General features: G+C 37.6%; 14 protein-coding genes, 4 long non-coding RNA genes and 1 pseudogene across 50 annotated transcripts in view; 15 read left to right on the top strand and 4 right to left on the bottom strand.

The window, feature by feature from the left end:
• ncor1 (nuclear receptor corepressor 1) overlaps positions 1 to 1,114 on the top strand; it is an 87,946-nt gene extending 86,832 nt beyond the window's left edge. For all 15 annotated transcript variants that reach the window (XM_046839154.1, XM_046839168.1, XM_046839169.1 and 12 more), the window contains one exon: positions 1 to 1,114. This exon is cut by the window's left edge and continues 1,231 nt beyond it. The gene's annotated coding sequence lies outside the window, so the exon portion shown is untranslated.
• A 14,502-nt stretch (positions 1,115 to 15,616) lies between these two features.
• On the top strand, positions 15,617 to 17,318 carry LOC124378805 (annotated as a pseudogene).
• Positions 17,319 to 22,780: 5,462 nt separating this feature from the next.
• LOC124379535 lies at positions 22,781 to 26,323 on the top strand. The gene is made up of 7 exons (XM_046839934.1): positions 22,781 to 22,906; positions 23,008 to 23,370; positions 23,901 to 24,005; positions 24,097 to 24,153; positions 24,285 to 24,356; positions 24,481 to 24,560; positions 25,296 to 26,323. The coding sequence occupies exons 1-6, from the start codon at positions 22,837 to 22,839 to the stop codon at positions 24,516 to 24,518; spliced, it is 705 nt and encodes a 234-aa protein (XP_046695890.1). The 5' UTR covers positions 22,781 to 22,836; the 3' UTR covers positions 24,519 to 24,560; positions 25,296 to 26,323.
• Positions 26,324 to 32,354: 6,031 nt separating this feature from the next.
• On the top strand, positions 32,355 to 37,511 carry LOC124379534. The gene is made up of 7 exons (XM_046839933.1): positions 32,355 to 32,455; positions 32,711 to 33,091; positions 33,191 to 33,280; positions 33,845 to 33,880; positions 33,977 to 34,009; positions 35,047 to 35,124; positions 35,233 to 37,511. Exons 1-7 carry the CDS (start codon positions 32,404 to 32,406, stop codon positions 35,295 to 35,297), a joined length of 735 nt encoding a protein of 244 aa, XP_046695889.1. The 5' UTR covers positions 32,355 to 32,403; the 3' UTR covers positions 35,298 to 37,511.
• Positions 37,512 to 37,587: 76 nt separating this feature from the next.
• On the top strand, positions 37,588 to 43,972 carry LOC124378787. Its single transcript, XM_046838556.1, has 6 exons — positions 37,588 to 40,416; positions 40,884 to 41,246; positions 41,360 to 41,479; positions 41,565 to 41,609; positions 41,928 to 41,975; positions 42,140 to 43,972. The coding sequence occupies exons 1-6, from the start codon at positions 40,353 to 40,355 to the stop codon at positions 42,247 to 42,249; spliced, it is 750 nt and encodes a 249-aa protein (XP_046694512.1). The 5' UTR covers positions 37,588 to 40,352; the 3' UTR covers positions 42,250 to 43,972.
• Positions 43,973 to 44,597: 625 nt separating this feature from the next.
• Positions 44,598 to 58,717, top strand: LOC124379469 (flocculation protein FLO11-like). The gene is made up of 23 exons (XM_046839837.1): positions 44,598 to 45,138; positions 47,571 to 47,594; positions 47,713 to 47,755; positions 47,821 to 47,940; positions 48,024 to 48,197; positions 48,344 to 48,586; positions 48,717 to 48,836; positions 48,924 to 49,184; positions 49,290 to 49,601; positions 49,685 to 49,870; positions 50,290 to 50,517; positions 50,619 to 50,858; positions 50,954 to 51,049; positions 51,174 to 51,329; positions 52,479 to 52,586; positions 52,674 to 52,931; positions 54,311 to 54,547; positions 54,632 to 54,694; positions 54,791 to 54,845; positions 54,923 to 55,042; positions 56,442 to 56,559; positions 56,971 to 57,122; positions 57,238 to 58,717. Exons 1-23 carry the CDS (start codon positions 44,638 to 44,640, stop codon positions 57,362 to 57,364), a joined length of 3,942 nt encoding a protein of 1,313 aa, XP_046695793.1. The 5' UTR covers positions 44,598 to 44,637; the 3' UTR covers positions 57,365 to 58,717.
• A 3,322-nt stretch (positions 58,718 to 62,039) lies between these two features.
• sebox (SEBOX homeobox) lies at positions 62,040 to 64,344 on the top strand. Of its 2 annotated transcripts, none has more exons than XM_046839390.1 (3): positions 62,040 to 62,273; positions 62,701 to 62,912; positions 63,497 to 64,344. In XM_046839390.1, the coding sequence occupies exons 1-3, from the start codon at positions 62,090 to 62,092 to the stop codon at positions 64,133 to 64,135; spliced, it is 1,035 nt and encodes a 344-aa protein (XP_046695346.1). In that variant the 5' UTR covers positions 62,040 to 62,089; the 3' UTR covers positions 64,136 to 64,344. The 2 variants fall into 2 exon arrangements, with proteins under 2 accessions (XP_046695346.1, XP_046695347.1); XM_046839391.1 differs by having other exon boundaries at positions 62,041 to 62,273; positions 62,710 to 62,912.
• Positions 64,345 to 65,610: 1,266 nt separating this feature from the next.
• Positions 65,611 to 68,349, bottom strand: LOC124379173. The gene is made up of 3 exons (XR_006924382.1): positions 68,215 to 68,349; positions 66,471 to 66,565; positions 65,611 to 65,656 (listed from the first exon to the last, which is right to left on the bottom strand). It is a non-coding gene; the product is annotated as an uncharacterized LOC124379173 (long non-coding RNA).
• Positions 68,130 to 82,963, top strand: poldip2 (polymerase (DNA-directed), delta interacting protein 2). 3 transcript variants are annotated; one of them, XM_046839319.1, is made up of 11 exons: positions 68,130 to 68,349; positions 69,509 to 69,587; positions 70,321 to 70,418; positions 73,385 to 73,484; positions 73,630 to 73,705; positions 74,261 to 74,368; positions 74,851 to 74,987; positions 75,492 to 75,518; positions 75,634 to 75,759; positions 76,553 to 76,632; positions 81,569 to 82,963. In XM_046839319.1, exons 1-11 carry the CDS (start codon positions 68,168 to 68,170, stop codon positions 81,681 to 81,683), a joined length of 1,128 nt encoding a protein of 375 aa, XP_046695275.1. In that variant the 5' UTR covers positions 68,130 to 68,167; the 3' UTR covers positions 81,684 to 82,963. The 3 variants fall into 3 exon arrangements, with proteins under 3 accessions (XP_046695275.1, XP_046695273.1, XP_046695274.1); XM_046839317.1 differs by lacking the exon at positions 81,569 to 82,963 and adding an exon at positions 77,913 to 79,468 and having other exon boundaries at positions 68,132 to 68,349; XM_046839318.1 differs by lacking the exon at positions 81,569 to 82,963 and adding an exon at positions 77,913 to 79,468 and having other exon boundaries at positions 68,134 to 68,349; positions 69,512 to 69,587.
• Positions 82,964 to 86,238: 3,275 nt separating this feature from the next.
• Positions 86,239 to 107,940, top strand: LOC124379544 (leucine-rich repeat-containing protein 75A-like). Its single transcript, XM_046839953.1, has 4 exons — positions 86,239 to 88,128; positions 91,663 to 91,791; positions 95,499 to 95,611; positions 107,335 to 107,940. The coding sequence occupies exons 1-4, from the start codon at positions 87,898 to 87,900 to the stop codon at positions 107,819 to 107,821; spliced, it is 960 nt and encodes a 319-aa protein (XP_046695909.1). The 5' UTR covers positions 86,239 to 87,897; the 3' UTR covers positions 107,822 to 107,940.
• Positions 107,941 to 113,516: 5,576 nt separating this feature from the next.
• LOC124379546 (adapter molecule crk-like) lies at positions 113,517 to 123,341 on the top strand. Its single transcript, XM_046839954.1, has 3 exons — positions 113,517 to 115,351; positions 118,424 to 118,992; positions 119,179 to 123,341. The coding sequence occupies exons 1-3, from the start codon at positions 115,132 to 115,134 to the stop codon at positions 119,311 to 119,313; spliced, it is 924 nt and encodes a 307-aa protein (XP_046695910.1). The 5' UTR covers positions 113,517 to 115,131; the 3' UTR covers positions 119,314 to 123,341.
• Positions 123,342 to 123,908: 567 nt separating this feature from the next.
• Positions 123,909 to 139,612, top strand: ywhae2 (tyrosine 3-monooxygenase/tryptophan 5-monooxygenase activation protein, epsilon polypeptide 2). Of its 2 annotated transcripts, none has more exons than XM_046839955.1 (6): positions 123,909 to 124,119; positions 132,278 to 132,477; positions 133,433 to 133,539; positions 133,741 to 133,947; positions 137,168 to 137,304; positions 138,521 to 139,612. In XM_046839955.1, exons 1-6 carry the CDS (start codon positions 124,059 to 124,061, stop codon positions 138,571 to 138,573), a joined length of 765 nt encoding a protein of 254 aa, XP_046695911.1. In that variant the 5' UTR covers positions 123,909 to 124,058; the 3' UTR covers positions 138,574 to 139,612. The 2 variants fall into 2 exon arrangements, with proteins under 2 accessions (XP_046695911.1, XP_046695912.1); XM_046839956.1 differs by lacking the exon at positions 138,521 to 139,612 and adding an exon at positions 137,853 to 137,876.
• A 5,397-nt stretch (positions 139,613 to 145,009) lies between these two features.
• LOC124379391 (sodium/potassium/calcium exchanger 3) lies at positions 145,010 to 187,944 on the bottom strand. 2 transcript variants are annotated; one of them, XR_006924415.1, is made up of 18 exons: positions 187,436 to 187,944; positions 178,995 to 179,105; positions 161,727 to 161,803; positions 160,257 to 160,331; positions 159,751 to 159,835; positions 159,173 to 159,276; positions 155,207 to 155,281; positions 154,960 to 154,985; positions 154,639 to 154,692; positions 152,836 to 152,978; positions 151,567 to 151,736; positions 150,779 to 150,983; positions 150,500 to 150,666; positions 150,049 to 150,163; positions 148,805 to 148,917; positions 147,477 to 147,542; positions 145,842 to 146,657; positions 145,010 to 145,714 (listed from the first exon to the last, which is right to left on the bottom strand). XR_006924415.1 is itself a non-coding variant. In XM_046839721.1 (17 exons), the coding sequence occupies exons 1-17, from the start codon at positions 187,545 to 187,547 to the stop codon at positions 146,547 to 146,549; spliced, it is 1,809 nt and encodes a 602-aa protein (XP_046695677.1). In that variant the 5' UTR covers positions 187,548 to 187,944; the 3' UTR covers positions 145,010 to 146,546. The 2 variants fall into 2 exon arrangements, 1 of the variants encoding a protein (XP_046695677.1); XM_046839721.1 differs by having other exon boundaries at positions 145,010 to 146,657.
• Positions 181,712 to 185,398, top strand: LOC124379392. Its single transcript, XR_006924416.1, has 3 exons — positions 181,712 to 181,834; positions 182,004 to 182,145; positions 184,817 to 185,398. It is a non-coding gene; the product is annotated as an uncharacterized LOC124379392 (long non-coding RNA).
• A 1,587-nt stretch (positions 187,945 to 189,531) lies between the features above and the next one.
• On the top strand, positions 189,532 to 195,954 carry LOC124378790. Its single transcript, XR_006924304.1, has 2 exons — positions 189,532 to 189,662; positions 192,607 to 195,954. It is a non-coding gene; the product is annotated as an uncharacterized LOC124378790 (long non-coding RNA).
• Positions 195,955 to 197,802: 1,848 nt separating this feature from the next.
• On the bottom strand, positions 197,803 to 262,087 carry zmp:0000001168 (signal-induced proliferation-associated 1-like protein 2). 7 transcript variants are annotated; one of them, XR_006924301.1, is made up of 17 exons: positions 233,439 to 233,914; positions 228,290 to 229,860; positions 225,631 to 225,755; positions 224,152 to 224,340; positions 221,262 to 221,436; positions 220,967 to 221,070; positions 220,112 to 220,269; positions 217,873 to 218,470; positions 216,871 to 217,145; positions 213,039 to 213,416; positions 212,077 to 212,206; positions 209,783 to 209,897; positions 207,018 to 207,116; positions 206,249 to 206,330; positions 205,300 to 205,378; positions 204,970 to 205,130; positions 199,967 to 200,099 (listed from the first exon to the last, which is right to left on the bottom strand). XR_006924301.1 is itself a non-coding variant. In XM_046838558.1 (16 exons), exons 2-16 carry the CDS (start codon positions 229,368 to 229,370, stop codon positions 199,956 to 199,958), a joined length of 3,732 nt encoding a protein of 1,243 aa, XP_046694514.1. In that variant the 5' UTR covers positions 229,371 to 229,860; positions 261,829 to 262,087; the 3' UTR covers positions 197,803 to 199,955. The 7 variants fall into 7 exon arrangements, 3 of the variants coding, with proteins under 3 accessions (XP_046694514.1, XP_046694513.1, XP_046694515.1); XR_006924303.1 differs by having other exon boundaries at positions 204,970 to 205,046; positions 233,439 to 233,913; XR_006924300.1 differs by lacking the exon at positions 199,967 to 200,099 and adding an exon at positions 202,815 to 203,099.
• Positions 262,088 to 269,109: 7,022 nt separating this feature from the next.
• Positions 269,110 to 278,873, bottom strand: LOC124379049. The gene is made up of 2 exons (XR_006924362.1): positions 278,740 to 278,873; positions 269,110 to 271,129 (listed from the first exon to the last, which is right to left on the bottom strand). It is a non-coding gene; the product is annotated as an uncharacterized LOC124379049 (long non-coding RNA).
• On the top strand, positions 273,566 to 277,331 carry LOC124379048 (insulinoma-associated protein 1-like). Its single transcript, XM_046839076.1, has one exon. The coding sequence runs from the start codon at positions 275,366 to 275,368 to the stop codon at positions 276,509 to 276,511; it is 1,146 nt and encodes a 381-aa protein (XP_046695032.1). The 5' UTR covers positions 273,566 to 275,365; the 3' UTR covers positions 276,512 to 277,331.
• Positions 278,874 to 279,067: 194 nt separating the features above from the next.
• Positions 279,068 to 287,646, top strand: kat5b (K(lysine) acetyltransferase 5b). Of its 8 annotated transcripts, none has more exons than XM_046839071.1 (15): positions 279,068 to 279,201; positions 279,314 to 279,380; positions 280,603 to 280,671; positions 280,905 to 281,041; positions 281,321 to 281,389; positions 282,121 to 282,291; positions 282,494 to 282,562; positions 283,308 to 283,370; positions 283,784 to 284,032; positions 284,240 to 284,329; positions 284,556 to 284,696; positions 284,988 to 285,081; positions 285,396 to 285,555; positions 285,688 to 285,769; positions 286,402 to 287,646. In XM_046839071.1, the coding sequence occupies exons 1-15, from the start codon at positions 279,187 to 279,189 to the stop codon at positions 286,534 to 286,536; spliced, it is 1,611 nt and encodes a 536-aa protein (XP_046695027.1). In that variant the 5' UTR covers positions 279,068 to 279,186; the 3' UTR covers positions 286,537 to 287,646. The 8 variants fall into 8 exon arrangements, with proteins under 8 accessions (XP_046695027.1, XP_046695025.1, XP_046695026.1 ...); XM_046839069.1 differs by having other exon boundaries at positions 282,494 to 282,574; XM_046839070.1 differs by having other exon boundaries at positions 282,491 to 282,562.
• Positions 287,647 to 288,358: the final 712 nt, after the last annotated feature.

The following is a 288,358-nucleotide window of genomic DNA, read 5'->3' as shown; positions in this document are numbered from 1 at the left end:
CTAACAAGTGCTCTGCTGTTCTTTTTTTTTTCTCCTTCATCTCTCGCTCAAAGGAACGCCAAAGGAAGCTGTTTCGCTTTCGAGAGGTTTTTGGTTCCCTTCACAAGGAGGAGAAATCAAACTGTGATCTTCCTCTTTGCTTTTTTTTTTTTTTTTTTTTTTTGTTCTTTAAAACACGAAGTACATGCTGATCTGTCTACGTGGCGAGACGGGAAAAAAAATAGAAATATATATATACAAGCTTTTGTTTGTCACCTCTGCACCACTGTTGCACTTTTTTTGTTGTTTTCGCTTACTGATTTTTGACGAGCGTGTACTACCTGTAATCTAAGTTATTGGAGCTTTTGCAGAGGTCTGGACTCTTCAGCTTCATTCACACTTTTTGCAATAATCCTCTTATAACAGATTTTTTTTTTTTCGCCACCGTTTTTTTTCCAGCTTTACGCCACCTGCTCTTCGCTCTAGTCTATGGTACAATACAGCTGTTCAAGTTGCTGCTTTGTAGTGGTGGCTTTCACTTCTAAATCATGATGTAACAGACAATAAGCTCAAATTTCAGTTATCACTATAGCTGTATTCTCTATGGCAAGAACGTTTCGATCCGTAGTGCAATTTGTTTTGTTTTCTTTCCTTTGCTTTGCTCAAGTTAACTAAAACCTGTCTTTTTTTTTTTTTTTTTTGTTATATTTAATTCATTTCACTTCTGAAATATGAAAAAAAAAAAAAGCCCTGGAGCTCATGTTGAGATTTTTTTTTTTTCCATCATTCTCAGCATTGTTGTTCATCCTTTTGATGGGATGCAAAGTGTTTACAATGGCATTGACAAAACAAAAAAAAAAAAAAAAAAAAGTGGTGAAACTTGAATCTTAAGAAAAAGAAAGTCGGTCATTGCATCAGTTAGTCTATTTTTTTTTTTTTTTTCAGTCCAACGCCATGCAGTGGTAACTTTTTTTTTTCTTTTGTCCTTTTTGGAATTGAGACTTGAAATAACTCATGTATCCCATGTTTGTTGGAAAGCAATGTTTGTATCGCACAATGTCTCTTAAGTAGCCAATTACAAAATTTTCAGACCAATCAATAAAGTGGATTAGCGCTCCACCTTTCTGAAAGTTGACCTTCTGCCTCCTTTGACCTTTATTTTGGTGGTTTGAAACGTTTCAAGACTAGTTTTTTAAGACACCAGCAGATGGCAGCACCAGGCTACACGCATAGTCACAGGGAGCACCGACCTTGAGTCAGTGTGCCAAGGCAATCGTGCTGTGTGCATCGGAGGCTGTGCGTCTGACCGTGTTCGTTACCACATCTGCTATTTTGACCGCGTACGCACCCTGTCACAGAGCTCTCAAGCAAGCTTCGTTCCACACACAAGCTAATCAGCAGATTTGGCTTCTGCGGACTTCGCCCGTTTCCCAAAGACAGGGCTCCGGCTCAGCAGTCGCAGTTTTGACACGATGGCGGAAATCCAGCGCGAATCGCAGAAGTTACTTAAGACTTAAAAAAGTAGAACACATTTCAGAAGTTGCAGGAACGCTGGGAGCGCTGTATCGCTGTGCAAGAGGACTATTTTGAAGGTGATCGTGTGTAAACATAAATAAAGAAAATACTTTCTTGAAAACCGAGCTTTTCCCGAAAACCAGCTCGTATGTGATTCAAATGTCAGTTAATCTAAATGTATGCCTTAACTTTAACTTTAAAAGTATTAATAATCTTTCAAGCAAACCACTTATTTTTGTGACTAGTTTAATGTATGTAATGATTCAAAATCATATCTTGTACATTGTCGCATTTGCACAGGAACTCGGATTCTACTATCGGATTATCACACAAAAACACCTCAAAACAGCAGTTTTCTTTTATCCTATAATCAAAATGACCCTTGAGCCAATAAGATGTGATAAAGGATTTGATTGACAGGTGGTTTGAAGTATTATTGACACCCCACAGAAGCCCCACCCTTTCTCTTCTTTTTTTTTTTTTTATATAAATCTAATGATCTAGACTGTGCTTCTATTTGTCTCTTGAAAGATACAGCCTCACATTTGTAAAGGGTTTATAATTATTAGGCCTGTTTCTTTCTTGCCTTTTTTTTTTTGTTTACAATTGGGAAATTTGTCTTTGGGTTTGCAGCTTTTTACAGGAAGTGAAGTGTAAAACTCTCATCATAACTGTTCGTAGTTTGGAGTGTTCAGAGGAACCGCAGCTTCATGTTTGTACGATGGCACTTTTCACGCTGAGATGTTTTGTGGTGTTGATGGTTTATTGGTGCTGGTTGGTGTTTGGAAACGGTAAGTTCAAAATAATTATAAACAGTTAATAGATTGCCTTCACTGTCGCCAGGATTAATAATGAAAGTATTAATAAAACTGAAGATAAGTTTAAAGATGCTGTTTCTGAGAATTTTACTCATTGTACTGTTTCTGAATCATAATTACAGGAAAAATTCTGTGCAATAGTAAACTTCTAATACACAGTAACATTACTGCTGAGCTCCAGTCTGACGTCCTGCTGCCGTGTAACTTTCATCCAACTCTCCTCGGATCGGATAAGACTGCAGATATAGCAGTAGTGTGGACTCAGAAGAACACAACAACACACAGTCTACTGGAGATCTTTCTACGGGGAGAAGTGAGGTTCTGGGATCACAAAGGTGAACGCATCAAGACGTTTCCTAAACTCTCTCCTTCAGACCATCCTCCTTCAGAAAGTGCAGCTGTATGATCTGAGTCTGTACCGCTGTGAGCTGTTTAATGGGTTCAACTGCAGCATTGCGTATCAGGAGATACAGCTTGGTTTGTGATTACACTTTTAAACACACAAAAATCTGCCCATACTGTACAAATACCTCGTTTAGACCCATATAAAGACACTTATCTCCCAGAAGGTCTTACAACCTTTTCCCAGCCTTGTGAATCCTTCATCGCAACAGCAGCAGTACTTCTGTGTTTATCCTTAACGTGTCTCTGCAGCATGAGCGATAAAGGTGAGTATTCGCCTATAAATAAGTATGCGTGCAAAATCTATCTTCTCTGAGTGAAACACGATTTGTCGCAGGTGAAGATGAACCTTGTGGTTGTTTTGCATGTTGCAGGAAATCAGCAGCCGCAGCCGGAGAGCAGGCGTGAAAAATGTTACACAGAAGTGTGAGTACATTGTGTTGATCTGTTTTCACACACAGGTGTGTAGGATGTAGACGCGTCTTAAAAAAAAAAAAAAAAAAATCTGAATTAACACACAATCTTCACTCTAGCGTAACTAACTTGGGTTGCCAGTTTACAACAATACCCACAATTCCATTCAACCACCTGCTGATTAGCACTCGGTTCATCTATGCAGCAGAGCTTCAGTCCCTCGTGCAGTTGGGCTTTGATCCCGAGATTATTGTACACTGTTGTAACTGCACCAGAAAAACATTTCTTTATAAAATAAAATATATTATTAATAAATTTTCTGTTTCACCAGGATGTACACTTTCTACAGTACAGAACAGGGAGCAGGGAGGGGAAATGTCTGCAACTGATCATTCAATGTTTTTGCTGTTTATTGATGTATAAATGCTGTTTCTTTCATTGTTTTTATTTCAGTTTATAGCATTATCTCAGATATTCATCATTCTTAATAAATGATCATTTTTTTCTGCTCTTACCTTCAAGACCTTCACTCTGTTACTGTTACTATCTATGTTAATTAGGGGTGTAACGGTACACATGTTTGTACCGAACTTTCTTCGGTGCAGGGCTTTTGGTTCAGAGCTCACGTGTACCGAATGCAATCCTTTTTACGTGCGGAACGTTGTTATAATCTCCGTTTCCTCATGAACGTATAACGTGGCGGACTGCAAGTTTGTTTAGTCTTTACATCGAACTTTGCATTTTTTTTCTTTTATTATTCAACTTAAAAAACATACACAACAATCCCATGAGTATAAAAAAGAAACTAGAGTTAGTGCAGTGTCACTGTGGCTGCTCACGCCGTACCGGAAATACAATTTGTTTTGTGCATGAAAATGAAGAACGGTAGGAACGAAGACATTTGTTAAATTCTGCAGAAAATAAGAACACTTAAGTAGATCCTACTTTAGAACATTTTATGCTAAATGCAAAACACACACACACTTACATACACATCTGTATTACCCAAATGAAGTCTAACAAATGTAAATTATTTCATTTCATTTTTGACTTTAATTTCCGGTCATGTACCGATTTAAACAATATAATAAAAACGTGTATTGCATTAATTCGATTTATTCGATTTTATTTTTAGAGTAGATTTTTGTAAATATTTAATCATTTTATATATATATTTAACCAAGCATGCATTTTAAATTTAATTGTTTTAGAAATGTAAACTGTTTTTTACGAATTTTAATAATAATACACTGCGTTAATAAAAAAATAAAATTAAAAAAGCAATATTGTGTTTTGCATTTTTTCCTCCTAACTGTCCGGAAACCCTAATATATACGGTGTGTGTGTGTGTGCGTGCGTGTGTGTGTGTGCGCGTATGTGTATGTATATGTGTATATGCATATATATTAAGCAAAGGCAATGGCAGACAGCCAATCAGAAATCATTTCTCGAAAAATTGCTAGCTAATGATATTTAAGGTTACAGTGAAGCCAGTTAGTCCCACCCACATCTGACAAAAAACTATACGCACAAGCAGAAGCAATAATAAAAAAAAAAAAAAGACTACACTCCTGAGTCATCTAGTTTCGATAAAGTGTGCAGCTTTATTACTCAGATATTCAAAACAGCCAAAGCAGAAGTGGAATGAGAAAATGTGACGTGCTTGTAGGACCGCCAACGTTAAGGAATTGCATGAATTGTTTAGCATAATGATTTCAGTCTTCGCTTAAAATAAAGATCCTGCTGATTCATAGCTGTGTGATGTGTGTATGTGTAGTTACACAGTGTGATATTGGGTGGCGTATCACGACTGACTCTGCGCTCTGACTCCAGATTTCTAACATCGCTGGGAGATGCGATGAAAGATTTGAACTCTAAATGTCCATATGATACATGAAAAAGCCACTTTATTAGAAAGGCGGAAGTCAGTGGTTAAGACATTTAGGCTTCTGATCAGAAGGTTGTGAGTTCAAATCCCTGCACCACCAAGCTGCCACTCCTGGTCCCCTGAGAAAGGCCCTTAACCCCCCAACTGCTCAGTTGTACAAAAAAATTTATAACTGTAAATGATGTGTGTTCAGAAATGTAAGATCAATGCAATGCATTTACTTCGAGACTCTTCTCTGTTCTGGCACCGAGGTGGTGGAATGAACCGCCTAAATTCTACAGAGTCACTGGCTATTTTCAAGTGACTGGTGAAGACCCACCATATCACGAAACATTAAACTAGCACTCTTTCCAGTTTGTTTTGTCTTTGTATATCTTTTTTTTTTTTATCCTCTCAACAGAGTTGTAGGCTGATGGTATATTGTTATATTATATATGAATTTAGTGCCGTAAATGTAAATGCAATGCTGTTGAGAGTCAGAGGTCCACAGTCAGATGATGCGAGATGCAATCATCTTCCCGTTCCTCCCATGAACAAACTTGCAAATATACATATTTTATCAACACTACATTCTGCATGGGAGCATCATCAGAGTTGTGTAGCCAAATCAGAAGACCCGAAAAGCTAGAGATAAAATACCGAATACAGCATCATGCTCATCTTTTGCGGGACTTTTAGCCAAATACAAAATTTTCAATTCAAGTGGAAAAGCCCTTCTTCTTTCTAAACTTCTGCCTCCTTTGATCTTTATTTTTGGGATATCTAATGGGTTTGTTTATACAGGGTATGTTACTAATGTCTGTTACTTTAAAACCATGCTAGAATGGAACATTTTATAACAATTCAAGATGAAGCATATGTTTAATTAATGTATGAAATGATGCAAAATCGACTCTTATACATTTTCAGATTTTCAAGCAAACTCTGCCTTTTAAATAGAAAATATGCTGTTTTCAAATTTGACTATTAATAGACATTCACTGGAAGCTCAGCCCCCTTCTTCTGCTTTATAACACTATACAACTCAGTTTATTCATATTTAGACAATGCTCTTATTTCTTGCTTGAAAGATGCATCCTCTCTTGCCTAACAGTTCTGTAATGGGTTAGTGAGTACCAAGCATTTTTTTTTTTATTGTCTTAGGTTTTGTTCCTTTTTTCAAACACACATTTACCTTTACATTTGTGGCATTTAGCAGACGCCCTTATCCAGAGCGACGTACAAAAGTGCTTTGAGTCTCTAGTAATGAATAAATCTACACTGGTACGCCAGATTACAAACTTAATATAAATATAACCCTAGAACTCTTCAAACTTGGAAAGTGCTAACTTAAGTGTTTCAGGAAGAGGTAGGTCTTCAGTCGTCGCTGAACACCTAGTCGTCATTCACACACCATTTGTGTCAATTTAGAAATTTGTCTTGGGGAGTGCGGCTTTTTTACAGGAAGTGAAGTGTAAAACTCTCATCATAACTGTTCGGAGTTTGGAGTGTTCAGATGAACAACAGCTTCGTGTTTGTACGATCTCACTTTTCACACTGAGATGTTTCGGGGTGTTGATGGTTTATTGGTGCTGGTTGGTGTTTGGAAACGGTAAGTTCAAAATAAATATGAACAGTTAATAGACTAGTTTAAAGAGGAGACTTTTACTCATTGTACTGTTTCTGAATCATAATTACAGGAGAAAATCTGTGCCATAGTGAACTTCTAATACACAGTAACATTACTGCTGAGCTCCAGTCTGACGTCCTGCTGCCGTGTAACTTTCATCCAACTCTCCTCGGATCGGATAAGACTGCAGATATAGCAGTAGTGTGGACTCAGAGGAACACAACAACACACAGTCTACTGGAGATCTCTCTACAGGGAGACGTGAGGTTCTGGGATTACAAAGGTGGACGTATCAAGACGTTTCCTAAACTCTCTGAATCAGGAAACTTCTCCATCCTCCTTCAGAAAGTGCAGCTGTATGATCTGAGTCTGTACCACTGTGAGCTGTTTAATGGATTTAACTGCACCGTTGCGTATCAGGAGATACAGCTTGGTTTGTAATTACACTTTTAAAACCACAAACCTCCTGCTAAGAAAAATCTGCCCGTACTGTACAAATACCTCGTTTAGACCCAGATAAAGACATTCTTATCTTCCACAGGTCTTACAACCTTCTTCCAGCCTCATGAATCCTTCATCGTAGCAGCAGCAATTGCAGCAGTACTTCTGTGTTTATCAATAACGTGTCTCTGCGGCACGAGCGATAAACGTGAGTCTTTGCATACTTTATGTATAAATATACATGCTGCTAAATCAGACAGACGGACGGATGAACCTTGTGGTTGTTTTGCATGTTGCAGGAAATCAGCAGCCAGAAAGCAGTCATGAAAACTGTTACACAGAAGTGTGAGTACATTGTGTTTTCACACACAGCTGTGTAGGATGTAGACACGTCTTCAAAATGAAAATCCACCCTGAGTGAATTTAGAATTAGCACATAACACATCACTCTAGACTACTAGATTTATTGCCTGATATGTTTGGTACCTTTGGTTACCAGTTTACTACATTACCCATAATTCCATTTGACTAGCCACTGATTAGCACGCAGTTCTTCAATGCAGCAGTGCTCTAGTCCCTCTTGCACCTCATGAAATGCCGAGATCATTCATATTTTTTTCTTATTAAACTCTGTTGTAACTGCACTAGCAAAAGCTTTTTTTTTTTTATGAAATAGTAAGAAATAAAATATATTTTGTTTCTCCAGGATGTACACACTCCACAGTACAGAACAGCCATAGCAGGAATGGGGAAATGTCACTAACTAATCATTTACTGTTTTTGCTGTTTATTGATGAATGAATGCTGCTTCTTTGTTTACTTTATTCTTCCTAACAAGCTGGGATAGGCGAAGAAAAGAATCCCACTGTGTAGTAATGTATATGTGACAGATGAAGGCTATTCTATAATATTTCTGATAATAAGAGACGTCCACTGGAAAATCTGCACCATTCTGGTATATTTTAATACTATGCAAATGCCTGTATTATTATTTTTTTGCTCATATTTTGTTGCTTTTTTTTTTTTTTTTTTTTTTTTTTTATATAAATAAACGTTTCTATGAATTAACAAGTGTATCTTGGGATGTGCAGCTTTTTAAAGGAAGTGAAGTATTGAAATCTCTGGCTGGTTGAAGTCTGGTGTGTTTAGATGAGCCGCAGTACTTTTCTCAGTATTGCTTGAATTATAAATCATGTGACTTGATCTTAAGGTGAATGATTTTATTCGTAACTGTGAATTACTAATGTGTGGAGTCTTAATACATGGAACCTTGAAAAATACATTTTGCTGATTTATACCTTAGAAGTGTGTGTAGCCATGGCTGAAGTAGTGTGGACTGAGAGGAACACAACAACACACAGTCTACTGGAGATCTCTCTACAGGGAGACGTGAGGTTCTGGGATTACAAAGGTGAACGTATCAAGACGTTTCCTAAACTCTCTGAATCAGGAAACTTCTCCATCCTCGTTCAGAAAGTGCAGCTGTATGATCTGAGTCTGTACCGCTGTGAGCTGTTTAATGGGTTCAACTGCAGCATTGCGTATCAGGAGATACAGCTTGGTTTGTGATACACTTTTAAACTTACACACAAACATACATCCTTTTCAGAGAAAACTGGCCGTACTGTACAAATACCTCATTTAGACCCATATAAAGATATTTCTTATCTTCCACAGGTCTTACAACCTTTTCCCAGCCTCATGGATCCTTCATCACAGCAGCAGTAGCAGTAGTAGCATTATTGCTTCTGTGTTTATTCATAACGTGTTTTTGCTGCACAAGCAATAAACGTGAGTGTTTGCATTGAGAAAGAGGTGGTCGGGGGGGTTGGGGGGTTGTCACTGTGCAAACGTTTTAGGCATGTCTTTTATTATAATTTTTATTTGTATTTTTTTTTTTTTATCAATTAGCAAAATGCTAAGTAAGCGAACAGATGAAAAATCTAAATCATATCAATATTTGATGTCACCAACCATTTTTTTAACCTGACAACCTGATCAGAATCAGGTATATGATCAACCAATTATACCAAACAGATGCTAATTATCATCAATTTCATATTTATATAAATATACATACTTCTAAAGTTGCATTGAAACAGTTCAATGTTGGTGTCATCAGACCATATAATCTTGTCCACACAGTCCTTCAGGTGCCCGTTGGCAAATCTCTGGAGTTCTGTCAGAGTGAATATAGATCTGTGCCTTATACCAATCCTGTCTCTGAGCTCCATTTTCAGCTGTGAGGCCTTCTGTAGAGAGGTGTGTGCCTTTCCTGATGTCCAATCAATAAACTTCTGTGTGTAGATTGATGAGAAAAAAATGCTTGTAGTGTCCGACTACAACATAACAGAATTATACTGCCTGGAGTGCAGTCAGCGTTTACATTCATCCCAAAGATGTTCAATAGCATTGAGGTCAGAGACTTATAGCAGGAGATCTTCTACTCCATCCCATGCAAAGCATATCTTCATGTAGTTTGATTTGTTTACAGTGGCATTGTCATGCTGGAACAGGTTTCCAGGATCCAATGCTAAGTTTACCCCCTTACAAAGTAATGAACAGTCTAGAATTTTTATTGTGGGTTTATTTGAACAAATAGAGACAGAATATTAAAAACGTTTATAAATAAAAGGTTATAAGGTTATAGATTAATTTGTATTTAATCGAGTGAAATAAGTATTTGATCCCATAACAAATAAGCAAGAATTTTGACTTTCACAGAACCAAATTAGTCCTGTCCCTTAGGAAAGAACTCCTAATATCAACTTATGTGTATAAAAGACACCCATCACAAAATCAACCTCTTCCATTTAAACCTCTCCACCACCATGGGCAAGACCAAAGAGCTGTCAAGTTGTTAGGGACAAGATTTGTAGAACCTGCAAAAAGGCTATAATGGGCTACAAGACCATCAGATTCTGGACTTGGCCGTATGTTTTCGGTCATTGTCATGCTGGAAGAAACCATCCACCAACCATCTTCAGTGTTCTGGATGAGCCCAGGACGTTCTCATCCTTCTTCTAAAGGGATTTCCTTTGCCCTTAGCAGAGAAACAGCTCCAAAGCAGTTTCATTCTTCATGTTTGACAGTAGGGATGATGTTCTTGGGGTCATATTCAGCATTTCTCTGCCTCCAAACACGACGAGTCAAGTTTATGCCAAAGAGCTCAATTTTTATTTCATCAGACCACATCACCTTCTCTAAAGCCTTTCTGAATCATTCGTCTGTTCGCTGGCAAACTTCAGACGGGTCTGTTCATCTGCAGAGGAACCTTGTTGTGTTACGAATGATTTTCTTGGCGACTGTGGTCCCAGCTCCCTTGAGATCATTAACAAGCTCCTCCCGTGTAATTCTGGGTTGATCTCTTACTTTTTTCAGAATCATCTTTACCCCATGAGGTCAGATTTTGCATGCAGCTCCAAAACGAGGGCGATTGACTTTTCTTGTACTGTAGTTGTATTTCTTCCATTTTCTTCCAAAATATCACGCCAACAGTGGTCTCTCTCTCTCGCCAAGCTTCTTGCTGATGGTCTTGTAGCCCATTCCAGACCTCTGCAGGTCTACAATCTTGTCCCTGGTATCCTTTGACAGCTTTTTGGTCTTGCCCATGGTTTTGGAGAGGTTTGAATGGAAGAGGTTGATTCTGTGACAGGTGTCTTTTTTTTTTTTTTTTTTTTTTTTTTTAATACATAATGAGTTGATATTAGGAGTTCTTTCTTAAAGAGACAGGACTAATTCGGGTGTGTGGGAGTCAGAACTCTTGCTGGTTGGTAGAGGATCAAATACAAAATAATTTGTCTAATAAAAATGTTTTCCTGGAATTCTTGGAATATTTTACATTCTTCCTCTTTCTGTTAAAAGAAACCTGTAATGTGTGTCTTTAATCAATTTGTGGCAAGTAAAGATAAACCTTGTGGTTGTTTTGCATGATGCAGGAAATCAGCAGCCAGAGAGCAGTAGTGAAAACTGTTACACAGAAGTGTGAGTACATTGTGTTAGTTTCTTTTCACACACAGCTGTGTAGGGTGTTGACACGTCTTTAAAAGAAAAATCCACCCTGAGTGATGTTAATCTAAGCACATAACAAATCAGAATTATTGCGTGATATGTTACATTCCTTTCACTTTGTTAACCAATTTCCTACATTACCCATAATTCCCTTTTATCATTTTCCTATTTTCATCAGATCCACTAAACACAACAACATATTCAACATGTTTCAGGGTGGTCTTCAACTCTAGCATTAATTAACCTGAAAATGACAGTTCAGATCTTTCTTTGTAAAATACTATAAAATAAAATATATTTTCTCTTCCTCCAGGATTTACACCCTTCACAGTACAGAACAGCCATAGAAAGGAGGGTAAATGTCTGTAACTGATCGTTTACTGTTTTTGCTGTTTACTAATATATAAATGTTTCTTTATTTGTTTTTATTACAGTTTATGGTTTATATCAAACACATTTTTTTTTAGCATTTTTAATAAACTATTTTTCTGTTCTTAGATACAAGAGATCACTCAGTAACTGTTACTACTCTGTCGGACTGAACAATACTGAAGAAAATGCACACATTGGTAACAAGTTTGTCACTTTCTAAATAAAGATATAGCGTATTTACTAAAAATTATATATAAATAAATTTTTTACTAATGCAAATATGTTCAAAATGATTAATTGTTATACAAATGGCAACAAATGCCGTATCTGATGCACACTTTTTTAAATCGATGTATCACATCGTTAACTTTTATGCAGCTGCACCTATTTGCCAATCTTACCATCCCTATTACATGCTTTTTTACAATTTTTTTTTTTTTTTTGTTTCAACCCTGTAAGACTTTTGCTTGATCCTGACCAAAGGTCGCCCCCGAGAACACAGCATGGATGCCCGAGAGGGGTGTGGGCCAGGATGTGGGCCCTAACACGTTTTCCTCCAGGACTCACGGCAGGGGACTAAAGACCCCGCAACCCCCCTTTCGAGAACCAGAACGTTTCCTGGAATACAGTAGGCTCCCCGGAGAGCTACCCTTGGTCTTGACCACCACATCTCCATACAAATGGTGGATCTGCAGACAAGTGTCTGACCCCTCTTCCCCTACTTTTCCTGTTACATCCTCAACACAGAACATTCTACAGCACACCGGATGATTATGTGTAAGAAAGGTCATATCACATGTAAATAACGACAGAAAATGTTCATGTTTCATTTCTTTACAAAGGTTTATCGCGACTGGTACACAGGTCCCATTCCCACAGCAATAGAACAAATAATAAAAAAAGGTTTTAATAAAGTTAAAGAAAACATAACTCTATACAAGGGGCGTGCCCCACTACAGATGTATACAGGAGAGGTGCCTCCCACAGGTCTGTAAGAACCAATCAATGCAAACTTCCATGGCTAAATAATGTTTACATAATGCTTACTCTATCTGGGTATTTAAGGAGAACTGACCAACAATTCAGGGAATCTGTAAACAGATATCCCACGATTACTGTGTGTCGTCTTTACCAGGTATGAAAGGTTTTATATTTCCTGTTTAAATGTAAATACTATTGGTTTGTATTTATGTTATATTTTAATTGAACTATAAATTGGCTTTGAATTGTGATTTTCTTACCTGGTTAATAAATTGTTATGTTTGATTTTATTCTGTGTTGCTCGGTAAATGTTGACACTGCAAGTAATAACGTTGCATCCGCAGTTACCGTAAGGACTGGAAATCAGGCTAGGATCGGCCTAAATCCCAGTTAGATAGTGAATAATACATCAACTGAGGATTTTAGAGATACGACTAGCACTTGGCGTTAGTTTAAGTGTACTTAGAAGCGTGGAGGCTAACAATATGTATTTCCGTTTAGAGTAACATTTCTAATCACTCTAAATAGGGTCAGCCTCAACCTCTGATTATTTCAATATTATTCTATTCATTATCTGTGGTTAGAAATAATTATTGTAATAATTAAGTGTCACCTCTAAGGGGACTAAATAAAGTATGTTTAAAGTTGAGCACGCAGAGAGCGGCCGCAAGCATATAGTCCAACCTCTGGCAGCGACCAATACTGATTCGCTTATGACCGTTGACCAGTATGTTAATTATAGGGCCCATACTAGGATCTTGTGCGACTGTGTGAACCGAATGAACGAGTGTAATGCCAGAGCTTAATCAGAATAACTAGACAAACATCCATCAAAATTATACTATTAGTAAAATAACAACCTATGCAAATATTTATTGTTTTATCTAAATGGAGTCAGATAAAGGTCAATAACAAAATGAAATAATACATTAATCCAAATCTTATTATCTAATGTGAAAGGAAAGATTAGAACGCGAGAATCCTTCGCCACGCCTCTGAAACCGTCGTTGGACCAGTGGGTGGTTCCCGCCTTACAAAGTTGGTGACCCGACGTGATCTCTCTACCTGCACAGGCGAGTGACATCTTTCCGACGCGACTACTCAGTTTGGATTCCCACAGAAGATATGAGGTTTGATCTTCTCCTTCTCTGCCTACAGCTGCTATGGTAAGTTCGTTCCTTTTTGCCTATTACAAGTGTTGAGGGAAAGTTTTGCACACCCAATATAGACACATAAATTAGAACGGGCCGGTATGCCCATTGTTAGACCGGAGACCGTAGAAGTCCGGTGGGGCATAAGAATTTAGAGGAAACATGGATTCTCAGGGACATTATAGAAGCAGTATAGAGGAGAAACTCATAGAAACAGCCGCGTTAAAGCTAAAAAACACCCTTGTTCTGTTAAAAGAATAGGGACTAAATCTCACATAGAGCAATAATTAAAACGTATCCTGGTATTTTGCCACGGGCCATAAACTGGAAACAAAATCAAAATATAAACTCAGAGATGGGAAATACATCATTCTAGAGGCCCTTCAGAAACCAGTGATTAAATTATACCATGATTATGCGCATGTATCAGCTCCCAAAACACAACAGCTGATACAGAAAAACTTCTGGTGGCCAAATATGGCATCAGACATTGAGAGATGGTGCGACACATGTCTCATATGTGCCACCATCAACCAGGGTAGAACTGGACGTACAAACTTGTGTCGCCCAGAACCACCCAAAGGACCATGGGAATTCTTACAGCTAGATTTTATTGGTCCATTACCCACTGCCAAGGGGGGATATCGCTATTGTCTCATCATAATTGATAAATTCTCTAAATGGGTAGACGCAATTCCAACTCGCGACAACAGCGCACGCACCGTGGCACGAGTAATGGCAAATCAAATCCTGCCAATCTGGGGAACACCAACTCAGATCGAGTCTGACCAAGGAACACACTTCACAGGTCAGATAATGAAACACATATGTGAAATGCTACATATCAAACAAAGATTTTACGTTCCATACAGGCCGCAAAGCTCAGGTATGGTGGAACGGGCAAATCGTTCGATAAAAGAAAGCATCTCCAAACAAATAATGCAACATCAAAACAGGTGGACTGATGCACTGCCAACAGTTCTGACAGTCTTGCCAGCAACCCCATCCAAAGCCACAGGCATCAGCCCGTTTGAACTCATGACAGGCAGAGTCATGAAACTACCCATAGACCCAGAAATCACCCCAGCAGATCTGGGACCCCTTGTGCTTGCAAAACAACAGACTGTACTAACACAATTACAACAAAGACTGGCAGTGTTACAAACACAAACCACCTTAAAACAGCAACAGTCTGACCTAATGAATGATGCACAATTTAACCCAACTTCTGAGATCAAATTTACCGAGGGTGACATGATCATGATTCGGGTGTTTATAAAACAGGGTCCATTCACACCCAGATGGCATGGACCACATGAGATAAAAGCTTTATGCAATAGCTGTGTGGCCATAAGTGTCAAGGGGAAGTTGAAATGGTACCACATGTCCCAGTGCAAAATCTTCAAAGGTTCTGCTAATCAATAATTATTAAAGTTTCTCTCTGTTTCATCTCCTAGGTTGACTGCAGCAATTCCATGGAGACCGGACGAGAGGAAAGTTTCTGGACCCACTTGCATCAAGCTGGGTCAAAGGGTTTCACTCACACACACACTGGAATGTGGGAGATGGGTATGGAAATACACTAAGAGGTCATCCACATTTTTCAGTACACTTTCAACCAGAGAACTAGTCACGTGGCCTCCCGGAGTAGTACCGAACCAAATTGCGCAACTAAAATTTGCTGTAAAGTAGGCTCCGACCATCTCCCTATAGTAAACATTTCAGGTGACACACCGCACGCACATCTTTTCACAACATAACGGCCTGGTATCAACTTAAAGCAGAACCAGGAGCAAAAATTGGGAGTATGCGCACTCTCTATGAAAAAATCAACAATGGATTAGATCCTAAAATCTGTTATTTAACCAAAAATTTAGAACCCGCAATATATAGGTGTACACACACTGAAACAATCAACACTACGCATATGAGTTATACCGAATATAAATTTGATATAACTTCATATGTACCTCATAACAATCAACCTGAAGCCTTTGTCTGGACTAGCCGGAGAGAAGGCATGTATTATGGGAAAATGTGTCAATGACCCAGATAATTACACCGGGCCACAGAATTGCTCATGGATAATGAAACATTGTTTTAATTTAACCACTTGTGGATATAGCAAACCAAAGGAATGTCCAAAACTATATCCTATTCCTCCTGGTGGACTGATTAAAGGGAATATTAACAAGACATTATTTCATGATGTGAATCTAGTGATGACACATGTATCATACAATATTTCCAACATCCTATCTGCTTATATCAATCACTGTGATTACAATGATAAGACCTATGCATGGCTACAGTCACGAATCGATGATTTAATTTATGACTACAAAACAGACTTGCCGTGCAAATCTCACCTGCACGCTCAAAACGAGACCTGCTCGGAAACATAGCAGGTCTCTTCGGCTCAGTTAATTCCATTGCTAACAACTACAAAATTACCAAACAATCACAATTCTCAACATGGTTTGCGAACCAGGTGGCCACTGGTTTTCAACATATCACAAATAGCAATGAAAATATCATAAAAGCGGTTCGATCCAAGCGCAGGCGCTTCTGCGATCAGCCACACATTATTCAATCAAACCCGTACCATTGAACGTGACTTAGCCTGTAGGACATATGCACAAGATCTATTCACTGCTGCTAGACAAGAAATCCTAGATCTTCGCCTGTACAAAACGCCTAGACATGTTTTGAATGACCTCATAGACATCTTAGATCTACATAGGTGGTATGAATCAGGAAAATGAAAATGTAAGATATTCTGAGTTACTATCCACCATAATGATGTTTACAGGAAATGAATGTAATGGATGTATTGGATTTTTCGTCAGTTTTCCTTTGATACACCCAGATCAGGTTTTCCAAATTCCACTACCATACGCTCGATTGGCGTGGTAGTGAAGGATCAGGTAATTAAATGGGATCACCTCACTGGATACATGACACAAAAGGGTACTGAGACCTTGTTTACCAGTCGCACATGTTGCCATGAAACACACAATTATGTTATCTGTACATGTAACACTTTGCAACCTTTCTCTCCCAACAACACCAAACTTATTAATGTTCAGTCACTGCATGGTTATTCTGATGTTGTCCAGGTGTCTCACACACAGTGGTGCGTTGTCAGTGAAATGAATTCCTTTACCTACGGAGGACTGACCTGCTCTGCTAATCACTGCTCTGTTTGGAAGTGACAGAGGACTTTCAATGGGCCAAGTCAACATTTTAGGAAGAATGCCACTGGACACAGAGACCTCACCATGGTGGGATGACACTTTCTATGAGCAAGGCACCCAAGCTGTGGTTGACGCGATGGACCTGACACAAAGACTGATCCTGCAAACTGAATACCACCTAAACCAAGCACAGGTTGAAACCAACCTGGCACGACAGACGGCACAACTTTTATCCAGTTCATCCACTCGGTCAGCACAGTACACCTACACCTGGTGGGACTGGATGTTCCGGGGATGTGCCATTGGCAGTGCCCTGATCTTCACCTTCACCATGCTCCAGTGCTGTTACTTCAGACACCTCATACGATCTACACAAGAATCCACACACGCTGCCCTTGCCCTCAGCCCACTGCAGATACCCGTGTTCCAAAGACTCTAAAAAATAAATAAATAAATAAAAAAATTGCTTTGTCTGACCCCGCAGGTACCCTATTCAAATTCGCCCACGGGGCCAAGTGGGGAATCTGTAAGACTTTTGCTTGATCCTGACCAAAGGTCGGCCCCGAGAACACAGCATGGATGCCCGAGAGGGGTGTGGGCCAGGATGTGGGCCCTAACACGTTTTCCTCCAGGACTCACGGCAGGGGACTAAAGATCCCGCAACCCCCCTTTCGAGAACCAGAACGTTTCCTGGAATACAGTAGGCTCCCCGGAGAGCTACCCTTGGTCTTGACCACCACATCTCCATACAAATGGTGGATCTGCAGACAAGTGTCTGACCCTCTTCCCCTCCTTTTCCTGTTACATCCTCAACACAGAACATTCTACAGCACACGGATGATTATGTGTAAGAAAGGTCATATCACATGTAAATAACGACAGAAAATGTTCATGTTTCATTTCTTTACAAAGGTTTATCGCGACTGGTACACAGGTCCCATTCCCACAGCAATAGAACAAATAATAAAAAAAGGTTTTAATAAAGTTAAAGAAAACATAACTCTATACAAGGGGCGTGCCCCACTACAGATGTATACAGGAGAGGTGCCTCCCACAGGTCTGTAAGAACCAATCAATGCAAACTTCCATGGCTAAATAATGTTTACATAATGCTTACTCTATCTGGGTATTTAAGGAGAACTGACCAACAATTCAGGGAATCTGTAAACAGATATCCCGCACGATTACTGTGTGTCGTCTTTACCAGGTATGAAAGGTTTTATATTTCCTGTTTAAATGTAAATACTATTGGTTTGTATTTATGTTATATTTTAATTGAACTATAAATTGGCTTTGAATTGTGATTTTCTTACCTGGTTAATAAATTGTTATGTTTGATTTTATTCTGTGTTGCTCGGTAAATGTTGACACTGCAAGTAATAACGTTGCATCCGCAGTTACCGTAAGGACTGGAAATCAGGCTAGGATCGGCCTAAATCCCAGTTAGATAGTGAATAATACATCAGCTGAGGATTTTAGAGATACGACTAGCACTTGGCGTTAGTTTAAGTGTACTTAGAAGCGTGGAGGCTAACAATATGTATTTCCGTTTAGAGTAACATTTCTAATCACTCTAAATAGGGTCAGCCTCAACCTCTGATTATTTCAATATTATTCTATTCATTATCTGTGGTTAGAAATAATTATTGTAATAATTAAGTGTCACCTCTAAGGGGACTAAATAAAGTATGTTTAAAGTTGAGCACACAGAGAGCGGCCGCAAGCATATAGTCCAACCTCTGGCAGCGACCAATACTGATTCGCTTATGACCGTTGACCAGTATGTTAATTATAGGGCCCATACTAGGATCTTGTGCGACTGTGTGAACCGAATGAACGAGTGTAATGCCAGAGCTTAATCAGAATAACTAGACAAACATCCATCAAAATTATACTATTAGTAAAATAACAACCTATGCAAATATTTATTGTTTTATCTAAATGGAGTCAGATAAAAGGTCAATAACAAAAATGAAATAATACATTAATCCAAATCTTATTATCTAATGTGAAAGGAAAGATTAGAACGCGAGAATCCTTCGCCACGCCTCTGGAAACCGTCGTTGGACCAGTGGGTGGTTCCCCGCCTTACAACCCTATGCAATGTTAATCTTTTTCCCTTTGTCCTATAAGAATTAAAATGTGCCACCTTTCTGAAAATTAATTTTCTGTAATTTATTTTTTAACTCATCTTCAGTTAAAAAAAAATGCTTTACCAGCAAAGTTTTAAAGTGATGTAATCTATGTCCTAATAAACCAGTATAAAAATATATATGGTCTGGCAAATACCATAATTGTAAATGTTCTCTTTAAATGTTTTAATGGGTTCCTCGTGTGATTGGTACCTCAGTGGAAAAGATGCCAGACTCCTGATCAAAAGGACATTGGTTCAAATCCCAGCAAGGATGATCCCTTGCCACTGTTGGGCCCTTGAGCAAGACCTTTAACCCTCAATTGCTCAGCTGTAAAACTGTAAGTCGCTCTGGATAATACCATCAATATAAATATGTTACTCAGGATAAGTTCTTTATTAATGCACCACAGTAATAGTTATTATCCAATAGATTGTTTTACACTGTGCTGTAAATCAGCCATCGCCCATGGTGTAATCTCTCTGAGTTTATTTTATAAATGAAATCTAATTTCATACAGTCTCAGATTCCATGTTTGTAAATGTCTTCTTTTATCTCTTAATATAAATGTTAGCTGAGCCAATAAAACACGTTATCTAGAATGAGTGACAGGTCTAGTGTTTGTTCCGCCCTCTTCTTATAATACCAGAAAAATGTGTTTTATTTTATTGCTGTTTACTGATATATAAATGTTGTTTCTTTATTTGTTTTTATTACAGTTTACGGTTTTTATAAAATCATTTTTTTTAATAAATCATTTTTAATATATGTTTTTCTGGTCTTAGATACAAGAGATCACTCAGTAACTGTTACTACTCTGTCGTGCTGCACAATACTGAAGAAAATGCAATCAAACCCTTTTTCCCCCCTTTCCTACACTCTGTACATTCAGTAAAAACAAAATGGTTCTTGAGGAAAAGTTACACTTCGGTAATGACCTATTTGAAACAGTGAAACATGTGGGCGACTTGGGGTACAGAATTCTGCCTCATTCTCCCCTTCTCCCCCGACCTCACACCCAATGACTTCTTCCTCTTTCATCACTTCAAGAAACCACTTCGTGGCAAGATGAGGTGATTACCAATGTGGAACTTTTCCTCAAGAGCCAAAAAGAAGTTTTCTTCAAAGACTGATTCCACCAGCTCATCCATATGAGGAGGATATGTGGAGAAAGGACTAACTCACGACCAACTTTCGTTTTCATTACATTCTTTTTTTTTTGTGACAATAGCAATTTTATAAACGCCCCCCTGTACATGTTTCATGTTCTTTTGAGCAAAAGAAAGTGACCCAAATAACCAAAAATACACATACATATAGATATAGATATATATGCAAAATGCAGTGGCAGACAGCCAATCAGGAATAATTCCCTAAAAATGTTTGTCAATGATCATTTCGGTTACAGTCAAGCCAGTTGGTCCCACAAATGCTGACAAAAAAACAAACAAAGTATAAGCACAAGTATAGATTTAGATTTCTACAGACTTTCCCACCAGCTTTTATCGCATGTAATGTAGATCATTTGCATGTGTGAACGTTTAAAATGAACATCTATGCATCCATTTTTGATTATTTGTACAGCCCTATTACAGAGATCTTCAAAATAACCAAAGCAGAAGTGAAGAGAGAAACATCACATGCTTGTATGACCTCAGATGTTGATTTGCTTAAATTGTAAATGTGTTTTTGGTGTGTGTAGCATGACTATTTCAGTCTTAACTGATGCAGGGCGTCTTCATAAATAGAATGAACAGCATTGAATTTTTTGTATTTCAAAATAAAAATAGCCTAAGGATAATCCAGAACACAAAACCAGGAAACACAGTAAGATATTGACAAGGCTTCACAATGACTTGAACGTATAGAAACTGCTTGTATGGTGATAAACGAAAATGTAACCCATGCTTGAACTCTGGGGAATGTAAAGTATCCATCTTATAATATTAAACCATTACAAATTTAGTCACAAAATCTTTTGTATACTTTTTCTGATCTGCTCATTTTAGGACCATGTTTACCAATGTGTTGAAACTATCTCATTTCTTGTACATGGAAAATAAAAACTATAATAATAATAGGTCATAAAATAATAATTAAAAAAAACAAACAAAAATGGTCACATTTCACTGTGTATTGTTGAAATGACAATAAAAGCTTCATTACTAAACCTGACATTCCACCACCCAAGTAATAAATTCTGCACTGTACTACACTTACGATCTTCTAGGAATCCTCGATCTTCTAAGAATCCTCGACTGATACCATCATTTCTCAGGGTGCCAGGAAGGCATGGATCAAGGTTCTTCTCTGTTCTGGTACTCAGGCAATCCCTTTAAAATGATTCAAACTATACTATTTAATGAAATAATTACATTAGCCTTTTTTATTTATAAAACTCTGTTGTCTGTATGCTTTTCTTACTGTACTACTTCCCCTACAGATTCTTTTTGTACTTTAAGTCTATGACCTAGTGAACCAGATTAAGGGGGTATTTATTAGAGATTTCATAGCACTGGATAAAAGGCAATTCTCATAAATGTAAATGAGTGTTAGTCAGAAATAGTCTTTTTTTGTATTTTTATCCTGCTACAGAGTCTGACTTGATCAACACCAACTAATAGTACTCTCAAAAATTCCTAGTGTAGGCACACTTTTATGCTGTTTCCAGCTTTTTTTAGTTCTTGGTGTGCAACTGTATAAAAGGTGTAGACATTTCAATTGCTGTAAGTTGTAATAAAAAGCCAAGTAACTTCCTTTTCCTGCTACATTTCCTCTCTATGGGCAGTCATATTGATTTTTGACACCTTGTATTCAGTGTTTTTGTTATACAGTTTGTTCATTTCTCTATTGGATTAAATCTTTTACTGTAGAGATCCTGTAGTTTAAACGGCATGACTGTGCGGTTAATCATTATATGATGACCCACTTATTGCATGGGTGTTTCGCTGGAAACTATTTGTATTATTTGGTTATCTGCACCATTTGACATTTGGATGGTTCTCACCCCCATGCATGCTCTGGGCTTATGATAACATCTGCATCACCTATGACTTGTGCTGACAGCTCGATTTGTTTCTGTCTTATGTTGTGCTCTTGCATTGACCTTGCACATTTATGCAATTAAACAACAGCCTAATGAGGTGGCAGCAGAACAGAAACTCCTGCAGAAACAGATCATGGTTCAGCTGATGTTCTCTAGGCAATGTGAAGGTCAGACCAAATGACTTCGGCCACAAGTTTGGTTTCAGAAACTGTTGATTTTCTGAGGTTCACATGCTCAACAGTGTCAATAGTTCAGACAGGATGGAGCACAAACCAAAAATATCCAGCAAGTGTTTGGCTTGGGTTCACATGCTGTGAAACATTTTTAACAACAGATCTGTGACATTACATGGAATTAATAAATATAAAGGGTAAAAAAGATTCTAGAATATAAATGTAAAATATCAATATAAAAATGTCATGTTGATCGATTTTTAGATGGAACTCAGCTTATTTATTATCTATTTACATCATTTATTTGCCTAAAATATGATTCATATTTCATATTTAAGTTATTCCACATCAAATCTCAAAAACTGAAATATTGAAAAAGTTTGGCTTTATGAACGATTGTGTGGCTTTTTTTTTTTTTATTATTCACAACGGTGGGTTTTGTTACTTTATACCATGCATTTTTCTGTTAGACCCATAAAATTATCATTCTGTGCACTGGGAAATACCTATGCTCATGCACTTTTTTTTTTTTTTTTTTTATGAGGTGTGTTTTCAAGTCTCGCAACTGGCACTTCAGGTCTGTGTTTTTTTTTAGTTTTGTAGCCATTTCAGGAAGTGATGTTGAATTGATGGTCTCATCGTCACTGCTCAGAAAGTCACTGCTCTGAAAGTCACATTACCACAAGCTGCAGTTTCATGATTGTACAATGGAGCTGCGTTTTATCATGATGCGTTTAAGTGTGTGGATGCCTTGGTGCTGCTTGATGTACGTCCAGGGTGAGTTACACTATGATTAGGAGTGTGTGCACACTTTTCCACTGTAGTAGCTGCTAGTGGATTTGATGTTTGTTTGACAGCATGTTGATTTTTAATTTCAGGAGAAATTCTGTGCAATAGTGAACTTCTAATACACAGTAACATTACTGCTGAGCTCCAGTCTGACGTCCTGCTGCCGTGTAACCTTCATCCAACTCTTCTCGGATCGGATAAGACTGCAGATATAGCAGTAGTGTGGACTCAGAGGAACACAACAACACACAGTCTACTGGAGATCTCTCTACAGGGCGACGTGAGGTTCTGGGATCACAAAGGTGGACGTATCAAGACGTTTCCTAAACTCTCTGAATCAGGAAACTTCTCCATCCTCCTTCAGAAAGTGCAGTTGTATGATCTGAGTCTGTACCGCTGTGAGCTGTTTAATGGATTTAACTGCAGCCTTGCGTATCAGGAGATACAGCTTGGTTAGTAATTCAACTTTTAGACATACACAAGTCATTATACATTTTTTATACCACCGTGCTTCATTCTGACTGGTTGTTGAGATGTTCTTTAACAGCACGCTTCTAACAGGTTAAAATATAAAGGTTTTTTAGACTTGTCACACGTACATTAAAGCTCTTTATCCCAGTATGAGGATGCAGAGCACAGGGTCAGCCATGATACACCACCCCTAGAGCACAAAGGTTTAAAGGACTTGCTCAAGTTCCCAAGAGTGGCAGATTTAAACTACTGACCTGCCAAGTAACCACTGAGATACCACTTCCCTCTTCCCCCAAATGCATTATCAATTCTATAGTAATGTTACACTGAGACTTCTATGGTAGGAATGCTAAATAAAAAAAATATTTAATAATTTTTAAATGAAGAAACATTTGTAATTGTTGGAAAAGAGAAATAAAATAAAACAGAATTACAGCACACTGGATTGTCTTGACTCTCATGATGACAGATTTGTAGTTTGTTATTTTGCTGACTGTATTATCTTCCACAGATCTTGCTGCTGGTTTACATCAGGCGATAATTATCATTGGAGCTTCAACAGGAGCAGTTCTTCTGTTCTTATTTACAGCATGTGTCTTCTACTTACGCAAAAAACGTAAGTATTATATATGGATGCTTTATTACGTGACTCTTTGACAATGTTGTTTATAATGACAGATGTTGATAAGGATTTATTACACATTCAGCTAAACAGAAAAAAATGGATGTTGCAGGAAAGCAACCACACCCAGAGAGCACTGGCGGTAAGTGTTTATCAAAGGTGTGAATTCTCACAAGTTGTAAAGCAATGAGAACTGCTGTAGCTTTATTTGAAATAATCTCTAATACTAGATTGTAGTTCTAATCAAATAAAATGGTGGTCTCTATTGTTTAGGGTCTGTAGAGTGTCCATTTGATAACCCAATCTATGACATATACAGAGTACAGCCTGGCCCTGAGACGGATGGTAAATATCTGCACTCGAGACACGTATTGTTTTATTATTTCACAAATATCAAATATCTGCATTCCATTTTTAACATCAGTTACTAAGTTTGATCCTAAATGAACTCTGTTTCACATGACTTTAGAAGCTCTTGTGGGTGAAAACCCAATCTATGAGAATTAGAAGAGAGGAGACAACATGAGATGATACCCGTACCTTCATCAGGTGGGGAGAATTTTTTATACCTACGAAAAATATTCTGTTGAGTTAAATTGTGTAACCAACATAAAGAAAAATATGAAAAAATCAATTACAAGTTTATACGACAAAATTGTAATATGATAAAAATAAATTTGAAATATTCTATGATATATGTCAAATAAATTGTCTGAAATGACGTTATAGTTTAGACAGTTTTGAACATGAGATAATGGAACATACTTACATTTATATTTACATTTACACTCATTCATTTGACAAGTGCTTTTGTCCAAAGCGACTTGCAATAGAGGAAACAAGAAGTGATTTTTAATAAGACGGCATACAAGGTTTCAGTCATAAAAAAATATATTAGATATATATTTTTTATATAAAAATATAAAAAATGCTAGGACAATAAGGGTTCAAGGAAAAAAGCTGTTAAATGTTTACAGAAAAGATGACTTTTCAGTTGTTTCTTGAGGATTCTGAGGGGTTCCTATGATATATATATATATATATATATATATATATATATATATATATATATATATATATATATATATATATATATATATATTTTTTTTTTTTTTACAATATCTTTTACAATATCTCTACACAACTCCCCTTTAGCCAATGCTCATAAACTCGTAACCGTGGACAATCATCTGTCCTTTTCCTCTCATGTTGCTCATATGACACGTTCTTGTTGGCTTCTTCTCTACAACATCAGAAGGATTTGATCATTTTTTATCCACACAGGCTGCTCAGGTGCTTGTTCAGTCTGGACTACTGCAACTCTCTGCTGGCAGGCCTCCATCTGAATGTTTTTCGTCCTCTGCATACTAGCCAAATGCAGCTTTGCAATCTGCCTAAATTCTCCCACACCATCCCACTGGCTCCCAAAAGCTACACGCAACAGATTCAAAACACTGGTGCTTGAACTGATGCTTGAGCCAAAAATCGACTAGCACTTTCTTACATCAAAGGTCTAATCAACCCTCACTGGACCACGCTTCCTCACGCTCACGCTATTGCTTGATTGGTCCCACGTTCTCTCAGGGTAAGAGATATACATACATCTAGACTCTTCTTTGTTCTTGCACCGAGGTGGTGTATTGAACTTCCCCTGAATGTCTAAACAGTTGACTCACTGGCAATCTTCAAATGACGGGTGACGAATTACCTCTTCCGAAACACTTAAGTAGCACTTATTTTCCCTTTTTGTTGTATGTCTTTTATGTAAAAACAGTGTGCTATAATTCCTCCTAACAGAGTTTAGCCTGATAGTATCAAGTTTGCAACGTGGTGAACCAGTGTTGATTTATTCATTGATCGAGTCTCAATGCACTTTTGTACTGCTAAACGGCGTAAATGTAAATGGATTTGGCTGTCCAGATGGAGTTAGGTAGGCCATTCTACCAACAGAGAGTGGTGAAAAAAAACATGCTTTTGAGTGATTTTGTGCCTCTCTGCAATAGAGCCACAAGTCGCTGCTCATTTACCAACCACTGGTTTCTGAACGGGATGTAGACGCATTTGAGAAATAGAAGGTAGGAGGGTGTGGAGCTTGTGGTTATTCTGTAGGCAAGCATCAATGTCTTGAACTGTATGCAAGCCACAAGGAAGCAAGTACAAACAGATGAGAAGTAGTGTGACTCTTGGGCTTATTGAAAACAAGATGTGCTGCTACATTTAAAATTCAAGTCAAGTCTTATTTCTATAGCGCTTTTCACAACAGGCATTGTCTCAAAGCAGCATTACAGAAATCAACAGTCAAGGTGAATGATGTGCATTTATCCTCTGATAAACAAGCCGTGGCAACTGTGGCAAGGAAAAACTCCCTTAGATGTAATGAGGAAGAAACCTTTAGAGGAGCCAGATTTAAAAGGGGAACCCATCCTCATTTGGGTGACATCAAGAGTTTGATCATAAATCTTTCAACAATACAGAACACTGGAGAGTGAGAACTAACATGAGCACTGGAGTATAAGATTATAAGTAATGTTCTTTCTACAGTCTTATACAGTCTTTATGGTTATAAAACTAGGAGCTACTGAGCTCAACATTTGTGGTCATCACAGATCCAGCATCAGCTTCTCTATGCCAGAGCCTTTAAACACTCCAGGAGGTCCAATGTCAAAACTCCACACATGTAGCGGCATCCAATTGGCACTGGTACGTCTCTAGATGGTTGGGGATGTTTGTGAGTATGGCATCTACTTCAAAGGTCCATAATCTTCATGAGGTGGGACGTGACTGGAGCTGGCCAAACCTCAGGATGCTTTAGGATGGGGAGAGAAAGAGAAGCAGTGGAGAGAAATTAGCATAGCTGCTGTTCATGATATTAACAGCACAAGTTGATAATGTGCATGTGATCAGATGTACTGGAGCACAAGGTTATGATGTGATGTGTGTTATGTGTAGGCTTTGCTAAAAAGATATGTTTTTAATCTGCACTTAAACTGGGAGAGTGTGTCTGAGCCCCGAACACTGTCAGGAAGACTGTTCCAGAATTTAGGAGCTAAATGTGAGAATGATCTACCACCTTTAGTGGACTTTGCTCTTCTAGGAACTACTAGAAGCCCAGAGTTTTGAGATCTCAGGGAGCGTGATGGATTGTAGCATGTTAAAAGACTGGAGAAATACATGGGAGCCAAACCATTTAGTGCTTTATAAGTTTGTTAAGGTCTGAATACACATTTTGGAGATCCAGGCTATTAATGGCAAGGGCCAGGATAAGAAGCTGTTCTTCCTGGGTTCAATCATTATTTAAAATTTTTTTTTTTTTTTAAGTAAAGCATTGTTTTGTTTTGTTTTTTTATACCAGAAACTATGTATTTTTTTATGACCAAGATTATTAATTTAAGATTAAACATGGCACATACTATAAACATGTTTGGCCTACTTTTTTCTTCAGATACTGAAACAATTAAAATGTCTCTTTTGTATGTTTCATGTCTATTGAACCCTTTATTTGCTTTTGTAGAATGCTCCTTGTCATGGGTCAAGTCTAACCCTGTGCTCTGTACGTGGATTGCTCAAGTAACTGGATTTTACTGTTGATTTGACATGATCTAGGCTTGTTTTGCTCTTTGAAGCTCATCCTGGAGCTTGCTGTCATAACAGCAGGTCTATAAGCTCAAACCTGCTCAGAAACACGCTTATCATGTAATCAGGATCAGACCATGACATTATAAGCGCAGGTGATATAGGAAGTCTGTTGCAGCCATGTCCTCTCCATTCTTTTGAGAACAAGCGGTTGCAGAAGGTAAAACAATAATAATACGAAGAGCTTGCTGAATTTTACATGGCTTTACATGTTGTGTTATAAGGAGCAGATCCTTTTGGAAAAAAATATTTTTTGTGAAAACCATTTAACTTATTCATTTGTTATATTAAAAGTTTGACTCATTAAATACATCATTAAAAAAAAATTGTTTTGTAAAATGTTCTTGTATTTATTTATGTGAAGCTGCTTTGGGACAATGGTCATTGTTAAAGAACCATACAAAAAACCCGAATTGAATTAAATTGAATTGAATATTTCATGTTCAATTATTCCCAAATTCTATTCGGTCCAACTCTGACTTTAAAAAGTAAAAAAAAAAAATGTTTAAACCACGGGGAACATCCAAAATTAAAACTTGTTGAATTGTAAAACTCAAAATAATAATAAGTATGCAAGAAAATGTGTGACTGAAAAGTCAAAGTCAAATTTACTGCACTCAAATATTTACATAGTTATTGAGTTATTGATTTAATTGCATTGTGTACACTTTTTTTTGTTCTACATTCCATTATTTATTCAGTAATAATTATTATTACCTCTTTATTTTTGAAAATAATTTACAAACAGTTTTTAACGTGCAACTCTGTCAGTGACTGGGCCACAAGCCCCAGGGCCTGTTTATGGTGCAGATATTGTTATTTTTCACTTTGAGCAGCAGGTAAGGGTTTGCCATACCCGCTGAGTAAGACAAGTGTGAGCGTTTGCTAATGTAGCTTTGCTGATCTCAGTTACATGTTAGCAGAATTAGCATGAAAATTCTGGTAGCAAAATACTAACTGGAATGTGTTTGCTTCTGTCGAAACTGGGTGAAAAAATTGTTTCTCGTCATTTGGCGCCATCTAACGAAACAAGTAACTCATTGCAGGTGTGAAGTTTAAACTCTGTGCTTTAATGTGTAATACAGCAGTCATTCGTTTACTTTTGATCACAGTTATTTATATTTTTATTTAGAGTGTTAATTATATTATTATGTTATGGCTTGGTTTTTTTTAGCATCATTTAGAGCAGATCAGACCCTTATCCAGAGCAACTTACTATTATCTCATTCATACACTGAGCAGGTTAAGGGCCTTGTTCAAGGGCCCAGAAGTTTTAGTTTGGTATTGCTTGAATTTGAACTCACCCTCCAATCAGAAGTCCAACATCTTAATCACTACAGCTACAACTTTCCAACTCCAGTTTATTGATTAAAAGTTTTTATTCAAACTTTAAAAGCTGATGGTTTAACTTTAAACCTTAAAAAAAATGTTTTAAAGGGGTCAAATATTGCAAGATAATAATGAATCCTTGTCAAAAACTAACAAAGAAATTACTGCAAGAGATTTTGCCCAGCAAGCCTGAGAGACTGTCTGCACCAGTTGATGCAAAAGGTGTGACAAATGATGTTGAAGGTGTCACTTTTTTGTAAGTGTGAATTTGAGACTTCTTTGACCTAATTTCTGCTTTTCTTCTGTTCACATGTCTCCATAAAATGTGTAAAATACTGTTTTAGATGACAGAGCTTGTTTTACTATTTAAAAAAAACCCAGTAAAACAAATAAATAATATGCCAGGCTGCATAATATGTGAAACAATAAAAAACATGGAAGCCAAAAGATAGAAACAAACATCTTTCCAAAATCTTTGGCCTTTATATACAAAAGATTGTAAAGATATATCATGTTTATTGGATAGAGGTGTGGGCAAGGCATCACATAGTGATTTGCCAAAGCGGCTTAAAAAGTGAACTGCTAATAAGCAGTAACATTACTGTTGATTTCCAGTCTGACGTCCTGCTGCCGTATAACTTTAATCCAACTCACCGTGTATCAGATAAGACTGCAGATATGGAGGAATATTGAAACAGATTAACACAACAGCACACAGTCTATTGGAGATCACACTACAGGGAGATGTGGGGTTCTGGGATACAAAGATGGATGTATTAAGATGTTTTTGAAACTCTCTAAATCAGGAAACTTCTCCATCCTGCTTCAGAAGGTACAGCTGTATGATCTGAGTCTGTTTAATTGGTTTATCTGCATCACTGGGTATCAGGAGATACAGCTTTGTGGTTAGGTTTGACCCTCATACTTATTTCTCAACCATGAGCCATGGTCTGTCACCTAGAGTTAATATTAGCAAAGATTGTCATGACATTAACACTATATAACACCATAAACTGATACCCTGCACCTCATTATGATGATGGTCACAGCTGCAGTTTCTGTACCCTTCTCTTTTTATGAGCACTGTTTTAGCTGTATTAGCATGTTATCAGAATGAGTAGTGAAGGGATGTGAGAGAGGCTATATTAAATGATGTAGTACTTTTCTGACTAGGCCATGGTTTAAACCTTCTATTTTTTCTCCATCTTATTCATATTTTCAGTAAGGGGAAAAAATCCACTCCTGCACCTCTAAAAGTGGGCCATACATACATATAAGTTGAGATGCGTGAGGAAAAAAACCTTCAGTGTGAGGAATTTTGCCTAGGATTGATCTTATATTGTAAATATCTGCCCATAAATATAACTATAGCCCACATATATAAATATATAAAACAAATATATATAACTACAACCACTTTCTTGTTTTCACAAAAGAAAATAATAAAAATGACATTTATGTCTTCTTATTGGTTCAGAAGATAAGGATTTACTCATCACGAGTTTGCTAATGCAGTTTTGCTGTTTAGTTACATACTATCAAAGTTAGCATGAACATTTTGGTATAAAAATTGACAGAAAAGGTGTTGGTTTCCGGCGACCTTGGTGAAAAAGTAATTTTCTCTCCTCAAGATCTGGCGACATCTAACGACACAAATAACTCATTGCAGGTATTAAGTTTAAACTCAGAGCTGTAAGGTGTAATCTAGCAGTCAATCATTTACTTCTGATCACATTATTTATTTTTGAGATTTTGCTAAGTAGATTTAAGAGATTTCCAGAGATTTCAGTATGTACAGCAGGGCATTAGTGAGCCTGGGTCCTTGGTGAGCCTTGGTGGGAAGTAACGAAGTACAAATTACTTCACTATTGATTATTTGAACAACTTTGTAGTTTTATTTTATTTATTTTTTTTTTAAACACATATATATAATTTATACTTCTTACATTTTCAAACCGGTCTCATTACTTTAGTTTAAATCTATTTGGTGATGTGATACATTTCTTCTTTTTGCGTCCTGTTTTGAGCCCTTTAACCTATTTAATGCCATTGTGTGGCTTTTTCAATTTACCACTGTTGTAACATTTCCTGATGATCACACACCACAGACATGGGCTAGTTTATAAAGCTAACAATGTGCAAGACAGAAGGCAACAAGAAGTATGGGGCTTACATGGATGAGACAGAGGAAGTCAGCGATGAATCATGAATGAGAACAGAGACATTCCTGATCACCTGCTCATCATCATCTTTTCTCTGCTTGTGTTCTATAAGGTTGATGTTCAACCTGGATACATTCATTAGATAACAACATTTTAAATTCTTTTGTATTGATATGATGTGTGGTCCAGTTACCAGCGTGATGCTAAAGCAGGTCGTAATAATGGCTACTTTTTACTTAAGTTCATGTCAGAGCCCAAACTTTGTTAACTTTAGTTAGAAAGTGTAATCAGTAAACCAACTTTTACCAGAGTCATTTAAAACATGAATATCTGTACTTCTACTTGAATGAAGGATGCATGTGTGTGTGTGTGTTCATCTCTGGGATCCAGGGACCATGACAAGCCAATATAAAGATTGGAAGCTTGGAAGTGTTTGTAGTGTGTACATGACTCTTTAAAATGTATTAAACACGATCACTTCCACGACTGTTATATAAAAAGACTAATAAAGTTAAATCAGCAGATATAAGCTGTAATGTGGTATGTGCATCTAAAATTGCACTAATATTGCATAATAGCTAAATTCCTGTTAGACTGCTGACTCTGGTTTGTCTTACGTAGTTTTATGTTGTTTAGCTAGCTAGATCATGGAATGATTAGCATCACTGTAAAGCGATAGCTCATTTTGTAGAAGTTGTTACAGAAACCTTTAAAGCGTCTACATTTATATGATAATGTGAGATAATAATGCATACTAACATTTAATCGATTGTTATGCAAGAGTCTGTGCAGCATGTGCACTTGTGGTGTACCATTCGGTGCAGAAGGTGTGATCATATATGTGTGACTGTTTGTGTGAGTCTCTTCTTTGACCTTGTATCTGTTATTCTTCTGTTCAACTTTCTCCATTTAATTTGCTTAATGTAATGCATGGCTTTACATTACAAATTTTGTTCCACTATGACATTTAAGCATTAAAAAAAAGCAAAAGCAAAGAAAATATGGATTGTGTGAATAAATAACGAACCATGAAAGCCAAATCAGAAAAACGGTATACATCTTTACATGTCTATATACAAGAGAAGGAAAAAGTAGTAACATCGAAGTCTGTAATCGGTTGTGTCCGCCATATAGATTGTGTATTATTGCTGTGGGCAAGACATCAAATATAGTGATATGTCATAGCCACTTCAGATAATTTCAGGAAGTGAGAGCCAAAGAAACGCATCACATAGCATTTGTCTTAGTGTGGAAGTGACAGACGCACAATGTTTGTGTTTCAAGCTGTCTGGATTTTTCTGTTTTTACCAACATACAGTGGTAAGTTCATGGCAGGTGCTGTTTTAATGAATATTTTTGGATTTCTAAAAAAAAACCACAGAATCAAAATCTAAATAGAAATTAAAATAGATTATGTAATATGTTGGCTTCAGTGTATTTTCAGCACTTCCTGAAAAAGGAACAAATTATAACAAAAAAACAAATGATTAAACAATTAACAAACTTGTGTAGTGAAGGACTGTGAGTTATAGAAGTCAACATTTGTAATTATAATACTTTACTTTTTAATTTCAGGAGAAAATCTGTGCCATAGTGAACTTCTAATACACAGTAACATTACTGCTGAGCTCCAATCTGACATCCTGCTGCCGTGTAACTTTCATCCAACTCTCCTCGGATCGGATAAGACTGCAGATATAGCAGTAGTGTGGACTCAGAAGAACACAACAACACACAGTCTACTGGAGATCTTTCTATGGGGAGAAGTGAGGTTCTGGGATTACAAAAGTGGACGTATCAAGACGTTTCCTAAACTCTCTGAATCAGGAAACTTCTCCATCGTCCTTCAGAAAGTGCAGCTGTATGATCTGAGTCTGTACCGCTGTGAGCTGTTTAATGGGTTCAACTGCAGCATTGCGTATCAGGAGATAAATCTGTATCAATGCAGCACACAATGTAAAGTACATCTTGTATTCTACTGCATGACTACCAAAACAAACACACACAAATGTTTGGATTAATATCCTATAAGCTATATCATACTCTATATTCCAGCCCACCAGTCAATATGGATCATAGTAGGAGCTTTCACAGGAGGAATTGTGCTGCTTGTTGTGTTAGCAACCTGTTGGTTTCATGCAAAACGTAAGTCATTTCTACAAGCTCATCTCCACATTCTCTTCATTTTCCATTCTTTTTTTATTTATGTATTTTTCCCCATGTATTGGAATTTTGGTTTGTATACTACTTTATACTAAAAAACACCAATTTCTTTCCTGAGTGTTTGAGTTACCCAAACTGAACTGTATTTTTTAACAAAATAGCTTGTGGTTTTCACCATGGAGGCAAAAGCAAGTCACGTAGCGTACAGTCTATTTTAAGATATTTTCACTTTCTACATGCTTTTACATGTGTGAAAATGTGTGTTGCATCTGTACCAAACTCTGAACAGTTAATGCTCTGCTACACTGTTTTATCTAAGGTGAATTAAGCATATGAATGTTATTACTGGCATTATTCGTTATACAGATGATCTTGTTTGTGAAGTTGTTCAAAGGGCGACCTTTCTGTGAAACTTTTGTTCACACATGCGGCTCTGTTCTGTATGTATTGTTCAGTACACCGTATGTGTGTGTCTCAGACAAGTCCAGGTTCTGAACAGAAACCTTTTTTGTATTCTTTGATTTTTCTTTTGATATTACATGGCAGGGCGACAAAAAATCACTCCTGTTGAGATCGACTATGGTAAGTTCATATATCGATTTATGTACATTAGATGCTGTTTTTGATTTTAATAGTTTTGTTGCACACACCCCCCAATGCTTTTCTTTGTCTCTGCAGAAAACGTTGCGGGTGCACATTCAGACAGAGGAAGTAAGCAGTCTGTGGTATTTGGCAACCAAACTCTGATCTGTTTTAAAACACAAAGTTTCCATCAGTGATTCGGATATATTTGTTAATAACTGCAGACAAAAAAAAAACATAGTAATAAAAGCTCAAGAGCTTCTGAATTCATAGGAAATTTTGACTTTTCTAAATGTATTGTTCATATTTAATAGAATTGTCTAATGCATTTAGTTAAAGGTACACAATTCAGATGTGTCTGTACTTGTATTCTAATTGCGTTGTATTTCCTTTCGGAGAAATGCATTTTCATGTTAGGACCATCAGTGGTAGACATCAGTGGAATATCAGACAAATAAATAATAGTTCATCATAAATTCTGTTGGAACACTGCTTTTTAAGTAACCAACAAGTTTGGATTCTTACAACGTGTGCCATTTGACAGATCTAGACCAATGTTTTATTGGTTCCTTCAACTTTCTACATGGTGAAATATGGTCACTGCCACTTTACACTTCATTAGGTTTTTAATGCACTTAGTGGTCACAACTGCAGCATTAACTAACAGAGGCCCACTGATGCAGGAAGTGGATGAGTAGCAGCAGACAAGGCAATGTAAATGCTAAATAGGCTAATTTTTAAAATGCTCAGTGGATGCAAGATTTTGTTTTACAACAAATTGAATACATTTTCATAAAGACAGTGTGAATGCATACATTTATACACTGCATCTATGATTTCTATTGTAAGGTGCTGTATATTGCAAATATTGGAATAGAAATATGGGGGATTGTGAATTGGATAATTAGATTTTTTCCCGTTGCATTGTTTTTGTCTAGTTGTTTTTAAACTCAAAATGGAGCTAATGCAGCACACACAATGCAAAACAAAATGTACTTAAGTAAAATGTAAAATTTTACGGTAGATTATAAAAACTACATTAAGAAGTAAACATACACACAAAAAACTACTCAATTACAGCAATGTGAGTAAATGTAATTCATTACTTTTTAACTCTTTTTAAGAAACTTTCCTTGACATATTTTCCTATTTTTCTATCTAAACAGGAGCATCAATTGAGAATCCAATTTATGACACTTCCTCTCAGTCGAAATCAAATGCCTGTGTAAGACAGTCAGAGGAAGGTAAGTGTGTTTAAAATAATCTAACAGTATATGTTTTGCTATTTAGGCATTGAAACTTACCTAATGACATTTTTTCTTTTTTTTTGCTTGCCAATTTCTTCCCCTAAGGACTTTCATCTGATATTCCAGTGTACGCCACTGTCAAGAAAGTAAAAAAAGTTAATAGAACCTGATGGAAGCCAAACACATAGTCATGATAACAAAAAAAACTTATCCTTAATAATTCCTGATCACTAACAAATGACAAGCTATCCCAGACAATATATATTTCATATTTGTGCTTTTGCCTCTAAATCAACGATCCATGCTTCTTTCTCCATGGCAACAGACTACAACTACTTTCCTTTTTAATATGTTCCTTTGCGTAACTGGAAACTTTGAACTGCTTCTCAGCTCTTATGGTTCTAAACAAATAAGTTTCATATTACATTTCATTTGGATTGTATTGGTATGGGACTGGCTTAAAAAAAAAATTCTATACAACACTGTGGTAAGGTTTTTTTCTTTCTTTTTTTTTTTTTTTTCCTCAGCCTCTTTATTATTAAAAGATTGTTAAAGATTTTGTATTACCACAACTTCATAAGCCACATTTATTTTTGTTTTCTGTTTTCTTCTTTTCTGTCTTTCTTTCTTTTTTTGCATATGTATGCATTATATGTTGATGTAAATAAGAATCCAGGGAAAGCAAACAGGTTTTCTATAATTACCCCCCACCCCCTAATGCTCACAGCCTCCACTTACCTCCCACACACTGCCTGTATACATGTGCACACACACACACGCAAATTTAGAACAAATTAATAACTCTGTCAAGCAGCTTTTCTATCTACATTCATATGTCAGTAGGTTTCACATTCAAACTCTTGAATAGCAGGCAGAATAGAAGATATAACACTCAAGCGCTAGTGGGAGTGATTTTGCAGTGATTACGAAAGTGCTTTCGAAAACAATATGGGGTAATGATTGTGTAATATCATAAAAAAAACATAGTTCCTTTACATCATCAAATACACCAACCTACTGGTGCTGCACACTGGAGCTCATTTCCTGTGCCTCAGTGGCTCAATGCAAAACATGAGTACTGATTTTAACAATTTGTATTGACACATCCACTTATATGACGTAAAGAAAGATCTTTGTATTGTGACTGGATCTTCTAAGAACACCTTAATGCTGAAAATGAATCATTGTAAGGAAACTGCAAAATTTCAAAAACAGGTCACCCAGTTGGCCTGAAAGAGGTTTTTTCCTGTTTGCTGGAAATCAGCTTCTGTTAAGATCTCACTTTCTCTATCTCTCTCTCTCCCTACCCTATCTCTCTTCGTTGGAAACTACTATTCATAACTTAACCTCGAACCTGGTGATCAGACTATACCCAATCTGATCAGACTAAATCCATTTGCATATCCGTTGGTTAATGCGTCCCTTTTTATTTCTGCACCCAAGATGGCGCTTTTCTGCCTAAAGTAACATCACAGTTACTTTATAACATCTCCTAAATACGACGCATTTTTAAAGAATCAGTTCAGGATGTTAATAGCACATCACAAAACGTCTCATAACTCATCCATTTATGTTGCAGGAGTATGATGCATAGAATCATAGTAGAATTAGGTTAGATGTTTCAAATAATCTTCAAGTGAAACATCAGAACTATGGAGGAAAATGTGATCTCTTGTGTGATTTATAATGTGACAGAGCTGTTGGTATCAGATAGGCTGGTTGGAATATTTTAAAAATCCCCTCGGGATTTTTATGTTAGTAGTTTACATAAAATGCACAAAAAATTGTAATGCAACCAGTAAACAGATAAAAATGACCAAACTTAATAAAGTTGACAGGAAGTCTGTTATAAATCAAACAAACTGTGGTTGTGGTGAAAACAGATCTATAGAGCATTTAAGCAGTAAGAAATGAAACAGTTTGGTGTGAAAAGACTAAATAGTTTTCCAACATATTTAAAAATAAAAATACGAATATGTATGTAAACATGGGCTGATGGCAACCTTATGGAATAAGTAGCTATTATATGATTGTGGAGAACTGACCAGTGAGTTGGAATTGATACATGACCAAATTTGGGGGGAGATTAAACAAAAGAAAAAGAATAAGAAGGACAATTCATGAACCTAAGTTCAAAAACAGTATTACAAAACCAGATCGGAAAAATAGTAATAGAACACAAACGGTAATCATCATTATTGAGTGCTATTGGTGGATGTAGTACACAAACCATGTACTTATGGTAAAATAGAAATTACACTCTGTTAAATATGTGTGAAAAAAAAATGCTCCCTTTAAACGTTCACTTGAGTAAAAGTAAAAAAAATGGGGGGGTAGTAGCTCCAGCGGTTAAGGCGCTGGGTTACTGATAGGAAGGTCAGGGGTTTAAGCCTCGGTATCACCAAGCTGCCACTCTTGGGCCCTTGAGCAAGGCCCTTAACCCTCTATGCTCCAGAGGCGCCGTATCATGGCCGACCCTGCGCTCTGACCCCAGCTTCTAAGCAAGCTGCGAATAACAAAATTTCACTGTGCTGTGATGTATATGTGACAAATAAAGGCTATTCTATTCTTCTACTCTAAAAAGGTATTTACTTTCAAATGTACTTAAGTATCCAAAGTATTATAATTTCTTATGGCTATAATGTTCCTATAATCCTTTCTGTCACAAGACTCTTTGTTGATCAACTCAGTTTATGTGAAAATACTCTGTTACTCTCAGCACAATGATCTATCAATAGAATGAGATTACTTATTTAAACACTGATTGATATCTATTACAATGATCATGAGCATGGGTGTTGTGGCATGTTAGGGTGACGAGTTTCTGTTATCATTTATTCCTCTCAAAATGTTCTGCTTGAAGCTGAACTGTATGTGGTGATAAGGAGATACCACCAAGCGCCAATCAAAACAAGTTCAAAACAAAGCATGTGCTCTACACTCGCTGCTTGTTTGACCAGTGAAGATTTTATCCTCTCATAAATAAAAAAAAAAAAGACTGATTTTGCAAAATGTTGTTGAGTAAAATATTTGACTTTAAATTATAGTAAAGTAAAAATCTCCCCAAATAGAAATACTTCAGTAAAGTACAGGCCCGCAAAAACGCTACGTTTTTCGCTAGAAGATGTGTTCTGAAGAGAATCTAAGGAGACATCCTGTTTAAGATTCTTCCCAGAACAGAAAATGACCAATTACCGTCCGTGGTCGTGTAAACATGCATGTTTTCTCTGCTTTCTCTTTCTCTTCTTCCGTGCAGCCATGTCCTGTTTCAGTCAATCGCTTTGTGGTTAAGCCATAAAATGTTATTAGGCAAATTTAAAGTTGTCAATACAAATGAACGTAAGTAAATTATGATTTTTATAATATAATAATATGACATTTTATAATAAGTCCCTTATTGGAACCTATAGATGTGATTAAGTTACATTACATTCAACTTTATTGTGAAAGAGCAGCGTTTAAATACATACGAGTCTGTAATCCTTTTGCTTGGTTTTAATCTTAATCTTACCACAAAAGACTGTAAGTATGACATCGTATCTACACCTATCAACATCAGCTTTCTAGTTAAGGTAGTGCAAATGTTTTAATAATGGCATTTCTATTCAGAATTGCATTTAAAATCATGCTACAGTGAATCGATCGCTTTGAGCTTTTGAGTATGAAGCAAATAGAAAGGGATTATAAGACACTAAACTATTTGTGCCAAAATGAGAAAAGCTCACACTGGTCACATTAACATCACACCCAGGTTCTTCAGGAAGTGGTTGTGGTGAAAACACTTCTAGAGTCCATCTGAGCATCGTGAAATGAAACAAAAAGGTTGATGGGAAAAGTTGAAATAGTTTCAAATGTATATAGAAATAAAAACACAAAACATTCTGATTGCATAAGTATTCGAATTTTTTTTTTTTTTGTGTGTGTAGATCTTTTTCTAGTGTTAAATGTTAAGCTTACTAATAAAGACTTACCCATCGTTTTGTCTTGAGCTGAGTTTATGTCCCTGGTCTCCATGATGATCTCCCTAGGGCAACAGATTTGATCTAATCTTTCAATTTAATCACGTTACACAAAATAATTTTATTGTAGATCACAGATGAATTTGTTTAGAGGTTTGGTATTCACACTCTCTCTCACCTATCATCTAAAGTGCACAGTGAGAATAAGCAGACTTCACAACTGTGGTTGTGGTGAAAAGATAATGCATGTGAGCATTATTTCAAAATAAAAACATGAAAAAATGTCATCTAAAGTGACACTGAGTAATCATGACTAAAATTTCTGTGAGCTCATGTATGCAAAAGAGGGCTGATAGCACCACTATGAAATAAATAGCTACCATAGAGTTGGGCAGAGATGGAAAATGGGTTATATTTTCAATTTGCATGACCAAATTAGGGGAAATTAAATATTAAAAAAAGACAAAATAAGAAGGGCAATTTGTGAACAAGAGTTTACAAATTGTATAACAAAATCAGATCCAAACACTACAAAAGAACAAGAATGGCAATCAGCATAATTAAGTGCAAAGTGTTTTCATAGAAGATGTGGACACCCTGTTCTCAGAATTGACCAATTCAGCATCTAAGGTCATATGAAAGTGTACACTTTCTCTGGTTTTCTCTTTTCCTTCATCTCTACACTCATGTCCAGTATCAGTCAATTGCCATATGTTTTATCTATAAACTATTCTTTGGCAAAGAAAAGTGAATTTAAGTAAATTATATATTTTTGTTAATTTTATAATTAACCTAGAGACCCACATTAGACACTATAGATGAGATGAGATTAGATTATATTATATTATATTAAACTATGTTGGCATCATAAACGTAATAAGTCACTAAATTTCGTGTGTTCCACCAATAACCGAAAGCATGAGAAAATATCTATATTTGTCTAAATCTTTTTTGTATTTCAGCTAAGATAAATGTTTTAATAATGATGTTTCTTTGATAATTATGTTTCTATAATAATTACTTTTTTTAATAATAATGATTACTATTTACAGTTTGACATTAAACAGATCAGAGTTTTTCAGTATAAAACAAACGGTGAATAAACGATTACAAAGAATAGACCATTTGTGGAAACTTTCTTTGGCTGCCATTAGAAAAAATGCATGCAGGTTTTTCAGGAAGTGGTTGTGATGAATATGTAGTCCATCTGAGCAAGTGAGAAATGAAGCAAAAGCTCTCTGCTATTACAACTGAGTAACAACAGAGATGTTCTATGGGATGAAGCATTGGATTCTGTGGCTGTCTATATGTCACATTTCATACATGAGTGGTGAGTAAAAGATTTTAACTTGTTTATTTTTTCATCTTCAACCTGTTAAGGAATCACATGCTTGCTAAATCATTATATCTTTGGTTCATTTTTCTGTTTCAAAAAACGAACGCTGATTTTAAATTCTTCCTCCTTTTAGTTCTTTTGTTTCCATTTTAGGTTTATATGATAAATAGAAAGACAAAATTGATGTTGATGTAAATACGTGTTTAAACATGTTTTGCTTGTGCAAAACGGAAACCAGGGCAAATGTGCCACGGTTCAAATTCAAGGCTGACTTCTGTAAGATTAAATGTTATTACAGTTCCTGGCAGTTTTTTTTTATATAATTCACAACATCCAACATCATATATGTAAAGAAATTCACTGTTGAACTCCAATGTTTGTGTTTTATATTATAGCACTGTTGAATGTTTATTGTACTGTATTGCAATTTTAACTCATAAAACTTTTCTTTTTAATTACAGGAGAAATGTTGTGCAGTAGTGAACTTCTAATACACAGTAACATTACTGCTGAGCTCCAGTCTGACGTCCTGCTGCCGTGTAACTTTCATCCAACTCTCCTCGGATCGGATAAGACTGCAGATATAGCAGTAGTGTGGACTCAGAAGAACACAACAACACACAGTCTACTGGAGATCTCTCTACAGGGAGACGTGAGGTTCTGGGATTACAAAGGTGGACGTATCAAGACGTTTCCTAAACTCTCTGAATCAGGAAACTTCTCCATCCTCGTTCAGAAAGTGCAGCTGTATGATCTGAGTCTGTACCGCTGTGAGCTGTTTAATGGGTTCAACTGCAGCATTGCGTATCAGGAGATACACCTAAGTAAGTTTCACACTATGAAACATACATATGTGTGTTGTATGCCAGTGATTCATGTTGTTCTGGATGCTATAAACATTAATTTCTGTTCACGTTGTTGTTTGTATTTGTTTTAGTTAGACAGACTGGTGTGAATATTTTGGAAGAAAAATGGCTTTTCATAGCAGTAGGAGGAGGAGCTGGTGTACTCGCCCTTCTTGCGGCAGTAGTTTGTTTCGTAAAGCGTACTCGCTTCAGTGAGTGATGCTTCAACTGCATAATTTAACTGATTTTCGAATCAGAGCATTATTTTAACACATTATTCGTTTTTCTTTATTTCAGATGCATCAAATGAACGCATCTATGCAAACTCAAGATTTGAAAGAAGTAGGATTTGTGTATTTGTTTTTCTTTCTTTCTTTCTTTCTTTCTTTCTTTCTTTCTTTCTTTCTTTCTTTCTTTCTTTCTTTCTTTCATCCATTTGCTCCAATGCCCATTTTTAAATCTAAAATAAAATTAAATAAACATTCCACAAAAATAATTTTAAATTGTTGACCCCATTGGCAGTGTTTTAAAATACATGGACTCTGTTAGCTTAGGTTTTTGGGTTGATTAAGGCTAAAAATCAAACAAATTAGTAAGACATTACACACTGTGACATTGGTAAGGCATGTTAGAAATCATAAATACTCTATTTGACTACAGGAAATGACAAACAGCACAGTGAAGAGAAACACAGCAGTAATCAGCATGGTGAGTATAATAGAACAAATATTATTAGAAATATAACAATAAATCTCTGATTCTACAAATAACTGCTTCAGTCATATAGAGAACATTGCAGTGTTTTATTGCTTGGATTATATATTATAAATTGGACTATGAATTTAATTTCTTCTTCTTTTCTTTAACTTAAGCACCTAAGGCTAAAATGAAGGTCCATGCCAGCAAACCTCGAAATCACAGTAACATCTACGCCAACAACCAAGTGGAAGCTGTAGAGATTTACGCCAACCAGACACACTGAAAACGGACTATGAGGCGGTTTAACCTATTTATACACAATTGATTGTTCATGCTGTTGCACCTTCCCAGTTTCTATGCAGACATTCTTGTATTATTTAAGGGAACTCCATAATGATACTCAGTATGTGGTCAGATGTAAAGTAAACATCTGACACCACACTATTATATAATTGACTTTCCATAAATCATTGGCATATACCTGTATTTGGAGTCATGGAATATAAGATTTTTTTTTATATCTGTAGCATTCAAATATTCTAAATCTAGAAATAAGGAGCCCTAAACCTGTTCCAGCATGACACTGTCCTTGTTTACAAAGTGAAGATTGGATTAGAAGAACGTCTGTGTTCTGCACAGAGCACTAACCTCAACCTGTGGTCTAGAACATTGACAACAGGGCCTTTGTTCAATAATACTCCTTTGCAATGATGTTTAAACATGCAGTTGTTAATGTGCTGGTCAGGCGTCTACATACATTTTGCTCAGATAATATATATAAACATTGTTTACATTTGCAGATGAGAATCATTTTCTAGTTCATTTATATTAAGGATGTAAACCAGTGAGTAAATGTTTTCTGTATGAGTTAATATGCTCAATTCTAATTGAATAGAATGCAGCGTTATCATGGTGGGTTTGGTTATATGGTTCAATTGAGTCTCATATTGAAATTCAGTATGCATGTCTTTTCATTGCATATATCTATCTGTCTGTCAAACTCTAAAATACAGTGATTATTATCATAAAAGTCAAACAATTTTAGGTTGAAGTTACACTTGGCTTTTTACACTCTCTACATTGGAATTATTTGTGAAGTAAAAATAGGTCGAAAAGCAGGCTCTGGCATGGAGAAACTGGTGCTGGATCTGTGATGATCACAAATGTTGCTTGCTCATCAGGGATAAATGCACACCGTTCACCTTGACTGTTGATTTCTGTAAAGCTGCTTTGAGACACTGTCTGTTGTGAAAAGCGCTATAGAAATAAACTTGACTTAACTTGACTTAACTTGACGTGACTTGAAGACAGAGACAAATCAGCAGGCAAATTTAAAAACAGTAAACAAGCAAAATGTCAGACAATCAACAGACAGGATTTTCTAGGTCGAAACAGAAATCTAGAAACTAGAACAAAGCCGGTTAAGAACAAATTATCAAAGCACAAAATCAATTCTCGGTAACGATAGACACAATAAATGAAACTGGTCATGTACTTTGCAGTAAGTTGAACATATGAAAGTCTTCTTATATTTGAGCTTTGTGTGTGTAAGTGTAACTGGAAACAGGTGCCGTATCAGTATGATGGTGCATGTGAATGTTGTAGTGCATGGGAGTTGGAGTCTAAAGCAACCATGTTTGAAGACCGTGGTGGCTCCTGGGAAAGGCAGTGACCTGACAAGGTCTCCTGAGATTTTAAACAGAACGTCAAATATTAATCACAGCAAGACCCCTAGTATCATAAAATATGAAATCATCTTCTTATGAATTAAAATTGTATCACATGATATCATGTGGAAGCTTGTGGGTTAAACGCCTACTATCTTTTCATCTCCAATAACTGGAAAGATTCAAAGTCCCAATAATTCCATTCTTATTGCTTTAATTGAAACATAATTGTAGTACAGGGGTGTACTGAACTTTGAATTCTATTAAAACAGTTTCATTAAACCTTCTCACCTAAAGCAGTTGATACAATATGCAGGTTTTAATATGTTAAAGCTTTTATTTGCCCGTTTTCTTTTACAAATAAAGTGAAATTTCTGATATTATTTGGTAAGCGTTTGCTGCTTGCGTTTTTTCCTTTGTATTTATCTTCAACCCATTTACTTTCTGTTTAAGATTTCAGCATTATGACCTCCTACTGTAACCATGCACCTGCTAAAGAGTCAATACCCTTTGACATCTGACCCAAGAGTTACAGGTCTCCCCCATGTGGTAAACTCACTTGTTTGAGATGGGCTGTTACACCAAAATGAAGGCAAGATCACGTTTGAAGCAATTTTAATATTGTATATTGTTTAATGGTGGGAGTGTTGGGATTGGCTGCATACGTTTAGCATAACTGTAAAGTACTTGGAGATACCAAGTATAAAGGTTCTAGTCTGTGTTTCTTTGCAGCCTGCTTGCACCCATTATACCCTGCCCTGATAAAACATCTAGGCTAGCGGCAGGCTGCCAGACAGCAAATACGTTCCAAAATTAGACCCCTTACTTGGGGATCCAAGCTCATGTCTATTACCCCCCACCCCCTTCTCTGTCAAATGACCTGGGGGCCAAGAAGGCAAAGAAAGGGCTTGATCTTAGCCCTCTCTGTTCACATACCCGCTGGCGGGTCAAGGAAAGACACAAACACCATCTACACACACACAGTTCATTGAGCTTGCATTGTGATGGAATCTAATCTGGCAAGTGGTTCCTGTGAGAATGGCACTGCCATGCTGGCACAGTTCGAGCGAGCTCTGCGCCTGGTCATGCGCGAGATCCACGTCGACGTTGCAACTTTCAAGCGAAACGTGGAGCAACGCCTGGAGGAGGCTTGTAAAGGCGCCAAACCCCTAGAGAACATGGTTTCAAGGCTCCAGGAGGAAAATCAGCAGCTAAAAGAGAAGCTTGAAGCACTTTCCCATCCCACATTACCTTGGATAGCGAGCCAGTCAAGTTCTCAGGGAAAGCATGATCTCCATGAAGTCCAGGCCCAAATCCAAGCAGAGAGATGTAGCCCTGGAAATGCATCTTCTATTGAGGATGAAGAAACCAGTGATCCAGCTGAATCATACTTACTTGGTGGATCTTTGTGTGTGGATTCCGAATCTTCTTCCTCCAGCACCCCCTCCTCCCCCATTGCTTCTGTGACCAGCACCATTAACCTGGATGCAAGTTATAAGTCTAACGTAAGCTTCTTAATTAATCAGAATAAAACATTATTTAAATGTTAGGGTTGCTGTTAGTATCTTAGGGTAATTGTTTTTTTGTTTTTGTTTTTTTAACTATAACAGCACATTCTGGTGATATTTTTATTAATTGTTAACCACAATTTTGTAATTTAATCAATTTAAAATTATATTTAATGCTCAGGATTACAAGTCCCTGTTGTTTCCTCAATAGTTCTCTTTAAATAAATACACGTCAGTTTGTTACACTTCTGAGAAACCATTAATCATAAAGTCCTATTTTTCAAAGATTCTTCTGCGGACCGACTTGTTAGAAAGCACTGACACTGGAGACTCCTTCCATAAATGTTAAGTGTCTCCTTACAGTAAGCTTCACCATATCAATGATTCTAAAATGTATTAATATATATAGCAACATATATTTAAAGTTTACTAAAAACTTTAGATCACATGAAGAGTCCACCATACAAGGCACAGTGAATGAGCAGTTACTTTAAAAGCAAGTACAGAATATAAGAATGAATGCAATAAATTAACCTTTAATATGGATTGCAGCTGCACTTCTGTCAGTGCCACTGGTATAGGAAATATATAAACTCTGAGTGCTGATTACTACACAGATCTGTTAGTTATATTAATTTTCTATGTCATATTCATAAGCATGAATTATTGATCAGTTTATTCTGAAGCTCAATAACTCAAAAACAAGTCACTGTAATTTTCGTAAAATGTTTTTTAAATGATGTCAGTTGTATTTTACAAAGTACATTATACTTAATTCTGGAACGTTATATAACTTATAAGTTACATATGTGTTTTGATTATGATCCAGGAGTCCCATGGAGTGTTTGTGTGTGTGTGTGTGTGTGTGTGTGTGTGTGTGTGTGTGTGTGTGTGTGTGGGTATATGCCCCTTAGGTCTCTTTGAAAAACACCTTAGGGAAAATTATCAGAAAATAAATAGCATTAAATACTCACCTTTAACATTTTACATTCTCCTGATTCACATAAGAATTTAATCTAGTGTACTTTTACATACATTACATATATGTACACACACACACACATACACACACACACACACACACACACACACACACACACACACACACACACAGTATTTCAGTATTTATATTCATTTTAATGACTCTTGCCAAACCCTGTCTTGTCTGAGATATGACTAGAAAATATTCAGATCATCCTAGGGCACAATCACAAACTAGCAAACCCATTCACCAAGTTTCTCATTGTTGATCATAGATAGTGTTGGCACCCATTTTCTGTAACACTCACGCCATTTCTAATTCTTGCACACATATACAGCATGTGGTTTAGGTGCCAGATTCAGCAGCATGTGGTTTCAGTGCCACGTGTTTATCACTCAGATCACAGATGTCCCTCTCACTTTCTCTCTCTGTCTGTAGGTGGCCCTAAAAAGCTTGGTGTATTTTTAGCTGATTGATGTCTTGTTTCCACTAAGAATTTGAACACTCCTTAGCACAGTCAGATTAGATTCAGTGTCCTTTGGAATCACCTTATAAACAACAGGATGGATCATGAAAATGTTCTTGATTTTAATGACAGTTGAACAACATGAACATTCTGATAAATTATTTTACATCAGGAAAATTTTAGTCCCTGAGCATCCAGGTTGATGATATGTAGCATGAGCTCCCTGTCTCATGTTTGAGTGAAAAAATGCCTTCCTCTACATTCCTGTAACCTCTTTATACTTGATATTGTTGTTAGATTTTGGCAAGAGTGCAGTTTTAGAAATGCAGATGTTACACATAAGAGGAAGTAATTGTTTGTTATGTCTTATGAGTCTTTTCACCTAGAGGAAGTACATCATAGATTATTAGCAGACTATGAGGTCATGAGGTCAAGTCGATTCAAATTGCAAGGCTATGCAAATATAGTCACGAACGCATAATGTGTGTAAACATTTTCACAAATGTATGTGGAATGTAAACAATTTATAACTCACAAACATGAGGACTTATAAAGCACTCAACACACAGACACACATACACCCTCACACATTGACACCCAAATCTGATACATAAGAATATTTAGACTAGGTTTAGTGTTTTCAACAAAACATATAGTGAAGAGTAATGATTGAATTAATAACCATTAAATAAAATTTTAATCAAGCCGAATAAATAAATAATAGTGCACCAAGATGTATCTTATTGTAAGGAAATTGTGAATTCGAATCCCAGTCATGCCACTTCTATCCATCATCAAGAGCCAAAGGAGCAAAACTGGCGAGACTCTTGAGTAGAATAATGTCTATCACATGTCTCTCATAAAGACATTAGCCAGTTGTGGACATCAGTGAGATAATGTATGTGGAGGAAGGTAGATAGCACTTTCATCCAGTGTTTCATTGCAGGTATTATACATACTTATAATCTTACTGCTTGACAGGGGATAAACAGAGAGAAGAAGGATGTAAAAAAAGAAGATGAAGAGGAAGAAGAAGATGAAGTTGATGAGGAAGAAGAAGAAGATGATGAAGATGAAGAAGAAGAAGAAGAAGAAGAAGAAGGTAAAGTGCCATTAACTTCAGCTGGACTGGAGAATAAACCTGAAAAAGCACAAGGTAAAAGACAGTCAGATTCAATTCATTAATTTCAATCATCTAATAATCATTAGCTAAATATGCAATTCTTTTAAGAATTGAAAGAAGAGTCAAGACTGGTCAGTAAACAGCATAGACTCTCTGAATCTTTGACCATCTCGTCTTCTCAAATACATCCTAATGCAGACCCCAGACCTGAATCTCCTTTAGGCAGTGGTGAGTTTAACAATCTGTTATTTAAATATTTTTCCATCAATTTTTTCTTGATTTCTATTTATCTTTCTTCTGGGTCAATTAAGAATATTCTGGATTCTCTGGATATTCTGGATACTCAATATCACAGGATGTTATGTCATCAGTATCCAGTCAGCACGTGACATCTGTCGCCATGACTACAAGACAGCGTCCATTGACAGCTACGAGCAGAGCAAGAGATTTGGCCGTGCAGAAGTCGATAGTACAGCTTACTGCAGGTGACCTCGGCTAAACACAGCTGCTAATTACTCAAACATTCCCAGGTTTCATCACTATTTAACCAAATGTCAGATGCATCTCTGTCCTGAAAATAGACAAGATGCCAAAAAGTCTAGAAAGTTCACGTTTCTGTTTTCATTGGCAGAGACCCAGAAAATACAGTCATCAAACAATAGCCAAACCATGTCTATGGTTTTGAAGGAAGCACCCCAGGAATCGAGAGCTGCTGAAGGTTGCCCATTAAACCCTACATCTCCGAGGCCTTGGAGGATACAACGTAACCCACGCACCATTCTTACTAAACTCATACCACCACCACCACAATTTAGACATTCACCTATTGAGCTCTCCACACCAGAGCCAAACACAGACTCCTCCCCTGAATCTGGTAAGTGAAACAAACTTGTAAGTATACAAATCCTAGTCACTTTCAGTTTTCCCTACAGGTATACTGGTCATTCTTCTGATTATTTTTTATTTTAGTGATCTGTATTAATATGTATGGTTTTCGTCATCAGGCAAGGTCCAGAAATTAAGGACACCAAAGAACCATAACTCTACAACTAACTCACAGTTTCATCTTTTGCCCTCTGAAAAAGTCTCATCAAAGGCAATAGAAAAGTCCTCATTTGAGAATGGTGAGTGCGATGTTCACATTCAAGTTTCTCTTAATCAACTTTTCCAACAGTTTCACCATATCTCACTCTTTGAACCTCCTACTGAAGCAGAAATTGCTTCCGAGACCAAGGAAGTGACATCAATGGTCAGCAGTCTGGAAACTACAGGAAAGCAAAATCTATTGGTCAATACAGACATCATGACAACTCCAAAAATCAAGCAATTAACCAATCAAAATGCTGATCTGCCTTTCAGCCAATTGGCTTTAGATACAGCTATGTCTGCAAAGAACCATCATGTGGCTCCTTTGGCTATATTGGAAAATAACAGCACCACAATCAAATCCTCAGAATCTACTTTAAGAACTGGTAAGTTTTTGTTCGTGGTGCACTTGTGTATATACATTTAATAAACCAGTGTTTACAAGATTCTGAAAGCAGCATTAATTTATATATTTTCTCTCTTATTGTCAGAGCGTTTACTCTCCTCACAAGTGCTCCAGTCAAAGGTCAATATTCAGTCAAGCTTGGGATCCATTGCAGAACCCCAGCAACCAAACAGCATTATAAACATACCTCAAAGCCCCAAATCTGCCAGATCAACAATCCAATGTCCTGCTCCATTTAAACCATCATGTACACTTAAGGCAAATGAATCTCCATTCAAAGCTGATGCCAAAGCTTCAGAAACCAGTGCATCTGTATACAACCACCACGTGGCTCCATTTTCTCTGACCTCTCCAATATCTGCTTGTTCCTCAGAGCCCTCGGAGCCACCCCTCAGAGGTCGGTAATAAAACATTTATGTTTCTTTCATTTTTAGCACTCATTAGCTATCATTATTTGGTATCTGTTTTTTTTCCAAACAGACCATTCTCAAGCAACCAGTTCAACTCAAAATGCAGAGGCACTTACTACACCAATAACACACCTACCTACGAGTAGTGCAGCTGTTCCTCTGAGCCCTAAACCTCTAAGGCCAACTAACCAAAGCCCTGCACCATTCAAGTCTTCATCTGTACCAAGTCCAGTAATTAGATCACACCACAGAATTGGTAACTATATTTGTAACTATAAAAAGATCAAATGTACAATGACTGATTTACTAATAAATAAAAAATTGTTGCCAATTTGTAGTGGTGAGAAAGTGCAAGAAGAAGAAAACACTTCTTGACACTGAAAAATATGCATTTTCATACCACCCTGCCACTATTTTACATTTACTTTTATAGCATTTGGCAGCGCAACTTACAATTATTTCATTTACACAACTAAGCAGATGAGGGTTAAGGGCCTTGCTTAAGGGACCAGCAGAGCCTGCTTGGTGGACCTGGGATTTGAACTCATGATCTTTTGATCAGAAGTCTAATATCCTAATCACTGAGCTACCACTAAAATGATTTTGTGATGATTGCATGTCAACTGTATTTTATTCCTTGTTCAATAGCATTGCTATTCTTTTTTACCTGTACAGTTCAGACAGAAAAAATGTCATCTACGAGCATTCTTTATGAGAAACAAGCCACTGTCCTGGAGTCTCAAGTTGTCCAATCTGCAAAATCTAATTTAAATGTTCACATGAGCCCTAAGATTAAACCAACCAAGCTGATCCTAAATGAGCGTTCTTCTACTAACTGTAACCACAATCCTTCTCCTGAAATGATGCAGAAACCACTGTTAGCTGTACCTTCACCAATATCTGGTGAGTTCTTAAAATAATTAAAACTGAAATACAATACAATCATAATACAATTAAATGGATAAGGATTGTATACTGTTGTTTTGTCTGCATTTCTTGCCCAGACACTACAATTTCACCGGTCAGTAAAGAAGATCAAGAGTCTTCCAGCAAAGTGACTCCTCAACCTCCTGTTGCCGCATTCACACAAATAAGCCCACGACCTATCAAAAGACTGACAAACCACGACCTCATGCAAAATCAAGATGCCAGTCTTACCAGCTCTCAGTCTGTTGTTCATCTTAACTCTGCTGAGACATCTAGTGTATCCTCAAAGGTCAACGAAACCCAATATCCAGTTCAGTGTGAGTACAAGTTCAAGAGTACCAAGCCTATTTCTTTTTCTAAATTATTTGCCAAAAGGTTTTAGACCGTTTTATCCTATAAGATGTTATTTCAGTGCAACAGGAAATGAAGTCAACAGGGGGCAGTTTCTCCCCTTCTCAGCTGTCTTTTGGATCTCTAGGCAAACGTTCAGATTCACCATCTGGAAGTGGTAAATTAGCCCAATGTCTTGTACTTTGATTTTTACTTTTTAAAATAAATAGGTCACTAGAATAGCTTGAACACCAAATTATTGATAACCTTATTTTGTTTCTTATTGTTCTTCATTCATTCAGAGTACTCAGGCTACTCATCAGTCTATTCATCTGTGCATCAGGAGGTGAGGTCATCTGCCCAGCAGATTGCAACCTCTATAACTTGCATGAGCCCCAGACGCCAAAGACGAGTAACCAATTACAACACAGAGAAGTTGATTGCATCATCACAGACAGGTAGTGATTAACATTATCAGCTGCAACTCTTCTGCATATTTTGGTTTAGAATAGATATTTTTATATACATTTTTAGCATATTTCTCAGTCAAATATTTCAGAAAACATATGTGCCACACAGTGGCCAGCCGTGCAATTGGTACCTGGGCCTACAGTGAGGACTTACCCGACTTAATCCACTTCTTAATACCACCACTATCATGTCGCAATTAAAAAACCATCAATACTATACAAAAACACGATATAACAATGCGTGGCATTACAGAGGGTGAATACTATTTTACTAAAGCAAGAAAACCATTTAAGACAACTCTAAACCTCTACACTACCACCAGAACTGTGCCACCTACATCATCTGGAGCAGATTTTTACAAAATGTAAATAAAATACAGCCTACTCACCAGAGATGCAGACTCATAATGTGCACCGCTCCTCAGAGGTTGTAAGCCAGTGGTACCGCTCGTATTCACTGGTCTGGAAGTGGAGAACCAACCCTTTCTCTGGCTGAGACAATCTAGCTAGCTTCAGGGCTGGCCGACCTCTCCTCACGATGTCTAGCTTTTCTTTAAAATGGATTTTTAAGTATGTTCAAGAACAAATAATTTTCTCTTCCTCCGTAGGATTAAAAAAAGTCTAACTCTGACATATTGATGTGTGCAGAGCTACAGACGTGTTTTGCCAGTGAGGCGAATATGAAATCTGATTGGTTAAAGAAAGAGTTATTTCTTAAGGAGACTATGGTACATCGGCCAGCAGGACTGATTTTAAAGATTAGATTGACATGGCAGCACATAAAGGCTGAAATCTGATTGGAGAAAACATCTACATACACGTACTGAAAGCAGTGCAGCCAAGAGAAACGCTACGAAGTAAAGAGAATAAACTGTTGGGAATTAATTAATACAATTTCATGGAACAAATATAAGAACTTAGTTTGTAAATATAGGATAGTGTTTCTGATAGTGTTTAGGCCAGCAGAGAAGGTTTTTCTGGCCCTGACCGCCCACCACTGGTGCCACATCAATTTTCTATGGATAACACATTTTCTACTCAACACACAATAATTTGGATATTCCACAGGCTTATAATGATATAGGATTAAATATGTCTTTAGAGCCTTATATATTTTTTTCCTTTTTATCCGATCAGAAGCCTGTACAGAATCAGGACAAGAGAGGACATGCATGCCTCGTGTCGTCTCACAGCCTCAGCTCTCAAATTTTCTAGCTAGAAGAGCAGAATCACCTGTTGACAGTGGTGGGTTTAGCATTTTTCTCTTTTCACATTAAAATGTTTACAAATTCATCCATTTATGTTGCTTTTTTTTTCGTCTTTTCTGGTCAGAGTATTCTGGATACTCCTCAGTTTATTCCTCAGTGTCACAGGAGGTACAATCAGCCATAGATGTATCCACAACGGCCCCAAAACCCCAACCACCGGTCACTTCTATGATTCGTATGAGCCCAAAGCCTGTCCGGAGATCAACCAATCCCAGTTCTTCTCTCCCTAACCCCTCCCCTCCACTAAAATCAAAAGTGTTTGGCCAATCAGTGCTAAGTAATAAATCATATCCACCAATCATTGACTCTTCTACTAATTCTGGTGAGTAACACATGTGCAGTGCTTCTGTTTCTACTTATTTTAGTATTGTTTATATCTGGTCTTTTTCTTCACCTCGTTAAAAATAATGGCAAACATAGTGGTCTGGTCAGTGATGTGCTAGTCAGTGTTTTATTTCACAGGGGAGTAATAAAAACCTGTTTAATTTAAGTACAGAATGGATTGCAAGTGGCATGCTTTGAGAAGAAAAGAATGAACAATATAAACGTGTGATGTGGTATTTTTTTTATTTTTTAATAACAACTTGTTCCGATATGTTTATTCATCTTCGACTATAAGCAAATTGATGGATAATTCTCACCTATCCACTATTTTCACCTAATTATCTTTTATTACTTACTTTCCAACCCCTCTCGCTTTCTGTTAGAACAGCAGGTTCATATATATGCTAATCAAAACCCAAATATTACCTAGCATGCTTTAGTCAATAACATTATCTGCTCCTATTCTACCTACAAGGACCTGCTGAATAAACCTGATACTTTGCCGGGCCTCCATAGTTATTTGGTGACTTATACTTTGATGCAGATAAAAATCAATGCAGTGATGGAGCACACATGATAGTCACCTAACCTCTTTTTTTAGTATATAGAGTGTGACAGGGTTCATGCCGGCCAGCTGTCTCAGTGGAGTGCACTAAAATAATCTAACACACACTTTCATTTGCCAGCATTGACAAGTTAAAGATATCACTAATGTACAAGTGCAAAACTGACTGATTGGACACATATAAATGTTGATTTTCTGTAGTTAATTTATATACAGAGCTAAAATTCTGGCATCTTTAAAGTACAAACATAGATACAATTACCAGATTAGATTACATTTATATTGAAAGTGTATGAAATGATGGACTAAGCGAGAAAGAAAGATGTTAATTAAGTGTGTACATTAATGTTTATCGCAGTGGTTACGTTCCAAAAGTTATTTAAGCCGTAAATCATCCTCCCACACACTTTGAACACACACAGAAAACATTTGCAAGAATACAATAATTATATTTTTTTATTAATAAATTTTATTATTTTAAAATAAAACTCCCTATAGGTTTTTTGGTCTATCGTGCTATCCACGAGAGCCTGGGAAAATCAGCGAAACAAATTAGTTATGTGGCAAATGCAATTCGGCTATAAACCGGGGGTACAAGATTTGAACCGCGGTAAAACAGGGGATTACTGTATTGGTTATGATACTATATTAATAATGAAGCTGTTGGTGTTAATTCCTTGTGCTGTTAGTGTTATATTTATCCTTTAATAATAATAATAATAATAATAATAATAATTTTAGCATTTAATTGTTTAAACTCACCTTCCAGCCAATCGGTGTCAAGTAATACATTTTTTTTTTCATCTAATTAGGGATGTTACAGGATATGAAGTCATCACTCAGCAGTCAGTACCCAGCCATCTCCTCTCCACAGCTGTCTGCTACACGCAACAACCAAATCCCACAAAGCCCCAAGTCCATCGCCAGGTCAAGCAACATTTCTCAGCCTAACACTACACCCCATTTTAACCCATTGCTTTTCAGCCAATCGACATCTGACCCAGCCGTTTCTAAACCATCAACCATCATGGACTCTCCCAGCAGACCTGGTGAGATTTGTGTACCGAAATACTTAACAATTAAAATTCTTAATATCTCCAATCCAACTTTTTCTTGTATTTGCCTGAAATTAGTGTCAGCAGTCAAACCATGGACTGCTAACCAGAAGATAAATACAAGTTCACCTGGCAATCCAGGTTATAAATATAATTCTGTTTTATTGATATATATTCTCTAAATACTTTCCATCTCAATGTGAGTTTTACACACAGTGATGCTCTTTGTTCCCCCAGACAAGACTATATCTAAACCAGCTCATTTCTCTGATTCCAAACCTCTCACTGAGAAGTAAGGATGCATCCATGAGGCATGGCTTCAATCCAACAAAGCCTTTCATTTATTAACTGGTTTTATTTTCTCTGCAGCTTCATCAAGACTTCTGACAGTGTGAATGGTAAAGAGAGTTTGGCAGGATCACAGATGCTGCCCAGAAACTTCCAGAGCAAGCAGGCCTTGTTTCAGAGAATGGATTCGGAACCTAGCAGGTCTCAAACGACGCATTGTTATTTTGATATTTAACCTACACAGACTGCATAATAAACTACAGGAGAGCATCCCTTATAGAATATTCACACGCACTTTATAGAGAAAAGTGTGTGGACACCTGACCATATGATTTTAATGGAATTTTTGGAACGTCCTATTCCACATTTAGTCTTCATTTGCTTTTATAATAACCTTTCTTCTGGGAAGATGTTTCACTAGATTTGTGGATTCCACTAAAGTGTGGTCTTGGACATGTGTGCTCAGTTACAGTGGTGTTCCTAAAGTCAGGTATTGATGTGGGGTAAGGAGGCCCATGGTGCAGTGAGCATTTCAATTAATCTCAAGTGTGTTTAATAGGGTTGAGATCAGAGCTTTATAGCAAGCTACTCAAGATCTTCCACTCCTAACCATGTTAACAATATTCTCACGTAGTTCGCTTGTCATGCTGGAACAGGTTTAGGTTTAGGTCCAAAAACATCCTTTACATGTGTGATGGATGTGTATGGAAGCCATACACAAACATTCATATATATATATATATATATATATATATATATATATATATATATATATATATATATATATATATATGTGGCAAAGAGGATTAAGGGGACACGCTTAAGTGTCTACCACTGACTGCTTGGTGGTACTTGGGCTTATGAACTGTTAAGTCACCATCAACAAAATCCCATGTGCAAACTGGGATTGCCTTTAAAAATAAGTTCATCATTTGGGGAAAAAAAACTCATGCACTACATTTTACTTCAGTATAGAGGTCTCTCCCACTGCTGAGGATGGTTCCACATGAACATCCTAAAGAACCTTGAGGAGGGTTGTTGAGGGTTTAGCTCAAGAATCTTGGAGATGTTTTTTGCCTGTTATTAAATTAACAACCTGATACAATGAAGTTCATTGCCATGAAGAGTTTTGCATTCAAGTGTCCATCAATAATCAGGTAATAACCACAACATTGATGGAACTATAAATGAATGGACATTCAGTCTCACCCAGATGAGAATGGGGATCCCTTTTGTGTCTGGTTCTTCTCCAAGTTTCTTTCTCATAGTGTCTAAGGGGAGTTTTTCCTTGCTACTGTCACCACTGGCTAAGATAAACTTATACAGACTTGATTGATCACATTGAAATTTGTAGTCGCAATCTAATAATTTCTGCTTTGGGACAATTTCCATTCCAAGCTCGATTCCAAAAAAGCTTGAATTGATCTGAACTTCATGAGGAACGTCCACTACATGAAAAAATGTGTAAAATATAACATGTAAGGTGATTATTCCTTTCTGAAAGGGATGGGCTTCCAGAACATCAGTGTAATTTGGACATCACATAATTTGAGCTGCTTGGTGTTGCATAGGAATCAATGCCATGTCCTTGCCTCTTTAGAGATAAGAGCGTGGAGTCGAGACCTAAACTGGGACGATCTCAGAGCTTCAATACGAGTGCCAGTGGCATTAAACAGCTCTTGCTGGAATGGTGCCGCTCCAAAACCATTGGCTACCAGGTCTGTACTGGAAGGTTTTCACTTATATTTTGTATGTGAATATTTATAATACTGAATAGTACATTTCTATATGTACAAATGTGGAGCAAAATGGGTGCTAGTAAGTTTGCACCCATTTTGGTTTCTCACTATAATAATTCACTTTATTTGTTCAGTTTATCTACAAAACAGAAAATTTCTTGATTGTTTTGATCATACTTTTTCCTATAAGTCATTACACTGAGGCAGTGTGTAAAGCAGTCTGTTATCTAAATAAGTTTGCGTCCCCATTGATATTAATTTATTAATTCGTCACCAGTAAGGTCTCAAAGGATCCAGCGCTTATGGAAACACTGGGTGCAAGGTGGTTATAGCTTCATCTCTCTCTCTCTCTCTCTCTCTCTCTCTCTCTCTCTCTCTCTCTCTCTCCAGCACATATATATCCATAATTTTTCCTCCAGCTGGACTGATGGAATGGCCTTTTGTGCTTTAGTGCACTCTTTCTTTCCTAATGAGTTTGACTACAGTCAGCTGAATCCTGCGCACCGTAAATACAACCTGGATTTGGCCTTCACCACTGCTGAGTAAGTGTGCGTGTGTGTGTGTGTGTGTGTGTGTGTGTGTGTTTGACTGAGCTTGTGTGTGTGGAAGAGTGCAAAACAGTGTCTGTGATATCCTGTGTGCTTTCCTGTCTCTCAGGGAGAAGGCAGACTGCATTCGGCTGATCGAGGTTGAAGATATGATGGCAATGGGCTCCAACCCGGACCCCATGTGCGTGTTTACGTATGTGCAGTCCCTTTACAACAACCTCAAGAAGTTTGAGTGATCGCTTCCTACATGAGGCATTGTTTCTATGCGTTCTCATTAGGGTTACAGGCATATTGGGTTTCATAGTCTTATTTGTTACTTCTGCTATTTTGGAAACAGTTTTGTTCAGCCAGGCACTAAGCAGGTTTGGTAAGGAATAAAAAAAATAAAAAATAAAAAATAAAAACAGGTCAGGAGCAGAAGATAGAGTACAACAGAGCATCCTACAATATTTAATTTCTCTAAAATCTCAGCAACTAATACATTTTCTTTTTATTTAAAAATGACAATTTTAATAGTTAATAGTTGCATTTATTGTTGTGTGAAGGATACAGAACAACTTCCACTTATCTTTTAGATGTTATAAACAACAATTTACATAAAACATGTCATATCAACAATACATGTTTTTTAGCACACATACATAGATATTAACCCCTTTTTTTTTGCAAATGCATTATTAACATTGAATTATATGGAGCAGGGTAGCTGTAAGTTGTTACTATAGAAACAATGATGTATTAGAATACTAGCATAAACCTGTGAGTGTCACTGAAGTCAGAATATTTGCTAAATTGTTAAAACCCACCAATCAATCACACACATTCTGCCCTTCTTCGGAACGTATTGAAGACATGGTAAAAATGGTTTGTGTTATAGCAAGAAAATTGCACATGTGTCAAGTGATGTCCTTTTGTATGATGCCTGCATGGGACAGCATTGTGGAATAGATGCAGTTATACAGCTGGACTGGTGAAATAATACGTGTTTTTGATTTTTTTTAAATGAGTAAAATTAATCAAAATATGTTTATCTGGTTTACAAATTACATTATGGTTTACACTGTGTCTGCTGTCTTAACTTCTTTCCACTGAACCGAGTGGTGAGAATGGGACAAAGAGAGAAGCCTCTAACATGAAAAAGGGAAGTGTGTGTGTATTCAAAGGAGAGTGTCATTACATTGTGGGGAAGAGAGAAATTATCAGTGGCTACAGGGGTTTTTGAAGAAAACCGTTCTGTGTGGCAAGACGTGTGTGAAGTGTTGCACCTGAGGACGTGGCAGCGATTTCCTTTTGTCTTTGTTCTGAGGAGAAGACCGAAGCAAGTCCCTTAGAGGACTGCTCTGAATAATAAATATGGTAGTATAGATGAGACCCAGGGGTTCGACTGGATGTCGGAATTCTAACCTAAAAACACATTTAGAAAAAGTATAGATCTGAATTAGCAGTGTTGGAGGGAAATCTGGGAAATGTCATTGTAAAACATTTTAGAACATACACATGTTTATTGTCTTAAAACAGCTGGAATGAAGTTTTACAGCTGCAATGTACATGGTATCATGTTTGTCACCAATAAACGTATTGTGTACAAGAAAATGTTTTGTGACTGATTAATTAGAAGAATGCAGAATAGTCGGAAAAACAAATTATCAGTTGGTAATTTATCACTTTCAGTTACATAACTAATAACTAACATCATTATTTTCTTTTACAGTCATAATACAACCTTTAAAATGTGTATTCTAATTTTTTTTTTCCTGGATGTTGTGATCTAGACCCAGTGCATTATTTTTGCAACTTGGGTAGCACAGAAAAAACGGGTGAAAGGTGTGTGTGTGGTGTATGTTTAATTACATTAAAGCTTTAAAAAGGTACATAGGTACAGGACTTTTAGCTTTTTAGTTGTATAGCCACATTTCCATATATGAGATAGCAATAGTATCAGTGTATTATACAATTGCTAAATGCAAAACATTACTTAATAAATAGACCTAAATAAACATTTTTTTATTAAAACTGAGAATTATTTTCAAAATATTTAGATACCACTGCAATGAAAAGTATTAAATTATTGAATTGATACAAAACAAAACAATAATAATTCACAGAAATGCTCACAGGGCATTAGTTCAGAACTTCACAACTGAGGTTGTGCATCACTGAGATTCTATAAAATAATTAGGCAATAAATAAATAAGTATGGCTTTGCATTCATGCACAATCTCAAGAACTTAGATATGAAGTCAAATCAATTCAAGTGAGCTTTTAATGTCATTTCAGCCAAAAATTTAACTAATTTCACCTCAGATCAAGGTGCTACATAAAAACATAAATGAACACAAGATCATGCAAAAATACAAAACTAACTGTGTGTTCAAATGAAGCTCACAAACAACAAAAAAGAACAATGTTGTTTGATGCATTTGTGTGCTGCCATTTCTACCTCATGCATAGTAAAGAGTGGTATGGTTTATTTGTTTCATTATAATAGACTTCTGGTTTAGGCCAAACCTAAATGGTGTTTATTGCTGCATGAACATGAACACCTTTAATTTGTTAGCAGAACTAAAGCCAGTTGATGAGTGATGTATATTTACTTCTGAACAAATAATCCTATGCAGTAGAGCGATCATTTACGGATTATTTATTTATACATTGTTTGTCTGCCTCTCCACCCATTTGCATCATGTACACAATTAACAGTAAAGCAGTGCTACTTTGTTTGCTGTTCATGCTGTGAGCCAACATGTCGATTTGACATCACTTGCTGAACTCTGGGTTGAGAAGAATTTAGTGAGCTTTCAATCAACTGAGTTGTTGGGAGGTTTATCTGAAATTGATACAGATGCAGGGGGGAATGTTTGGAGCACTAAACACACTTGTAGGTTTTGTTTTTGCGTCACACGTGCCTTCCCTGGTGAACTACATCTTTTGATAAGTAGCTTTTGCATCGTCCAGCTTGCTTCCTAGATTCCTGAGTCTCAGACGCTGTGTCTGTGTGTGTGTGTGTGTGTGTGTTTTGTCTCCCCACGTGATTGCCACTAATGACGCCATTAATGGGTCACCCGAGCGCGAGCCTCCGGAATCCGCCGGGTCAGTGTTGTGTGTATTGGAGGCGCGCGACTCCTCGCTCAGCTTTAATTATGCTAATGAGGGCACGAGGAGCAATGCAAAAAAAAGAAAGAAAACAGAAGATTGTGTGGTCTGTAGTACTGCACAATTCCCTAGCCTTTTTGGCATGAAATAAATTTTTTAAATAAGCACATATCTGCCTTATTCCTATCACGATACATTACATTTCTGTGAAAATGCAAAACGTATTTATGACGCAATAAATAACAGCGCGCGACAAAACAAAAAATCTGAAATTTCAGAGAAGGCTGAAATTATGGCGGTGAAGTTCAGGAACACAGATTAGAGGAGTAATCTGTGACTCAGATTACTTTTTTTTTATTTCAGCACACTATTGTCTGCGTGGGTCTTAATCCTCCCAAGTCATATCATCATCTATCATCTCTCATCATGCTCATCTTAGATTATAACAGACTTTTAATATAACAGACTCAGGATCAGATTTAGACAGGATGTCACGCGTAAATAAGGACTGACTTGCATATTTATTATTGTTATAAAATGTGTTTGAGTGAATGCATATAAAACAGTGAAGTGTAAAAATATGTTTGGAGATTCAGGATCAGATTGCAAATTGCAAGAAAAACTGATTGCAGCACAGGTTTGTGTCAATAGGGACTGGATTAAATGTCAGGAAATACACAAAATAAATATCTAATCCATGATTGTTGATTCCAGCCCTGGAACACAAACGAACACCAGTTAAAGTGAATTGTGTACAGGTGTTTATCCAGCATGAGGACTTTGTATGGCTGGTTTAGAAGATAGAAAACCATCAAAAGACAAAAAATGTGGAAAGCCTAGAAAGCCATTAAAATGAGGAAGAAATGCGTGCAGGTGAAAATGTGTGCTAATTTGCATGAGAAAAAGGCCAATGATGACATAACTTCTGTAGGCAGGACATCCATCAGACATCAAGGGAGAGCTTCCAAATCACATACACATTACAAAGAATAATCCACCACAATAATATTTACTATGGGTATGTAATCGTGCAGTCAAACTCACAGGGGTTAGTTAACATTATTCCAAATATTGGCTAATATTTAAGTAATATTTGTGTGGGTCTGATTAAAATAAACCTGTTTATGTTTTCATACATATGTTTTAGAATCATAATCAGAAGATCAGTTTATTTGAATTCACATTTCTAGCACAGATTTATATACTAAATATAATTTAACAATATTTATATATATATATATATATATATATATATATATATATATACACACACACACACACACACACACATATATATAATTAGAATTAAACTAAATTATAATATAATAATATTAATAATAATAATATAAAATCGTATAATGGCATATATTGGTTAAATAAAAAGAATATTAAAAAGTGGTCTTTTAAGTCTATCTATCTATCTATCTATCTATCTATCTATCTATCTATCTATCTATCTATCTAGCTATCTATCTATCTGAGACATGTGAGTTGTTGTTTTGGGGTGCAGCTATTATCTATCTATTATGGTTAAAAACAACAAAAAATTGTTTTCTCTCTCTCTCTCTCTCTCTCTCTCTCTCTCTCTCTCTCTCTCTAAAATGGATCAAATAAAAGTGATCAAAATTGTAATTACCATGTTCGGTCTAGACATTGCATCCAAAGCCATTTTGTCCGGATTAAGTTGGGAGATCAAAGACACTACAGCTCGTTGTCTGTTAGGTCACACACACAGACACACGCACACCTCCAAATCCATGAAGTGTTCCTGTGTGTGTGTGTGTGTGTGTGTGTGTGTGTGTGTGTGTGTGTGTGTGTGTGTGTGTGTGTGAGAGAGGTGGGGGTGAAAGGTAAAGATATAAAGGTGAATGTTAAGGACTTCAGATACACTCCGAGGCAGGACGTGGACGGATTTGAAGAGACCTGAGCGCGCTGCGCGTACCCGAGTCATGGCTTTGTTTTTGGACCAGACTTGTGATTATGCTCAGAAAATGAAGGAAGACGAAAGAGAAATTGATTTTCTCTTCAACAAATGCCAAACTCGCTTTGCAGGTGAGCACTACGAGACTGTAGGAATCTAGTGTTGGAATCAGATTTAGATTTAGGCCCAGATTTATTTACAGCACAGTTTATACAAGGGGGAAAAAAAACGTTGGATTTACAAGTAACTGTAATTCGATTTATAAAGGAAAGTAATTACTGACATTGTTTTGTTATGAAATTAAACATTTTAAGTTTTAAGTGAATATAAAAATCTATGTAACGTTTTAGGCCATGAATGATGAGAGATTCTTTTTTACTTGTATTTACACGTTATTTATTTACTGTATGCACATTGTAAAATATATATGTTGCCTTTTTTACAACATAAAGTTTCTAAAAAAATACAATTACTAAGAAAAACATTTGATCTCTGTGCATCAAAAAGAAAAGAAAAATTCAACCAATATTTATAATGCATTCTAATGATTTCATCCAATGTTTTCAGACGCTGCGAACGAGCACGCGCTCTCCTCTCCGGAAGCAGACCGAACTGCGCAGCCGGAATCACAGAGGAAACGGAAAAGGACGATTTTTAGTCGCGCGCAGTTGTCGGAGCTCGAGCGCGCGTTTGTGTTCACTCCGTATCCTGACATCACAGTGCGCGAGCGACTGGCTGCTCTCACCCTCCTGCCCGAGAGCAAAATCCAGGTACAGTGTGCTTCAAACTATCTGATGCCCTGTGTTATTACAGATTATATCATTATATTGTTTAATTTTTTATCATAAATATTTTCTCACGGTTTTTTTTTTTTTACTTTTTTTTTCAGATTTTCTTTTTTTTTTTTTTTTTTACATATTAGTTTATAAAATATTGCAGGAGTTAAATTGCACGAGTTTTTATTTCACGCTATTTACTTATTCATTAGTTTATCTGGACATTATTATTATTATTATTATTATTATTATTATTATTATTATTATTATTATTTCCTTCCCATATTAATATCATATTACTCACATAAACACACCTAAAATGTGTGATTATTTTATGCAAGTATTATTTAATAATTATTCCTAATTGATTATTACATATATATTTGTACAGTCTATGTTTATTTCTGCTGAAATGCTCACTATATTAAAGATTTCCTTGCTAATATAAGGCATTTAAAAATTAATATTAATTACATAATTTTGTATTGCTACTTGAGTTTCCATGTTATTGTTTTTTTTATTGTTTTTTTTAATAATTGTTTAGTTCAAGGATTTTGACTTTTATTTGTCTTTCCAAGGTGTGGTTTCAGAACAGACGTGCTCGGAGCATCAAGAGTGGAAGACTCACCAGGCCCATGAAGAAAAATCCCGCCACGTATAACTCGGAAATCGCTTTCCCTCATCCCGGTCCCAATTTTACAGTATCTCCTGCTGAAGTTTACCAACCATCTAACCCAAACGACCAGCAGCAGATGTCTGACCTGAACTGGGTGAGGCAAGCATTGTGCCCCTGGTCTCAGAATCTGCCACAGCCCACACCCACACCAGCTCCGTCCATATCTCCTGACCTCCCGGGAGCATTTCCCTGGCAAAGACAGCCTTCAAAACCATCTGGAAGTCACTCTGTCCCAACAGATCAGATGGCCAGGCCAGTCCATTCCTTACCTCAGAATCAGTGGAGTGAGTGTGCACAGCCTAGCACTCATCCCACCTCATCTGGAGACTTTTCAGGGAAACCTCAGTGTAACATTAATCAAGGTGGGTATCAGTCATTTCCAATGGACCAGGTTGTTCCTTCACATGCTGCACAAAACTGCTGGCAGGGAAGCATGCACAGACAGGGAGCACCCATTATGCAATACCCTCAGACATCCTTAGGAGACATCTCTGACCTGATCTACAGTGCGTCTGTGGTCACCAACCTGGCTGAATTCTGACTACACCTGCAGAATGTTTTAGAAATGGAAAATGATTAACATTTTTGACAAGTATTTCTATCTGTGATCACATGTGATAACATTCACACAGACTCATCCTCTTGTCTAATTGTTTTGTAATTAAATATTTGATTTAATATTTATGATATTGTACATACAAATGTGATTTTTGAGCTTTAGAAACAACAGAATAAACTGTGTATCCAGTATGTGATCTGTCTTGTTTTTATCGCATGGAAGCCGAAAAGTGTAGAATTTCTAAAATTTACACTATTGGGTAGAAGTGTGTCTCAACAACAAATTATTTTTTTTCTGTATTTTTGGGTTTAATGAACATAGTGAATTATTTATTGAAAGACAGAAAGTGGCTGAACATCTGCTTGGATGGTATGTCAAGTTGAATTTAAGAAAAATGATATTTAAATTACCGTCCTAATAAAAACAACAACATTTATGTAAAGTACAAAAACATATCAATATGTATTTATATAAATGTGTATACAAATAAAAACGTATAAATAACTGTGCTTTTATAGGAACCATAATCATTGACCACATGCTCTTTTCTTACATGAGCCTAGTTTTTGCACAATTTAGTCATTAATAGTCAAATTTACTGGGTTAGAACGTCCACAAAAAAAGTTATATGCAATAATCACTTATGTATTTAATAGTGATAAAAATCGTATGTCCAAGAAATTCCAAAAAAATTGAAAGTTACAGATTTAATTCTGTTCAAAACACTGATACTAGAGACTCTTTTTTTTCCTAAACCTTAACATGGACATCCACCATACAGTATAAATTAATATTTAGAAATGAACACCTCAATAAACATCTGCTTGTTCAAAGTCAAGTCAAAGTGAACTTTATTGTCATTCAGCCAGGCAGCAAAATGAACATATAACAGTCAGTAGGCAAGACAGGTACAAAATAGACAGCATAATAGATAGTAGACAATACACATAGATAACACAATTAACACCACAAAGGAGAAAAAAAATGGTTGGTAACACACATGGATAACACAATAGACACAAAAGTAAAATGGTTAATTTTTTACATTGCACAAGTGGCAAAAACTATGAAACACTATAAAAACTGTTTATTTTTTTATATATTATGTTTTATATATTAAAGGAATGTTCATAGGACTGTGGTGAGACCTGCGATGTTGTATGGTTTAGAGACAGTGGCATTGAGTAAAAGACAGGAGGTGGAGCTGGAGGTAGCAGAGCTGAAGATGTTGAGGTTTTCGTTGGGATTGACGACGATGGACAGGTTTAGAAATGAGTTTATTAGAGGGACAGCGCATGTAGGTCGTTTTGGAAACAAGGTGAAGGAGGCGAGATTGAGATGTTTTAGACATGTGCAGAGGAGGGACAGAGGGTATATCGGGAAGAGAATGCTGAGGATGGAGACACCAGGAAGGAGGAAAAGAGGAAGACCAAGGAGGAGGTTTATGGATGTGGTGAGGGAAGACATGCAGGTAGTTGGGTTGAAAGAGGCAGATGTAGAGCCCTAATGGGAGAAGCCAAAAGAAGAAGAAGTCATTTTTCTAAAATAATTAAATTTAATGTAATTTTGTCATTTATTCCTAACTCTCTAAACACCTTTATGTCATTAATAGTATTTTGCATGACTTAAAATAATGATACCTAGACATATATTTTGGATCTTGAAATATATATTTTTTATTTATTAAAATACATTGTTTAAATAAAACACAAACATCAAGAATGACTATGTTCATCTAGAAATAACTATGTTATTTCACTTCATCCAACTTTTCTATAAAGCATAAATAAGACCACATACTCTCTTTGAATTCAAACAAATTAACCACCAAAAAGTTTGTGTTTTAATTTGTCATGTGTATTATATAATGCTGTTATTCTCTTCTTTGATTGAGGATTTTTTTTATATTGCCTCCGTTGTCAAAGACAGTTCTATATTTATTTCTTTGTTTGTTTGTTTTCAATTGTTTATATGCCAAGTATTCTTGTTTTTGTCTAATAAAGTGGTGTTTTTGTCTAACTTCTCTTTGTTCTCGTCTTCAAACAAACAATATCAAAAATATGTTGTTGTTTTTATTTAACAATTTCTATGTCTGTCATCTTATCAGAAGATTGGGCTACATGTGGATTTAAGGCTCTGAATGGTTTATTAAAGTTGTGGTTATTACAGAAGGGATATGACCACAGACCTCACAGGTTGCCCGATCCACTGGACACTGATCAATGTGTATCATAATAATCCCTACAGGGAAATAATCCTGAAATAAAATTAAATCCCATAATCCGGGTGTAATTTCTACAGTTTTACTCTGACATACCTTTGTGAGTTTGTCGGTATGTGTGTTCCAGATGCAACGGCTACATCCTTTAATCTTGGCTATATCTGGGGGATATGTGCTTCGTATGCTGCAAGCTGGACAGGAAAATAATACTTATAGCCTGATCAACAACGGTTTCCAAAGTTTAATCCAATTATTAAAGTATTATTGTTACCTCTATAGATTTTAATATTTTAATATAACAGAATAACAGAACATGCTATAATATATATATATATATATATATATATATATATATATATATATATATATATATATATATATATATATATATACAGTACAGACCAAAAGTTTGGACACACCTTCTCATTCAAAGAGTTTTCTTTATTTTCATGACTATGAAAATTGTAGAGTCACACTGAAGGCATCAAGGGCTATTTGACCAAGAAGGAGAGTGATGGGGTGCTGCGCCAGATGACCTGGCCTCCACAGTCACCGGACCTGAACCCAATCGAGATGGTTTAGGGGTGAGCTGGACCGCAGAGTGAAGGCAAAAGGGCCAACAAGTGCCAAGCATCTCTCGGGGAACTCCTTCAAGACTGTTGGAAGACCATTTCAGGTGACTACCTCTTGAAGCTCATCAAGAGAATGCCAAGAGTGTGCAAAGCAGTAATCAAAGCAAAAGGTGGCTACTTTGAGGAACCTAGAATAAGACATTTTTCAGTTGTTTCACACTTTTTTTGTTATGTATATAATTCCATATATAATTCCACATGTGTTAATTCATAGTTTTGATGCCTTCAGTGTGAATCTACAATTTTCATAGTCATGAAAATAAAGAAAACTCTTTGAATGAGAAGGTGTGTCCAAACTTTTGGTCTGTACTATATATAATAATACATGATACATCATATGTCTCAACATGTATATTTATATTTATTATTGTACGGTTATCAGATATCATTTGGTGTAATTATTTTTTGTAAAAAAAATTATAATGCAATTTCATTTAATAAAATACCTTATGTTAAACAACTGGGTCTAGAACAGATATTAAAGTAAAATTCACTAGCTCATATAGCAGGGATATACATGTATTTGTGATTAAATTAGTTAAAGTATAAGAATTGTATTTCAATTAAGTTGACGCACTACAAACACGTTGCTTTGTCTGACCTGAGATCAGTTTATAAGGTTCTATAAAAAAGTAATTGCCTCTAAATCACCATCTGTTACTGATCTCAAATCAGCCTGAAGCGGTTTGAGATACCGTTTTAAATACCAATAATATCTGCACGCCACTTTGGGCTGACCTGAGATCAGTTTATATCACTGGGCCTTTCAACATAATTACAGCCACCTTACCGTCTGTTACTGATCTCAGATAAGTCTGAAGCGGCATTAGATACATACACGTTGACCGGTTTAAATAACTGCAATATACAAGCCGTTTTAGTCTGACCTGAGATCAGTTTATAACAGTGCCTTTCAACATCATTACCGCCAAATCGCAATCTGTTACTGATCTCAGATCAGCCTGAAGCGGAATCGTTTACACTCCAAATGTTTAGAGGCAGTAATTTAATACGATCTTGTGCTGACCTCAGATCAGTTTATCAATTTCTCTTACAGCAGCATTGCCTTCAATTCCGCCAGCTGATCTCAGATCAGACTTCGACTCGACTCGTGTCTTTAAATGATCAGCCTGCGTTCTGACCTCGCTATCCTAAACAAAGATGGCGGCGTGTGTGTTACGGAGCTGGGGGATTCTGTCTACTCTTACCAGCTTTAGTAGGAAACAGACACTGCGGCTACTCGGTGTGGAGCTCCACAGCAGACACGAAGTGAACCGACGACGCCTGCAGTGTTCCACATGCGGGCTCCTGAATGTGCAACAAAAACGGTTCATGTCGTCCAGGTATGAAGTTGCTCCGTGTTTAGTTTAGCGTGCTAGTCAGCATTAGCCAAGTGACCATACTATTAAGTATGTAGCATGCTAAACAGTGCAGCTAGAAGCATACTGCTTGGGCATACTATATAGGACGGGAGTATGGAGTATTGCACAGTGTTAGGTGGCTAAATGGCTAGCTAGTAAAATACCCAGCATGTTAAATTACTTTTTATTGCAATGACAATTGTAAACAATTAAGAGCTTTCTTTCTAATTTTAGCAAGTTGATGAAATAGTGTACAGTATTATTTGACATGGGGCTATGCTAGCTAACACTGCTGACATGCTTAGCAACGAGTGCGTGCTTGTGTAATCGTGCTAAGGTCAGCTAGTTGTTCAGTTAGACGTGCACTTTACATTTTGCTCAATGTAGCTACATTTAGCTTTGATAGCAGCCTGACAAACGCATGGCATTCTTCCATTATTGCGAAAAGTTCATTTGTGAGATTTTTTGCTTTCTTAATGTACCAGCAGTTGTCTTGTGTAGAGGAAAGAGTAGGTACAGAGTCAACAGCTATATTAGTGCCAGTACAACTACTGTGTCCCCATGTGCAGTCTTCAAATGGATCAAATTCTGTAATGAAACAGGCTCTCATGGGGACCATGCCAGGAAAGCAAGAACAAGAGCTACCTCTGCTGCAGAGGAAAAGTGTATTACAGAAACAAACCCCAGAAGCCAGCAATTTACATAAATGCTTCTCAGAGTTCAAGTGGTAGATATATTTCAACATCCATTGTTCAGTGGAAAGTGCGTGAGTCAAACCTTCATGGTCGAATTGCAGCAAAGAGACCATTACTTTGGAAGAACAACAAGCAGAAAAGACTTGTTCGGGTCAAGAAATATAAGGATATTACTGTTGAAGTGTGTTATGTTTCAGAATATTGTTATACCATTTAGTGTGTTTCCTCATGACCCTGGGGTTATTGATTGTAAGTGTGTGTGTGTGTGTGTGTGTGTGTGTGTGTGTGTGTGTGTGTGTGTGTTGTTATATCCCGTATTTACGTCCCATATTTTTGTGCATGTGTGAGACGACCTCTAAGGATCGCACTTGCGTGTAGAGTGGATCACTGACATTTGCTAACACATCTTTTCTTTTTTTCTGTGTCTTCTTTTTGATTTTGGCCAGAAGGGCAGAAGGGAAGGTGCTCGAGACGGTGGGTGTATTTGAAGCACCAAAGCAGCATGGCAAATATGAAACAGGGCAGGTAAGAGGTGACTTTTACACAAACACGTGCACGTTTGATTTTGTTTAGATATCGAGACAATTTTTGGCTTTAGTAGAAAACAGATGAAACTAACATTTGGATCAATTGATGAATGATACATAGTCAATGATACATGGTCAATGTCTTATTTTACTATCCTGCTCTCGATTAACAATCTCATAAACAATGAATTTCCTGAGTCCAGGTGGTGAAAGAGTCTGCCACAAAGTTTGGGAGTCAAATCCACATAAGAAGCGATTTAGTTTGCTCATATCTGGCAAAGCAAAACAAGTGTAGCACCTGTTTTTCAATGATCGAGAGAACCAGTGCAGTTTGGCCTTTATTCTTATTCTGAACTCAACAAACTGAACAGAATCGGGATTTGAAATACAGTCAAGGGATCATTAGTTACTTATTATGTAGTTGTTAAAAGGTCATAAAGGATACAGAAATCTTAGATTAGCTGTTTTTCCTGAAAAAAAGTGGTTGGCAAATTTTTGCCAATATTATAATTGTCTATCAATAATACTGTCTTATACTTAATAACTGGTTATTTGATTAAGCCTAGTTTTTTTTAGTCTTATTAGTTATTTTGAATGCTAGACAAAAATATTGTAAAATATAGTGAACAATCCAATCATAAACTCCAAAAAAAATGTGATAGATTGATTTTCAACCAATTTATTGCAGTTGGAGATTTGTTTCTGATCAATGTCGTATGAATGTGCTTTAGTTGTTCCTACACAGTGTGTTTGGCTACAGAGGCATCGTCCTGTTCCCCTGGCATGCTCGACTTTATGACCGCGACGTCACCCCTCCAGCATCTGACAGGTGAGCACCATTTCCAATTGCTTTTGAGCAAAATGTCCCACACCCTTTCCTGCGTTTCTTGTGTGTGTGGCTTAACCAAAGCATTCAGCATGTTTCTTTGATTTTATAATACACTTAGGAGGGAAATGCTAACTTTTTAAACTGGAAGATTGTTTTTTATTTTAACTGTCTTGCAAACACATTGTCTTTTCTTTGTGATATTCGAAAAAGCATGAAGCGCAAATGTACTTCATTCTACAAAGTGTGCATTTGCAGAACAGCTTCCCCATTAGTCTCATTGTTCATCTTTATTCATGCATACTCTCTAAAAGCATCCAAACACACTTGTCTGTCTGCGTTCCAAGTTTGGATCGTGTATGTATATACAGATGAACTTTCTTGAGACTCTATAAGGAAGGGCAGACATTGTTGTGCTTTCTTAACCAGAGCTGAAGTGTTCTGGTGCCAGGACAGTTCCTCAGAGATGTAAACTCCCAGGAACTTAAAGTTGGAGACTCGCTCTACCTCAGTGCCATTGATGTTGACTGTGAAATGTCTCCTGCTGTTGGATTTCCAAAAGTCCACAATGAGCTCTTTAGTCTTCGAGGCGTTGAGGGTCAGGTTGTTGGTGGCACACCATGCTGTCAGGCTTGGGATCTCTTCCCTGTAGGCCGTTTTGTCGTTGTTACTTGTTACTGATCTGGCCGGTCACGGTGGTGTCATCTGCATACTTAATGAAGATGTTTGAGTTATGCAGAGGAGCACAGTCGTGGGTAAACAGGAAGTAGAGTAGAGTAGTGGGATCAGAACACTGCCCTGTGGGATGCCAGTGTTTAGAATGATGGTTGAGGATATCTGGTGGCCCAATCTAACAGATTGAGGTCTGTTGGTGAGAAAAGTCCAGAATCCATCTGCAAGTGGAGGTGCAGATAGCCAGGTCACTGAGCTTAGTGATCAGGTCAATGAACAGCATTCTGATGTAGTTGTTGCTTTAATCCAGATAGGTGAAGGCTGAATGAAGAGCCGTGAAATCTGCATCCTCTGACCTGTTCGGGCGATAGGCAAACTTTCGTGGGTCCAGTGTAGGTGGTAGGCCCGCAGTGAGGTGATTAAGGACCATTTTCTCAAAGCACTTCATAGCGATAGGGGTGAGTGCAACTGGGCAAAAGGCATTCGACAGCTGAGTGCTTAGGCATTGGTATGATGGTTGTGGTCTTCAGGCATGTAGGAACTGTAGCTTGGGCCAGTGACAGGTTGAAAATGTCAGTGAAAACCTGTGCCAGTTGTCCAGCGCATGCTCTGAGAACATGTCGTGGTATGCCGTCCGGGCCAGCTGCCTTGCATGCATTCACTCTGCTAAACGCTGAATGGACGTCCATTGTTGAAAGTGAAAGTGGGCTGTAAGCAGTAGGAGAGTCCGTGGTTGAGGGGAAATGTCCTTGAGCAAAAAAGTGATTGAGTTTGTCCGGTTGGAAGGCACTGCTGGTTGGTTGAGTTCGAGCTGTAGGTTTGTAGTCCGTGATGGTCTGGATGCCTTTCCACATGCTTCTGGGGTCAGAGTTGTGGAAGTGCTCTTCTATGTTAAGTTTAAATGTGAGTTTGGCTCTCCTGATGCCTCTTTTCAGGTTGGGCCTGGCTCTGTTGTGGTCCTCTGCGCTGCCAGATTTAAAAGCAGCATCTCTTGCTTTCAACAGAAGACTGACTTCAGAGTTTATCCACGGCTTCTGATTAGGAAAACATTTTACGTGTTTGACGGTAGTGACATTGTCAATGCACGTGTTGATATGGTCCAAAACGGATGATGTGTAAATGTCCATGTCTGTGTGAGAGTCCAGTGTGGCCTGTGAGGCAAACATGTTCCAGTCAGTTTTCTGAAACTGTTGCTGTAGAGAAGAAATGGCTCCCTCTGGCCATACCTTTACTGTCCTCACAGCAGGTTTCACCTGTTTGACCAGTGGTGTGTATTTGGGTAGCGTGAACAAAGAGAAGTGATATAACTGACCCAAATGAGAGAGGGGAATGGCCATGTATGACCCAGGTATGTTTGTGTATACCTGGTCCAGTGTTTTGTCTCCTCTGCTGGAGCAGGAGACATTATGGTAAAATTTTTGTAAAACCGATCTCCGGTTGGAGTGGTTGAAATCTCCAGCAACGATAATGGCTTCTTTGGGATATGCAGACTGTTGTTTGCCGATAGCTGCCTGCAGTTCCTCCATAGCTAGTTTAGCGTTAGTGTCCGGAGGAATGTGCACCGCAGTCACAACAAAGGCTGAGAATTCTCTTGGTAAATAAAAGGGTCTGCACTTAATCATCAAGTACTCTAAATGAACAGAGCAATGACTTTCAGTAACAGTAGAGTCTGTGCACTGTGATTTGTTAACATAAATGCACAGACCTCCACCTCTGCACTTACCAGAGTCTACTGCCGCCCTGTCCAACCGCAAAACACTGCGACCCCCGAGCTCAATGCCGCTGCCGGGAATGTTGTCGTTGAGCCATGTTTCAGTAAAAATCATGACATTGGCAAGGAAGATGCTTAAATAGTCTATTCATCTTTAAAAACCTTTCTTCCAACATCAGGATCATGACCTGTGTTTTAATTGAAAAGCCTCACTGTATGAAAGATCTGGAAGATTCCACACACATGGTACTCAAAACAGACCTTTCAGAAGGTTTATAAGGTTTTTAAAATTCAAACACTATTTGTAACAGGAAAAATGCTGGTGTATTGGTGACCTAGAATAACATATCAGTAAGCAATATAAGAGAGATTAGTCTCATTATTCATTTGAGTAAACTGTCACATGGTGCTATGAATTACTGTGTTGTTGTTTTTGTTTCTATTTTTGTCTCTGACAAGACCTGAAACCAGCAGCATGGCTACAGGAACATTTGTGTATTTCCCCTAGAATCATGACTTGAAGCTCAAAACAACCCGAATTGTATCTTGTGTATTGTCACTAAGAGATTGTGTTGTTTTATTACAGTAAACCAGAGACTCCCGGAGCACATGGGTCAAAGGAGGTGAAGGGAAAAACACACACATATTATCAAGTCCTTATTGACACCAGAGACTGTCCACACATAGTAAGTGCAGGCACTATACACTTATCCTTTGCATTTCAATCATGCATTAATGGTTTTATTTACACTTTCTGCAAATTAAGACTGCATTAAAAAACCCTGTAGTTCTGTTGACGGTAATTTTAATCAAATGCGTTTGTATTGGCAGTCGCAGAGATCACAGACAGAGGCAGTGACATTTTTAGCCAATCATGATGACAGCAGAGCTCTGTATGCTATCCCAGGTGAGCAAATAAACATTCCTTGTGCTGCTTAATGAAGAAATGTTCCCTTTGTTAAATTATATATAAATAAAGAAGTGAAAGAAGAGCAGAGTAACTGTTACAATCCTGAAGTTTTTCAGTTTATTTTCCTTGACATCTGTTGACATTTAATGTTTAATGATGTGAAGCATGTCACTTTAGTAACACTACCTAGAAACTGTTCTGAAGGAAAATGTCACCTTACAGAATGATTCAGTATGATAGATAATTATATACACTCTAAGGACAAAAGTCTGTAGACCCCTGACTGTAAGAATCATGTGGTGGTTTTTTTTTGTTGTTGAAAACAATGCAGTCAAAGGTAAGAAAGAGAGAAAAAACCCCATATACATGCCGCTGAAGCGCGTAAGAATCCGCCATACAAGATTCATGTGGGTGACGTTTAACAGTAATATGTTGGAATGTGTGTGTTTTGAATTACAGCCAGTCCTGTCAGAGCTTGGACAATTCAGCAGTGCTGTATAAACCTAAACCTGTTAGCCTGTTAATCTGTGAATGTGTAATCTGTGTTTCTAGGTCTGGACTACGTGAGCCATGAGGATATTTTGCCATATAATTCTACAGACCAGGTGCCCATTCAGCATGAGCTGTTTGAGAGGTTTCTCATGTTCAACCCATCTAAAGGTATTGAACTTGAATATCTTACTGCAGTTCAAAATATGTCCATTTAAAAAAATCCCATTTTTGACCCTGACAGCTCTTTAAAATTAAATTATGCTCAATCACTATATAGGCAAGAGATTTTACAGGGAGATATTACAATATCCAGATATAACTAGATATTGTGATATCTTGTGAGATATCACCAGATGAGGATGGGTTCCCTCTTAAGTCTGGTTCCTCTCCAGGTTTTTTTCCATTTGCTATCTCAGGGAATTTACTCCCTTGCCTCCCTTGCCTTGTTAAAAGTGCTATACAAATAAAAATGAACTAAATGAATAGCGAGATCCGCTGCATTGACTCCACCCAGATATTTTCTAATATATTCAATTATCTATTATATTGCTGCTCTATCATCTCTAGCATTTAAAAACAAATTATTTTATATAAATTTTTTTGCTGACCAGGCTCTTTGTCTCATGCCGTATAACTTTGTGTTCCATCAGTGCCTTCATTTATAGCGAGAGACACACTGCGTGCATGGCAAGAGAAGAACCATCCATGGCTGGAGTTGTCCGATGTCCACAGGGAAACTACAGAGAATATCAGAGTGACTGTCATCCCCTTTTACATGGGCATGAGGGTAAGGCTCTTCAAATATAATGTATAAATGTAGTTTTGCTGTCATTTCAATTGTTAAACCATTGAGAACATTATAATGTTGAAGACCTGGACTAACTTGTTATTGTGAATTCTTTTTATTTTTAGTTAGTGAATTTTAGTGAGTAATTGATTAATCATTCAATGGCCCTGAAGTCTGTATATTAATTAACTAATGTAATTATTTAATTAATAAATTATGAATAATAAATATAATATAGCACTCACCGTGCACTTTATGTGCAGTGCACAGTCTCGTGTTAAAGCAAACATCGTGTGGTGCCGGTTATTCAGCTCGAGAGGCCCCTATCGTAATAACGGTGGACCTGAACCAGGAAAAAACGTTGTCCGATGTCGGTCCCTATCGTCGACTTCTTTATAAAAAAATTAAATAAAAAAAATGAGCTCCGTCATAGTACATTCTTTAGTGAGATCAGTGTTTCTAATTTCTTTCTTTTGCTAATAATTTTTTTTTATTATTTAACAGGAAGCACAGAATTCCCATGTGTACTGGGTAAGTCAAAGCCAAGATTATCCCAGTTTATACCAAATTAATAACATTTGAAGAACTTTGTGATTATGTTTTGCATTTGTCTTGATGTGCATGTGTGTGTGTTTCATTAAACCAGTGGCGCTACTGCATCCGTCTCGAGAACATGGGTAATGAGGTGGTGCAGCTGAGAGAACGACACTGGAGGATCTTCAGCCTTTCAGGAACACTGGAGACAGTCAGAGGCAGAGGGGTGGTGGGCCGGGTGAGTGTCTGAAAAGAGAAAAGAATTTAGTGCAAAATGGTCCATGTTCTGGATGGGTGGGATGTCAAAAATGTGTTACCAGTCATTTGTCATGTGAGCTGGATTGTAATGGGATTTGGCCAAGACCACATTTTGGTGTCTGGCAGTCAAATGATATGGAACGGTGTCTGCAATTTCTCCAATAAAAATAGTTTTATCAGTTGTGCAGGATCAGACTTGCGGTTTGTTTTGAAACGCTCGCAGCCTGTGTAGATCTGTTGCTTGAGGATTTGAAATTGAACATGTTCTGGTTCACAGGAAGGCTGATGTAAACTGCTATGTAGTGAAAAATAGGTTTTGGAAAGCTTATGTTTGCATTTTACTGCAAACATGGTTTGGAAACCACCAACTCTTTCTTATTGGCTAATTGTCTGTTATATAATCAGGAAATAGTGCAATGTATTTATTGCAGTGGTTGGCTCTTGCATAATCCCAGATTGGACATAACATTTCTTCACCTTTTACCCTGTAACTTTCTCTGCTACACTCTCGGTGAGCTGCCTCAGCAAGCTGACGTGATTTATATAACACGCGCTCAGAGGAGTTTACCCCCATTTTCCGCTGCTACAGATGTTCCTTTTTTAGTTGGATGAGTTTATGTAGACCTGCCATTACAGGTCTATTTTATTGTTCAGAACCACAAATGGCCTTAATTGGAACACTGCGTTGTTATAAACTGTTATAAATGCATGTCGTAGTCTGCTTCAAAGTACACCTAATCAAGATCTTAATTTAATCTGTGTTTGTGTGATAGGAGCCTGTATTGTCCAAAGAGCAGCCAGCGTTCCAGTACAGCAGTCACGTCTCATTACAAGCCCCCAGCGGACACATGTGGTGAGTGATGCATTCATTCGAATGTTAAGTCCTCAAATGTGATGATTATTATTATTATTATTATTATTACTTCTTATACAGGTAATTTATCCGTTCTTCATATTCAGCAAACGGCTCATAGCTTTTTAAATTATGATATCTTTGTGGAAACAAATAAAAGATGAGTTGCTGAGTATGTTTGCACTCGATAAAAATGTAAAGCAGATCGGTTAGTAACTTTTTAGCTTGGGATACGGGTGTGTATAGGGTGCACTTTTTGCTCTTTAGTGATTGAGGCCATGAAATGTCCCATTAGTGGAAGATTTGATGGTGAAGTACCTGGTGAGATATGAAGCTCACAAAACACAGACCATGCTCAGTAACACGTGCATTTATGCAGCTCGGTGCAATGCGTTCGAAGCTGCATGGTTTAAAAAAACAAAACAAAAAATAAGGATGCTATTTTGTTTGTTTTGCTAAAACGGCTAACACTTTAAATAGCAGTCAGATTCCAATTCTTTCTTATTCAACATCATAAGCATCACATTCACTCCATTCTGTAAAGCTTGTGGAGCGTGTATGGGAATTAATGTTGGCTGGTTTTTGTTGTTTTTCTTGTGTTTTGTGAGGACACTATTTTTACTATTACTGTTTAAGGACCCGCAGAGGGACTTTCTTTTTTTTTTTTATACTGACCAAAAATAAGACATGCATTTAAACAAACAAAAAGTAAGTTACATACAAAATAAATAAGACACTTCAGCAAACAGCATGTGGAGTCAGTTATTCACCTCTAGAGGCCACTCTTGTACTGTATAATGACAGCGGACCAGAATAAAGACGCAACCCGGAAAAACTATGTATATGGATTTTTGACAATAGCTGATAGTTCCAGCAGTCAACTATTAGTGCCAATGAATCAGCAAGATTAAGAGAAAACTTTTGGCGTTTTTATGGCTATCATTTTCACACACACTAATAACACTTGGAAGGCTGTGAAAGTTTATGGAAGAATCAGTGTAAATATTCCTGCTTTTTCTGAATCTTTTATTATTTTTATGGTGTGTGTATGTGTGGCAGGCATTGAGTAAACGGTTATAGGGTGTATATCTCTCTTGAATAGATGTGTGCTCCTATATTTGTAAAATTTGCACTCCAGTTATATTTAGAGGTTTCTATCTGATCCTTGTTTGCTAGTGAATGCGCATCTGCTGATCATGTTTATAATTGAGCCGAACCACTGGGGGCCTGAGACGTTGTGTCTCTGACGGTGCCTCCTCTTGTGTCTGTGCACCATCTAGGGGCTCCTACCGGTTTGAGAGGCCCAACGCCACATTCTTCGATGTGCGCATCCCTCCCTTCTCTCTCGAAAGCAAGAAGGATGATATCCCCAACAGCTTCCTGCCCGGCCCCTTCACCTCACTGGCTTAAGAGCTCAGAGCCTTGCCCTGCTGTGCTCGTCCAAAAACCCTGCCAAGCCCAGCCTGTATTCCTGTCTTACATCTTCAACAACGTGTCCCTGACCTATTAATTAGCTGTTTCAGCCCAATTTTTCTCCATGTGCATTAATTCATGCAGCAACTAATATAATAATAAAATAATTTGTATAATATAAAATACTGTCATTTGGATTCAAGCACAAGACAAGCTCTTAACAGGAACAAGTAACCTATATGGACAAAAGTTTGTGGATACCTGACCTTAAGATTTGGGTTTTTTTTGTATTATTATTATTTATTTTTTTAAATGCCTATTCTACATTTAGTCGTAATTACGTTGTGGAGACTTTTATACAGCAACAAGGGTGTTGAAGTCAGGTACTGGTGCATGGCGAGGAGGCCTGGGGTGCAGTCAGTGTTCCAAATCACCGGTTTGGGTTTCCTTTTTTCAAGTTTAGGGAAAAAAGATGGCTATCGCATCCAAAAAGTCCTCTACAATTATGTGCCAGTTTAGGGAAGCACCACATATGGCTGGGAAAAATCAGGTGTCCCAATACTTTTGTCCTTTTAAAGAGTGAATACTAGACTAAAGATATTTAAAATGTCTATTGTTCTATTTGCGCAGTTGAGGTTGAACCAAGCAAAATGGGAAGGATAAAGTTTTGAAAACAACCATAAGCAAGTTCTCTTGTTTATTCAGCATGTTGCTTTTGGAATTGGAAATTTTCTATAAGCAAACGTATTAATGGCTTTAAGTTGGACCTGTGATCAGCTTGTAATCTACTTTATGGATTTATTAGATCTCGGCTTATGTTCCAAATTGTTACTAATGACTACAAAAGCATTTCGCACTAAAGGCACCCCATTAGGAGTAGTAAAGTTTTTAAACCCCAGACTGCACTTTCAGTTTTAATCACTCTCTCTCTCCTCTATCTCTTCCCCGGACTTGACTTAACAACCTCTCTGCACTTTGCAGCCGATGCATGTGTTCTAATGAGCTTTTATAGGCTGATTGCTAAACTCTAAAGTCCAGAAACGACCCACAACAGCACTTAGAAACATTTCAAACCTTTTTAATAGGAGTTTGTGTTTTTCCTCAGTATAATTAAGCAAAGCAAATGCAAGTCCATTTATAAAACTAGCAAGTTCTTGCAAGTCTAATATATGAATTACTTTTTCTTTGTCTTCTGATTTTCTTATCTGTCTAGGATAATTTATTCATGTATTCGGTGTCCTGCTGTGAAACTATTTTGTAGTTACATTTGTGTTGTATTTGTTGAGGAAACTGATTTAATCATATCCATGATTGAATGAACTATGATTTCGTTAATGACCCTATGAATCATTGAACATACTCAGGGGGAAAAGTGATTTTATTATGTATCTGTGACTAAAATAAAATCTGTATTCTCCAGGTTGATGGTGGTAGCAGATAGTAATTATTATTGCGGCACGTCAGATATTGTTGACTGAATTCTGGTTAACAAAAAAAGGAAAACTCTTTAGCTGAGATTGTTTTTTGCCTTTCTGTATACCGTGCTTCTACATCGCTACTGTCGGAACCGTAAATATACTTTACACTGATTAAATTATTGGATATTTGTGTGTCGAAGCAAAATTATCATGAACTTCAACAAATCAGATCACTTGATTAATTAGGCATTTTTAAGAACACATAGCGTCACTTATTCCCCCACTGGTTTTCTCTGTGCCTGCATGAGAATCCCTCATGAATTAACAAACGCGGATTAGTTGCGGATTATCTTAAAATCTACGGGAATCCGCAGAGGGGCCGGATGTTCAGGAGCGTTAGGAATTACATTTTAAACTACAGTGGTGTGAAAGTGCTTTCTTTAATGTTACAGATCATCAAACTAATTTAAATATCAGTAAAAGATAACACAAGTGAACACAACATGCAGTTTTTTAATGAAGGTTTTTATTATTGATGGGAAAACAAAATCCAAAACTACATGGCTCTCTGTTAGTGTTTGCCCCTAAACCTCATAACTGGTTGGGCCGCTCTTAGCAGCAACAACTGCAATCAAACGTTTGCAAAAACTTGCATTGAGTCTGTTTCAGCCCTGTGGAGAAACTTTGGTCCACTCATCTATGCAGAATTGTTGTAATTTAGCCACAATGGAGGGTTTTTGAGCGTAAACCGCCTTTTTAAGGTCATGCCACAGCATCTCAATAGGATTCAGGTCAGGACTTTGACTAGGCCACTCCAAAGTCTACATTTTGTTTTTCTTCAGTCTTTCAGAGGTGGACTTGCTGGTGTGTTTTAGATCACTGTCCTGCTGCTGAACCCAAGTTCGCTTCAACTTGAGGTCACGAACAGATAGCTGGACCTTCTCCTTTAGAATATTTTGGTAAACAGCAGAATTCAAGGTTCCATTCATCAAAGCAAGTAAAAAAAAATACCCAATTAAATGAAAACCCAAAATTTCAGTGTATCAGAAAATTTGGAAATTGTGAAAAGGTTTAATATTGGAGACTCGTGGTGTTGCACTCTAATCAGCTCATTAAATGCAAAAACATGCAAAGGTTTCCTGAACCTTTTGAATGGGTCTGTCTGGTTCAGGCTACACAATCATATGAAAGACTGCTGACTTGACAGTTGTCCAGAAGACGATCACGGACACCCTGCACATGGAGGGTAAGACACAAAAGGTCATCGCTAAAGAAGCTGTTGTTCAGAGTGCTGTATCCAAGCACATTTAATGGAAAGTTGAATGGAAGAAAAAAATGTGGTAGAAAAAGGTGGAACGAAGTCTATTCAAGAGTTTGGGGGGATTCACAGATTGGACTGCAGCTGGAGTCAGTGATTTAAGATCCATCACGCACAGACGTATCCATGGGCTACAACTGACTCATTCCTTGTGTCAAGCCACTTCTGAACCAGAGACAACGTCAGAGGTGTCTTACTTTGGCAAAGGACAAAAAAGACTGGACAAAGTCGTCTTTTCAGATGAAGGAAAAGAACATCTTGAGGTCCAGTGTAAAGTTTGCACAGTCAGTGGTGGTTTGGGTCATGTGATCTGCTGGTGTTGGTCCACTGTGTTTTATCAGGTTTAGAGCACTTCATGCTTCCCTCTGCTGACCAGCTTTATGGAGATGCTGATTTAAATTTCCAGCAGGATTTGGCACCTGCCCACACTGCCAAAAGCACCAAAAGTTGGTTGAATGACCATGGTGTTGGTGTGCTTACCTGGCCAGCAAACTCACCAGACCTGAACCCCATAGAGAATCTCTGGAAATATTTTATTAGATGAATAGACATGGTGATTTTTGTATTAAATAATTGCATTACTTGTCTCCATGTGTTCATGCGTTGCATTCGTATTCAGGGTAGAAATGATCAAATGAGTTCACAAATATTACTATTTAGTTTCTTTTCCTTTTAGATTTTTTTTTATTTTTACAATTGTTCTATTTATTTTACACTAAAAAAGGAGAGATTTTTGGTGTGAATCAAAGGCACTGGCTTATAATTCTTCTTTTTTTTAAACACTCAGGGGGACATTCCGAATCGAGCGGACCGACGGCTCACACTTTGATGTGCGAATCCCTCCGTTCTCCCTGGAGAGCAACAAAGATGACAAGTCTCCTCCTGCAGGATACAACTGGTAAAGCGGCTGAACGAACAGCCGTTTATCCCGCATTTAAAATCCTACCACCGAGGATAAAAACCCTGATCTCGGATCATGAATGTAGGATCAGTCCAGAAATCCTTTTCGTGAACTTGGACTTCTCTTGAGACTGATTTTAAATTGTCACCTTTTCAATACTGTATCTATCAGATAGAGATGCTCGGTAATCTCATCGTTGTTCGAGGTATACGTTACGCACAATTTGTTTGGGTGGGGGCAAGAAAAAGGAAGTGTGCACTAATATGGTTGAACATCCACATAGATGACGCCATTTGCATTTTACGCAGGGTTTACTTTTTCCACCCTCTTTTTCCAGCTCATTCTCTATTATTTGACTTTTTTCTTCTTTAGTTTAAAAACTGACGACGTTTGCAGGTACTTTCTTTCCCGGTGTATTTTTTTTTTTTTTTTTTTTTTTTTCCCCTCTCAGTGTTTCTCCTTAATATCAGTCTTCCTGCATGCTTCATTTCTAACACAGGAGCGTTTTGGTCATGGAGAGTTTGCACTTGCAGTTTGTGTCCCTATGACACGAATCTGCTCCAGATTTTAAAATGAAAGCTCAGTTGTGAATTGTTTTAAAACAAGCTCGATTTGTGATTCTGGCGAAAGCTGACTGGTGAGTCGTGATTTGTTGCCATAGTGCGCTTTTTATTATGTTGAACTTTTGCCCCAGTGGAAACTTATGTAATGAATAAATGCATGTCAAAAGTGTTAGTACCACGAAGAACCACTGTTGTGTATATTTTAGCATTTTTTCCCCCCCTCTCTCTAACATACCTAATTGATGTATTCCCAGGGAATTATTGGTTCCCTGTGACTGTTGGCTAAACACTGCTGGGCAAATTGAGCATGCACAAATGTCAAAATGTGAATGCCTTCAATCACCAACAAATGATTGGCCAGAAATTGAGCAAAAATGAAACGAATGCCCTCCCGAGACTCTCCTGTGCTTGTTTAATTGTGCTGCCAGGAACTGCTTGAAAGGAAAAGCTGACTGGAGCATCATTTGCAGGAGGTGGAGGCTCTGTGGTTAAGGCTCTGAGTTTCTGATTGGGACGTCGGGTGTTCAAGCCCCGGTATCGCCAAGCTGCCACTATGGTGTTTTCGAGGGTCACACACACACACACACACACACACCTTTAACCAAATCCAATGGAAAAACTATTCTATACTAAGTTCCTTTGCCTGTTAGTTTAATCCTTGATAGTTTTCTGACCAGTGATTTGTTGTTAAAAGTATTAAAAGCCATTTTGGTCTTGCTTTCTGTGTTGTTTTTTTATTTTCTTAATTTAAATTTTTTGTCCAGTAGTATGCATTTGGCAAAAATAGCTTAAACAGAGTCTCAGAGATTCTTCTAAGGCCCAGAGACTATGATGCTAGTGGTAGAAACCCGATGCAAAAAAGGCATCTGAAAGACCTCTCCAGTAACAGTCTGTTATTGCTCCATGCTCTGGCTGAGTAAACTTCCTGTTTGAGCAGTACTCTTGAGAAAGGAACAGAAGCTTCTACTTTGTTAGGGATTAGGATTTATACTCGATAGATACAGTATACAGACAAATGTTCCTGGACACCTGACCTTAAGATTTGTATGTGATTTTTGACTTCCCCATTTGCTGTTATAATAACTTCTCTAGATTTTGGCGTGTGCTTGTGGAGATTTGTGCTCATTCAGCCATAATGGTATAAGGACAAGTCAGGTACTGGTGTAGGTGAAGTGAGGAGGCCTGGGATATTGTCAGCGTTTCTGTACAATTCATCCCAAAGATGTGTCCAAATACTTTTGTCTGTATTGTGTGTTAAAGGTATATGACAGTCTGCTTAAAGCAATACCCTCCTGCCCGATTGAGTAATATGATAAGCCAAACATATGGTATTTTTTTTGTGTGTGTGTGTGTGTGTGTGTGTGTGTGTGTGTGTGTGTGTGAGAGAGAGAGAGAGGTGAAAGCCTTTTAAAGGAAAAAAAAAGGAGTCCTTTGCATATTAAGAAGCATCCTTGTGACACATTGTTAAATGCATTGAGAATGTTTTCATGAACTACTTTTTCGTGTGTTCCAAGAATTTCTTTTCCTATAAATTGCTGCCGTTAGAATGAACGAGGAGAAAATTGGATTGAAATCCAAATTGTTTACAGTTTTGTCTCCTGTCCAGTGTCAGTAATTGTTATGCTCTTCGTGATGTCACATCACCGTTCCATTACTGGGATATCAGTAAATTTTATGTTTTTTTTTTTTTTTTCGTGTGTGTGTGCAAGATGATGTGCCATGAGATATTTTCGATTGTGTCCGTACATAACAAGGAGTTACATACAGTAAGAGCCCGATTGTTTGTGCGTACAAGGGAAAACTCACCTATGCATTTTTTTCGTTGTGATAATTGACTGATGGAAATAAAATCCGAGATCAAATTTAATTTGCTGTTTATTTCTTTATTTTTTTGTTCATAAAGGATGGAGGTAAAGAAATGTAAGAAAACAAAGATCATGTAAATAGCAGTGAAAAAGCTTCTCTCATTTACTTCAAATATATTTTTATCCATGAATATCATTTATGAATATTATTTAAATAATTCAAAATAGTCTTCAAAATCAGATTTCAGTTGTCAAATCATATGTGACCAAGGCATCTAGACATGCATAAAGAGTGAGTCATACAGATGTGGTGGAGAGAATTAATTTTTCCAAAATAAAACATTCGTTCAGAATCAGATAATAAATAAAACAGCAATAATGTAAGTTAGGTATTCTTTCTGGGCGGCCCGGTACCAATTGACCCACGGATCGCGGCCCAGGGGTTGGGGACCACTGCTTTAACCGATTGGATTTCAACTGGCTGACTCTGAGGCCCTCTAGCAGGCGTCTAACCATGTTGCCATTTTCAGATCCTTTGATAAGATAGAGTGCATTAGTGACTAGTCAGAGCTCGCAAACCAAAACAGCTTAGATATATTTGTGTGGATTTAATCGCTATTTTTTCATTCCACAATGGTTGACCGAGGAGAAAAAAATCTATTTGGTCAGATATATCTACAAGATGGACATCGTGAGAAAAGCTGTTGTAAGACATCTTATATAGAGAAATGTGTGCTTTTCCAAATCATATCTATTCAGCTGAATTAGCCTGAAGTAGATGTACTCCAATGAAAGTGTAGAAACAGCCCATTCACGATCCAGAACTCCCAGAAAACCCAGTTTTTGAATACATTTGAATAGAATTTGAATAAATTTGCCATTGATAATCATTTTAGTTGTCCAGGATCTCCAAGCCCATGCTGTTGAGTAAATTGGGTATGGACTTATGGAATAAGAATGAGTGTAGGAACATGGATGTGTAGTGATAATGCATTAATAGTGCAGAGATGAGATGTAAAGAACCTACTTGATAAATTGGGTTAAAGGAATTCAGATTTTGGTCAGCAGATGGCGACAAACCACACAAAATCTTCACATCCAAGAGATTCACTTAAAATACCCTCTGCATTTCTTTTGCAAAATAAAACCAGTGTAAAACAGCCTCAGATCGACTCGAGCAGCGTTCACACCAGCATTAGGGATAAGTAGAAGGTGCAAAGTCCACATGTGAAAAATGAATCAGGTGTAAGAATTACATTTATTGTTTTCTGAGCTGCTTTCTGAGTAGCATGACTCATAAACAAAAGAGCAAAGGTCCAGCTTTGAGGAAGAGGTGAAAAGTTCACAAGATTTACACCAGGAAATAAATATACCCAGTTTACAGCAAACATCCACTCAATTCAAGTCAATCCTTTACATAGCATCTTGAAACGCTGACTAGAGCCAGACAATGGCAAGACAACTAGAACATTCACTAAACAGCAGATTTTGAGGGGTGTCCACGAGGTGCAGTGGTTCCTAAAGGCAGAAGTGGTCCAAGAAAGTCCACTCCATCAGTAGACTAACTCTGTGCCTAAGTGTGTAAACATCATTTCAGATGACTGTATGATTTTTTTTATTATGTGGGTAATTTTTAAATACCATTAAACTGCACATGTAAACACACAAACAAAAATAATCATGTGTAAAATATCTCATGTGAAAAAATTGTCTTTGTGGACAATGTTAAAAAAAATAATTATAAATCATGCATTATAATTACATGCAAAAAGAACCAGGATGTAAAATAATAATAATAATCATAATAATCATAATAGTCATTAAAATAGTCATTAAAATATGCAATTATTTAATAACTTGTACAAAGTAGTAATATATATATAGACAAATGTGTAATAAATAAACAATTAAATTACATGTAAAAATGTATAATAATAAAACAAAATATCATGTAATAAAAAGATTTTTAAAATGATCTTAAAAAATAAAAATGAAATAAATAAAACGTGAAATGCATCAGATGTAAGAATCACGTGAAAATATGAAAAATAAAATTTTTTTTTAAAAAAGGTCTCTTTATAAGAATTACCCGATGATTCATATGTAAATCACATGCAACGATCAATATTCATGTAATAAAACTCAAGTGATTGTGAAGAAAAAAATAATTTTAAAAAATCGCATGGAAAAAAAAAATTAATAATAATAAATGACGTCAAAATCAAACCACGTGCATTTCCCAGTGAGTTGTGAAAACGTGTGAAAGTTTGCGTGTAATGTTTTTTTTTTTTTTTTGCACGGTGATGTTCGGCGTATGCACACACTCGGTGCACGTGTGAGGGGTTCAGTGAGAGGAGGAGGAGAATAATAATGATGATGATGATGATGATGAAGGGTCATGTTGACAGGGAGAGAGTTACCGAGAAAGCGCGAGACACAGTACACCAGCTGCGCGCGCTCCCGGTGTTCAGCGCGAACCACATGGAAGCTCTGAACAACTCCTCAGGGTTATGGGTTTATTTCCATCAAGAACACAGAGGAGGAAACTCGGGCTCTTCTTTCCGTCCTCAATAATTCTTTTTTTCTTTGGAAGTAAAAGTTAAGGCGGACGATGTGTTGATTTCAGAGCTCTGCCGGTTGATACCAGGTGATATCTCACAGTTCATCCCAGGATTTCGCTCAGCGGTCAGCTGCCTCCTCCTGCCCGAAGACCTGAAGGCGTAGAATGCAGTAATACACCTGTCAAACAACCAGCCGACAGCATGAAGCAAACCGGACATTGAATTGGTTCTTTTTTTGAAGCGAGAACAGCGAGTCGATTCATCACTTGATTCCTTTAAGTGAGTCGATTCTTTTAAACGACTCGTTTATGTGCGTAGGGTTAATCGATTCATTTTAAACGATTCTTTTAAGTGAGTATGGTGAATCGTTTCTCTTCAAATGACTTTCTAAATGAGTAAGATGAATCGATTCGTTTTGAACAAATCTTTTAACTAAGATTAATCGCTTTATACAAGACTTTTATAAGTGAGTAGGGTGAATCGATTCATTTGAAATGACCCTTTTAAGTGAGTATGGTGAATCGATTCATTTCAAACGATTCTTTTAAGTGAGTATGGTAGATCGTTGCTTTTCAAATGACTTTTTTTAAAATGAGTAAGATGAATCGATTCGTTTTTAAACGAATCTTTTAACTAAGATTATTCGATTTATACAAGACTTCTATAAGTGAGTAGGGTGATCGATTTATTTTAAATGACTCCTTTAAGTCAGTAGGTGAATCGTTCTCTTTAAACGACTCCTTTAATTGAGTAAGTTGAATCTATTCATTTAAAACGACTATTTTTAAGTAAGGCGAGAATCGATTCTTTTTAAATGACTCTTAGGTGAGTAAAATGAGTCGTTTCCTAATAAAACGACTCTCTAAAGCGAGTAGGGTGTGTCGATTCCTTTTAAACGACACTTTTAAGTGAGTAAGTTGAATTGAATCCTTTTAACCAGCTCTTTCATGTGAATCGATTCCTTTGATTGGGAGAAATTCGTTTACAGTGTTAGTGCATTTTATTGGTGTATTACTTACTTCATTTTGAACTGCAAATATATTTTCAAGATAAATTTACATAGAAATAGTTTTTTGAATAACTCGAAAACTGTAATATAGAATCATCTGGGTTTTTGAATTGCTTACAGAGCAGCCTAGATGTCCCTCAAAAAAATTCATTCAGCACAAATCAAGAATCAGAATTAATTTGTATTGAAAATAGTTTGCACTGAGTGTGAGAGAGAACCTCATCAGCAAAAGGAGTCGTGATGTGTACAGCTACACCTGGCAATTCAGTAATGCAGGATGGGGGCTAGGCAGTCTAAAGGGCCCGAGGCTGGCTCTGGGCCTCTCCAGGGGGTTTGGAGAAGAGCGCAGAGCTCTGTCCTGTTCCGGTCATCTTCTGGGGAGCGACCAGAGAATCCAGGGGTACCTGCACCATACCGGCGGCGTGTTGGCATGATTCAGGACATGCTACTGAAGGCGAAGGAGGGGAGACAGGATGAGGCCAGTGAGCTGCTGAAAAGTCTAAGACAGGTAAACTAATCAGAGATTTTTAAAACCGTTTTGAGAAGCGTACCTAAATAATGTTTTTTTTTCACAATAATGTGTTGCAGTGTGTGCTCAGCTCTCACCCTTGCCTTTAGGGATTATCTCATCTGAATACTGTAGATTTGTGCTTAATCATGAACACACATATACACACATATACTATATATATATATACACCTCAAAAGCGATTTGGCCTTCAGTCCTCTATCTTGTTGTTGGTAGAGTGGAGATGCCTGTAGTTTCTATGTACAGAATATATATTTTTGCTTGTTTAGAAGGAGAAGGAAGCACATGCTAGTACCCACGCTTCCATCTTCACAGCTGTCAAGCAAGAAAGACGTTTGGCAGAATTTGGACAGAAAAAAGACCCCTGAATATGAGATGCCTTTCTGAATAAGAGAAAGGGGTTAAAGAGTTATTCAACTGTTTTCCATAACTAAGGCAGATGTGATTTACATCTTGAAGCATATACAATGTGACGATACATGAAAGATGCATTTGAAGCAGCTACCGATGCGATGCGCTACGATTCACCCCCAATGCCGATTCAGTGTGATCTGATTTTGATTCGATTTAATGCGATACGATGCAATGGAAAATATAGAATGATTTATTATTATATGATACGCTTGCTTGGGTTCAGACAGGCAGCAATCATAAATGTACTTAAGTGCTTTCTGACTTCTACAGTAACTCATGTTTCTTTCACAAACAGGCCTTTTCAGTGCAAAAAAGATTACATAAAACTAGAACCAAAGACGTTCTTTTTCTGTTGTGTCTCCAAAAAGATGCAGCTCTACCTCTGCCATGTTAATCTACATTCTATGTGACTCTCTGGACACGCCTACTAAGAGAGCACGCTCGAGAAACAGTTTGGCGAGGAGAAACCAATCTACATATCAAATATTGATCACAAATTTATGTTTTTTTTTATTTTATTTAACAATGCAAATATGTTACAATACAAACTTGTATTTAATGCACACTTTTTAAATCGATGCATCACATTGTTAACTTTCATGCTGATGCACCGAAGCAAATCGGTCAATCTTACCATCCTTACTATCCAGGCTCTCTCTATGGAGTACACAGCAACGAGATATTCCAGAAAAAAAAAAAATAAATCAGTGTCAGAAATCAGTTGAGGACTGGACAATTGTTAGAACTAAGGCTCCTTAGGCCACTTGCAAAAATTCAGCACTTACAGGAAAATAAAACCCAAATGATTTATTATGTCGCCACCCAAATCCGCTCGCTAGTCGCTAGCAAAAAATGCACAACATGGGAAAGCCCTAGTTGGAACATTACGAATTCCTGATGCCAATCACAGAGCAGTGTAACACACATTTAGGGAGTGCTATCCGTTCTGATCCATATACACGGGATCCCACCCACATGGCCCTGACTAGCTGGAGAAAGAGAGACTTTGACATCCCTAATGCATTGTGTGGCTTTGCTACCATGATCCTGGTTATAGACCTGATCACCCATGCTCTGGGAATATTGTGTATATATAGGTGTGTATTAAAGATACACACACACACACACACACACACACACACACACACACACACTACGAATAATGCCTCTTCATCTCTCTTTCTCTCTGTTTCTTTCAGAAACAGTATACCCTAGAGAAAAGAGAGAGGACGTATCCGTCCATGAATATTTAATACGTCCATACCTTCATTAGTGTGCACGGGTAATGCAGAAGACCGCCTGCCTCTGCATGTCCTCTCTTTCTCTTTCTCTCTCTCCTTTTCTCTCATGATATTTTGCCTTTGCTTTTTTTCAAAAGCGTAGCTACTTTCCATTGGTGCCACTCGCTCCGAAAAGTAAGGGGTGATTTATAACAGATGGCCATTTCATCATGTCACATGCAGTCAGCAGATCGATTCTAATGTATTTACCCATCATGAGTGCACACTAGGCTTTCTATCAAATGCATCAGTCTCTCCAAGGCACTCTGATATTTGTCGAGCCAAACCCGTAGAAGTTTTCCTGACTAGGAAATTCAAGGGCAGCTCCTGAGAGTTTGGTGCTAAAGGGTTAGCTATTTTAATGCTAATAACAGTTTAGGTGCTCCTGGAAGAACTCTGATTATCTCTTAGTCCCTCAATGATCAATAAACTCTGTATTCATTACACTTAAGGCACATGCGGTTCAAATCTCTGTCTCGCTCTGCTCTTTCTCTCTCTACTTTCTCATATACACACACACACCCACACATGAGTTGCCATACCTTTCTTTTCTGCATTGCAATTCAATGTCGAACCCACATACAACCCTGTCCTTCTGAACATCTCATACTAGTTGCGAGAACAAAAGTTTCCATTTCTCCCCAAAGGCAAAAAGAAGAAGAGGCGTCGAGGAACAAGGTGCAGCATCGATAATGTAAAACGACACGACCTTAAAAGAGCAAAATGCACAAGCTTGGGTTTGGGTCGAAAGCCTTACAGAGTTCTGACTCAACCAGAAAAACTTTTCAGTGTCCTTGGGTCATGTAGGTAAAATTAATTTGCTGCATCTTTAGTAACCCGCTTTATCCAGGTCAGGGGCGTTAAACCTCGGATGGGGCACCAGTTTATTGCATAAAGTATTTTATTTTTGAGTTGTGGTGTTGTTCATAGGGCTGTTTTAACGTTTAACGAATATTATGACCTATATAACGATATAACATCGAATACCCTATTTCACCTTTGTTGATGTTTCGCAATCACGAGGACGTGCCCTTCTTGGCTCATTTAGAAGCTGCAACTAGCGCTTATAGAGACCCACTGGGACACAACTCACGCTGCCCCATGCTCACTCTGTGTGGAAGGGTTGCCAGTGTTGCGGTTTTTATGTACCAAAAACGGGACTTTTTAAAAGCAAATATGCCAGGATATTTATTTATGTGAAATAATCCGAATCAAATCTATTTCTGCAAAGTGTAAGTGTACAATGTTTGTGTATGTTGAATAGCAGCGGTCCCCAAACTTTTTTGCATCTCCAGTTTCATGCAAGACAATTTTCCCATGGACTGGGGGAGGCCTGGGGCCAGGTATCACATGCATGAGTAAACATAATAACATGCATATCATATTACTATTATACATAATTACATGATTTAATTATGAATTGAATTATGACTTAAATCATGAAAAAATTCAACTCAACCTACCATAATGCAGAATCGGTGAGAGCTTAATTTAAAACACCTTGCTGATCAGTAAAAGTCAATATAATGCAAATAATCTGAAAATTGTAAGGTTTTCATTCTTTTAGTGGAGCTTGGTACCAAATTATCGGCTCAGTTTTCGGGGAAACCCTGATGTATAGAACAGTTTTGTTTTTAAGATATAGTGCAAAGCTCGAAGTTGCATGAAGTGCCATATGTCATTTCTTATTGTGAATGTCAAGGGTTATCTTCAGAACCATTCCAGCAGGTGTTGGGGTGACATGAAAGTGTTTTTATGAAACATACAAGATGTTTGACTGTATGTATGTGTGTGTGTGTGTGTGTGTGTGTGTGTGTAGGATTTAGGCATGGAGTCGACATCTCTGGATGATGTGCTGTACCGGTATGCCAGTTTTCGCAATATGGTGGACCCCATTACTCATGACCTTATCATCAGCCTCGCTCGCTACATGCACTGTCCAAAAACGGTGGGATCAAACTCACACACACACACACACACACACACACACACACACACACACACACACACACATACATACATTCTTTATAGGTTTTCTGTTTTCCTTCTTTTTATCCATAATCACCCTCCCTTCCCGCTTTTGTCTTTCCTTTGGAGCATTTTTCCCTTTTTTTTTCCTTTTCTTATTTCACCTTTGTCTCGTTTACTTCCTTAATTTCTTCAGGAAGAAAGGACTGAAATGAATGATGGATGAATTACAGAATAAAACTACGAAAGGAAGGAATGAAAAGGAATGAATTAGTAATGAATTAGTAATGAGTGAAAACAAACAAGCGGAAGAAAGGAAGGAAGGAATAAAATAAGCGCGTTCATGAAAGCACTAATGACAGGAAGGAACAGATGAAAGAAAAATAGTAAGGAATAAACATTGAAAGGATCATAGAAAGGAAGGAATGAGGGAAGGAAGGAAGGAAGGAAGGAGGTAAACGTTTATTAATGCATGGTGTATCATGGACTGAAAGGCGTAGCATCAAGAACTCGAGTTTACAGTTACGGTATTCTTTCCTCCTTTCATACCTTCCTTCATTCTGTTTTTCTTTCTCTATTTATAGGGAATAAAATAATTACTGAGAAAATCAGTGAGTCTTTCCATTTTCAGACCACTTTAAAGAAAGAATGGCTGATTTTAGGATAAAAACGTGTGTGTGTGTGTGTGTGTGTGTTATTGTAGAGAAGTGATTCCTCATTACTGCCCTAGTCTCAGGTTATTACAGAGAGGATACACAGTCAAGGTGCACATGGAGCTGCAGTGATATAAGGTACCATCACTCCAACCTTATAGACAAACACACTCTCTCTCTCTCTCTCTCTCTCTCTCTCTCTCTCTCTCTCTCTCTCTCTCTCTCTCACTTATCTATATATAGCATCTACAGCATCAGCCAGAGAACCAACACACACACACACTCAAAGATGTTTAAAAACACAGGACTGTTTGAAAGGTTTATTCGCTCATTTGCTTTGGTTGGTTATCCTTATTAATGTGTTTGCTTCCCTCGGGTATAAACACACACACACGAACACACACACACACACACACGCACGCACACACGCACACAGTCTTTTATTCCTCACAGGTTGTTAAGTTAATAGGCAAGCTGCATGTCTCTCCATATTTATATTTTATATTCATTTTATGAGTATTATTCATCGTGAGTGTGTGTGTGTGTGTGTGTGTGTGTGTGTGTGCGTGCGCATCCGTAATCAGCGTTTTTGATGTCGCCCAGTGCCCGAGCTCTTTTGTGTCACGCCAGTGTGTTTGTGGCGTTTGGCCGAGCTCCTCTTGAATGGGGACACAGGAAGTGAAAAGAGGATAAAAGAGGCATTTTCTAAGGTATTAGCATAAATCCTGTTGAGCTGCACACACACACACACACACACACACACACACACACACACACAAACAAGGATAGAAAGATACAGAGACAGAGTAATGGAGATGAGCAGGAAGTTTGAGTCTGATCATTTGTCACAGTGCGTGGGTGTGTTTGTGTGTCTGTGTGAGTATACACGCTATAAGCACACTCGCGCGTGTGTGTGTGCGCCCTGTAAGTGCAAGTGTGTGTGTGTGCTCTTTGGAAAGAAAAAAATTGTGATTGATTTCGTTGTGTTTTATTGTTTTCTTAATTGATGATTTAAAAAAAAGATAATCAGGGCCGTGTTTCATTCGAAATACAGTCATACCAGTTTAAATAGTGTGTTGAATTAGTACACCATTAGTGGCATAGCTTGAAAGCAGGATATGAGGTGTGGGGACTCGCACACCACAGATCCGGTCACTTTTAACGAATGTCCTCCCTCAGACACGTGAAAACCTGCAAGCAGTACTCGTTATTGAAGGTCTGTCCTCTGAGGATGATTTCTTTTTGCAAAATGCCACGAATGTCAGAAAAGATGATTATCATGCACTTGGTCAAGCTGTGGACCTGCCTTGCCCTTTTTAGTCTTGGAAATGGTGGGCTCTTCTACTGTAAAAACTGTTGCTTCGTGTCAGGGTCGATCCGTACACCCAAGTCTTGCCACAGGTTACGATCCTTGACATGGAGGACGGGTCGTCCACGGCACACTGACAGAATACTTGGCAGACTTTGTCGCGGTGTTTCTTCTGCTCCTGGGTCAACAGCCTGGGGACAAACTTGGCAGTAACACATGTTCAAATCACACTTGAGGATCGCCTGGACTGCTTTGTATGGCAAATTTTTTTGTGGATTTTTCTCAGACGATCATCATGCACATGTTGCCGAATGGGGTAGGGGGTTGAGCTCATTAAAGGTCCTCCTGATCTCTCTTCATCTTCCTGTGATGTTCTTCCGCTCTCAAAACACCTCGGAGACAGCATCGTTGTAAAATTGCCGAATCATGTCAGAAGTTTTTGTGGCAGTTTTGCCCAGTTTCACACAGAATTTCATGTTTGCTTTTGCTGCCGCAGACGCAAATCGCAGACGTGGTCAGACAGGACGATGTCTTTTGGCACACTGAATTATGAAGATCGGTGCTCCCTGTGAGTGTGCGTCTGTTGCATCTGTTGACGTGTTACAAAGCTAGTTTAGAAAAGTTTTGATACCACCCCGTATAATGTAGCCCAACTAATACAGATATACACTATTGTGGTTCCATGTTCCTGTTGAATTTGTTTTGACATTCACAGGTATCATTATGGAGTCAGTGAATGAAAGAAATCCTGGTCAAGAGGCAGGTCAAGAGCTTCAGCTGACAGTCCCAGTGATCATCATAATAATGGGGGGGTTGTCAGCTGCAGTGTTGTTAGCTAAAGCATCTTGTTGATGAGACAGGTTAGAGGAGAATGAGGTCCAAACTGGTTTGAACTGTCAAATAAGGCTGTGGGGACTTGAGTAACCACCCTGTACAACCGTGATGTGGAGATGTGTGCATCAACATCGAATCAAGAGCTTGATGGACTACAGGAACAGAAAAGCACATCAGGTTACCCTATCTAAAGTGCCCGTGGGGTATGTTGAGAACGAATAAGTAATGTCTTTGATCAACCATTTAAATTCTGGTAGACTTTGAACATGATATTAAAGACAAATGTGGCTGTTAGTTGGTCAGACATAGTTGTCTCAACTTTCCCAGTCCCTGGTGAGCAGGTTTCTTTGGTTGCCTAGACAGAGACAGATATATATATATATATATCAGTATGATGCTCCTCCTACATACAGTATGATGCTCCTCTTTTGAAACAGGACATCCTTTATCAGAGGAGGACATGACTGCTGCCGACTTATGGACCCGCCTCTGGATCAGTGGGCGTTTACGATCTGTTTGTGCCATGCTTGACGTAATAAACAGTTTTATAGACAGCAGGAAAGAGATACAAGGTCACAAATGCATATCTAGAACTCTGAAACGCAACTCCATTTGTGGCTCCCCGTAGCGAGAAGCGATCCATAAAGCCTGCGATTGGGCAGACAGACACTCCATGGAGTCCTGTACCATGGAGAGCTCCTGCTGAGCAGCTCCATGTGTGTGTGTGTGGGTGGGTGGATAGGGAAAAGGGGGTAGAGTAGTATGAGCAGAGAAAGAGAGAGAGCATGAATTGCAAAAGAGGTTTAGGAAGCTCAGGTTGAACAGTTTAATACCCAAATAACACAGTGGATAAAATATAAAACTTGTCCTTTCTCTCTGTCTTTTTTACAGGATGGTGAGTCTCTGAGTGCCATGGAGAAGGTATGTCGCCAGCTGACATATCACCTGAGTCCTCATCCCCGTTGGAGGCGGCAGGGCCTTTTGAAGGGCAAACCCCAGGCCAGGTGAGCTCCTCAATGAGGTGTTCATTCAAAAATATCCCTAGACTATTTGATTTTCTTGTGACACATAAACATGATGGCACCTCCCGAAATTAATAACAGCTCCAGTCAAGGTGCCACCAGTGGATTAAGCTGTACATACTGTGCACTAATATCGGCAACATGGGTATATATGAGCATAAGGCTGTGTAAATTGTCTCTATTGTTTGACTTATTTATTGTGTTGTTTGTGCAATTGTTTGACTTCCATGAGAGCAAAGTATTTGGGGAATATTTTGAACATATATTTTGGAATATTCACTTTGCTTATATTTATTGGAGGGCACTGTATTGTCCACTGATTGGTGAAAACAAGATTTATTAGTAATGCATATATTTAAAAAAAAAGGAGATTAAATTCAGTGCATTTTACACTAAGCCTTAAGTGGTGTCCTGCCTGACTTAATCCACCTCTTACAACCATTATTATGATGCCACCACTATAAAAGCCATCAATATTATATAGAAACGCAGTATAACAGAGCGCTGCATCACACAGGTGTCTTATACAGCGAGAATGAAAGCCATTACTAAAGCAAGAAACCCATTAAACACAATTCAACAAGTCTCCTTTCACTGCAGCCACAGCTGCACCACATCATCTCTAGCAGAAGCATCGATATTGACCTCATAAAATGAACCCTGCGTTCTCCTTGCATTTAAAAAAAAAAAAATTTTTATTAAATTTCTGTTTCCATTATGTGTTTTGGTGCAGATTCTACCGGTAAGAAAAGTGTAAATGGTTCATGAAAACTGTTTCGAACTGCTTTGGCCGAACTTTTCTCACGATGTCCAGCTTTTCTTAAAAAGTCTGTCTTGCAAATGTCTTTCTAAGTATATCTGTGACCAAATCAATTTCTTCTTCTCTGTCAGTCAACGTGGAATGAAATAAATAGCTATTAAATCCATACGAATATATTCGAGCTAGAGCAGTTTGCAGCAGATGTCGTTTGAGAGCTGACTAGCACACGCTCTGACCATTCGATCGAAAATCCTGATGTGTTTAGATGCCTTCTAAATGGCCTTGGAGTAAACAAATGAGCAATCAGATTCCGATTGGTTAAAGCAACAGCTTCAAGCTACATAGATTATAGATTATAATCAATAGGATGCCTACAGTGTTCACGGTGCTGGCCTTAGGGTAATTCCCTTACGGTAAGAGCCTGGCAACATGTCATTTATTAAAATGTAATTAAAATTCAAATGTCAGTGATTCTGATAGAGAAGGTCCACTGGTTTAATATCTGCAAGAGGTGATCTTCAGGGACTCCATTTTGATTGGCAGAAAACATGCTAATGAATTAGGTTACGCTTAATAATTCCATATGTATAAATGAGTGTGTGTGTGTGGTCATGCATTTGACTGTGTATTAATGCCACACACCCAGTATTCCTAGGATATGTCCCAGATTCGTCGCAACTCTGTCCAGGGTAAAGCACAAAAAAAAAATATATATATATATATATATATATATATATATATATATATATATATATATATATATATATATATATATGATACAAACACGTTGCTGCTAGCCTCCATGTCACTTCGCCCTGCTCGCATTTAAGATCTCGCCGTGCCATTAAAGCACGCTCAGTGGTGTCATTTTTCTATCGAAGCCAGATTGCTACTACATGTACTTTATGAGAGTAATAGCAGCTACTCAGCTTGCCTGCACAGGAATTGAAACACATTTGGACTTGGTGATTTAGTTTCCAAGAAATTCTTGAGCATTTATTTTGGCACAAACGTCAAAGGATTTGCAGTTCCTTTTTCACTGGGAAATTTTGCTGGAAGGAATACTTTGGATGCATTATAATATTTTTGAAATGCACTAAAATGAAGCACTGTCTAGCAAAATATTCAGAATTCATAAAAAGACAGACAGAAAAGGATATATGTCTGCAGCTCTCTTTTTTTTATGAACATATTCATCCACCTTTTTTCCCCCCTTGTTCCCACAAAATACTAATTTCTTAATACAATAATAATCAATTACTTAACCTGTAGTTGTTTCTTTATGTTGAACTCCTGTTGTGTTTTTAAATCTTTGTGTAGACCAGCTGTCCCCACAAGGACAGGAATATGTGATTATTTTAACCTTGCAGGATCATTTGTGTGTGCGTGTGTGCGTGTGTGCGTGTGTGTGCGTGTGTGTGTGTGTGTGTGGTTTTCCCAAAGTTTAGCTTGTCCCAAGGGATTAGGACCTCACTAGCCCTGGAACATTCTTTCTATTCTCAAAAATAACGTGCGCACGCACACACACACACACACACACACACACACACACACACACACACACACACACACACACACATTTGAGTTAACATTTTTAGGATTTGAGAATTTGCTTTATTGAGTCCCAATGGTAGTTGTAAAGGAAGCCTCTACTGAAGTTGGCTCAAAAGAAAGCCTGCAAATAGTTTGCTGAAGACGACCTGTCCAAGAGCATGAATTACTTGAACCATGTCCTGTGGTCTGATGAGATTAAGATAAACTTGTTTGGCTCAGATGGTGTCCAGCATGTGTGGTGACGCTCTGGTGAGAAGTACCAAGAAAGTTTTGTTTTGCCTAAAGTCTAGCATGGTGGTGGTAGCATCATGGTCTGGGGCTGCATGAGTGCTGCTGGTACTGTGGAGCTGCAGTTCACCGAGAGAAACATGGATTCCAACATGTATTGTGACCAGATGATACCATCCTTTCAGAAACTGAGCCGAACGCCACTTTTCCAACATGATAACAACCTCAAACATATCACCAAGATGACAACTGCCTTGCTGAGAAAGCTGGAGGTGAAGGTGTTTGAGTGGCCAAGTATGTCTCCAGAACTGAATGTCATTATGGAGGAGTGGAAGAGGATCCCAGCAACAACCTGTGCAGCTCTGGTGAATTTCATACCCAGAAGGAATAAGGCAATGCTACATAACAATGGTGCTCATGGCTTTTGTTGCCCTTTATAAGATAAGATATTATTTAGACAATAATGACTGTATTTTGAGTTATTTTTAGAGGACAGTAAATCTGTACTGCTAAACAAGCTGCACATTGGCTACTCTAAAATATATCCAAATTTCATTTCTATAGTATTTTGAGAACATATAATAAAATGGATGCTGAAATGTTAGTGGTGTACTCACTTTCATGAGATATTGATAACTGGAGGTAGTTAGCCAGTCAGTGAGTTTGTTGGTTAGATAGTTAGTTAGTTAGATAGTTGATTAGTTAGAGTGGAAATTTGTCTTTTGCGTCATTAATAATGTATTCAGCTTGTGCTTTTCAAACCATCGTTTCGCTCGGCTTGCTTTCCCAAAGAGCGATCATTTTACAAATGCACGTTATATGGTGCGCTCAGATGGAACTTATAAATATGTGCTTTCAACATGGGAAAGCAGAAAAAAAACACACAATAAAATGAGCTTGGGATTTGAGTAGTTAAATTGTTACAGTTGCTAGGTAACTGAGAAACATGAACACTAAGTGTAAACTAATAATTTCAGGCTAGTGGTTTCTCTATAGCACCGAGTCGTCAAAAGAGCACAGTAACAGAATAAACAAAAACGGTTATGTTTCTCTAAGAACAGCTACAATTGCAATGAAATGACACCCGTTAACAGCTTTATGGACATTTAGGAGTTCCACAGTAATGAGAAACCTACTTTTAATATTGTGAGTAGGAAGAGAGTGAGACATTCATGGCACATTTTCTCATAAACACTGATCATATGACCAAATTTGAATTAGAATCAGGAAAGAAGGAAATAATCTAAGCTTTGTTGTTGTGTATGTGTATGTGTATGTGTGTGTGTGTGTGTGTGTGTGTGTGTGTACTGTGTGTGTGTGTGTGTGTGTGAATATGTTAAATCCTTGTTATACCTGCAAATGAAAAATGACTGCACAATTAATCATATCGTAAATGAGATCATGATTTGCAGCTTCCTCTGTTAATTAAACATCATAGACATCGTCAAGGTCTGCTAATGTTAGCTGATTGGTGAACGGTCTATTTTGCTTTTTTAATGACTGCTGCATTTACTTTAAACAATTATCTTTATATTTACTGTTAAATTTAATTTGTATTTGAACACAGACTTTGAGGGACTGATGAGTCTTTATCTATCTATCTATCTATCTATCTATCTATCTATCTATCTATCTATCTATCTATCTATCTATCTATCTATCTATCTATCTATCTATCTATCTATCTATCTATCTATCTATCTATCTATCTATCTATCTATCTATCTATCTATCTAAATCAGTCTGTATACTTGTCTGTCTGTCCACTCTAAACATAATGGCCAAAAGATAAAACAGCAAAGCAAAACTAATCCCTGAATTCGAAAAATAGACATTGAGACATCTGACTTTTAGAGAAAGAATGCGGAAAAACACTGGAAACTAAATATAGTTGCCCGAGATGGAAAAACAGCACCCCCATGTCAACGTCCATGTGAAACGTTCCCTAACCTAAACAGACACTTATAAAACAGTGCAGTGTCTCCTCGCTCTGAAACCACTGGTGTCAAGAGCCAAGCAGTGAAAAACCAATTAAACTGAGTACCAGTGACAATTAAGGTGCATAATCTCATTTCCTGTGAGAAAGTGGTCCATTTCATTGTGAGCCAGTTTTCCTGTCACATGGCTTCGGAGCACTCAGCATGCTTCTGGCAGGAGGGAGAGCCCCTGTTAGCGCAGTGACCCTGCTCGTTAGAGGGCAGAGAGAGCGAGAGAGAGACAGAGAGAGATGGCTCTGTGGGTGGGGAAGCAGAGAAACTGAGAGAGACAGAAACCTAAAGAGGAGACGGATTGCAAAAAACGAGAAATAATGAAAGTCAAATCGCTAGTTAGAAAGAATAAACAAGCGAGAGAAAAGATAAAGACAAGAAACGAGAACGAGAGGAATAAATTGCAAGAGGTTGAAGGGGTTCTGGATTTGTGCATACACATAGTGAAGAGATTCGTGAACCAGTGAGGGATGGTGATGAGAACGGAAAAGTGCCCTCAGGTAGTATTCGTAGGGTTGTTCCAAAATGAAGTAAAAAAAAAAAAAAAACGTATCACCAAAGAGACCAACTGATGGACAATTCACTTTTCCGATTCTATGCGCTGTTATTAAAATGCCCATGGCTAGCGTACTCTCAGATGTACATTAACTTGAAGTATGAAGCAATATATTACATTCTGCAAGGGTAAATTATAACTGAAAGGAATAAAACTGGAGAAAGTAATATTGCAGCAAGTTAGGTCGATGATTCTCTGAGGTAACATTGCATAACATTACTCTGTTTTGTCAGCTTTGTAATTAGAACGTTTGCATGTGGGAATTTTCTTATTCTTATAGTTTTGCTTTGGAGCATTTCTCAGATCAGAAATTCTCAAAACTACTTGTTTAACCTCCACATCATGTAGTCAATTGATTGTATACAGCTGTTTCCTACTTTTATATTTTTGTCATATTGATCAAAATACATTATAAAGATCCTCACCTGGATAGTCTTAACCCCCAAAACATCTACGCATCAGATGACATTAAATGCAAAATGCTTAAACGGGTTTTCATAATCAGTCAAAGTTTCAATTTTTATTCGTTTTTCTCACTTGCTTTGGAACATTTTTAAGATAAAAAATAAAATTCACCAAATTACTTGTTCAACCTCCACATCATGTCACTTGTGCTCTTCATAAAAGCAATTTTTTGTCACTTTAATCAAATTATGAACGCTTTGGTACATTCATTTAATCGACTGTGTACGATTGTCTGCTGTTTCCTACATGATCAGTTATGTTCATGTTGATCAAAATATATTATATTAGTTTCACCTCTTAACCCTCAAAACATTTGGGCATCAAGTCATTGAATGCAAAAAGGTTAAACCAGTTGTCATCACCTTTCATCTAAAGTTTCCATAAATTTTTTTTTTTGTAAATGCGACTTGAATTGATGAATTGTGTAAATGAATTTTGAATTTCTTTAATGAAGCTCATACACTCGTATGGCATCAGAGCAACCAATGATCAACTGTTTCTCTAAAACAGGTCAAAGGTAAATCTCGTGAACCTCCAATTGGCGACAGAGCCAAACAGAATTACAATTTCTGAAAATGGATGAACAAAAAAGAATCCTGTTTGGTCTTTTGCAAACAATATAAATCAAACATGCAGTCAAAGAAATAAATTTGGGCTGTTGAAATTCATATCTGCCATACAGAAGAAATTCAGCCTTGTGCATTTTCACTAATAGTTTACATCAGAAAATCAGAAACCATGCGCCATCATCATAGACAAATTTGGTTCTTAGTCACTAACAGTGTATTTTATATATATAAGTTTTGGCAGTGTCCAAACATTTTGACTGGAATCTCAAAGCATGATTGTTGTTACTATGTTTCACCAAAATAGTTGCAGATCTACATTATATGGAGAAAAGTATTGGGACACAATTATTTTCCAGCTGTATGTGGTTCTTCCCCAATCTGTTACCACAATGTTGGAAACTCTCAATTGTGGCTTTGGATGCGTTTGCATTTAATTTGTCTTTTGCTTGAACTAGGAGACCCAAATCTGTCGAACATGACAATGCCCCTGATCACGAATCCAGCTCCATGAAGATATGATGTACATGGCTTCGAGTGGAAGAGCTTGAGTAGCCTGCTATAGAACGCTGACCTCAACTCTACTGAAAGATGAATTGGAATGCTGACTGCACCCCAAACCTTTTCACCCAACATCAATACCTGACTTTACTAACACCCTTTATCACAAATCTCCATGATCACACTCTAAAATAAAGTGGAATCTCTTCCCAGAAGAGTGGAAGTTGTTTTAACAGCAAATGGGGGCTAAATGTAGAATGCAATGTTCAAAAAGCACATAAGATTCTCATGGTCAGGGGTCCATAAACCTTTGTCCATTTTTGTCCGTACCTTAATAAAAATTTTAAAAAGCAAACAACTCCAAGTAGGGCACCCAACAGCCATTTGTAGGGTTGTTCCAAACTGAAATAATGGAAAGAATTTACTTTAAAGTGCCCTTCGAAATGTTCTAAAGAAACTGATTGACACTTTTCTTTGCACTGCTTGTTGCTGGATGAAAGAAATGCCATGGCAACAGGTTGACCTCAATGGTTAACTCAAGTCCACGTGAGAAGTGTTATATTTAGTGACATTAAAATGTAAACAAAATAGCCAGAAGTAACATGCTGTAGCACAGTAGCCCATCACTTTTTTGCAGTTTGATGTTTAGCTCCATCCTGCAGCTTCCAAGTTCACGTCTTGTTCTCATCAGCGATTGTGCAGCAAAAACCTCCACAGCTTTGCAAAAATGACATTCAAGCGCTTTCCAAATGGCCGTTCATTTCCACCCCGACAGAGTGGACCCTTCACACTGAGTAGGGTACTTCATAACGGACCCCTGCCCAACACGTCCATCAGTCTGTTACTCAGAAATCGATTGGAGCCCATCACCTTTCGCAGTTTATCTCGGTTGCTTTGGAGCGTTTTCTCAGATCAGAAATGAAATTTTATTCAACCTCTACATTATGTCGTCACTTGTGCACTTTATAAAAGCAATTTTCGTTGCTTTGATCAAATTGCGAATATTTTGGTACATTTATTTAATTGATTGTGTACAATTGTCTGCGGCTTTTTTTAAACCAATGACTAAAGATTCCAGCCAAACATTGATAACTTTCAGTGTCATGTAGCTCGTCTTCGATAAGTGAGCTCTTTCTGAAGTAACACTTCAGTGCCCTTTCATTTGATAAATACGTTCAGCCCCAATTCCTTGTGTCCTTGTTTTCTTTCAAGGAAAAATGATGGTTTGCACATTTAAAGCACAGACAAGCACTTGTTATTCTCATGGTAAAGACTGCAGAAGAAGTAGGGTTGATCGGATGATGGATCATAGTCTCTGTGACAAACTTTAGCTAGGCTGGGAAAGAAGGCCGAATCGTGAAACAAATCGGCTAAAAGGTGTGCACGTCTATTACAGTATTTATAACAAAGTTGATACATTTGTTAACGATTTCCTTTATTGCAGTTGATTAAACAGACAATAACATAGAAAAGAAATTCAAGCTACAGCCAGAACATTCAAATAAGACAATCGGGACAAGCCACAAAATCAACGGTTGCATTTATTAAACAGGAGAAAAGCTGCAACTCCATAACTTGAGTGAGAACACAATTTGACGTAAAAGAAAATCGAATTTACCTTAAATACACAATAGGGACACCTGACTTTTCCAACCCAAGAGCCAGAGTAAGTGCTGTTAAAAATAGTAAAAGTCTGAGAGAAAAACAATCATGGAGTGAGAAATATAAACATTTTAACATAGGACATGGCAGGTTGTTTGCCTCATTTTTGTCTGTCATGAATGAATCATAAAGACCTTTGGTCTGTTTCAAATGGCACAGTAACGTTCTATTTATTGTCAATCTATCAGCCCAGTTGTCTTTCCACCCGTTCCTCAGTGAGTCACTGTGAGTTAGTGGATCCCCGCAGCATACTGACAACTCTCTTTCTAATGGCTGAGATGGCAGAGTCTATAGATCTGAGCCTCGCTGGTCAAAAGCTGTCCATTATTGGGAAAGCCTCGCTAATTGTGTTAGTATTGACCAGGAGGCTGACAACTCGCCCTTTGAACAATGGCTTTTTTCACTGGCTTCAGCTGTGGTCCTGTGCATGTCTTTGGTTCTTTTTGTGGATGAATATGTATGTGTGTGTGTGCGCCACTGTCTATTTGTGGCATGGTTGAATAGAGTCTGGAGTCCAATGGTGCACTTTACTGTGAATTTAAAAACAGAACTTATGAAAACCACCAAGAAAGACGACTATGAATGGTCAAAGTAACATCATCTCATGTTCCGATTATTCCTTGTCACATTGTATGAGACGATCCCCATAAAAGCTTTGCTGAATCCCAAAACAAACTCTATAATATTGTATTAACACATGGTCCTCGAGTTGGTTGAACGATACGACAAAATTGTAACAATATTTTAGTCTCGTGTGGCGGGCAAATATCGGATGCAGCACAATATTTTGGGAGACTGGCAGGATTTCCTGCCTTTTGCCAGCAGTCGACAGAGTTCAGTTGTCTGGGTGTTACGCCGCATATTTTTTGTGTGTTTTTGGTGTTTCGAAGCCAAATTTTAGCTCGGCATCACCAAACACTTAAGCAGAGCACGTCCCCCTCCTCCTTCCACTAGCGAAGCGGCGCTTCTTCATGTGCCGCTGCCACACACATTTATACTGCATAGTTTATACAGTAAGGTACTGTAAATTGTCCTGTTTTGCGTAATGATGTACTGTAATTGAAATTATTAACAACTTATATTATACCACCCCATACTGATCACCATTCTTTAAGACTCCTGGGTGGGCTGGGCCATGTCTTGACTTTTTTCAAGCTATGATAGTTTCATTAGAACATCTTAAGTCAGCGTCTACCTGTATACACAGATTTTTGAGAAACGTGGTTAAAAACATTGCCGATATTCTGCTCACTGAAAAATTTGGGTCAAAACGAAAATTTGGACGCTGCCAAAACTTGACTCTTTTAGGTAGCAGTAGCATGTAATCGGCTACTGGCAGCTAAAACAGATTACTTCAGAAATTAGCATTGTAGAAAACGCTGATCTGGTTTCTCAGTGGCGTATAATTGCACGCTTTTCTTTATGTTCTTCTTGCATTCGTGTCATACGGTTTCTAAGAGAATTCAAACAGCGATTGGACAGTGTTGCTAGTTTTATTCTTTATGTTTCTTTACCAGTCATGAGCAGAACCTCATTGGATAATTTAGTACGAAATCAAAATAGAAAAAGCACAGTTTCAATAATTTTGCCAGTGATACAGTACAAATCACAAAGCACAAGAAAATCCACAAACAAACCCAGAACACTGCAAAGCCCAGCCTGTCTTGCTCTACACCCCCCTACACACACACACGCACCACCCATGATTCCCTCTATCGCTCTACCAATCTGTCCTGTTAATACATGCAGTTTAGAAGAGGACAGAAATCAAACAGAACAGCGCTTCCTGATCATGACTCATCAGATAGAAGCACGCTCTTTGTTGTTTACACTGAGAGGAACAGACTATTTGTGCAGGCGTGTGTGTTTCCCTTGAGGGAGGCCTGCAGTTGCATGTGTGTGCAACTGCATGTGTGTTTCTGTGAGTGATTGTGTGTGTGTGGGGGGGGATTTTCTTGCTGGTGTTTGTCTCTATGTGTTGCAACATTTATGTGTATAAGTGCAGAGGTTTCGGTTTGTTGGAAAGAGAGACAAAATGTGTGTGTGTGTGTGTGTGTGTGTGTGTGTGTGTATGTGTTGGTATGGGTTTCTGTGTGCATGCCCACTCTTGTGCAGTAATTGAGAAGAAAAGGGGTGTGTGTGTGTGTGTGTGTGTGTGTTATGAACTGGTTCTATTATGTGTGGGAAGCTGTCAGTTAAGATTGTATTAGATTTAGAAAATTTCTCTCTTTCTCTCTCTCGCACTCTTTGTCTCTCTCTCACTCTGTGTGTGTGTGTGTGTGTGTGTGTGTGTGTGTGTGTGTGTGTGTGTGTGTGTGTCTCGCACTTTTGAATGCACTGTATATTAAACATATACATCATTTTTAAATGAAGCGTCTGCCTGCCACACCAGCCCCCATTGCACATTTCTTTTTCCTTCTTCTGTTTTTCTTATACTTTTCTCTCCTAGCATTCCTGCTTGCTTTTTTTGTAAACATCTTTCTACATTGGAAATAAAAATAGTATAAATGTCTTTTAAGTTCACTCATAGTTTTACTCTACTTTACAATACAGATATTATATACATATAATAAGTAAGTAGATTCTGTGAAATGTTCTTTTATTTTAAAAAAAAGAGAAAAGAAACATTTTTATTGTAAAACCAAACCTCTTTTGTCCAGTAACAACCTACAAATACACTTTGCCAGACATCTCACACAAGGTCATTCACCCTCCATATTTTGGGGGATTGCAAGAAACCCTGGTTTCCTCCTAAATGGTGGTAATTAAAACTAAAGGATATTTGGTTACAAAAATCCATAGCAAAGCATCTGTGAAGTTCTGTACTGTACTTAAGTATTCAAATTACTATGATTTATTATGGCTAGAATGTTCAACTCGGTTTATGTGAAAAGACCCTAATGTTACTCTCTGCACACCAATCTATTAATATAGGTAATAATTAGTCAAACACTGATTTATATCTAATAAACTTAGCACGAGTCCAAAATTTTCTTATTTTTACTACTACAAAAAAAATTTTGCAAATTTGCATGGTGAGTTCGAGGCAGGAGTTTCTTCCATCATTTGTTCCTCTGTAAATGTTCTGCTCGCTGTTAAACTGACGCTGAACTGTATGTTGTGATAAGTAGATACCACCAACCGGCAATCAAAACAAGTTCAGAACAGAGCGTGCGCTCAACCCTGATTGGTGGCTTGCTGTGTGTTTGGTCAGTTACGTTTTAATCCGCTCATAAATAAAAAGAACAAGCGATTTTGCAAAAATATAGTGAAGTTAAAGTAAAAGTCTCCCCAAATGGAAATACCTCTGTAGAGATCAGATACGCAAAAAAAGCTACTCCAGTACACTAATGATTTACCTTTACTTTGCCACTGTCCACCACTGGTTTTAATGTTGTTCCACTCTAACATTCTCTCTTTCTCAGTCTGAAGGCCGTTCTCTCCCTGTCGCCGGATGGCACTGTGGATTTATCCGGGCTCCCTCTTTCACGACGTGACGCAGACCGCCTGGTGTTGCACCTTCAGCGGAACTCTGCCCGTGTCCGTAGCGTTGAGCTGGGATTCACTGAGCTCACGGACGATACTCTGCTGATGCTGATGCCCACCTTATGCGCTCTGCCTGCTCTCGAGAGCCTTGCGCTCAATGGCAACCGTCTGACCCGGAGCATCCTGCGTCAGCTCACCGACGCCCTCAAGGAGCCGAGGAACTTCCCTGCTCTGGCGTGGGTCGACCTCGGTAACAACGTTGACATCTTTTCCTTGCCTCAGGCCTTTCTACTCAGCCTGCGCAAGCGCTGCCCGAAGCAGGGGAACTTACCCACTATACAGGAGCAGCCAGAACAGGGTGGTGGGGCAGGAGGTGGGGCATGTGACACTCCAGGATTGGAACAAGATGGGGAAGAGCCAGAATGATAACGTGGTGGGTGGATTTGACGAAACAAGAAATTGTGGGGATTTTGATGTTTCATCCAACTAAATGTTTGTAGGTGGAGCCTGTGTATGTATATATAAATAAATGGACCATTTTAGCAGGATAAGTGTTTTTATTTGGGGCACAGATAGAGGAATTTATTCATGACTTGTGCTCTCATTTGTAGCCTTCAACGTATTTTTCCAATCTTCAAAAACTTCCTGGGCTCATACCCAGCCCAGATTTCTTCCTGGACACATTCATGGTTGTCCTCTAGTGACAATGGGGTTGATCTATTATTGCGTTTGTGCTTTTGAGATTTTAAGATGTATCTTGAGTTCAGCAGGTTTGGATGACGTGGCTGTTGACTAAAGACTGTCCAGAATCGCCCATAATTCCAGGCAAATGAAGGATTTTCATAATCTGATTTGGCATTTGTCTGAATCAGGCCAGATTTCAGCTGCATTAGAATGGGTGTACTTGGGGTAGCAAGAGCTGGAAAATGATGATTGCCTGGATACATCACAATCCTTTTCGAAATGATACTTCGATAATGCACATGCTTTCATCATAAAGTTTACAGTTTCAGATTTGCATTAAGAATTCTTTATTTAACCACAAAATGGTTTTTCACTTAGCTTGAATCTACTCTTCTCATTCTCCAAATCCCATATGGCACCCATATAAACGATACACTCACCAGCGACTGTAGGCTACGTCTACATTAACCGGGATACATTTTTTTATCAAAAAATCGCTCTGCGTCAACATTATCGCTTTCAATCTTTTCCCAAAAGTTGCTCATCCACACTGTAACGCTGACGTTCCTGTACTGCGCATGTGCAAAACCTAAACCGCTTCAACCTGCGTCATCTTCGCCTGCTGTTTATTTACTTTCCAGCTCTTTGAAACTTCGCAGCAATGTCGAAGACAGGCACTGTCACATGACTAAAAATGCATCGCAAGCCTCCTTTTTCAAAGTCCACACTGTTCATTGACTAAAAACGCCGTCACCGTGTGGACGGAAGGCCAAAAGGAGAGAAAAATATGTTTTCAAAGAAAAGGTTATTAGTGTAGACATCTCACATACTCTCATTTATACCAAGGGGCAATTTAGTGTCCCAAGATACCTTACAACTTAATTTAGGAAATGGTATGAAAAATCGAGGTTTTCTTCTAAAAGATGGTAAAAAAAAAAACGTATTTGTGTGTTTAAGAAATCATTTGTGCAATTTTCCAGATGATCATGTGACAGTAGGGCAGTGCACAAAGTCGGACAGAAACGGGTCAAGAGCCTCAATTAATGTTCACATCGAACATCATAGTGGGAAAATGTGATTACAGATGAGAAGTTTCTTTGTATTTTTTTCAGAAAACAGGCTCCTGATATCCTGGGATCCTGTAGTGCTTACACAGAATGGTGCAAACAACAAGAAATCAAGTGAGCTGCAGAAATGTGAGAATGACCAGAGCTAACAGGGAGGCAATGGTAAGATAAATAACCACTGTAAACATCCATGGTAAGCAGAAGGGCATCTCAGATCAAACAACTTTGAGGCAGATACCTGATACATTGGGCACAGGAACATGCAATGTCTGTATCCACTGTAGCCTTAGATTCTAGTTGTTGTTGTAGAAAACCAGATATTGAACCACATCCACACAGGAACATGGCTTGGAAAAAATGAGTTGGAAATGGCTTAACACTTTATATGTGGTATATATTTATTTTCTCATATTTAAACTACATAATGTAAGTCTGATATTAAAATGCGATTGCAAGATACCTGAAAGTTTCCTCACCTGGGTTGTGCTGCATCTTAGGACACTTAGTACACATTCACTATATCCCGATCCCCTGCCTACAGTAGCCAGTAGTCTTCTGTAGCAAAAAAACTTCACAACTGGGTAAAGATACACATTCTCAATGAGGATACATTGCCGCCCCCCCACTAGGTTAGTTTCTATTATGAGAAACAACCAAATTGCACAAGCACTGTTGGAAAAAAAAAGATCTTGCACACATCAATAGATGCGATCGATTATGGATTGGGGCGATGTAGCTGAGGTTGAGGAACTGTCAAAGCCAGAACTCTAAGCCATGCTGACAGTGCTGACATTTCTACTGCTGGGATTTTCTTCCAGTCTTTACTAAACAGATTGAGATAGATGAATTGCATTCCACCCCTTAGTGCAGTGTACACTGTCACAAAAAAAAAGGGAATTATGATCATAATAATGTATAGAGGATTCAGGAGCTTGAACATTTCTGATGTCATTTCTTTTAAAGTACTTCCTACAAGATTGTAATCCTGTTTGAAGGTTCATTTAGAAATGGCTGTAACCTGGTCGTGCTTGTTTAACTGTTCTACAGCTCATACTTGATTAACACACACACACACACACACACACACACACACACACACACATTACTCAACTTTATTGTGTATTGGCTTCTACTCCTACATTGTTGTCCCATAGTCCACGATGGAACGCTTGAAGTAATCTCATGAGACATGCCTCTGTTATTAGGTGCAGAGCAATTACAGATGATGTCATCAATTATTCATTTACCAACACAGCAGCTGCTAACTGGGTTGTTACTTCTACCAGAGTTCACGTGAAACCATGACTTGTTTTCCGACCGTCATATGTAAAAGAAATGAAAAAAATGTGTAAGAAGTGGATTGATTCTAGTATCATCAGTGAGAATGGTGTATGTTAGTCTGGAATTTCATCACCCAGAGAAAAAAAATCAAGTAATTTAATTTGTTTATGTTTTTTGTTAAAGATACACTATATGGACTAAAGTATTGGGACACATGACCTTTCCAGCCGTATGTGGTTCTTCATTAAAAAGTTAAACAAATTTTTAGGCACAGTTTTATAGGTATAGTCTTTAGAAGGTATAGCATAAAAAAAAACAAGTTAAGAAAGGTCCCTCTGTTCTCTCTACCATTTCCATTTCTCTCTCTCTCATCTTTCTATTTATTTCTCACTTTTCCCTGCCTTTCCTATGTCTCTCTCTTTCTTGTCTTTCTCACCCTATCTCTCCATCCTTCTTATACCGATCTTATTATTCCCTCCCTCTCTCTTATATTTCTTTCTTTCTTTCTTTCTTTCTTTCTTTCTTTCTTTCTTTCTTTCTTTCTTTCTTTCTTTCTTTCTTTCTCAAACTTTTCTCCCCTCTCATCACCCTCTTCTAAATCCCTCTTACTCTACCCTTCTCGCCTTTCTCATATCATTCTCACTTTCTCCACGTTTAACTCCCTCTCCAATATCTTTCTTCCTGCTCTTCCTTTTTTTTTACTCTATCATCTCTTTCTCTTCTCCTTTTGGTCCCCTTATTTTACTCACGTTTTTTTTTTCTCTTTCTCCCTTTACGCTCTCTCATTTCCTTCCACTCTCTGTATATTTTCTCTTATTCTGTCTGTCTCACCCTTTCTCACTCCTTTACCCTCCTTCATCTATCTTTCCTCTCTAACATGCTCTCTCCCACTCTCCTTACCCATTTAACATATGTTTCTCTCTCTCTTTAACCTTCTTGCCATATTCCCTCTTGCTCTCTTTCTTGCCAGCCTGTCTTTTTTCTCTTTTTCTCTCCCACTTGAAGATAATAAAAAAGCAAACATACTTTGACATGTTTTTTAGAAAAAGAAAAACACAAAGGTCCTTTTTCCAGACGATTTTTTATTTTTTTTTAAAAACAAACAACTTTTTTTTTTTTTTTGTTTGGTTTGTTGGTTTGTAAGTCAAAGACGAATATGAGAGATGATTTACACTTTAACTATGACCTAACTATAACTGCAGGTTGTTTTTATATTACAGTGCTTAAATGTACAGTACTTAGTGATGCAGCACTAATCAATCCTGGGGTGAAAATCACTCAACCCAGTCGCTTGTTAGTGTGCGTTTGGGTGTTCGGGGCCTTGTGTTCCTAATTCTTGCAGTCCATGCTGAGCTTTCAGTGACAGGCTGTGAAGAAGGCCTAGAGGGAATGAGCTGCTGGCATGCATGGCAGAATATCTATAGTTAGTGATGAGTGTGTGAGGCACTGAGGCTCTCCCCATCAATCTCAAAATCCCCAGACAGACTCACTAATGAACCACCAGGCGAGAGGGAAGGGGGAAAATTACCACCCTCTTCGACTTAATCAAGCCTCCAGAGTTCATATGAAAGGAGTTTAAAAGCAACTTTTAAATCATGCTCACGTCAGTCATGAGTGCTACTGGGAATAAACTGAGGGGGGAAATGTCATTTTGGAATAGGAGATAATAGTGAAGAAATGAAACGTATAAGTTGCTAAAGCTGTTCTTTACAACGGCCTGGGGTTTGGCCTTGGATTCGATTCAGCCTTCCCTGTCACTGCAGATGATTGATTGATTGAAAGAATGAGGGAATGCTTTTCTCTATGAGATGAAGAGAAAACAGATCAAGTGTGAACACACACCTTGGGACACCAGATCTGTCATTACTAACATTAGGAATATTGAGAATGGTCGTCATGTATATCTATAGACATACCATCTAAATTCATATCAATATATACACCGATCAGACATAACATTATGACCACTTGCATAATATTGTGTTGGCTTCACTGTTGCTGCTAAAACAGTCGTGATCTGTCGAGCATTAACAGCATTAACTTTTTAAGTTTGAGCTACAGGAGCGCGTCCGTCGGATCGGACCACACGGACCAGCCTTCGCTCCCCACGTGCATCAATGTGCCTCAGCCGCCCACCACCCTGTCCCCAGTTCACCACTGTTCCTTCCATGAACCACTTTTAATAGATACTGACCACTGCAGACTGTGAACAGCCCACAAGAGCTGCAGTTTTGCACAATTTGACCTTGTGAAACTCGCTCAAATCCTTACACTTGCCCAGTTTTCCTGCTTCTAACACAAGTTTGAGAACAAAATATTCACTTGCTGCCTGATATATCTCACCCACTAACCAGAGTCATGATGAAACCATAAATAATCAGTGTTATTTAATCAACGGTCATAATGTTCCATTAAAATATGGTTGACATGAGTTGGAGTGGAAGATCTTGAGTGGCCTGCTATTAAGCTCTGACCTCAACCCTATTGAACACCTTCGGGATAAATTGAAATGCTGACTGCACCCATGGCCTGCTCACCTCACCTACATCAGTACCAGGATGACCACAATTCTCCACAAGCACACTCCAAAATCTGGTGAAACATCTTCAACTACCAACTAATTTACAGGGATGTAAACACATTTCAGGTACAATGTACAAAAGCTTGTGCATTTAGACCTTCTTCCACATATGTGGAAACTTGATTAACACAGGATCTCTTTGTATTCTGTAGCATTTTTCATTTCCTTCACTGAAAATAAAGTTTACCAAACATGTTCAGGTATATCGCTACCCCTGCATACAAGGCAAGCAACTTGAGTGTCTCACACAGAGCCATGACCTTGAACCCATGTTGGGACTGGAACCCTGATGAAACGTCCCTGTCCTATTAACTCAACATCAGTGCTCGAAAATAAATGGTTGAATAATCAAAAAACACCACAGCCACACTCCAAAATCTAGTGGAAACCCTACGCAGAATAATGGAGGTCATTATTACAGTAAAGGGGAAATAAATTTGGTATAGGATATTCATATATATGTTAATATTTCAAGCACATTAATGTAGTATGCAGGTGACCACAAACCTTGGGTGGTTTGTAACATACACCACAACGGTACACCGTAATACAAGTACAATACAATGTTTACAAGGTTTAGGGTATAGCCATAGATTTATTGTATAACACTGCCACCTTTTGACTTGGTGTTAGAACTGCACACTAGACTTTTTTTTTATACTGAATGCAGCCGGTGACATTCCAGACTAATTCACAATAATACTATTTCATAATGTATTCAAATACCAGGCACATTAATTCATGAAGCCAATACAATGTTTTGTTTCTAAATTTTACAGCCAAAGATCTGTAAACACCAGAGTGTGTGATTGTAAGTGATGTCCTTTCTACAGTATTCTACAGTCAGTTCTACTGAGCAACTCTTAAAATAGCTCAACATTAAAGATCATCATATATCCAACACCAACTCCTACATGTAAGAGCCTTTAAAAATTCGGGATGTTTGCGGGGTCGGCATCTAATCTTTGAAGGTCCATAATCTTCATGAGGTGGGACACAACTGGAGCTGGTGCACCTTCAGGATTTCTCAGGATGGGTAGAGAAAGAAAAACAGTGGAGAGGAATTAGCATAGCTGCTGTTTATAACAGCACAGTGAAATTCTTATTCATATCCCAATTATATCCCATATCCCAGTTATGAAAAGCTTGGGTCAGAGTGCAGAGTCGGCCATGATACAGTGCTCCTGGAGCACAGAGGGTTAAGGGCCTTGCTCAAGTGCTCAAGAGTGGCAGATTGGCAATCAGTTACACAGAGCCTGGGTTGAGGTTGAGGTTGAGAGTAACCTCAATCAATGTAACAATTAAAATAAAACCACTTACTACAATTTCTCATATCCCAGCTTGTCAGGAGGCTGGGGTCAGAGCACAGGGTCAACAGTGATACAGCACCCCTGGAGCACAGAGGGCTAAAGGCCTTATTTAAGGGCCCAAAATTGGCAGCTTGGTGGTGCTGGGACTTAAACCCTTAATCTTATGATCAGTAAACCAGAGCCTTAACCACTGAACCACCATTGCACTTAACGATAGAAAAGAAAAGAAAAAAAAACACTCCCTGAGTTGACTTTTGAGTTGACATAACTTTTGACCTAATTTTTTTTAACTTTACTAAAGAAAGGAAAACAGTTACATGTTATAAAATTGCAAGAATATCAAAAAGATGACAGTTAATAGTCTTAAGGGCCTTTGGACTTGCTTTAAGTAGTGAGAATGTCCAGGTGGGATTTAAGTTCTTTGACCTCATGTGCATGGCTGGTGGGTCAGACAGCATTTTTTTAATTTTTGCACTGGCGTGACGTCACATCCTGTCTGTGAGGTCAAAACCTCTCTCAAAGTCCGCCATTTCAGCTCGAGAGTAGCTGGAATAGTTGAGCGAAACAAGTTATATTGTAACAAAAAAGTTGGTTTATAGAAAGAAAGCGCGTTTGCAAGTTAGTTCCTGCTACTTTTAAGTATTGTTTTATTCAGAAAGCGGATGTGAAGTGGTGGAACAAAGCGGCCCGATGGTGTTTTGTGTTTACCGAGCAGGAGCTTTCTGTGGGAGCTGAAGTTTTTGTGCGAGTTCTGGATCACGGATTGGACCGAGGCCTGAAAGAAAGCCTTTGGGTTGGACTGGGAATTCCGCCATGGCTGGTCACTTTGACGCCGAGGACCGGGATAGCTGGTACTGGGGACCTATGAACCGTAAAGACGCGGTGTCGAAGCTGCAGGGACAGAGGCACGGAGTGTTCCTGGTCAGGGACTCGACCACCAGTAAGGGTGACTATGTCCTGTCCGTGTCTGAGAACTCCAAAGTCTCGCATTATATCATCAACAGCTGGAGCAACAATCGACAGTCTGGAACAGGTGAGGAGGAAAAAATGGGGTTTGCTGTATTTATTTTGTAAAAACTTTTACACTCCCTTTTTTAGCCCGATGTTAAAATGAAGCGCCAACTTCGTCCAGAATTCCCCAAAATCCAGTCGACTCCTTTGACTTCGATTCCTTTTAGAGTCGACTCCTTTGACTTTGATTCCTTTTGGAGTCGACTCCTTTGCGGGTGCACGGTGTTGGAAAGTTTCTGTCCATACAGCTAGTATCAGTTAAATCAAATGAAATTCAATACAAATGTAGGCTGTAAGGTTTGTGTAAAATAACGCTGCTTATATTCTATAACACTTCTAGTCAGTCGCTCTCGGATTTTATTTCGGGTCAATTTTCAGAACTACAACAGTCACATAATATGCTTTTTTAAAAGTTATCTACAATAGTATTTTAGAATGGAATATGTACATACTTTTGTTTGTGTGTGTGTTTTGGGGGGTAGATTCAATTGATTTATTAAACCCTTAAACACCTTGAATTGAACGGTTTTCATGCCAAGGAAGAGCACCACAGATGCATTATTTGATTTGAGAATGTTGATGGAGGATTATAGAGAAGGTCAGAAGGAGTTGCATTGTGTACTTGTGGATTTAGAGAAAGCGTATGACAGGGTGCTGAGAGAGGAGTTGTGGTATTGCATGAGGAAGTCAGGTGTGTCAGAGAAATAGGTGAGGGTGGTGCAGGACATGCATGAGGACAGTGTGACAGCAGTGAAGTGTGCAGTAGGAACAACAGACTGGTTCAAGGTGGAGGTTGGACTGCATCATGGATCGGCCCTGAGCCCTTTCCTGTTTGCAGTGGTGATGGACAGCTTGATAGACGATGTCAGACTGTAGTCTTCGTGGACTATGATGGTTGTGGTTGATATTGTTATTTGTGGTAAGAGTACGGAGCAGGTTGAGAAGAGCCTGGAGAGGTGGAGGTATGTGCTGGAGAGAAGGGGAATGAAAGCCAGTAGGAGTAAGACAGAGTACATGTGTGTGAATGAGAGGGAGGGCAGTGGAGTGGTGCGGTTGCAGGGAGAAGAGGTGGAGAAGGTGGACGAGTTCAGGTACCTGGGGTCAACAGTGCAAAGTAATGGAAAGTGTTAGAGAAGTGAAGAAAAGAGTGCAGGCAGGGTGGAGTGGGTGGAGAAGAGTGATAGCAGGAGTGATTTGTGATAGAAGAGTATCTGCAAGAGTGAAAGGGAAAGTTTATAGGACTGTGGTGAGACCTGTGATGATGTATGGTTTAGAGACAGTGGCTTTGAGTAAAAGACATTAGGTGGGGCTGGAGGTAGCAGAGCTGAAGATTTTGAGATTTTAATTGGGAGTGACAATGATGGACAGAATTAGAAACCAGTTTATTAGATGGACAGGATGTTTTGGGGACAAATTAAAAGAGGCCTGATTGAGATGGTTTAGACATGTGCAGAGGAGGGACATGGGGTATATTGGTAGAAGAATGCTGAGGATGGAGCCACCAGGAAGGAGGAAGACCAAGGAGAAGGTTTATTGATGTAGTGAGGGAAGACATGCAGGTAGTTGGGTTGAAAGAGTCAGATGTAAAGGACAGAGTAATATGGAGATACTCTTTCAACACCTTTAATTTACTCGAAGATTTGACTCGCTTCTTGACTTTTGGAATCGACTTCACTTATTCAACACCTTGAACTGACTCCACCTATTCATCATATTGAATTGACTTGATGAATTAGCTTGTGGAATTGACTCCTCCTGTTCAAAACCTTTTTAATGAATTCACTGAATTGACTTGTGGAATTGACTCCTTCCATTCAACACCTAGAATTGACTGTTAAATCCGCTTATTGTATTAAATGTGGGGTTGCAATTTGAGAACGACTCCCAATGCTTTCTATTGTAACTTCATTGTATTGGTTTACAACATGAATTACATCACCATTAGATTTTTGTTTTTAATTCTTTTAATTAAATACTTTGTTTTTTTTCAAATATAAATAGATAGGCATATAAACCAGCTGTTGATTTTATAAAGTCTAAAATTTCTGTACATGGTTGTTTGGTGAGTCTAGGCCCAGCATCATTCAGAGTCACAGTTCGTTTAATGCCGTATTCAAATTACTTCGTAAAGGAAATTAGTGCAGGTTTATATAGCAAACCTGTATAATGTGTCTTTCGTGCTATTTTTAGACATGGGACTGAATTTTGTATGAAATGTATTCATGCTTTTGGTACAACGGCTACATCTGGATTATCTCCTCGACGGATGGGCGTGGCAGAGTAATTTTTATTTTATTATTATTATTATTTTTATTTATTTATTTTTTGGTGTACAGCACAATCTTGTACCACCAACGAGTTTTCAAACTACAGGAAAAGGAGTGTGTGGCTAGAACTAGTTCAGACTTATACGTTACTTTTTAAACAGTGACTCACTTTGTGTACATGTGGGAATCAAAGTAGGAAGTCTTAGTCGTCATGGGCTGGCGTTAAGTTGGCACTTGCAGGTCTCAATGTGGATGGGTGGAGAAGTGGAATTTCCAAGTGGAAGTGGAAGGTGCTAAGCAATGTGCCAAGGGTGAATGGTTTGGGTGACACAAGGGCAGGGTGACTAAAGCACAGTGTATATAACGTGTGTGTGTGTGTGTGTGTGTGTGTGTGTGTGTGTGTGTGTGTGTGTGTGTGTGTGTGTGTGTGTGTGTGTGTGTGTGTGAGAGAGACATGTTTGCTTTGCTAAACAAACACAAAGGTGTTTTATATTAAAAAAGGACAGTTTCTGATGGTTTAACACACTTTATCTTCTGCTTATCAGGGAGCTCAGCGAGCATGACGTGTTTTTTACGCTACCCGGATGTGTCTTGGATGCATGTACTGTGATTAGGAGACTTTGTTTTGTATATCTTTAGTAGCACAAATGATTTTAACGGTAAACACATTTAGTTTGATGTTTAGTCAATCATCGTTCCGTTCGTACATTAGTGCTTAAATGTCTTTTTTTTTTTTTTTTATAAACTGTGGTTAATCATGCGTTTGTCATGCAGTTTATAATTGATGTTCTAATGATCTACTGTCTTTTATTATTAAAAAACCCCAGGTCTGCCTCAGTCTCGATTCCGGATTGGCGACCAGGAATTCGACACACTTCCAGGCCTGCTGGAGTTCTACAAGATCCACTATCTGGACACCACAACGCTCATTGAACCCGTCGCGGCACGTTCCAAGCACGCCAGTCTGATTGGACCAGGGCCCACGGGCGTCCCAGCGAGGCAAGACGAGGCCGAGTACGTGCGTGCGCTCTTTGACTTCCCGGGAAACGATGACGAGGACCTGCCATTCCGCAAAGGCGACCTGCTGCGCGTGCTCGAGAAGACCGAGGAGCAGTGGTGGAGCGCTCAGAATTCCGACGGACGCAAAGGCTTGATTCCTGTGCCCTATGTGGAGAAATACAGACCCGCTTCGCCGACCAGTGGAGGTCCTGTAGGGCATGTAGTGTCTGCTGTCAGTGCGCAGGATGAGAACGGAGCTCCGGTTCCTGGCAAGCTGGACTACGCCCATCCTGTGGTTAACACTCAGCTGCCTAACCTCCAGAATGGGCCTGTATACGCTAGGGCCATCCAGAAGAGGGTGCCTAATGCATATGACAAGACTGCTCTTGCACTCGAGGTACGTGCACTTCTTTCTTTCTTTCTTTCTTTCTTTCTTTCTTTCTTTTAGTGTGTTGGAGCACATGTACAAACTGTGTTTCCAGATGTTAACGCTAGAGATGTAAACATTTTATTGACCATTTAATAACACACATTTACAGCAAAATATTTTGTTGTTTTTTTATTTATTAAATTTCTGTTGCAGGTGGACGACTTGGTGACTGTAACGAAAATCAACGTAAATGGCCAGTGGGAAGGCGAATGCAAGGGCAAGAAAGGCCACTTCCCCTTCACACACGTTCGCCTGCTTGACCCGCAACAGCCCGAGGAAGAGAGCTGAGACCCACACACCGACACACACTCTACTGAAGTTCTTAACCTGTTTTTGTGTCCACTCCAAAATTGCTAAATCTAAAATCCAGACCTGGCTGCATCAGTATTGGATGATCCCCATGCTGCAAAAACCAGTGATCTTTTCACTTCACAGTCACAGTCTTTAAAAAAGTAATCGTGCAGCATAAACATCTGCACTACAGAGCGCCAAGTAATGAAATCCATATGTAGGCACAGGTTAGTTATTACAGTGCCTGGCAAATTAATTCATGTGTAGTAGAAACGTTTTGGACAAAGAGATGGACTACCGCAAGCCTGCTGCAGGAGACCGAGAGAGACTCTTTTGCACAGCTCTCATCTAAGCAACGCCCTGGTGTGTTAACAACGTTACCAGTCACCTGCTGTGCTGAGATATAGGTACTATGTTGATGAGGAAAAATATAGTTGTGCCATCACAAGTTTTTCTATTTTAACAACCTACTTTTGGATTATTATTATTATTTTTTTTTTTTACCAGTTACATTAGTATTTCATTTTTCGTTACATTAGTATTTTACCCTTTTTATAATTCCTGATTAGTTTTTGATTCGCATTTAATTCTGATCCTTTCGGGATTTTTTGTTTGCTAATAGGAAATTGTCTGAAAGGACTTGAATTTCTCAAGAGATGTTTAGACTTTACATTCCATGCTTTTTTTTTTTTTTTTTTTTGGGTACATTTGCAGGAATGGGAGGACTCAGGATACCCCCCCAAATTCATATTCCAAATTTATATCTGTTTGCCAGTTTCTGCATTTGTCCACGTAATTTTAGGTGCCAAAAGCAAACAATGCAGAGACTATGCAGCTTGATTATGTGCAAGTGCTTTCATTAACTAATACTGTTGTTAATTTTAGCTCTAAAATTGTTCTACTCTGTTGACACTCCTGAAAAAGGTTTTTAAGCAAGTGAAAAGTAATATTAAACATCTTATTTCAAATTTTCTATCAGATTGTATAACAAAACTAAGCTTTTGCCATGAACATAACCATAAAAGTTGACATGTCGCTAAAAAAAAAAGAAAGCAAAGACTGTTGCTTTAACTTTAATCACAACTATCGCTTTTTTCCAGAAACACTCCCATTTAAAACTGACCATCTCCATTAACTCCTGCAGAAACACTGACCATCCCCATTCGCTCCCTCAGAACCACTGACACCCCCATTCGCTCCCACAAAACCACTGACATCCCCATTTGCTCCCACAGAACCACTGACATCCCCATTTGCTCCCACAGAAATGCTGTTCATGCCCTTTCATTCACATAGAACCTCTGGACACACCCATCCACTTCCACAGAAACACTGGCTACGTCCATTCACTGACTCCAAAATAAACAAAGCTCAACTCCATTATATCTGCTCACTATCATAGATATTGTCGACACCCACCTGCTTCCTCAGAAACCAGCCACGCCCGCTCATTTCCGCACAGGTTGTGCCTTCGCTCCGTGTCTCCAGACATTCACTGAAACAGAAACAGACTGCTTTGCCTCGTTTCCCTAAAACATTTGGACTAAAACTAACCTTCTGACCTCTTGCATGTCTGCACCAGTTAATTTTCATTGCATTTCCCTGTCAGACTAAACACTGTAATGCTTCTAGGCTTCATTAAGGACCCTTCTGAGGGACCCTGCAGAAATATGAGTCTAAAGAAAGGCAGTACAGATTGACACAGACAGGTGGAGCATGTCTGGTCTCGCTGCTATCTTGCTCCTGTGCTTTCTGCTGAGTAAGTGACACAAAAAGACCAGCACGCGTGTTAGACCTCACAGTTGTTTTATCAACGTTTATTGTAAATTTTCTTTTTCTTTTTTTTTTATATAAAACCTGGGAGTTTGGTTGGATTACATACTGACTGATCAGGAACGGTTCATTAAATGCTCAGGAACTTCTAGGAACTTTAAGCTTTAAACATGGGGCTTCCATTAGTTGAAGATGTTTAAATATTACTATATGATGTCTTCTTCGAGGGTATTTGTGTTGTTAGAATCATAACATTAAGAATATTGAACTGAAATCGAATATTGTGGTTGAGGAAAGAGCAGAACGGCGTACGATTCGACTTTTTAAAAATGCGTATACTCTAAATTCCCAATAGGCTTTTTTAATTTTTTTTATCGAATACAGATTTTGAAAAAAACTTTACAGGACTCCTATGAATTATAAAATCCATGTATAAACTTTCGCAACCAACCTTACATTTCTAGTGGCATTATTCTAACCCCATAGTCAGTCCTTTTTTTTTTTTTTTTGTTTTTTTTTTTTCCTCCCCCTAAAAGGAGGCAGTTTATCCATCCTTTTACAGACTATAGAAAGACAATAACATGCATTCCTTACATTAGCTATGCTCACTGATGGAAACACAGTATTGAAGCATCAAGTGTGACTTTATGTTTAAATAGTGTTGTCATTTCCTGGTACATCTTCATCACAGACTTTCCTCGAAATTTCGGTGTTTGGCAGTGCTCTATATTCCAGTGTATTCCAACTCTATTAATTCTGTACAGTATTGTCATTCGGGGCACTACAGAGGTTTTATATGGTTGCGTTGGTGCAACGTCAGGTACCTTTATGACTAATGTGTGTTTAACCGAAACGTCTCAATGCCATTATTAACACCGACTCTCAGACTTTTTCTCGATATGTGTAATTGTTTGCTCGAGTGCAACTCTATAAGTCTCATGTTATTGTTATTATTGGTATTATTACATAATACAGAATGTAGATTGTCCCGAATAATATTATGGTGTTTTTATTTTTTTTATTTTATTTTTTTTTATATATAAATTGGATATAGAGTACTAATTGCCTCCTGTTGTACTGCCACTTTACATAGTGGTATAATGACTATGGGGACGATGTCAGAAACAGTATTGAAACTAGGTGTTGGATGATCGCATTATGATATCGCAATAGATAAGCATCAGGCTATCTATCTAGATCTATCATATATATATATATATATATATCTCTGTCTGTCACACACTTTTGGCTGTTTTTAAGTTCCCTGGTTTCCATGCTTTAGTTTTTTTGTACATTTTGTAATGTTTTTTGTAAATATTTGAAAATGTACGCACGGTGCAGATTCTAGTGTTAATGCTTTGTTAGACAAACCTCAGCAGAATCAAATGCATGCTCTTTATTGTGTGAAAAGAATCATGGTACAAATTGTTTTTGCTCAGTCCCTAATAAGTACACAGAGGTTTTGTTCGTCACATCAGCTTTTTAAACCACTTATTGAAATTGCAATGACCAAGTGTTGAATTTTTTTCTTTTATTGCTTTTGTATATTTGAGATGGTGGGTTTTTATTTTATTTTCTATGAATATAAATCTTCTTTCTGAAATGGACATGTAATAATGCTTTTCTCTGATTGGTATAAGGTTGATCAGTATTCATTCTCTATACCACTTTGTTGTTTTTTTTTTTTTTTTTTTTTTTTACATATTATTTACTTTTTGGAGTTCAGGCTCTTTGTGCTTCCGTTGTACTGATTAAAAAAAAACCGAAAGGGTGGGTACTGAACTGAGAAGCGAATAATTTATCAAAACTTTCTTTTACTGCATTTATAATAAATACTTGATGACGCACACCCATTTTTATGGAATAAGAAAGAGGTTCTCCAGCTTCAACAATTAAAAAATGGGGGGAAAAACGATGAAAGTGTCTTGGAAATGCCATTAATGCGTTTTATTATACAGTTTTTATTACATTTACAGCATTTTATCCTTAAATGTGGTAAAGAAACGTTTCATTTCAGGAGGTCTGTAATTCACGCAAGTTCATTATGTACAGATTTGTTCACCACACTGACTTGTGGTATTGTGCACCTTACCTCCTTAATCAAAACCTTTTTTTATGTATAAATATACCTAGAATGCTTTGCTTCCGTTTTGTTTTGCATGGAAGATTGATATTTTCTATTTACTTTAGATCTTCATACTATGGGCCATATAGCGTGTTACTATACTTAGTAAATAAAGTGTATTATCAGAGCTGATTTTGTTTTTGTTTCTTAATTGAATAATACCTAGTTTAATTGAAAGCTCAGTGACCAGCATAAATAAAAGAAAAGGCTGAACTTTTCCACAATGTGTTTTTTATATTTTATAAACTGGATTTAAATGAATAAATTGGACATCATTGCCTGAGAAGGGTTGGCAAAAGTTTTGGCACCCCCCAAGTTTTAGACGCATGCGTCAAAATACATGAAATATATACTATTTCAATATATCGTTTAATATATAAATGATTATTTTATTTTATAGAAACACATTTTTTTTAAGAACACTTTTGCTGCAGCGCGGACGCGTGTCTAGTAAAGCACTAAGCTCCGCCGCCTGCTTCCTTTATGGAGTTCCGACGCCATCTTTGGAATCCAGTTACTCACATTTTCTCCCCCATCCGCATTCTGGTAAACCACGCCCACTCACGGATTGACTTCTTTTGATCTGTTCGGAATGCCATAGCTTGATTGGTTGCTGCGGCTTGGAACACGCGCGAGCCGGAGCGCGTAGAACCAATGGAATAGCAAGGGGGTGAGGTTTTGAGAAGAATACGGGTGGGGAAAAGTGACGCCTTAGCTACCGGTAGAGCGGGAAGTCCGGCTGCTGTGGTGTCGCTCCGCCAGGATCTACCGACTGACTCGCCCACCTTCGAGCCTTTCTTTCCCCCCCTTTCTTCGCTCTTTTTTCCCCACACAGTGAAGCACCATGGACCGAGACCACTTCGTTTACCAGGCAAAACTCGCCGAACAAGCCGAGAGATATGACGGTGAGTGAGTGACAGAGCCGTTTTTTTCTTTTCTTCCCCTCCGCTCCACAATTTCTCATGTTAGCCTGATAGCTTCCTCACAGGGCTCCTTTTCTAAGTAATATTTACTACCTGCAACGTCTTTATGACTCAGAGCCGTTTGAGTTCAACTGTATATATACTTTATTTATCACTGTGTGGAGAAAGTACGAATATTTCTCTAATTGAAAAGCAGGGACTCTCACCAAGCGGCTATGATTAATGGGATGGGAGGGGGGTGTGGGGGGGAGCTAGGGCTGCTTAGGCCTTATCGTGTGTATGTGTGTGTGTTAAAACCCCAAACAAACTCATTGATATTCTCACTAAATGACACATTTTGAAGCATTTGACGCTTTAAAATAGATCATAATCGTACCCAGGACTAAGTATTATAGAACCCGAGCGAATATTTTGACCCGTTCAGATTAGAAAACCTATTCATTTCGATGCTAACGACATGCTAACGCTGTGAGGCGCGTTATTACTGAGGGATTCGCTTCAGCACGCATGTCGGGTTTTAGACTGATTTTTTTTATTTTCATTTGAATACAATATAACTCAAATTCGGTGGTGTGACTTACAAAAGTATTATATATTTGCTAAATTTCGATAAAAAGGGGTACAAAATATTTCCTAGCGGTAGCTTCTGTCTCAGTGGACACGAGTAATGCTAGACATGAGCATGTGGTTCTATTATGTGTAGCACAGCTTTTCCATTGAGGTAGAACCTGGATATATTTTATAACCAGAGTGCAGCTTGTATAGCAGTAATGAGTCACTCGACATACAGCCATTATTGTCTTAACACCTGGCAACAAAAGTAAGTACATCCTAAATTAACATGTCCAAAGTGTCAACATTTCGTGTGAGCACCATTGTTATGTAGCACTGCCTTGATCCTCCTGGGTATGGAATTCATCAGAGCTGCACAGGTTGTTGCTGGGATCCTCTTCCACTCCTCCATAATGACATCATGGAGCTGCTGGGTGTTAGACACATGGTGCTTCTCCACCTTACGCTTGAAGATGCACCACAGGTGCTTAGTAGGGTTCAGGGCTGGAGACATACTTGGCTACTCCATCACCTTCAAATTCAGCCTCATCAGCAGGGCAGTTGTTGTGTTTGAGATCATGTTGGGAAAACTGCTGTTCTGCTCGGTTTCTGAAGGGAGGGCATCGGGTCCTGCTATGGAATGTCAAAGTAAATGTTGGAATCCATGTTTCTCTCAGTGAACTGCAGCCCCAGACCATGATGCTACCACCACCATGCTTTACTGTAGGCAAGACACACTTTTCTTGGTACTTCTCACCAGGGTGTCGCCATACATGCTGGACATCATCTGAGCCAAACAAGTTTATTTTAATCTCATCAGACCACAGGACATGGTTTTAGTAATTCATGCTCTTGAAAAGGTCATCTTCAGCACACTGTTTGTGGGTTTTCTTGTGAGCCTAATGCACAGCACGTGGACTCAACTTCTTTGATGGACCCTTGCAAGGCCTGTTCCGAGTGGAACCCGTCTTGGAAAACCTCTGTACGACCCTGACCACTGTACTGAAGCTCAGTTTCAGGGTGTTACCGATCTTATATTCTTGGCCGTCTTTGTGGAGAACAAATCCTTCGAGAGGTCCATGTTGAACATTTCAGTATGTGAGAATTGTACTCAAAGCACCAAATTTTAACTGCTATAATACAAGAGACACAAATTTGTATGGCACTGTCAAGCAGACAAAAACATGAACATGATGAATCGAACATCTGGCTGTGCGTGGTTAAGTGACATACAGCTATCATCACTTAGGGTGTACTCACTTCTGTTGCCAGCTACTTTGACAATAATGACTGTATGAGTTATTTTTAGAGGGAAGTAAATACTTACTGCTATACAAGCTGCATGTTGACTACTCTAAAGTATATCCAAGTTTTATTTCTATTGTTTTGTCCCCTGACAAGATATACTGCAATGGATGCTGAAAAGTGAGGGTGTACTCACTTTTGAGTGTGTGCATTTTTTATATATGTATATGCTGCATTCATATACTTGTCCTATGAATAAGCTGAATTGACATCATAATAATAAATAAATCACTCTGCTGCTGTCTGAAGAGCTATTTATATTCATGTTTAATACACTGCAGAGAAATAGTTTTTCCTTTGGCAATCAGAATATCTAACAGTGCAGAATAGGTTGCTTTAGAAACACACCTCCTCTATACTGCAGGAGTGTACAACATCAGGGTGCAGACTGGTCTAAAACACAGAGGAAACGTCGACCGTTAATCGCATTGCAAGTTTTAATCTAAGGAACAATGCTCTGGCTCGACTCCTAAACCCAACAAGCTGCTTCTCTCAGTCACTGTGTTTCAGTGACCGATTTTGGTGTCGTATTATTGTGAAGTTCAATAATATAATCGTGGAGAAAATCTGGTGTTAGATTTCAAGTTTTTAGGATCCATCTAATCTAAATGATCTAAGTGTTTGTATATGAAGAGGTGAGCGAAAATGAAAAGACAAGAAATTCAGCATGGTTGTATCTGCAATGTTTAAGGTTCAGGTAGAAATGAACAGAAGGAGAAATTTCACCCTCTCCTTTATGAGAGAGTGAAATGGTGATGTAAGAATCTGTTGAAACTAAATGGACATATGGACACGTTTGCTAAAAAAAAAAAAAACACTAGCTAGATTAATTTTTCTCCTGGATGACATGCATATAATTTTTAGTATAATGTCATTTTAAGTTTTTCTTTCTATTTTACATGTCCATTTTAATCCTAGATTTAGGACACAAGCTCACATTTTTCATGCGATTAAATGTTTCCAGAAAGGTTTTGCCTCACTAATATTTAGCTCAGTTTTATATTTCTTACTTTTCCCAAGTGATATAAAATCCTTAGGTTACAGTAGCCTGTATATGCTCGCTGCATTAGTGTATAATGTAACCACTTTGAAGCCCTTTAAAGTCCACTGCATACTTATTTGTGATTTAGTCACAGTTGAAAGACGGATTCCTTGTATTGATGATGCATTAGTTTTGGTGCAACCTAGGTTTTTGCTTTTGCTTCTTTGTAAATGTTATATGCCATAAAAATATTTGGTTATATTTAACGAGTGCTGCTTTAGTTGTCTAGCAACTTCTTTTGCTTTCTGAGGTACTCCAGGGCTCTAATGCCTCTGAATTCTGATGCATAAACGTAGAAGAACTTTTTGCTCCAAATTAAAGGCAGATCCAGTGCACTGGAACGTGTTTGTGCAGGTCAGGTCACTTGAGTTTCTAGGGCACTGAAGGGAAAGTGGTGCGATTAAAGGTTGTACAGAGGATCTGTGAAGAGCAAATTGCTGATGAGCATGCTTGGACATGTTTGTGGTTTTATTACTAAATTCGGGCTGCAACTAATAACTACTTTAATAATCGATTGAACAAATGATTATTTTTTTCCAATGAATCTATTAATTGGAATAAAAAAAGTTTTTTTAATTAGATTTTTGCTATATACTATATAAAACCCTGAATTAGATATTTAAATGCAATTTGTGTGCATTTTTTCAATTAAAACATTTGTATTTTGCAGATTGCAGGTAGACAACCATGCTTAAAAAATCTATATAAAATATAATACAATGTTTTGACAATTTCTGTTTAAAGATATACACACATTTTGTTAGTGACAATATTAGCATCTGGAATATATAATTAATTTTGTATAATAATTAAATTAACTAAATGTACAAATAATGAAAACGATAATTTAAAGCTTGTAAAGCCGCAGTAAATCACATTTGAGAACAGAAGTTAACTGTTGTAGTAGACAAATGCTTTAAAAGAGAATGAAACGGAGAAACGAAGCAAACTAACGGGTTTGATTTAAAAGAAAAACTATGCATACCACAACAGTGACTAAAAATGTAATCGTTTACCACTGCTGTTATTTGCTGCTTTTAGATTAAGTTTGTTCTCACCGTTTTAATTGAATCCATCACTATGTCGCAAGCAGATTGCACAACCTGATACTCGCAAATCATGACAGAACAGATCCAGTGCGTCCGTCCCGAAGTTAGCAAATAAACTGTTTACACAATAACACTTCATTAATCAACCATTTTCACAATGTTGTTTACCGTGCTGAAGTTTTGCCTTTATCCGTGACAAGTGTGGTGTTTTTTTTTTTCACGTGCATCACTGCGGTACTTCCATGCCACACAAGCTCCGCTTCGCATAACTCCCAGGTACAGTTTTCTTTGTTGTGTTTAATATAAAGTTCTCCCAATTGCCTTGGATTACTCAGGACGCACACTTTTTCTTGCTGCCGGTTGACCCTGTGCTGTCCGCCATTTTTCCAAGCGGCTGTGTAATCTTAGGGTCATGCTAACCCGTCTCTTTTGCAGCCCAACTAATCGATAAGGACATTTGTTGACGACTAATTTCTTTATCGATTAGTTGTTGTAGCTCTACTAAACATTGATCAATGTTTGACATTTATCAAGAGTGATCTAGATGTGGCACTTTATTTGGATTTTACATTGGTACTGTTTTGTTTGCTATTAAGATGAATAGGGCTTGCCATTGCCTTGGAACATGGATCCTTTTATTATGGAACACTTGGAGAACATGGATGAATTATCTTGTACGTAATAGATTTTGAAGTATCTTCTACGTAGCCTGCTTGAAAGAAGGAGGCAGCGGGTACAGCTGGGGTTGAGCAGGCCGAGTTCGCAGGGTGAGGAATCTGTGTGAAAGAGTTCAGAGGGAGGAGAGGCAGTGGGGTTTGGCAGGGGGTGGTTCTTTGTCTCTTACATAAGCTCAGAAAAGAACAGGCTCATCCTGCCCATTCACTTGTTTCTCCAGAGGGCAGAAAAGAAGTTCTGCTAAAAGAGGCTCTTGCTTGACATCTTGTGTTTTTTTTTTTTTTTTTTTCTCTCCCCCTCCTCTCCCTGTTATAAGGAAGTGCGGTGTCGGCGGGGCTTTGGGTGCTGACTGAGGCTCCTGACCTTTGAGAATTCCAGCGCAGTGGTGTAATGGTGATGCCCCTCCCCTTCCTGCTATGTAGTTCCACACTGTGTAATCTATATTGAAGAACAGGTCTTACATCATCCTCGCTTGTCGGACCACCTCACTCAGACACTGCTGCTGGCATTTGTTCTCTCGACGTTCAGTTTGTGATTAAAGGAATCAATCTAGTTTCTCATTCGAGTTGAAACGTGAAACTTGTAAAACCACGTTTGAATACACAGGCTTGTACGTCCCAAGATGTCTTGGATCGTATTAGATCAGTGCAAATAGCATTTTTGTAACTTTGAGTTTGAACTGATATGAATTTGCAGCAGTAGCAGAGCTGCTTTGGTATCATTGGTGCGTATTGCAGCACAGTGCATGTGATTGCACTACCTGAAGTTGGAAGCTTTTCCATCATGTGTTAAATTTGATAACGGATGTTTTTTAAAAAAAAAAACCCTGCAAATTTGACTCCGTATTTAATGTTTTGTACTCTGTCAGTCACAAAATGAAACGAGCCATGCATCAGCCCTGGCTCAGAGTTCTACTACGTTATGCTACTCCGCATTCCCATTCCGATGATCTCATCCCCTGCTTTCACTGCTTATCTTCAGAGTGCATCTGTCTGTCTGACATAGGTGGCTCCTCTGGGACAGAGTTATAAAGCAGATCCTTGTTGCGTGTTTGGGCTCGCATTGTGCATGCCTACCACCTCAGAATTGTCCAGGAGCTCATGCTGCAGCGCTTGTTGTTCTTGTCCTAGCATTAGCAGTGGGTGTTTCTGTTCTGTTTTGTTCCCCTTTTGTATTGCTGCACACGTAGTCCAGTAGAAGCAGATCCTAGATGAACATTAGAGAATTACGTCGCCTTGTTGTGCATTCTGCGCAAAACACACTGGCAGTCCACCAGCCTGTCCATTAAAGAGAGGAAGCGAGGACGATATGACACATTTTAAAGGGCGTCTTCTCATAATGTATTTAATAAAGATTTGAGTGGACAAAGAAAGTTCTTTATTCGCAAGGATTTCCTGGGCATGGTCTTTGTTAATGTCGTTGGGGGATTTGTCATCATAGGCTTCACTTGTTTGCCGTCTGTATTTATAATACATGTAGATTTTTCTCCCTTAGGACGCAAGTCTCGTTTCACAGAGCTTGCATTAGTGGAGGTTCATTCAAATTGCATGACCAGTAGTGTTCTTGCTTTTGGGTTTTTTAAATCCTTTCCAACTAGAGCTGTTCTATTTTTTTTTTTTAAAACCCACCCCATTGTGATTGCTCGAAGATTCGACAGAACGAAAGTTGGGTGTATATTATGGCTGCAACGACCAACCGATAAAATCAATAATAATCGATAATTATATTAGTTGTCAACTAACGTCGTTATTAATTAGTTGGGCTGCTCAAGTTACGGGTTAGCGTGATGCTAAGATTACACAGCCGCTTGGGAAATTGGCGAACAGCAGGAAAAAGTGTGCGTCCTGAGTCATCCAAGGCATTGGGAGCATTTTATATTAAACGCAACAAAGCAAATGTGATTTACTGTGGCTTTACTACGTTTCCTCGTTTTCATTGTTTGTATATTTAATTTATGCATATAACATTTTATTATACAAATTCAAATCAATTCTATATGCTTGATGCTTATATCTGTACTAATAAACAAAATATCTGTTTATTTAAATACAAATTTTTATGCGTCGTTGTCAACTTGCCATCTGCAAAATACAATACAAATGTTGATTTACACAAATTGCTCCACCTTTCATACTCAAATGCTTTTTTTTTTCTTTACAGAAACAACCCAGCATGAGTGAATTAGTTAAAAAGAGATTCCCCATGCACTGCTTGTTGAGGAGTAATCATTCCACTTTTAATGATGTAATATTGTTTTTAATAAGTTGTTCTTGGTTACTTCATTGTTAAGCTATGAAGCTCTTGCACTATTCAAGATTTGGCTGATCTTCGACATTTAATATTGGTATTTCTAATCTCCCTCCTCTGTACAAACCCTTCAATATTTGGCTGCGGCAAGCCTTCGGTGCTTGGGATTGGATGGATGAATGGATTGTTATTAAAGTGATTTGATTCTGACGTCAGTATTGTAAATAAAAAATACAATATGGTGATAATGATATTTGGATTTTCACACTGCAGTATGGCCACATCAGACGATAACGTTGAAAATCTAGCCATGACTCAGAGAATAGCAACCCGATCTTAAAAATCTACAATGGTGAACTTACTCATGTTCTTGGCCAGAGTACATTCAGTTCATCTTCTCCATCTGCCGACATTGTGTTTAAACTAATAGGTTTTGTTGTGTAATGCTGACACTTGCTGAATCGCCTGAGGGCTTGAACACTCTTTAACCTGTCGTCTCTGTTCTTAGGCAGAAAAGACGATCAACCCTTCATAATGGCCTCCTCAACTTGAGGGTTGCCTGGCAACAAGCTCAGTGGGAAAGGTTAAAGGTCACTGTGTTTAGAAATAGCCACAGCTTGTAACCCTTCCAATGTGAGAGTAACCAGATCTATGCTTTAGGTTTAATGCTAAAGCCATAGTTCTGTTCTGGTTATGAAAAAGAAAGGATTCTCTTAACTATTCATTTTATCGGCTGTTATGTACCATACCGTTTTTTTTTTTTTTTACTCTGAAAATCTGTTTTTTAAATCATACACGTTTTACAGCTTTCTTTGAAAACACATTTACAAAGCTCTTATGACTCAGACAGTTGGCTTTACTTTATATATTTTTTGGTCCCTGTTCCCAACACACCTAAATCAGCTCTTCTGACTAAGTATATTTTTCCACAGTAATTAAATTTTCCTCTTGTCAGTGTTGACAGGAGGCATTCGTCAGGTATAATGTAGTGAAATAATGACTGACAGATTTCATAGGGCCTGTCTGCATGTATACCTTTTAAAAATTATTTTATTATTCACATTTTGTCCTTCTGTGCACATGAAAGCAGCAGTTAGGGCAACTAAAACAGAAGCTTTAGAAGAAATGTCAAAAGTCAGTTTTCTTTGTGAGGAGCGAAAACTATCCAGGTCCAAAAGCATAACCAAATAATAAAAAAAATGCATTTCTCTTTGAGCTTTTAGTGCTTCTTTGGTTTGGGTTATGAATTTTCTGTTCATATGTGTTGCAGAAATGGTTGAGTCTATGAAGAGCGTCGCCGGAAAAGACGTGGAACTGACGGTGGAGGAAAGGAACCTGCTATCCGTGGCTTATAAGAACGTCATTGGTGCACGAAGAGCTTCATGGAGGATAATCAGCAGCATCGAGCAGAAGGAGGAGAGCAAAGGCGGAGAAGACAAACTCAAAATGATCCGTGAATACAGGCAAACAGTGAGACTGCATTCCTTTTTAATCTGTTACCTTGCCACATTGACCTGTTGTTTTTTTTTGCTATTTCATATCAAAGTGTGCATCACACCACCATCTCTCCCATAATTAACTGTTCTGGTGCGTTTGTATTCCACCAGATTTTGTCCCAGTAGAATTTTTCCGACTCAGTGCTTTGTGTGTGATAAATATGGGAAATATGGGCGGCTGCAAGGTGGATAGAATGTTGTTGCTTTGAAATGAAGCTGCCTGTGATAATTTTTTTCTATGTATTGTTACAATGGAGCGTTCGAATTTGAAAATGGTGGCTTTTTGCTTCCTAAACAGCCAGTAAGCAAGTTGGGGGAAACGGGGGACATGTGCGCTGTTGAAAATCTTGTTCTTAAAAGAACCTAAGGACGTTTATATTATTTACCATCACCGCGTTATTTATTATTAACGTCTATTTTTCTCATCCGCATGCAGTGTGACTTGATAAATGTAGATTTTTAGATGAAACGCTAGGCTAGTAAGATAACCAATCTGACTGGAAATGTCGCTATGGTCACACTGAGCGCGTTGTTCGATGATTTCCCCCTTCTTCCTTCTCCATATTGACACCAGTGTCACTCCAGCTGGTGTTCTTCTTTCCTTCTGTAGAAACAAACAAGTGTGAAAGCACCCTTAGGTTATTGACTCTCTTAGTTTTGTTTTAAGGTCATCAAAACCAGATGTTGCAAGCATTTTTTTTTTTGCACTCGGCGGATGTTCCACCGTGTTGTTTTCAACCTGCATGGCATTTCAGTGATTATAACATTAGCCCAATTCATTAGCTCAATAATGGCATAGGTGTATATCCTTTCTCTAATTCTGACCATCTGTGTATTTTAAATGGCTTTAATACTGTGACTGATTTATCCTGCACCCATAGTGTTGGCTTGTTATCTACTTTTATATAAAACACGTGTTTCCGTTATAGGTTGAGAAAGAGCTGAAATCAATCTGCAATGACATTCTGGATGTACTGGACAAACACCTCATTCCTGCAGCCAACACGGGCGAGTCAAAGGTTTTCTATTACAAAATGTACGTTTGCATTCACACGATTTTTTTTCACCCAGAAATGGGGATTTTGCTTTCATTGGATCTTTTTCTTATGTCCAGCTTGTGCATTACAACTTTTCAAAACAAGTTTTAAGGTGTGTGTGTGTGTGTGTGTGTGTGTGTGTGTGTGTGTGTGTGTGTGTGTGTGTGTGTGTGTGTGTGTGTGTGTGTGTGTGTACACAGGAAGGGCGACTACCACAGGTACTTGGCAGAGTTTGCTACAGGCAACGACAGGAAGGAAGCAGCCGAGAACAGCTTGGTAGCGTACAAAGCAGCCAGCGACATCGCCATGATCGAACTGCCGCCGACACACCCCATCCGCCTGGGGCTGGCACTCAACTTCTCCGTCTTCTACTACGAGATCCTCAATTCTCCGGACCGCGCCTGCAGGTCAGCTCCAGAAGCGTCTTGGATAAACCCCCAAAATAAGCTTTTAACTTCTATTCACGTATTCACGTTTACATTTTAGTCTCCAGGGAATCTTCTGTGCATGCTCAGTTGAGGGAAGGATGCATGCAATCTTCAGAAATGTAAAAAAACACGAAAATGTGTTTGATAAACTTTAGTCAGAAAAACCTTTTACTAAATGCGCATGAAAACCACTGAAGCACGGCAAACACAGTTGTCTAATTATCTAATAATTCATCTAAGTTCTTCATGATTGCTGTTTGCGTCGCGTTTTTCTCAAATTGTTTGCCTGCCCAAGTATTTAGAACACAGTATTTATTTAAAATTCTTCAGTGCTACAGCTCTGCCCTTTGCCTCAGTTTGCACCTTGCAACCGTATTTATCAGATTGCATCTACAAAGATGCTGCAAGTCAAAAATACACAAGCTCGTTTGATTCATCTCGCACTTCTTCTCCGTAACCAAAGGTGTGAAAGCAGCACCACAGGATCGGATTGTCTAGTCATCTTTTCGTATCCGATCAGTTTGCGTTACAAATCGCATGATTGAAGACACATCTTTGCTCAGTAATTCTTCACCAACAGTACCTCTCGGTTACTTTGAAATGAATGCTCGAGTTAAAAGAGCTGTCAGGTTATTTATGGTTCAAAGTCAAACACGCCAGTCAGTTTTGGGTGAGTCAACCCGTGAGGCATTTCACTTCAGCGCCACCATGATTAAATGGCTTGTTGAATGTAATCACAAGGAGCAGCTGCTGTTCTGTGTGTATAAAATAAGCTTGTCCTATTAAAGTTTTCCCAAAAAACACTAACACAACACAGAATGAGGATACGTCTTTAAACCTTTATCTTTGTTATGATTACCTGATCCTGTGGAGATAGAAATGCCTTTAGACTTCATACATTTTTTTTAATGCTTCAGCAACACTTAGGTGTTCAGATGGGAATTCCTAGAAATTCCATCTCTGTGTTTGTGGAAGATGTGGCACCTCGGTTTTCAAGTCACGGTTCGGTAAATTTCAGTACGGCTAGGTTGATGAAATGCAAAACCTAAAATTGCTTGTCGTTTTTTTTTAACACAGTTTAATATTATTAACATGTGAACATCAAGAGTTTATATGTTTAAAACAATTTTAAATAAAATGCTGGCTTGGTTAAATAATATATAAAATATTTTATAGAAATAAATTGAATCAAATTAATGAAATACACTTATTATATTGATTAAATTGAGTAATCAATGAAATTGGCACAAATTGATTAAATGTAATTAAATAAATTGAAAAATGTAATTAAATAGTTTATTTGGTAGACCTCATTTGGGTTATACAGATGTTTTCCCCAGCCATTAGGGTTGCACAAGCCAGTGCACTCTTGGTGCCGGTCCCAAGCCCCGGATAAATGGTGAGGGTTGCGTTAGGAAGGGCATCCAGCATAAAACGTGCCAAATCAAATATGCGGATCACGAAACAGAAATTACAGGGGGGTTATGGAGACGGATGATCCGCTGTGGCGACCCCTAATGGGAGAAGCCGAAAGAAGATGATTTTTTTACATTTAATGTTAATTTTCTTAAAGATATGTTCTACTTAAATGTTCTTCTTGAAATTGTCAGGATTTTCTCCTTTAAAAATAAATTCCTGAAGCTGTACATAAAACGCTAAAGAATCCATAGCATTAGCCGCTAGCTACTTCCTGGTTAGCGGTTAACGCTAGCGCTATAGATTCTTTAGCGTTTGCTTGCATGTGCCAAACAAATCTTATTTCTGGTACGAAGTGAGTGACCACAGTGACACTGCGCTAACTCTAGTCTTTCTTTTTTTTTTTTTTTTTTTTTTTTTTTTTATACATACTCCTGGCATTGTTGTGTATGTTTTCAAGTAAAAAAAAAAGAGTAAATAAACTAAATGTATTTAACTAATAAAAAATAAAATGCACTCAAAGTGCGCGGCGAACTCTAAACAAACGTATACATTCGTGAGGGAACGTTGAAGCGAGATTTTAACTGTCGCATGTAAAAATGTCTGTCATAACTTTGTAAACACGCACAGTTTCCAGATCCAGACATGATCATCAATGGTTTCCAATCGTTATTTAAAAAAAAAAATGTTATCCTCTTGGCTCTGATTTTTATTCTAGAGGGAGCTTGTGTATTTAATGAGTCCAGTAGAAACCTTTCAGCCTTGAGTTTAACCTGATTAATCCTCTTCGATGTGTTTTATTGTCCTATTCCTCACATGCATATATTCATGACGAGTACGCATAAAAGCAGCTCTGACGATTGCGAGTCTTCTTTCTGATCACGCCGCATTTCATTCATCAACCACCTACGGATGAGCGTGATAGAAAGCACTGTTGAAAAAGCTGCCATTTGCTGTGTATAGTGTGAAACATCAAACCAGCCCTTCATGTCTTTGTGAATCATCAGCCGTGCGCCTGATGGGACGTGGCCACAGCGCCTCGCTAATTCATCAACGTGTGACGGTCTGTTAGGCATTATTCAGAACTGGATAAATCATAATTTACAATATGGTATATTAAATATCTGCAGGTGTTAATTTTTTTTGTAACAGCAGTTGTGACAATTTTGTTTCCATAGTAACTGCAGTACCATTCAAATTGTGGGCACACATTCTCCTTCAATGGTTTTCCTTTATTTTCTATTACTTTTTAATATTGTACATTTGTACTGAAGACATCCAAATTATGAAAGAACATGAATGGAATTACAAACAAAACAAGTCTTAAACGAAAAAAAAAAAGTCTCCTCCTCTTCTGATCACCTCCTAATAGAGCTTTTATTTAAAATCTTTTAAATGTTGATCACAAATATGAATAATATTTATAAACTGCGTGAATAAAAAAATAAGCAATTTTGTTTTGCATTTCCTCCCCCTAACCGAAGTGTGTGTGTGTGTGTATGTGTATGTATGTGTATATGTGTATGTGTATATATATATATATATATATATATATATATATATGTATGTATATATATATATATATATATATATATATATATATATATATATATATATATATATATATATATATATATATATAAAAAATAGTATTTGTAGTGAAGGTGCTTTGTAGAATTAAATTTTCTACAGATGTTGTGAGCTCGCTGAAATGAGAGCTAAAGGAGATTGCGTGAAATGTAAATTGGCCTGACCTTTGACCCGGTTGTTCTCCTCAATTTAGGTTGGCGAAGGCGGCGTTTGATGATGCGATTGCAGAACTGGACACACTCAGTGAGGAGAGCTATAAGGACTCAACACTTATCATGCAGCTGCTACGTGACAACCTGACACTATGGACTTCAGACATGCAGGGAGACGGTAAGAAAGCACGCAGAACTGTCGAGCCCCAGAGCAGCCCAAAGCTCCACACACTGTGTACACGAGTCAGTCCCTGGGATCTGATTCAACAAGTGCTTCTTTGGACATTTCCTCTAGTGTTCCTAATTTCTTTTTCATTACAGCAGATTCTATTTCTCATCCCTACTTTTCCTCTTAGTGTCTCTTTCTAACCCTTTTTTGCACTCCTTTTTTTTTTTTTATATATATTTTATTTTATGTACCTTTTTGATTTATTACAACTGTTTTTTTTTTTTTTAAATTTAAATTCCTTTTTTAATTTAATTTCTCTCTTCTCTTGTTCTTGTCCTTCTTTCTCCAACCTCCAACCCCCATTTAATTTCATTTCTTTCTTGGTTGTTTCTTTCTTTGTTTTGCACCTCTCTAATTTTTGTCATTTGTGTCCCGTCCCCCCCATTTCCCTGGTTTGTTACTTTGTCTCTCTCTCTCTCTCTCTCTCTCTCTCTCTCTCTTTAATGTATGCTCCCCAGTTCTCTAACCTTTTCACTCTCTCCATGTGACTGGCATAGATTCGTAAGGACCTCACCCCCCCATTTCCCACTAGAGCTCCTCTTTGTAAGTTCTCTCTATCTGCTGTGCTTCATCTCACCTTTTCTTTCTCACCCCTGCTGCTCCTCTGCTTCTCACTAACTCCACTGCATCCTACTGTGTGTGTCCAAGTGAAGATCTATTTATTGTCACAAGGGCAGTGTGTGCCTCCTGTTCACGTTGTGTCCGTCTACTCTTTTGCACTTGTATGAATTCTTACTCCAGCTAGCGTAGCCCGTGTGACATCACTGATCACTATTTCTGTTCTTTTTGTTTCTGGGCCTTTATTTCACTCCTTGCTAATTCCTCACCACACGTCGACGTGAGCCAGTTGGCCATGCAGTCGCCTTGGCTACGTTGCCAAGCAGCAAGCGGCTGAGAAATCCTAGCGGGGTTCTCGTCCCTGTTAATGAAGTTCCAGTAGAGCTAAAACCGCCTTGCATTGGTTGTGAATTTTAATGTTTGGGGTTTTTTTTTTTTTTTTGGTACACATTCAACACAGCACCTTGTGTGTGAGTGAGCTTTATAGTCATTTTAAAAAACACACTCCTTGGTTGCACTATTGTGTACGGTTAGCACTTTTACACATTTAAAAATGTATTGATTTAATGTTTGAAATTGTGTTTATACCAAAATGTTCTCATCTCAGGTGAAGAACAGAATAAAGAAGCACTGCAGGATGTGGAAGACGAGACCCAGTGAGACATCACATGGGACACTTCCCCCTATTCTCTCTCTCTCTTTTTTTCTCTGTCTGTCTGTCTCTCTATCGCATCCCAAGTGTCTGGTCCCGTCCCTCTCAGGTCTCCATGGTGTCACCAAAAGAGCTCCGAAGTCAACCTGTCTTTTCCACACATTTACACTTTCTCTTCTGTATGTCGGTTTAGCGCTCTACTCTTTTGGGTTATTCCCCTGGCATTTTTAAATGTCTCTCCTCTCCCCTCTCTCTTTCCTGCCCTTAATCATGGCACTACATGAATCCACACATGAATTCGATCTCCTGAGTGAATGAGCATTGTGGCGAACTTCCCCTGCTGGTCTATTTGTATAAAAGTCTCCGCGTGTCGTCTGCGTATGGGCTTATTTTATGTCTCACTTTTGCTTTTAATTCAGCGCGTGGTAGCGGTACGGCGTCATTTGCCTCTGTTTTGTGATTGTCAGATTTATTAGTTCTGTAATCACACACATTGTTGACTGTGTCCTGGCAGCTGGGATACTAAATCTTTGCTGTCTATTCTGGGAGATGCAACACCCTGCAAAGGGCATTTTTTTTCCCCCCTTTCTGCTTATATTTTTTAAACATTAAAAAAGGGATGCCTATTATATTTTCAGGTGCTCGTTTTTAAAGCCGTTGTGTTTGGCCACCAGTCTGTTTTTGTCGCTTTACACACACCGGCCTCTATGCAGAACGTCGCTCCAGCAGTGCATGTGAACATGTCTAATTATTGAGTGGTGGGGAAAGACCCCAGGGGAACTCCTCAGCTTTTATTTTTTCGTCAAACTTGTTTCAGATGCAGGTTTCTTTGCCTCCGCTTCGGCTCTCTCTCCCTCTCCGATTTCCTCTTTTGCTCTCTAGAACTTTCTCGTGTTCTTCTCACCCGTTCAGTATGTGTAACTTGAATCTGATTTGTACTACTGGATATTCTGATCGGAGCCAACACGCACCATCTGTATTCTTACTGAAACACAGCATGGGATTAACTTTAACCTTCAAATAAAACCAAACTTAAGTTAAAAAGAACATGTCTCGTGTGTCTTCGGTTTCTGATGTCAATGTGTTTCAAACTGGAATGATTTTTCTACACACACATATTGTGTAGTGCAGACATGAATACAGGTGGAGTAGAAATGTAAACAGGGTTTTCAGGTGATGTCGCTTTATGGGACGTGTTAAGTGTGGATGCAGCAGCAGCTGTACGATAACCAACGTTCCCCTGTTACCGTGCAAGGATTTGTCTATAATGCGAGACTGTGAGTTGATCAGTTTTTATGTAAATGTAATCAATTGTCCTACTTTGGGACTCGATTAAAGCCAAACAATTTCTCTTTTTTTTATTTTGGAAAAATATATTTTGTGTTATGATACTTGGAAACTGGGTTAGGTTTTGTGTTTATGTATGAGCAGGTAGACTGTTTTTAGTAAAGTATGTTTAGAATATAAATAAAACTTAAATATACATTTATGCGTCTTTTTTTTTTAACAAAAGATTATTTTACTAGATTTGCTCTTGATAAGAATTTTATTCTATTGGGAAAAGGTTTATATTTTTCTCTGAATCACCCTGCATATATTTTAATAGAAATTCAATTTTTTTTTCTTGCTTTGGTCCTAAAATAAAACTGATATTGTAGGAATAAATTAACAGATTACTGGCTAAAATAATAAATGCTAAAATATATAAATATAAATGCTACTTTCATCTCATATTTGTATTTTAAACAAATTGGAGTCATTATAGAAGGAGTACTTGAGTTTATTACTCTTTATTAACAAAATTGTAACCTTACATAATAATTAAATCACAGATGTGCATGTAGAATATTGTTTTTGTTCTGTATTTATTAGTGAATGCCCAGACACAACATGCTGTGCCATAAAACACAAACACTATAGAAACTATACAAACACAAGTCAATCTTAATACCAAATTTCCCATCACAATGTTTGAGAAACGATTTCCTTTAGATGCTTTTCCATGAGATGCTCAGAAAATATTGAATAAATATACAATCTTCCTTTTAGATTAGCTGCACCCCAGACCTCCTCACTTCACCTTCATCAGTTCCCGACTTTACCAAAACCCTTGTGGCTGAAAGAGCGCAAATCTCCACAAGCACACTTCAAACTCTAGTGAAACATCTTCCCAGGAGAGTGCAGGTTATTATAACTGATAATGGCGACTAAATGTGGAATCGAATGTACAAAAAGCACATGAATCTAATAGTCAGTTGTCCATATTGTCTGGTTTTAATTGAATTAATGAGCTTGTGTAATGGATGTAAATGTCATTTCTTGAACTTTTTACTGAATATTTTGCCTTCAAATATCACTTTTGTAAGTCAGCATAAAATATTCAAATAATTCTGTTGTAGCAAAGTACAACTTTAGTAGTTTGTGTTAAAATAGTGTCAGGGTTAATCATTTCACATTAAATCATGTCAGCTGTGAACAGAAATGTGTTATATTTATAAAATAGGTCTAAAAGAAGCCAAAATCTGAAATAAAAATGGAGTATTGCTGCTCACATTGTGGTGGAAAAATGTTTTGTCTCTTTAATGACTCCATTTGGAGAAGTGTGTATGAAGCCTTACAGCTGAGTGAACAGCAGAGGGAGCTACTGAGCCGCGCATATGACGCACAATCACACACTAGAACACTGAATGTTGTGTTTCAGGGCCAGAAATCTCCTTTAATGCGTTTAAACCTCGAAACAGAAATATACAAGTGCTACTATTCTTATTGCACATTGGTTTGTTTATTGCACTCAACAACATATAAAGGTTTCTAATAGTTACTTTATTTGAGTCTACAGGATACATTTCCCTTTCTTTTCTAGTGATGAGCGAAATGAACGAAACCGATTGACAGGATCTTTAAAATCCTTCTTCGTTAAAGCTGGTGATGAGTTTTTCATAGATAAGCACAAAAAAACAAACACAAGGTTCAAGAGTGAAAAGTGACAAAACAGTGGAGGATGTTCAATAACATGAGTGATGTACATAATAGGGATTTCTTTTCCTTTTTTTTTTTTTTTTTTTTAAGTACACTCCATAATCAAGAAACAAGACAAATAATTTGTAAATAAATATATACATCAAGCAAGATGTCTAATCCTTCTGGAAAACATTCGGACAAATAAAGGGTGGGATAATCAATAAATCAGACAACTCATAGCCTACTAGTAAAATATTTTGGAAGGACGCAGTCCATCAAAACACAGATTCGAAAACATGCCCTAGAACATAAGTCACACTATAGCAATATATAATTTATACACGTTTTCTTCATTCTTTTATAAATATTAAAAACATCACAAATCTAGGTTCTGACATCTGTTCTTATATAAAACTGTCAATTCTTCTCTCTCGCTCTTTTATTTATTTATTTTAGTAAACATTCAGCCACGATAAAGAAGACTTTTTTTTAAATGCTTTTAATACTAACAATGTTGCGCGCACACACACACATTTTATATATATATATATATATATATATATATATATATATATATATATATATATGAAATATTTAAAGATCTCGATAATATAAACATTGATCGTACCTAAACATACACAACCAGGATAACAAAACCCGTAAAAACATAATTTTTTTTTATATCAAACATCGTGATCACAAAAAAAAATAATATTAATTAAATAGTAACAGTGCTATTCTAGAAATGCTAAAAATCCAAAGGATTCACGTTTTATGTATTTCTACAAATCTTTTTCAACGCTGTGGGAAAAAAATAAAAAGAATAAAAAAAAGAGCCTCTTTGTGTGCAGGATATGCTACTAGTCAAATCACTGTAGCTCTAATTACTCTAATAAAAACCCACACGCACACACAGGGACGTCCTCGTCCACGCTTCTGAAGTATTGCTACGGTCAGTGCAAAACAGTTACTTTTTACGAAACACGAAATTACGTACAGTATACGAACACGACTCGAACTAATCCGAACGTTTGGAGGTGAGAAATTGGAACTGAGCGAGCTGGTTCTACCTGACACGTCCATGCATCACTTGATTATTGTTCAAGATGGAAAAAAACATCTGCTGAAACCATCATTATATGAGAAAACCCCTGCATTGGGTTGCACCAGCTGAAGAGCTTTCGTACAAAGTTAAAGTTTAAGAATGAACTTGTGTATGAAAAATATTACCGAAGCACATCTCGTGTGTATCTTCAGGTTGGAGTATCTCAAATTAGCATTTTGTAGTGCAGACATGGATAAAGCTGCAGTTCATACAGGCAGATTTCTGGAATGGAAGGATGCTGCATAATGATCATTCCCATATTTCTGTCAGGTCTTTACATCACTTTCACGAAAGCTGATTTTCACAAGGTTTTGTCTATAATCCGGGACTCTAAAATTATCCTTTCTTATATAAATTATAATATTAAAGAATATCACAAATTTCTTTATATATACAGTGAGGAAAATAAGTATTTGAACACCCTGCTATTTTGCAAGTTCTTCCACTTAGAAATCATGGAGGGGTCTGAAATTGTCATCGTAGGTGCATGTCCACTGTGAGAGACATAATCTAAAAAAAAAAATCCAGAAATCACAATATATGATTTTTTAACTATTTATTTGTATGATACAGCTGCAAATAAGTATTTGAACACCTGTCTATCAGCTAGAATTCTGACCCTCAAAGACCTGTTAGTCTGCCTTTAAAATGTCCACCTCCACTACATTTATTATCCTAAATTAGATGCACCTGTTTGAGGTTGTTAGCTGCATAAAGACACCTGTCCACCCTATACAATCAGTAAGAATCCAACTACTAACATGGCCAAGACCAAAGAGCTGTCCAAAGACACTAGAGACAAAATTGTACACCTCCACAAGGCTGGAAAGGTTCTGGCGTGGCCTAGCCAGTCTCCAGACCTAAACCCAATAGAGAATCTTTGGAGGGAGCTCAAACTCCGTGTTTCTCAGCGACAGGCCAGAAACCTGACTGATCTAGAGAAGATCTGTGTGGAGGAGTGGGCCAAAATCCCTCCTGCAGTGTGTGCAAACCTGGTGAAAAACTACAGGAAACGTTTGACCTCTGTAATTGCAAACAAAGGCTATTGTACCAAATATTAACATTGACTTTCTCAGGTGTTCAAATACTTATTTGCAGCTGTATCATACAAATAAATAGTTAACATTGTGATTTCTGGATTTTTTTTTTTTAGATTATGTCTCTCACAGTGGACATGCACCTACGATGACAATTTCAGACCCCTCCATGATTTCTAAGTGGGAGAACTTGCAAAATAGCAGGGTGTTCAAATACTTATTTTCCTCACTGTATATATATATATATTGACTTGACCTTGTAAACCCAAACCTGTTCCAACATGACAATGCCCCTGTGCACAAAGCAAGCTCCATGAAGATCTGGTTTTCATGGTTTGGAGAGGAAGATCTTGAGTGGGCTGCTATAGAGCTCTGATCATAACCCTAATGAACCCCTTTGGGATGAATAAGAACGCTGACTGCACCCCAGGCCTCCTCACCTCACCTACATCAGTACCCGAACACAAATATCCACAAGCACACTCCAAAATCTAGTGTAACATCTTCCCAGAAGAGTGAAGGGAATTATACGGGCGAATTAGCACTTGTGATACTCAAAAAGCACATACCATACTTATGTCCAGGTGTCCACAAACTTTTGCCAATACAGTGGTCCTCCGGATCTACGTTCTAAAACCCACCGCGAGTTCTGAAAATCCGTGAATTTTGGACGCACCCCCCGCAGCCCGTATGGTACCTAAGTGAATTAATCTTTCCAATGATGTGTTATGGTATGAAATTTGTTAGTAAAAACCGCTAGGATAATGTTATTCCTAACGTTCCTGAACATCCGGTCCTGTGAATTTTAAGATAATCCACAACTTGCTGTTAGTTCGGTTCCAAGTGAGAACCCGCAAATTTTCCAAGCCGCAGGTTCCAAACCGCGAATTATCGAGGGTTGACTGTATTGTGTGTGTGTGTGTGTGTGTGTGTAACAAATGTCCGCGCTAAATCACTAAAGCTAAAGGACCTAAAGTCTTGGTGCCAGACACCACAGCACACCTTTAGAAATCTTGGGAATTCCAGGCCTTAGACGTCTCATTTGTTTAAGTGGCACAAGGGGAACTACACAATATCAGGTAGGTAATTATTATTATTTTATTAAATTTTTAACAAATAAATTATTTTGCAAAATATGCAAGTGATAACTACTTTAAAAATGTTGGTCTACTGGAAAAGTTTTTTTATATTTAGGCTTAATTCTTTCCACTGCAAATAAAAATAATCTTTTTTTAGCCGTTTTTTTGTTTGTCATAAGTTTGTAACCTTCTAATAGTCATGTATAATGTGACCCCTACACCTGTCTGTAGTAGGTACTAAATAAATAAAACCAGCACCTTATTTTCACTCATTTTGTCTATTTTATTTGTACTCGGTATGATGTGTGAGTATTGAGTGCATGTTTTCTTTCTCTGCTTTTTTTTTTTTAGATTAGTCAGTTCCAGATTTGATAACAAAATGTTAGTCACCTAGAATGAATGATCAGGGCATGTATGAGAACATTTCATTTAGTTGATAACTAAAAATCCTAGTTATGTTTCCCCCAGTGTTCACACACTATGTTTGTTTTTAAAATATTCGGTAATTCCAGTAAAATTCGGATGTATTGATGAGCTACATCAGTGGCTGGAATTGGGTTATGGTGGAGAAAAGAGGATTTTGTTCTGCTTCTATGGAAAAAAGGGCACACAGGGTGAATCATTGTATGGGATAAGAGTTGGGTTTTACTCACTGATTGTCTGTAGATATTTTTGTCACCTAGTTAGTGTTCCCTATTAGTGTCAAAGTCCAAGTTTTATGGTGAAGATGTTTAATCAGAGTTATTCATCTTGTAGGAAGATCCTTTGAATCCTGCTCTTGATTGCTTTGTCATCAAACCTCCTGATGGCTGTTATTAGTTTATAAGTGGCAGAACAAAAAAAAAAAAAAAGGCATAAAACTGATATTGACAGATACGTAACCACTTCCCTGCTTCTTGACCCGTGTCGATTGTGGATGCAGTGTTTCCTGTTTATCTTGAATCACGCTTCTGATTGGCTGGTTATACTGAAAAACATCACAACACGTTTTAATCTGTGATAACTTTCCGGGCTACTTGGGAAGATTTACCCAGTGTGTCTTTTTCAATTAATTCGAAACCATGCTTGTTTTTTTTTCCTACATTGTGACTTACAATCATCTTCAGCTGGTGAAACCGGATCCTCGTCATGTTTTCGGGCCTCGTAACGCGATTTAAGATGCGAGTTGAAATCCTCGGATCCCTTGACTGCTCAGTTGTGTTTGGAATCGGACTCGGAGAGCGGATTTGTTTCTCAGTTGTACGCCGCTTTGGAAAAAAAGCATCTTCTGAATGAATAAAATTGAATATACAGTGAATGTGTCGTTCGTCTGAGGCGGTTGTTCATCCCGGCTGATTGGTTTCATACTGACGTTGCGCAGCCATCACAAAGAATGCGGAAGCTTCTGGAGCATTTGTAACAACTTTAGAAGATAAATATATATATATCGCGTTTACTGCCGTTTTGATCTTCTCAGGATTAGGCAGCAGTGCTTTTTATGGATGAAGTGGAACACTTTTGGAACTGATTCAGTGTGAACTTGATAAAACAAAACAAAAAAAAACACTGAAAAAAGCTGTACATGTACAGTGTAACTGCATTCGTAATCCAGACGGATCCGGTTTCAGAATTTTTCCTTCTGAGCTGTGAGTCCGTCTGTTCCTCCTCCCTTTCCTCCACTGTCTCTGCTTTGGCCTGAGATTCAGCTCAGGTTAACACCATGTCCAGTGTGAATAAATCAAACTCAAAACGAGAACAAAACTAGTTTGACTGTTGGACTTGGATGTAAATAGGATGTACAGGGTTGTGATTTTTTTTTTTTAAAGCTGCCCAAAGAGAATGGAGCAGAGGAGGAAGATTGAGTAAAGCAGCAAGAGGCCGAAACCCAAACGCCGGTCCAGCTTCCAGCCATTCAGGTGAACACTCATCACCTGGAACGCATGAGAAAGCACACAAATAAATGCTTGGATTCAAAATCATGTACAAAAAAGTACTTGTTCTACATTTAAAGTAGATGCTGTTTTGTTTATTTATTCTGTTCTTCTACTGGTTCCCCAATACAATCACTGGTGGACAGTGATGAAGTAAATGCAATTTGTTACTGTACTTAAGTAGCTTTTTCGCGTATCTGTACTTTACTAAAGTATTTCCGTTTGGGTTTAGACTTTAACTTCACTCTCTGTTTTGAACTTGTATCGATCGCCGCACATGCAGTTCAGCGCCAGTTTTCGAGAGTAATAAATGATGGAAGGAAATCCTGTTTCTCATGCTATCAATCAGTGTTTGACTAATTAATATCTATTAATATTCTAATTGATCGGTGTGCTAAGAGTAACATTAGAGTCTTTTCACATACACTGAGTTGAAACAAAAGAGTCAAAAATGATAACAGGAACATTACAGCCATAAGAAATCAGAATACAGTGGTACCCTGACCTACGAGTGCATTCATGTACAAGTTTTCAGATTTTTTGCTTTGTTACGCGAGCAAAAAATTAAGATACGAGCTCGAGACACCGCTGCTAGATGGCAAAGCAAAGCCAGAAAGCGAAGATTGTGACGAAAATTAAGATAAGCAAAGAAAAAAAGTTACAAATTAAAAGTTTAGGGGTACGTAGTGTACAGGAGTCATATTTGACCTACTCTATCTCTACCTTAACTCAAGTACATGGTTTGTGTTCTTCGTCCACCACTGACTACAATAACGTCATTTATTACAGTGTGTGAGTGTCAGCAACAGTGTTACTCACAGTGAGGAAGACGGATGCGAGAAGCAGGATAACTGAGTACACCAGACCCTTATTGTTGATGTACACCTGGCATTGCAAAAAAAGAAACATATTACACCAAAATATATCAATTTAAACCCTGCATGGGCTTTTTCATCTTCAGAACATCCTGGTTATAGATTTTTCCTCTTACAATAGCAATCGTATGCATTCAAAGCCACGAAGAACTTTTGAATAAGGAACATAGTATTAATGAAATACCAACACCGTCCTATTTGTTCAGCCGGATACGAACGGATTTATTCATGAAGAGCATTCACACGAGATGTTTTTTAATGGCATTCGTGAAAATCCAGTAAAAAAGATTCACATCTTACTTCTGAGTGTGTGTGTGTGTGTGTGTGTGTGTGTGTGTACATTTACTTAAAAAAGATCCCAACTTATTCGACTAGTTTTTATTATTTAAAGAACATAATAAAAAAACATGGTGTATGTTTTTAGGTCTCATCATAATAAGTCACACTGCCTACTGGGAAAGTAAAAAGTTTTGCATGTATATTTCTATGTTTACAATATTTCTACTGCAATTATATTGTATTACAATGTAAATTCTATTTTATTTTCCTCCTAATTCTATTTTGATTCTCGAAATGTCTATTCTTTTTCACTCTATTATTCTCTAACATTTGATTATAATTGTTTTATTTCACTGATGTCCTTGAGCAGTCTTTATAAACATTTCACTTGTATATTTCTGGATGTTGGATTGTGTGTGACAAATAAAAAAAAAAATTCAAACCCAGAAATTACATCAAATAAAACTATTCATCTAACACAATGGCGTGTGAACGGCGGTCAAGGCAGGTGTGTCTGTGAGGAGCTGTAAACTGCGAACAAACGCCTCAGCTGAGGGAAGATTAAGGTCACGCTCATGAGGTAAATGATGTGTGAAGACCAGTATGAATTTTTCAGAGGATGAAAGCTGGGTTGTGGATCGCCTCTGTTTTATGAATTATGTGTATTTATCCATTAGAGACTGTATCTAAAGTGGTAATCTGAGAAAAACAACAATGAAAAGACAAGATTTGGGATCACAATTGTCCATACCTGGTGAACTAAATTAGCCTTGCACCATTTGTGTAAAATTACAAAGGAAATATAGAAACAATGAGCATGTTTTCAGTTATCATGGGGTTAAAGATGTGTATGATTGGATGAGATATATAATACAGTGCTTTTTTTTTTTTTTTTTTAATATCCTTTCCACTCAGAATTGTATCCATTGAAACATCTCAAATGTATGTTCTATGTCATAATTTAGGTTTAGGAATGAGAGAAAGAGTGTTTACCGATGATCCATGTTCGACCACCAGCGTTCTGAGCATCCATGGGAAGCCCAAACCTAGCAAGATGTCAAATATATTACTGCCTATTGAGTTTGACACTGCCATGTCTCCCATACCTAAAACACACAACACACACACAGGAAATACAACGCTTAAAAACACTCATCAATTTCTATTTGTATTCATCAGCGAACATTTCATGTTTCACGCGATATTTACTTTAATAAATGGGGAGGGTTGCGTTAGGAAGGGCATCCAGCATAAAACATGTGCCAAATTAAATATGCGGATCACGTACGTGGAGGAGAGTGAAGGTTAGTGTTGATACTTTAAATGTTGGTACTATGACTGGTAAAGAAGGAGAGAGTTAGCTGATATGATGGAGAGGAGAAAGGGAGATATGTTGTGTGTTCAGGAGAAGAAGTGAAAATGGAGTAAGACCAGGAACACTAGCGGTGGGTTTAAACTGTTCTATCATGGTGTGGATGGAAAGAGAAATGGAAAGTGGAGGTGAAGAGAGTTTCTGATAGGGTGATGAACGTGAAGCTGGAGGTTGAAGCTGTGATGATAAAAGTCATCAGTGTTATGCTCCACAAGTGGGTTGTGAGATGGAGGAGAAGGAAAAGTACTGGAGTGAGTTAGATAAAGTGGTACCTAGGAATGAAAGATTGGTGATTGTAACAGATTTCCAAAAGGATGACAGTGTAGGGGACAGTGTAGCTAGACAGCATCTCTGTTGAGATTTTAATTGGGAGTGACGAGGATGGACAGAATTCGAAAAGTTTTTTAGAGGGACAGGGTGTTTTGGGGACAAAATGAGAGGCCCGATTGAGATGGTTTGGACATGTGTAGAGGAGGGACATGGGGTATATCGGTAGGAAAATGCTGAGGATGGAGCCACCAGGAAGGAGGAAAAGAGGAAGACCAAGGAGGAGGTTTATGGATGTAGTGAAGGAAGATGTGCAGGTAATTGGTTAGAAAGAGGCAAATGTAGAGGACAGAGTAGTATGAGACGGATGATCCGTTGTGGTGACCCCTAATGGGAGAAGCCAAAAGACAAAGAAGAAGGATGTCTTAAATTATTAACAAATTATACTTATACTACCCCATACTGATCAGCATTCTTTAAGATTCCTGTGAAGTCTAGGCAATGTCTCAACTTAGGATATTTTCAAGTTACAATAGGGTCATCAGAATGTATCTCCATTGAAAGTCGGGGACCACCTGTATATATATTTATCACGTACCTTGGCGAGCTACGATGAGGCTAGCCATGCAATCCGGCACGCTGGTGCCTGCTGCCAAGAACGTGATACCCATGATATAATCCGGGATGTCCAGGGTGAAGCTGATAATGGTGACCTGTAGGGATAAATATTGACATAGCAGTATTTAATATCATTAAGTTTGAAGGCTGGTAGACTTCACCAAAGGGAAAATGACTCAGCACTCAGACATGAAACGCACATTTTTATCTCGGCCTGCTTTTATTGTGCTTTTATTTTGGATAGCTTTTGTCTCTGCTTTTGTCTTTGTCTTGAAAGCCAAAAATAAAACCAAGAAAACTGTGGGCTCTTTGGTCAAAAACAAAAGTGGAGCTAATTAATATTAAGTAGCAGTCACACCAGATTTCGGTAGCTGTTCCTCCAGTATTCTGTTCATTTTGTTTGTTTGTTTGTTTGTCATTTATGAGCTTACCATCCACACCATCATGTAGGAGAAGATGGCGATCCAGAGTGTTGAACTGATGAAGGTGACCATAAACCAGCGATGCCAGCGAGGAAGAATACAGTTTGGCACAGTGCAGTACAGCAGCACACCCAGTGGCCATGACACTACCCACTTAACACGGGCACCACACCTATCTGCTCAACACAGCCATGATAATATAGAAATGATTATTCATTTATTTCAGATATAAAGACACAACAACATGCCTATTTGATCCATAATGACTAGAAGAAAGTCTGAAATAACCTGGCAAGTGGTGAGGTCTGAAGATTTCATCGCCGTCATCCTCTTCCTCAGGCTGAGAGTTATCTGCTTTTACAGTTCCATCAATGTCGATCCTCTCTCCATCCTGAAGGGGTCTCTCCACACTCCCTCCGTTCTCAATTCCTCCGGAGCTGAATGTCTTCACAAGGCTTCCCCTCTGCCCTGATTCCCTTATCAGCCTCTGTCTCTGAAAAACAAAGTCAACAGTTTCTATCATTTTGAACATTAGGAATGGGTTGACTCAGTGATCTATTTTAAAGCATGACAATATGAGCAATTACAAAGTAACCTTGATCTATACTATATATTATTCTATTCATTACATTTTCCAAATTAAGGACTATGGGATTTTGAAAAATCATTATAAAAATATTTAAAAAAGAAAGATGTTGAAAAATTAGCTTATAAAAGATACTGTTCCTAACTCCCAATTCTGATTGGTCAGAAGTTGGTTTTGCAAAACAATGAATATCAATATGAATATCAATGAATATATGAATGTGGACAGGGTCACTGTATATATATTTTTTTCAGACAGCTACTTTAAACTATGAAAATTCTCTTTTCCAGCAGTATCACCTTCATTCAGCCTTTGAAAAAGAAGAATCTACTAGAAACATTGCAGACTGTTCCCCTGCTGGCTGAACTACTACTATGTAAACTACAAGACTTCAATCTGAAAATGACCTTGCTATGATATACTGTAATTTATGAAAAGTGTGTGTGCGATGGGGTGTAGTGTATGCTGATGGGGTGAGGTGCATTCTCACTTCGCTGATTAATACACGGCCGGCCATGCTGAGACGAGTGCGAGGTGAGAAATGGGGCGTGATCATGATGCGTAGACCCGCCTCTGGAAAAGAGAGCTGGTGAGGCCGGAGGATCAGCAGCTCATCCACCATCACCACTGGAGATTCCTGCTGTGCTGCACCAGACTGACCTGGGAACAGTATAAATATATATCAACCTACACTAAATTGAGAAAAAAACAGTGATATAACTTTTTATGCTGACCTGAGAACAGTACCAAGATATATTATTCTAGACTGACCTGAGAACAGTACCAAGATATACTATTCCAGACTGACCTAAAAATAGTACCAAGATATATTATTCTACATTTACATTTGCGGCATTTGGCAGATGCCCTTATCCAGAGCGACTTACAACTGAGCAGGGGAGGGTTTTAGGGCTTTGCTCAAGGGCCCAGCAGTGGCAGCTTGGTGGTGGTGGGATTTATATTAGATATTTTATTTTACACAGATCTGAGAACAGTGCATAGAAATATGATTTGACACAAACAATAATAATAATACAAATTATTATTACATCATCATCGTTTATATAAAACTGTACAATACCATTACACATGTATTGTTCTAGAAACAGGGTTTGTATGACCATTATAACTGCAGCTTTCTGTACTTTTACATTTGTAGTTTGTCTAAGTATTTTTTTTAAAAGGCACTGACAAATGTCAGATTACCAGAGTTCCACAGTCTGTCCTCCGCCAACACACAGAGATCATCACAGATAACGATGTGACTGTTACCAAAAACAATGACCAAGTGCTGACAGCACGAAACACACACAGACACAAAACATATGAACAGACTGATGCAACAGCACAAACACACACAGGCTCGCACTAAATTAGGAAAAGAAGAGCTGCAGGAGCAGCAGCGGCATGGCGTTCCCTGTCCGGAACAGCACAAACTTCCCAGTTATAAAGTGATCTAATCAAAATAGTATTTCAAAATATTATTACAAACTCTTCGGAGGAACAAAAAAAAAAAAAAAAAAGAAAATGTCAGAAATAGCACATTAACAAATAAGTTCATATCGTGTAAACTATTATTTCAGAGACTGATGGCTTCTAATTATTCTGTGTAACAAATGTGTTTTAATCGCAGTGTAAACGGATTTTATAAATTAAACTTTTTCCTTTACACCCAGCAGTAATAAAAAAAGGCAGAAGGCCAGGTTTAACTACTTGTTATCAATAGGATTAAATGGAGTTATTAAAAAATGGAAGTGACCTTTTCTTAAAAGCACCATAGATGTATTGCAGTTGGCTCCATCCTCCACAGTGTCATCGTTTCGAGGGGTTTCTCCACAGAGACAGCACCAACCCGGACCACCGCAACGCCGCTCCACGAAGCTCGCAATCTGACTGTTAAACCTGCACACAGCAAACAATCTGTTGTCTTCTCTTTTTATGGATAAACAAAAAAAAGAATTCTTACTAGTGCAACATGGTTTCAATGTTGTCACTAAGAAATGCAAGCAATTATACAACAATGAAAAAATGAAGGTTTGTATACCTGGTTTTTGGCTACTATCTTCAAAGAGTCCAATTTTTTAGGAACCTAAAACTACAATAGTAACTGTCTCCTGCAACATCAGAATCAACCTAGAAATAAGATTAACAAGAAGCGAAACCAAGGAGTCTTAAACCTCTCTTGGGTTTAAAAGTTAATACTAAGTCCTGATTTTACATTTGGAAATAGATATACAAACCATTGAACTTATTAAGAGAACTCATTATTTTGATTCATGTTCATTTAAAATGTAAAGTTTTTTTTGTGTGAAAACGTGCCTGCTTGATCACACGATCAGCAGTGCATGTGGTGTCCAGTTTTGCATGTTTTCTTAATGAATTTGTAAGTAAGAAGTATTATAAATATTAAATCCATACATATAGGTCACTGCTGCTTTAAAGTCACCTTAAAAACAAGCAAATTTATGTACAAATTATGACGACGTGTTAAATTGACAGAAATTCCACTCGACAAAAAATACATATAATACTAAATTAATAAAAAGAATCTCACTGTTACCTTGGTAAACATAATCAGCGTTATCATCAACCACAAGTTTGTTAATCTCGACGCATTAACTTATTAATTCCTTTGATCAACATGTGCAATATTACTTATATAGTCAGCAACATGCAATTTTACTTATTTACACAATGTGCAATATTGAAAGTTTATTTTAACTACATAAAGTATACTATAATGTATATTTGAATTAGAAAGTCTATTTGTGTATTCTATTTCATGTAAAAACTGTGTAAACTTTCAATTCAATTCATTTTTATTTGTATAGCGCTTTTATTTTATAAAAACTCTGAGAAACACACACAAGAATTACAATGTACATTTACTGCAATGCACATGTCCAAAAATTCAACCTGAAATTTGCTAATCAGAACATTACATGTTTAATATTAATTAATACAGTTTCTTTAGTATTTATTTACTTAACTTTTTTTTTTACTCTTTTCACAGTATTTAATTTTTTTACAAACTCACAGGAGCTACTGGAAACATTTATCGAACACATAAATCTCATTTATATTCTGCTTCCTCTCCCAGTGTTGCACATGATATTCTCCTAATTAGACTTTTTGTTTGGATTACCTGCAATAAACGGACTGAGCGGAAATTTCATTTGCATTTCATTTGCATTCGTCAATGAGGTGTTGTACGACTGCTGACTTCTCATATCCGATCGGTCAGAGGGTATTTCGGTTATTTTCCATAGTTCTAGCTCGTAGTTTGAGCAAATTACAAATTCATATTGAATGTGGTTCAAATGCATTATATATAACACCGGACAGACGGATCTGTAGCTGCTCGAAGCTGCACGTAAACAGATAAAAAAAACATTTAATATAATTGTTTTATGAGAAGTTTTTTCGTTGAGAAAAACTATCATACCATAACACCACGTCCTGTTGTTTTATTCCTTACTTAGTAAATCAGGGCCTAAATGTCTTAATGTAATATGTGTTTTCTTCCTTGTGTCCAAAGGGGTATGTAAACTTTTGCACTCACTTCATGATGAGAATGTAAACTCCGTACATGGAAATCAGAAGTATGGACTCCCACCTGAAAGAGAGTTCACAAGACGGATAAATAAAGGTTAGTGCCAGATACATGCTCTATTTGGAGTCGGTTCGTTTGGACCAAAGAATGACAAATGCTGTGTGAAGCATCCACAGCGGTGCTCAATTGACTACACTTGCTGTTATACAAGAGGAAATAATGTTCGCTGATTGCACACGCTGTTCCGTGTAAGCATAGCGCAGAGGTAATAAGCCTGTTTGATGCATTCATTCATATGTAAAAGTAATGAAGGGCTGTAATTAGACTTACCACACAACACACCCATCGTAGATGACCTAGAAGGAGCAGTTCAGAAAAATGAATAAAGGCAGCAAATTAATGGCAGCAAGCATCAGTTATTATCAAATATTTCAAATCAGGATTTTATCAGTTTTATTCAGAAGTGTATTTTATTAAAGAATCGAACATTTGTCTGGCTTGACTACTGTTCAGTTTAATCGCAGGGACGTTTATCTCTTTCTCGCTCTCTCGCACATACACAGGCAAGTACACTCACCAAGATCAAAGCCAGAACGGAGAAGATGTAGTAGAGTGAGTCTCGGAACAGAGACCACCAGGTAAGAGCCACCGCCTGTGAGCGAGAGAACGAGATTCACATTACTGATCACACACTGTCACTCATATTTCAGGCAGAAACAGCTCATGCATACTAATGCAGGTATGCTAACACCGGTAAAAAGAAAGTTCTAGCACGAAGAGGGAAAGAAAAGATTTTTTTTCTTAGATGAGTCTTTTCTTAGGCTTATGGCTTCAGGCTTAACAATAAAATGCAACTAGAATGTGACATTTACAGACGAAAAATTGAGCGGTGCTTGATGGTGCAAAAGTCGTTACTGGACACGCTTCACTGTCTGTACAAAATTTGAGAAACGATTGTCCTTGATAAGATGATTATTTGGATAGGTCACAGATTTAGAATCAGTATAATTGATTGATCCTATAGGGAAATTGTTGGATTGCGGCTGCTCACAGTAAAATGAAAGAAAAGATTAAAGTAAAATAAAATATATATTAAGTCAAATGAAATGTGAATACATGAAAAAATGATATCGTTGCACCATCTGTAACACGCTGGGACTGCACAACTCTCAGAACATTTAATACCATTGCACTCAGTACTATGCATTTTTGCGTAATTTGACGCCATACTGAAAGATGTACATTCTACTGGTGCACTTCCATCTCCCGTATTTTTATAAAAAGTCCCTCATGCTAATATACAGTATCTCCCATAAGTGAGTACACCCCTCACGTTTCCGCAACCATTTTAGTATATCTTCTAAAGGGACAATACTATGGAAATGAAACTTGGATATATTTTAGAGTAGTCAATGCGCTTGTTTAGCAGTATAGATTTACTGTTCTCTGAAAATACCGCCAACATACAGCCATTAGTGTCTGGCAACAATAGTAAGTACACCCTAAGTGAACATTTTGTCTGTTTCATAGGTTATAAATATGTGGTAACACATAGGCTCACTAACAAGCATTTTTTACAACCTTCTTTGTTCATATTTAGCATGGGTGGCAATATTAGTGAAGGGCACTGTTGTTTAGCTGTCAATACTTTAATACAGAGCGTTATTAAAATACATCAGCAAGCATTGTCATTTACAATAAGCTTACAGTAAGTGCCATCAATGAAGCCTAAACCTTGGTGGCTGAGGGAAAAGCAAGCATCCGTGCCTCAGTGTTTAGTGCTTATAGAAGTATATGGACAAAAGTTAATGGACCCCTGACCATGAGATTCGTAGGTGCTTTTTAAACATTATATTCCATATTCATTCCCCATTCTCTGTTTTAATAACCTCCACTCTTCTGGGAAGATATTTCACTAGTTTTCAGTGGTTAATGGAAATGTATGCTCATTCACCCCAAGGGTGTTTGTAAAGTCAGGTACTGATGCAGGGTGAGGAGGCCTGTGGTGCAGTCAGCGTTCCAATCATCTCAAACGTGTTCAGTACAATAGCGGTCAGAGCTCTATAACTGGCCACTCAGAATCTTAAACTAAAAACCCATGTACACCATATATTCATGCTGGAACAGGTCTTCTAGTTCAAATAAATGGAAAATTAAATGATACTGCATTAAAAGACAAACTATGTGTTTATACTAGAAATGTGTTCTTCCAAATTGCAGTAACAGTTGGGGGGAGAACCACTTATTACTGAAAAAAAAAGGTGTCCCAGTACTTTTTTCCATATTGTATAAACGGTGTGGGAACATCTCATAGTTCTTTCTCAGGGACACTTTGGTGTCTGCTTTGCTTGGATTGCCAACAATATTCGCATAAAATGATGTCCAATTGATGTCATTTACTGTTGTCTTTTTAGTAATGCATCAGGATACACTAGCCTCATGTCAAGTAGTAGTACCACATGGTATCTGAGTACATGCACATCAGAGTGATACCCAATACCAGTATCAATAGTTCTAATAACTGTACAAGCAAAAGCAAGTTTTAAGAATGTAATCACTGATCAGAAAGAAAGAAAGAAAGAAAGATAGAAAGAAAGAAAGAAAGAAAGAAAGAAAGAAAGAAAGAAAGAAAGAAAGAAAGAAAGAAAGAAAGAAAGAAAAAAATTTCACTCATATGCTCTTTCTCACTTTGCTCTTTGTGCTTTCTTTTGGCTTACAACTAGATAAAAGTGGCACAAGGCAAAAGCAATGACAAAAAGCGTGTCTGTTTTACACCTTTCTTGTATCACTTATATAGATTTTAATATGATTTCTGTTTTATCTGAAAAAGTAGGTTGAAATGTCTCGCTATAGCTTCTTCTTCTTTCAGCTTCTCCCATTAGGGGTCGCCACAGCGGATCATCCGTGTCCATACCCCCCTGTCCTCTACATCTGCCTCTTTCAGTCCAACTACCTGCATGTCTTCCCTCACCACATTCATAAACATCCTCTTTGGCCTTCCACTTTTCCTCATTCCTGGCTGCTACATCCTCAGCATTCTCCTACCGATATACCCCATGTCCCTCCTCTGCACATGTCCAAACTGTCTCAATCGAGCCTCTCTCATTTTGTCCCGAAAACATCCAACATGCCCGGCCCCTTTAATAAACTCGTTTATAATCCTGTCCATCCTTGTCAATCCCAATGAAAATCTCAACATCAGCTCTGCTACCTCCAGCTCCACCTCCTGTCTTTTACTCAATGCCACTGTCTCTAAACCATACAACATCGCAAGTCTCACCACAGTCCTATAAACTTTCCCGTTCATTCTTGCATATACCCTTCTATCACAAAAAATATAAATGCAGAAGTAAGAGGCTCATTGTTCATGTCAATTCAATTAAATAAAATTGTATAGCGCTTTTTACAATGGACATTGTCTCAAAGCAGCTTTACACAAATAAAGCTGTAATAAGGCTATACAGTACAGTGGCTTCAAAACAAAGCACAGGTTTATATTAATGTTGCAATACATGATCATTTTTATTTTCACTAACGCTCCACACAAATGGGTTCTTAAGACATGATATTGCCCACATGGTGACATTTTCTGTGAGCATTTAGCATTGTAACACTCTGGAGTTAATACTCTTTAAAATACATGTCACGTGCATGCAAAATAAGCAGGTTTTAACTGTCTTGATGTCATATTTATGATGAGACAGGAATTAAGGATGGAACATATTGACAAATATTACCATGGCCAATACCATGGCTAATATATTACCAATATTAATATTGCTATGGACATGAGCCAGAGCAATGACAATGACTTGATTTTTTTTATTTATTCACAACATTTCCATAAACATTTGGAAAACTGATTAAAACGCACGCAAGTTCGATCAGCCTAAAACACATTTTATAACTCGTGCTTGAGGAAACGATTTCATTTGCCTAACAGTGACATTGACAATGTTGGAGCAGAACACTTCAGATTCTCGAGAACATCTGCATGGACAGAAAATCCAAAGAGGAGATGAAGTGCTTAATGTCATAAAAGTCATAAATTTTCGTAATGTCATCAGAATGATGTCATTAAAGTTGTTAAGTTGGTCATTTTGACATTGTGTTGGAGCACGCTAGCTTATGTAACATGTTCATAGAAAAAGCTACAAAACTTAATTTTTGATTTAATAGGGACTTTTCCCACAATAGAAAGTTTTAATAACAGAAAGGTTTAGTTTCAAAGATGTTCTGCACCATTTAATGTAACTATAAAAGGATCAAACATACTAAATTCTTTAATACATATTTTGATATTATGGGAAATTGCTGTCGTATGAGTGACATAAGACTATAAAATGTGTCATTATAGGAAAAGAATCTTCAGAATAGCATCTGAAATTGTACTTTGCGGTTGGTTATTTTCATAGAACAGCATCCCCTGTCATGTCAAAACAAAATGTATGTATTTAGTAGTTTACAAACATGTCCGCCTACTTTTCCTGCTTCCGACATCTACGTGTGTGTGTTAATTAAAACAGATGGAACAGACAGTTACCTGACCAGCGAAGATGCCACACACTCCGATGATGACGAGGATGTTGAAAACAGCTGACCCAACAATCGTTCCCACTCCCACATCCCCCTTAGTGATGAATACACCTGTCAATCAAACAGGGGCTATGATTAGAGGCTTATAAACAGTCATGATGCTTTGAAATGGTTTTTATGCAGTACTCAGATCTGCCAGAAGGATTACATCATCACTTAACTGATTAATGGAGATTAATATATTCAAGGTTCTACAATCATGTGTGATCAATGAAGAAGAATGTGTAGACATATAATAATATAATATATATGCATTCATTTTACTTATTTGAAATTACAGTTTGTCATGTAACAGTAATGCAAAGTGATTGATGCAAGATGCAATGTACAAAAACAACAATTTACATGTCTATGAAATAATTCAGAACACATACACATTTTCTGGTTCTAATTCCTCTAAAAGGCCTAGTTCCCAGACCGGGTTAAAGGTCTTTTCGTTTAATACTCACTTAATAATGTTTGTGTTACAGAAAAGTGATCAAATGCCAAAAGTGATCATGACATAGAAGTGACCTCTGAACTGACCAATCAGAGAAGTGAAAAGCTCAGGAGCAGAGCTTCCAGCAGCCATGAACGTAGCCCCGGCCACATCCTCACTCAATTGCAGGTTCTGAGGCAAATGAAGAGAAACACTACAGATGATTATGCAGTCAGACAGCCTACATAACATCCTTAACACAGCACAGTGGTAAAAATGGAGGTCAATTTAGAGACTCTGTGTGAAAAAAAGCATCTCCAAAACGAGGCACATATCTCACAAGATTATGACTCGGCTCAATCTCATTTCTTTGCCTAAGCTCCTTTTAGTGCAGTCGCTCCACACAAAAGCAGCATTCCCGTTGGTTGAAAAAAGCCCTACTGGAAGGGAAAAACACGCCTGTCTGAAGGGGACTGTACTTTCCAGATGCTCCTTAAGACCTTTAACTGGATTTGGTGACACGTTGTGCAAACATCTCAAATGAGGGAAAGGGAACAAATTGAGCTGTCAGCACATGGCTGCTCATATGGCACCCTCCATTAGACTTTCTCACCTCCGAGATCTTCTCCAGGGAGGGGACGAAGTAGTCATCGCAGACGATAGCGAGAGCGTAGAACATATAAATGGCCTGGAAGAAAAAGAATATTAAGTAAAGAGCCAGGTTCCTCATTTAGGGAATTACTTTTGTTTTATTTGTATATACTGTAGGTGTTATTCATATATTTTGTCATTACATTCAAAATGACCAAAAAATAATAATAATTATAATAATTCGTTACATTTATATAGCGCTTTTCTGCAGCACTCAAAGCGCTTTACATATGAAAGGGGGATTCTCCTCAACCACCACCAATGTGCAGCATCCACCTGGATGATGCGACGGCAGCCATATTGCGCCAGAACGCCCACCACACACCAGCATATTAGTGGAGAGGAGATAGAGTGATATAGCCAATTAATATGAGGGGATGATTAGTAGGCCAGCGGGCAAGTTTGGCCAGGATGCCGGGGCACACCCCTACTCGTGTAAAATGGATTTAAACATGAAAAAACCTTATATGTACACAAGCTGAAAATTTTGCTTATTTGGCAAATGTTTCCCTGATGAAGAACTTTTAGTTAGTAGTAGGATGGCATGTTAAAGCTGTAAGGCACAACATTTCCAGTTAAAAATTAAAAACATATTGAGTCAACGAAGTTCAGAACGAAAAGAAAAGAAAGAAAGAAATTAAGAAAGAAAGAAAGAAAAACACAGAGCATGTGTTTATACTATATGAACAAAAGTTTGTGGGCACCCGACCATAAGATTTGAATGGGCTTTTTGAACATCACATTCCAAATTTAGTCCCCATTTGCTGTTATAATAACCTCCACTCTTCTTGGAAGATGTTCCACTAAAGTTTTTATTGTGCTTGTAAAGATAAGTGCTCATTCAGCCACAAGGGTGTTAGTAAAGTCAGGTAATGATGTAGGGTGAGGAGGCCTTGTAACGTCCCATGTAAAGCATATCTTTATGGAGCTGGTTTTATGCACAGGGGCATTGTCATGCTGAAACAGGTTTGGGTCTCCTGGCCTGAGTGAAGGGAAAATGGTATGATACCACCTCCAAGACATCCTATACAATTGTATGGGGACAGTTTGGAGAAGGACCACGTATGGCTGGAAAAATCAGGTGCCCCAATTCTTTTGTCCATATAGTGTAGCTCTGTTCTGAGTCGGTGACTCTGGTTAAAACAGGTACATTAAAGATTTTGAATTGCCTTTTTTAAACTGCTCAGTCATGTTAGTTGCTTATCTGAACCTTTGTGAGCAAAAAACAGACATTTAATTGCATACCTCTGAGTTAGTGATTTCAGTATAATAGTAAGAAAGTTATTTTAGACTCAATGCGGTGTGTTTGCTTTTTGGTTTTATTTAGTGCATGCATTTAAAATCATCCATTCTGTATAATCTCTTATAATAGAAGCTCTAGGGAGGGGTTTGTGGCAGCATTGAAGAAAAGTGTATTGTGTGATTAACTTACACATAGCACATGCAGAAGCACGGCCCCTCTCTTCCTCTGTTCCTTAGTAAAAATGTCTTCAGGGAACTCATGGATGGCTGAAAGAGACAGAGACAGAGACAGAGAGAGAGAGAGAGAGAGAGAGAGAGAGAGAGAGAGAGAGAGAGAGAAGACGAATGACGATTTGCACATATTTTTGCAGTTAATCTTAACTCAAACAGGATGGATGATGGTGTACTAAGCATGACGTGTTGTTAAACATGACACACAGATGACTAAAATCCCAGTGTAGTCTAGCGTCAACTTAAATATCTCACAATAGTGCACGGCGAACCTGAACGAACTGTCGTAAATATGCATATCGTCGTAATATTGTTGTCATTCAGTTCTACCAGGAATTCGGTTCACCGCATTAAACCGCATGACAACAAACTAAATTCAATTAGCTTTGGCTCAGGTGCTCTTAGATATGTTTATACTCGTGTGTAGCGTGAGCGTGTATGTGTATGTGTGTGCAAGAGTATGTGTAATGTCTCTTGTGTGTAAGCACAGCAGGAGCCTTAAGCACTCCATGTGTGCAGGTTAGAACAGCAGTCAGGCAGAGGAGAAAATGAACTTTAACGACTAAAGAGAGCCCTGTCTATTTTTAGCAGCAGAGCATCACTACGCCACCTGAGGCACACACACACACACACACAGATACGTAACAAGGATGCCTCGTCGCGCCACCGCCGCCTTCCTTACACGAATGCAACAATCCCGTCTTCTGCTGCAAGTGTGGGACGCAATTATTATTCTCCGTTCCAGAATTCTGACATATACAGGGCAGACAGTGTGTATAGTGTAGATGCTTGTGTGTGTCCAGGTTTGCAACTATAGACAAATAAACATGTTGGTCTATCGCATGCTATGAGCACAGAATTTGTAGAGCCCTCAGCGTTTGATTTGATTTTCATTCCTGGTGACGTGATGTGATTATAAACCAAATCTTTATGCATTGTAATGCAACTATATCTTAGATTTCAGTAGCCTACATTATGTTTTTTTTTTTACCTTGATGCAAGTATCACTGCACATTTTAAAACAATATTGTAGTAGTATAATCTTCATGACGAGCTAAATTTTACTGGCTGTATTTCCTTTTGGCCTTTCACAACAAGTGTCACTTTTTACTGAACATATTTATGTATTTTAATGCACTCAATTCGGATCACACTGGGCATGAGGTGGGAATACACCACATGAACAGAAATCCCAGACAAATGACATGGTGGTATCACACAAGGAATAATCTATATTCAAAGATCTAAACCAAGTACAGTGGCACCAAATATAGAGAACTAGACTTGGACTTGAAAATTTTGACAAACAGACAAACTAATAAATGACCTTTTACAGAAGAAGGATAGCAGGATGGAGAGAGGAATAAAACAGAAACAAAATGCAAATGAAGTAACTGTCAGTATCCTAAAACACATTTCTTATCACCCTAGTCATTTGTTAGATCATTTGCAAACAAAATGTCATATACTTTATACACATCCCTCATGTGTTTACAAAATTACAGACCTGTTTTTAATTAATTATAAAAAACAAATTAATATTAGGAAAGTATTTACAAAATTACAGACCTGTTTTTAATTAATTATAAAAACCAAAGTAATAATGTGTAATTAGTAAATCTCAAAGGGTGTTTTACAGTGCACAGGTTTTACAACTGCTGAAGGCAGTGAATGCATTTATGTGGGATTAGTGAATTATTCCTGCATGAATATGTAAGATAGTGGTCTTTTAAACCTTGGGTTTTATCAGGGTTTAGGCGAGATTTGTGCTAGGAAAAAATAGAAATATATCTGCAATACTCATAAGTTATATGATACAAACTAGAGGTAGACCGATTCATAGTTTTTGCCAATTTATCTGCACTGATAGTTGATTGTTGGAACTATTAGCTATCAGCAAAAATACATACCAATAGTTTTTCCGGGTTTAATTATTCAGTTCGAGAGCGGCCTCTAGAGGCGAATCCCTGACACCATATGCTATTTATCTGAGTTTTTTTTTTTATTCATTTTGGATGTAACTGTTTTTATTAACTTGCAGTGTTACTTTTAGTTTCAGTTTCAATGTGTCTTTTATTTTTCTCAATATTTATTAATTTAATTTATATATTCATATTTATTTAAATTAGGACATTTTCATGATTCAGTACTGTTTGTTATTTTTGTAATAAAGTTCAGTACTATTTTACATGGAGTGTTATGTTTGTTTTTTATCCAGTATCCATTTAAAAATGGATCGGTTAAATTGGTTATATTAATCAGTTATCGGCAAGTACAATCCAACCTAGCAAGCTATCAGTATCTGTAAAATCCAATAACAGTCAACCTCTAATACAAACAAACAACATTGCTACTATTTTTGTTTTCTGTCTGTACCAATGCAACGTTGAAAACACGTTGATATTCAAATATACTGAAATGAATATTAAATGAAAATTGAAATGCAATGTTTCTTTGTCTCCGGTGACATTTTAAATGAAAGCATGCACATGCCGATGTAAAAGTCATTATTGCGGCATTCTGATGATCGATTACAAATTGCAGCACTAATCCTCAAAACGTTACAAATGTACAGAAATAAAGACACTAAACACAAGTTTAAATGTAATCTGAGGTTTAAATATGTATAGCTGAAGCTGTACATACTCATAAACACACTCTTACACACTTGTACACACAGAATCAGGATGATTTTTGTATCTTTAGTCTGGACTCTTGCAGCTCAGACTGTTTAAATACACATTAACGCAGCAGGGATGCCACATGGCCCCGGGATAATCTCACTATCTCTCCTTCATCTTTCCCCTGCCCCAGAGTACTCGTCTCTCTCCACTTTCCCTTTCGTTTGCTGCTATTATTTTTTAGCCTTTTTCCATCACACACCTCTCGACACCTTCATTTTCTGTCATTCTTCCTTCCTGCTTCCTATGCTTCTTTCTCTCCTGCTCTCTTGTTCCTCCTGCCAAAAGAAGGGCATGGCAGCGAGAAACCCTGGACGCCCGAGCGAAAGCCTTTTTTTCGCCGAATGGCTTCGGTACAGGCAGTTGCTATGGAAACCCTCTCCCAGGGGGGAAGTTGGTTTGTCGATGGGCTGCCATGGCAAGCCTATGGAAGTCAAGTGGAAGAGTGAGAAACCCGGGTGGAGAGACGAGCTTTTCCCATGGACTCGAGAGCAAATGGAAAAAAACGGGAAGTAACAGAAAGGGATAGCGAGAGAGAGAGAGAGAGAGAGGGAGAGAGGGAGAGACTGACAGGCAGTTTAGTAGTGCAATTGCTAAAAATATTTATTTTTCCTAACCAGCTCTCAGGAGAGAGTTTGAGAAATAGAGTATGAGAGAGCAGAAAGGCCGTGTCAGTCATAACCAGTAGAACAAACTTCATGACTATTTTAACAACACTGCACAATCAATCCTATTTTAAACATTTTCCTTAACTGATCAATCTTTAAAGCTGTGACCCTTTCATCGAATTTAACTGTCTAAAATGAACGGCTTTGCTACACATCCAGTACTGCTTTCGTCAGCTGACTGAGTAGTTATTTAGCAATTAATAACTTATTAGTTGAGCTAAATTGCAGAAATTCATTGAAATTGGGCAATTCATGTTTGAAAAAACATCACCTGGTCTTTTTTCCCCTCTATTTTATTTTAATTGTCTAGTTTTACCAATTGTATTCCCAGTGCTGCCTCAGATTCCTGTTCTTAGCTAATTTGAGTAGAACCTTACTTTTTTAATACAACCACTTTTATATTATTTGTTTTGAGACTCTTCACAGCAGAAGTAGTTGATGGTTACATGAGTTATCAGCTTAAACCAGTCAGCCCGTTGTTATATAGTGCTTGTTGTTTGAGCCATTACTAAGCAAGCCTAAAATAAATCTCTTCATCTGTGGTTTAATTCCCTCTTGTTTTAGTCATTAACCTTTCTCATTTTTCTACACAATCAGATCCGCTGTTAAAATATAGAAATACAAGTAAAAAAAAAAGATGAAGGAAAAACAGCTGAAACATCTGGCAGGAACCCGGGGCTTATGCCCACCGCAGGCTCAACCTGTCAGAACACATACTCATCACATTGACCTTTCACCCCATGGCCATGGCTTTCCGATCCTTTCACTGTGCCCTGCGATCCAATCAGGTCTCAGGTTGAGAAAACTGTAACCAATCAGTCGCTGGCCCCATCCCTTTGGAGCTGCATGTGCCCGTAGCCCCCAGCAATGCACGGCCTCATAACCATAACAGCTCATAGTTTGCCTTTTTTTCTGAGGCCTGCATTTCTGTTTTTTTTCCCTCACTTGTTGCACAACTGATCCAATCAAGAGTTTTGGATGAAGGTCAGAAACAGAGCAGGGATGTTGTACAGTGCAATCGGTGTGAGAACTGTGTGTGTTGCATGTGATTTTAAAACATAAAAAGAGGGTGGGGTGGATGAGTGCAGAGCAAATTCAACACCAGAATGAGTACATATCTGTATATTCACTTCATGTGTATGTTTTTGTGTGTGCGCGCACACGAGAGAGTGAGAGAGAGAGAGAGAGAGAGAGAGAGAGAGAGAGAGAGAGAGACAGAAGATAGAGAGAGAATGTTGTGTTATTGACTGCAGAGTCTGCAGGACATCCTGGAATCCAGCTAAGTTATCAAGTGAAAAACACTCCAACCCCGGCAGAGTCAGCACCGCTACATGTGCTAAAACCCCATGCTGTCCCCCGACACACACACACACACACACACACACACACACACACACACGCACACACACACACACACACAAATACAAATCCTGGTCACATGAAACCCTCTGACACATTTCCTTTAGGCACACACATTTGGGACACTTGTGCACTCCAGACTATGGAAAAAGTTGACCTTTGCTGCAAGAAATTACTGCTAAAAGGAATGTTAAAGTCCAGAGTTGCCCAAATCCATATGTTTAAAGTCAATAGTAATCTATCTCTAATAATTGTAACACTTGTGCATGTGGCCTGTCAAGTATTTATATATATATATATATATATATATATATATATATATATATATATATATATATATATATATATATAAAATATACAAGAAATTACCTGTACAATTTGTTAAGAAAATGAAATAATAAACATGTTACTTCACTGACAGATGATTTGTCAATCCCTGCAACTTTCTTGTTAGATTTAATATTTTTGTTTGTTCCTAAAATTCTTTTGCAGATTTGTTGATTTGTTGCTTTGACTGGTTTAAATTTCGCTTGTCACGATTTATCACTGTTGCTAAAATGAAAGCTTTGTGTGGCATAGAGAATGAATGGTCCCCCAACACTTTGTCACTTGCTACTGTTAACATATCAAAGTACCAGTTAACAGTAGCAGTTTAAAATCCATCTCTCTCTCTCTCTCTCTCTCTCTCTCTCTCGCTCTCTCTCTTTTTTGTTTCTATTGATTTTTATCAATATTTGGTGTGACCACACTTTGCCTGCAGGTACTCGGCAGGTATGGGGCTTCCAAACCTGTGGCTGTACACTGCCTTAAATCCTTCTGTTTCATCATGTAATCCAAGACAGACTCAATGATGTTGAGATTGGGGCTCTGTGGGGGCTAAACCATAAGTATCAGTGCTCCTGGATCTTCTCTGCACTAAAGATAATTCTTATGACATTGGCTGTATGTTTGGGGTCGATGTCCTGGTCCAGACTAAATTTGGGGCCAAACAAACACCTCCCTGATCGTATTGCATGATGGAAAATGATCTGCCTGCATTTCTCCGAATTAAGGACAAAATCCTGACCATCTCTCCAACTCTATTCAAAGAAATGCAGCCCCAAACTTGAAAGGAACCTCCACCATGCTTCACTGTTACCTGCAGATGGTCATTGTTGTACCACTCTCCAGTTCTTCAGCAAATAACCTGCCTCCTGCTGCAGCCGAATATTGCAGATTTGGACTCATCAGGCCAGAGCACCTGCTTCCATTTTTCTGCACCCTAGTTCCAGTGTTTTTGTGCATATATCAATCGTTAAGCCTTGTTTCCATTTTGGAGATATGGCTTTTTGGCTGCAATTCTTTCATGAAGACCAGGTTTGGCCATTTTTTTCTCTAGACAGTAAATAGGTATACCACTGGTTTCCACCAGTTCTTGCTGATGGCACTGCTGGACATCTTCCCATGTCAAAAGGAAGTAAGCATGATGTGTCTTTTATCTGCTGCATTAAAAATCTACAGTCCTCAATATTGCCTGATTTTTGTGCATTTTCAAAAAGGTCTGAACAGCTGGAACTCCAGTCTGCTTTGAAATCTTTGCGAGAGACCTTTCTGATGCAGTTTAACTACCTTCTGTCTTGTTGCTGTGCTCAGTCTTGCCATGGTGTAAGACCTGTGACATGAAACTGTCTTTCACAACCTCAACTTAGTAGCAGAGTTTTTCTGTTCCTTACCCAGTTTGAAGCCTCCTACAAAGCTGTTTCTGTTTCACTTAATGACTGTGTTTCAATCTACATATAAAACTAATGATCATTATCCCCTGCTTGGTATCATTGGTTAATCATACACCTGACTCTGATTCTACAAATTCCCTGACTTTGTGCAAGTGTACCAAGAGTGCAAAAGTAAGAAAGCCAAAGTGTAGTCACACTAAATATTGATTACATTTTGATTTTTTTCTTCTGTTTGCTCACTTAAAATTTTGTGAAAAATAACCAAATAAAACATACTGTATATGTTTTTAAAGTATCTTTATTTTAGAGCATTTCTTCGCACCTGCCTAAAACCTTCGCACTGTACTGTATACATAAACAATTTAAAAAAATGTAGATATAAATATTCCAGAATACAATGATTTGCAAATCACATAATCCCATATTTTATCGACAATGGAACAAAAAAAACATATTAAACCGAGGAAACGCAGCTTTGCAATTTTGAATTTGATGGCTGTAATACTGTAGAAAGTTTTTACACTGTGTAGCATGTTCTTTTAACAACAGTCTGTACATTGTATACTTATACAATCTGTATATTTATTCATTTCAAATGTGTTAGATAGGGTTGAGGGTCAGAGATCTTTAAACGTCAGTTAAGATCTTCCACTACAAGCCATTTAAACCATTTTACATGGGTCTGTGCACTGGTTTGGGTCTCCTCATTCATAATCCTCACCTACCCAAAAACATTGTATAAATGGCGTGCCTCCTATTTCGTGGTAACAGTTTGGAGAAGAAGCACATATGGATTATCTTTTAATGGGATCAAGAGCAAAAGCACCACCAATAGCAATGTATTAAGTAGAGTCTGGGGCTGATTACTTCCCAAAACTGTAGCTTTATCTCAACACTGTAACTCAGTGATGACACAATATAAACCTCTCCTAGACATAGTGTCTTTTTTTCACTATAAAATTCATAACACATTACACAACACAAATTATGGAAAAAGGAAAAAATATATTAAAATATAGAACATTTTAAACATTAATTAGTGGGATTACTTTCTTGATTATTCTTTATTGAATGATTTTTTGAAGGAGAAACTAAAAGTAAATAGACTACCTACAAACGATCGAATCAAATAATATATATCAACTGGCTATCACAATTCAAAAAGACATGGCAGAATTACAGATTTGAAACTACTGACATAAACGTTCCAATAAATCACTTTTACAGTGTGTGTCTGTGTGTGTGTGTGTGTGTGTGTGTGTGTGTGTGTGTGTGTAATAGATTTGAATGCCCTATGCAACAAGGCTCAAGTATAATAGTTTCATAATACAGCAGTAATGATACATACAGTATTAGAATGTTTTCAGCCCTCTAACATAACATCATGAATATCAGCCATCAGTGGTTTAAAAATCAAAATCGAAAGTAAGTAAAAAAAAAAAAAATCTAGAACAGTTGTTTGTTGCCAGTTTCCAAGTTTATTAGCTTGACACATTAAAATAACAGGATGCTGAACAAACTCCTTTTATTTTAATCATTATAACATTACTGACCGCTCACTAACAGGTGCAAACTGCAACTAATCAGCTTGATGTTGCTATTTCTGCCCTTTCTTGCATTGTGATTCAAAAAAATAAGAACTGATTTGAGGGCAGTAAGAATCTCTACCCTGGCACACATAGCATATAATAACATGTCATTAGGCCCACATCAGTGCTGATCCTGGGGTCAGGTATAGGTCCTATATCTTTTTTTTTCTAACATACTCTAACATCTATTACCATGTGAAATTGCAGCACTTAATGAATACATAAAAGCTGTTCTGTAAAATTTACTACTGAATTTCCTTACCAGTAATACCAGTATATTGATAAAACATACATATTTAATTTAAACAGTAAAGGAATAAGAGGCAGGCTGGTAAGTAGTGAATGTGGTCAATAAAAATGAATGGTGTTGACAGTAACAAGGTAAATACAATTTGTTACCGTATTAAGTAGCTTTTTTTTGCATATTTGTACTTTACTGAAGTATATCCATTTGGGAGACTTTTATCTTTAGTTCACTACATTTCAAAGTCAAATATCTTACTTTTTACTCAACTACATTTTTCGAAATTATTTATGAGTGGATAAAAACTGGTCAAGCAGGCGGCAAATCACCAATCAGTGTAGAGCGCATGTCTGTTTTGAACTTGTTTTGATTGCCGCGCGGTGGTATCTACCTTAGCACAAACATACATTTCAGCGTCAGTTTAAAAGCAAGCATAACATTTTGAGATGTTGGATAATGGAAGAAACTCCCGACTAATTATTTTTGATTTTCTAATCACTTATTGACACTTGTCTAATCAATGATTGCCCATCAGTTCGCTTCTGCGAGCAATGAGCATTGACACGTGTTCTTCCTTCCTCTACCATTCAATTGAGTCATAAGTCATGTAAGAAGTTTTCTAATGCTCAACCTGGCTGTCCTACCACTCTATTAGTTGTACGAAATCCCGTAAAGTCTTAAACATAAAACTTACAGCAACTGACATGAACAGAGAAAAAAAAATATTCCATGATTTCCTCAATTTGCTTATTGTTTAATATAAATGACATATTTCAGTATCAGTATCAGTGTCAGTTGGTACAAAACAACATATTTGGTCTTATTTGTGATACAAGAACTCGATGGGTAAAGAAGGAAAGAGAATGAAAGGAAAGAAAAGAAAGAGAGAGATAACAAGAGCGAATGACAGAGCACGGCCCTTAATCAATACCTTCACTCCATCACACTGTCCCCTCCTCTTTTTATCCACGTCATTTGAAACCATGCAGGGAAGCAAGCACACCCGCAGGGAGACAAAAAATAGACTTATCACGTAGAAAGGAATGTGAAGTTCAGGAATTTACATGTACACCCTCACATTATTTGCGTTTACCTCTGCTGTATGTGACACAGGAACATCTTTGAAAGGACAAATTCACAGCTATAGTGAGAGACAATTCTCTTCTCTGTTTAATCGTATTATGCCATCTCACGCTCATGCATTTTTGCTATGTTCTACTTCTCAGATTGATATTGTGAAGGATTGTTTGGACAGCAAATTCTTATAGCCTCAAAGACATGCCTCTGTAAAAAACTGGCCCTCCTGGCTACCAAACGACCTCCAGAAACGCTATTTTTTTTAGACGGCTTCCCATTCTCACCAGTGTCCGCGAATGTACACGAAAATATCCCGAATGGAAAAAAAATCACTGATTCCAAAATGCTTTTTCCTGCTGGCCAAGGCAAACAAAGGAATGCATAAAAACCCTGCTGAGCGACCGTTATTGACACGTCTAAAAATAGCACCTTCCCTTTTATTCTCGTTATTTATTTATTTCCCTGTGCTCTCTCTCTCTCTCTCTCTCTCTCTCTCTCTCTCTCTCTCCCTCTCTTTCTATCCCTGGTTCCCTCTATCCCCATCACATCTCAGCCCCCACTGCATACACACACTTCCAAAATTTAGCATTCAGTTGCCTGGCAACGCCGGCCTCAAAGGCTAGTCGCCTGAACACGGGGGCCGCCGTCTCATTCTTTTTTAAGGCACAGCAAACCAGTGAGAGGGAGGAAGCATAAAGGGGGGAAAAAAGAGAAAAGGCGAGTAAAGTCGGATCAGTCTTTTCCTCCTGCAATCTTTCCAGGCTGGATTCCTTGGTGGCAGAGAAGCTAGTCTGAACACAGGCTAATTGCATAATCATCACAAGTGTTCATGTCCACTAGGGAGCTAAAAGAGTCTCATTTAATATGTATAAAACCTTGTTTGAATTTAGTGGTCTTTTTTGTGTGAGGCTGTAATTGACCTTCTGGACGTGTAATAGCACTCAAAGAGCTTCATTTGGAGTGTCATTTACTCTAAGCTCAAGAGAGTGTGATTGGAGCTGTTTTGTTGTTGTTGTTATTATTATTAGTATTCTTTTCCTTCACAAAATAGGGATTTAGCTAGTCTCTCAATAAAAAGCTTTGCTTGATTCTCTGAAGGCAGTACTGATCCGGACCTGATCCCAGCATGGACTAGCGGCTCAACTCATCTGACAATCAGGAATCTGTGACTAAGGCATAGTAAGTACACACTGTTCCAGTCACTCATGGCTGCATCTGGACTTGTTTCTTGTGCACTGCTGTGGGCAAAGTGAAACCCCCACTGATCAATCTCTGACATCCAAACACTAATCACACCAAACTTAAGCAACTCACATAACCCCTTGCTACATAATAGAGATGTGACTGAACACAAATACATTACTCAGACTGAACAGATACACATATACAAATGTGATTAGTATTTATTAAAAAAAAATGTTGTCACCTGCCTGCCAGCCAGCCAGCTGTCCCCGACCATATAACAGCTAATTATCAAAGCAAATGAGGACAACATGTGCTTCGTCTGAGATGCATTAAGCCAGCAAACTCCAACTTTTCATACTGCTGTACATGCTCTTCCACAAACTTTTGCTCACAAATGCCCACACTTGGATAGTTAGGCTGTGATTGAAAGAGAGAAGAGAGAAAGATTTTCCTGCCTACCCTGCACAGAACATGGCACGTTTTGCTGCTTGGCTCCTGGTCATTGTCGGATATCGAGCCAGCAATAATCTTCCAACAATGAGGCAAAAGCTTTTCTGTTGCACCACCAGTGGTAGAGCTCAGATTTATATATATATAAAGATTTAAACGTAAATACAGATACAGATGCTTAAAACACTCTCAATAATTGCTCAATAATTAACATTGGATGGGAAAGTTAACTCCTTTGCTGGGCATTTGAGCATGGGACTTGACCCCTTAACTGCTCAGATGTTCAACTTCAAATGATGAGTAACTGATACGTCTCTCTGAATAAGTGTATCTGCCTGATGCCATAAATGTAAAATATAAAGACATTTAAATTTGCACCTCCATTTCCTTCTATAATACTTTTTTAATATTAACTAATTACAAACATCTGTCTCTTTCAGGTTATGAATCCTTGCAGATTCGTCTGACAGGTGTTTTGTATTTGTATTTCTTTATTGCCAGAAGAAAGCATAAAAAAGGTGGAGTATGTGGCAATGGAAATGTTATGATTAACAACAATAATGGTACAAATTATTGTATTTAGAGACACTTCTTCACAACAGGTCTCACACCAGAACTGTTTTTTTCTTCTTTTTTTTTTTACTAATATATCCTTTGTATTACCTCACCTATTGTGACCCCATAAGCAGTTGTTTTCATGAATCAGTAATCTCAGATAAATGCTAATGTAGTAGTCAGGAACTTTTGAAAGATATCTTAGATTTGCTGTGGATGTAACCACCAGTGTTCCTCCACCACAGGTTCTGTAGAAGATCCCCTTTGGCATCTATAGCACATCAATTTATAGGTCAGGGGTTCAAGATCCAGTATTGCCACGCTACCACTGGGGCCCTTAAACAAGGCGACTCCAACTTTCTAACAAGTTGGGATATGCGAAGAAAGGCTTTAACTGTGCTGTGATGTAAAAACCTCTTTTCATTTTCATTTAAGTATTATGATGATTTTCAAAAATATTATTTAATATCAATTCTTATTACTGAAGTAATTAAACAATGTAAAAGCCACACATGAAAATTGTTGAGACACAGTGGCATTAGTCAAAAATACCTTATTATGAAACAAATCATAACTACATTGAATGAACCTATAAGATTACTATAGGTTTTAGCAAAACATATTATTAATAATAATAATAATAATATTATAGATTTGAAAATAGAGACAGATTTGTTGTTGCAGATATCAAGAGGCAGAAAGTTCCACAGGTATGGGGCAGTGTAGCTAAAAGCTCTAGATCCCATAGTTGCCAAGAACGAACTAGCGTGGATGAGGATATTGATCTAAGAGTTTGAGAAGGAATAAATGTCAAAAGTAGGTCAAAAAAATATGAAGGAGCCAGTTTATGTAATGCCTTTTAAACAAAAAGCAGGATTTTATATTCAATGCACTGTTTAACAGGAAGCCGGAGCAGCTGTTGAAGAACAGAAGATATGTGGTCCATTGTAGGAGTTCTAGTGAGTATTCATGCAGCTGAGATCAGCACCAACTGTAATTTCTGTAGGGGTTTATAGAGAAGACCAAAAAGAGCATTGCAATAGTCCATGCGTGAGGTGACAAGAGCATGAAACATAATAGTAGTGCTCCTAATTGAGAGGGCCCGGCGGAAGCAATTTATGTTTCGGATGTGATAGTAAGCTGCCAGAGTGATCTTGTTAACATGTGCTTCAAAGGATAGGGTGTTGTCAAGGATAACACCCAAGCTCTTGACCTGTGACGAAGGAGCAATAGTGGAACTGTCACTACAAATAGAGAAAGTACTGGTCTTAGATAGACTATATTTTGTGCTTACGAGGAGTATTTCAATTTTACTTCTGTTGAGTTTAAGAAAATTAAAGAACCAATCTTTATCTGTAAACAAACCGTTAAAAAGAGAAGAAGGAAAAAAGTCAGAAGTAGGTTTAGAGGACAGATAGAGATGGGTGTCATCAGCATAACAATGGAATTGGATACCATGTGTTCAAAAGATACATCCAAGTGGCAATAAATATATGATAAATAATAAGGGGCCCAGAACTAAAACCTGCATAACACCTGCAGATTTGGACTGGCCCAGCTGAACAAATTAAGTGCGACCAGAAATATACGATGTAAACCAAGCCAAAAATGTATTTACAATTCCAATGTAATCGAATAAAATATAATTGGAGATAGTGTCAAACGCTGAGGTTAAGTCGAGTAGAATTAAAATAGACAGAATTAGCCGCTGCCAGAAGATCATTAGAAATTGTGATAAGGGCAGTCTCTGTACTATGGTGAGAGCGTAAACCTGATTGGAATTATTCATATAAGTAATTTACTGCTAGGTAGTTGTGCGCCTGAGCAGAAACTCCCTTTTCCAAAGTTTTGGACAAAAATGGCAGATGGACGAAAATTATCAAAGTAATTTGGATCAGCACCTGGTTTCTTGAGAATAGGAGTTATTAATGCAGTCTTAAAGAGGTTGGGAACAATGCCAGAGGTGAGAAAAGAATGGATGATCTCAGTGACAGAAGGCAAAAGAACTGACAGACAGACTTTGACTAATAGAGTTGGATGGGGTCTAACTGACAGGTAGTTGATTTAGATTTCTGAATGACTAAAACGATCTCATAGTCTGTAAGAAGTTTAAAGGTAAAGCAGGTAGAATTAAGTTAGTGGGTAAGAATGAAAGAAAGGGAGGCTTAAAGAGGGTCTGAGACCAGCAGAGATTGATGAATATTCTCTATTTTTGTAGTGAAATAAGTGAGAAGAGTGTTGCATAATTCAGCTCAGTGTAACTGTATAGGCAGTGAATCAGGAGGCTTTAAAATGTTCTTTATTACAGCAAAGAGAGTTCTTGCATTACCTTCGCTAGACGTGATCAAATTTGAGTAATAATCGAATTTAGCTTTTTGTAATTTCACATATGCTCAGCATACATTTGTTTATGGACAACAAGTCTAGTTTTAACACAAAAGTTCTAGACGAAGACCTTGAGCTTTTAGCCTATGCAAATCAGATGTATACCAGGGGGCAGAATTAACTAATTAAACAGACCTAAATTTTATAGGTGCATGCATATCGAGTAATAACTGCAGAGCATCATTGTAGTGAGATACCAGTGTGTCTGGGGTTGTTAACTAGTCTTTGCTGAGGATAGTAATAAGTCCATCTGTAAATGTCATTATGTCATGAGTCAGGAATGAGATTGTATGACATTGATTGGACTTTGAAAGCAGAAAGCAAGCTTTTAAGGCAACCAGAAAATTTTTAGAAAATGTGAAGTCAGTAGCTGTGATACTGTTGGGATTAATACCAGAACAACAAACCAGTGTGATCCAGTGTGAGTTTAGATGAGTTGGAAAGTTAATTATATTGCTGTATGTCATAACTATCAAGACAAGACTAGTACTAGTTTCATTATCAACATCCATGTTAAAATTTCCAACCAGAATCACATTAGGAGACAGTGAACTGATATAAATTAAAGAGATTGAAAAGTCATTTGAAAGGTTAGTATTGACCTTAGGAGGACGGTGAACATTAACAAGAACGGTTTCCATTTCTAATCATATATTACTGCATAACATAACATATAGCATAACATGCTATTTGATAAAGCAAGGATAAGAAAAGGCATATCTTGTAGACTGTCCTGAATGTGAAATCAAAGACATAACAGTAACAATAAAACAAATCACACTGCCAGATACCACAGTATTTTCAATCATTTCAGTACATACACTAATTTAATTTCATAAAAAAAAGTCTAATAGTATTTTTTTTATTAATAATAACCTTCTCATTTGTGTAATGTTAATATATTTCATTAATAGTCATTAACTGCTTATTAAGAAATACATTTGTAACAATAACATTGTCAAAATTCAGTCATGTTAGTCATCCATTCGGTTGACCTTATATAATTGGACCATTGGAATTTTATATAATTGGACCATTGGATTTATTTGAATACCCCCTGATCCTTTATTTTGTCCCCAGGGGAACCATTACAGGACCCGTAGTCTGGGAAGAACCTTTTCAAAAAGAAAACGAAAACCCTTTAAAATGCATTCCACCTGATGCAACAAACATTTCAACAGGAAATTTAGTCAAAGGCTAATGGACAATTACATAAGCCCTGTAAAGTCTATGGTTCAGAGCTATACTGTTAGAAATAAAGATCAACTCTGCAAGGGTCATTCAGTTTGTCTCTCTTATGGGAAAGAATAAAAAAAAAAGCACTGTTTTAGAAATGTCCACCCAGACCAAACCCAAAAGAGAATGTTTTTATAAGCTTTATAATCCAAAGAAAAAAATGTAATAATGTAGAACCATAAAAGTAGGGGTTTTTTTTAACTCCTGTTGAAGCCTTATATGCAGAACCATATCACTTTCAGAGACAGAAGTAGACCCACAATTAGAGCTTAAAGAACTCCATGTGATGGAATGAGAGCCCTGATTTGCTTCTGTATCTTGAAGTATAGCTTTAAAACAAGGCAGGTAGAGAATTTGTTGAAGAGCTTTGTCAGAAAGCCTACAGGGATTTAGTCATGTTTGCTTTCCGAAAGCAGGCATTTACAACCGTCGTGTTTTGGACTGGTAGTGAGCTGTGGGTCATTTGTCACTGGTTTGTTACAGGCAGATTTCTCTCTTTCTCTTTCTCTCTCTCTCTCTCTTTTGCAGTGAGCCTCATGAGGAAACGAGGGCACTGGGCTTCCCACGGGGAAAAAAAAACAAGAGGTAGTGAAATAAAAGTATTGAGAAATAAGCTGGGCAACTCTCCTCCCCTCTCTCTCTCTCACAGACACACACACACACACACACACACACACACACACACACACACACACTCCTTAATAAACCTCCAATAATCATTTTCTTATCATATCTGTATATTAGCATCAAGCTATCTGTATATTAACTGCTCATCATAGAACACAGAGCATCACACAGTGAAGTCTGTCATCTTTTTAGAGTGAGATCAAATATGTTTGAGCTGCGCTCAAAGTTTCTACCCAAAATAGGTACAAGCTTTTCTAAAAAGGCTGTTTTAGAATTGGGTATTAAAGTTGAAGAGACTGCATGACTTAAAAAATTTACACAAACCACATGTTTTTGATGCTCATTAGCTGCTACTGTAAGCCAGGCACTACTAGAGCTTTTGATTGGATGCAGACTGGACCAATACAATCTGTTTTAAATAAGAATGTCAATTAAAACATATATTTTTGTGACTTTTTTCCAGGATATTCTAGCTTAGTTGTACCCAAAGCTTTGCACCAGGGGACCCCAAATTATTTTCTGTGATGGCCACATCATTTTTCCTTTCATTAATTGGGTCTGGGTTCAGTCTATAAGAGAAAATGACATGGAATGACTACCAGTATTACTGTGGAGATTTTATTATAATTTTAATTGTCTTCTAACGGTAGATCAGTTTATTAATTTGTTATGCACATAATGAGATTTTTTTCAGAACCATTGCTATTGAAATCAAAACATTTACATTTAATTGGTTGGTGCGTGAATCTAACAAATAATTAGGCTTATGTTAATAAATAAAGGAAACTTTAGTTTGAAAGCCAACTTTTACTATTAAATACAGATATAAGTAAAACATTTAATATTATACTTTCAAAATATGTCTCTGGCATTGTTCACAGAGCCGTTCAAAAAAAAAAAAAAAGGTGCCAAAACATTTTTGGATTTCATGAGCACTTAACAATTACAGAGAGCTTCTAGAGAACATGTGGATTATAGCTGCCATGTGCTCTATTAAGAAACCATTCTTTTATTATTCTGAATGTGTGATGTATATACAGTATTTACGCATTATGTGTGGTTGTGTACATCTCCTTTACTGCACGTCTTTGGCAAGCTCTTGCAGCGACCCAAGAACAGAGCTTTACTCTTCGGTGGTTATACGGTTTGAAGAAACAGTTTACCAATAACTAAAGCATACAAACAGCTGCATCTGCATTACCCAAATGGTGTATGATGAGGCAATAAGCATACAGTATAACCTAACATGGTGTGTTCACCTTGTACAATATTTATGTACAAAAGGTGAATTTAATTCAAAAGCAATAAAAAAAATTTCCACTTGGGAAAACCTCCCACCTTTATACCTTGGTTCATCTCTATACCAGAACTTTCCCAAAGACAGTCTATTTACTGTCCACTGTCAGACCTGGTCTTTCGTGGTCTAATATAAATATCATACAGCGAATGAATACCTTACCTGCTCGAGGATGTTCTAAAGTGTGGTTCTTAATTCCATCTTGCATCAGCTTGCGTCCAGTCCAGTCATGGCTGACATCTTCAGCAAGGTCTGATCTTGAAGCTTCTGTCACTATAATATAATATGAGAGGAAAGAGTGAATCTATTTACAAAGTCAAACATTGAAACTTTTTACTAGATATAGATTTGATGTGTGGTATCTGATCACAAATTCCATTAGTTATTCAAAAATGTTGCTAAATCATAAGGTTTCACAAGTACTTGTTTTACTTCCATTTTCTCCCAATTTGGTCACCTGTCAATTTGCACCCATCAGCCAAATCTAGCTTCTAATTAGAGATGCCATGAATTATAATGCAGTCAATCCACCACATTGTTTCAAACTGCAGGTTCAGCACAAAGTGTAATCTGCCCTCTTCTGCATAAACTCACAGACCCTCATGATTGGCTAGTCTCACTCTGATTCACAAGGGACAGAGAAAGAAAGAGAGAGAACCTTTTGCTTAAAGATCATGACCACTTTCTGTTCTATTTACTCCCAAGTGACTTGTGGTATCATCAGGATTCAGACTTGTGCTCTTTCAACCAAAGTGAGAACTTTTTTTTTTTTTTTTCTGGAAAATTCAATTCAGCTACAATGTCTTCCAATGGGTTTTGACAGATCACAAATATAACATCATTACAACTAACCAAATGAAAAAACTATGCATTTGCTAAAGATGCATTTAATTTGAAAAACAGAAAAAAATATATATGCCATGCCTTTGAGAACTGAGAGAAGAAGAATGCGCAGAGATTCCTAATATGAAAAAGAAACCCCACAAAAACATTTACACACTGCATTAAAAAAAAAAAAAACAATCACTTTACAAAACATACACATACATTCACGCACACAGTCTCAATTTTTTTTTTTACATAAGTGGGCCGGCTCGGAAGGGCTTTTGAACACAAGTAGTATTTTCATAGACGCTCTGCCTGATTTGACTCATCAGGTGAAGAGGAACAAAATGAACAAGGCAAATATTGTAACCTTATAGCGGGTGTGCGTCGCTCGTATTTATTTTTCTCGCTGATTAACACTGGCACTCAGAGTCTCTGCGAGATTAATTACGACAATTGGCTGCGAAGTTAAATCCATGAGTAATCACACGCTAATGCTGAGTACTGATAAACATTATGACAAGTTGATTTGATGGGTCACTTCTGTGGTGAGTCAGTATTTGTACAAAAAAAGAAAAGCAAAACAAGATATTGTGCTTTCTGAAAGAAAAAACTGACTATCTGGATTTGCCTAGCTGTCTAGAATATGTTCAGAGTTCATATATTCATTTACCATGAAAATAATAAAAAAATATTATTTTCTCTTCTCTACTTTGTATTTTCAGTTCAATTACATTTTTGTATAGCTTTTAACAATGTCATGAAGCAGGTTTACAGAAATAGGATATAAATTTCACATCCATAAATGTATCCTTCTTAATCGATCCCTGATTTGCGAGCCAGTGTGAAAGGTGGTGAAGAAATTCCCCTTGAGCTGACAGGAGGAACGAAACCATAAGAGGACCAGACTCAAAAGGGAACCCATCCTTATATGGGTGACATCTGATATCCATTCATTATAGTTACATCACTGTTAAGGTTGTCACCTTATGTCAAGTCAAGTCAAGAAGCTTTTATTGTCATTTCTACCATATATAGCTGATGCAGTACACAGTGAAAATGAGACAACGTTCCTCCTGAACCCTGGTGCAACATTAAACAACATAGATCTACATCACACAACATAAAGCTAAATAAAGTGCATCGAGTGCAACCTGGAGCAAACAGTGCAGACAGACAACACAAGACAGTGTGGGACAAATATGCATAACACAAAATACAAAACAGTGCCGAGCAGTAAACCTACTGTATACTCTGATTGAACAGTACTGTGCAAAAGAGGAATATGAACAAAAGTTCCTGCTCACTGATGGAGACTTGAGTGCAAAATACTTCAGTCCCAAGTCATTTTTATAGTTTCTAAGCCCATGTTGACACTAACACATTTTCGCTTGAAAACACATTATTTTCTCTGTTTTGGCCGTTCCATTCTGCTTTTTGCAAACGCTCTCTAAAGTAGATCAGTTTGAAAACGCCGTTTTTCGGATCACAGTGCAGACTATAAAAATGGAGGCTTTTGAAGACGATCGAATGCATTTTCAGTCATGAGATGCAGTCATGTGACCAATTCAGCCAAGATGGTGAACAACATTGGCGCGACGTTTCAAAGAGCTGGAAAGTAAATAAACGACAGGCGGAAGCAACTCAGGCTCAGCACAGGAAAGTAAGCGTTTCAGATGTTTCAATGTAGATGAGCAAAATGATGTGTGGATGTAGAAAAATGCCTTTTTTAAATGTATCCAGATTAGTGTAGGCATAGCCTAACAGTTGTGCTAGAATGACTTAGGAGTTCAATCTTCCACTATAAGTCTCGATGTGGCTTGTAAAGTAACATATCTGGCATTGTGAGTAAAGAAATGTCAAGAAAAGCTATTTAAACTAATTTGATTCAACATAAAACCTCGATGCCACTTCAGATCAGGGCTTATTACAAATGCTGAGCAAGTGTTTAACTGTAGATTTCCAAAAGAATGATTGGCTGGTGGTCCTTTATGTCTTCAAAGCTCAGACGCAGACAGCAGCTCGAAGTCTCTTTCCGATGTCATGCATTTGGCTCCAGCGATGCCTCCCCATTCCATTTTTAGGAGCGGGATATTTTCATTCTCATCAGCAGTCAATCTTTTGGATGAAGACCAAGAGGAATATTTTTCCAACTTTGAATCATAGACCATGCTTGAGTGAGTCCTTTAAGTGAATTATTTGTGTAAATATGTCAGCCTGCTCAATACATCATAGCAAGATTGAGATAAAGAAATGTATATACAAACGTAGTTTTGGGGTTCCTTCTGCAAAAATTCATTGCCATTGCTTTGAAAATCTTTTATCTTTCTCTCTTTCTCTGGACAGGCTTTATTTGGACCCTCCATTTCACCAAGCTATATATGGAGAAAATCAACAGTGTGCCGTCCCTCTGTCATCAGGCACAGACAATAAAAATGAAACATGGTTTCAATGCCACGCACATGGAAACGAATGCATTTGTGCCAAGGTGAGAATATTTACCCCACTAAGTGATACACATAGTCATGCTAAGACAGAAGAGAAGGGGGGTGGTGTTGGTGGTGGTGGAGGTCGCAGACAGCGACACAGTGAGAAATTTCAAAAAAAGAGGAGGCATGGATAAGAACAGACTGTTCTATTATCCAGATCTGTTTAATGATCATCAGGTAGCAGTCAGCAGTTTCCTTTGTTTTATCTATGGTTCAGGAGAACAAGGTGGTGGTCACTCTTGGCTAAGAGCGTTGCACCGCCATGTCTTTCATGCTGCAGGCGTGAAGAGAACATGGTCCTGAGCCATATGCAAGTCAAATGAGACCCGTCAACATCAGTGTGCGGCAGACATCACACGCATAATAAACACGCGCTTTTAAAAGGTTCTTCATGAGGGGGAGGGGACTTGTTTTAGTGGATGATTAATGATTCTATGAGACACCGTTAACAGTGAAAGTCCAAACTGGAATAAAGATCCTTTGTATCTTATTAATGTCACTGTGGCTTGAAAAGGTTCCCGTTTTTTGTGTTCTGTTTGATTTAAGTACTGAGAACCGATTTGTTTCTTCAGTGGTTCCTCAAAGCTCATGTTTGGTATTTGTTCACGGAGTTGTTTAGCAAAAACTGAATCTCTGACAGGCTTTCATCAGAACAGGGGTGTCAAAGTTCTTGGACAGAAAAAACAATTTTTTCAAACTTATTTTACAAAGAAAATGTTTTAATCATGTTTTCCATATTCTTTTGTTTTATTTTTAAGTAACTTCAAGACTCTCAAGTGAAGGAATGACTGATAATCATGTAATAATAGCTATTACAATGCAAGTGACTTTTTTTGGATATTCTACATAATTACAACATTAATGATGCACATATAAACAGCACAAATGACTATGTTCATTAATCCATTAAAAGTGTAATCTTGATTAATCTCTCTGGCTGTATGAACCGTTTCAGTATGTGCTGTAATTAGAAAATAATTAACGTTTGGGTGGTAACTTAAACCCTGCTCCATGTTAGGCTGCATTACACCACCCAGTCCTTGATGTCCATTTATTCTCTAATCAGCCAACGATCATGAATCAGTGTACCATATTGTTTTTTTCCCTTTTAATATGTATTAATTCCTGTTATAGTAAAGAGGAAAGTACACATAAACAGACAAATTACAGACATATGCACATGCAATGTTGATAGGACTTACAGGTTACACTTACGTAACACATCTGGTGTGAATTTTAGGCAATACAGCTTTAGTCTGAAACAGTAGGATTGCACTGAAGTCCACACAGATTTCTTTTGGAAGTTTATATGGGCAGAATAAAATGTGGTAGAGGGTTCTTTGTGGTTTCTCGACCTTAAATCTTGCACTTTACCATATAACATACCATTACATTGGAAGTTTTGTCCTATTTTTCTCAGAACAGAAGATGAATCAGAGCTGATGAATCAGCGCTGATCTCAGGTCAGCATCAAAGGCTAGTTTCAATCCAAATCTCCACACTTTCTACACTGCATTCTGTCTGTACACTGTATATATTTGTATTTGTATATTTCATAGTTACTAGGATAAGGTTAACAAGTGTTTCATTTAATTTCATTTAATAGAAGAAAATAAGGCCTACTCACTAAGATCTTTCAGAAAGGATTATATCTTGAATGTATTAATGTATTACACAATGGCACTACCTGTATGCATTCTTTTTTGTCTCAATGCCAAACGTATAGTGTATTTGAATCTTACTACCTGCTGCACCACACACATTTACTAGCCGGATCAGTTAGCATGCATAGATGATAGATGACAGTTTAGAAAAATTAGGCACTAACAGATAAGTAAAAATATGAGGGGGAAAAAAATCATAATTAAGTGCAGCACATAGTTCAGCGTGTTTTTTTTTCCCCCAGTAAATTTTCCAAGCAATCAAAACATGAGACTGGGACAGCACAAGCTTTTACTTGAGGACTAGATAATAGACTTATAATTTGTCCAAATCCAAATCAAAATACTTAAAAGCGTGTACTATTACATGAAGAGGCCACAGCTTTGAAGAGAATAAAAAAAAAGGTCAAATAAGACATAAAGTTACAATAATCATATTACGATTGTCCGAGCAGCAGCAGGGGGAGATCATACTGTACATGAGAATTCTCATAATAGAATATCCTCTGCTGCCATGACGCCTGTCATGATCAAATAGATAGAGCGAGATGGAGGAGTCGTAATCATTGAGGAGTAATTTTCCACACATCACACTTGTTCAAGGAACCAGTAAGGAGGCAATTTGCATCTTCAACACCTTTCCTTTATACTTAACCTTACAAAACATGAGGAATGTGTGTTTTAGTTCGAGGTGCTAATTAAGCGGTAAGAAATACAGGATTTCTGAAGCACAACTAGACGTATATATATATATATAACACAAATCGTGTATCTATATACAATGTGTACTGTATATATTATCAGAACTGGTATATAATGATATCGAATGTAACATATCTTTGACAATCATTGAAATGTCACAAGAAAATGCGTTTTAGTGTATCATGTCTCACCCTGCACAACAGCCACAGCACTTTCATCCGAATTACATAACACTTATGTAACCTGCTTGCCCTGCTTTCTTTTCTTTGACTTATTTATTGATTGATTGATTCATTTTTATTCCCAGTTCCAATCAAAAGGATAAGCTGATCACCTGTGGCTTTATTGTGGAGCTTCATTTGCCGCTTCCCTAATTAACAAGTGCTGACCGTGGACGGGCCTAAACACAGAGCTGGTTTACGGAGTCAACACACACACACACACACACACACACACACACTCTCCTAATCCTTTCGGTACGATTTTTCAGTGCCTTTTTACCCGAGTAGCACTCGGAACTCCAAGCAGCACAGGCCGCAGATTGCTACTTTCCCTTTTTTTTATCACATTTTTTATACTTCCCCTTTAAATAAAAAGGAAAGAATTCATTAATACATATGTTTTTCTCTACCGTTGCCCATCCCATTATCCAATCCCATTAACTACAATAAGCATACACTTCATTGTATTTGTATTTTTTTATGATATACTTACTTTTTTTTAGCTCTCCATCTTGAATCGTTTATCGAAAAAAAAAATTATGAGCTAAAACATGTTACTTGTGTATTAGATGATTTAATGACTCATGGTGAAGAATTCATTCTTTCCCATTATCCTATTAATTACTGACATTATGTCAATCTTTCTTTCCTCCAAATGCACCATGATGTTCTTCTGAGACTTCTTGAGTAGCTTCGGCTGTTATAAAAATGTGCACTTCTTATAATATTGTTAAATAAAAATAATAATGCAATTTATATATTGACATTCTGCAGTCTTTTTTTAGGCACAGGTAATTAAAGCCTACAGGCATGTACTTCACAGCTGTGAGATTTTCTTGCTTGAGTAATTCGCCCCAAATATGTTTAACATAGATACTTATGAGTTGCTGTACAAAACAAATGAATATGTGATGAAGTAAGCAAGCTCGAGGCAGTTTGAAGAAGAAGTGGGACAAGCGGTAATCGACTCGGTGGGAGAAACAAAATATAGTTTCATTTATTTCTATTTTGAGCATATTTTTCAAAGAAGAAAATGTCATAATTGAGTTAAAAAAAAACTTTAACGAATATGTCGTGGGCTTCCAAACATTATCAGAGCACAACTGTAGGAAAGAGGTCACTGTCAGGAGCCGGAAGCCAATTAGGAGCGAGAGAGAGAACCTGTGAGAGTGTAAATGCTAGACATGATTGGGAAAGTGAAAGAATCTGATGGAGACCTGAGAGAGCTGAAACGGCATTTATTTGTTCTCCAAATTTGCGGAACCAAGCGCCAATAGATGAGCATCAGCAGATTTATCTGTATTGTGGAAAAAGTTGCTCAATCTGCTTGATACTAATACTACGCATGCTAACCCTGGATCTTTTGACAGCTTGAGGAACAAAATAAACAGATAAGACGACAATATATATAAATATATAAATATATTAGCTGGCTAGAGTTAATAAGCAAATGCATCACTTCAGGTGAGATTACCGTAGACCAGAGGTGCCCAATACGTTGATCGTGATCTATTGGTCGATCGCAAAAGGTAGTGTGGGTAGATCATGTGACAAAAAAAAAAAAGATATGTATTTATGCATTTTTTGTTTTATAGCGTTCATAGCATTTTGACATGGTCATTTTATAAGTAGCGCGCATGCTGAAAAAGTGTGTGCACCCCTGCCGTAAAACAACTCCTAATCCATCAAACACAACTTACACACTGCATGCTGTAGATACAGTAGATAATTCGTTGGTTTAGCTACACCATAGCGTAATCTCCAACCAGCTGATGGGAGCAATGAGACAAACTCTTGGCTTTCTTCTGGTTCTTAAGATCTCTAATAGCCACATCGATGCACACAATTAAGATCTTAACACTCATTTTCTGAATTCCTGAGCACCATAAGGCTTCACACTTAAACAGTGGCTGTTTAGGACAAAGCTTTACATTCACACATGGCCATGAGATCCATGTTAGGATGTTGAGTTATGTCATGAAATGTTCTTCCACCAGTAGCAACATTTTGTACCCTGCAGCTGGAAAATGATCTATAGTTTTCTTAAATTTCTACTCAGGATCTTACACAAGCATCAAGAATGCATGATATTACATCTAGATGGATAAATAGGTGAAAGTCTGAGTGCTGCCTGCATGTCATGTATGATGATATGGAAATAGGTCAAGCTACAAGCCAGTCAGGGTGTGGTAGCCAGACTTAATTGTCACTAATAGAACTACATTTCAGACTGAGGAACAAGGGATGGGATGCTGATCATCGCCTTAAGTGTGGTTTCATGGAGCATTGACTGGAGGGAAAGCAGAGGGTCGGGATAAAGGTGCCAAAGGCGGTGGGAAGGATGCTATAAGTGTGACGCAGGTGGAGCACTGATGGAGACGCTGAAACATCCCGGGATGCATCATGTGCATGAACAAAAAGTCTGATCATTATTAAATGTGCTGTTCATTGTAAGATTATAACCTATTATTCAGATGTCATTTAGTCTTACTACAGTATATAGACTAGATAAGATGCGCAAAAAAATCCAACAGGCTGGAAAAACAAATTAGAGCGAATTCACCTAAATCCAACAGAACCTTCAAGTTATTTAAACCTGCAACACGATTTTATATAAGAAAAAATCGTGCGTGCATGTGTGTGCATGCGTGTGTGTGCGCGCGCTCGCGGCTGCGGCGGACGGTAAGATGCGCTCCAGCGCGTACCTGTCAGGTGTTGGAGGCGCGCGAGGCACGCGAGCGCGAGCAGCCCGAAGCCGCCGAAGCAGAGGCGCGCGACGAAGGTTCGCCGCCTCCCGCTCCGCGTCACCGCCTTCATCGCCTCTTGTTCTTTTCTTATGAATTTCTTTTCTTTTTCCTCCTCCTTCTTCTTCCTTCCCCAAGCCTCAGAACATCATCATTCACCGTCTCGAGGTCCCGAGGCCGCGCTTCCCCTCCGGCCGACTTCGAAAACTTTGGAGTTCGCCGCGCGCGCTCCCGCGCTCCCTACGCTCCGTTTGCCTGCGGTTCCAGGTGGACGAGATGCATCCTCGGCGCGCGCCCAATCCGCTAACGGGTCCGTGTCGGCCTGCTTGCGTAACGCGCGTGCGAAACCACTCGACGTACGGGAGTTCAGGGTTGTACTCACATGTCTCACGGCTGGGAAACGTCTCCCTCTCTCTTGCGCTCCCCCCACCACCCCTTCTCTCTCTCAAACACACTCACACACACTCACACACACTCTCTCACCACTCCCACACTGAGCACGAGCCAGTCGTGGTCGTGGTCTAACATTGCATTTAGCACTCGAGCCACTAGGGGGAGACAAATTTCACGATTATTTGCCATAGCTGTTCTCCAAACGGGGGTCGCTGATAACTAAATACATGAACGTATTGCACATTATATTTCTATTATGCATATTATAGGATACAATTATCAATTTAATTGTTAATTTTTTTATGAAAATGTAACTCAGCTCACCAAAAAAGTAGAAAAAACTTGCAACTCGTGTGGAATTGGTGTAGGTGGAATTGGTAATTTTTCAAAATACTAGAAAGTTAGTAATACAAATGGAAATATAATAAATAAAAAAAAAGTCTTTATTCTTTCTGTGCAAATGCTTCATGGCCTGGAACCAGTCCGTGGCCTGGTGACTGGGTTACAACATTCGCTCTAGGGGGCTTCAGCATTTCATCTGAATGGCAGAGATAACCTGTACTGTATATGAATCAAAAGGTGAATAAACAATGTAATGTGCAATATAATAAGCGCTGACCCAAACTAAAGTTAATTAATTACATTTAAAATGATATATTCATTAATGAGTTCATTCATGAGCTGGTCAGTAAACCCCAGTTAGGTTGCCAGGCTCATCACTAGGCACCATGAACACACACGCATGTTTTCATTCACATGGAGGTCAGTTTAGTATATAGTCCATCTATCAGCATGTTTTTGTGAGGTAAGAAAAAACCTGAAAACCCAGCAGAAATTCACAGGAACACAAAGAGAGTGTGTGAAGTGCTGACAGTAACCTGAGCTTGGTATAGACCCATGGTTCTGGTCTTGTGAGGCAACAACACTACAGTACCTGCTGCATCACAATGTTGTCCATATTTTCTTTCTTTATTTATTCAATTTTTTTATTGAATGGTAAATTATGAATTGATCAGCTTTCCTGCAGTTTAATACGGTAATCATGTCAAAAGGCAACATGAAATGTTAATCATAAATCCTTTTGTTTGTACAATGTGATATTAAAATAACGTTGTATCTATAGGCTTGAAAAATTGTATAAAATGTGGTATATTCTTGATAATTGCACATGTAAAGGACAAGCTTGTATGTACAGTAATGATATTCTATTTAAAGTGGCTGAAAAAAACATGCATTGAAAGGTAAAGAGGGCCAGATTTGATTAAAATATTTGCATGCCGAATGGATATGCACTGATAAAAGCCAATATTGGGATAATTCTTTTGCTTCAAGCATGCAGCAGCTTGCTTTTGTGAATTTATGCATCGAATTCGAGGCTTTGAAAGGCAAAATGAAAGGGAAACCTGATTCATTTGAATCACTGAGAAATCCTTGCTTTATGTACCTAAGCATTACTTAAGCACTTACATTCCCCCCCTCCTTCTGTTTACAGAACACAGCTTTGTCCAAGCCCTCTATTCAGTCATGGTTTTTTCCATCTTGCTTGAAGATACAAGCCAAATAAAGCCATAAGCCAGCGTCTTACTATCATCAACTGTCCATGGGTGTCGTATCCAACACGATAAAGTGTTCCTCAGGGCACACACTGTTTAGCAAAGCTCTCACTCTGAAATACTCCAGCCAGCATGTATTGATGACCCTCTGGTTTACGGATGGCTCCTTCGAAGGACACAGTGCTGGGAAAACTGCACTTGATGCAAGGCTCAGGAAGGGTATACACAGAGAAAATACACAGGTTAGTGATGGATATGAGTAGTCGAGTATCTGTTATGGAACCACTTTCAGTGCTGATAAACAAATGAATATTTTGGGGGACTCTTGACTATTTCAAAGGTAAGCTGTTGATCTAGGCACTGTGAGTTTGAAGTCCTGGAGGCACCAGAACAAAATTAGTCAACGTACATCACAAATAGATAAAGATTAAGTTGTCAAACGTCCAGCACAAGCGGTCATATACTGCACTCTGCTGTGTATAGGTTCTGCTACACTATAATAATATAAAAACCTGACCAAACCAAAAAAAAATTCAGATAGCATTAAAATTTGCATAGTTGTAGATCGTAGTGTTGAGTGTATACTGTAAATTCTCTAATGTTTGATATATACGAAAGAATAAAGAACTATTGTGGATAAATCATGAACTAGTTACAAATATTTTGTTGGGTACTCAAGACATTTACTATGCCTCTTTGTCATTTTGTGACATTTTCTTGATCATTTATATTTAAATTGCTATTAGTGCTGATTGTACTGAGGAGAAAGTCTTAGCTGGCTTGGCTTACTCATTCAGGTGCATTTGAAATGTACAGTATAGCACGTATAACCCTTCCTTGTGCATTAAAGTGTGTGTATTTGCTGTGTTAGTACATCCTGTTGCCGAGCTGTCAACAGGAAAGGTTGTGTCCTGGTTGTGAGAGAATTTATGTCACTGTGTCTGTATATAATCCTTATTTCTGTCAGGATGCATGCAGCATCTGTGTGAACGTTTGATTACGATTTGTTTCAGTGAGTAAACATGAATGTAGAATGAAATTTTAGTGACTCTGTTATTTTCTGTCTTCAAATGTGCCTGCATATGTGTGTGTGTGTGTGTGTGTGTGTGTGTGTGTGTGTGTGTGTTGTGTGTGTTGTGTGTGAGTGTGTGGCTGAAACGTAAACCTGTCAGCTCTGTTTAGAATCTTCCGGCCTTCTTGTGTATATAACAGTAGTAAATACAGACTCCTGTCCACTGATAACCCTGTCAGTGTCAAAATCCACTCAGATTCATCTCAGTCCCTGCGGTAATTTTAACATTGCTTCACTGACTTTTTTAAAATTCCATGTTATCCAATTAATTGCATCTCATAAGCCACAAGAGGCAACATAAGCCTGATGAGATTCTTGAGCATAACACTGTGCATAATTTAGAGAAAAGCCAGGCTGCTTAGCGAGTCAGATCACAGCTGGGATTTACATAGCTGCACAACTAGGTCATTTAATAACTCGATTTAAGACCGGTTGCTGTGCAACAGTATGTTGTCCTCAAACTAAACAAACTCTGTTTCATCATATCATCTTCATCAGGGGGATATAGTCTAGGAACCATTACAGCTATGTAAGCTCAATTGCTTCTCTCTCGGTGGGGGGGGTTAAGTTTTGTGATGGAAGCTTTTCAATATTAAAGACGAGGTGCAGCTCTAGACTTCTCCAGCAGAGGCCAGTATTTGACGTGCAAACGTTAGTCTATTTTACATGCTGCCTTGTTCCCATCATTTCCTATAAAAAAAAAAAAAACACAAGCTTTTTATTTCAATTATAAATCATCTGAAACAGTAGGCAACTTTTTAACAAAAAAACAGCAGAAAAAACTTGACTTATGACTTCATATATTTTTAAACAATAACAGCAAGTAGCTTGTTTCACTTGAATTACATTTTATTTGTATAGCACTTTTAACAATAGACATCGTCCCAAATAAGATTTAGAGAAATAAATAAATGAAAAAAAAAATCTTTAATGTATAAATTAGTACCTCTAATTTTATCCCCAATGAGGAAGCCATTGGCAAAAATAGCAAGGAAAAACTCTTTGAGAAGAAAGAAGAAACAAAAGAGGAAACAGACACAAAAGAAAACCCATCCTTATCCAAGTGACACCAAAAGTACATTTATTGGAGTTCATTTATAATGTTTTATATATGCAAAAACAGATACGAACGTCATACCACTGCTGTGGTATAAAAGGAATAAAAGACATCAAAATGTGCTATTTTTGGAAATTAAGCCTTGGCATGGCAACACGTCTGTATGATGGTGGGTTGCATTAAATCACTCCCATCACCAATTATTTTACTAACATTAGATTCCTGCTCTATTGTTTTATTCTTTACTTAATGTTACTAGATGTTTCCAGCATATTTAACTTGCTCTGCTCTTGCCCAAAAGAAGTATATATAGTGCACGTTATTATTCCTTTACTAATTCACCATATCTTGCAATTACCAATACACCATTAAGTGAATACATTACCATTAACAATTACCATATAGTGCAATAATAGACATTTTGTAGTGCTCTCTAAAGTGGACAAATGATGTTTTTGGGTTTGTGCAGCATATCACCTATAATACGCCATAAACCTGGTAAACAAACTAGAAGACCAACTTAGAATAGATGTGTGTCATGATCAATACTGCAGCTGCACTGAACAAAGGTAAAAGAAAGTAATGACCAGTAAAGGCATCTGCTAGCTGTTTATTACAGCAATAAGCTGGTAGAGAGTGCATAACAATGATTTTTTCATGAGATAAAGCAAAGCATAGTGCTTAACTCCTCCCTTACCTCAGATAAAATCACTGAGATGCACTGTCTTGAGTATATTAACAATGGACTATGGTTGCTAAGCAACATAACAGGCAAAGATTATGATAGTCTATGGAACAATGCCTTGATAATTGTAAACCCTGCCTCATCAAAACATTTCAATTATTGTTTGGCATATCTCTAGGATTTCAAAATTCTTATAGCCAGAATTTGCAACCAAGGCTATTAAATTTACAATGTGTATGTGTATGATCCTAATTTTTAGTGCTTATTAAGCAGCAGATCAGTAGATGTTCTCTGTCTCTCCCTCTCTTTCTGTTTAGCTACACTTGCTACCATTAAGATATTACTTCTCCTGACCACTTCTCCTTTCCATAGCTGCCCATCCTAATGCCCTACGTCTTGAAGAAGTTCTCATCAACCAGACACCACTCACTGCAGCTGTGAATGGGCCTACATGGACAGCCTAACGATACACACGATTACTGTGGATTGTACCATTTGGAAACCATGAAGATGGCTTTGGAGGGCATTTGATGTAATAGCTTTACATCTGTAATTGCCACAAAAAGTCTCTTTCAGTGAAAGCACTGGGCACGTTAGCACTTGAATGAATTTTCTGGCTACACAATTGGGCTTTTTGACATTATAGTACACAAAAAGGTAATAATTTATAAACGCACTATCCGGTGATGAGGAGGGGGAGTCTTAACGTTTCTGTCCCGTGTCATCTCAGGAAGTATTTCTGCCACCATTCCCTCTGACTGGCTCATTATCGATAAATACCAGCAAAATTAATTATCTTCTTCTGCTCTTCATACCTGCCTGATCCATCCTGATGTTCTTCTGGCTGGAGTTCTCAAACCATTCGCTGCTGCTGAGGATGGCTCAACATAGACAGCCAAAAGATACAGGAGATTATTGTGGATGATACCACTTAGAGTCCTTGAAGACAACTTTCCACTGTAACTGCCAAGAACAGTTTTGTACTCAAGTCTCCATCAGTGAATAGTGGATAACTTTAACACAATATACTTCTTATTAAAACTCCAATGGTTATAGCACCTTTTCTATATAGTATCCATATAGCGGATGGGTTTCCACTGTCTGTATTCTATCTGTAAAGCTGCTATTAGATAATGTCCATTGTAAAAACCTCTACACAAATAAAACTAATTTTATCAAATTAAATTCATTTAAATATCTCCATTACACCCATTTTATATAACTTATATATTTACTCTTTACATCAAATAATAGAAATGATTTACAGCCTGTGTCCTGGACACACCTACTTCTGTCACCCCTGACTGCTCCAAATGAAATCTTCCAACTAGAGCCTTCCAGCTGTATGAATTACGGCTATAATGAGAAGAAAAGTTGTCTCACCTTGGGTGTTTCTCTCAAAAATACACCAAAAGTAAATGCCCCCGAACATTTCAGGTTTCACAGCAAACTACATCACGCTGACACAACATCAGTGCCTGACCTCAATAAAGCTCTTGTGGATGAGTGAGCAAATCCCCTCAGCCACACTCCAAAATTTTGTGAAAAGAGTGGAGATTGTTATGACAGCAAAAAGGAATGAAATGCGAGAACTGTGCAGGTGTCCACAACCTTTTAGATATATAATGTTTATTTGCTAGGAGTTTTCTTTGTGCAGCATCATGATGAAACAGATAATAGATCTTTAACAAATATTTGTTACATTAAATGTTAATTTAAAAAGAGCTGTGTAGATTAAAATTGTATATGTTTACTAGTAGGTATACATTATGTACATAACATTTTTAACATTGTTGTATTTTGTATTCCTCCTCTAGAACAGTCAAATGACCTCTTCAGACATTCCTCAAAATCTAATAAGCACTCACTTGATTTATGATTATTTTCATTTCTCAATTGAGCCTATACTGCTTCTAAATGTTCTATTTCCCTATAATGTCACTTATGATTTATCAGTGCAGTGGTATTTACAGGTACGATATATACAGTCATAATAAGGCAAAATACTGTACCTATACTGAATCCCACTGTGCTGCAACTTTACCTCTGCAATTTTGGCTGCATTTGTGAGTATGATAGAAATTTGTATTCCAACTATAATTGTTAAGAAATAATGGATGTTCAAATGTCTACCAGAGGCCTACTAAAACTAAAAGCATGTACAGTGACTAAATATTGAAACTGACAATGATTGTATTCTTTCAATTCATAGAAGAGCTTGTGAGGCAACTAGTCTAAAGTAGCACCAACATATTTATTTTACAGTAAAATGAAGTGCAATGACTGGTGGCAAAGGTGGTACATGTAATTACTGTATATTACCTATATTTATATATAATATATACATATATTTTATATAAAATATTAACTCTTATGGTTGCACGTTTAGCTGTAGTCTTGGTATGTATGTTTCCATACAATCTTTATCTACTGATCAACACAATCCAGTAGCTTTTTACCAAATACATTTGGGAACGATATAAAGATAAATAGACCGCTCTTAGGACCACCAGTGCAACTGTACATCAGGTGTAGAATTGAGATATTTTAGAAAGTTTCACAGGTTCACATTGTATCTGATCATAAATATAGTTTAGTAACTGCATAAATTGAGTTGGGTTAAACTAGGGTTAGTTTGTTTGCATTTTGGTACATAGAATCCATCTCTATTTCCTTAAAATATATCATGGGTGGATACAACAAAAGTACACACAGCTACTACACATTTTATTTTTCCTAATATCAACTGGAAGGATGTAGCTGAGTTTGAGGAATATTAAGGAATCACCAGGGATGGAATTTACACACCATGCTGGCACTGCTCGTATTTCGACCTCTGGGTTTTTCGAGGGCATATTGGTAGGGTTGATTTTTTTATAAAGGAATCATTCAGTTATATTTGTTGCACTAAACAGCTTTGACATCATAAAGCATGTTGCTCGCACAGCCGAAGTAAGACATTTGCACAAACCTTACTGTGGCTTGCTAATTATGTGTACTAAGCTTAATTTTTACTACATCTACTTATATTACAGGATTTTGCTTTGTTACTGCCAAGCTAATGAACAGTGCATTAATGACTGACTTGCTGGGATTTTATGGAGGTTCCATTCATAAAGCTCTCCAAAGAGATCCCATTCTACTGTCAGTGCATTTCAGATGAGATTACCTGCATCAGAAACACTTGTCTTAGTAAAGCAGTGTAAATAGTTTGGGACTAATGAGCTTAAACTTTGTCATGAATCTAAAGCTGAAATTCGAAACAAGTCCTTTTAAACATGTGCTTTGAAAAAAGTAATATACAAACTGTTTTATACAGATAAATGTTCATTTTTTTTTTTTTTATTGCCAGTATCCCTTCGGTTCACACAGAGGAACAACACTCATTCATTAAGCCCATCACACAAACAGGGTTAAAGAAACACAGCTGAACCACTGACCACCACTTTTTTTTTTTTTTTGTACATTCCACTGCCTTTGGTCCTGTTAACAAACCCCTGTGCAGACCACAGGCCAGTATGCATAGTGCAGGTGTGAGGGAATATGCGAGTGTGTTAGTTTACAGGTTTTATATACGGGGAAGATGCATGTGATTTCTAAGCCATTTCCATCAAGTTTCTACAGTCTATTATAAAATGCCTTGCTAATGTCTGAGTTATTAGACAAATACAATGCAATGTAATTTACAATAACGTCAAATCAAATGCAAAAAAAAATAAAGCTTAAAATTATGAAGAAAAAATAAACAAGTGCAGTTTTGATACACAGCAAATTAACTGACATTGACATTTCTGACAAAAGCAATGCATTCACATTTTGCGGGCCTATAACTACACTTAACATGTAACTCTATTCATTTATGTAAAAATGCCGCAGAAACACGTGTAAACTCTTAAAGTGCATTAAACAACTGCTTTCCAAACGTAAAATTTCCCTTCGCTAATTCTGAAAATGGATCCCCTGTCAACATCCTAAGAGCTTATTCAATTATTTATTAACACAAGTAAAGTCGAAAGGGCTTTAGTTAGCATAGAGGTTAGAAAGCCATAGGACAATTTATGTTAGTTAGAGGAAACGTGCTATAGAAGGTACAGAGGACGATCTTGCAAAGTCGTTTTTTTTTTCCAAAGTAAAATCCACCCTTAAGGACTTGGAATGTAATATTCACAATCAATGTGAGGTCCAAAATGTTTGGTTTAAACTCCTATCATAAACACGTTGGTCTATTTTCAGTACATTACTCAGCACGGGTATAGTAGCGTCTTTGTGAATTTAAGTCCTTTATTCTACTAGGTTTATCACCTTGTCATCTTAATACCCGGCTTACAAATTTCAATATTTATGCCAATACCACCATCAGTGAAGTGATGTAGATCTCTAACTAGCTGCACTGAGTCTCTTCGGTCTCAGCTTCAGCTGAATTATATGACTTTGGAGTTTTCATTAATACAACATGAATAAATGTCTCTGGAAAATGCTAATTAAGAAAAGAAGCCTCTTTCATGATTTTTGGATGTTAACAGTGAAAGCTTTCATTATTTCTCTTCAACTGCTATTGGCTTCACGTGATATCAGTGAGGTACACAACTGCTAACTTCTCACACGAATACTGAACAAACAGCAACAGTCAACAAATTAGCACAGGACTCACTTATCACGTCACAATATATATATATTTTTAACTACAAACACATTTCATGTGTTTCAGGGTGGACTTTTCCTTTATCTCTACCTCAGTGGTTGCTAATATATAATATTCCACCAAGTGGCAGGGATGTTGACAAGGGTTTGTTAAATCATTATAGGTAATAAGTCTTAAATAATAAAAACGAAGGAGCTAATGATGGAAGAAGACGTGACGAAGGATGTGTATTGATCATTCGAAACAGGAAAATTTGTAATTCCATTTCCAAGCCACGAAACTTAATCTCCCCCTTCACGGCATCTCGTTATCCCTTCAGCAGGATTACTTCAGCTTTTCCTGTTAAGGCATACAAAACCCTTGTTGCACTCAAAACCTGGAGGGAACCAATTCCATTAATAATAACTGATATTGTTATTTGTACTTAAACCCCCATTCCCATGTTGTATGCTTAAACTCTTACAAAATGAAGCTTACTAAAAAAAAACAAAAAAAAAACAGCAAAGATAGCTTTTATACCTGCCGAGTCAGTAGTTTAAGAATGATGTTCCCCTCACCTCTAGTTTAAAGACATTAAACAATAAAATGCACATTTGCAAGATTAATAAGTTATAATTTTTTTTTGTTTGTTTGTTTACTACATACACACATACAGCAGGGAAATCAGAAGTTGCTTGGCGCATTCCCGTGCTTTACGACCCCCTCACATTCTCTAAAAACTATGCAACAGACAACAGAACAAGAAATTCTTTTTTTTTTTCTTTTACATTTACATTTGGCTAAATATATCCCACAATGCATCACTAGAGACGGCTTGCATTAAACTTGCCTGAGCACACTTGAGTTCGCGTTCACACGGGAACAAATCGAAACCCTTAATGACTGACCATGAAACTGGAAAGGATTTCAGTTGCAACTGAGATGAGTGGCATTTAAACCCGTTGTGTAATATTTATTTTTTTTATCACACCGATCACAGTTGACCGAAACTGGCCGGATTTAGTTAGACGAAGCTGAAGTGCTGAAAGTTTCGGACGGAAGTAACACTGAAACATTTTAGCTGTACATCATGTGGACATAAAGATATAATTTCATCTTCATATATGAGAATCTGCTGGTACCGGCTTATCACAGTGACGCTAAAAGAAAAAAAATTTACAAGAGGAAGATAAAAGACTATGTACAACATATTGTAATATTGACCAGGTTCTGGCTGTGTGTCTGTGTATATATATATATATATATATATATATATATATATATATATATATATATATATATATATATATGTGTGTGTGTGTGTGTGTGAGTTACACACACACACACATATTTGCTGTGATGAGTTTAGCTTGAATGCAAGCTGATTTCTCCAGAGCCAACAATTCACACGCACTTTTTTCTGAAAGCAGATTGCGATGTCATCATTACTGGATCTTCAAGAGGTAAGAGGTGGATGAAAAGTCCTAATACATACATGTCCCAGAACTCAGCACACACAGCAGTCTATGCGTTTCCATCTTCAGCCAGAAGTCACTTATTAAACCCAGATATTACTGGCTTGCCTCTTTTTTAAAAGTTCATCATCATCATAAAAAATGGCTCAGTCATTAAATTAGATGCAGGAATCCAATCTATTTCAAGTCAATGTTCATCTGCGGTCAAGCACCATGTTCCAGTGTCAAAGTGTAATGGAGTTTCCTTCGTGTCCAGCAGGTGGAGTCATTTGTAGCTACTGGAGGCGTTTTCACCTGCTCAGTTTACATATACAGTGTGTATATATATATATATATATATATATATATATATATATATATATATATATATACATTTTTTGCTTGTAGTTTGAATAGTCATCTTACATTAAATAAAAAAAGAGGCCAGTCCTTGAATATGAGGTTTGCAGAATTTGTCGTGAATGTAGAAAAAAGGTGCCAGGTCAATATTCCTTATAACTGCAATGTCTGTGTGTATGGTATACAAATTAAGAGATGTAGCTCAATTCATTGATACCTAACAACCCTGGTCTTAATAATTTTGCAGGTCTGAGACGGTTGATGCGATCAATTCTTCTTTAAAAATGCAGGATAAATTAACTAATAGTCACAATAATCACAGACACACACTCACACTAATCAAATACCACACAATAAAATGCCCCATAACTTTTCCTAATACTGAGAGTGATGCTAGATTGTTGTATTCATCTGGGAGATTAACTTTGTATTCAAAAAATGTAGGCAAATCCTCAGCCATGTTTTAAATGTCTATTGTACATTGATGCCCTGTCTATATGTCGAAGGACACAAACTAAGCCACATTCCAAAAGATGCTAACTTGTCTAACAATGAATAAAAGCTGCTACTGGCTCGTCATGCTAACTGGACACTGCTAGCTTTTATTCAGAGTTAGAAAAGGTCAGCATTTGAGGCTGAAATGCTAACACTTTGGGGTGTGGACTTGTTAAATAGGAATCATGCAGTTAAGATTGTGCTCTGCTCTGGCTTTCAATAATGTCACTGGTTTTCTGTTGTGCCCATTTTACTGTCTCACTTGCAACAACTCTGGACTGGTTGTTCTTAGTACTAGTAAAAGGCCTAATTTTTGATGATACACGGTCGCAAGGTATTGCTCCTGGCTCTGTAAAATGCAAGTTATTAGTATGCTCAGACTGATTTCTGTATTATTAGTACTGGTAAAGAGTTTTCTAGGCTGCAACACAGCAGCTGAAAAAGCTACGCTTGTCTATACAGGTTTCGAGGAGATGTCTGTTCTGCTAGCTAACTTTTTAAATTGGATATGCCAACATCTTTCAAGGTTGAAAACATCTACCAGGTGGCACCGGATGATGTTCTGTGCTACCTCAGTGGTCTATATGATTCAGTCGGTCTTTTGCAGCTCTGTCTAAATGATTTTGTCGTCATGTCTTGCTAACCTTTGTGTCAATCTTCAGTGGTCTATATGAGTCTATGCATGGGCTCTGAGTCTCGCAGGTCTGTCTGGATTGCTATGCTCGTGTCTTGCTAGCATTTTGTTGCTGATCTTCATTGGTCATTGGTGTGTGTCTTGCCGGTCCGTTATACTAGCAGGGTTTGTTGACATTGCACAGCAGCTCGGTGACTTTGATGAGACGCGCCACGGTGCTCTGCGACTCCTCCTGCAGCCGCTGGTTGTTCTGTCTCAGACTCTGCACCTCTGCCTGCAGCATGGCTTTGTCCTCTTTCTCCTGCCAGCATCACACACAACAAAACTGGTCAACACGATGCCCTCCCGGAGCACAGGGTAGATTTGGAATAGGTGGAAAAGTTTGGGGAAAAGAAGAAAAAAGAGATTGGGAAGTGGTTTTGGAGAAAAATCAGGTTAGATAGATCAAAAGACTGAAAGGGAGGACACAGAATACAGTTTGGGGCTCATGTCATGTTTGACATTTAACTACACATACATGTGCACATACGGATGTTCAGATACAGCTCTGTCCACTAGGGGGCAGGTTTAAAACTAAATCATCCCTGATAAGAAGGTTTTCAATATTCTGGGATCTGTACACATGGAAATGACTTTTATCTGGTAGGAAATAAGAGGTCCATTAAGCATAGACACAGCTATAGTGACATTTACTAAAATTATTGCATTCGTAAAATTTATTAGTGATTTCTTGCAGTTATTTGCATGTTTAAGTGACTTATCCAAATCTAACCCAAACCTCAATAACTAAAAAACTATAATTCTCTGCTAAATGGGATCTGTGGAATTTATTTTATAGTTTAGGGGAATCTCAGACTTAAAAAGTTAAGCAGGTTCATTAATACACACAAACAATCAAGTAGAATACTACATAAACATTAAGTAGGTTTTATGCTACTGCATACGTACTCAATATATAGCTTTCTTATTTTGTTCATGTCGGTTTGTTTACCTGAGATTATTCATTATTGCCCCAACTGTGTTGTTATTGTCAGGGAACCACCAGCCACGCCTCCCTCCAAGGCTCACACTCTCACTCAGCCTCGCCCTGCTCTAATCACCTACACCTGTTCCCCATTTACCTTTCCCCTTTATAAGGTCATGATTGCCCCTCACTCACTGTCGGATCTACTCGTTGCAACAATAGATCACCCGGACTTCCTACCACTCGTGGTCTCTGTACTACCATGATCCTGGCCACGCTTCGGATGAAGTGTTGAGTTTCAATAAAGACATTGTAGTTTACTTCCTGTTTCTGACGCCTGTTCTATATCCCTGACAGTTATATAATCATAATGTGCATGTAAAAATATGTGTAGTTCAACTCAAACATAAACACCAGCCCAAAAAATCGTTCTATACAGAATTATAGACTACACAGTATTGTAGATCTCCAGATTCTACTAAACTTCTAAAAGACTGTAGATGAAGACAAGTTATACACTACGCGAGTGAGCTTATCAACAAAGAAAAAACACTTTAAGCCAATGCAAAGAAAAAAATATCTACATAACCTCAACATTTGTTAAGAAAACCAGACCGACACATACAATGTGAAGATGGGCAGAAAAATGAACCATGGTAATCTGTCCAAAGGTATATAAATGGTTACATGTTCTCATTTCATTACAGTTGAGTTACAAGTTTTATCTACCAACAAATGCAACAGTCTGCATGATAAGAAATGCCAAGAAGAGATGGTTCAAGATTGCGTAAAGGTTTATATGCGTGGGTGTTAACCATGTATATACGATATATCAGAGTGTTAGCAAATCAGCATTTTTATTTAATTAGAGATCACAAAATCATTTTATCAACTTCAGTAATATAAAAATTTACAAACATTGTTTTCGTGACAATCTTAAAATAACGACGTAATGAAATACAATATACACACCAAAAGGTCTGTCTAGAGCAGGAGTCTGTAAATTTCATGACCTGGAGCCACAAAACATATTTGACCTTTCAATTAATGTAACACAGGATGTACGAGTGTTCCCTGGCAATGGGAGAGTGGCATCGCGGAATAGATGCTGATATTTTAATGAATGATTCTTTCATATATTGTATTAGAAAAAGGATTTACACGCTTAATAATCTCTTGAGATGCCGCAAAACTAGCAACTGTGGTTGTTTGGAGTTGTTTTCTACTGTATGAAGTTAAATTTGCTCTGCTCAGCTTTCTGCAGCAGTTTTAAAAATGGTTCATTTGCGTTCATCTCCAGCTGGGTACTTCTCAACAAATACTGCGTGCTTCGTTTGGAACTGTCATTCGAAATGGAAATGTCTTTCATTGTTGTTTGCCAATTACATCATTGGCAGTGAAAGCGAATAAATCTGTCCATGCAGACTTAAACTCTGTTTTCATCCAAGATTAAGCTTTTTGTAGATTTATCTAGTTAGCCTAAAAGAGCAGTGGTCTAGACCTCAATATCAGCTACTCGCAGGTCAAGGTGCGGGAAGTAGACAGTGTTACCTCAAGCGCCAAGATAAGTGTAGTTTCCTTTGAAACACCTTTCACTGTGTAACAGAAACATAAAATAAAAAAACTAAAAAATATATATTTAATGTTTAATTTGTAAAGGCTGCAGGGAGACACAGCAGGGGAGCTGAAAAGGCGCATGTGTCTCCAGAGCCACAGGTTTTCGACCCCTGGTTTAGAGGAATGGTGATGAATCAGTCTGCATTAACTCACACTCATCCTGAAAACTCTCTCTAGCCTGCGCTCACAATGCTTCAAAAGTGCACTAATGAGGGGCGTTCACTTTCTGTCAAGGTAAAGCGAGAATGTTTTATAAGCATGGAGAATATGGAGAATATATATTATTAGAAGAAGTTTAAATATGTCTAGGTTAAGCAAAATTTTCATTAAATACATTAATCTATTGCTGATTTTAAGTAACACCCATTTCTAATAGACTGTCAAATTCGAGTTAAACCTGGGAAACGGTACAACAAATAATCACAGTTGCAGAAAAACTGTTAAAAGCTTTTTTATTACACCATGGTTCTCGTACTGTATTTTTCTCACCATCTTCGGCAGAAGGTAAATGGAATGTCATGGCCTTAACAAACACCCTGATGATACTTTTACTGTTTACTTAAACCATCAGTTCTGTTTGTGATTGAAAAACGGCAGTTGATCTCGCGGTTGCCATGGGCAAAAAAATATTTGTGTCCATTTGGAGGGAGAAAATGAAGCGATACAGAGAAATGTGTTCAGATGCAGATGGCAGTTTGAACGGCTTCGGCTAGACCGTTGCTGTAACCACAGGAGGAATGTTAGATGTTTTAGTTAATCATAATTTATACATGAGATGAAATGGACATTCATCACAAAGCAGACTAAGTGCAACAACATAAGACATACATAAACAACTTATGACAGCTAGATTAAGTATTCATGAGGCAACGTATGTAAAGACGACATGATCAAAACGGATACCGACAGTTTTTTACTGTGACAGAAAAAGCTCCAGAACACTCGCAGTACATGCGCATATTCGATAAAACATCGTGGGTTGAATTTTCTCTTTTCAAAGCTGTCATTTTCAGTTTATGCATATTCAAGTGTTGCCATACTTATCGAGCTATGTGAATAGTTTACATGGTATTACCATCAACCAAACGAAATACATTGTTGCGTGTAGTGTCGTATTTCTAATCATTGCTAATCGTTGCTGACTTGCTTATTGCAAGACATAAGGCAAAGTTTTTGTCCTATACAGGAACTGAATTTGTGGAAATCTAATATTTCACATGAAACATTTCAGAACTAAAGAACTGAATTGGGTTGGTTCATGGAGCAAATGTGGAGAACAGAAACCGTGTTATACACGTGGTGACAATAATGTGTTTTAGAGACCAAAGTCATTCTCTCACAATCCTCATACAGCGATCAGCCATAACATTATGACCACCTGCCTAATACTGTGTTGGTCCCCCTTTTGCTGTCCTGACCCTTTAAGCATTAACAGCATTAGCTTCTTCAGCAGTTTGAGCTACAGCAGCTCGTCTACATCGTACTACACAGGCCAACCTTCGCTCCCCACGTGCATCAATGAGCCTTGGCCACCCATGACCCTGTGACCGGTTCACCACTGTTCCTTGCTTGGACCACTTTTGATAGCTACTGCCCATTGCAGACAGGGAACAAACCACAAGAGCTACAGTTTTGAAAATGCTCTGACCCAGTCCTCTAGGAATCACAATTTGGCCCGTAAACTCAAATACCCATTTATTCTGCGTCTAACACATCAACTTTGGAGACAAAAAGTTCACTTACTGCCTAATAAATATATCCACCAACTAACACGTGCCATGATAAAGAAATAATCAGTGTTATCAGTGGTCATAATGTTATGCCTGATCAATGTATATGATTGTTGAACTATTGTTAGAATAACCATTTGGAAGATTATGTAGTCCATGTGAGGTCATGTGAACTAGATTGATGATAACACGGCTGAGGATTAATGATAAATATGAAAGAAAGGAAAAAGGGTTACAAAAAAACAAACAAATGGAGTCAAGACACACCAAGATGTTATGATTATCGCGTTAGGATTCAGATCCGATCAGACCCCGTCTTGTTTCTCTATGGAGGTTGTCATAAAGTGCAGTTAACACTTCAATCCCAGGACATGCTACTGATTCTGATTTCTGGAATGATTTAATTTTAAAAGTGAGGTATCTTGCTAATAGCATGTACCTTTTCTTTTTGTTTTTTTTTGGTCTAGGATATTATTTGCGATGTTATCCAGCCTTTTCTCTTATTTGCCTCTTCAATCTCTATCAGAGAAACAAATTATTTGTTGACTCTTCATCCTCGAGGTACCAATCAGACAAAGTGTGCTCTAGGATTTAGCTTGGGTTGCTTTGATCGTACATTCAGGACCTCCATTTGAGAGTGTATTCACAACAGACGTGGACTGATGCTGATTTCTGATTTTACCCACGCAACGCACCGCCCTGCGTGTTAGGACACACCCCCCTTTACCACTTTCAAACACCCATGTTTTTTGGTTGCACAGATTAAGAATTAAAAGGTGTTAAATGATACTGCAGGGTTGGTTTCAGTTGTTTCATTCGTTTTTTGGCGTGACGGAAAAAAAATTTCATGCTGTACTTGCCTCGACTGCCATTGGTCGCTTAGTGTTGAGAGAGGGAGCCTGTCCCTCTGGCCATCTTCTTATCTCCTCTGTTCACCCTGCCCAATGACAAGACAGGTTTCTTTGGCTTGTCCCGCCCTACCTCTATCATCCCTCAGTTTGACTGGCTCTGTGAAATAGCTCTGGGATAGTTCAGGGTGAGGGATGGGCGGGGGGATAGTTACATGGACAGGATGAGCGATAAGGATGGGATATTTATGGGGAAGTTCAAAGGTCACTGTGTGCGCTGTAGGGGTGGGAACAGGGCACTCAAAGTCTTTCAGTGGGATCTGGCAAAGGAAGTGGAAGTACCTTTTGGAGGTCATCCTGTAGTCGTTTCAGCATGGCCTCCAACTGGGACACCTTCTCCTCCAGGTGACTGGGTGAGTCACTGAGAATGAGAATGAGAGAGAGAGAGAGAGAGAGAGAGAGAGAGAGAGACAAAGGGCCATTTTTAGATGTCAGTAATAATATCTCAGTGGTTGGTTTTAGAGTTTTTCTTCTAAATTTTTGCTTTGAAGTAATCTTCCACTGTGAATGTGAATGCATACATCCTAATAGAATACTGTATGAAAGCTACAATTTAATCTGACTGGTTCAAAGGTCTTACAAAGCTTTTGATGGTAGACTGATAAATTCGCTGATACATTAGCATGCTTTATTTAACCTCTTCTTAAAAAAAAACATTGAAATGTAAGTATACCATGATGCACAAACATCATCACATTTCAGTTATTTAAGAATATCATTTAAAACATTTACTACCACTGACTTCATATGGACAGATTTTCCACCAAATCTTTTAGTTCCACCAGACTCATAGCTCCCTGGTTCAGATTGTATAAATTAGATAAATGTCAAAGTCAATCTGGATAAAAGTGTCTGCCAAGTGCTATGAACGTAAAATTAGCAGTGTACATATTTTAAAAAATAAGTCACTATAAATCATTGAGAAATTGCAGTTTTGGTTTTAGTAAAATTAGTTGTCTATTACTACATACTATTACATAATCAATGGCCTGTACTGGGTGAATGATCACAATATTTAGCCTGTTATTACAGATGCAATGGAATAAAATATAGTTGCCCCCGAATTAGGGTGCAACGTTTAACAGGAAACAATGGCAAAAACAAGTGGATATGCACAGTGACAAATAGTGCAAAGTAAGCAAATAAAATAAATACATACAAGTTCAGCATATAACTAAAACTATTCAATAAGCAATACAAATGGTGTGATTAAGTATTCGTTGCTGCTCACCTGTCTTTAAAATCTTTGAGCTTGCCATCTGTCTGCAACACTGTGTCAGCTCCTACCTGAGTGCCATCACCAGCCTTTCGATCTGAAACACATTATTTGCCTTTAATTGCCAACCCGCTTGCAATGAAACAAATACGTTCAGGAAAATCTCATAAAACTGAAATATTAGGAAAATTCACACGTTATTTGTACTATTTTTGTTAATGGAAATATAACATTATAATGTTTTCCTTTTGCACTCTATTACGCATGCATAAAGTCCAACCTCCCTAACCCTGGTTAATCAAAAGTTTAATTAATAGTACTTAATGTCATTTCAGACTATTTTTAGATATAAAAAATATGACATTATGAAATAAATTGGCCACACTTCTGCAGCAACTGCCAATAGCAGTGGCAGTATTCTCACACTATCCAGCATCGTCGGGATCAGACAGTCCTGGTTGCTCGCTGCTAATCTGTGAGGTGTCTAGTTCATCATATTTAATCTCTCCAACATTATTAGGAGCTGCTGTGTACAGCTGCAATCAAGTGAACGATTATTAGCTGACAGCAAATACACACTGACAGTTTGAGCAACAGCAAATTAACACAGTAAATACGGCTATCGATATTAATGGCACCTTGATATTTCATTCGATTATTTTCTATTGAAACTTCCTTCAAGACTTCAACCTGACTCAATCCATAGATTATAACTTTTTTGCCTACCAAGATATAGGCCTATAGCTCAGAACAATTGCTCATTGTTGCCTTCATATTTCCTGACCTTCTCGTGATAAGGCTTCTAGAATACTCCTGCATGCTGTGGCGAGGTCAGAAATCGACTGCCATTCCTCCTCTGATGAATCTGTTGTTTCTGAAAGAACTAAAACACAACAAATCCAGCTATCATTAATAAAAAATGTTTTCAGATTACAGACAAAGCAAACAGCACATAAGTATATAATAATATAATAATGTTGGGAATCTAACCAGTGATTAAATCAATCCAGCAGGGGGCGCTTAAACTTTGATGGTCTAGATGCCTTCCCAAATAGTGGATAAGCGAAATAAGAGCAGCACCCGAATGTTCTAACATGCTCAGTTCCACACATTTATTAACAAAAGCCATGGGCACAAGTAAAAGAGGCCAAACATGCATAAGTCCAGGGAAGATTGTCCGGCCAGCAAAAAAAGCCCAAGGACACAGCAGATGGTCAAAGCGGAGTCGCTTGATTTGAGGCAGGAGAACTCCCCACCCCCTTTACCCCACCTAGCCCCCATCTGTCCTCTGGGTCTGGGGTGGTGCAAAAAGGGGAGGAGGGGAAGGGGAATTTCCAGCTAAACAAAACTGAAGCAAAAATGAAAGAGGAGAAGACAAAGAGGTAAGGATGAGGAGAGGAAAACATGAGTAAGAACAGAATAAAATGGGGTGTTTAAGAAGAGAAAGAAAGATGTTAAAAGACAGGAAGCAAATAATTTGAGCTGAATAACACCTAGAATGATTATATATATAGTTTTGGTTCAGGAGACAAAGTGAGAAAAGATTGTAGGCTCCATTTACAGCAATTAACAAGGACTAGCACTATTATACCAGGTCACACATCTGCACTTAGTGCCTTTAGACACGATGCTTCAGACACCAGACACACACACTAGGAGACAAATGTTACTGTGTAATATGATCTATCTGTTAAATGTACAATTATATGATTTATTTTTATTGCTGTAAAGAAAAGCATAATGATGCATATACAATTACCCACATTCTGAATGCGACTGAAATATGTTTCATTTAATAGTATCTTCTAAAGGTTGACCGATTTTACCAATAACGATAGCTAGGTTGTATCGTACTTTCCGATAACTGATTAATCCAACGATTGTTTTTAAAATAGGTCATGGAAAAAAAACATAACACTACATGTAAAACTGTACTGAACTTTATTACAAACGTAAAAGAAACATCATCCACTGAATGACACACTGAATCATTAAAATGTGCTAAATGAAATAAATATGAATATATTACTTAATAAATGTAATTCGAGAATTAATAAATTATAAATAATAAATATAACATAGCGCTCTCCATGCAGCACGCAGCTTCATGTGTAAAATCAAACGGCACGTGTCATCCGTGATTCACCTCTAGAGGTCACTCTAGTAATGACCAGCAAACCGGAAGCTGGAAAAACTATCGGTATGTATTTTTGCAAATAGCTAATAGTTCCAGCAATCAACTAATCTGCAATACCAATTCATCAGCCAACCTATAGTATCTTCTGCACTTAGTAAGAGGCAGTTCTGCTGGTGAAAATGCCTTGTTGTAGAAAGAGTATACAAAAATGTAGTCAGGTATGAGCTGACAGAGAGGTTACTGTAACTCATATAACTAGTCTTTACCTCTGTGGTCTGCATAAAAGCATAATAGAATGCACAACATGTCAAGCCTTGTGGACCACAAGGCTCCACTTTTGTCAGGCTAGACCAAAAATCTGAGGCTACTATAGGCTTAAGATTCAACAAAAATGGACAATAAATATTAGAAAATGGTCGTCTTGTCTTTGTCCAACAATCGAGTTTTGAATCTGTGCTAGCTCTTCTTACCATACTGGAACTATCTCAGGTTAATATATCTATATCTTTTACCATCCCTTGGCTTTGTGACTCGTAATCAGTAACAAATCAGCAATGCAGTGTCCAGCACCCACCAGGACTGTGTATTAAGCCCGCTTCTCTTTATGCTTTAGATCCATGCTTGTTCCGCAAAGCACAGCTCCAACTGCATCATGAAGTTTGCTGATGGCACCACAATGGCCAGCCTCATTAGCAACAATGATTAGTCAGCATAGAGGGAGGAGATGAAGCAGCTTCCAGACGGGTGCAGAGACAACAGTCTATCTCTCAAGGTCGATAAAACTAAAATGATTATTGCTGAATCAGGTTAGACCCAGAGTGATCACTTCACTGACATCAATGACAAAACTCGGTGCGAGTCCAAGTCTTTAAGTTCCTCATCACAGATGACCTCAACTGTACACTTAACATCACCTAGTCAGCCAAAAAATGTCTAGCAGTGTCTTTACTTCCATCAATTTTCATTCATTTCAACTGGGGAACAATAGAAAGCTTCCTAACCTGCTGGCTCAATCTTGCATGAGAAAGTTGCAGTCTCAGACAACAAGATCTGAAAGGTGACTGTGATTTGAGAAGATCATCAAGGTCTCTACAAACCACTGATATATCATCCTGGAGCACTGCGTCAACAAGACCACCATCTCTTACCTAATTTTTCTGTAACAGTTCTGACTCAGCCAACACCCTAAAATAATACGTTTTTTTTGAGTTCGCACACACATAACCTCAATTTTGTCACACAAATACCCTCCCCATTTGGCACCTGAATGTATTTGCACTTGCATTGTGTGTACCTTGTTGCTGTTTTGTATGTTCCTAACACCATATTCCTGCCTTTTTGTTTCAATGTATAAAAGTTACATGGAGGAATGTCTATACTTGACACTTGACCTAAACTTCACCGGCACTTACTCTTGGTGATGGAATGATGGATGCTCAACGCCCTGGAGTTCCTCTCTGCTCTGGAGTTCCTCTCCATACATGCTGAGTGAACAATTGCCTCGCTCCCTGATGGTCTCTCCTCAATCTAGAGAGACATATACAGAGAATAAAAGAGAGAAATCAAATGTTCAACTAGGTACTATATATTAGGAATGTGCATCTCCTCCATAACTGAGGCCAACGTTGATGCATAGCCAACGATACGCTACATTAAAGCTACACATAAAGGAGCTACCGATGCGATATATTCACGTAGCAGCAGTGGCGCTATGAGAAACAGTTTAGCGAGGAGAAATCAATCTACATTTAAAATAATGGCCACATATTATTGGCCACTTTCTAAATAATAATAATTATTATAATTATATATTCATAATAATAAGTAAAGTTACATGTTATGTACAATTTTTGTTAAATGTAAAGGTTTATGCCAATGCATGTTACGAATCGGTGAATCTTACCATCGGTACTACATATTGATAAATGTTTTCTGGTTAACAATACACTCCATGCATTAAGTGACAAGAGACAAAGAAAAGTGAAAAAAAAAACAGGAATGCGCTGGAGAGAAGATACTTGATATATGAGAAAGATGATTTAACGGCTACGGACTGAAGCAAATAAAAAAAAAAGAGGATGAGTGGGAGAAAGGGAGAGGAAGCAAGAGGGTGAAATGAATGTATGAAGATGAGAATGGGAGAGTGGGAGATATAAGAGTGTGTTTAGAGCTCTAAGTTGAAAAAGTTTGTTGAATGAATCACATTTTAAATATAGTTTATTTATAAAAGCTCCTGTATGAGTTACGGGAGTGTGTTAGCTCATGATAAAACATCAGTGGTGTGTGTTGTATAACTCAGGGTTTCAAACTGTGCACTAAATAATCATTAAATATTAAATAGAACTGCTGCAATAATGAACTACTCCACCCATTGTTATAAATAAAGCATCTAAATATAACCTCGCTAAAATTAGGAGTTAATGGCAGATTACATGAAAGAGGAAATCCATAACGATACACTTGCGTGCACAGCTTGTGGTAATCTGTTCTAGAGCAGTGCTTTATGAGTGGTTTCGCCTAACAACCCTGTACATCTTTTATCAATTTAGCCGCAGCCCAAAAAGTTGCTTACCACTCTGTTAAGCACTAAAAACAAAACCAAAAATTAAGCATAAATTGTAGCTTTCTGAGGAAATCATTAATGCAGTAGCATTCCTTTCTTAAATAATAGAGCATGCTCATGGAATATGTTTCATTTTGCATATAATTTTGACTTGTATTAATATAAGGAGACAAAGTGCAAAACGTGCATTCTTTCAGAAGTAGCATTTGATTGATTGGTTTTAATGGTAGCTACATATAAAAGTGTGCACTTAAACTGCACTATATCATCGTTCTGGTCTGGGCTTCATTAATATAAAAAGAAATCGGCAGTGTCCCGAAAGTTTATTATTTCTTGTCGAATTTCTTTGACTTGAGGTAATTGCCACATATTTTTATGACATATGAATATGGTTGCCAGATCTACGTATAGAAACTTCATATGGCTGCAAAACATTTAAAGCAGTCTTTTAAGTTGTTTTACCAAGGTACCGAATTTTGTCATAAATAAAAAAGATATAAAGAAAAAGATGGAGACTTAAAAATAAAAGAGGCCATGGTGAGATTTTCAGCAAAAGCCTAATTCTCTATCGAAGTGAGTAATGTGCCAATTTACATTTGCTTCTGGGTGGTGAGAAAAACTGGCTGCTGCTCCTTACTCAAAGTTTAGTACTTTGAACATAATAGCAATCAGTTTTACTTCTCCTTTCTCCACTATGTTTTGTGCTGACTACCATTTCATGCGACCCTTCTACAAATGCGAGCGGGAGAAAAGTGTACTTTGCGTGTCTACACATGCACAGTGTTTAAATTGTGTGTGTAGGCTTGTACACCAGTTTTGAATGCTACATGTAAGGTTTTTGTTGTAGCATGCCACCTAATGACTTCTGTACACATGGAAGCCCTGCTAGTATATTGTATCTACATCTATCTTCATGTCTGTATTTCTATAAGGCTATTAAATGACTTAAATACGATACAAATCTAATAATAATATATTCAAAATAAAGAGCATCAGTGAACATACTTTAAAGCTAAACCTTCTGATAAAAAGGTGAACATGCTTGTAACCCAGTTCAAAATGTAAAGAAGCTTGAGTGAGAACCCTTCATAAACGGCATACATTTGTGTTTTTGTGTGTATTTGTGAGTGAGAATGTTCAAACCTGTTCCTCTTCCTGCGGGGGAACTTTTGGTTTAACAGCCAGTATGAGGTCAGGGGTCGTGTCACTCAGCTCTCCGGGATTCTCATAGATATGCCTGTTCACCTTCACCCCAACGTTATCATACACATGACTGAAACGTATAGATAAGAAAACAAAACAAGCTGCTATTAACTTTGGAGTTTATTCATAGACACAATATAAAAATACTGTAAAGTGATATTTCAAGTGTGAAATTTTTATTCCCGAATGTGAGTCTACCAAGTAGGACCACATTTCATAATAGCATTGAATGATGCATGATGCTTTGTTAAATATCAAACAGTATAGGAACAGAAGGGCTGATTAGTTGTGTAACACTACAATGACACATGCACAACTTGTGCCGAAAACAACTTGATGATTCAACAAGACCACTTCCTCTGCTGTTTTGGTGCTAAAATGAGCATCAAGAGTTTTAAGCGAATGCGCTTCTCTGAAAGAACATGTTATGCGAAGGAGAACACTCACATCCTGCGTAGGACGGAAACTGTTTTTTTTTAATGCTGTGTATTGTTTTTGAATGCCTTCGTTGTAGGTCACAAAGCTGGAAACACAGAATTGTATCGGATGCGGTAAAATAAAATTTTGCGTTCATTCGAACTTGGAAACCCAAACCTGTTCCAGTATAGCAATGTCCCTATGCACAAAGCGAGCTCCATGAAGATATGGTTTTCATGGTTTGGAGAAGAAGATCTTGAGTGGCCTGCTATAGAGCTCTGATCATAACCCTAATAAACCCCTTTGGGATAAATTGGAACACTGACTGCAATACTCAAAAAACACCATACCATACTTTTGAACAGGTGAGTACTTATGAGTTGTCAGTGAGTATTCAGAAACTAAAGCAAATTTTAGAAACTGACTATATTTAACAGTGTGTTACATATTGTGTAAACTAGAATTGTGTGTGTGTATGTGTGTACCCATCACAGATGTCCTGGTAGGGCAGGGTTCTCTCGAGTGAGTAGCTTCGTGTAAGAGATGAGGGAGTGATTTCCAGTGCCTGTGAAGGAGGATTATCCTGCAGCGATGTAGCTCTAAGAAGAGACAGGTTTGGTGGAGAGAGCAAGTCACTTATGGTTGGATTTCTACCCTCCTCTTCTTCCCTTCTATCTGATTGGGTCACGCTGTCTGACTCCTCTCCTTCACCCTGCTCCCGTTCCCCTTCTTTCCCCTCCTCTTCTTCACCCCTGTCCTCCTCTTCCTCTCGCTCCTCCAGGACCCAGGCCTCGCCCAAATGTCCCTCGCCAGACTTGCTTTCAGCGTCTTGGATAGACTTCTGATAAAGCTCAGAAAAGCTCCTGCACACACACACACACACACACACACACACATTAAAAAATGTTTACATGCAGTCACCTGCAGTCAAGACAAAACAGGGTATGATTTTGTTTATTTAAATGAAGTGGACAATTTGACTTTAAAACAAAAAGCATGTACATTTTAAAACAGGTCATTGTGGTGTTTTCATGCTATGTCTTATGTGTTCTTGCCGTGGTAACACTGATACTATATGTTGCTCCGCACATGCATTTTTTTTAACACAATACCGCCGTTGATTTTTCGATTCTGATTGGTCAAAAGTGTGTTGATTTATTCTCAGTAGTTCTGACTGCAAGACAAATACCAATGTCACACAACTAAGAATGCAGTTGTACTGAATATTAGGATGGATATTGATTACCGTCAGTGGAATCACAGCTGTGCTGATAACCGCATGATTGCTAGAGTGATATTACTTTTAAAGCACAGAGCTATAGACAAGAGCAAACTATTGATTTAATGACATATTAGACACAATATGTTTTAAGGCAATCTTTTTTTTTTTTACTTTACCAATAATTTAGAAAAAGACTGGATAGAGTGCTGTGTACTGCCATGGAAGCACAAAATAACAGCCTGTAATAAGTGTAGCTTCAGGAGCACTGGGGGTTGTGCAGACCTGTGAGTGGACGGGTGCATGTTGGACCAACTCAGTACACAGTTCTAAAGGATATCACCATGCTGAGGTCTTCTACCAATATCAAGAACACGATTGTGCTATTAGAATGCATTGTTCTCTAGTTTATTTATATCATTATTTAGGCTATTCATAGATTCATGTTATGTGTGGAACCACATTCGAGGCTGTTTGCAGTCTTTAATTACTCAGAATTCATTGCAGTAATTAATAACTTACTGTACTACAGTGAATTAAACTCTGCATTGCAGGAAGGAAAATGCCAATACATAGGAACAGATTAATTCCATATTATTATTATGGGATGTTCAGTTTCCACAATAAAAATTGTAAAAATCTCCTCCACCCAGGTGGGACAATAATGCCCACTTTTCTGCCTGTCCAAGTAAAGGGAGTAACTGGCACCCAACCAAACAAACCCAACCCAACCCAACCAACTGTTTACTGGTTCATGGTGAGTGCTACACCGGAACGCTCTCAGTGACACTACACCGCCACACCTGCCTGGATTGGAACCTTTCCTAGGTGAGAACTCTGAGGGCAGGTAAGGATTTTAGCCAAGATTTTATTCTATTAAAGAACTGCAGGAACCAGGATAGCGAGTTGAAGGGCCTGATTTGAACTAGTGCTTATACGAAATAACAGAGTTCTCAGACCTTTGCTTATCAAATTCACTGGACCTGACTGAACTGTTTAGTAGCAGAACCTAGTTCCAGGTGTATATGAAGGCGCTCATAATTATTTAGAATTTTTTTTATTGCGACATATACCAATCAGGCATACCATTATGACCACTATGTCACCGTTATGTCTGTGGCTACCGAACACATGGACCAGCCATCAGTCCCAATGTGCATCAATAAACCTTGGCCACCCATGACCCTGTCGCTGATTCACCACTGTTCCTTCCTTGGACCACTTCTGATAGCAACTGACCACTGCAAAACCGAGAACAACACACAAGAGCTGTAGTTTTGGAGATACTCTGACCCAATTGTCTAGCCATCACAATTTGGCCCTTGTCAAACTCTCTCAACACTGCTTGCAAATTTGTTCAATTCCTGCCTAATATATTCGACCCACTAACAGGTGCCATGGTGAAGAGATAATCAGTGTTATTCACTTCACATGTCATAATGTTTGCCTGATCGGTGTATACATTTTTAAAATGTATTAGTAACCCTGTTGCATCACACAGCATTACACCACTACACATTACACCACTAATTATCTCCCAATAACACTGTCTTGTCATGTTTTATGCATTGTCCACATAAGCAGAGAGTTTAGTGTTAAATGTTCATGCTCAATCTGCAGTCGGAGTGAGTTCATTCAAAGAGGAAAATCCTTCCGAAAAAACAGTCAGAATATTGAGGGAATCTCTGCTGAAATGGCCAGCTCTGAAAAAGTAAACCACACCAAGATTATTTTGGCACTTACTCTTAAAAGCTAGACTTGCCAACACATTGTTTGAAATGGAGGAATCTTATGCCATTCACTGGCATTGAATGAGTAAGAACGTTTTTTTGTTTTTTTTTGTACGGATGCCTGATATAGTGTTCCTGCATGTACCCCGCTATAATGACGCAGTTTTCTGGGATATATTAAGATGCTGGAAATGTGCAGCTATTTTTATCCTCACTGTCACCATTTTGTTAGGCTTTGTAATTTGCAAACTCCGCACCACAAGGGATACATTAGGCCTGTCTATCTGCCCAACAACAAGAGAATTTCTCTGCAGTCTCTCTCTCTCTGTCTCTCTTCTTTTTGGCCATGTGTGTGTGTGTGTGGGCATGTGTGTGTGAGTGAATTGTGAACTCCAGTAGGCATCATTAGTAGAATTGATTATTGCTTCTGCAGCTGGTGGAACTGCGATTCGAACACATCATTAACAACAAAATGAGATCTGACCCCTAGCTGTCCATTCTTCCTTTCTTTCTCCATCTGTTGCTTTCTTTCTTTTACCCTCTATCTGTCCTTTCCTCCCCATTGTCTCAGATTCGCACCTCGGTCCCATAAGTCATGTTCATCCCCCCGACGTGCCGCATACACACTTCATTTCTGCAGAACTCCCCATACACAATACTATTTCTATCTTTCTTCTTTCTCATCTGTTATCATTTTCACACCAGTCTTCCAGCACAAAATGAATATGCCTTCCACCAGTCCTGCATTCTTCTGTCATTTGTGCAGTTCTCCACCTATTCCCAAATCTGATCTACTCCATCATTCACTTCTCATTTTCCTCCACTGCACACACACTCCTTTCTGAGCTCTGACTCTCTATTTCTTACCCCAGCATACCCCATCCTCTCATCCATCATTACTCTCCCCCCCAAAATCTACTTTCACAGTGACATCCATCACACGATTCTCTCAGTCCCACTATCGTTCTTCTATCACTTCATTCTGTTTTCTCGTCTTTCTTACACCATGTAAAATAGATTGTTTTGCTCAGCTACTTCATTCACGCTCTATAAGTTCCACATGCTCACTCATTTAAAACCTCTGATACAGAATCATCCATTTTTTATTCTTTCCAGTGCTTTTTTACGCACCTGTTCCCATCACTCTCTCTCTTTCTGCCTGGCACAGTTTATCATTTAAATCCACTCATTTAGAAACCGTATCCTCTATCATGCTCTTACATATTCTCATCTTCTTCTCTGTCTCTCTCTTCCTTTTCTACCACCAATTCTTTTTCATTCGTACCCATATATTTAAACCTTATCATTAAGATTACACACACACACACACACACACACACACACAAACCCTTCCTTTATTCGTCTCACCTTCGAGGTTTGCCATCCCTGTCCGGTGGGATGACGGTGATGTGAATTTTGGGTGCTGTACGCAGGAGCCTCGTTCTCTCATCCTGGGTGAGGTGGACGAGCGTTTGGCCGCAGAGTCTCACCACACGAGCGCCCAGCTTCAGGCCTCCACTCTCGGCGTAACCGAAGCGCTGCACATCCGTCACAAAGCCCTCTGCGCTCATCAGGAAACCTGGCTGACCCGTGTTGTCCCTCAGAGGGGTCATTTCACATGCCTCACAACCTCGTGTCACCAGCTACAGCATAATGATCATGATAATTTCATGAGGCCACCATGCAAAATTCCGTAAAGATATTATCCACACCACATATTACCAACAACACTACCTGCACCATTTTGTTAATATATTCTGAAAAAACATTACAAATTGAGATTAAAACATATTCGGTCTGTTTATAATTACTGATTGAAATATTTAAAAAAAATGTGTTTTTAGAATATTTTTGCCGAATTTCTATTCAATTTATTAATATGATAATATATAAAAAATATATATTTTTGTTACTGAGTGTTTGATTTTTTTGACTGATACTAAAATATGATAATAAATGATTGATAATGAAAATCGAAAGATCTTCGATTCAAAATCCAAAATGTTTTTCATATATTAATTTAAAATATTAGCAAACAAACAAATATTCTTTTTGCTTTCCATGTTATTATTATTATTATTATTATTATTAGTGGTAGTATTAGTAATGTACAAAATGGCAGTTGTTTTGCTTCTCCTTTCTTCTGAAAATGAAGTAAAAGCAGACAGGAACTAACAGTTCTGAGAACAGAAACTGGATAACCCACAGTGTGTGACTATGTGGAATCCATTCCTCATTATAATCTTTTGCCTTCTCACTTTTACATAGCGTAATTCATTTCTGTGTAAAAAACTGGTGTGTCACTACCATCTAAACTAGTTCAAGTCATTAGCTCAGTACCGGAGATGATTAATGAGTATCAATCCTCACCTCAAGCCTCTGGACCACCTCTTTAATATCCTCCATCTGGCTCTCGGACACTGTAATCGAGACGGCCTCGCCCCTCTCGTAGAAAATATCCAGGCAAGGCCCACTCTTGACGCCAGACTCGGTGACCGCCTTCCATCCAATCACGTCACGGCAGGAGCAGTTGAAGATGACTCTCTTGCTGCAGCGCTCAATCAGCACCACGGATTCGGCCGAGACGCCCAGCAGACAGGCCAGTTTGTGGCCGTCGTCTTCCTGTGTGGCATACACAGCCCATACAAGAGCGCCGGCACTGTGAAGCTCTGCTCCTTTAGCCCCCTTAAACTTGTCTTTGCGCTTGCCTCCCAGGGACAGCAGTGGAAACTTGGTGGATGAATCGATAGGTGTGGTGGTGGCGTAGTTCTCTGCTAGGTCCTTTAGATATTCCTGGCGTGTACGAGTGGCCATTGAGCGGAACTTCTCTGATTTTTCAGCTGCGTTTTCAGCGTTTATGGCCTTGGCGAGCAGGAAGTCGCGGAAGGCCTGCGAACGTGGAAAGCGTGCACCTTTGGGGAAAAGTGGGCCAAAAAGAGGCATGTCCTTGGAGCGAGTAACAGCAACTCTAATAAATGCATAAGAAAAGGCACACTGAGCATAAAATTGGTAGAAATAAACATTCCTAAATGATTACATTACTGTGGGTTAGTAGCTGACTCATTTAATGATAGTTTTGGCAGATAGCAATGAATAGCCCCTAAAAGATGACTATTTTAATGCGGATGAAAGTGCTAAAGGGCAAGTACATTCCTAATCTGTTTAGGCATTACCCTTTTTTTTCTTATATTTTTGGCCAGATGATGTTTTTGTTTGTCACAAATGATTGAGTCCACACAAATGTCCAATGACACAACAAGGCATGTAACACCAAAGACTGTCACCATGGATATTTGCAAACTCTTTTTGATGCAATAGTTTTGGATGTACGTTTTTTACTTTACTTTACCGAGCTACTAACTAAATATGACATAACAATACATTTGGCAACAAAATTTAAAATCAAATCGCGACATTACAAAGCAAAGATTCTACAGCGCATCCGAAAATTATTCACAGAACTTTCCACATTTTGCTCATCGGGACCTTCAATGCTGCAAAAATTTTTCTGTACCCTTCCCCAGATCTTTGCCTCAATACAATCCTGTCTTGGAGGTCTACAGATAATTCCTTGGACTTCATGGCTTGGTTTGTGCTCTGACATGCACTGTTAATTGTGGGACCTCCAAATCATGTTCAATCAACTAAATTTACCACAAGTAATCTCCAATCAAGTTGTAGAAACATCTAAAGGATGATCAGTGGAGACAGGATGCATCCGAGCTCATATTTCAGTCTCATGGCAAAGGCTGTGAATACTTATATACATGTGATTTTTTGTACATGTGATTTTTACATGCAAAGTTTTCAAACAAACGTCATCTATGTTCTATGTGCTTTGTAGAATTTTGAGGAAAATAATGAACGTAATCTATTTTGAAATAAGGCTGTAACAAAACAAAATGTGGAAAAAGTGAAGCGCTGTGAATATTTTCCGGTTGCACTGCATAATTATCTGCACCCATTTCAAAACAAATGGTTAAATACCAAACTTGTCAAATGATTTATCAAAGAATCAAGAAATTCATGAAATTACTACATTCTAACAAACATTTGAGGAAACAAAAATGTACACAAAGAATGCAAGGTTATTTCTATCAGTACCATTTGAGTGATAAATATATCATTTATTCTCACCCCATATTATTAACACATCTTTACCTTGTAAAAAATATCACCTGTGCAATGGTGACAAATATCAAGACATCCACATTATCTCAATTAAATGTTAGTTTTTTACATATCATTGGTTTGGGATTAACCTCAAAGATGTTTCTCATAACCCTTTTCGACCATCCTTTACGAGGATGCCAATAATTCTGGCACTGAGGGTATATCTGAGGATTAGACCATCTGCTTTGGGTCATTTGACTTGACCTGATTGGTGCATCTAGCACTAATTAGTCTTAGACATTCTAACAAATTAAGACAAACTGAAATAGCTCAGAGAAGTAGAGAAATCATTTTCCATGAATCACCTCGATGAGCTCAAAATTTTTGCTTAACGTTCCAAATTCTTGGAGAGTCGGTTTGGTAATGTCGTGAATAGATTGCATTGATTTCTGCTCTCTACGGCTTGTGCTCGACGTCGTTATCTGATCGCTCTTACCGATAGTAGGTGTTTTCTGTGCAGGGCTCGTGCACTCGGACGATTATGAACACGTGCTGGAAGTGAGAGCGGATGGTTTTGGGAGTGAACGGCATCGCCCCTGGCTCCTGGAAGACTATGGTCACAATATCGTTCCCTATGTGCCTCTTTCGCAGTAGCTGCAGGAAAAGCAAAGGCAGATGTCTGTTAATACAGCACAGCCGTTGCCCCCCGAAATACATGAAACATTACACCAGATTGAATAACCTACCTCCGAAAGGTTTGCGATCATAAAAAAAGTACAATGTGCTGCTAAAGAGCTCTTATTCAAGGGAAAGCGTTTATATCCCTTTTTGTTATGCTGCCAGCAACTATTACCCACAGTTCTGTCTGATGTTCTGTCACCACTTTTGAAAGGTCAATGTCTGGAGTCTTAAACATGATCAGATTTTACTATTTAATAACCTTCCCCTTCCCTTTCCCCTGGGTTGTTCACCTGCCAATTTTTTTACCCACCATCCTGCATACCCTTCAAAACCATGGATACCAACTGGGGAGGGTGGAGGCTTAAATGTGCTACGTTCTCACACGTGAAGCTGGTCGATCTATTCAAACTGCTAATGCTACATCTCTAAGCAGCATAAAACTCTAAAAGAAAATTGCTATCTTCTCCACTGTAAAAATACAATTGTACATATTTGAAAATTCATAGCAAATCCTATCTTATATATCTGTACATTATACCTCTGTATATACACTGTTTTTATCTATCTATCTATCTATCTATCTATCTATCTATCTATCTATCTATCTATCTATCTATCTATCTATCTATCTATCTATCTATCTATCATCGTATACTTTTTGACAGTTTACCTGTTGTGTGTTGTTGGCGGTGTATGGGAGCATCGTGGAAACATGGAACATGATCTCATAATCTTGATAACGCGTGTATAGAGAGTGTGTCCCGGTGGAATCCGCTGTGAAAACAGAAGGGACAATCTGTAAACACATACACATTTAGGATCATCCAAGCACAAGGCAAAATGCTAATGCACATTGCTGATCACCTACGCTTTCAAATTCAAAACAACTACATCTTATCTTAGGCACTTTATAAAACATAACAGTCAGGGGTTCTTCTGAAAGTAGTAAGAAATTATTCTCTCACTCTTGTTGTCCAGCTGTGCTCTGTACTTCTCCCAGCCTTTTAGTCTCACTCTCTCTCCCAGCAGGTCCAGGAACTCCTCAAATGCTGGCCCGGCACTCTCGTTATTATACATGTCTTCCTCTGTGCTCTGTCCCGCCCGGCAGTACATCACTCCCAACTTACGCTGGAAATTCAGCTATGCAGATAAATACACATACACGCATCAGTGGCTGGATTGACTGTTACTATTAAATATTGATAATGATAACAATAACATTAGGCAGCAAATATATTATTAACACCTAACACTAGGGATATCAGCAGGGAGCCATTTGGAATACAGCCCATATATATATATTTTTTTTGGTTTTATTTCAAAATCCACCCCCATGTTATTACAAATTAGTGCAGAGCAACTGATACTGATACAGTGCTTAAGAAATCACGATGACCATTAAGTATTGATTAAAACATGATCAGGTTTACCCTAACAGGAAAATCATTTAAAACAGAAGTTATAATGGATAAATGTAATGCGAGCCATTGTTGTTGTCCTGTTCACATGAACACATGACTGTGGCTCTGTGGAGTTATGAAATTACTTAAAAAGCATTATCATCAGAAAATTAATTCTGCAATCATTAAAAACATTAAGATTACTCTGCAAGTTAAACACATAAGCAATAATTCTGTTATATATATATATATATATATATATATATATATATATATATATATATATATATATATATATATATAAATGGTTGTATGGAATAAAATAAGTACTGCAACCCAACATTACAGATAATAAGTTGTTATTCATGCTAAGGGAGAATTTTCAATGTAAATTAAGCTTAACATTTGTACATTTATATATTTGTTTGGTCAAATTAAATATTTAAAAAGTAAAACCCTGTAAAGTTGAAGATTCGGTGCTTGATAGGAGAAGCCTGATTGGATCTCACAGTTGAATCTTTGCAGAGGTGTATGAAACGAGGATCATACCATTTTGATTATACGGGGGTGCTCAATGTCTAATTTCACATAAAACTACGTATTTTCTCCGGATAAGTTAATAAACAGCCTATATATAATAATGTTGATCTGTACATTTATTTTTAAATGCTTCTCAGTGTATCGATGCTGAGCTGTACTTAGAGCACTCGGCAATTTAGCCTATTCAATATGATTTGCCGACATGTAAAATGCAAATCCTGTCTGCAGTGTGGCCTTTCTGTGGTTATTTGTTATTTTTTAGGTTTATTGATCCAAAATGTTTTTATACATTTTCTTATATATCTGTACATCTGTCAGGCGAAAAGAACGTGCCGGAAACCGAAGTGAAATCCACGAAGGTCTTTTTAATGAGGAACAAAAGGGCTGTCACGGTTGCGGAGTGACTGAAGCAAAACCCCAGGTTAGTGAAGAAAAGGGTTTTTACAAAGTAGTAGCGCAACAGGTAAACAAACAGAAATGCGGAACAAAAAGTAATTGGTTCTTCGGGGAGGAAGAACAGAGCGGTCTCTGGAGGTATAGAGGCCGCGGTGGATGTCCACAGGACAGTGGAATGTCGTGTAGCGAGGTCACAGTGTTCATCTACGTGAGATAGTAGAACTGACGTTGAGTGAGCGCAGTAGAGGGGTTTATGTAGGGCTGAGGCTAACGAGCCGCAGGTGCCGATACTAAGTATGATGGGGACAGACTACCTGTGTGTGTGTGTGTGTGTGTGTGTGTGTGTGTGTGTGTGTGTGTGGAGCTGAGGGATGGCGTGGCAGGCTGTCCCCTGACAAGGGCAAGGCAGAAAAACGGCAAACAGCAACAAAACTCAGGTTAAACTAACCAGGTGAAAGCTGTGACTTTAGAGAGAGCAACAAACAAACAGAATCTGGTACACAATGAAGAACCAAACAGTGTAGCTTGTGGATAAACGGAGGTTATATAGCGTGATGACTGATTTGGGCCAGGTGTAGATGATTAGTAAGTAGGAGAGCTGCTTGGGATGATAGGAGGGTTTGGTGAGGGTGTGGCTGGTGGATCCCTGACAACATCGTAGATTAAAAATTCTTAGTCGGGGACACGCCTACTTCATACCATTAACTTACCCAGTTTGTGCCATACAATCAAAAGGTACATGCATGTGTCTCTAAAAAAAAGATTTGTTTCCAAACTTTTAACAGACACTATACATGATCCAAAATTGCTTTGACATCACATTAGCTTGGTTTACAGCTGCCATTGTTTGCCATTACATCTACAACTGCCTCTTGCCCAGCTTCCTCTTTTCCAATTCTTGTTTCCTCTTTCTTTTTTTAATTCATTACAGGTAAACCATCTACTGTGACAGTATCATGTACATATCCATTTGAACAAACTCACCAAAGCGAGCAGGGCCCAGTCTCATGATCATCTCATGATTTTCTTTTGACATAATTGTCTTTTCATTACTGTAGCTACACCTCTGTACTGTATATCGATGCCACATCATATCATATAATATCATATTGCATACTCATACATACCTTAGGTTTCTTTTTCTCACTGGAAAACCTGATGTTCTCTCACACAGTAATCAAAGCTATTTCATCCTCAGGTACTTTCAATAATAAGATGAACGTTTATGACCTAAGCACATTAACCGTCTTACCCAATCCCTTTTAAAGAACACAAAGAGCACTTATAAAGCTGAATAAGTATGTATATATTATGAGACCATAAAGTAAATGTACATCGCTTAAAAGTAACCACTGAGCAGAGAGACATCATCATCCAAGAAACAGATCACTATGCAGCTACTGAAGTTTCAGAGAAAGTCTTAATAGCTCATGTATGTGGTATGTAAAATAGTTTTCAGCTCTCTAAACAGTGTAAAACATAAATCAGTGTAAAATTGGTTTCAAATGATCACGCTCACCCCTTGCTCATCCAGCTTGAGCAGTGTGTCACGGACTTTGGGAGATGTAGAGGCAAGCCTCAAACAGTGCAGGTTGAGATCAGGAAGGATGAACTCCAGAAGTCTTTTAGGAGAAAGCCCTTTTGGGGTTGTGTGTCGTGCTGCGGATGGTACAGACTCTTCTAGAATGGAGCCACGCAGGGTCTTGAGCTAAAAAAAGAATAATATTTAGCTCAACCATGTACATGCATCAATCTCCGAGGGCCTGCCATTTGGTCCAAGACTTACGTTCCACACCATATATGACTACACTACATAGAGAATGGTGATAGATAAAAGGGAAAAAAACAACACTTCCTGCCACATCTTCAGTGGATCTTAGGTTTTACACATCACAATAACTGTACTGAAGCATCCTCCAAAGACATTGGAGGCCTTATATTTTTAATAGGTCACTTCAAAATCTCAAGTTTTGAATGGTTTTAGAATGTAGCTTTTGTACATATAGCATATGATTTACATCATTTTTATTCCTATCAAACCCTTCATTAGAACTCATGACTCATAGGGCCATAAGACCAACCCACTAGAATAAAAATATCTCTTGAATAAATGTGATCAGTCTGTAGGACTTTATTTTCTTTGTCACAATTCTGTATTTTTAGTAATTTGACTGTAATAACTGAATCATGTGTTTATTTAAATGGTTATTCAGTTTATTTAAAAATACTTAATATATTTTAATTCACCTACACAGGGGACACTTGTACATTTTGTATATTTAACCAGTGTTTTGAAGATTTTGATGCTTTTGCTTACATTTTAATTTTTTTTATATTTTAAACCACAATTTTTTTTTGCAGTTTTATAACAAAATCTTTTACTAAAAAAATCTCTTTCTTGAAATCGAGATTTTTTTTACATATAGCAAAAGAACATTGATCGTGGTGTGTGTGTGTGTGTGCGTGTGTGTGCGTGTGCGGAGTGGGAGGCTGGTTGCATTCCTGCCTTTATGTGTCAGACTGCCTAATAGGAGGGTAGAGAGAGATAAGACGACATGAAGAAGAGAGACGTGTACTACAAGAAATGATAGCACTATAGGGTGACATGAAGAGAGGCCCAGAGAAAGGCGTAGAGATGTAATACCAATGCAGAGCAAAAAGACAGACAGAAGACATCAGGATAAGCAACCCTAAGAGTGATAAATGGACAGAAGGGTGGAGAGAAACAGGTAATATAAAAAGAGAGAAATATTTGAGGAAGAGATGCAGGCAGAGACGCCGCATTACGGACGATGAGGTTAGAGGTTTGGCAGATTTGAAAAGAAGAAGATAAAACCTGACTGAGTGAGAACAAGGGAAAGAAGCACAAATAAAGGAGGGCAAAAAAAAAGTGTTTAATTTCACTTTAGAATCTATAATCACTGACAAAGGAAATAAAATGCCAGGGAGAGAGTTTAATAAGAAAATATGTACATATGCATGAATGTGTAAGTTTCACCTCTGTTGTCCGGAATATGATCCTGTATGTATACTGAGCGCCACTGGAGCCTTCTTTCTCCTCGCGGCGGAAACTGATGGCTACCGGGCCTAGTCGCTCGTCCATGCCGAAGAAATTCTGATGGTCTGCAGAGAAGAACAAAAAACACTACTTTACTCTGTATTCACTAACCTACAGTCCATATTGTTTTACATAGTATTAATGTATCTAACGTATAACGTATCTCTATTATTCTGTTACATTTACACAACATCCACTCTCATATGGATACATTTACAAGTGTTTGCGATTTAGTGGGGCGGCAGAGATGTTAAACACAATTATCTGAAATCACTGATGTTAGATAACAGAATTCCCGCAGTGACAATTTCCAGGGAAGATTACAGTAAGGATCAATTTATTTATTTGTGATAATACGTCAGCTGTCTTTCACTGGCAAATTGTCCAAGTCAAGACGGGACAGAAGTTTTATTCAGTGTTATACAATGAATAATTTCCAGTAGAAAATGTCGTCACTTACTGAACCAAAACTAATCACAACCGAACACACATATTTATCATCCTGTCATAGGTCCCTAGCAGTCATGTAGACCAGTTCAAACACATCTAGATTTAATTTAACTCCTGTCACACACACACTGTTTTGTTCATACTTTTACTATGTACAATATAAATTCTGCATTCCTGCAAGTAAAAGAAGCACATCTTGATTTATTAAACTGATATATGATTGGCCTCTGTGTACTCTTTCTTTTTGTCAGTGTATCTATCTGGTGCACATCAAATCAAACTTTGCAAACATGGAAACTATGCAAACCTCCTGTTTCAAGTAGTGTTTGCTCTGCTTGTCAGTATAGGTGTGTTTTAGTGTTGAAAAGAAATGTGTAGAATAAAGCAAACATTTCAATGTGTATCGCAATCAGAACTAGTATAGACATGGACTTTTTTCCATCCTTTTTTTTTTTAAACACATTTTTAAAATGAAACATTTGCCCATTTCACTTTTACTTTGCAACGTTTGTATTTCTCCCAAAAAAAAAAATCTCTGTGACTAAATTTCAAATGCCTCCCTAGTGGGCATATAGGCCACTAAATAAACCGCATCATACACATTTAAAGCATTCGGTGAATAAATATTAATTATTTATTATTATTAATATAATAAAAAATATATTTATTTATTATTATTACAAAATTAAATTGTGCATAAATGAACAAATCTTTATTAAAATCAAAAAAATATTCAGTTGAAAATATGGTCTAGATTTTAGTCTTTTGTAGGCTTTATGTGACAGTAAATGCTAAACTTAACTCTCAACAGTTCCTTATTCATTTAAAAGCATAGACATAAAGGAAATATGACAATTTAAAAAAAAAAAAACTTTTCTACTCATAGCTAATAAAGTATTCACTTCTGCTATTGAGTGATTGATATAAGTGGTGAGTAACAGAAAGAATGAAACAGTAGGAAGCTGAAAAGTCATAGATACAGTGCAACTGATAAAACTTCGTCACTGCTCTGCATCACAACGAACAAACTGACGCAAGATTCACCTCAGATTTTAGCACATTCTGTCCTACTTTCACCCTCGCTGCATACCCATTTTAAGCCTTTGAGCAAGTCTAAGAACTGCAGCCAGGCAACAAGCAGATACTAAGAGGGGAAGTACAAAGAGGAAAACACATTTGCCACATAAAGGCAACTATGCACAAATAAACACACACGTGTATATTATTCCCCCTCAACAATACACAATACACTATAGGTACACACAAACACAGCACTGAGGAACACACATACAAGTTCCAGTAAAAACTCTCAACACTTTTTCATCAGTTATTTCCTTATCTGAACATATACCTTTTTGGCCTAATATTGTATTTCATGGAAAATGACTCGTTAAAATATTTACATTTTTAACTAATCAGATATTAGTACAGTATTTCCAAACCCACATTCACATAGTCTAAGTAATTGATGAAGAGATAGAAAACAGAAAAAGAAGTTATAACAGGAAATAACCTGATTTGCATCTGTTCCACATCATTAAATCAATCTATAGAGATACAAAACGTGTCTGTCATTCATTATTAAATACAGTTTTATTCCTTACATAAAATGTGTAAACAAAAAGCCTGTTTCTGATACAATTAATGAATGTTATATGAAACTATTTTGTTCATTAAATACATTACTGTGACAATTGTTTTTATATGCTACACAAAAGCATAATTGTTAATTTAGCCTTTTTTACACCCTAGTGTGATCTGGAACTAGGGAGGTGTGATTTTATTGCTGATACTGTGCAGTCACTGTGAATCAGTCTTGGAGTGATTTGTTTGCAGATCCAGTCCACAGCATTTTGTGTGAGAGTGTTATGTTGGCTGACGGGACACAGATGCAAAAAAACAACACAAACTGCCTTAAAGCTTGAATCATCTTGTGATTTGTGGCAACAATGCGCTGTTGAGCGTTGGCTTTATCAAGAGGATGTCAGTATTGTATCAGGTATCAACCGAAACACTACTGAGTACTGATATTGCTATGGTAACAACAATGTGCATCCATGGAACACTTCCTAAAGTAAGTTCTGTAGGTAAACTTTACACACTCTACAACATACTCATCAAATCAATCAGAAATCAGTCGACTTCTCACCTTTATTGTAGAAGTACTTGTGGTAGTACCGTGCCCCCAGGTCTGCGTGCTCGACAAAGTAGTTGCTCTTTCCCTGTTGCTGAACATGGCTTTCTCTGGGCTCCTCTAATACAGACACGGCATCATTGGGACTCTGCAGACTCCTCCATCGTCCGCTAGAACACTGGTTTCTGCCCAGTCCGGCCCGCTCCTCACCTCCCATCTCATTTCGAAAGTGTGGGCAGCTGAGCAGCAAATCATTGTCGTTGCCATCTCCTTCATCGAGGAGGCTTGATTCTGGTTCCTCGGCACTCATTGTACCTACTGTCCCACTGCCCAGACTTTGAGAGGGTGAGGCAGGAGGGGCCTGGGCAAGAGGCCGGAGCTGCGAGGCAGCCGATGCCCCTGAGGTGATGTTCTTCTTGCGGCCAACGCTGTCTCGGCTTGTGGCTGCCTCACACAAGTCGAACAAAATGCTCTGCACATCATAATGCGCAAAGTTGCGCACCCATGCACCTGTCTGATCGCATGGTGAGGGGTGAGGGGGTGATGACTTTGATTTCTTGTTTAGAGCATCAGGCTTGGGGGGCTTGGCCGGTTTCGGGCATTCCAAGGAGCGAAAAAATCCGTCTGGTTCAACTGGTGGCTCCTGGAGTCCAAGCAACAAAAATGGATCTTTAAAGCGAAGAGCATTAGGACTGAGAATGGTCTGCTCCTCAGTGCAGGGCTCGGTATGTTGAGTCTGCTTTTCTAATGAGGAGAGACTCCCGTATTCTCGGTGGAGGACTATACTGGACTCGCCCTGTCCTGCTTGCCCACTCTTTTCACTTGCTGACCTGGCCGCTTTTGCTCCTGCCTTTGCTGCAGAATCCAGGTCTCCCAGAGTAACATCGCTGTTGCTCCTTTGCATGATATGTCCACGAGCAACTGCACGCTGGCTTAGCCCTGCCCGGCTAGGCGTTGTCACAGTGTCAACCTCTGCTCCCTCACCCTCCCTCCTGGGCGGCCATTCGGCCACCACCACCCGCTTTGGCTCAAATACAGGGGTCGGACGTGGGCTCTGTCGGCGGAACTTACGAATGAAGAGGTCGTCGGACTGCATGGTGCACGTATCTGTTCTATCCCTCTGGTCTCTTGCTCTTTCTTGAAATCGTTTCTTCTCCCTATCCTCCTCTCTTGGTCTGGGATGACTGATGAGTAGCTGCAGAGAATCTAAATGGTTGATGTGAGCACACAGACTGCGAGGGAGAAGACATAACTCAATCACTTAGCAGACGTCTTATCTGCCAAACACAGTCCTGATCAGCGTCTTCATCCAACACACGGTTTCTCGGAGCAATCCTCACTACTGAGCAGACTCAGGAAGTAGTTTTGGGCATGTTAGAACAAGAGAGTTCACTTTCATACGGAACAGTCTTGAGCAGGAGGCTTCTGTCTCGTGCTCATCCCTTCTTTAACGTAGAATCAACCCAGGTTGTAAAACGCCATTAGAATGAAGCAAGGGCTAAAAAGAATGCGATTCCAGTTGAAGTCCTTGGTGTCAGCCTCCTTCTCTAGGCACTCATGGAATCTCCATCAGGGCATTCAGCACTCTGCAAACAAGCATACAACAGATTAAGAGGTCAGAATTCTCAATCTGACTTTTTTAGTGGTAATGATTTGCATATCAACAGGAGTAAGGAGTAACTGAAACTAGATATTTTGAAACACTGCCCATGTGATGTAAGATCATTACTCCATCTTACTCTTTGCTTTAAACCCCAATCTCACACTTCTCCTTCAGGAGCGAACATATCCCTATAGATTGAAACTGCTATTACTGTGCTACTCTAATGCAGTATGGATTAGGCTTCAATTACATCGTAATCCCGAAAACAAGCAAGAGCTTCCAACACAGGTTTCTTATTTATCCTAGGGTAACACATCCAAAGAAAACAAACAACTGAGGTAAATATGTTATGCAAAAAATTTCATCTCCAGTCAAGCACGCCTGGCTGACGCATTGTTCCACTTCACTTTGCTACCTTTGTTCTTTACTATTATTTTCTCCATACGACAAAAATAGCCAGCGGTAGCCAACTGTCATACAGCAGTCTGCACAATGGCAGTTCCACTCACAGGGGAGGGAGCTTCCTGAGCACGCTGCAGTGGCACAGTAAAAACAGTAATAATCTACACAATGATAGAAACCGGGCCAATCTTTCTTTCCTCTGACTTTAGATTGATTGCTTGCCTGAACGTAGAAAAATAGGAGTAGCTTTCACTAAAATAACATAAACGTACCGCCAGACCACACACATGCAGTCATTAGGTTAAGAAAAAAAAAAGTATAATAGCCTTAAGAAACATAGCATAAAAAGGGAAGTTTGTATTTTTGCAATAGTCTATGCATGTGACATATAATGTGCAATACTGGCATCAGGCTTTAAATTAATTCCAGTGTATTACTGTCAGATTATAAGAGAGAGAACTACCGATTAGCTGCATATTGCAACTAAATGTTCAGTTTATGGATATATTTAGTGCTTGATCATATTTGTTTTACATATAGGAGCATTTTGGGACCACATTTAGCACAATTATAATGTCGATTCAGACATTATCACAAAATGATGGAAAAGTAATAGCACCCTTTGCATGACCTGCATACATACATTCTTACAGGTTGCAAAGCAGATTGACCGTTTTGCATCGACCGCAGTGTTTGCTCAACTACTGTGGTGCATTGAGGAATACACCAAATGTTTCATCACAATTGGAAGTTGTAGCTCAGTGGTTAAGATGTTAAACTTCTAATCAGAATGTTGTGAGTTCAAATCCCAGCACCACAGAACAATCACTGCTGGGCCCCTGAGCAAGGCCCCTCAACTGCTTAGTTGTATGATGGAGATAAAAGTAATTCGTTCTGAATAAATGCGTCTGCCAAATGCCGCAAATTTAAATATTCCCCGCTACGCTCTTATATATGCTTAAACTCTGCTTGACAACTGTTTGCAGATGTTTTTCAGAAAAGTTTTACATTTCAAAGCTAAATGTTTTGCACGGGTTTTCTTACTCACCAAAGGTTTGTTAAAAAACTTTCACCAAAGGTTATTGTGAAGACATATTAGTGCATATAACAGCAAGCAAGCAGTGACTAGGTTTTATCGCATACCTAGACGGCTGTCAAATGGAGTCTGTGAAGCAAAGCAGGGGGTGTGTGATTTTTTAAAACATGTAACAGTGGTGGAAATAGAAGCAGCCTCACAGAATCAGGGGGTCTGGTTCAATGCGCCACACTCTGAATTACCAAAAAAAATCTATATTTCAAAAACAATATTTCATGGTAGTTTTTGGGGGTGAGTATGTAAACGATGATAAAAAAAAAAAATGTTTACCACTTATATCAGCGTACAACATTGAGAGTCAAAAGTGTCAACAAGCCTGTAATAAACATGAAATGACACCAATCAAGTACACTAATCATAATCTAGCCCTTAGGAAAAACAGGAAAATGGAACGGAAATGCTGTCAAAGAACTTTTGCTCTGTAAACGCAAATATACTGTAACTGCACTATATGTATATATACAGTGGAACCCGGTTATCTCGCCCTCGGTTACCTCAACGTTTTTGAAGTGGAACCGCCAAATTCTCGCTTTTTCTAAGCATTTTTTTATCGGTTATGTCGACTTTTTTTATGTCGCCGAACCCTAATATCTCGAGCACAAGGGGGGAAAAATTTGCCATTTAACGTCGGTTATCTCGGTGCAGCCGCAGAAGAAGTGGCGGAAGTGGCGGAAAAATCAAGGCTTACAGCTGCTACAGGTGTTGTATTGTATACTGGTGAATCTCTGCTGTTAGTTAGTGCTAGTGTTCGTAGTGTTAGTAGGGCGCGCGGCTTTGGGAAGAAAAGAGCAGCCGTTGAGAGAGTGCCGGTGGGAAGGCACGTACCGGGATACGCATGAGCGATAACAACGACCGCCGTGAACCAACATATACCAACAATAACGGACAGTGAGAGTGTGAAGGTTTAAATAGGAGCTGGTGATGATGATAAACAAGCACCATATGTGCGCGATGAAGCCGAGAGCTTCAGAGAAAGGGGCCGAGAAAGCACCTGACACGCTGAAGGGGGCCGAAGGGGGCGTGGCAGGTGGATTCCTGACAGATAAACATGTACTGTATGTATTTTTATAGCATGCCTTCATCAAACAAATCGCGGCAACGCTGTTGTGTAAAAAAACCCTTCAAAAACACGTGCATGCACATTCTCATTTATTAACGCACATCATGTACATAAAGAAATTTCAAGCACGTTAATATATTGCCGCCATTTTGATTTTCGTTTATCTCGATCATCGGTTACCTCGATGCTTTTTGGCGACCCCCTAGGACATCAACATAACCGGGTTCCACTGTATATATGTAAAACAATATAATATATATAACGCTGCAAAATTTTAGAAAAGCATCTAAATACAAGCATGATTTTAAAAATGTATTCCCAACCCTACTACACACTGTCTGCTGGAGCTCCTAGTTTATCTCCAGCTGTCTGTGTGGGTTTCTCTGGGTTTTCCAGTTTCCTCACTTTCCTCCTAATGTCTGAATACATACAGTCTGTGTAAAACTGCCCTAGATATGAACGTGTATGTAAGCACAGACATTTTATCCAGGCTCCGGGTACACTGTTTCTCTAAATAGGATAATTCAAGTACTAAATGATGTGTGAATGAATGAATGAATGAATGAATGAATGAATGAAATGATGTCACCCTGGACCAGATAATGGAAGGTTGAAGGATAAAATGCACTCTGGCTCCAATAAATAAACAAAATATCATTGTACACATTAGGATAATGAACTTAATTAAACTGAATGATGAATTTAATTTTTGCTTATTTTTTAGGGTTCCTGCATGCAAATGTTTACGCCGCACTGAAGGTTTTTTAAACACATTCTGGCAAAAAAAAAAAAAAAAAAAAAGTCTATCACACATAAACAAGCCACTATTTCCGCCTGTATTTTGGGCTTCAGTGCAATGAATTTTTCTGCACAAAGTAAAAGAGTGATATTGTAGCACCTTTATTAACATAAGTTCCTGGAGTCCAGACCCTGTTTAGGGCAAAGTCATTTTGGATCTAAATGCATGATCAGTTGCAGGAAATGGTGTCGCACACACACTCACCTTAATATTGCAGAAGTATAAGTCCAGAAGTAAACTGTACATCAGTCTCATCCTTAACAACGACATAAAGCCTTATTACAGAGGTCATAAAACGCAAATCGATCCGCCAGGAGAGAAAAATAGTCTATAAAGTCCCAAACAGCTCCATGAGCTTACGTTTGTGTTGTAGTTGAAAATCGGGGCGAGTATACCTTGCCAAACCTTCACCTCTCTCTCTCTCTCTCTCTCTTTCTCTTCCGCAGTCTCTTTCACTTCATGTATTCGGATGTAACTGACGTCAATATTTACGTGTGAAACGTTGGATGGGTGAAAGCCACACGTCTCTTCGGTTTGTTTTCATCTCTTTCTTGCCCTTTTTTTGGTTGGTCCCACGTTTTTCGTGTCGAAAAAAACCCCAGTCTCGCACGCGAACAGGTGCAGCGGTGCTGCCGCGCGCGCACCGAGGAAGCTCTCAATCTCTTTCTCTATCTCTCCCGCTCTATCCCCCGCTCTCTTCCTCTCTCTTTCTCCCCCTCTGTCTTTCTCCTTCCGTCTCTCTCTCTCTCTCTCTCTCTCTCTCTCTCTCTCTCTCTAGACACACGTGAGACATGAGAGTAGCAGATGTCAAAGGATGTGATTGGGTTCCTTATTTTCCCCAGTTTTAGTAGCCAATCCTCTACTTGCAAATAGGAGGAAACCGGAAAACCCAGAGGAAACCCACACAAACAAAGCATGTGCTTCTCATCTTTTACTTTGATATGATGTGGCCCTTAAAAAGCAATAAAAGGTAACTGGACACGATTACTACTGATGTACAGTACCAATAACGCTTTACTCTAAAAGCTACCCAAAGATAAACTACATGTGACTTGCTAAGTAATAACTCAAAAAGCAAGGAATTGTACAGTTTGGTACTTTTTTCTGAGAATACAGAAAGTACCCTGAGATCATGGCTCAGAAAATACCCTGAGCCAGAGATACTGGAGCTGTGGGGAGGCAACACTTGTGCAATGATATTTGTGAAGACATGGTCATATGTGTAGTACTGGTCCAAGTGTGTATAGCAGTGTTTTATGGAAACAATGAATTATTACCATATATACTTGATTAAGAAGATATATCTAATAAAGTGGCCAGTGTTTGCAATCCTAACTTTATTGGTATGTCTGGTACACAAGTATTACATAAAAACTATGCTTTCCGACATTTATTAATTTATCATTCGAAGCTGGATTCCAGAACACACCCACAATTCAACCTCGATGAGACCGTATCTCAGAGGTTCTATATACATATGGATCAGAGTTTTTCACAGGATGAAAATAGAAGAGTGTAAAAGAAATTTGTGCCAAAGTGTAGTAATGTAGAAAAATAGATTTTTACTCAATAGTGGTTTCATGGTAAGAACAGAAGACATTACACCGAAAAGACTCGACATCAGCTACACTAAGTACGTTTACAGAGATGTGCAGTTAGTGTAGCGAGTACATGTGTCTTTGCATGTTGCACACAATACGGAGACATAGATGTGCACTACCATGACAGGAAAGACCCAGAAACCACACCGCATGTGACCCATTCTGTTTTGCGTCCCCTGGTGCGACCTACTTCATATTGATTCCTGGGTCGACCGTCTTATATTGCTTCTCATAATCCGATCTTATATTGCGTGATCAAATTAGTCTTTTCTGGGGCTGTTTTTAAATAGCCTGCCCATTAGTGCACCCACCAGGCAGCCTCTATAAAAAAAAAAAAACACACACAGTAAGATCTGTACAAAAATGTGAATTCCCAGGCAGTTGTGTTTGGCGGAAATAAACGGCAGAACTGCTCATTGCAATTCAAAGTTAATTTGATGGCTTGCAATTAGAAACCTATCTATATGGCCTGATGAATCCACTAAAGTGCCTCAGAGTAGTGGAACATGATATTGGTTTCTAATTGTGTAAAACAATATCAGTTACATTTTCAGTGACTGGACACTTTCTTTTAACTTATACAAATGGTTAAAACGTGAGAATCAGAACCGCCAATGGGAATATTAAGAGAGTTAGAAATTATAACCAATGTAATACCATGAAAAAAATCCTTTCTATTGTGTCATCTATCTGACTGCATTACTAAAGCGACAAAAAGCGGTCAAAAAGCACAAGCTACTGTATGAAATAATCTTAAAAACACTGTTGCTAAGCAACTGGACACCATGTATAGAAGCTATGTAATGGCTGAACCTATTTATTTAGCTAGGTAGCACAAAACGTTTAGGCCTTTAATTTAGATGATGTATAGAAGGAACAAGACTGGATATGTTGCAAAACTGTAAGACAGTTATTAGGACGTGTCTTATAATCTGTCACAACTTGTTGTATTAGAATGTTGCAGGCTAAGGATGCTAGACTGTAATTAGCACATACAATATAATTAGCATTGCAGAGTTGCACTAAGATCTAATGTTCAAGCTTTTCCCACAATAAAGTATTTTACTCATGGTCAGTGTAAAATCAATCTAATAATGAAAGATTGAAATACATACAGATTGTAATACTGTGGTTAACACCAGTGTACACAATGAAGCAACCTTTCCAGTAAGCCTTCTTTTTTAGACAATGAATCAATACTGAAATGTTTTTCTTTGCCGTTACTTTATGACTCAATAAAAGATGTAAAAAGTTCACCATTAAGTATACAATTATAATGTGTAATCATACATTCTGACCAGCATTTAGGACTAAACTACTCCTACTATTTCGTCATGTGCCTTTTCGCGTTTAGTTGAACAATCACAAGCGGAACAGCTTGATGACGTCAAATGTTCTGATACTTCCTCGATTAGATTCTGGTCTTTACCATTTGATGATGTGTTTGTTAATGTCTTGCGTATGTTGGAAAGAACCTGGGGTTTTGTTAAATAAAAAATAAAAAAAATGCTTTCTTTATTTTTAACTAACTTTCATGGATGCCACTGTCTGGACTACTTCATAATTTATATGGTCAACCGGCCCAAACACACTCTCTTTGTGTGGTCAATGATTTGTTTTAAATGATGCATTGCCATCAGATGTCATCAATGTGCTTCTAAGTGGTCAAAGGATTACTCCAAAAACTCACCGTTTAGCCTAAAGTGTTTGTGTTTTGTTTTTGTTACCACAATAAGAGAATTTTAGACCATTCCAGACAAAATTTGCATTCTAAGCAGCTTGAATGTGTATCTAGGTAACGTTAGCCAAAAGTCTAAACTGTGCAGTCTTCGGACACTGTGCCACGGTAGATTCCAGTGTATAAAGCTGAACAAAATTAATTTTTCAGCTCAGTGTCAAAATGTTCCATATTTAGTCCAACATACATCATTAAACTGACTCCTGTAGCCTATAGCCAGTTTCTTATTTCAGCACTATCAGGCTATTTTTAACTGCTCTCTTATGTATATTAAAGGTTTACAGCTTTCCATGTACAATAGGTTTTACAAAGAAAGTCTTCACTGACCTTCCCCTCTAGTCCAAGAAAGCATGAGCTACTTTATTTTGAACTCCCTCATTGTATTCGTTGCATTTACAAAAGCTCAAATCTTAATTTGTTTGTCAGCTCAAAAGGTCAAGCTTCTCTGTACAATTAAACAATTGCTTTAGACACTCTCACGTACGTCTCAGGAAGTAAAACATAAACTGAACTGTTTAACTTCGTGACACAGAGTCAAAAGATTTACAACGGCTTGACTTTAGCAGCTTTGTCACAGTGTAAAATAGACGGTTGGTTGACTTCACGGCGCATCCTCTGCGCTGCATAAATGAGACAAATGACTGCATTCAAGCGGCAGATTTGCAATTGTAATTCTCTCAATTCATCTCGAGTCATTTGACATGCAAACACTCAACAGTTAGCAATTTAGCGTGCATGGGCAACAGAAAATACATCAGAGCTTGAAGCGTCCTCAACCAGACGTGATTAAGCACACATACCCAGTGGACATTTTAAATATACATATGCAGATTGAAAAGAGCATGAGTAAAATACAGACTGTTATCTACTATATAAAAGCAGAAAAGGATGACTATCTTTGGATCAAGTACCACATGTCACTGGCTGGATTCAAAAATCTTTACCACAATGCATGTTTCTCACGACACAACAAAAGTGAAGGGTGGAAATTTTTCAGGCTGCACACAGTTACCACAGGTTCCTGCTGAATATCATGAACACATGACATTGATAAACATGACTGACACATTAGAAACATTTTTTAGGTTATTTTTCATCCAGTTCCTCTTACTGTGAGACTAGTCATTCCATTTCTCGATTGTGTGCAATGTACATTTCACACCATTTCATTAAATGTATTTTAGAATATATAAGAGGAAGACCATGGAGGAGGTTTATGGATATGGTGAAGGAAGACATGCAGGTAGTTGGTGTGAGAGAGGCAGATGTAGAGGACAGGGGGGTATGGAGACGGATGATCCGTTGAGTAAATTTCTTTTGTGTGGATAAGTTTATTTAGCATTTTTTGAAAGGAGTCTCTGATATCAGCACTTCATAACTGTCGGCAATTTTTAGCTGTTAGTTTTTCAACACTCAAAATTCTTCAAGAGAGAGCGAAAAAGAGAGGCTGCTTTGACCACTTTAAACAAACTGATAGGAGGAAGTTTTATTTCCTGTTTAATATAAATATGTTATATAACTGTATCAAATGCAATAAGTGTCAATTTTTAATAAAAAAGTAAGTAATTGCTCAGATTTTACAACTCAATGTGGCATCTATCAACTGTGTAGTGGTAACAGTAAATGTGGCCATATTATTCTACTTATATTTTCCTATTACAGCATGTTTGCTCATGTTTAGTTCTAAACACAAAACAGCTGTCTAGACCCCTCTGGCTTTGCTTGATTGACAAATCTACAGTAGGGCTGTGCAAACTTTGGCTGTTGCAGGAGACCGTTAATAGACATAAAACAATCCAGACCACAAAGTTTTTTTCGACTCTGCAAGGAGATTAAGGGAAGACAGATTACCCTGGACAGCAGGCAGAGATTTAAACTGGACTCGCAGAAGATTGGGAAGGTTATTAAAGAACTCTTCGGGCTGTACTTCTTACCATTGCACACAAGCTGCCAGACAGTACTGGCTGACTGTCCTTGTTAAAGTCTTTCTTTAATAAGGAATAGCAAAAGACAGTAAAAAAAAGTACATTTTGTGGTCAGTGCAAGGGTTTATAGTGAGTTTCTTAGGATAGCTCAGCAATTCAGTTATTACTGTTTGTTCAATTCAAATGATAAACACTAATCTTTTGCAAGACTGCTGTTTAGGGACTTAGTTGTTTATCTGAGTCCTGGCGAGCATCTACTGTTAAGATTTTAGTATTCTACTGTCCTCAACATAAATCATAAATAATAAATAATCAGGTGTCCTGTTCTGTTTAAACCAGAAGTCTTTATGTATAAGGGCTACCTGAAGCAATACAATAATCTAAAGGGCTTTATTAAACTCAAAACTATACAATATATCATAAAAATATGTTTATCATTTTAACTTTTACTTTACTTTCAATCATCTTCTTTCAGTGAAATTATTAAATATCTTTGTATCCTGTCCCAATAAATAATGATTTCTCACAGGCATTTTCAAATCATATACAGTATATTAAAACATATTTTATATATACACTTCAAATTATTTCTAATAATAAAATGGTGACTATTTGATGTATTGATATTGTAGAAAATTTTAATATAATTTGTATTATTTATTGTAAGTATTAATTAAAATGGGGAAATGTAACATCTTTTTCAGTCTCCAGCCTTTACCACATAGACTGGGGCTCATTAGAGCAGATCTACGCTTAAAAATTACGATTACACTTTGAACTTTGAACTACAGTCTGTAATGTACAAACCAAAGTCAACTCCCTGCCTATGACATCACATGTCAACGTTTTTCTGCTTCCTCTTCCCTTCCTTCAGGACATTTATACTGACCTGTGCTCTCACATGGGTAGAATCCTGCCAACACTGATTGCAGAGGTATGGAGGTTGCCATAATGATTACGAAGGGAGGATTTCAGTCATCTTCCTGTTTGGTTGAAGCATGAAACCATGGACAAGGCCGGCGTGTATCCTATTTGTTGTGTCATGATGGAACAATGGAAAAAGGGGGTCAGAGGGCACCATGGTGAGTTGTAATAGTGAGAGAAGGCTCATCTATAGGAATGTATTCTTGTTGTACCTTTCTTTCGTTTCCGACTTAACTTCCACCTCCTTCCTGTCAGAGTAGCTTCCTACCCAAGAAGTGATGTCACACATGAGATGAAAAGTCTACAGGTCCTCTTTTACAAACCAAAGGACAACTCCCACTACTGTAACTCAAGCCTCTCTTGCAGAACAAATGTGGGAGTATCCTAAGCACACAAGCTTTTCTTAATCTGTTCTTGGTATTACTTAGTGGTTGTATGCTAATTTTCAAAAACACTTTTGTGGGTGTGATGTTCAAGTGGTTTGTGCCTGAACAAGCGCAGTCTTAGAATATAAACCATGAAGTTTCGTAAGGCGACAACTGCTGACAATACTGAATATTCAGAACTCACATTAATACAAAAGATGATAACAAGTTATATTATTTTCCATGTCATAGTTCAGTAACTATATATTCAATAATGTCTGCATTATTTCCTTTATCTCTATAACATAAAATCTCCAGAGACAATATGAAAGGATGCAAAAGCCTTGTAGGATTTGAGCTTGATCCTGAAACAGCAATTTGTATTTGACTAAGGGAATGATTTTCATAGTGTTTGCCATGGAAATACATACACATGCTGAGTATCGTTAATAACCATTGCACAAAGTAGAGAGGTGTGTCTAATTGCAGTGATGATGTAATAAAAGTAGAATGGCATAGATGAATCTGATATACAGCACAACCATTTCTCAATAAAAATAATTACTTCAACAGAACTAGCTGGATAATATTACACATTGTCTGTTAAGGCTGTGATGGATCTATACATTAAACAATTTAAAGCTTCCATTATCCTTTTACAGTTGAAAATAATTTTAAGGTGACTGATGTAAAATGTGTTTTAATGTTCCTCAGGAGCAACAGATTATAAAAAGGAGACTGGATATGAACATATGTTAACTTACAGCAGTAGTCGAGAGGTATAAAATAATTCAAACAGCCTGGCTCAGGAAATACTTCTAATCTCATTTAGGTATGCATCAATATCTGTATCAGTCCAGTATTATGCTCATTTACACCTACTCGTACTACCGTAATTTCCGGACTATAAAGCGCACCCATATATAAGCCGCACCCACTGAATTTGATTATTATTTTTAACATAAATAAAGTCTACACTGAAACTAATGAACTTTACACAGGCTTTAACGACAGTGTCTGTTACACAGGAAATATGTTGTGGTTCTTTTAAGAGCAGAGCGGCATTTTGGGAATAGCCTGCCGCCGCATTTTTTCCGGTATTACTGCATGTGTGCAAGACCTAGGAATATGTCCTTATTATTTTCTGATGTTTCTTTGACTAACCCGTAACGCTGTTGCCAAGAAAAATAAAAAAGCACAAGTTTTGGAAACCTGTCTGTGCTTATATGATTTCTGTTGCAACTGGAGTTAGCGAGCTCTCCCTTTACCCTGACTCAACGCGTTACAACGGCTTGTATATAAACAGTAGCCGACCAAGAAAGTCATTGTTCACTGTCTTTTTCCTTCCTTTCACAACTATTTCTCTCGGGAGTTTTACTTTTGGCATCGTCGATGCTGTGCAGCTCAGAACACAGGTGCGTTTTTTCGTTTCCGTTCGGAAATTTCACTGGTCTAATGTTATGGGGCTCAGTTTTTGGCTTGAAGTTTGTGAAACCGGGAAAAACCCAGTAAAAATTCATAAATAAGCCGCTTCGCTTCGTTGTTCGGGGTTCAAAACGTGGGAAAAAAGTAGCGGCTTATAATCTGAAAAATACGATAATTAAAATATGCCAAAACAGACAGTATGACATGATAATATGTGATGTAAGATGTAGTGTACATTAGAACATTACCGCAACTAAAAAAGCAACACGATATGACAGAATCTGAAAGTATTTAATGATCTTTATTTTAGCAACTAAAGCAATATAGACTACAAACTGATTTACAATTCGTAGCTACCTGATAAATAACATGTTGCTATATCTAAATACAGGATAAGAAAGTTCCTCAGTTATCTCTGCAGATATTATGCTTGACCATTAGCCATCAGTCATCAGCAGCATTTCATGAAGAGCTTTTAAAAAGACCTGCCCTGTTTTCCACTTTTTTTTTCTTCAATGCCACAAACTTAAAGAAAAGTTGACTAATGTAGCTAGCCAGTGAAGTTTTTTTTTCAATTACGTATCAACCAGCTAAATTAATGTGTAGTGTACATTTTTTATGGATTCTATTTATGTATCAATGGAAAACGTAGATAAATAAAATGATCTGAGATGCCTCGGACTGATATTTAAAAAGTTACTCGTTTTGGAAGATGTATCCATACTGGTATCAAAAACATTTACTCATAATTTGACTAATACAAATGTTATTTCTGCATACATTCTGCATAGACTTTTCCATGGCATCTATCACAATCTTTAGCATATCATGATTGTGACTGCTAAGATATCAGAAATAAATATGCACAATACACAAATATAATAAAAAATAATAATAATATTATTATATGAAAATTATGGGATGAAATGACTGGGATCATTGGGTCTCGAGGCTCTGTAAGTTATTACAAGTATCCTCATTTATTGTATTCGATTTGAATTCCTTTCTAGGAGCAAATACTGTGATATTAATGATCTCTCTTTTCTGATTTTCCTTCCCTGTCGTGTGATAAATGTCCTGTTCGAAATGGTAACTCCAAGCATAACTCATGCACACCCATGAGAGGTTATGTAAAGTGGAGCCTTTAGAGTGCACAAGAGCAGGTACCTGAATGTTTTCGGCCAGCAGCCAATAAAATATTAACTGATTGTTTAGCTGTGAGGCAAAAAAAATAACAAGATTATTTCCAAAATTTTCCGAAAGATGCCAAGTAGTAGGAGGCATGCCGCTAACCTTCGACAAATCTTTGGAAATTGTCATCCCTGTTATCACAGAGATTAGATACACCCTTCAGCATTGTAAGCACTGATTGGACAGCATTAGAAAGGGTCCCTAATTGACCAGTGAGATGCATTGATTTTGAGTAATTGTTTTAAAAAAAAACGTGGGATTCTCCATGTTCCCATCAGCCAATCCCAAAGCCCAATATTGATTGCTTTATTGCTTTCCACTACATCTTGGGGCTTAAGATTTACTGGGGTTTTTTTTACACGGTTTTAACAAAGCAGAGCTAAAATGCTGCAGGAAGGAAGAAGGTGACACCAAATATCACACTGAGTGATGTTATGCTAAGCAATGAATAAATTTGTCTTCTCACTATTTCTCTCTAATGCTTGCATGGCCCTACTTTCTCTCTCTCACTTCCTCACTCTCTCTCGTGTTCTCTCCATCTCCTGGATTACAGCCAGGGCTAAAACACTGTTAAGTAATTGGCTCTGGCTGGCTCTCCCTCTTTGTAATTCATTTGATATGCCTCTTTTTTATTTTGTCCTCTAAGCGGCAGCCGTCTGGCTGACTTATTGCTCTCCCATAACCTCTGCTCCTCTTCCTGTGCCTGGAAGAAAAGAGGCTACATGTCCAGATAGAGGTGACTTTGACCTGGATCTGCTCATGTGTCCTCACTGTTGTTATTGTTCATAAAAAATTTTGTGACCCTTTCTGGAGTCTTGTTAAGCATATGCATAACAATTTACTCTAATGGGAGAGCACACCTGCAGGACATATCAAAAGCACATACAAACGAATAGCATAAATCCTGCCTTCTGCTTTCACTCGATCTAGCAAAAGGAATCAAATGGCTGCCAGAATCCAGAGCAGGAATTTTATCAATCAAGGCCCGTAATGAGAACCTTAACACTGTTATGGCATTCATCTCCAAGCTAATTGACTAGAAATAGCACAGCAGCAATAAGGGCAGTAATTTGTTTTTTAGAGTCTCTGGCTGCACTCCAAGAGTTAGTCAGGAATGAACATGCACACACATGCATTTTTTTCTCAGCCCCCCCAAAAGAAGTTGGTCTTAATGTATTCAAAGCTTGAATACCTTCAGCATGTCTCACTGAAATTCTTAGTCTCGATTTACTGTTAACCTTTACAAAATGTGCGCTGCATTCTAAAAATTGTAGGACATGACCAAGAAGAAAGCAGCTTGGTCTGTTGCATGGCACTAACCCAGCTATTTGGCCAGGCTCCCCACAGCAGACTGAGGCCAATCCCACCTTTGAGCTATGGTGTTTTTAACATCTGCCAATGGCAGACGAAAAAAAAAAACCTGCACCCCAATAATTTTGCTGACCCCAAAAATCTGTCCTTTAGTAAAAAAAGAACTGGGCATACATCTGGTGCGGTTTAATAATTAATAAGCATTGCATGGTTTAGACATTTTTCAATTATTTATGGGAAGACTAGCCAAGGCTCCATTCAAGGAAACAGATGCAGGTTTGGTGAGCTCAGAGAAAAAAAGAGATTTAGCCTTCTCATGCTGCACTGTGAATCTCTACACTGAAATGCAGATTTATTTAATATTATATGTATATAGTATGGTATATATTGGGCAGACACATGTGCAGCTTATATGTACACTTGGCACTAATATACTGTAAGTCTTACATTTCGTGCTTAAGGAAACACATACAGGTAAATACTTATAGCCAACATCCTATCCTTAGGTCAGGAAGTTAAAGCAGCATAATGATCAGTCTTATCGAGTGCACAGGGTGCAAAAGTATAGCAGTTCCATTTTTGCAATGTGTCCTTAATATGACTGTTCAGAAGAAAAAACAATGATCTATTTGATATAATATATATATATATCAAATAGATATAATGATGTGCTTCATTTGAATTTTAAATCCACTTAAACAACAATGCTAATCAGACACATTAGAAAATACAACTCACTGAAAATACAGAAGAGCATATAATTCCTCCTACTGTAGTTTCCAACTCCAGAGGCCACAAAGTGAACTGAATGTGCTTACAAGAAGATATGTGCACAATATGACACAATACATTTGTACGCTGAGTAGGTAGTTATATGAGTTTAGCTAAGTTTTTCTCCGAAGGATTCGAAGGATAAACTATCATTTTAACCCTAGATATGAAAGTATCTATCTATCTATCTATCTATCTATCTATCTATCTATCTATCTATCTATCTATCTATCTATCTATCTATCTATCTATCTATCTATCTATCTGTCTGTCTGTCTGTCTGTCTGTCTGTCTGTCTGTGTCAAAGTTCTAGGTCTAAGTCCTAAGTCTATTCATCCATGAAAGCCTCTATATAGCATAGTTTATTTTAGATTTTAGCTTTTTACTCCACCCACAGAATCTAAACTGGTTGCACTGTGTTAAAATGCTTGTGCTAAAAACAGCACACATCAAATAACAGCATTTTTTCATATTTAGTTTTATAGAAATTGATGTCCAAGTTCAGGTGGATATTATGCATAATTGTTTTTAAACTGTTGAGGAAACCTATTTAATTAGGAATGATGACTATATTAGAATTAAAACTGTAATGACCTAGTTAGAGCTGGAGTTAAATGTTGACCACCGGCAATGATGAGTCAATTGATTAGACAGTCAGTCAGCCAAAACCAAACGGACAATTGAAGAAATAAAATAAAGAGCCTATTCGTGTTTATGGCAGAAGAGCGGATTTTAGTTTGCATATCTGTGTGACCTTGCATGCATTCATGGATGTCTCTTTGTGCTTGTGCTTGTTTGTCTTGTTTGTGAAGCAGTGTCTCGTCCTGTGATCTCAGTACCAAGGCTACACTTTCACTTTAAGAGTGTATCACTAGGCAGAGAAGCAAATGATGATGCTGGAATCGTGTCAGTCTGGCAGACCTATGCGGTCACACAGAACTGACTATTAGTTCAGCTTCTCTGGTAAATGCGCGTTATCTCTTTGGATCGGGTGAGAACTGAGTTTAAAAATAATACAGTTCAAGGGCAGTGTGTGTGTGTGTGTGACGAGTGCTTTGTGTCTGGATGAGTTTCTCTGACTTCCTCTTGTGTCTGAATGTGGCTGTGTGTTTCCTGTCTGTGTATGTAGATGTGCGCACAAGTTCCTGTGTAATTGCAGTGTGTCTATGCATGTGCACTAGACCCCTGCAGACATGTGGCCTGTTGCAGATGGGGTGTGTGTGTGTGTGTGTGTGTGTGTGTGTGTGTGTGTGTGTGTTTGGGTGGGGTGGGGTGGGGTGCAGGAAGAACAGCTGTCCTCCTGAAAAGAGTGAGAAAAAGAGAAAGAGACTGGGATCACTGGGGCCATTATGTTTGGCCACACTGTGAGCTGTGTATCTGACCATCGCTCTGCAGCTGGGCCTTAACGAAAGATGCCATCTGATCTACTCCTCCCTCTTCTTCGTCATCTACATTTACTCACATCAAGCAATGTGACCTCCCTAATTTCCTTTTTCAAAAGCCGCACCACCCCACACCTTGTTAAACGATATACATGTAAAAAGAAACCCACCCACCCACACACACACACACACACACACACACACACACACACACACACACACACACACACACACACACACACACAGACATGCCTGTAAAAAGAAACCCACCCACTCTCTAACTCTTTCTCTCTCTCTGTTTCTTTCTTTCTTTCTCTCTCTCTCTCTCTCTCTCTCTCTCTCTCACATGTACACACACACACACACACACACACACACACACACACACACACATGCATGAAGGCCAATTGACCACTGATTCTCAGCATGATGCAGTCCACAGCAAAGAACTGAAGCTGTGCCATGAAAGCCAGACAGAAAAATAAATTACCGCAATGCTGCCAGGTTCTTACTCTTTCCTCTCAGCTCTATTGGTACTCAGTTTAGATAAGCAAGAGTGCTTGTCCTAAAATACGATGACTTTAGCAAACACTGAGCCTCAATATCTCTTTCAATTATGCAAGATAGATAAAAGTAAACAGTACCTGACAAATAGAAAAAAAATCTTATTTCATAAAGCCTTAAGCAAAATACATTAAAATGCATTTCTGATAGTGACACAGTGAACAAAATATATATGTATTTATATATATGAAAAAAATGTGTGCTGTAAATACATATGACAAGTATAAAAAGCTTAAAATATGACAAACATAAAGTACAAGTATAAAAAGCACCTTTGTTTGTTTTGGTTTGTTTGTTTTTCTTTCTTTCTTTCTATCTTTCTTTCTTTTGTGTAACAGGGGAATATAAGTGTTGTCACTTCAGATGATACGGGTAAACCACACAAATAATCTAAAATCAGATTATAGCGTAATATATTCTGTCAGGGGTTTCTAACAAATCACAGTACCACACAAAATAATTTGCTGTTATTTTCTCCTGTGTGCTAGTAAATGTTTCACAGCTACAAGATCATGGGCTTCGCCTGCTTGCTAACTAAAGCAAACTTACACCCAGCAAGCATACAAACTCATATCCTGCTTACTAGCTATAATGCAGATTCATGTCCAGCCCTCTGTTCAACAAGCAAACTCACATCCTGCTTACTAGCTAGCGTACAAACTCATATTCAGCTCTTTAATTAGTATACAAACTGACATCCTGCTTATTAACTAGCAAGCAAACTCAAATCCAACTCTTATGGTAACATTCAACCTCAATTCAAACACTAGCATACTAGCTAGCATACAAACTCACATCTACCTCTCTAAATAGCAGACAAGCTCATAAAACTATCCTGCTATCATACAAATCCATAAACAGAACCACTAGCTACTGAAGCATACTAACAATTTAAGGTGTTAACATTTATTAAACATCCAATATTCAAGGTTGGATGGCTAAGTATCTATTTCTTTTCACATCCATTCAAATCCACATATTAAGACAGTACCAAACAGATCATGCTAGCTATCATATATTTTTATTGTAAGAAGTTTCAAAAACACTTGCAACATTTCACATTCTGTAGGTGTACCAGAAATAGTGCCAATCCCTGTGCTTACATATCCTTCCTATAGAACAGTTCAGATCTCTTTATTTATTTCACTTCCTTAAATGTGTCTGCACCTGGCAAGTGTGCGTCTAACAATGGCAGCCATGTGGAAAATTTGCCACCCATTTTTTTACTGCTCATTAAGCCCTGCTTTAAATAAAACAGCTGCTCTATATCCACAGAGACCTATTGATATATTGATCCATCGTTATGCAAACAGATGGTGAACAAGTGATGAGCAAAGAAATACAAAAGAAATGAAAGAAATTAGCATTTCGGCTTTGCCTTGATTTCCAATAATCACATATCAGCCAATGTTCCAGATAAACATGGATTTAGGGGTGATTTATAAGAACTAACTTGTTACTGGTTGAATTAAAGCTCCTACTGCATGTTTTAGCAGTGATGCCAGAGGAGTTGAAGAGTTGGATGAATAGGCTGCTTCATATACGAAGACTGACGCCTGCTTTTTTTCTATCGGAGTCGTTTTTCCTGTCACTGCATCCAGCTAGCATATTTCTCAAATGACACAGTGGCTACTGGAAACAATGAATGATAGCATGCTGCAATGAAATATGACCATTGTTAGACACTGACAGCAAAAGATTTATAGCAAGTCGGGCGGATTCCTCTAATTTTATAGTACTATAGTAAACACAATAGGAAGGCAAGATGTTTACTGAAAACTATGAAAGACAGGAGCTAATTTTTAAGACAGAAATGAATCAGAAAGTGTATAGCTTCAGTTTTGTTGCCAATAATATGTATAGCCATGATCATTTCATTTACATCTTGGTCTTGGTTATGGAATTTTATATTATATAATAGTATTTCAAAATTGCAAAAGGTACAGGAAATACACAATAAATATACTTCACGAGGCCAGTGTGAAATGGAAATCTGAAAAGTAAAGCCCCAAAACATCATTTGAACCATATTTTGACGATATTTATAATGATCCAGGTGCTGAAATTGACAATAAGCTAAAGTTTGATGTGAATGCTGAAAAATAAAATTGTAATGCGTTCGAAATTTGTTCAAGAAACTCATTAGCGTTTTGAAATCAGTTTGAAACTCTTTCACATAATGTTGTAATATATGTGTCATATGTTCAGGGCAACACATCATAGAGTTAGACTGTTAGCACTTTAACATTTCGAACGCAAAGCATTTAGTGACATATTGTTTTTATCCATCACATAACCTAAAACATGCAGACTTAGCTGTCTTTTCCAAACACTCAATCTAGCTGTAGATTTGAGCTTATAATGGCAAAATATATATGTTTTTCTTACAACTCACAGCTTGGGGCCATTGGGTTGTTGAATTATGACACTTGGTTTTGAGGTCAATGAATATGTGGTGTGCATAATGACTAGATGCAAATAATAACGCTTTGGGTTTTTACTTTTTGTACTGTGGATTTCCATTTAAAGCATCTAAAGTCACTGAGCTAATATAAGAGAGGTAGAAATAAAATACTATGGAAGGATTATTAAAAAGATTTCTGGCTAAATAAATTGATTGGATGTATACATGGATAAGTTTAATGCTGTGGTTCAGTGGTACTGTTTTATTTTCTTTTGGATTAACATCAGAGTGTTTTTATTTATAAGGTTTGATTAGCATGTAAATGTTGCAGTTGTTTCTGTGCAAGTGAGGACTTGACTTATCTGTGTCTGTCGATTACTCCTTTGCTCAGTTTCTCACCATCTCTTTAATTGTCTGACCACTACTGAAAAGCACCTTTATCAGATCACAGCTGGACTTGAGAGCAGCACAACTTGAACTTAAACAATTGAGCAATTGTCAAGATGCAGACAGAAGTAAATTGAAACGGCTCACAAATGCCTTCTGTGTGTGTGTGTGTGTGTGTGTGTGTGTGTGTGCGTGTGTGTGTACTCTGGTATGTAGCGTAAGCTTGAGCTAGAAAACCCACGTTTTCACTTGATTCTCAGTCACTCTATCTGTCACTACGCAGCAACAGTAAAAATTTAATGCATTCACAATGATCCCGCCTGAAATCAATGTTAAATGGGATCATGATGTAATGTGTAGACAATGCAACAGTGGCAGCTGTGTCGATGCGTCGAATAGAAGCGTGCCGATCAAAGAACTGCTTGCCAGATCTAGAACTCAAGAGACAGATCTGCATGCCAAAGCAGAGCATGAAACCCAGAAAGTGAGAAAACTCCAAATGTGCTCTATCAAAATTAAGAGTCTTTGAAATCTCCCAAGGCTGAAAAAAAAATTTAAAAATTAAATTTTGGTTTTCTGTGTCCAATTATATGTGTCAGCCTGGGAAAACCCTTTGCAATATGAAATTTGGACATTTTCTTACAACAGAGTGTTTTTATTCTTTACACAAATAAGCTAATGTATGCCAAAATGCCCAAAAGTGTTGACATAACTTGTGTTATTCCTGCCCAGATGCAGCCACAACTGTTATAAGTGCCCAAAAAATGTAATAAAACACTAAAAGATAAATAGCTGTTGATGAAATAATAAATTGTTAGTAAGCATTCAAGCAGTTGTCAGCAGATGTTAATCAGTTAATAAAAATAAACAGAGGTGGCAAAAGTACAGATACAGAAATACAGGTACAGTTGAAGTATTAAACATCCTTTTTTACTCAAGTTAAAGTAAAGAAGTATGAGCTTTGACCTGCACTTAAGCAAAAAGCAGCCATTTTTAGTATCATTCTGTTTACTGGACCTCACATCATATTAGAGCTGTCAATCAATTAAAATATTTCATCATTATTAATTGCTTGATTGTCATGAGTTAACTCACGATTAATTGCAACTTAATCGCACATTTTTACCTGTTCTAAATATTAATACTTTCCAATTTTTTTTATGCTCTAATCAACATAGGCATGGACAAATATTGATGCTTTATGCAAATGTATGTCTACTTTCAGTGAAACCAAACTCAACGTAGAGCATGAAGGCAAAAGATTCTTGTAAATGTTTTTTAATAATTATGGTGTTTTAAATTACTTAAATTATCAGGACACCAAACGGAACCTTTGCTATGTTTCCACACGGATGGTTAATGAGGTGATACTGAAAAAACCCCAGAGAAATTTAAGTTAGTTTCAGCAATATGACGAAAAAATGCCACAAAACATGTGTTTGTTGACCTCAAAGGGTAAATTGCAGATGTGTACATTATGGCGTATTTTGGTGCTGATTTGAGACAGTATCAGTAAAACAAATGTTTAGTCATGAAAAATTATTTTAATGTGGTTTATTTATTTTTTATATCAGAGTAAAGGAAGTACTTTGTAAATGAATGTGCGTTGCGCTAAAGGTTTTAATTTCGCCTCATATTTATTTATTTATTTATTTTATAAAAATGATCAAACAGAAATGCGTGCTGCAATAATCTCGCGTTAATAAAATTAACAAGATTAAAAAGAATTAGCATTTTGACAGCCTTAATTAATATATTAATACAAAATGTTTATTTTGTTATTTAATGAATGTATCCAGGCTGAATATTCACCAAATAGAACACAAGCAGAGAAAATATGATGATGATGATGATGATCAGGTGATCAGGAATGTCTCTGTTCTCAGTCATGTTTACATCACTGACTATATTTCTTGTTGGCTTCTGCCCTGCTTATAAACTAGCCCACATCTGTGGTGTGTGAGAGCCAGGAAATGATACACCAGTGGAAGATTGAAAATGTCATGCAGTGAGAAAAAAAATGTCACCAAAAAGATAAAAACTAAAATAACGAGCCTGTTTTGAAAATGTAAGAAGTAAAAAGTACAGATATTTGTGTACAAATGTAATGGGTGAAAGTAAAAAGTTGTCCGAAAAATAAATACGGAAGTAAAGTACTTATACTTAAATACAGTTCTTGTACTTTGTTACTTTCCATCTCTGAAAATAAATAAGTAAAGAGAAGTATAAAGAAACTAGGAGGTGAATCAGATGTAGAAATGGAATAGTAAGTGATGGACAGAAAATGAGGTTTAGAGAAAAAAGAAATTTCCGCTCAGTTTGCAGGGTTTAGCTGCCCTAGGTGATGCCAAGGCCACACACAAGTGTATAACTGCTGCTAAATAATGTCACATCCTGTCTGCATTTCCTGTGTAGAAAGGATAAAGTGCAAATATAAGACATCTAAACTACTCTCCTCTCTCTCTATCTCTGTCTTTCTTTTTTACTCGCTATTATTAGTAATACTGCTGAGGGCTTTAAAATAGCAATTACTACAAATCTATTTTTTTTTTCACCTTAGACATCATGTCTCTATCTCTCTCTCTCTCTCTCTCTCTCTCTCAGTCAGCTGCAGTACAGGATTCAAGCACTGACACCATACGCTCTGCAGACTCCCTCAATTGAAGCTGATGCCTCCGTTCTTCCCTCTCAGACACATTTCCAGTGTGATTTTTTGCTTTTGATCATTGCACGCTGACAGCAGCGAGATGCGGAGAGGATGTGAAATGCTGTAAGCCTGTGAGATGCTGCTGCAAGAACCATTGTCTCGTTTCCTCCTCACTGCGCTGAAGCTCTACCACCCTAATCTCCATTTGTCAGCAGATAAAAAGGGCATTTGCATCGTGTTTCACCTCATGATGTGCCCGATTGTCGAGAAGGTCACGTTAATGAGAAATCTTTTAGAAACAAAGAAAGTGCCTAAACAATGAAGTATGGAGTCACTCTGGGAAACTAGCAAACCATTTTTTTCTTAACCATTAACTAACCAGGGTACTTCCTGGAATGTAGATTAATATGTAAACCTGTGGGAAGAAAAAAAAAGTTCCTTACAGTAAGCTTTCTAATGAAATATGTTGGAATACATGCTTAGCAGATCAACAGAAAAAGTATACCATGCAGTGGGGATATTGGTGCTTTATCAGATACATTTTATGGCCAAAAGTTTGTGACCATTGAACATCCCATTCCCAAACTATGTGCAGTAATATGGTTGAGGTCACCCCTTTGCTGCTATAGAAACCGCCAATGTTTCGGGAAATCTTTCCATTAGATTTTGTAATATAGCTATGGGAATTCTGGGCCTGCTTACCCACAAGAGCTAATGTACAGAGAAGATGAAATAAAATGCATGAAGTCAGTGTTCTAGTGTATCAAAACCGAATTAGTGGCCAAAACAATTGTCTGCGTAAAGGCCACAAAGTACGTGGCATGATCTCCAGAGAAAATCATGATGCAGGTTTGCACTGCTTGTGTGTTTATTTATTTCTTGCACTATGGTGAATTGTCTCACAGATAACAAATGGCTTATAGGCTTCTGGATTTAATCTTTAGTTTCGTTTTTAGTTTTTGGAATTTTCTCTTCTTTGTGATTTAAACTGTATGATATGCACAAATCAAATCACACAGATGATAAGAATAAGTTTTTTTTTTCTTCATCTTTCGCTACCTCATCCTTCTCTGTCTCTTTTCGCCCTCATCCTCCATTATGCAGGCGGTCTTCATGCTCAGCCGGTGCTGAGGGATGAACATAAATCTGAGGATGACTTCAGACACCGGAGATAGAGAGAGAGAGAGAGAGAGAGAGAGAGAGAGAGAGAGAAAGAGAGAGAGAGACAGAGAGAGACAGACAGACTGGGGAGCTTGCTTGCTGCAGATTAAAAGGGCTGAGAGACAGATAAAGAGTGAGACAGAGTGAGGAAATGTGTGTGTGTGTGTGTGTGTGTGTGTGTGTGTGTGTGAGAGAGAGGGAGAGGAAATCGAGCTCTCATGTGTAACACAGTACCAGAGGACTGGTGACAAAAGCAGACACAGGCATTCGTGTCACCCTGAGCCGATTAGGGTCTCAGTGGAGAGGCTTAAACCTCCTCCATCGTTCTCTCCTGACACTTTCGCTCATATACCAGCCTTGTCCTCAAGAGTAAACCTCTTGTTCCACTGCTTCTCCTGCTACCATAGGAATTGATTATTCACCCCCCTGACATTTGTTTAGCCAGAGCACATGACGCAGCTCACATACACCTACAGCATTAAACAATTCTCAAATACATATATATGCATTGAAACCAGAACTCATTATAATAAAATTAATTAAAATGTAATGTAAAAAAAAAATCTACATTTTATAAAATCCCAGATTTCTAAATCACTTTAACAGAAGTGTCACATGAATAAATGCATGAATGAATGAATGAAACTTTTTCAAGTGATTTTTGCATACTTTTTTCGTTTACATGTAATGTTTGGACGTTTTTTTAAGAACAATATTATAATTATTTTCACATGATTTTTTTTCTACATGTAAATGTCAGATTTTTTTTTTCTGACTGAATTTTACACAAATCATCGGAGTTCACATGTGATTTAAATATTTTTTTCGATTAATAATTCACAATTCATTATCACAAGCTATTTTTTATTTTTGCCACTTTATACTTTCATTATTTTTTACGTGATTTCTTCCACCTTTGTGTATTCGATTTTCATGATGTTTTCACGTTATTATTAAACGCTTCAATGTTCACTTTCAGTTCCGTCTGTAACGAATTGTAAAGCTCACAAATGCAAAATATGTCTATACCTCAATTCACTTAATGAAACTCTCAAATGAGTGTTAGCATGATTATAATGGCTATAACAGCTTACATACTATTAATACAATGCGATATGTATTAAATCATTTTTTTTAAATGTTCTTGAAGCATGTTGCTTGAATTTTTTGTTCTTGTTTGTCTTAATCCATCCATTTTGCTATTTTCCACTGACCTTGCATGTATGGACGAAGACCCTATCCAACATGCAATGCAGAAATTCTTGTTCTTGTCACATCATTTGAATTTACATTTGTAAGTGTGATACAAAAAAAGGTTCCTAGCTGATGCAAAAAATATGATGAATGTGATAGAAAGAGTGTAGAGTGTAGAAAAAGTAAAATCAGATACCTGTAACCAGTAACCTCCCAGTTATCTGCTGTATTATAATCTTATTTATTTCATTACATTTTCACAAAAACAGGGTCTCCTGTTTAACCATGATGGCTTGGAAGAGGTGTAGGGGGTTGGAGCTAAGCAGGTCAAAAACTCATCGATCACATTTGATGAAGTGACATTGATTGACTTTATTGATCGCCTTCATCTGAGCCACTGTGAAAAGCTTTTTTCTCTCTTCAGTAATCCAGTTCTGTGTGTGTGTGTGTGTGTGTGTGTGTGTGTGTGTGTGTGTGTGTGTGTGTGTGTGTGAGAGAGTGAGTGGACGGGATGTGTGATCATCGCTGCACAATCTAGTTATCACTCAGTCACAAATATGAATAGAGTTTCAGAATAAATCATGTTCAGGATACCCTTTAGGAGAAAATAGAATAAAATATAAAAAGTATTTTATAGCAATTTAGCAACAAATATTCAAAATAACAAACCAAAAAAAATTTGAGACTTGAAAATGTTAACACTACTTCAAAATTAAAAATGCACACCTATCATGGAATATAGTTATAATTAGTTATAATTATCTAGTGTTACACTATATGATTACAATAAATAACATTTAAAAACCATTAAACTTATTTATACATGTTCTTAAAATGGTTTTGTTCTACTGGCAGTTCATTAAGCAAATTAATAGCATTTATTTAAAAAAAAAAATAGAATTTTAGTCAAATAAGAAAAGAAAAGCTAGAAATGTGTGAAGCATCTAATTACATTTGATTTAAAATAATTCCATATTAATATTTGCTGACATCTTTTTGCAGTAAAAGTGGAACACTAATTTATATTATATGAAATATTGGCCAATAATTTGTAAGCCGTCATTTATATTGTCCAACACTGTAACCCTGACTGGTTTATTACACCTCCTTCATCACGCAAGATTTCTGTTGTAGGATACACTGATATTTTATGAATAAATTGCAATATAGACAAAATACATTGACTTCTCATATTGAACAATCCATAAGGGATCACAACTAACTCTATTTGTTTTGCAGGCAATGGATTTAACGATTCTCTTTTTTGCACTCGCATTTAGGGTGTAAGAGTCTATGCTGAATGCTGTGATAATACAAAAGTGGTTGTTGAAAGGCTAGCGTGGGAATAGTTACAGTAAGTTTAAAGTTAAGCTTGCACATAAAATGCAGATTCAAAGTCACTCAGTGTATTTAATAGAGCTAGCTTGGAGCTCAAATCTCAAAAAACATTATCCCTGTAAGCAGGAAATACACACACACTTTATACTATACCATCTAAATATCTTCATTTTTTTCTCCGCTCCATGGTTCATTGCTTTTTTTTATTGTTGTTTAAGGATCTACAAATGTGCCTCTGTTATCCTTATTGCAATATAACACTGCTCTCACTAATTCAAGGTAGAAGAATCCATGTCTGCACAGCAAACAAACTGTTTGGGAGGAAAAAATCTGCTGTTTTAATGGAAGGAGGATTTTCTCCTTTGGCTAATGCTTGTGCATGTCTTTGCTTTTGTGCATGTTTGGAGAGTGGAGAGCAGGCTTGTAGACTTGCACTTTAAAGAGATGGTTGGAACGCTCAAATCTTGATACACAGCATACGTGCATAAAATCGATGTGGGTCTACATTACATATACTGATGTTGAATTTTAACTGAGCTCTATATTATGATATTTCTTATTTGAGAAATAGGATATAATTTTAGGAACACTGTTATTAAGAACACACCACCATATGCAATCCTTAGCAAAAACGTTTTTTTTTTTTTTTTACCAGAACACAGTGGGATCTGCATTTGCACAAATTACATCTAAAATTACACTGCTAATCCTAACCCCTTAAACAAACCTGTGTCGGACTTACAGGAACACAATTAGTATAATTGTACCTAAAATAGTACTTTTGAAAATATTTGTTAAACATATGCATATAATCATTAAAGACTCCTCATTTGAAGTGGGCTCCATGAGGATTATTGTATTATATTATTAATATTACCATTAGCATTAGGCTAGTAGTAAAAGTAGCAAAAGCATGATCTGAGCATTAACTAGTGTTTTACATCTAAAAGCTACAATCTTAGGGAGGTAAATATAAAGAAAATAAAAAGTAAGAAAGACTTGTTATTTCTATAAAGGTAGAGAATGCAGACAGGCAAGGCAAGACAGGCATGTCCACTCTAACTTTAGGTTTGTGTATATAGCACTGTTCTTTGAGCCACAAATTAAACTTTGTCTGGTTATCAGTGCAACCATGAACAGTTCATGTTGTTCCTGATCTTTTTTAATGCCATTTTAACACATTCCCACCTGAAAAACAATTGCCATCGGCGCAAGTCGGTGAATGCTGCTACCACTTCTGCTAACGCTAAAATCAGTGGCGTGACCTTATGCTAGTACTTCCTGTCAGTGTTTCAGTTTAGAGATAAGAAGATTGCTGTCTATAGGTCGGGATATACACTTGAAATGAATCAACTGCCATGTATCTTGTATGATATATTTTTTTTTTTAACATCGATATTGCATTTTTGAGAATCTTTACAGTATCGCCAAAGAAAATACTGCTATACTTACGTGTATTGATATTTTCTTACACCCCTCTTTATTTAATCTCAAGTGTCAACAGAAAGGTGTAGCACATAAAACATTAAACACAGAGGTAAATGGTTCGTTTCAACATGGGAAATAAAAAAGAGTGGCTGATGAGTGAACAAATATTTTTAAATGCTACAATGTGAGAACAGTAAATACAGTGTTTGATGGATGTGCCACAGCTACACTTTATGGCAAAAAGTTATACCCGCCAAACTGTTGGCACGAGGTTGTATATAATGTCTCAGTATGCTTTAGCTTCAGTGGAACTAAGAAAACCAAACCTGTCCCAGCATCACAATGCCCTGGTGCACAAAGCAAGCTCCATGAAAACATGGTTTTAATAAGAGTAGAAGAACTTCGGTTTTCTACACAGATCCCTGACATCAACCACACTGATCACTTTGGGATGAACTGGAAAGCTGACACAATATCAGCCCCTGATCTTACTAATGCTCTTGGAGCTGAAGGGATACTGTGTGTTGGGTTTGTGTTCAAGCTTCAATTTAACATTACTGTAAGTATTCCCACAGTAGCCTTTTGTCAACAACTCTAGCATTACACCACTACACTCATACACATTAAATGTAAGTGAACATACGTCCATTGCTTCCAAAAGACCCTGAGTTAAGTGCAAAAGTAGGCACTTCTTATAGTTTGTTGAATGAGAGAGGTATTAATGTACCCATAAAATGGCAGTTTAATGCCTGTCCTGCAAACAGAACCATGTGAGACAAATAAAGTGTTATAAATCAGTCAGAGTTATGAGATGTACAAATAAGATGATCTGAAATGTTTTATCATCAAATATTACTATAGCACATATAGCACACTGTTTTCTGATGTGTTACAGATGCTAGCTTTAGTTTTCCCATTCAACTGTTGGATAAATGTGCTTCTTTCTAGATATAAACACTACTCTCAAGTTATGCCCAGAAGAGTGGAAGCTATTATCTTACCAAAAGGGTTACTGTTTGTTTCTGGAGCTTGGGTTACAGAAAATCCTATGCCTGATCAGACAGATGGAGACTATGAGACATACAATACAAATGCCAAAACAGACACACATTAATGCAATATTGCAATCACCTAAAGCAGAAAACACACAATAGTATATAAAGCATGTGCCTTTATCGTCAGTTATACTGTACTGCCTGCACCAATTCCCATCATTTAGGTCAACACATGTAATATTTAAGAGTGCCATTTTAACATGCACCATGTTAAGTGTGCTGGTGTGCGGCACTGAGGCATAAAGCATTTCCTGTAAAAGGAAGTTCTATTACAGCTCATAGTACATTTATATTCTAACACTAACTTTATTTTTACAGGTATAACAAGAGATGAGTGGAAAACCAAAGCTCTTTTTAGAAATTTAAGCCTGCAAAAAACTTCCGTCAGAGTATTTTTTTCTGAGCCGTAGATCTTTAAGCACACTAGGCCCATATCAGTGTCACTGAGGTGAGATTTACAGGTGAATTAAAAATGGCAAATGGTGCGGATTTTAATAAAAGAAAAGAAGACATTAAGGACATTCATCATGGATTGATGGATGTACATGGGTCACATGTGTGTATGTGTTTCTGTGTGTTTCTGTGTGTTTGTCTGTAGTAGTGGGTCTGTCTAACACTCAGCTGACCACACAGCACAGGTTCTGCACTTATCTTACACTCAGATACTGTTGACATTTTGACTAGCTTAATTTATTATGCAAATTGAAAGCTTGCTTTAAAACCCAGTAGGCCTTATTCAGCTTCAACATAGACCTGATGTAGTGCTTTCCTGAAACGCTATTTAATTTGTTCTGTTTTCTCCACAGTGAAAACAAGGAAATGAGAAATATCATATATTCAAGTACAGATGGTCGCCAAGTTATGATGGTTTGGCTTTATGATTTTGACGATACCAATTACACAAAATTAAACATAAATAACTTTATTAAGTCCAAATGTACACATACAAATAGGCTGTATAGTTTATACAATACGGTACCTTAATCGTATCCTACCTTGCTCTATCGATCTATCGATCTATCGATCTATCGATCTATCTATCTATCTATCTATCTATCTATCTATCTATCTATCTATCTATCTCTGTATCTCTGTCTTACACCAGTTGTTTATTTAGAAAACAATCACCTGAGACTTTATGTTTATCCTATTTAATCACTTTTAGATAATTCTGTATTGTTTTCATATATAGTATTTCAATGTACAGCATATTTTCACTGTAAATATGTGACATGTTTCCCCCTAGGGGAAACATGTCACATATTTACAGTGAAAATATGCAAATTTTTCAAATATCACAACACATTTTTTAGAGCACAACTGTGAATAAACACTGATCCTGAATGAATGTCACTGTTCATGAACTGTGAGCTGTTGGATTGGTGAGTTTCCTTGTGAGAATATGGAAAGAGGGTGTGATATGATTAAGTAAACAAGTGGGCATGCTTTTTCCAGTTTTAAGAAACTGACAAAAATAATCATGTTAATAATGTAAATAATAAATTTTTTTAATTTAAATTGCTTTAGAGATATTGGATCAGGCATCCATATCAAACAAACCATCACATTATGAACTGGGTAAAACAAACATTAAAATAAATTGTTGGTAAGGTAATGTACTAAAAAGAAAAGATTGTTTAATACGCTTTATGCTCACTTACAAATTTGAAGTTTAAGGTCACTGTTGTTTATTTGGAAGATTTTTGCTGATATTTAAATACACTTAGGCACATTTGCCATATTATGTAGCTAGCTAAATATCATTTGAGGCAAATCAGGCCAAATAATGTTTAAGAATATTATTAGATATATAATATATATAATATAATTATCTGAAAAATGGCAAATCATTTAATAGTATGAAGATGCCACAGTTATGTGACATTCCCTTTCCCCATCTTTCATCCTAATTAAAGCTCTTAGCAAATTCCTAGCCAGCTTTTAGCTACTAACCAGGTAGGGTGAAGGCATGTGCTTCCTGCAAGTAACAAAGGAAAACCAATATCTTTTCAATTTGATGAACAGTGCTATTTAACCTCTTTTAAATACATGAGCTCGAAGACGTCCATGATTGCCACCTGAGCTCTTAACCACAGATAGCTGTGTGATTATTGAGATTCAAACTCACGATCTCTGGCTCATAGCGCTGATGTGTTTTCAATTCAAACAATAGGAATACATGCAAGTGTGATTGGAATTACAAATCTATAGGCGTATGTGAGCATGAAATGATATCTATTATTGCTGGTTGTTCCATCATCTAATCAAGCCAGCCGAACGCAGATTAACTTGATTAACAACACCTTGTCTCAAGCATGACCTCTGTAACATCGCTTCCCTCAAAGCAAATGACTGGATTGGACTACTGATCTTGAATCAGCATCTCTTACTTTGGTGCGTTACATGAGTTCGGACAAAATGCTGATCCCGGATCAGTGCAAAACGAATGCGTTGTGATCAGCAGGGGATGGAGACCGACTCAGACTGACATATGTTCAACACTTCCGATAAATACAGAAGCATACACAGAGCTCCCAGCTAAGCGTGCTGACGCCATGCTGCAGATTAACACACACTCTGATTTACTGCACTGGGATAAATGATTCATTGGGATCCAATGTTTGGATCTGGACCTGATCTGGGATCAGGCCTGATGTGCTAATCGTGTAGGGGGGGAAATGAGGAGATTATGTGTAGTAAAACGAGAGAAAGCATTGTTATATTGTAAGTGTCCTTATGACAAAGGCTAATGCATTTATTTTTAGTTGGCATGTCATTGTGCGGTGGAGCTACTTCCACATCATCCAACACACTCACATGCGCACACGCACACACACACACACACACACACACACACACACACACACACACAGGGTCAAGTGCCATTATACCATTATTGCTGTTGGTTATATAAGAAGCCTATTTATCTCCATTCATCCCTCCAGGTTTTAACATTGTCCTCAGAGAAAAAGAGAAAAAAGGTGGGGGGAAATCAAATACATCTGAATCCTTTCTTTTTTCCCCTCTATGTGCCACCTTGGAAACAACACCCTCATCTTTCAGAAAAGAGTGGAAGTGGGTGAGAGGCATCTCTCCATTTCTTATTGTTTCTGCACGTCTTGTGACTGTCTTCCCCAGTTTTTTAATATTACACAATCATACATCCTTCTATCCCTTGTTCCATCTGCAGGATTTGACTATGTGCAGAAATCCATCTTACCTTTGTGGGACTGCTTCTCTCTCTCTCTCTCTCTCTCTCTCTCTCTCTCTCTCTCTCTCTTTCTCACTGCCTCTCTCTCTCTCTCTCCCTCCCTCTCTTCACCTGCTCCACATCCTCCGATCCTGCAGCTTTGCAATCCTCACAGCAAGGTCTGCAGTGGCTCCGTGTCAACGTCATAAAAGTGCTGCGTGTGTATATGCCTGTGTGTGTGTGTGTGTGTGTGTGTCTCTCTCTCTCTTCTCTCTGAGACAACAGGAGCCAGTGTGAAAGCAAGCACAGCTCGTACCAAGCCCTCGACATCATTTCCTCCTAAGCATTTCCCCTCACTGTGTTTCACACATCCTCTTTTCAAATCTCATATTTATTTTCTGTTTCTGCTTACACACACACACACACACACACACACACACACACACACACACACACACACACATTGGGTAAAGGAAGTATTGGGGTCTCAACAAGAATGAGGAAAGCATCTAGTTCCAAGATCTAGATCCAAGCTCACAAATGTGTGTGCATGTATGTGTCTGTTTGTGTGCATTTAATAAAAATGGTCTTACCTCTGCATGTCTGCTTGCTCTGTCCTTATTCCATCCTGCTGTTCTCCCCCCTTTCTTCCATGACAGCATTTTTCTGCTATCTGCACTCTCTCTCTGCTTCTCTCTCTCCCTCTTTTAGGCTTGTCTTCTTCTCTCCTTTTTGGCTATGATTGTCTCTAGGACAAGAAAATCCTTCCTGCCTGCTCACTGCCTTCTCCCTGGCTTATTGTGTCGCTGTTGTTCTGACTAAGGCAGGTTGATTTGTACTCTCTCTCTCTCTCTCTCTCTCTCTCTCACTCTCTCTCTCTCTCTCTCTCTCTCTCGCTCCCAATTCCATTCACATCACACTAAGACCAACCCCTCCTCCTCCTGCTGCTGTGATTACATCCCCTACTGCTCTCTTCCCCCACCTCCCTGCTTCTCCTGCTCTCTCTCTCTCTCTCTCTCTCTCTCTCTCTCTCTCTCTCTTTCTCATCTTTATTTCTCTCTCTCTCTTTCTGTAGCTCTCTTGGAGACATGAATCCAACAGACACCAGTAAAAAAGGTCTACCTCCTACAACGTATCCCTTTCGCCTTCTTTCTTCATGAAAGATCAGTTGATTCATATTGTTGAGAAATTAATAAATCCCTAGAGATTCAACAATCAATGCATTTATGTTATCATAACAAATTGTCTTATTTAGAATTTAATATTTGCTATTTATTATCTATAAGCGTCGATTTGCTCTCCAGATCGAAAGATCATCCTAATCGGCATAAATTGCGAAAGATGAACATATCAAGGTCACTAATTCTGATGATTTAGCCTTAAACATGAATGTTTTCGAAATGTATTTTCCCGGTGATATCGTCACCATCGTCTATTTATGTTCATGTAGTCAGTTAAAGGTTGATTTTACTAGTAGATTTTTCACTAACAATAATAATTTCATATAGATTTATGATAATCATCATCATAATAATTAGAATAAATCATTATTTTGTCTATAATAGCTAATAGACTAAGGAAGTTAAATCCATACTGTGAGTCTAAATGAAATAAAATAGCCTCAATGTCTCAACATGTCATTTGCAAATTAATTAAAAGTCATCAGTGAGTAAGTGAACACAATAGACATGTATAAGGCTTTGTTAAGCATTTATTTTTCATCCAAGCTAGTGAAATGTAGTAAAGGTGTATAAGTGTGTGTTTAAATCCTATAAGCCAAATAAATCATTCTTATAAGACAAGTGTGGTGTAAAGTGTATTGGGGTTTTAAGCACATCCCTGCTCTGATTGTGTCACCATGCCAGAGCGATGGTGTCAGTCAAGCAGCAGATTGCCTGTGTGTGTGTGTGTGTGTGTGTGTGTGTGTGTGTGTGTGTGTGTGTGTGTGTGTGTGTGTGTGCGTACAGAATTCTGCACGCCTTTGTGAGTGCCCTCCACCCCGCCTCCTTCTCAACAGCAAATTAACAGCCGTTCGCCACGGAGGATTATGTTGCATTTAATTTGTCTTTTCCAGTCTCCTGCTCAAAAATATTTTCCTCTCTCTCTCTCTCTCTCTCTCTCTCTCTCTTTCTCTCTCTCTGGCATGGTTTTTCCTATCAGGGAGCACAACAGATGTATTTCAGGCTGATCCAAACTGCACCTAATGTAACAATGTATTTTGTCTCACACACCTATCCATTTACCTCCAAACTCTACATTTAAATTTACATTAATGGCATTAGGTAGATGCCCTTATACAGAGCGACTTACAATTATCTCATCTATACATCTTGGGCAGTTGAAGGTTAGGGCCTTGACCAAGCACCCAGCAGTGGTAGCTTGGTGGTGTTGGGATTTTAACTGAGAACAGAGCTACCACTTTCCTCGGGCAAACTCCACTAAGCATAAATAGAGTTACGGATTTTTGATAACGTTTACATTTATGCACATACTATAAAACCAAAAAATATGAGTACAATGATGTACAAGAGCACAAAATTAGACAAAGCAAAAAACGTCCTTACAAAATAAACTGTGGTTTAAATCAGACGTACACATTCTGAGCTCTGACTCCAGATTTAACGTCAACCTTCAATAAATTAGATTTTGTGTCTTAAAAATACATTATACACTACTGGTAAATGTATCAAATGATTTAAATTACTTGACCATATAAAATGTACTAATCTGCACAAGTGAGGTTTAAAAACTTTTTAGTGACAGCTTTTACAATTTCTGTGAGACTTTCGAGGAACAGGATGAACATACTGACACCATAATGATGTTTCACAATTGCACATTTTTGTTCATTCTTAGTTTGTCTAGCTACAAAATAAATTGCTATTCACCACATCAATAACAAGCCTTCATAACATCATCTTGCAAAATACACTGCCTGACCTTTGCCAAGTCAATCAACTGAATTGATGTGTTATCATCAACTGACAGAAAAATTAAAAAAAAAACATGGGAGTGTACACAAGACAAAAACCAGTTCTTATGTTTTATTTTTTATTTTTAGCATGTTTCCTGTGAGTTGTGTGGTAAAGATGAATGGTAGCAACCTGGTGGAGACTGCAAGGAAATGATGACCTAAAATCAATGTAGAAATTGTTGTGCATACACAGAATTCAGACCATGATATTGTTTATCTTCTAATAAACAATATCTACCTAAATCACCTAAATGTTATATGCAGGTTTGGCTTTAAATTCACTAATTACAGATCATTTCTTGCCCTCTTGTTTGACCATATGGCAGCCTAAGGTAAAGAGCAATGAGAAGAAATGAAGGGGACAATGGGTGAGTGGTGCAACAGGCCCTAGAGGCTTCACATTGTGTGTGTGTGTGTGTGTGTGTGTGCGTGTGTGTGTTTGTGTGTGTGTGGGTTAGTGTGTCTGTGTGTTAGTGTGGGTGTGTTGGTGGGTGTGTTGGTGGGTGTGTGGGTGGGTCGGTGGGTTGGTGTGTGTTGGACAGGTGGTCAGTAGATGGGTTTTAGGTCTTTGAGGAACATGTCTGTCAAAAGTGAAATGTTACTGATTTAGAGGAAAAATATACTCTAAGCTAAAATGTTTCTGAGGCTTTTACTAATATAACAAAATGTTCAATCAAAGCTGTTAGACTATACTTGTAGTTTTCAGACTCATACATCATCACAGACATGTCATTTCATCATGGATACTACATACCACATCACACCACCAATGTTAGGCACAAACAAACATCCAGTTGTTATTACTTACGTCACTGAGTGAGAGAGTCTTGTGACTGAATTTTTACTTGTGGCTCACAGTTTAAATGAGACATATTCACTTTATTGCCAATGCAGTTATAACACTAGCACACATACGATCCATTTATAAGTTTGGTTTTTGTGTGATGAGAATATTCACAGTAAAATAGACATTTTATTATATTTTACTACCTCACTCTGTTTATCGCAACTCATGCAGCATGTTTCATCATACTCTAGTCAGATTATAAAATTAGATTAGTAAGCAACATTATAAATATGAACAGGAAACAAATGGCAGTACTGGAGGAAGAAAATATAAGGTTCAGTATCTTTTTGGACATCTGTGGTTAGAATGATCAGTTATTTTCCCTTATATTTACCTATGACTATAACTATAATTATATTTAAAAAATAATAATAATACTGTATTGTAATATTTAAGGAAAGATTGTCTACTATTGTGTAGACTTACTATGAAATATTAACTACTAAGCACACTACATAGTTGATAATTGTTTATTTAAAGTAACAATTAAGTAAAACAGGACTTTTAAACAGTATATTAAAATATTTGAATAGTATATACAGTGCCCTCCACAATTATTGGCACCCCTGTTTAAGATGTGGTCGTGGACTTCCCTTTTTTTTAAAACAACATAGAACCCAAATGCAAAAAAAGAGAAAAATCCAACCTTTTATTTAAGTACATTACTTTGGTGGTAAAAAAAAAAATCACACATTTAGGAAAAAAAAAATAAACTTGAAATCATGTGTGCCACAATTATTGGCACCCCTGATGTTAATACTTTGTACAACCTCCTTTTGCCAACAAGACAGCACTTAATCTCCTCCTATAACATTTCACAAGATTGGAGAACACAGAGAGAGGGATTTTTGACCATTCTTCTTTGCACAATCTTTCTAGATCATCCAGTGTCCTGGGTCCTCTCTTATGCACTCTTCTCTTTAGCTCGCCCCACAGGTTTTCGATTTCCATCCTCCTCACTGTGCGTTGTGGCAAGATAAACTTGGGACCTCTTCCAGCCTTATTTGTCACTGTTCCAGTTGTTTTAAACTTCTTAATGATTCCTCTGACTGTAGATACCGGCAAGTTAAGGCGAGTGGCTATTTTCTTGTAGCCATTGCCTGACTTATGAAGGTCGACACACATCTGCCTTACTTGAATGGTGTGTTCTCTTGTCTTTGCCATGTTGACAAATGGGTAAGAGAATTAGGCCTCTGTGTCACGTCATATTTATACCCCAGGGAAACAGGAAATCATGAATTACTAATTAAAAGTCCCTAGATACCCTGACCAACCTTAGCAACTACAGAAAAATATATTAAAAAAGAAAAACAATTAATTTTTTCAGAGGAATTGTTAGGGGTGCCAATAATTGTGGGACACATGATTTCAAGTTTTTTTTTTTTTTCTAAATGTATGATTTTTTTACCACCAAAGTTATGTACTTAAATAAAAGGTTGGATTTTTCTCTTTTTTTGCATTTGGGTTCTATGTTGTTTTAAAAAAAAAGGAGAATTTTTAGAAGTCCACGACCACATCTTAAACAGGGGTGCCAATAATTGTGAAGGGCACTGTATTTCTCCTAAACCACAAATCTTAATTTTGTATAATAGTGCAGCACAAGTTATATTGTGACGTTGCGTCAGAGCTACTTCCGGTTTCAGTCAGAACTCGGCTTTGATGGAGTTATGTTTCCCTCTGCTGGTCAAGGAGCATAAATACATAAAAAATTACTACTACAAAAGTCTATAATGATATGATATGATATACTACTACTACTACTACTACTACTACTACTACTACTACTGCTACTAATAATAATAATATGTTGCTAATAAAAGTATTTATGTGAATAACATTTGTGTCGTTATCTATCTATCTATCTATCTATCTATCTATCTATCTATCTATCTATCTATCTATCTATCTATCTAAATGTGTGTGCGTGGGGTGGGGGGGCAGGCAAAGTCCATTATTTTGTAGATGTGAAACTCATATCAGGACACAGCAGAAAATAACAGCAAATACATTTTGTGTGGTACTGTGATTTATTTAAAACTCCAGACAGAATATATTTGGCTATAATATGATTTTCTTCAGATTATCTGTGTGGTACCCTAATCACCTGAAGTGACAATACTTATGTTCCCACGTACTTATGTTCCCTTGTACTTGTCACAAACCCCAGGTGTAGAGTGAAGAAAATAATGTAATCCTAGTTATTGGCAGCATCTAGCGGACAGCAGTAGTACTGCACCTTTACAGCTTTGTCCTGTTCAGTGTTGGGAGATCCAGACCTAGAGGCAATCAGCCTCCATCAATCTACTCTCTTACATGTTTTTGTAAGATATTGGAGCTCAGCAGAAGCTGTCTATTACCTGATACAATACAGACATTTCTCCCTAGCTCAATCCTGGTTTTTTACTTTCTTTATTTTTATTTGATTATTATTTACTTTACTTTTGAAATTACTGATATTCAAATAAAAAATTAAACAACCTCTTCTGCATTCTTTACTTAATTGTATGATCTATTTAATTTAATATAGATCAGATTTGGTGTCTTATACAAACTGATCCTGTTTTATTTCATTATCTTGACATATCTCTTGAACTGGGCCAAAAAGTTCTGCAATTTACAGGGCATTTTACATTAAAAACCAAGCCATGGACCTCTACAGACCTCAGCAATGCATTTTTGTTCAAACATCAGGGCAAGGTTATAAAACTATTTACAAATCATTAAACAGCAGCTCTGGCCAAAGCTCTGTGAGATTAATATTCATTCCCATGTTATGATATGATATTATTTTGATATTAACAGTTCCTGGGCAGACACATAAACAGATCTAATTGTCACTCACTTATCGGTCTCCTTCTCTCTCATAGTTACACTCTTACTATTGCAAAATACTGAGATGGAAGATTTAAATGCTAAATAAATGTCTCACATAAACAGATTTAAATAGATATGTTTTATGTGGAGACATGATCGAGTTACTTCAAGACAGAAAAACATGGCTGGTGTAGGGGTGACTATTTCTGGCTGTTGTAACTAATTGATAAATATGAACTCTAGTCATTTGAGTCAGGTTTTTTTTTTTCTTTCCAACTGCTGCATTCATGCTGTATTTAGTTCCATTTTTGTCAAACAGTTCTGCTTTATGGTTTTCAGTTCCACTTTTATGTTGTTAAAAAGACAATTCTTTTACATATATTTCATATATGAGTAATTTTACTTATAATACACACAATCTACTCATTTAAATACTTTTTCAGCTTTCAAGATCCATAAAAGGAACCTTCTAAATGTTTAAAAAAGCTTTTAAATGTGTCTAACGTTCTTAGTTTTTCTTACCTTTCAAAGGTTTATATTTTTAAATGCCCTTTCTTAAAAAAAGAGTTAGTTCTACATAAAATCTTAAAGAGGTTCCAACATGGGGACAGGCAAAGACCCCTTTATTTTTATAGATTAAATATTTTTCAGGATTGTATCTGATCAGTCTGCTGCTTGTTGGCTAACAGTTAACTATACTCCTGGGCAAAGAAAAAAGCCAAAGCTCAAAATTGCTAAACATGACATTTTAATGTTCTTTACAGCATTGAATGTATTTTTAAAATGATAATTTTGCAAAACAAACAAACAAACAAACAAACAAACAAACCAACAAAAAATATCAACTAACGTTTTAGGAGAAAAAATCATAGAAAACGTTTTTTTTATGAGCACAAGTTTCTTTTTTCAGTTTTCAGTTTTTGTTTAAAGACCAATTAAATTTTTTGCTAATGTTCTGAACATGATTTTTTTCAAAACATTAAGATTAATATTTCTAATATTTCTAATTTTCGATTTTGGCTTTTTGCTCAGATGTGTAGATGATCAAGCAGTTCACAGCTATTCACCATGCTGCTTCTCTCCTTGATACCGGTGCCACAGTAAACTACATCAAACTAACTATCTGTCACACAATGGTGGCTTGGAGGTTATAAACTACTAAACAGAACTAAATTTTCCAAAGGCATTGTAAATTAATATAATCTTAAGGGGAAAATAACAAAGAATGAGAGTTCAATGTGATTTTTGCTCTTTTATTTACTAATGGTCTTTTGATAAACATGGGCCAACAGTTTGAGTTGCACCAAGATTCCATCAAAGCCATAAGCAAAAAAGATCTTTACCCCTAAACCCTTATCTTAATTACTGATTAATTATAAACCCCATTTTGTATAAATAATTAAATAAAGAACTAAAATGGAAATAACAAATAGCAACAAGTTTTATTGAAACTGTAAAGCTCCTACAGGGATATTGTCATGCTTGGAAAATGTTTGGGTCTCCTCATTCAAGAGAAGGGAATATTGTTAGTCCTTCTATTTCATCTAAGGAAGTCAATTGTGTGCCACCAACTTTGTGGTAACAGGGGAACAACCACATACGCTGGAAAAGTCAGGTGTGCTATGTTTGTGCACATATTGTATGTTTTTACAAGAAACTACATGGTGCATTGTGTGAAAATAGAAAAAGTCAGTGTTTTAAAATACATTTTTTTTTGCTGCTTGTATCTGTTCTAAGAATGTTCTGTAACTTTTATACAGTGCAGGTTCAGTTATTCTGGTTGATTGTTGATAGCAGAATGATCAAGAATCAGGAAGTCTTGTGGAAACCCACTGCACATAATTTTCCTATTTTACTATTAAACCTTAAGTTCCATCAGTAAAAATGTAAGTGTATATAAACTGAATTTAAGTAATTTAACTAACTTGATATTTTGTTATGTTATTAAGAAAGAATTTGTTTTCTTACTTTGTTTATATTGTTTTCCAAAATATGACTGGGAATTTTAAACTTGTGTTGAGTGCATTTTGTATTACTACTTAAAACGACCACTGTAAAAACATGTGGAAACTAATTGCACCTAAAAGTCTCAATAGGGTCAAATAGAAGTTTAAAACCCATGTAAGGAATAAATATTTTGCATGTTTGTGGTACAAAATAGAGCACTGGTGGTTGAATTAAATGAATAAAGCAATTTTGCTCATCTTTAGTAACATTGTAAACCTTTTAAGAGTAGATAAACTGAAATTGATTCATTAAACTAACTTGATATTTTAAGTCAGTAGTTTTAGTGAGAATTTATAATTTACAGTGTGGGAATAAAATTCACTACGTTTGGCCACATATTTTATGTTTTTACAAGTAACCACCTGATGTATTCAGTTAAAGGGTTTGTATTTGTTTATTGATTTACTGATTTATTCTTTTTGCTGTTCACATAGTCAGCATTTTTTTTAAGTGATAGTTTTATGTTGATTGTTGACAGCAGAATGTTTTAGTCAGAAAGTCTCTAAATGTCTTTATATTGCACTCAACATAAGTTTGAAATTCTCAGTCCTTTTGCAAAACAACATAAAGACACTAAGAATAAGTTTAGTTTTACCTTTTAACTTTATGTTGCAAAAAATAAAAGATTTCCAAACATTTTTTTAACAAACACGTTTTGTTAGAATGTACTTTCTTTTGGCACCATACACACCAGAGGGATTCCCAATATCAAAAAGAGCTCAGTGCATGTGCGAAACAAAGACCATCCAAAAACCCCTCTGAGGAACATTTTCCCCCCTTTAAGATTATACCATTCCTCTGTAAGGCTTTAAGCCCTCCTTCGGGCTCTTCATCACCGGAATCCAAAAAAAAAAAAAAAGAATTCCACAACAACGGGCATCTTGGCAACTTGCGTAACCGCTGTCAGCCCCTCCTAATTGATCACAATTTGCGGCTTTACAATGCGCCCCCTCCTCCTGTACACTCGAGTCTCCTTTTCAGCAAACTCCTGTATAAAATCTCGGGGCGGACTGCGGAGCGGCTCATTGTCCGGTTTTGCTTCTCCTTTTGTTCTCCGCGGGCCGCATTACAACTACAGTACAGCTGTATGCAAATGGAGGCGCGCACGGGGCCCACATGGCTTGCGGGGCGCCACTGGCCAATCAGGGCGCTTCCCGGCGTCTGTCCCCCGTATAGCAACAAGACACTGGCATCCTATAACGGAAGGTGTGGAATGTCTTGTTGATGTGGAAAAATAAATGCTATTAATAAACTAAAAAAAAAAAAAATTATTTCGTTTTATTTTCTTCTCATTTCGTTATTGCTCATGCAATGCAGTAGGATGCAATGCAATGTATACAAACACTTGTAATAATCATAAAAAAATTAATGCATTTTTTTGCATTTTGTATTTGGACTGTGATTCATATGAACGGTCTGCAACAGTGGCTAAATTGTACTAAATGAATTACTTAGTAGTTTCCGTAAAGCAGTTTGGGAACAAGATCCATTATTAAAAAGTGCTAAACAAATAATACTGAATTAAACTGAATTAAATACAATACACCAAATATTTCAAAGACGATATTCATGCGATTGTTTTCATGTCGCTTTCTAATATGATGAGTTATACCACATTCCATTTCATTCGATATGCCGCAATTTTGTACGCAACACATTATGCGTGCAATTGTGTTCACATTCACTTCGAATTCTGATTCAATAAGAAATATAACATATTGCTTCCATGTTCAGATTATACTGAGAAATTAAACTACCCAGTTTTGACAAACAAAATGGTCCTCGAAATGCTGAAAATAATAATAATTTGCAGTGTTATAGCTAGTTTTGTAACTTTTACAGACTATAATACAGAAACATGGTAATGTTAAGTTTTAAGATCATGCAAAAATATGAAAATATTTGTAGTTGGTTGACTCGTGTTTTAGGTAGGGACATATAGACATATCTGTGAAGGGAAGAAACATGGCGGCTGATGAATCTTGAGTAATCTAATGTCTCAATGTGGTCTAGATGTTGACAAGAATACATTTTTTAGCAAAGTATTTAAATGCACACACGCATAGATTTGATTAAATTAAGAACAACATGCAAACAGAATGAACAGAGTTCAGCCAGCTGCAAGATACAGCAAAGCCCAGGCATTTATCTGAAGAGGTTTGTGTCTCTTGTTTGCTGTCTGGTTTCCCCCTGAGGCGTTCAAGAGCTCCACACATTCTTCCAAAGCCACTGGGAAATCTATAAAGAAACCCACTTCAATAAAAAAAGTAATTTTTAAAGAAAAAAAAAACTAGTAAACAAACTAGTGAACATTTATATAGTGATCTTTATTATATTATATTGCCTACTGCTTAATACTAAATTATGTGAGAGTTATTGATAAAGCTATTAGTAATGTGTATTATTTAATGTTCATACAAAAAGCCTTATAATAAAAATATTTTGTTCGACTTGATTATAAAACTCACATTCGTCTGCTCATTAAGTCAATATTGCGCATTGTCTTGAATATATATGTGTGTGTGTGTGTGTGTGTGTGTGTGTGTGTGTGTGTGTGTGTGTGTGTCGGACCCCAATTCGGTTTTCCAGCTTTATGCAAATCCGGGTCGTGGAGGTCAGGGCGCGCGCGTGGCGTGCGGCTTCGAAGGCACACGCGCAGCTTTACAATTCCAACAAAGGCGAAAAAGTAAAAGAATGAATGGGGAGCGGGAGCACACACACACACACACACACGCACACACACACACGCACACACACAGGCACACACGCACGCACACACACACACAGGCACACACGTGCGCGCGCGCAGACACACACTCCGCACATCGCTTGCCCGTCTTTTTGTTTCCCGATTCCCCCAGAGGCCAAAAAAAAGTAGGGGGAAAAAAATCCATTAAGAATCAGCGTTCCCTCGAGACGACAGACTGGTTGGGGGGAAACTGCTCGTGTAACGGCTGCGGGAAGGGAAAACGCGCCTGCGGTGGATGAAGGAAGGAGGTGTCGGGGTCAACGGGCAACAACTGATAGAAGACGAAGGGAGGAAAAGAGGAATCATGAGAGAAGAACACGCGTGTTCATCCCGGAAATGCCACCTTGCGTGTCTTTCAACAGAAACGTTTTATTTCTGTTTTTTTTTTTTTTTTTTTGAGCGATCGGAGTTTTTGCGTTACACGTGCTGGTCGAACAAAAAAAAAACCCCACTTAAATTACAGTATTTCAATGATTGCATAACAATTGTTTATACATTTCCGGTTGTCAGTATAGATAATACCTACAACAATCTAAATCTAAAATCCGAGTGTTTTGCTGTTAATAACCATTTTACCAGTGCAAAAGCAGTGACATTAAAAACAAAAAACAAACAGGCAACCAGTGGTCAGAAAGTGGTTAAGTGTGGCTCTTTTTACTTAATATTAAATGAAAAACAGCAATAATTAAAAAAAAAAAAATAATAATAATAAATAGTATTGTAATACGAAAACTGTATGTACGTGTATATATATATGTGTGTGTGTGTGTGTGTGTGTGTGTGTGTGCGCGCAAACAATTGTATAGTTTTATTAATTGTACTATTACAATATTGTTTATATTTACTTTTGTTGCATTCATCATAATTGTTGTAATGATCTATCTATCTATCTATCTATCTATCTATCTATCTATCTATCTATCTATCTATCTATCTATCTATCTATCTATCTATCTATCTATCTATCTATCTATCTATATCTCGGTCTTTCACCAGTTGTTTATTTTTATTTTTTTTATAATTAAACAAAACGAACAAAATGCTATTATAAAGATTATAAGTATGATTATAAGTACACACACACACACACACACACACACACACACACACACACACACACAAACACACACACACACACACACACACATATTGTTTTGTAGTAAGACATTAGTTTTTACATATATGGATTAGATCAGATTAGAAACACTATATACTGATTAGATTAGATAGTCAGATTATTATAATCAAACAAACAACATTAATGATTAAAAAGTAGAATTTATGAGGGTCAGTCACATTTTGTTAGATTTATGCTCATTAATTTAGGTCTACAAATCGATGCAGTTGTGACCCTCCTGCTCTTCTGCCCCCCGCCGTTCTTTCTGTCGGCGCACTTGAGAAGCGTCGCAATGCGCGAGCTGATCGAAGGCTCGCTATACGATGGGTGGAGCCGCGAGCGCGTCACCGCCTTTTTTATTTTACGCCAGATTGTGGACGTGTGAGGAAAATGGTTCATTTCTGCGACAATAAAATGACAGACCCTTTGCCATTGTCCGGATCAGACGGTTGGCTTAGGGGGTGTGAGATTAGATTAGATGGAGAGGTCTGGATTTGTTGGCTGAGGGGGAATTCTCTCTTAACGTTTTCTCTCGGTCATGATTTTATGATTCTCACTGAATTTTTTAATTGTAAATTTTACATACATGATAATCAGACATATTTTTTAGCCCCCCCTATCATTTTTCTATCATTTGTTTTAAATAAACTTTTTGTTATTTCTATTCTAAAATACTTCTACAAGTAAAACTGTTCTATACGTGACTAAAAAATTTATATTATATATTTAACTTAGCATTTAATGTATGCATACAATTATCATACATAAGTTGTGCTTATATATTGTAATTATAGGTATAATACTTATGATTCTCTGCTCCTGTTTATTTTTTATATGTTTAGTATTTCTTTGGTTAAAACAATATTTTATTTGGTCAGTTTTCCATCCAAATCGAAATGTATGTACAATTGTATAAATATATGCACAATATCGCATTTAATATATTAATTAAAGCTACGTATTGTGGTTCAGTGCTAACATTTAATAATAAAATTGTATTTTTTAAATTGTTAAATCGCGCGCGCGCACACACACACACACACACACACACACACACACACATTCCTCTGTTAAGATAAATAGACGCAGGGACTCGGCACGTGGAGGTTGAATAGATTCCCAGAGGGGAGCGTTGAATAAAAAAGTTGTATAATCTTGGAGTGTGGCAGTACCTGATCTACATAATGGTGAGGGACCGTCAAGGACGGGGCAAGTGGTCGTGGGTGGGGCGGTGACCGCGTGTATGTGAATGCGTGTGTGTCGGGGGGTGGGGGGTGTTAAAGTGTATGGCTCCGAGAAGGAGGGAAAGAAAGAGGAGGGTGGGAGGGAGAGAGGGAGGGAGGGGGTGGAAGCTGACATCTGCCGCTCCTCTTCTCTGAGACCCCAGGGTGGATCATGTTGCCAGGTCCCGCTATTGACGTCTGGATTGCAGCCATCTGCGTCCTAACTGACGCACAATACGCGCCCGGTGGCTTTAAAAGGGGGCCCGAGACAGCGAGCATCAATTCAGAAAAGAAAAAAACTCGAGGCGTTTACACTTCGGGGAATGCGACCTTCTCTTTCTACAAACACGAGACTTTAAATCGACACAGAGCAACTTTAACTGGACACCATCCACCACCATGCCAAAGGGGTTCCTGATAAAGCGCTCCAAAAAGGCCGGAGCAGTGTCCTACAGAGTGCGGGACGGGGATGAGTCGATGAGTCCTCATGTTCTCCTGAGACAAGGGCTTCAATCTTTCTGTGCTACAGCTCTTCCTTCAGTCATTGTTCACAGGACTCCGAATCGAGTGTGTTTGGGAGGCCTGCCTGAGTCCTTCTGCGCTCCATCGCTCAGTCCGACTCGTCCAGACGACGAGGGTTACACAAACCAATATCCACCAACACACCAAGATGACCAGGGTTCTGCTGCTTTATTAAACCGCTCCGAGCTTTTCCTCGAGCCCATTCTCGGCGGCTTTGCGCTCAACGGATCTCCGGTATCGCCGTCTCTCCCTGAAACAAGCACTAAAGTTGACTCTGGATCCAATTTTGCAAAACGAGCGGCACCACCATCAAGCTCCAAAAGAAGCAAAAAGCGCAAACCTCCTCAAGAGAGAAAAGCGGTTCTTCTAGACAAAGTTACCACCTCTCCAGTCCTGGGTCTACGCATTAAGGAGGATCCTATGGATGATTCGAAGCAGGGGGCAGCGAGCAGCCAGCTGGGTGAGTTTATCTGCCAGCTGTGTAAAGAGAGATACTCGGACCCGCTCACTTTGGCGCACCACAAGTGCTCGCGGATTGTGCGCGTCGAGTACCGTTGCGCAGAGTGCGACAAAACGTTCAGCTGTCCGGCCAACCTGGCGTCTCATCGGCGCTGGCATAAACCCAAAGGAGAAGAAAACCAAGCGAATGTGATGAGCGTCACCACTCAGTCTGATCATTCAGACTCGGGGTCAGAGGATGAAGCACTGTTCGGTTGCACTCTGTGCGCCAAAAAGTTCCGGCGGCAGGCGTACCTGAGGAAGCACCTCGCCCTCCATGAGCGCAAAGCTGCAGGTTTACGGCAGGATCTCAGCCCCCCAAGCCTGCCCGAGTCTCCCATCCTGGCGAAAGAAGAGTCAGTGGAAATTTCCCGGAGCGCAGCGCGCATCACTACAATGCCCGACGTGTTTCCGTGCCGTTTTTGCTGCGAAAACTTTTTCTCCTCTCCAGGGTTGACGAGGCACATCAACAAACATCATCCAACAGAAAGCAGACAAATGATTTTACTCCCAAGCAACGTCTAAGATCTCAGGCTGTGCTTTATCCCATTAAATAAACTCATTATTTTCATTATTACAGGAGGCGACTTGACTTCAACACATAAAAAAAAAGTTGTAGTTTATAGTCATTTGTGTACATTAATGTGTTTTTTGGATAAAGTTGTATTTATTTATTTATATATCATTTATTTATTGGTTTATTTATTAAACGTATTTATTTCAGGTAACAATTTGTTGCAAGATTTCTTGTTTTTTTATTGTGATGTAAATCTTTGCATTTTCTTGAACTTATTCAGGTTGGCATTTTTTTTTTTTTAACAAATGAATTATACTTTTCTGAACAATAAAAAACTATATATATTCAACTAAATGCTGCTTTGTGTGTTTTGAACTTCATCAAAAGTGTCATAAGCCATCACTGTAGAGTTACAGTATATGTCACAAAAGTGAATTATATTGCCTGGATAATTCAATAGTGTGTAAACAATAAAATATTAAAATTAAGATTTTAACAGGTCAATTTTAGACTTCAAAGTTGTTTATATTAACACGGTTAAAACAGCTCATATTCTGGGTTTAAAAAGACTAACAGCAATCACACTATCAATAAAAAAATTAATGTAAGAAAATGTGAAATTAAACAAATCTTTTTTCTCTCTGATCTTTGTTATAAATGGCATTTTTTGTATGATTCTGGTCGTATTTATTCACAACATGGCAGAGTTCGGCTGTAAATCGGCTGACACAATGAAGTGCAGAAGCTGTGAGCTCTGCTTACCCCCAGGCCCCAATCTCCTAATTACTAAGCTACCACCTTGCTGAGGAAAAGGTTTATCAGCAGTTAAAAAAAAAAAAAAAAAAAAATATATATATATATATATATATATATATATATATATATATATATATATATATATAAATAATTTAAAATAATAATTAAAAAAAAAATTATATATATATATATATATATATATATATAAATAATTTAAAATAATAATTAAAAAAAAAATGTTTATATATATATATATATATATATATATATATATATATATATATATATATATATATATATACATATACATACACATACATTTTTGTTTTAAGCAGTAAAAATATTTTTAAAGACAAATAATATAAATAATAATAACAATAACAACAAAACCAACAACAATAATAATAATTATTATTATTTTAAATATCCGATTCTCTCACAAATGCTTATATCAGTATAGTATAAAAAGGCAAAAGGGGCAAACCATTGCACCTATTGCACTTTTATTTGCATATACTGCACAAAAAGCTATTACCTTACTTTGTTATCTAATCATATATTGCACATATTTGCTTTGCCAGTTAAGCATTTGTACATTTATGAACGTTTACCTCTCTTTTTACCATTTATATTACCGGCTGATATTTTAGCATGGACCATTAGCATGGACAAGAATAAAAAAGGCTGGGTTAATTGTTACATTACTGGGACCCCCTCAACCAAAATCAGTTCCCAAATACTCTTAAGCTTTCATGGCTTAATGGGCAAATTCTGAATGCTCAAAAAAAAGGTTGAAAGTCTTTCCAGAAGAGGGGAGGTTTATTTTGTATATAATAGAAAATGGAAACTAAAACTAAATAGTTTAATCCATAATTTTTATATTTAATAAGGTTTAATATAATTATTTTGCACCCTATTACGGATATATTTACAAATGCAAAGTACAGATACTTATGTTTTAAAAGACTCTGGTAAAAGTTGATTTACTGACTACACTTTTTCACTCAAGGGAAAAAAAATAACTAAGTATAGTAAGGAAGTGCAGTATATCTGACATGTACTTATGTAAAAAGTAGTCATTACTACTACCTGTATTCATCATATTAATGTAGTTATACAAAATTATTTTACATTTTGTTATCTAATGAATGTATCCAGGCTGAACAACCACTTTATAGAACACAAGCAGAGAAAAGATGATGATGATCAGATGATCTACACGTCATCATACTTCTTGTTACCTTCTGCCCTGCTCTGTTAGCTTAGTAAACTAGTCTACATCTGTGGTGAGGGATCTCCAGGAAATATTACAACAGTAGCAGATTGAAGTGAAAGTAAAAAGTTGTCCGAAAAATTTCACTGCTTACAATTTAATACAATTTAGTTAGCAATGTGTTTTTTTTTATTTATTATTATTATCAGCATAGACATACAGACTTACTAGGCCATGCAAGTGCACGCTAATAACCTCTCTGGTTACCTTAGCAACGAATCCAACGGATGACCAATCCTCACCAAGAACAAGATAAATATCATCCACATTGTATGATCAAATGTTCCCGACTTTTCCGCTAAGGAAGTAATTGTAGGCATCCAGACTACGAGAAGTCTTTACCTCTTCTGTCGTGTGAACGCACTCGGTCTCAAACAGACTATAATACACGTCTGGATACTGTACTTCAGGTAAACGTTCTGAAAAGTTGTCGCCTAAATGTCTGATTTAAGGAGTCCAAAAATTCCACGTTATTATCTTTTTTTTTTTTTTTTAGCTTTTATAAATATCTTAACTGGTTTTGTTTTGACAGCTTCGTGCTCCAAAAAAATCGATTCACTTCTCCAGAAATCAGCTCCAGCTCCAACCGCTGCTTGGCTTTGAGTCTGGCATCCCATAATTCTTTGCGCGCGCAGGTTTACGCTGATAACCAAAATGGCGGACTCGGTGGTGAGTGTTCGTTAAATTCGTGTTTTTATGTCGCCGAATTTGTGATTTTTATTTGCTCAATACCTAAATGTGACGAGGCTGATTAACATTTAACCGTGTTCTTTCTTGATAGCCGGAACTTGTAGAGGGCTGTCGTCTTCCCGTGCTCAGAAAAAATCAAGAAAACGAAGACGAATGGCGTAAGTACTGGGCTGCTAGCATGCATGCTAACGCACTAGCTGCATATTAAAGCAGCTGTCATGGCGGCGCACAGGGAAGCGGACACGGAATGTAAACAAAAGACCGGTATTGCATAGAGGTGACGTTTTTAGACGTGATGAGGGGTGAATAGTCATCCCGAATAAAATAAAATAAACGCTACGTAATTATTTATTTTATAAATATATGCTAGGTATAGTTAATGGTCAGGTTAATGACAAACATGTTACCTATAGACTTGAAACAGTGCGAAATCTACAGAACGTTCTTTTAATTATTATTCTTTTTTTAATTTATATTAGGAAAACATTTCCTTTTGTCAAAAATAATGTAAAACTAGTATAAAGTCTTATTTTCGTCATCAGATTAGAAATCTAGAAAAACAAATATTGTTTTATAATATAATATTATAATGCTGCATTATACTATAATTATTATTTTGTAATATAATAATTATGCTATACTATAGAATAAATTATATATACTATAAAATACTAATAATTATAATACAATTATAATGTTTTATATTATAATATTATGCATTATGTAATACAATATATTATATTACAGCTTAGTGAGAGGCACCATAAACGTTATCTAAAACCTAATCAGAAGGTTGTGAGTTCAATTCCCAGCACTGCCCAGCTTCCTTGATTGACCGTAAGCATGACTTGAATGGAAAAAAAAAACAATAATATGCATTTAAAAAATCCAAATATTTTTAAATAGCAGCACTCATGAAGCCCTGATGAATCTTTTTGTTGCCATGTTGCGCTTTTTTACCACCACCTTTTTCACTATTTGCTAAGAGCACACACTGATTCATATTAGCAGTACAACAGGCATTAACAGCTCTTGCTACAAACTACCCGAAAACTGTAGATTCATTCAGGATTGTCATTTATATAAAAATGTAAAGGCAGAAAAAACCAAGTAAAACAGGCTTAAAAAAAAACATGTCCTCTACATGTGCTGTAATGTGCACATTATGCATATGCCAGCTTGTTAGGAAGCTGGGGTCAGAGTGTTGGGCCAGCCATGCTTAAAGGCCCAACAGTGGCAGATTGTTGGTGCTGAGGCTTGAACCCATGACCTTCGAATCAGTAACTCGGAACCTTCCAAGAAAAGAGAAACAAGGGTGTTTTTGGTCTTTATTTTCTTGTTATAATGCTGTTTTTATGTTCTGATCCTATTTCTTTCCAGCATTGGCGGAAATTCTCAGTGTCAAAGAGGTCCCTGGGAAAAAGCTCTACTATGTTCACTACATCGACTGTAAGTACATGAGAAGAAACAAAAAAAAAACCTGGCTATAACATCTTTAAATATCTATCACTAGATTAGAAGTATTTTGAAAGAACGTAAATACCATTTTCTTACATATAGAAACATGCTTATTCAAATCTGGTAGAAGATTTTATTTGTAATGTATGGAATTAGATTTTAAGGGACTACGTGCCCCCATCAGTGACATCTAAGCTGACAGCTGAACATTTTTATTTTTTAAGTCAACAAGCGGTTGGATGAGTGGGTCACTCCAGAACGGCTGGACATGAAAAAGCTCCAGTTCCCTAAGAAGGAGGCGAAGACACCCACGAAGAATGGCCTGCCTGGCTCTCGGCCCAGCTCTCCAGAACGAGAAGTGGTAAGGGAGGCCATATTAAATTACAAATCCACTGTCATCATTCATTGTTAAACTCATACCCTCTTTTTTCTTGAGCACCACTAACCTGGGGCTTTGAGTGTTCTAGTTTCTGATCTTAAAATGGAAGTAGTCAAAATCATTAAAATGAAATTTTTACGTTTGACAGTTGCCAATGTTTTCCTGCCGTGGTCTCTGTTGAGGCGCCATCAGATTGTCGGAGAAAAATAAACTTGATTTGTCCTTTTTAACTGTGCTCTCTTCCTTTCTGTTCGAATTCAGAGGAAGAGTCTAGATCTCAACGTTCAGTCTGCTTCAGCATCGTCCAGAGGCAAAACCCTTCCCACACCGGTACAGCCAAACCCTGCCCATTCTACACTAAAACACCCTTTCAGTTCATGCAAGAAAAATACCAATGGGCTTGATATATGGTGCTGCAAAAATCCCTAATGAAATATATTATTGTCTCCTGACACATGAAGTGGGTGGGAAGTGTGTCATTTAGTTTCATTAATGGTGGTGCTACTGGTTTCTCTGAATGTTAAGAGTTTGATTCCTGGTTGGGGTTATGGCTATGAATACATTTAAGGGGGCTTGTGAGCGATATTGCTTTGTGGAAGTGGATTTGTTTTCTGTCTTGTTATATTAATGCTAGTATTAGCTATAGTGCACAAGGAAAGTTTCACATTTTTCAAAGCATAATCTGTAATTAAAAAGTAGAATTTAATTGAAATTTACACAACATTCAAAAATAATTTTGTGTGTGTGGTTAATTGAACGTAAAAAGGTGTAAGCCCTTCATTTTACTACCTAGTAGAACCACCTTTAGCTGCAATTACGGGGTTTTATTCCCTATAGGATTTTGTTTCATATCCCATATTGTCATACATTTACCTGATTTGCCAATAATTTTGTTAATCATATATATGTTTATCAACCCACTTTATCATTTTGGGATATTTTGTGCAGTCATGACGTTTAATCCAAATGAAGTGCACTACAATATAGAAATGTTTCACACAGTGAAAATGTTATTCTTTGGGACAAAAGTAGTTTTGATCTTATTTCTGTTTGGCTTACAGAAGAGGAAAACAGAGTCTGTGTCCTTAGCATCACAAGTTCCTCCCCCAATATCAGTGCCTTCACTCCCGAGTTCAGCAGAGGCCCCACCGGCGTCTGTGTATCCTACAGTCCGGGAAACATTCACTACCAAAACCAGAGATGAGCACGAGCAACATACCTCCCTCACCACGGTAACCCTCTGCTTCCTCTGTCTTTCTCTACTCTACACCAGCATCCACTCACCCTGTTTTTTCTGTGTTGTGTGTTAAAATTAGTACAATTTGTCCCTATTTTTATATACAGTTTTGAATATTAGTTTGTAGTGTTTTTTACTGTGTGTGTGTGTGTGTGTGTGTGTGTGTGTGTGTGTGTGTGCTCTCTCTTTTGTAGCAGAACGGCACTGCGCGCCGTATCCTTTCGTCTCAGCCTGGCAGGAAGAGGAAGATCTGTGGAACGGACGAGGTAAGCACAGAAGTAAGAAAAAGTATCAATTTTTTTCATTCTTATTACCTATTCCTTATATTCCTTATATCACTATTAAATACATCCATCTAAACCTCTGCATGACCATGTTTATTTTATCCAGAACATATTTTATTTATAGGCCATAGTCTTATGTTTTTTTAAATTTATGTAGTTAGTTAACATTTTTTTTTACATATTACATTATCATATCATTGTAATGCATTCGGCAACACTGCCTTAACTCCAGATAACTCCAGAATTTATCAGGAAAATTAATGGAATTCAGGAGAGGCTTCAACACAGTGTAAAAGCAACTCATAATCATGCTTTGTAAAACCTACAAAGGACTAACAACATGCATGAATTATTATTATTCAGAATTATTATTCAGATTTATGCAGAAATACTTGTAAATAAACCCTTTTTAATGGGTTAATTTCCAATTCCAATTGTAAGAGTGCAGATTATACTGGTTTCAGATTACTTTAAGATTGTTCTATATCAGTATTCATACAACTACTCTATAATTGAGTTTTGAGTTACAGTAGACAAGGAAGTGTGTGAAAACATCCCTTTTTACCCAGACTGCACATTTTGACAAATCACCAAAACAAAAATGCAGGAGGTATTTCTTAAAAGTTCAATCTGTTATGCTGTGACCCTTCTTCCTCCTGTGTCATATACAAGTGTCCCAAAGACCCCCTTTTTTTTTTTTTTGCAACCCCTTGTGTTTTTCTGATAGATGGTAAAGGTATTCCAGTATAACAGCCCTCGCCCCGCCAGTGGCTTTCTGCCGCCAGGAGAGGTCCGTTTCGTTTATTTATCATTGTCTGTTTTGCTGTGTAATGATAAGTGAGCAGTGCTCTGTTATAATGTTATCGATCTGCTATCATCAGTTGCTCATCTTGTTTAAGTGTCATGATCCATGAACTTGTGATTTTTAGAATGAATTAAGGGTTAGTGTGCAACGATCAAGAACAATGAACAAATTATGAGAAGTATTTTTAAAGCTTAATTTTAAGGGAATCATATTATTCAGCTCAAATTGTATCATGGATTTTCGCAAGCATGACAGGACTTAGGGCTTCAGTTAACTTGAGTTTGGAGATGTTTAATTTGTGTCAGGATTTTTGAAAGTGTGGATTAAGTGGCATTTTTTGATGTGATCACCCTTTTTTTTTTTTTTCCCCTTTCTCAAATTTTCCCTCTGCGCAACAGGATTCGCAGGACAGCTCGGACGGCATCCCCACTGCCCCACGTATGACCGGTAGTCTGGTATCCGACCGCAGCCATGACGACATCATCACGCGCATGAAGAACATCGACTGCATTGAGTTGGGCCGACATCGACTCAAGCCCTGGTACTTTTCCCCGTACCCGCAGGAACTGACCACGCTGCCCATCCTCTACCTCTGCGAGTTCTGCCTCAAGTACCTCAAGAGCCTAAAGTGTCTACAGAGGCATTTGGTATGTTTGTACAACAGAAGCTTAAAAAAAAGTACCTCTATGCCCCGATTTGACTGCATTAAATTTTCCTATTATATACTTAGTAGTAATGGATGTATGTATTTAATTGTAGTTATAAATTAAATGTGTATGGTTTTGCTTGGAATATTATATTGATTATTTTTACTTCATCCGCAAATAAATGTCTTTTGTTTTTGTTACGATCAGACAAAATGCAATCTCCGGCATCCACCAGGAAACGAAATCTACCGCAAAGGGACCATCTCCTTTTTTGAGATTGACGGCAGGAAAAACAAAGTAATTATATTTCTATTTTAACTGATTTACTTCCGGATTTTCTTTCAATCCAAACTAAAACGAATCAAAGATTAGCAAAAATATTGATGGCAACATTTACATCATTGTTGTTGTTTGTCACCAGCCAAGTTAAAAGCAAAAACAAGTATTTTAGTCAGATGTGTTTATTTTTTATTCTCATTGCTTATACATATTTATAAACTTTGCCTTCTCTTTTGCTTTGTAGACATATTCACAGAACTTGTGTTTATTGGCAAAATGCTTTCTGGACCATAAGACCCTGTACTATGACACAGACCCGTTTCTCTTCTATGTAATGACGGAGTATGACTCCAAGGGCTTCCATATAGTTGGCTACTTTTCAAAGGTAAGCCAGAGAACGCTGATTATATTTACTGCACAATCCTTATTATGTTGTAGCCAGAAATTTAAAATTGTTCTCTGTGTGGGAGGAATGGCATCGTCTTTATCCACATTTAATCACAGTGACGCTACTCAATGAGTAGGTGCCAGTGAGCTCATGTATGGAAAAGGATAGAGATAGCTGTTCTTTTCAGTTGTAGCTGTTGTGAGATAGAGGAGAACTAGCTGAAACTAGATTGGAAATGTTATCATCTTAGCATATTTAATCATGCTCTTTTTTTTTTATTTTTTAAAGGAAAAAGAGTCTACTGAGGACTATAATGTGGCCTGTATTCTGACCTTACCACCATATCAGAGGAGAGGCTATGGCAAACTGCTAATCGAGTTCAGTAAGTTCAACAGCTCAAATTGTTTTATGAAAAATAAAAATGACTTTAATGAAAAATGATTTCATGGTCTACTTGTTTGTATGATCCTTTGTGTCCTATACATCTTTTCGATCCATTACTTTTACATTACACTCTTAATTAAATTCCATGTAGAATGCCAGAGTAATTAATCTGCAATCTAACACATCTTATTTAATGCTGTTACCGTTAGTGTCCTCTTTTATATTAGCAGTGCCATTAGATACTTAATTAGGTTTTTAGTTGTTAAGGACAAATATTAATTTGCTCACACAGTCTCTCTGTCTGTCCTTCAGGTTATGAGCTTTCCAAGGTTGAAGGTAAAACAGGAACCCCAGAGAAGCCCCTGTCTGATCTGGGCCTGCTGTCCTACCGCTCTTATTGGTCTCAGACTATTCTCGAGATCCTCATGGAACTCAAATCAGATACTGGAGAAAGACCACAAATCACCATCAAGTAAGCCAATCCTTCCTCTATTTGCTATGCACCCAAAAAATAAAATAAAACTGATTATATTGGACACTTGCTGAAGTGTTCTTGGATTATTTGAAAAGTGATGCTTTTTTTCCCCCAAATATTTATTCATAGTGAAATTAGCGAGATTACCAGTGTAAAGAAAGAGGATGTAATATCAACTCTACAGTACCTCAACCTCATCAATTACTACAAGGTAATCAATAATGCAATAAAAATTTTTTATCATACAATAATTAATAATAATGTTCAATAATGCTCACCTATCGTAATTTATACCTTGGGTTTATTTAGCCTGCCACTGCCATAAATATTTTTGTTTCCCTCATTATTTATTTTGTAGTTAATGGAAATTCTGTTTAAGTTAAAATGTTATTTTGCTGAAATTGCCCAATGTTTTATATTGAAAAAATGCTAATGAATTTGTTCAAATTGCATCAATTTGCTGGAATTCATTGCCAAATTTGCACAGCAACACTAGATATAAGACCTAACTTTTCTACTGGTCTCTACTCTACCTGTAAATATATCGATGTATGAGTGGATCATCTTACATGCATCCTTTGATGATGTTTGTTCTGTGCTCATCTCAGGATTTCTGTGCACAATATGCTCATATTGACCAACAATATGACACTTTAATAGTACTTTGTAGTGAAAAAGTAAAGATTTACAACGGATGGTTTGATTTCGAGTCTGTTTTCCTTCCCATGTCCTTTTCCTTATGTTTCTTCTTGACACCTCTGCCTTGTTTACTAATGCCAGAAGTGCAATGCAAATGCAATCAAATGGAATTAATGCACTGGCTCTTCTCTCAACTCTTCTCAGGGGCAGTACATTCTCACACTCTCGGAGGACATTGTAGAAGGTCATGAACGTGCCATGCAAAAACGACACCTCCGTATTGACCCTAAATGCTTGCATTTTACCCCAAAAGACTGGAGCAAACGGGGCAAGTGGTAGAAACATGCTACACTGCAAACTCTGGGACTGGAGCTTGGAGAACTGCAACGTTTGACCCGACTACATTGCAAAAGTCAGTTTATAGGCCCTGAGTCCCTTCTATTGTCTTAATCAGAAATAGACAAAAAATAATTTGTTATTCTAGTGATCGTGCTTTGTGATCATCAGTCATAAGATTGTGTCATTGTGTACCTTTTTCTGACTCACATTGGTGTTTGAACAAAGAAAGTGGATCTACTTCAGATTCATCCACCTTCTTATTTTGATGCCCCTATCTCCATCACTCTCAGTCCTTTTATTCATCGCTGCAATCGGTGTGAATGAATGAATTCACCAGAAACTCACTTTCCACGATCTCATAAGCGAGTTATCAAATCAAAAGACTCAGTAACTCAAATCACAGACATTTTTTGATTTTTACCAGCACATCCACATTGTGTGGATTCTACGCACAAGCTAAAGCTAACCTGATGTTTGATTTTGGGTGTTTGTACATAATATACACAGTTGTCTTCTTTTGTAAAGGATGTTTTTAAACTTGGTATTGCATCTCTCTGTGTGTGGGGGGAGGAATGGTAAAAAAAGACAAACAAAAAAAAAAAAAGCATGCGGATGTTCATAAAAATAAGCCATGTCGAACTGTTACAGAAATGTAAATTTGGATGCGTGTACAGCCTTTTTTTTTTTTTTTTATGGTTAAAAAAAGAACTGAATGTAAACCGTGAAACACTCGTGGCATAGTATTTTTAATTTAACGTAAAGACTATTTTCTGTAAAAATCTAGTCCATTGTTTAGAGATCTGTAACATGAAAGATTTCTATTAGTGTTTCTTCCCCAGTAATATTAACTATATTAATAATGGGTTTATTCCCGAACAGTTTTTATGTAGTGGCATCAGGTGAAATTTTCTGTTCTCTCCTACTTACACTTACACAGTGTGTGTGTGTGTGCAACATACACTCCCGTATGTTTCATGTAATTTCTCTTTACAGTCGTCATTAAATGCCACAAGGTGGAACCACTTTTTTATCGATGTAATAGTTAAATATCTCTAATTTTCTCACACATGAAATACCTCTGGATATCATTCATAAAGTTTTTTATCTTTAGCAGAGCATATTGGCGGTCATCATTGATTTCGTCTTTGTTGTTTTGTGTTTACAGTTTTCTGTGAAGGATAGTATAATTTTCAGGGGGGTTTTTTTGTTTGTTTTACACGTTTTCATTGTCAAAAGTTTAGAATCACTTTCATTTTTCTTGAGACACGCATACGTGTTCCTTTTGTTTACATGCAGCAAACTAGACAATTTAATGATGTGAAGATTTACTCTGAACGAACAAATATATAATTGTACAAATGTTAAACTTTACTATTGAAAAATCCTTTGTATGAATAACAGCTTTACACACACTCATTGCCAAAGGTGGTCTTCTCTAGTTGGAAATTTCTTCCTTAGGTGCGAGGTCTGTCTGGGCAGGGCATTCCATGATAGATAACTCTCCAGCTGACTTACAGACTTTACAGAGCCGAGCATTGTCTTCATGTATGGGGGAAGTGCCATATTAGCCGCAGTCCAGACGTAACTGCATGGTGCTGAAGTATGGAACGGTAGCCATTTTTGATCAGTATTCCTTTCTTTGCTCCAAAAACAACCTCAAGCTTCCACCATGTTTGACTGTGGGCATGAGGCAGTCTGATAACATCATCTCTCCTGTTCTCTGTCTTGGCGAAGTTCTTCTGTTAGACCAAAAATGCCAAATTTGGACTCATCTTTCAAGAGAACTTTCTGCCATTCATTCACTTTGCATATAAACAAAAGT

The sequence above is a fragment of the Silurus meridionalis genome, chromosome 25, assembly GCF_014805685.1.
Source record: "Silurus meridionalis isolate SWU-2019-XX chromosome 25, ASM1480568v1, whole genome shotgun sequence".
In the NCBI taxonomy this organism is placed as follows: Eukaryota; Metazoa; Chordata; class Actinopteri; order Siluriformes; family Siluridae; genus Silurus; species Silurus meridionalis.
Note: the sequence above shows the minus strand (reverse complement) of the source record. Positions and strands in the feature narration are given on the sequence as shown.

What these genes read in the sequence shown, in the direction of transcription:
- LOC124379469 (XM_046839837.1), top strand. Translation starts at nt 44,638, where the DNA reads ATGGAATCTAATCTGGCAAGTGGTTCCTGTGAGAATGGCACTGCCATG. An exon ending in ATGCAAGTTATAAGTCTAAC is followed by an intron (nt 45,139 to 47,570) that starts GTAAGCTTCTTA and finishes ACTGCTTGACAG; the next exon opens with GGGATAAACAGAGAGAAGAA. An exon ending in AACCCAATATCCAGTTCAGT is followed by an intron (nt 50,859 to 50,953) that starts GTGAGTACAAGT and finishes ATGTTATTTCAG; the next exon opens with TGCAACAGGAAATGAAGTCA.
- LOC124379535 (XM_046839934.1), top strand. Translation starts at nt 22,837, where the DNA reads ATGGAGCTGCGTTTTATCATGATGCGTTTAAGTGTGTGGATGCCTTGG. An exon ending in GTATCAGGAGATACAGCTTG is followed by an intron (nt 23,371 to 23,900) that starts GTTAGTAATTCA and finishes TATCTTCCACAG; the next exon opens with ATCTTGCTGCTGGTTTACAT. An exon ending in GCCTGGCCCTGAGACGGATG is followed by an intron (nt 24,357 to 24,480) that starts GTAAATATCTGC and finishes ACATGACTTTAG; the next exon opens with AAGCTCTTGTGGGTGAAAAC.
- kat5b (XM_046839067.1), top strand. An exon ending in GCAAAACCCTTCCCACACCG is followed by an intron (nt 281,390 to 282,120) that starts GTACAGCCAAAC and finishes TTTGGCTTACAG; the next exon opens with AAGAGGAAAACAGAGTCTGT. An exon ending in AGTGTCTACAGAGGCATTTG is followed by an intron (nt 284,033 to 284,239) that starts GTATGTTTGTAC and finishes TGTTACGATCAG; the next exon opens with ACAAAATGCAATCTCCGGCA.
- LOC124379391 (XM_046839721.1), bottom strand. Translation starts at nt 187,547, where the DNA reads ATGAAGGCGGTGACGCGGAGCGGGAGGCGGCGAACCTTCGTCGCGCGC. An exon ending in CAGACCTCACCACTTGCCAG is followed by an intron (nt 150,667 to 150,778) that starts GTTATTTCAGAC and finishes TGTGTTGAGCAG; the next exon opens with ATAGGTGTGGTGCCCGTGTT. An exon ending in TCGCATCCGTCTTCCTCACT is followed by an intron (nt 146,658 to 147,476) that starts GTGAGTAACACT and finishes CATGCGTTCCAG; the next exon opens with GTGATGAGTGTTCACCTGAA.
- ywhae2 (XM_046839955.1), top strand. Translation starts at nt 124,059, where the DNA reads ATGGACCGAGACCACTTCGTTTACCAGGCAAAACTCGCCGAACAAGCC. An exon ending in AAGGTTTTCTATTACAAAAT is followed by an intron (nt 133,540 to 133,740) that starts GTACGTTTGCAT and finishes GTGTGTACACAG; the next exon opens with GAAGGGCGACTACCACAGGT. An exon ending in TTCAGACATGCAGGGAGACG is followed by an intron (nt 137,305 to 138,520) that starts GTAAGAAAGCAC and finishes TTCTCATCTCAG; the next exon opens with GTGAAGAACAGAATAAAGAA.
- LOC124379546 (XM_046839954.1), top strand. Translation starts at nt 115,132, where the DNA reads ATGGCTGGTCACTTTGACGCCGAGGACCGGGATAGCTGGTACTGGGGA. An exon ending in CAATCGACAGTCTGGAACAG is followed by an intron (nt 115,352 to 118,423) that starts GTGAGGAGGAAA and finishes AAAAAACCCCAG; the next exon opens with GTCTGCCTCAGTCTCGATTC. An exon ending in AGACTGCTCTTGCACTCGAG is followed by an intron (nt 118,993 to 119,178) that starts GTACGTGCACTT and finishes TTTCTGTTGCAG; the next exon opens with GTGGACGACTTGGTGACTGT.
- poldip2 (XM_046839317.1), top strand. Translation starts at nt 68,168, where the DNA reads ATGGCGGCGTGTGTGTTACGGAGCTGGGGGATTCTGTCTACTCTTACC. An exon ending in ACCCCTCCAGCATCTGACAG is followed by an intron (nt 70,419 to 73,384) that starts GTGAGCACCATT and finishes GTTTTATTACAG; the next exon opens with TAAACCAGAGACTCCCGGAG. An exon ending in GCCCCCAGCGGACACATGTG is followed by an intron (nt 76,633 to 77,912) that starts GTGAGTGATGCA and finishes TGCACCATCTAG; the next exon opens with GGGCTCCTACCGGTTTGAGA.
- LOC124379048 (XM_046839076.1), top strand. Translation starts at nt 275,366, where the DNA reads ATGCCAAAGGGGTTCCTGATAAAGCGCTCCAAAAAGGCCGGAGCAGTG.
- sebox (XM_046839390.1), top strand. Translation starts at nt 62,090, where the DNA reads ATGTTAAGGACTTCAGATACACTCCGAGGCAGGACGTGGACGGATTTG. An exon ending in ATGCCAAACTCGCTTTGCAG is followed by an intron (nt 62,274 to 62,700) that starts GTGAGCACTACG and finishes GATTTCATCCAA; the next exon opens with TGTTTTCAGACGCTGCGAAC. An exon ending in TGCCCGAGAGCAAAATCCAG is followed by an intron (nt 62,913 to 63,496) that starts GTACAGTGTGCT and finishes TGTCTTTCCAAG; the next exon opens with GTGTGGTTTCAGAACAGACG.
- LOC124379544 (XM_046839953.1), top strand. Translation starts at nt 87,898, where the DNA reads ATGGGGGCTAGGCAGTCTAAAGGGCCCGAGGCTGGCTCTGGGCCTCTC. An exon ending in TGCTGAAAAGTCTAAGACAG is followed by an intron (nt 88,129 to 91,662) that starts GTAAACTAATCA and finishes GTGTGTGTGTAG; the next exon opens with GATTTAGGCATGGAGTCGAC. An exon ending in ACATGCACTGTCCAAAAACG is followed by an intron (nt 91,792 to 95,498) that starts GTGGGATCAAAC and finishes TCTTTTTTACAG; the next exon opens with GATGGTGAGTCTCTGAGTGC.
- LOC124378787 (XM_046838556.1), top strand. Translation starts at nt 40,353, where the DNA reads ATGTTCTATGGGATGAAGCATTGGATTCTGTGGCTGTCTATATGTCAC. An exon ending in AAACTCAAGATTTGAAAGAA is followed by an intron (nt 41,610 to 41,927) that starts GTAGGATTTGTG and finishes ATTTGACTACAG; the next exon opens with GAAATGACAAACAGCACAGT. An exon ending in ACACAGCAGTAATCAGCATG is followed by an intron (nt 41,976 to 42,139) that starts GTGAGTATAATA and finishes CTTTAACTTAAG; the next exon opens with CACCTAAGGCTAAAATGAAG.
- zmp:0000001168 (XM_046838558.1), bottom strand. Translation starts at nt 229,370, where the DNA reads ATGCAGTCCGACGACCTCTTCATTCGTAAGTTCCGCCGACAGAGCCCA. An exon ending in CCATCATTCCATCACCAAGA is followed by an intron (nt 207,117 to 209,782) that starts GTAAGTGCCGGT and finishes GTTGTGTTTTAG; the next exon opens with TTCTTTCAGAAACAACAGAT. An exon ending in CTCAAAGATTTTAAAGACAG is followed by an intron (nt 205,379 to 206,248) that starts GTGAGCAGCAAC and finishes TCTCATTCTCAG; the next exon opens with TGACTCACCCAGTCACCTGG.
- LOC124379534 (XM_046839933.1), top strand. Translation starts at nt 32,404, where the DNA reads ATGTTTGTGTTTCAAGCTGTCTGGATTTTTCTGTTTTTACCAACATAC. An exon ending in TCCTGTTGAGATCGACTATG is followed by an intron (nt 33,881 to 33,976) that starts GTAAGTTCATAT and finishes TTGTCTCTGCAG; the next exon opens with AAAACGTTGCGGGTGCACAT. An exon ending in TGCACATTCAGACAGAGGAA is followed by an intron (nt 34,010 to 35,046) that starts GTAAGCAGTCTG and finishes CTATCTAAACAG; the next exon opens with GAGCATCAATTGAGAATCCA.